Consider the following 288,358-nt stretch of genomic DNA (forward strand, 5'->3'; position numbering starts at 1 on the left):
TTTTTTCAATTGCTTAATAAATTTAAGGTATAATGTTTTTCTTCTATAAGAAAATATATAATACAGACCTGTAGGGCTGGCTTCCTCACAAGTCCCCAGCGAAAGTCTCACATTTCTGAGTGCAAGCTGTGACAACTTGGGTGTGCAAACTATTGAATGCACAAGGAGGAAGGTGTCGAGGTAAAGTAATTAACCACAACACTTTTAGTGAAAAATAGAACAGACTTTCATGAGTGAATACCTGACTTTGCAGAGTTGCCATGTACTTGCTACAGCTCTGGGCACACAGCTCAGCTGTGAAATCAGACAACGCGTATGTCGTCATGTCTTGGAGTTCAAACCAATAATCAAACTGTTCTTCAGAAAGCTATGAAAACATGAGTTGCCATAGAAATAAAGGCCTGGAAGGCATCATCTACACTGAGCAAGTCGAGCAATGTCAATAGCATCAGTGGCAGATGGTGGTCTAACGTGTTCTTGAACATGTCTAATGAAAGCCATTCTCTAATCTGCTGAGAGACCAAAAGGGACCATTACGAAAACCTGTTCTGATTTAACCCCAGCCCTCACATGTTGCACAAGCCAAAGTACTTCCCCAGCCACTGAGCTGTCTCGGGAGGTTATGGGAACTTTTAGGAAGATACCTGATCTGACATGACATAAATATAGCAGGTTATGCACCATAGCCATAGCTAAGCAGATAATTATATTCACTATTAGAAACAATTTGCACTGTATGTAAAAAAGAGGCCCCGGGAAACTGCCACACAGCATGTGGGGTGTGATACGACCCGGAGAGCAGGCCAAGCTGGTTCTGGGAGAGCCATGACAGTGGACAAGTGTAAGGGTCCTGGTCAGTCTAGCACACAGGAGTTCTCACTCACTAACTTAATGTTGAGGTAATAAAAATAACTGCACTGAGTGAAAAATGATCTTTTTTTCAAATTAATGAGAATAAAAATAGATGTGCAGTCTTTTCAGTTCAGATGGCTTTGGTGCACAGCTGGCTTCCCACTCTACTTTAAAGACTGTTCTCATAGAACAAATGCATTATCAGAAACTTCTGGTTTAGCAGAACTGCTTGAAAAAAGTGAGCGAGGCAAGCTGGGATGGCTGGAGATGGGCAGGCAGTTGAGTGCATTGCCAAAAAGGAGCCAGAGGATCCAGAGGATTTCACTGCCTGTCCTGCCTGCCCTACATCCCTGACCACCTATCCTGCCTGCCTAGCCTGACCTGCCCTCTTGCCTTTCCTGCCCTGCTTGCCTGTCCTGCTCAGCCTGTCTGCAATGCCTGTTTGTAACTCACTGCAAGCTGTGACAGAATTAACTTGCTCCTCTAAAGTACTTCTGTCAAATCAGCTTGCTCCTCCCATTGGCATAAAACTCTTCCAGTGGTAACTTGTGACAAGTTCCAACAACAACCCTCACAAATCTTGTGATCTTATGTTTATGGAGAGCTGAGTTTTGATTTTGTTTGTTCCTTTCCAGAACAGCGCTGCAATTTAAGTGTGTCAGTGCAGTCCTCAATGGAAATTTGTGCTATCCTATGCTCATTCCTTCAAGCGTAAGATTGCATTTGCAGCCACTCCTCAGAAGGCTCTGTGCTGCTGCAGGAACACTCTTGTAATTCTGATGTAGTATAAAAAATTGTCATTTTTAATACTACTGGCAAATTTGTTATATGCAATTTCAAGCCTAGCTGATTTGGGCAGTTTCTGCCTTCCTCTGCTTTCTCTTCCCCCTTTTCTGACTTTAACTTCCCTTCAATAGTGTTCTGAAAATGAAGAAAAAACTTTAAAGAAGAATAAAAATGAGGGCATGTCCCAAAGTATTTCTCACTTACCAAACATCCAAGGGATTTAGCTTGTGAAAGGGGTAAGTCACTGGCAGGAGAGGAGCTGTGGCTCGCTCTCACAGCACTGTTGGGCATTCAGTGTTACACCACCAGCAGCTTCTGCAGCACAGTGCACTCTTTAAAATGGACAGGGGCTGAGCCTGAGACTGTGCCAGGCTGAATAATGCCACCTAGACAATGATGTTTGCAGCATGAATTAAAAATCTTATATGTGAAATTACAGGATAAAGTGAAGAGAACTATCTGCCAACACCAAATAAGATGTGACCCTTGTGCAAGGAGTTGCAGTTGATTTAAAAAACCTACATGATGGAATTCTTTTTATCTTCTCCACCTGCAAGTCCAAGAGTAGTGTATGGTTGTGGTGTTCTTCCCTGGGCTGCTGAGTAGCTTTGAATGTATACACGCATACTTCTTTCCTTGATCTAGGCAGGTATTGGTGGGTTGTTTTCCTCCTCGCTGTTCAAACCTTCCCTCCCTGCTGGCATCAATGAGGCACTTCATCTTAGCTGGGGAATCCAGATTGTGCCCTAAAGTCTGTTCTTTCATTGAAAATCCCAGGGTCTATAATGCAATGTAATGCGCTTCCTGTTCATGATAGTAAGGGAAGACCTTGATGCTGTGGCTGATGCTGGGTGCTGCATGTACCATTTTGTGTCCAAAAATGTGTCTGTTTTTCTGGAGTCTTCTAGTTCTTTACTATATGTTATGGTGATATTCCAACAGTACTGTACTGTAGCAGGCCTTTACTGATGTTATTTTTCATGTGAGCTGTTAGAGAAAAATGACAGTATGCAGTTTAAAACCATGCTCTTTAATAAGGTGAGGCTACAGTGCCCAAATACCAACAGTTAGTTTGGCAGGTCCTTGTGTTCAACTCTTGCTCCTAAGCGATGGGCTTTGCAATGAACTGCGCTTGGCTTATAGCCGGAGCCATTGCTGTGGAGCACCGGCAGGCGCAGGAACCAGCAGCCCTTCCTACCCTGCCCAACGCAGCGGGACGAGGCCTGGCTGGTTTTACCCAGTTCTTTTGTACTCGGACCACTGGCAGGAGATCCAGGCTCTGCCTCCTCCTTAGGTCTCACAGCTGTTGGACCTGTGTGGTCCCACTCTGGGGCTCTCAATTAAACCACATTTCTATCCAAATTGCTGCTTCTTGTAGGAGGTCTTTCCACTGCGGAGGGTGAGTTTGTTGCAGTCAGTGTTCATTCACACAGCCACCTTCAACAGGGACCTCTAAGGGTGCCAGGGCCACTAAACAAATGTGAGTAGTTACTCAGTTTCTTACTTACCAAACGACATAGCAGTGATAGATTTTGGCAGTTTAGGTGGGCAACTGCTTTACCTCTATCTCCTAGGGAAGCTCAAGTGAGCAATCCATTAGCGCACGGAAAGCTTCAGGAGAGGGAGCCACGCAGGTGTTCCGCATCCACCTCCAGCTGTCAGCATGGCTTCACCCATAGATCACATACATGCCACGGCTGTAGTTGATTCATGCTGGAGCTGGATTTTTACTGTGATCTGAGACCCCAGGATCGCAATAAAAACCTGCCTTTGCAGGCTCTATGCGGAGGCCGATCTGTGGAAATCCTCTGCTTCAGCCCCCATTTTAACATCCCCCCGCAACCGCTGTATTTATGATCGCTTTTCTCTCCCGGGGGCCAGCAGGAGAGGCAGTTCCAGCCGCTCGCCCAGGGGCGGTGCTGACCCGGGGCTCCCACCCGCGGGCCCGTGGGCGGCTCCACCCCCGGGACGGCACGGGTGTGCGGGGGCTCGCGGAGCGGCCGAGATTCGGTAACCTCCCCCGTCTGTCGGTCTGCTCGGACATAGCAGTGCTGGCTGTCGTTGCCGTGCCAGGACGTGCCCGTTCAAGTGGACAAAGCGCTAATTACCCGGGTGCTGGCGCGGGCTAACGGCCCCTGCCGGGCCGCGGCCGCTTGGGCCCTCCGCGCCGCCGTAGGGAGGCCGCTCCCCCCAACATGGCCGGCCCGGCAGAGCCCGCTTCAGCCCGCCGCCCGCCGGGGCCGCCCGCTCGCCGCCGGCGGTAGAGAGCCGCTGGGCCGGCAGGCGGCCGCCCTCTCGGGGAGGCGGAGGGAGCCGCGGGGGGCTCCATGAGGGGTTGGGGCAGCCCCAGGCCGGGCCTGCCCAGGCGGCTGACTCCTCCCTTGGGGAAGGAGGGTGCGCTGGGGCCGCCTCCGCCGCCGCCCGCCGGGGCTGCCGCCGTGTGACTGGGAGCGCGCAGCCCCGAGTGGCCGCGGGGCGCCAGGCCTGGGCCGGCGGGCGCCGACAGCCTGCCCCCGCGGGACGGGGCCTCCTGGGCCCGGCCCGGCCCGACCCGCCGCTCCCTCCCCGCTCGCCGGCAGCGACAATGTTTTCTCTCAAGCAGCCCAAACCCACCTTCAAGTCCTACCTTCTGCCGCTGCCTCAGGTAACAGCCTTTTATTGCCACTAGCGACCTGCTCGGCGCTTCCCCTCCCGGCCCCGTCCTTGGCCCTGGCCGAGGTGCCGCCGCGGGGCTGCCCTCCCTGCGCGGCGGCCGGGCCGGCCCGGCGTGGGGCCCGCGGGGCGCCCGGGGCTCTGCCCGGAGCTTCGGCCCCGCGGCTGGGAAGCCAGCGCCTCGGCGTCTCTGCGGGGCGGCCGAGGAGCCCCTGGAAGCCCCCGTAGCGCAGGGAAACAAAAGCTGTGCAGCCCGTTGGCCTCCTGGCCTTTGGAGTCAGGCACAAACGTAAAGCGAGCCCGTGACAAGCACAGGCTCCGCTCCGGGAGTAGAACTCCTATCAAAATGAAGTCTTGTGTTGATTAAAACCGGCCAGTGTGAGATTATTTTGGAAAGTTAGAATAATGCTTCAGGTGTTTGGGCTCGCTTTCCCCTTTGTGCTGGGTGGGCTCCGCGGGATCCACATTCGTGCTGTGAAATACTTGAGTAGAAAACAGCTGGTGCTTGTCTGTTACGCCAGTGATTAAACTCTCACTGTAGCCATCATTTCACATTTAAAACTTGGCTGATGGCATAAATAAGAAAATCAAGGGTGTATACATATATATCAAGTATATATTGTAGAATGCTACGTATCACACATATAGTATCAAGTATTTTTAGTAGAACTACCAGGATTTTTTGTGTGGTCTGGGTGTGCACTTGTCAGAAAGTGATCTTTATTTATTTATTTTGGACAAGGCAGGACCTCTCCTAGCAACACGTTTGACATGTTGACTCATTTTTGCATTTTCACAATTTGGTAAAAGTGAAATGTTGTTGAACTTAGTTCTGGATATTCCTGGCCCTATCACTGTCAGGATAGGAACCGTAGGCATTAAGGTTATTTCACTGAAGGTTGCAGTCTTTCGGGATTTCTATTTTTAAGGTTTGGAATTAAAATGCAAACTAGGCACGTATGTGTTCTAGGCCTTGTTGTTTTGGAAAATTTTCCCGTGTTGGAAAGTCACGCATGTTAAAAGTTGGTAGAGAGTTTTGTGCAAACTTTAGTGTCCGTATCTGTGTAAAGCTCGTTGTAGGACTTGAGCCTTTATGGAATGTCAAGCCAGACTTCTTTTTGTTCGTCCTGTGTCTTGTAACAGCCTTGGTTACTTAATTAGTTAAACATTGTACTTTATAAATTATATTATTCTTCTGGTACAAAGCTAAACATACACAAAAATATTAATGCATTTACAGAAAACTGTTTCTATGATTGGATCCTAGCTGTTTAATGTTGGGTTTCTAAGTCAGAAAGAGAGCTTTCTCCGTTGTCTAAATAGATCAGAATCATGTCTGACTGTCAAGTTCTGATTCTCCTTTTTTTTTTTTTTCAGCCTGAAGACCATATAGCATCAGAACCAAGGATTAAAAAACTGGAACCAGTACTTTTGCCAGGTAAGCATATATCAGGAATTTGACAGATACGTGTTTATTATAATAGAATTGGTAAAATGTAAATTGTTTTCCCTATTTTACTATGATTATTGATTTTGGTATATTTTAATCTTAATGTGGTACCTGACTTCCATGTGGGAAAATCTGATGATATTTGTGTCTGTAGAAAATTGTTCTAACCTGCCTGAAACACTAAATAAATACATTGGCTATACAAGCCTGTGTAATGCTTTACTACATGTAGAATAACATCTTGGTTTTATTGTGAGTGTTTGAAATCAAATAATTGTAAGTTCTGTAATATTTAGGAGACCTTTTGGAAGACTAATAATAGTTATATTTTTGTCAGATAGTCAGACCTTTACCTGTGTGCAGAACCTACTACAATAGCATGTGTTGTAGTCTTCCTTTATTTAAAGAAAAACATTCATAGAATTTCCAGTAGGTAGGTATGCTTGACTTCTGTATCAGAAAACGTCTAACACTGTCTTTATTCATTTACTCTTATTGAATATGCAGCTGTTATGTAATTTGAGTATTTGTGTCTTTAAACCTATGCAGAATACCCTTTTTAGTGTGTGGATGAGAAAAGTAATGTTTTTATTATTGTTCATAGTTACATGCTTATGAAACTGTAGGTTATTTGCGACTTTCAGATTTTAAATGAGAAATAATCTTTGGTAGGTGACATTTTGATGAATGAGGATTTCTAAAAGCCTTTTTCAGATACCAAAGAAACAATCTACTGTTCTCAAGATTACTTTCATTCCAAACTGTACATCACAGTAATAAATTTGGCTTGTTGTTTCAAAGGGTAATTTTGAGTTTAAAACAGTGGTATACTGCCTTTTTTTCTTAGTAATCAGATTATAAGTCAACAGATATCAATATCCATGCACATACTAATGTAGGAAGCTATTGCCATCATGTCTAAGTTGCTAAAATGTGTTAATTTTCAAAGTGATCAATAGAATAAACAAGTTACTCTTAAATTATTTTTGTCACTGCTTCATATGGGACTGTTGTTAATTAAGCAGTACTAATTAATATGTGATATGGTCTAGTGAAGTACCTTAAACTTAAGAGGCAGAAATATTGTGGAAGAGGTTCAGCTGAAAGAGCAAAGGCCAACTGACACTCTTCATGCAACAAAATAATACGGATTTTTGCTTGAGGCATAAATACCCTAAATTTGCTAAACGTTGCTAAGATTGCTCGGTATTTGAAATACAGTTATATTTTTATGCTTGCAAAACTTCTGCTTACCACTTGGCATCTTATTGGTTATGTTGCAGTTGATATTCTTCCAAGGTCTTTGACTCACAAGGAAGTGACTGCATGTTCTTCTCTGAGACATTCCACAGAAACTGCAAGGCAGTACGAGATTGCTTTTCTCAAAATGTAACATGTCTTGCCTTTACTGTGGGTCATGTGCATTAACAGTGAGAGGAAACAATTTCTGTGCAGGAACTTTTTGCAGTGTAGTTCATTCTTGATTTGTGAAACTATGAAGTACACTTAAAATGGTGCTGACTGGTGGTTCTTTTTCTCAACTGGCTTATATTTATCCCGTGTTTGCATTATTTCCCTTGTCTGCACTTTCTTTGAAATCAACATTTGATGGCTTGTGGAACATTTGCAGTAAGTTGCCCCAGGTTATATAGAAACAGATTGAAAGAGTATGACTCACCACAGAATTAAAACTTCTACCTCCTTATCATTCTAAGGTGTTATTTTGAATTATTTCGTAATAAAATTCACTGTTCTGTACAGCCACAGAGTAGCTCTGACAAAATCTTTGCATTTTTGTTAGAGTCAGTGTATTAGGGTGGGGTGGAGTTTAGAAGTGACTTATTTTAAATGACTTAAATGAAACTCTTCCTGTTTCAAGTTAAGCACCAGCCTAAACACTTTTATTTTTCCTTTTTTTTTTTTCCTGCCATCCAATGGTGCAGTAGAAAAGTGTATAAACAAGTACGCATTGTACTGTTGGATAGGCTGGCTTTTAGATTTGTCATAACCCAAGTTTCTGGCCAAATTCCAACTCATTTAATTATATTAAGGCTGACTTGTACTCCCTTGCAAGTACAGTTTGGGTATGGTATTCCTAATATCCTCTCCTTAATAGTTGTGTGAAGTTGCATTTGCTCTCAGGAACAGAGTTAAATCTGAGTGGCTGTTTGTTATGCTTTTTTAATTGGTGGGGGTTTTAAGGAGTTCTTTTGGAATTAAGTAATATTAGCACAAGCAGTTACTGGCTTTAGTAATCTTCAAAAACTGCAAATAGTTGTATTAAGCCTTTGATTGTAAAACATAGTCACTTTGAGGGCGTAGCTTACTAAAAATTGAAATGCAAAAGTAGCTAAATGCCCTACTGTTTAACTTGTATTTCTGTGCAGTGGAGGTTAGGAGAGGGAGTTCCAGAGATGGAAATAGCATGAGTCAGGTTACAAAACAAGGAGGTGTATTAGGAAAAGCAACAAACATCATTTAAAGCAAGTGAAAACCTTGGTTGTAAGTAGCAACACTGATACTGCAGTAGGGAAAAGCGTACAATTTTATAGGATTTGTTATAATTTCATTACAAAACACATGACATGGGTTTAAGATGGAGTTATAAAAATGTTTTATTTTTCTTTCTGCAGCTCTGTTCTCCCAGTGTAGCGCTCTGATCAAGAGGTTTTGCACTTAGTTGAAGAGTTGGCCTGCATAACAGTTTCACTTTTGTTTCCTTTGTTTGTTTGCATAGCTTGTTTTATAAGCATGTCAAAGAGGAAAAACAGAGAAATAGCAGGTAGGCTACCGGTCATTCCGTTAAAGTGCCTTGCCTGGCTAGTAGGAAATGAGCTTGTGTACTTTAGGGAAGAATGAAGTTAAAGTTGTTAAACTTGGTGTGTTTTGTTCTGGTAATCAATTGTAGCCTGTTTTCCACAATGTCTATAGCATTTTTGAGACGTCGACTTCAGCATTTGAAAAAATGGTACAACATAACCGGAGTGTAAAGCAGTGTGTGTTTCCATGACTGGAATGGCACAGCAGCGTGCAGAGAGGGGTGACACACAGGTGGATAACAAACCGGCCCCGTGTCTGTACTGTACGTGGTGCTGCACCGTGCTTTAGGCAAGATCAGGTGAAAAGGTCCTTCCTCACTGTTGCTCACACAGGATGTTCTGCAGGAGGTTATGTAACTAATGGAACATCTGATGAAGTGTGAGAAAAGCATGGTTCTTCCTAAATCTTAATACCCACTTGTAGTAATTATTTTAAAGTTTTGCTCAGTATACTAATTTGCTAGTAGATTAAGTTAGTAGTTGCTACCTCTAAGTTTTTACAAAACATCTAGCAATGGTTTAGTAGTTGTTGTTTAAACCTTATACGGTAAAATTATAGAAATAAACAGAACTAGAGTAGAATTTTTTATCTTTAAGATTGCTGTTTTGCTTCTGTCTAGCTTAGTTGTCTTAGTTGGTCCTAAGAAGGAAGCTTTCCATATCTTTAATCATCCTTTTGATTACCTCTGAACATTTTCCAGTTGTGCAGTGTTCTTGTTGAGGTGGAATGAAATATTGTGTTCAGGGTTTTTGCCACTGGTTATATTTGGCTTTTATTTAATGATGACAATCTGTTTGGCTTTATCATCTGCTTTTTGTATTTAGTTTGCTTTTTTTGTGTACAGGTGCCTTTTGATAGGCAATGGACTGTAAAAAAATTTAATCGTGGGAGGTTTTTAAAACTGTATCATGGAAAGTTTTAATCTTTCAGAAGTGTCTGATTTCTGATTCTCTCGGAAGTTGGCTCCTAGCTCTTTTTTTTTTTTTTTTTCCCCTCTGCTTTCTGCAAATCCTTAGTACATTAAGTCATGTGTTCCAGAGCAGCTGTAATGCATCTCGTGATAGGAGAAGGAAAGTACGCTTCCTGCTCAGGCACCCTTGTGCATTAGTACCCCAGGTATGTTCACTCCTGACTGCTTTGAACCCCTGCACATCTTTCTTGGCATTTTGATTTGGTTTGTGGTGTCCCAGAGCTGCGGAGCAGAGGTCATGGTGATGCGGTGTGAGTGCATGATACCAGCACTGAGACTGGGGCTGGGAGGGTAAGAAATAAGGGACCACGTTAGTGAGGTTAATGTGTAACCCCAGAGATTTGCCAGGTTTGCCTTTCTTGTGTGTTAGGAGTCATTTGGGTTTAACACCTTAAAGGGGAAACTGGGATTGTTTAATTGCTTGGTACAAGTAGTAATGCTGTTAGTGTCAGTGCCTTTTCCATCTGCCTTTCTGGAATGAGTTGTTTGTATTCAAGCAGGTATTGCTTGATCTGTTAAGGATGTTCTTCTGTTGATGGTGAGTAGCGATAGCCTGTCAATGCTGATAATAACTGAATAGAGCTTCAGTGAAGCCTGTTTTTGATTGTTTCCAAAGCACATTCAGTTGTTGATTCTCATTTCCAGTCTTGTGTGCTAGCCAGGCTCTCTTACTCATTGCGCAGCTGATTAAGACATCATATTGCAGGGTTAGGGTTTTTCTCTGCATCAAGTTTCTTATTTGAAATTGAAATGTTACTGTAAAAGTTTGTTTGTTTAATACCACACTCTAACTTTAAAAACAAGTAAGTGAAATTGCTTTGTAATTTCAACTCATTTTCAGGAATAGGTGTCGTACAAGTTTATGCAATTATTTTAAACATTTCAGAACGGCCAGATTAGAAAATCAGATGGCGATTTGGAAAGTAATACAATCCCCTAAAGCTTTGGTTTTGGTCTACACCAAGAAGATTACCAAAAGTTTTATTTAAATAAGTTATGAGAATTTCAAATTCTAGATTTGAAATCCAAACCAGCAGCTTTCTGCAGACTAATCTTTCATACTGCAAGAAGTTTAAAGATGAAACAAGCATTTGACATATTTGGAATAAATGAAGCATCACTTACAGTAAGTATGTAGTAAATACTCTATTATAGTTTTTTTTGTTTGTTTTACTCAAAGTAAATTTTCAGGCATGGTTTGGATTCAGTTAACTGCTTGTTTGTTTTCGGTTTTGCTTTTTTTAAGGCTTGGTGTAAGTACTACCAAGGCAGTCTGAATGTAGAATCTAAGTTCTAAATACAGTCCTAGAAGTGGATTTTACTGGATGGAGTCAGTTTGTTCTGCCTTCTTTGTTACGAGTATACAGAGGGCACTTCTTAAAGTTTCTGACTAGTAATATATTTTAAGTATTCGTAAATACGTAGAAAAATACTTTCCTGTTTGCAACAGATTGGCTGTAAGGCAATATGGAAATAATTCTTTAAAGGTAGTTGGCTGAACAGGCTTTAAAATTAAATGTTTTAGTGTTTCTGCATGTGCATTTTGCAGAATGGTTCCAAAGGAATTGGTTTTTGCCCATTCTGTCCCACATATATTTAATGCCACAAGTCATTGAAGTCCAGAAAGGGGATAAAATGTTAGCGTAGATTCTGAATTGTCAGCTGACCAAACTACTGGGGTTTTTGTCTCCTGGCAATTATATTTGCTTCTGATGAAGTAAGTCTTCAGTGAACCAGTTTCTAAGGAACATGTGTTTCTGTATTGATTTATTAAGCCAAACCTGAGTAATTTATGCTAGTCATAGTAATATATTAGGAGTTCAGAACAGCATCTGTAACTTGTATCGGTGACATAGTTATAAAATAACAGGCTGAGAACCACAGTCCTCTAAAATTGTTACTGATTATATTGTTTAGGTAAAATCAGGCTTTGGGAATCTACTGTAGTTTATGTAGCCGGACTAAAAATATGCAAAACACACAACACTCTCTCTCTTCACTGGCATGTCTATTGTTCATGTTACAGAATTCTGACCAAATCATTGCTAAAACATTTGGCAGTGGGGGGAAATGGGTTGATAGTAGGGTTATTTTAATTTAGCCTAAAAATACATAGTGATGCCAAAAGGAGCATTTTATTGATCTATTTTTCTCCTCACAAGTGAGTGTTCCTCTTAGCTACTTGGTGCTGCCATTTTTTGTGCCACCAAAGAACAAGCCAGATCAGAGTTAATTCTGATGAAATCAAGACTGACAAAAAGGAAGAAAAAAATACATGGTTAGAATTAATTTCAACTGGATCAGTTCTCTGATGTGACTAACAAAGTCTTTCACAAATGGCAGTGCTGGCACAAGGGTTGAGGTGGGAATGGGTATTGAACATGGAAGTATTTCCATTTTAGGGATAATACAAGTTGCTCATGATGTATATTCCCTTCTTGCCACGTGAACTCCTGTTGGTGGCCTGCTCTATGTTCTTGTGTCCTTTGCTGCATTTCTGGGGTATGGGGGGAGCTTTTGTGGAGCATCCCGTCCTAGTTCAGAAATGCAATTACCTTTTCAGATCCCTTCTGTGGTCAATTTCTTTTGTGAGGTTCACAAAGATCAGCCATTATTGAACAAGTACTGATTTTAATTTTGTTGCTTGTTCTTTGAAGACTTTTACCAAGAAGTTTTCACTTTTCTTTGTTGTTTTTTCGTTACTGAGCCTTTCTAAAATTTAGCTAAGCATTTGTCATGCTCTCTCTCTTTTTCTGTTTATTAACACACTAGAGAAATTGTACACTTTTCATATATGATAATAGCAATTTTTCTAATCAGATTGGCAAAGCAAGCTCTTTTGGTACTGTGCATTTAAAACACACCAGTGCAGTGCTTAGAGTTATTTATTGACAGAAATCCCAGGTTCTCCTATTAAAAATTAATGCAAACAGAATATATCCAAATGGCTTTTCATTCACCAATAGTCACATTATTGAGCTGTCCTTTTGGAACAACATTTAATTTTGTTTTTACTTTTTTGCTCTCTGCAGATGTACAGAAAATTAAATGTAGTCTATTTCTTAACTAATTGTGAAGGTATTAGAAAATCGTTTTGGGGAAAAAAAAGATGGATGGTATCTACAGTAGCATGCAGCTTTTTTTGTCTTCACATACCTTAAATCCGTAAGTACATTGTAAGAGCTCATGCAAATCTGAAAAGAGAGAAAAGAATTATTTCATGAGCTTACAAATACTTTTTTCTTGAGTTTGGAAGTGGCTGAGCACACTGAACAGAACATTCATTTAGAAGTGGATTAGAGGCATCTAAATGCTTGGTGCATACTAATAAACTCATACAATTTTGGTATTCTCTCTACAAGAGACCAGCTAAGAAAAGACAGCTACATGGGTGAAGATGTTATAGATTTCAGTTACTTCATTAATGAAGTTTTTATTGGAATTCCTGCTCAGAAATGTACAGAAGTTAATTATTTGCTAATCATTTTGGAGGAGTTTTAGACTCAGATCTTTCTAAATACAAGTGAACTCATCAATGCGCATTTTTAATGGTTAAGAGGCTACTTGAATTCAGCTTTTCTATTGTGAGCTCTTTAGACTATCTTTCACGTAAGCTGTTTTTCTGTTGTCTTGACTGGGTATAATCACTATCAGCATTATAGCTGAGAAACAGGATTTTAGTTTCCTAAGTGTATTCAGGTGCTAGGTTTTTATGAATTTAGGCAGCAATTATATGACTCCATAGAGTATTTAGTACCCCCTGTTGTCCTTAAGTCTGTTAGACCTTGAACATAGACTATAAACATATTCAGATTTTGATTTAGAACTTCAGTGCTCATTAAAGAAAGCTTATACTAAGAAATCTATTCTTATACTTCTAACATAGCACTGAAAAAGTTCCCTTAGCAGTACGTAGGGTACCTGCACGCTTCTGGAGCCTGTAGGATTTGCATTATTCATTTATAGAGTCTGATTTCAGCCGTTTGTTGCCTCTAGTAAGTATCAGGTTCTTAATGTGCTAGAAATATTGTATGTTAGCATTTTAACATATGTGTGTATGCATGTGTGCTCATAATCTGTCTCTCTGTGCATGTATGGGGAGGTGTATAAATAGTACAGTATAAATACATCACCATGTAAACTGCTCAGTTACTTTATTTCATTGTGCAGCATTTTTGTATTTAGTCAGTATCGTTGGATTTTTTTGAATACCGTTCAGCCTGTTTCACCTTGCACCGCAGTAAGGTTGTGGTCCTAGATGCTATTCTATCAGCCTTCTTCCCTCAAAACCAAGGTTTTAAGCTCCACTGCTCTGCTGTATTCCTTCTGTATTCATAGGCAACAAAACTATGCTAGAAACTCCTTTGGATGGAAGGGTTTGGCAACTGCTTCAGTGAGCGACTGAAAACCTGGAAATGACTTGAGGTCTCTGTTGGCTTGTTTCTTGAATTTTAAGCTGAGATAATACAGAATCTTAAAATACAAACATGAAAACTGGCTATATAGATGGAGGAGGATTATATATGCATTTCCCACTGCTGTAAAGAATCCAGACCCTTGTCTCTAGAGAAAATACAGAAATCTTCAATTACAAGTCCTAATACAGTGCTAATTCTAGCAGCTCTTGCTTAGTTTTTCAGGTCTACCAGATTTATTTATTGTCTGGTTGCCCTGTTATTGATAACAGTGATAAAACCAGCACAAAATAGACAAAAACCTAAGAAATTAGTTTAGATATTTTGTGTGATCTGCGTGTTTGCAGGTTATTAGATCAAGAGTTCCTGATAGTAAGTTACAAATTACCTTCATAAGATAAACAAACAAAAAACTTAAACTTGATCCCGTGGGGCCTGGCACTAAAGGTGACAAAAATTTTGTTCAGTAGTAGGCAATGTAGTACAGAACATCCTTTATTTTAGGCAATTCCCGATTAGGGATTGCATTTTCAAATGCTGCAGCAATCAGTTGCCCTGGAGCCCAGCCCAGGCTGAGCTGCGGGCTGGCGGGACAGGCCCGGGGCTGGTGCGCAGCTGCCGGGATACCTGTTGATCGCCTGTTCCGCTGACCACGGGATTCAGCATTTTCAGTCATTGTTTCCAATTCCCATGTGCTTTCTGAATCGTATTTGGATTGTAGTGGGTTATTCATTATGGTGGATTAGATACATACCCTGAAGTGTCTTAGCATCCAAAATAGGCAAATTGCATGTGCTTTTGGGAGATTTGGCCGATTTTTTTCTGAAGTTTAATAATTTCTGAGGCTGTGAGTTAAGTGGAAGGTGCGTTAGCTAGATAGATCCTTCGGTCTCTTGTTTTATTTTTTGTGATTCATGTAGGAATATTTTTATTAAACAGGATTGGGCTTTATACATAAGGGTGGCAACCTGTAATTTTTCTTCTGGTTTCCTGTCAGCGTTTAAACAAAATGCTTTTGTCTCCTGAGATCATTCTGTGACTGTTGGAGTCACATGGAAGTGTTGACTGCTGTTCGGTGTCTGGAACAGCTTGTGACTGTTTACTGGAAAAAAGCAGCAGCGACGTTGTAAAAATGTGCAGTCTAATATCTCTGAATAGCTCTGTTGTTGACACTTGTATAGAAAAATCACCTACTCAACTACAAATACAAGAAGGGTTCATTGTATAAAACCAACATGTACTACTTATGTTGTTTATCTGCTTTCCTAAATTTAAGTTCGGAAGGTTTGCACCTTTTAATATTGCTTGTTATAGATGTCCAAATGAGGAGTAAAAGCTGGGTCAATATAAAATTCCAAACCTGCATTAAAAAAAAAAATCAGTTTCTAGAGGCTTTTGAAAACAGCACCTATTAAATTTGTATTGCAAAGTTTTTCACACTTTGTTGTAGATGCTTAAACCCTTTGGTAGAAATAGGTATGCATGCACTCTCTGTCTTGTCTTATTATAATGTTTGGGTTCAAAATCGACAGTCCTGTGTTAGGGCTGAAAACTTGAGTGCAAAGGAGAAGCTAGGCCAAAAAATCCAGAATGTGTTTGTGTTGGATGAAATGAGAATAAATGAAGTTGCACTAAAATAGGGTTAGTATTAACATGTTGTAGCATAGCCATGCAATTATGAGTGATGGAGGAGGGAAGCAGAAAGGACTGGCTTTGGTAAAAAAGAATGATGTAGCTGGCATGTTTTAAACTGTAGTAGATAAAAATTGAAGAAGTTTGCATGAGAGCAGTAATAGATCTCATTTATCTACTGTTTTGTAGCATCAAAGACAGGAAATACTGAAATAGTTTGGTAGTAGTAATTTGTGCAAGAGTGTCTTCTGTGTGATACTAAAAATATTGCACTTGATACCAGGTAAGAGAAAAAAATAATATGGGGAAAAAAAAAAAATTACCTATGGAAGTTGCACTTCATGGTGTATTTGGCTCTCCTTAACTTTTAGAAATGCAGTGATACTCTGGAGGTACTGAGAGCGGGAAGAATAAAAACTATTTAGGTATAGCAGAAGTGACTTGTGCGGAGGGGAAGCTTTGCAGGCAGAATGTGACTGAGAACTTGACATCGAATAGTTGAAGATTAACACCAACCGTGAGAAGGAATTGCTTTCATATACAGTTTGGGCTTTTAAGTAAACAGCTTATTAGAAAAAAATACTGGACATCAAGAAATCTCAAGCCAGACTCTGCTAAAAGTATTGAAACTTTTTTTCGTTACAATGTTTAACAGAAACAGGGTATGTCATTCTTATGTACCCCATTATAAGACATAGTTTTCAATTGCTGTGGACTTGGCTGAACTTTAACTGTTTGTACTGAAGCTGTCAGAATCAGATTTCTCCCCCCCCCAATTCAAAATCTTATTCAACCACACCTTAGTAATGTTTGAGAAAAAACTTTAAAGATCCAGCACATCTCTCTATAGAGCATTTACACAACCCTTGCCACTTCTGGCATAGATAGTTGCATGTATATGATAACCATGAAACTTATCCCCCTACATCTTCACGTGGTCCCAGGATACTCAACATAATCCTGCTGGCTCAAGGCTATGAAGTTAGTCCAATACATTTTTGTAGCTGTTTATCACAGCTGCACTGAAAGCTGGGACTCTGCTGCTGCTCTTACGGACTTGCAGGCTGAGGGCTGAGCAGATCAGGGGCAAGAGCGCGAGGAGGCAGCTCAGCTGAGCAGCTCGGGGCGAGGAGCACGGGCAGAGACGGGGGCTCAGCACTGGCTAAAGCTGCGGCTGCGCTCAGGCGTTTGGGATGCTGGAGATGGTTCTTTGCATGTGTGGTGACTTGGGTGCAGCGATAACTAGCTGAGGAAATACATTCTCTGGATCAGGAAGCAGATGGGAGTCACCCAAAGAACAGACTGTTTTGTTGCAAACCATAGGACACTCTGAGATGACATTTCGGGCAACTGGGACTAAATACGCCCAGCCTATTACAAGCAAATTAGACTTTAGGAATCTTTAATCCATGGTATTTTTTTTTTTTTTTTTTTTAAAAAAACACCCAAACCCCAAAAAAAGACAAAACCCACAAAGAAACAAAAACTAACCTGCAGCTAGTATAAAATTAGGCTTTTCTGGAACACACTTCCACTCCCACACTATTTATGATGGACAGCAACAGAAGGAAGTGCTTGATCTGATGACAGAAGCTGAAACCCCTATGCAGGCATAAAATAAATGACCAAATTAATTTCCTGAGGTAAGAATAAAATTACTGTTTAGCTTTCAGAAACCTCTGTTGTGGAACTAAAAAGTAACATTTTGCGTAGCTTTTTCTTTTATTTTTAAATGGTTCTCGGTCTCATTTGCCTGTGTGGTTTTTATTTCATAGCTTATCCCAGATGAATTAGCATAATCTTTTTTTTTTTTTCTTCACCTGATCTTCTGCTTTGCAAAAGGAAATAGTTGGTTTCCTTCATTAGAGGGTCACAGTAGAAACTTCAAAATGGTGAGGAGTGTTTACTGTGTTTGTGTTCTGTTTTTTCTTTTGTGAAATTACCTGAAAATCCGTTTATAAATGCCAAACTAGATGTAGAGTGATTATTTGGAATTAATGAAGTTCATAAAACTCTCCAAAGTACTTAACAATAGCCAGCTGTTTTCAGTTTTTAAAATAAATACTAGCCGAAGTACATTTGTACAAAATCTGCAATTCTTCAATATTAAAAATTCATTGGTTTGGACAATACTGTCCTTTAAACAAAGGATTTTGATCTCTGCGTATAGGGAAAGTGGTGCGTGGTTATTTTTTGCTTTTAACTGCTACACAATATTGTCTGCTTTGGAACACTAGTTTTCTTTTTTTATCTGGAATGGTATTAGTTAAATTCCAGGTTTACCCAGAAGATGTGTATAACTGGAAACAGGTAAAGAGTTGGGCGTTTCTTGGTAGTACAGACTTAGAATTGTAGCTACAAGATTTAATAGGCTTTTCTTTTCCCCTCCCCTTTTCCTGTTTTAGGTGAAATTGTGGTAAATGAAGTAAACTTTGTAAGAAAATGCATCGCAACAGATACAAGTCAATATGACCTGTGGGGCAAATTGGTTTGCACTAACTTCAAGATTTCCTTTATTACGGATGACCCAATGCCACTACAGGTTTGTTATTACTTGCATCACTACATCATGACAACAGATGTGATGGGTAAAACGGATTTAGTTTGAATACAGCAAATCTGCCTCATATCTGATCTAAATCTGGTGCCTTCTCAAACAAGGCAGTCTAAATGATGAAGTTTCCCTGCCCTGTTCTGAATGTGTTGCTATTCCATCCTTTCATTGAGAATGTCAGAACAGAGCAAGTTTGCTATGGAAGTACAGCCAGCTCTATTTACCTCTTTTTATGGAGGCTTCATTGGAAAGTGGCTCTACAAAAGGTAAGGCGGGAATTATATAAAAACTTGTTCCTCCTTGAAGAAGGTGATTGCAAATGTTTCTTTGACTAGACATGCGTCAGATCAGCAAAGCCTTTAATGTGTCCAGGTTTTATTGGCATTGCAAGCAGAGGACACAGTAACCATGAAGTGAGTTTTCATTGTAGATGAAGCAACAAGAAGAGGGGAGACAGGAACCAGGCTTTTGTCAAAGCAGAACATGTGATGTTCAAAACCTCAACCAGTTTTTGAACAGCAGATTATACAGTACTGTTTGGAAATCCAAGTTGTGAGCTGTATGTCATTTTCACTTTTGTTTTGGGCTTGTAAAAGAAACACTCCATTAACTAGGTGTTTGTAAAGCTCTGAAAGTAGATAGATGCTTATTCTATAATGGTAAGTTTTACCAAAGTTCCTTCAAAAAATTAATTTTTGAAATGAAGTAGTTGTCCAAACTTATTTCTGAAAGTTGAAGTAATATTTTTTTCTTTCTATAGTTACAGTAATAGTTGGAGGGTTTTTTGGTCACATATTTATTTTACACTTCAGATTGTATTTAATTTCTACTAGCAATTTTTGAGGCTAGTAAATTCAGGGCAAGTGGTGGGGTTATTTTGTTTATTCCGCTGGGATTTCTAAACTCTTTGCTGTGCACTCACCAGCACAAGAGAGCTGTTTCCACAACCTCTAATTGCCTGTGAACAGGCAAGGCTGGTACCTGTCAGCAAAGTCTAGGCATGCCTGATTTTTCTCATAGTCTTCAAAGGTGTGCTGTGTATCTGGTTGTGAACTGCAGAACTGCAATTAATAGCTATGAGTTCATGTGTTGCAGAAATTCCATTATAAAAACCTCCTCCTTGGTGAACATGATGTCCCGCTGACATGCATTGAGCAGATTGTCACAGGTATGTCAAAAATAGCTAAGTATGGTGACAGGCTTTAAGCTTACCCAGTTCGAAGCTGTTAACTGATTGTTAGGTTGTGTTGAATTGTTGGTGCTTAGGGTTTTATGTCATTAATATTCCCTGATTTGAAGAATTTGGTTTATTTAAAATTAGGATAAAATCCTTAAAATCTGAATAAAACTTGAAGCGCCAGGTGTGGACGTGTCTAGTTGGGTCTTTATATTGGTTTTAAATTTAACTATGATGCTGAGTCAACAGGTATTGCAGGAGAGACACCTGTTACAGCACCACAAAATTTTGTCAGCGACTTTTTTATATCTTCCCTTTAAATACACTAGATTGCAAAAAGCACATCGTTTACACGATTTACACATAGCTGGGATATCTGACAACATAAATGCTTGAGTTATCAATCCCGTCTATTTCTTAGCAAGTTAGTAACTTGTGGTCCTCAAAAATCTACAAAAGACAATAGAAATCTTAATCTGAAAAAACAACTTATAAAACGTTTATTTTGAAGAACCAGGTTTTGATTTGGTGGAGACTGTAGGATAACCTGTTTGTTAAAAAGAATGTTTTTCATCTCATAATTGAAGAATTTCATATAACTGATAATTTTTCAGATCCTGATTACGGCATGGGCTGTTTGGTTTTCTGACTGTAAATAATTTAAATCATTACTTGTAAGCTTTCAGTGCCCAAAGTTATCCAATAATCCATTTCCACTCTGGAAGCTGGTTGTAATCACTGTGAAAAGATTAATGTATGTCTGAAGAAGAACATTATGAAGAAAGGTGTTTTGTTTTATGTTGATTGTTTGTTTTTTAAATGAAGAGGAGCTATTGACCTGTTACAAGGTGTTGCACAGGCCCACATTTGTTGCCCCTTTTCAAAAAATACCAGGTAGAAGTGACAACAATAGCAGTATTGCACATCCGTTAATGACAATTTTGTATGGAGATATGTTTATAAACAGGGTGTAGCAGTTGTCTTATTTAACATCTCATACAAATGTTCATATAATAAATTTTGCTAAATAGAAGGGAAAAGCTAGCTAGCCTTGAATAATTGTTCTATTAATTATGTCCTCTCTCACATGAAACGTGGTGTTCCTAAATGAGAGAAGAATACAGATAGCTTTTATTTTGAAACTTGAGGGCTGACAGATTCCAGCTTACTCTTGTGCATGTTCCTGCAAACTGTCAAATAGCGTGAACATTTGCAGTTTCTTTAGAAGAACAGTAGTTTCTGTTTAGCTTTTCCATTGAGATTTCAAGCTCGTTAGAGGGAGAGGGCAGTATTGCCTGCCACACACTTGAGGAGGTTGTTCTTTGTTCTTCTGTTATGCAGGTTTACCCTAAGTTTATTGAAGCATAAGCTTTTACTAATAAGAATTAGGGGAGCAACCCTATGCTGCAGAAGGGGTTGCTCTGTGGTTGTTACCTTGAAGTTGAATAGCTGGAGGTGTCCTAAAACACTTGAGTTCCCTGGAAGTACTTAAGTTTAACCCAGAGGTTCTTCTACCTCAGTTGCACAGCTGAAATATACTATTAAATGGAAACTTCTGGTAGCAGCATTGCTGTATCTGTTTGAGCCAGTCTTGAGTTATATACTTACAAAACACAGTCCAATAACTTTGTCTTTTATTTACAGTGAATGACACCAAGAGGAAGCAGAAGGTACTTGGTCCCAACCAAAAACTTAAATTTAATCCAACTGAATTAATAATTTATTGCAAAGACTTCCGTATTGTCAGATTTCGTTTTGATGAAGCGGGTCCTGAAAGTGCAAAAAAGGTATTTTATCTTCTTATGAAATCTTGCTTTGTAGTCATTACAAGTAGCAACAGCTATGCTAATAAGAACATTTTGGTTATTGTTTTGATAGAGAAGTAGAAGGAGAAAACTGCAAATGAATCACATTCTGTTACAGCAGAATATCTAGATTTTAACAATAAAAATTTGGTAAAAAATTTAACATGATGTATTTCTTTTCATATAAGATAAGCCTGTGTCTCTTGTCATGTCTGTTGTACTTTTAGTAATAACACATTTATTTGTTTAATAAATTATTAATTTATTAAGCAAATCTTTTAAAAGACTGAAGTTGGAATGCTGCCTTGCAGCTATATGATAGATGTTTATGTTTGTATGGAAAATGTTTGAGACTTTGATACATTTTCTGCAAGTCATAAACTTAATTTACCCATAGCTAAAATGTATTCTCTTACATACACACACACTTACTTGCTTCGCACAGCAAGTCCTCCAACGAGCTCTTGAAACAACCCGTTTGTCTAAGCTACATAATACTATGTGCTCTTTCTCAACGTTTTCTTAGAAAAGTCTTGCATGCCTCTTGACAAGAGGAATTACTTCTGTCTGTACATTCCTAGAAATTTCATCCCTTCCCAGTTTCAACACTCATTGTAAGTCTCAACAAAATCATACAATGTTATTGAACCTGGTAAGGTCCCGATAAGTTTCTGCTAATCAGAGATGGTTATTCTACATCACATGGGCTCGCCAGCTTCCTTCTGATGGGTGTGATGGGTTTTTGGAGTTGCAGCTCCTCTGACCTCCGTGGCACCACTTTGTGGCCAGGCGTGGCACAGCAATCGTTCTGTAAGGAATGACCCAATTTGCTCACAGAGCTTAAGAATTCTCCTTCTCAGTAGGGTAAAGTTTGAGCTTAACCCTCTAAGTCCTAAGAACCATCTGCCCAGACGTGTCTGTTTGCAGTTATCAACTGAGGAACTGATGAACCAGTTCATCACTTCTTTACCTTTTACCCCTTCACTGAGATCCATGGGCAGAAACCAATGGTGCAGCAGACTGTTCTTTCCTTGCTACTTTTCTAGGTTCCTTCCTGCCTGCTGCTTTTGCTGTTTGTAATCTTTCATGTTTGGCAGTCTTTCAGCAGACAATTCTCCTTTCTCTGCTTCTCTGAAATCTCCCTGGAGCAGCCTGTCCACTGCAATATCTTTATAGCAAGTGTTTCTAATTGGCTGTCACAGCTAAGAAGAGTGATTAGCCTGGAGGAGGAGGGGAAAGAGAATAAACTTCATTAGCACTTTTGGGGCTGCATTTACTTATGCAAGACCAAAAGTGAAACGTTTTTATGAAATGCTTGCTTTATACATTTATAATTACGTGGTCTAACGTGATGTCTTTTGATAAGAACAGCTAGTTCTAGAGATCCAGAGGATCTGAATCTGTGTGGTTATAAAGGTGGTACTGGTGCTGCCCAAAAGTGTAACAGTTGCCATGTTTCCATATCAGAGTGCCTCCCCAGAGAAGTGGAAGAAAACTTGCACAAATCATACTGTCAGCTGGGTAGCTACTATTGGAGTTTGGATGGAGCAAGTAGGTTAGTGCGACTTTGTGTGGGTGTATCACAGAAGCACACTTTTACTGAAGGGAGATAAGATTCTGTTAACTTAATCTAATGTTTCCATAATAACATTATTCTGTTAGCATTAAAATACAAGTGTCTAAAATTGTGAGGTCCTTAGATCAGATTTCTTCTATCAGGATTTTGCTTGAATTATTTTGGGATGCTGGTCAACACACCTAGAATGGTCTTACATGGCATATTGAATGGAGTTATTTTGTTCTTTCTGGCACTTAAATGGCCTGCTAGCACCGCACTCTGGAAAGATTTTATCTGTTGTGGGTTTTTTTGTTTGTTTGTTGTTTTGGTTTTGTTTTGTTTTCCCCTGCCCTTCAAATAGTATGTATTAGCAAGGTTATCCTGATATTTAAAAACAAAGGAAGGTGGTCAGGCCTCCTTATGATTCTGAAGGGCCCCTTCATAATGTATATTTACATCCAGCAACTTCTGCATGACCACATTGGTAGCTGTCTACTTGGAAATCATTGTGTGTGCATAACTTTTGTAGGGAGGACTAAGACTTGAAGTATAACTGAGCACTGATGAGAGGGACTTCCAGCTCTTCTCTTCAGCTGAGTGTGCTAGCGTTGTCTTCTGGCTGAGAAAATGTTGTAGTACAGACCTGACCATGGAGCCAGAGGTGCTAGATTTCTCTTCCGAATTGTCAGGATTAGATCAGGTTAGCTGTGGATTTGTCCAGTTGTATCTTGAAAACCAGCAAGGCTGAAGAGCCTTCTCCCTATGGGTAACCTGTTCCAGTGGTATATGTTTTTCCTGATGTCCAACTTGAATGTCCCAAGATGAGATTCTGGCTGCTGCCCATACAGAGTCTGTAACTACCTTCCTGGTAGTGGTTTCCTGCAGTCTCATTATTGCTCAGCTGAATGAGCCCGGTTTCTTCAGAAGATGTATTTCAGGCCCATAGTCATATTGGTAGCCCACCGCGGGGACCCTCTCCAGCTTCTCTGCCTTCCTTTGGACTTAGGGGCCTAATCTCCAGTCATCTCTTTGAGGAAAAAAACCAAAACAATTGTCAGCTGTATTTTTTCCTCACAAATCTGCTTATGCTCCTTTTGGAGCTAGATACGAAGACCTCCTGAGTAAAAAATGAACTGACAAATTGTGCTTATGTGTTTTATGAAGGTTTTCTAGGGTGCTTAGTGTTGAGAAACTGCAGAACTCAGAATCTCTGGAATCAGTGAATTCTGCAGGCTGTAATTTAAATCATGTCTGAAGTACTTATGACTGAAGTTTTTTTGAATAAGGCTTTTTTCACTTGTTTTTAAAATAAGCAGAATGGAAAGTGATGTTACAGATAGGATTATAGTCTCTGTTCTGTAATGCAAGAGACCTGCATGTTAGTGCATTGTAAATCATAAATAGTGTCCTTTAGCAAACGTTACATAAATACAGTCAGCTATACAAATCAGAGCAGGGAGATTTCTAAGTAAATGTCATCCTGGTAATATAGAGGAGTATCATCCTATGAATAAAGCACTGGTAGGTCAAAATGAAATATCTACCTGCTAAAATAACACACTTGGAACTATGAGAGTATAAATGTGTCTAACTTGTTGCCAGCTGCTTGCAAATGTTCCGTTTAGAGCAATAGTTAATGAAAGAAAAAGAATACACTTGATAATTACTATTTTGAAATGAGCGTTAAACATATGGAATAGTTACAAGGAGAACTTTATACAGTTAAGTAACTTGTTCATGCGTAGTTCCTTGAATGTAATGGAAATACTCAAAACCATTCAGTTACATAAATATATGTTGGCAAAGAGAACGTAATCTGTTCCTAAGGAAGCTTCTGTTTTTGCTGAACAGGGCATAAGGGAGAATAACCCTTTCTAATTAAGTTGCTTTACTAGAACTGAGAGTATTCTGAGTCTCTTTTTGGTACTAAGTGTGAAAAGAATGATCCAAGCTTGAAAGCACTGAGGCTTCAGATGCGGACAGTCTGACTGACTTGATACACATATAGACATGGTGTGTGGGTAATATTGGTACGACTTTCAGAGGTGTTTTTCTCTACACAGAAACAAATTGGAAAAACACATTGAATTTTGAAGTGAATTAGTTTACTTTGGGATAAATTATTATGAAGAAGCTTAAAAATCAGTTCTGTTAGAAAAATACCTTCAATGTTAGTTGCAGCCGATACATGCTAATAAAATACTGTCTCAACATTAATCAGTTAAGTAAATATTTCCTTCCTCACTTTTATTAATGGATATTTGGGAGGCAAGAGTTAAGGAATAATAGAGGGAATGGAAGCTCACACTCGTCACTATTCAGCAGTTTAATTTGTTTTGTCTCTAAAGTAAAGCTGTAGAGTCTCCAAGGGAAGGAAAGCCAGATGGGTGTGGGAGGAAGCGGCGGATGGGGAAGCGAGTTGGGGAAGTCTGAAGTCAGGCAGTGTGAAAGAGGCAGCATTTCACATTCCTTAAAGGAAAAGGAATGATTTTGTTCCAAATATCACAACAAACAGTCAAACTGAGAACGCGTGCTAGTTCTAACCACGGCAATACTTGACATTAGACTGAGCAATTAAAATGTATGACAAGGTGAGGCTTTAGATCTTAGGACTGTTAGATGAGAGCGTGTTGCCTCACCACACATATGAACCTTGGCAGTGCCCCAGAGTGGCACACACCCTATAATCTGTTTCCTAAATAGATCTCCATTTTCTCGGTCCCTTTCTCTTCTGGAACTCCCTCAGTTCTTTTCCTTCAGGAAGTTTTTTTTAAATGAGTATGAGAACAGTTTCAGAAACGTGCTTAATCAAAACAGAAGGAAATTTATTTATCTCAAATCTTGTTTCCTGTGCAATCAAAACTAGGCTTCTCACATGTCATAACACTTGGGATGGAGAGGAACGGTTTTTTCCTAACTGTTATGAAGAGTAGTATGAAACTCTGAGGGTTGTGGACAATCGATCCTGACCCTTTCTAATGTCTTCCTCCCCCCCCAGCTTCTGTATTACCTTGTTCTAATTGTTTATACAGATCACAAAATTGGTAATATCTCAAGACACTGGGAATGCATGAGAAGTTGTTACCTTTATGGTCTTTGGAGGGGGTGAAGAAAACTTTTTTTCAGAAGTAAACTTATCCAAAGGTATTTTTAAAAAATAGCAATGTATTTTAATATTTCTCTTAAGGCTTAGGAAAGCTATACTTAGAATGTTCATGTACAAACAAGGATTCTGATATCTAAAAAGTTACTTCAGCTTCTGAAACACTTGTATTGTTTTCTCTTGTGTGAGTTACTCGTACTCAAACCAGTTTAACTATTACATATAGCTGGTATTGGACTTATTACAGATAGAAGAAAAAAAAAATTCTCAGTCAGACAATTCATAGCTTAGCAGCTAGGAGAATGCACACGATGGTTAGGGCTAAAAGTCTTGGTACCTGAGAGCTTGTTTTCCCAAGAAGACTTCTGCCCAGGAAGATGAACAAACCGTGTGTCTGTGGGACTGGCTCTGGTCCTGATTGCGTGACTTGCTGTCACAGGTGTCTGCTCAGAACAGGAATTGCCGGAGCGAGGGAAAATGGTGTTCCTGCAGGGACCGGGAGCCTGGACTCGGGAAGGAGGTGAAATGCAGGGGTACGCTGAGCACATCTTAAACATGACTATTCAAAATGAGATTTTCCAAAAGCATGAGCAATTTTTTGAAGCTCTCATCTTTGGTAAAATTTGTGTTGAAGAAGAAGAGGGCTTACCCTGAAAGTACTGTTTATTTTTCTCAGATAGGGCTTGAACAGGGGACACCGACATAGCGAAATGGCCTTTGTACTATGAAATAATTACAGCCATTGTGTTTACTCTTTTAATAAATGAACTTTCCAACAAACAGTCTATTCTCTTGTTACTGGACTGAGCCTAGCTTCAGCTTTACACAATTGTAAATTGGCAAAAATACCAAACATTTTTCAGTTTGATATGAGAACATTTCCTGTAAAACATGTTTGTCCTCCAATTTAAGAGCTTTCTTCTTGTGGTGATAATCTGCTGCGATCTGTGGAATGTGCTTGTCTTTTGAAACTTTCAGACAATAAAGCTGCTCTATGGATGTAGTGAGGAATAAACTGAGTAAGTCTTTAATACTTGTTTAGTGTCTATGTGAGTGGAATTTGTCTGAAATGTAAAAATGAAGACAATAGCAGGATAAATATTTTTTTAATAACAGAAATAAAGGTCCTAAACCTGTGTTGTAATCTACAGGCGGACTGTTCCACCCATGCAATACCTGGTATTGTGAGTTATGTCTGCGCTGTGGAACACCTGCGAGCATTTTTCAGCTGCTGGGTTCAAAAGTACAGCTCTGGTCTCATATTTTCTGGGAACCGGATCCGAATGCTTACTATCTCCTGCAATTTTACCCCTCTTAACACAGCACACACATACTCTTCTTTCTCAGATTTGGCAAGTAAATGACAGAGATTTCAGCTGCTGCTTTTAAAAATAGGTTTTACTGTATTTCTGTTGTGTTACTTGGCAGCATAATGGAATTTTTTAATGTCCTGCAGTTCATCCTCAAGCCTTGAGAGTAGATGAGCATAGTAGAATGCTTTCATCCCTCACTCCCATAAATGAAGATGAGGAGTAGCTCTGTTAATACAAATTACAGTAATGAGAAGTTACATAGAAAAAAATGTGTATCTGTACAGGTTTCCAGTTTGTTTCATTGTGAATGATAGGCAAAAGAAGTCTGGTAGAAGAGGCCAAGTATTATGGAACAGCCACCTTCTTCAGCTGTGATTTGTACACTTAAATCACAAGATTTAGTAAAATGTGCATGGCTTCCAGTTACTTCATAGGACTTATTAAAAGTTTTACTAAATCCTGGAAATGAGCTTATAAATTTTCATTCGAAGAATCATGCTAGACTCTTTCCCAGTGATGCTTTTACTCTTGGGAGGGAGAGGGGATGAATTCCTTTCCTGTGCCACCCCCCCCGAATGTCCTGTCATCTATTTTCTTTTGCAGTTTTATTGTAGAACTGAAAGTGTGGGGAGAATAAGATAAAGCAACTGTTCTTCTAAGACTTGATAGGAATTTTTTTGTTGAGGAGTGTTTGTGAAAACAAAAAATTGCAGCTCAAGTTAGTCTACAGTCATTACTGGTTTTATTAGCAGTGAGGAATGTCCCCACCAAAAGCTGAACTAAATAAAAACATGGTGAAGGTTTCGTAATGCCATATATGCTGCATCCAAGCTAGTACAGGTACAATAACTTTCTCCATGAGGAACTTGGCATAAGTGAGCTCCCAAGGTTTATTCCTGTGGCACGATGCTGCCAGTAGCAGTGTTCCTTCAGTCGTGTGACATGCAAATCTTTCTTTTATGTCCATGATAATATGAAAACTTTCCTTCAGTAGCAGAAAACTTCATGGATGCACAGAATGTTTTTCAAAATAATATCCAAACCAGCTAAACAGTGAATAAATTGTCTCAACGTGTTGCCAAATATAGTCATGGAGAGTTGAAGGGAAGGGGAAAAAATGGGAAAATTTTAGGTGGTAATAATACGAGCTTATACTATGTCTCTAATTTAAAACTTTTTCACGTGGAATTTCTGTATCTGAACATATAGAACAGTTCTGTGTTTTATAACCTTTTTATTGAATATTTTCTTTAGAGATAAGGCAGGTACATTTTAGTAAAATGGAGTAGCAAATACTGAGGGGAGGAGACAAAGCTAAACACTCGCAATGAAGACCTGAATTTTGGAGAATAACAGTACCAGTCTCCACTTGACAGTTGTTTTTCTTTCTGAATTTGATTCTTCTAGATATTAGGTTTTTCGTCGCATCTTTTGTATTTGTTAGTGAGTATCCACATTTAGAGAGACAAAGGCTAGTAAAGCTCGACTGTATTTGAAGTCTAGTATCTAATCCTAAACCATCTGCTGCACTCTTAGTTTTAATAATCTTCGGGTTCTACCAAAATGAACAATTTAGACAGGTAGAAAACCAGTTGCTCATGTGATGCTGGTCCCAAGACTGTCACAAAGAATGTGAAGACTTAGGCAAGACTCTTCCTTGTGCCCCAAGTTAATCTGTGCTGTTCTGAGGATGCATTTCTCATTTGAAATCTCTGCTGCCTTTCCCTTCCCAGGGCAGGGCTTGTGACTCAGCCCACTTAAACCTGATTCATGCACCAGATTGTCAGAGGCAGTGTTGGAGCTTGCTGTAAACCTGCAGACGTCGCGAGGGTATGGGTGGCTTTTTCTTGTGAATGAAATCCAGTCATCTGGGACAGAACCTGTAAGGACTAGGCCAAAATTGAATGAAGCTGACCTCTTGCTACTGTCAGAAAGTTTGGCTGATGTTTCATTTCTCAAGATCAGCTGGGGACTGGGAAGGAGGTGATTACTGGCATGTTTAATTAGCTGTAGTTCCCCCATACTTGGCAAAAAGGACCTACCTTAAAAATTCAATTTTTATTGAAATAGGAGATTGATGGAGAATCTTTTACCTGCTGTTAGCTGACAAAATACCAAGTGACTAATATGAAGAAAGCATCTCCTACTCTGAATTACTTATTTCCAAGTAACCTGGGGGAAAAGCTGTTATTTATTACTGAAGAATTTGCTTTTTATTTATATTAAAAAATGCCCTTCATAATTTTGGAATATAACTTAATGAGATGCAGGATTGGTGTAGGTCCTGGACATCTTCCAAGAGCAGAAATTTTTGAAGGTTGTGTTTTGCCTGGTGCAGACTGGTAAGCCTGATGCCTATATGGGGTCAATTAGTGGAAAAGATAATTAAAAATTAATTAGATACAAATTTTTGGTTAAATAAGATACTTCAGGGAAGAACCAACAGGGCTTTTGTAAAAGGAAGTCGCACTTCAAAAACCTCTTGGCCTAACTGACAAATTTGTAGAAGAAATATCTGTCAAATGGTGTTGAATATTGACTGATACCAGATTTTAGTTCAGCAAGTGCCTGAACTGTGAACTGTTGAAAAATGCCATGGTAAAACTTTAGGATATGCTTGCTCTGTTTTTACCTTCTTGCCTGAGTGTCGATTGCTGGCCACTGTCGGGAACAGAGGGTGAGGCCGGACCTTTTGAACTGAGTCAGTATGGCTATTCTTATGTTCTTGTGCTACATTGATAAGTACTCTTTATTATAAAAAAAAAAAAAAAAAAAAAAAAAAAGACCAGTTAGAAATGAAATTTTGCTGTACTGTGCTCACCACCAAGAATGTTACACTCTTATTTTTCTGTTCTCCTTCCTGCTCCGTGCGGGTGGGCAGGCACGGCTCCATAGTCCAGTCTTTGCTTGTCTCTGTTGATCCAGAGAATCCAGTCTAGAGACGCCTGTTGCAGTCTGACCTTTCTCGCAAAAGCTCAGTCCACCCTTATCAGTTAATCATTCTTGATAGACGGTCGTGGACTCACCTGTTACGATTACAGTAATGGTCTGTTGGCAAATATGAGTATGTTTAACCATATAATTCAGTCTTCTCTAATGAAATATGGAAATAAAACACAAGAAGACTGATTTTTCACTTCTGCTCTGTGTATTTCACGCTTTCGTTGTTAAGGGTAATACATTTTATATCTATAAATAACAGTAATAAATGTTTCTTTCCTAGGTGTGCCTTGCAATAGCTCATTATTCTCAGCCAACAGATCTTCAGCTTCTCTTTGCATTTGAGTATGTTGGGGAAATGTATCATCATCCAGGTAAGTATAAAAGTATTTTGATTTTTTTTTCCTATTCCATAATATGTAATTTTAGTAAGATTTCTGTCTAGAAGCAATGGCAAAAAGCATTTGAGGCTTTCTCCAGGGGTAGTAAAATTGGCTTGCCCTGCACCCAAGCTCTTACTTTTGGTTATACGTCGTACGTTGTGATAGACATTAACGACCAAAATCAAAAGAAATGTCTTTCCTGTCTGAAACAAAACAAAACTACCTATGTCAGCACTTACGTCAGCATGAATACTCATATTTCTCAATTCACGCTTCGATCCTCCTATTTTATGTCTATGTTGGTACTGTAGGTACCCAGCTAATCTCCCATCAGGCAGGCTTGTTCACCTGCCCTTCTTTTGGGAATAAGTTTCTCTTCTGGTGGTATTGCAGGAGGATTTGTGCAACTTGGGACTCCAAACCTTCTTTCCTAGAGGCTTACTAGGCAGTTCTTACCACTCAAAACCTCCACCACCCCTGCTGAGTTGGAGCACACCCTCTCTGCTCAAGGCCAATCTCCAACTGAACCTTGTCAGTTAGGTAAGCCTGAAAAAGATGCCTTTGGAACTTGATTTCTAGTGTAATGCTGTGCGGTCACTGCTTAGTGTTCCCCAGCCAATACACAGCTGAAAACCATCAGTTCTAGCATAACAAGCCTCCAGATAGAGAAAGTGCCATTGATGTAGTTCTGTGGTACTGAAATATTTACTCAGCAGCTGGCATTAGAAACCACAGATCTGCCTGTTACAAAATTTGAATGTTGTGGAATTATGAGCTCAGGCCTTCAACTTTGCACAAAAATGCATATTTTTCGTGCAGATGCCTACATGAATGAATGCCTTGTGCATGCACAAGAACTAAGTGTGCACGTGATTATGTTGCACACTTAATTACACATATGATTTTTTACCTGATAAAACTTGGGTGGTTATTAAGGTCCATGTACTCTTCAGCATTATAAAGTAATAGGGAGGAAGCCAAATTGCAGATGAAATTACAATAAAAAGTTAAACTGGAGTGTGAGCAAAATGTTAGGTTGTCACAAAATTGCCTTTACTCTGTCTGTAAAATACCGTTTGCTGTATGGAAAAGTACCTAGTGGAAGAATTCCAGGAAGGTGGGTAAAAGATGTTCCTCTGGAGCAGCAGGACCAGAGTGGCAAAGGGTAGTTTTTCTGCTGTGCTGCAGTTGCTGGAGAAGAGAGTTTGAAATACTTTGGTTTGGGTTGGGGTGGTTTTGTTGTTGTTGTGAACCCTGGTGTTTGTAGCATAGATCTCTGCCTTTGCTCTTACAGTTCCAGCACTGTGGTTTATCACTCTTTATCCCTGCTGGTCCCAGTAAAGTAGAAGTTGAAATACTGTCTTTGTGCTTTTTGAGGAATATAAAGAGCCTGCATTTCTCTGGTATATATGTAGAACATTTTTTCCTAGGCTATATTTAATAATGATATATCCTGCCATTGAACAGTAAAATTATAACCTTCATTTTTAAAAAAAAATTCGTATTTCTCTGTATACTGTCTTTGAACGACTACTTCATTCTGATTTGAGTCGTTTTCTTCGGAAAAACATAAGTAGTCTGAGTACTAGTGCAGGGCTGAAGCCGAAAGATACAGAAAGTAGAACCTGCGCAGTCGCTGAGGCCCCAGCAGAGGCCTGACGCTGTGCTCTGGTTTGTGTGGGCAGGCACACACCTGCACAGCCCCTTGCTAATGCTGGGAGCTTGCATGGGGGAGGTCACAGGGTTGAGTCTCACTTTATTTCACTTTCGTCTAAAAATTTACTTCCAAGTGTCAAGAAACAAAACGTAGTCTCTCCTTTGACACAGCCGACTGCCTCCTTGGCTCCTAAAGAATGCCCAGCAGAGGAGATCCTTCTGTATTAGTAACACACTACATCTGTTTCTTGGTCCCTAGCCACAAAATGGTAGGCTATCTTTTAGTGTGGGTGTATTAATAAATATATATATAGATATATATTTTAACCTGGCCTTCAATTTGTTTTATTTGCTGTTATTACAGCAGTAATTTTTAAAGAAAAGCTGTTTAATTGATACAAGTTTTATTTTGCTGTCTTCATAAGGTACCTAATTAAAAGGTAGCCTATGAAGGTTTCATGTTTCTAAAACATCACCAACTTTGGCATGTCGAAGAGAGAAATCCTGTGACTGAAGATAGCATTACTTCCTGAGTGTTCTTATGGCTTGCTTTCTGTCAAGCAGTACAACATACCAATTTTATGTAGCCTCTCTGATGAAATTGCAGGAAAAAATGCATTTACATCTTCATGTATCGCCAAACTGTCATTAAATCACTGATCTGTTGTAATACTTGTGATTAGGAAGGTGAAGAGTTTGATTGTTTTTCCGTTTTCTTTTTTAAATGTGCATTGATGAATTTTCTTTTCCTAGCAAAGAAGGTGAATGGAATAGAGCCAGGAGGTGGTGGTGGCGGCATTGGCAGTGCCAGCGGTCAGCAGACGCCTTTGTTTGAAACATACTCTGATTGGGACAGAGAAATCAAAAGGACAGGTGCATCGGAGTGGAGAGTCTGTTCAGTCAATGAAGGTTATATGATATCTACTTGGTAAGTTTCTAGCACAAGTAGAAGAAAACAAGATGATTACACTGTCTTTTCCTGTCTATAAAGCCTCCATCCTATGTAACGGAGCACTTCACCTCATAAATGTGCCACTCTTTGGAGAGGCTCTCAGCTGAAAGATCCTGCAAGTGTCGGCATTAAAGGAAATGTCATCTTTTGGCATCTGTTGCTTTCATGCTTTTGTATTTCCCTCTGAAACATGCGCATTTCTGAACAAATACATCTGAGCTGTACCAACGATATGTAAGATCATGCAGACAGGACAACCAGTTAGCGCTGTGGTATTAGAGGCGGGTGCATTATAGTTTAACATTTGGTAAGACAGCATTGCAACAAGAGAAAATCTGGTAAAATATTTAGGGAAAAGTAACCTTTTGTATCATATTTTTTTCCCCAAGCCTTCCAGAATATTTTGTGGTTCCATCTTCCTTAGCAGATCAAGACCTCAAGCTATACTCCTATTCTTTTATTGGCAGACGAATGCCAGTAAGTGTAGTCTTTATTCTGTTACTGTTCTTTATCATCGTACAATATTAATCTTTAAGATATGTGTGCCAATTAACATAGTTTTGTGTATAGCATTAAGAAAAAAAAAGTCTATGGAATGACACTAACCTGCATTATTTTGCGGTTTTTTTCCCATATTAGTTATGGTCCTGGAATCACCCTAATGGGAGTGCCCTTGTAAGAATGGCCAACATTAAAGATGTGTTGCAACAAAGAAGAATTGATCAAAGGTAAATGATTAGTTATGTTATTCTTTTAATCAGTTGCATAAGGTAACACAAGTGGTGACTGTGTAACACAGAGCAGCAGTTCTTGCTTCATGATGCTGTAGTGCAATAGCTTTTGAGAAACTGTTCTCCGAATCCAGTTGTGGCACAATTTCTATTCAAGGTCTGCTTCAGTTTTGAATATTGAATAATTTTTCAAATTTTAAGGGATGTTTATTTTTTAGACGGCTCGTCATTCAAATGACCAAATTTATTGATAAAAGGATCAGACTTAGTATTTTCTGTTGGTGTTGCCGTAATACAACTTAGGTTGGTGGAGATTTTCTTACCTGTTTCAGCAAGACAATGTAAAAATCAGACACTTTATTTGTGGCATTGGGAAACAAAGTTCTAGAGATTTAGTGCTACAATGCACATGGTATTTCTGTGAAATATTAGTCGTTCACTGTCCTTGATGGAAGATGAAGGCATTTAGAGCCTTGCATAAGTAGTTTACTAGCTTGGTATTTTTTGTTCTTTGATTTAATTTGTAGGGTGACTTTCTGTAGTAGTACAAACACTTGCATTGTCTGTTTTAGGCTGGAGGTCTGAGTTTTATTTGAAGCCCTGTCAGATGTCCTGGCTTTATAAACGTTATGTATGTTCTGTTTATTTAGCATAGATAAGTCTTACTAAAAATTGTGGAAAATTAAAAAATGAATAGAGTTATTTAACTGTCTGTTTAACAGCCTCAGATTTGCATTCCCCAAACGTGTTGTTTTAATGATCCAGTGTTTCTATTTTTTTGTTTTGTAATTAGCAGATACCAAAAATATTTGAGTCAGCTTGGTAGCGGGAGCAATATATCTCCTGAATATGAACTAGATTTTTTTTTTTTTTTTAAATCAGGTGCATGTTTTAGTTGTTTGCAGTCAAGGACTGTGGCAAGTTTCCTGAAAGACTTTCTCTCTTCTCCAAGAATAAAATAGCTGGCTCTTTTTCTTACTTAGGATTTGCAATGCAATAACTCGAAGCCATCCCTTGAGAAGTGACGTTTACAAATCCGATCTGGACAAGTGTCTCCCCAACATCCAGGAAATCCAGGCTGCACATATCAAGCTCAAACAGCTGTGTGTTAATGGTACGCTGGACTGTCCGTCTTTCATGGTGGTTATTTTCTTGAAATACATAAATTCTAATACATCTGGCTAACAGGAATAGTTATTTGAAGTTGTTCTGCAATGTAATCACTTTCCTTCTTGCAGAGCCTTTTGAAGAAACTGAAGAGAAGTGGCTGTCCTCACTGGAAAATACTCACTGGTTAGAGTATATTAGGTTTGTACCATTAATAAAATGATGGTTAATGAGATGTGAAAAACTTTCACCAGCGTAAATAAGCAGTGAATCAGTTGAAGGATTGTCTGTTTCAATATATGAGTTAGGTAATTATAGATATCCCAAATATGTTTTTCTTCTAGAGCGTGAACCTGTTATATTGACTGTTGTACACTTTCTTTTCCTGTCTAGGTCATTTCTTAAGCATTCTGCTGAGCTTGTATATATGATGGAGTGTAAGCATGTTTCTGTAATTCTACAAGGTAATGCAACCATATAGCACGCTGTAATTCTTAGCATTAGTATGATAGTGCAGATAAACACATTTAGATAAAATCAGCTGTAATCTTTATACATAATCCCCCTTGCTTCTAAATATTTTAGGCATTTGAGAAACTAGAAAGGAAAATTGTTCTGTTATGTAACTGAACTGTAGGACAGTCTGTAGCATCAAAGAAATATTTCACTGTGTCTTTGTGGGTTTTATCCTCGTAATGATGTGATAGAATCAAAGCTTCAGGATGAAGTTTTGTACTGTGTTAATTAGGCTAATGTCTAATTTTAATTAGGCTAATACCTAGTTTTATTCAGAGGTCCTATATACAAAAGTATTTCACTAGCAGTGGCTGCTGTTGTGTAAGGGCAAACAGATATTCCAGGAAAAAAAAAAAAAAAAAAAAAGACACTGGAAAACTTGGTCATGTCAGGATCAGAAATGTTGCAATTTCTGTAATTTTTACAAGACCTGATCACACGTGCCATATATAATGGCCTTCCAAAAACTGCTTTAGGGTGGAAAATATGTGGAAAATCTCCAGCAACATGAACACCCTCCTTTTCAGCACATCTTGGTTTAAATACCAGGTGTTTGGTGGGTGTTTCGTTTTTGATGAAGGCATGGTTGTGCTGGATACCTCAGGAACCTTTTCTATAGTATGAGTCTCAGGTTAAAAAAAAAAAAAAAGGTGTGTTTTTCTTTTTTTTTTTTTTAACTAGGAGAACAATTACAGCAGCAAAAAGCACGTTTTAAAAGAAATTTGAAGAAAAACACTAGACCTAGTTGCCACTTTTTGCTCTTTGAGATCTAATTCTGTATATGTGCATATATACCTTATGTATCTCATACATTCTGTATGTTATTCACAGAGGAAGAGGGACGGGACCTGAGCTGTCTTACTGCTTCTCTCATTCAAGTCATGCTGGATCCGTATTTCCGAACAATTGTTGGATTTCAAAGCTTAATACAGAAGGAATGGGTCATGGCAGGATATCAGTTTTTAGATAGGTGTAACCACTTAAAGAGATCTGACAAAGAGGTAAAAATGAATCGTTTTTGTTTGTGATAACACTATCTGGTTAATATGAGCCTGAACATTTATTCACACGGAAATCTTATAAGTAAAAATACTTTTTAATGCTTTCAAATCTCATGAAACTGTCAAAGAAAATGAGTCTTTGTCCAGGATAGAGTTATATTTTCTTTATCCTCTGTAGCCATCTGAGAATCAGTGAAACACCAGGTGCAATCAAGTGTTGCTGGGTTTTTATGTTTGGCTTCAGTGTTATGCATGGAAAGGTGCCACTGTTACAAATGCTAGCACAGCCCACATTTTAAATTGAAATAAAAGGGGGTTAGGAGTGGGTTTGGACAGTGTTGTTTGTTATGTTTGTTTTACCAAGGGAATCTGTTTTCATCCCCCTTGTTTTGAATGCAATGTGCGATATTTTTCGAAGTATTGGGCTGGTAGAGAAGTATGGCAGCTTTATGAAGTGATACACAGCTGCCAAACAGATTTATAGAGGGTAACATAGTGCTTGATTTTCACTATTTCCAGCTAATCTTATCTGGCCTCCTCATTGTGAAGGAGAGACTTATAAATGCAGTTGGACAAACAGCAGACGCTAGGTTGGCAGCCTTTGTTGGGGACAGTGCCCAAGAGTAACAGACAAGCAATATCCCCAGAGAGTGGAGCCAACACACTGAGGACACCGAGCACTAAGCAGAGAATGCATGGGGGGATAAAGAAACTGAAATAACAAGGGGGGAAATAATGAGAAAGCAGATGTTTTGACCCTAGGAAAGGACATACAGAAGAGAGAAACTGGGAAAATATTTCTAAAGCTTTATATAAAGGATAGTTTATACTTCTGCCATTCAGGGGCCACAGTGGAAAGAGCTAGAAAGTGTAATGAGAAGATAATCCTAAACTCTCCAGTCATTTCAAGCATGAGGGAAGTATATACATTGTGAAAATAAGGCCAAGTAGTAATGGAGGCTCATACAAGCACTAATTTGGAATTAAGAGGGACATGCAAGATGGCAGAAAGCATTTGTGCAGCTATGTGAGTATGAAGAGAGCCCAGGAAAGAACTGACTGGCTTCTTACACAGAAGGGAAAGCTGTGCAAGGTCATGCTGAGAAAGGCAGTTGCCGTGGTTGTTGGTGAAAGTGGCTGAACAGGAATAGAGGGTATTACAATTGCATAAAATCATAAAACATAAAATACTGCACATTTAGTCCAAGTTTACCCTACTGGGAATGTACCAGAGGTATAGCTAAAAACACTAATGGAGCACTAACTGCAAAGAAATTGGTATGACTTGGGAAAAGCTTATGTTAACTTTGATAATTCTCTGTTTCTTTTCCCAGTCTCCTTTGTTCTTGATGTTTCTTGACTGTGTTTGGCAGCTGCTAGAACAATACCCAGCAGCCTTCGAGTTTTCTGAAGTGTACTTGACCATATTGTACGACAGCGCACGTATCTCTTTGTTTGGCACCTTCCTTTTCAATTGTCCTCACCAGCGCGTAAAGGAAAGCACTGTGAGTATGAAGTGTTACACCTACTTTGCAAATAAGAGACTTCAGCATGCCCTTCTGGAAAGAACATCATCTCAGCTCAATGGTATTCCTTTGTGGTTTTCCAAATGTCACACTCTGTTTGGGGCAAAATATTCAGCTCCCCAGATGAATGTGATCAGATCAGGTGATCTTTGCATAGACAGTAACTAACTATGTGAGAAGAAAGTCTATTGAATTTCTTTTTTATATTTTTCTAGAAAAGCATTGTTATTGTAGATTATTATTTGTGCTCCTCTAGGAAACAGATTTATATCTGGAACTGATAAAGTAGAATGACAGGCAAGAAACAGAATTTCACATTTCAGGCAAACTTTGAAATCTCTTGACATAATTGTTTATATTGTTGAAAAAGTTGGAAAAGACTGTGTGAAGTTCAAATACTAATGCCCAACGAAGACATTTAGAAAACTGAACACCTAAATTTGTTTTTGAGAACTGGAGCTTATCAGAACTGTGTGTAGAAAAAATTCGATGGCTGATAAAAGTAGGACTTAGTTATTTTGTTAAATATTTTCCCGTTAGAGTTGTAGCTAGCTGCCTTACAGGGAAGTAGAGCATTGAGGAACCATTAGTGTATTCTCAAAGTAACAGCTTGCGGGGTTTAAGAGTAAACAAACAAACAACATTTTTGAAAAGTAATTTTTGCTAAGTAAGCATTAGTTTTGCCTGTGCATCGCACAAATGAAACCCAGGGTACAGCTGTTTCTCCAGCAGCAGACTGTCTTGCTGCTCTGGTGCTTCGATCTGCAACCACCTCTTAATGATATCGCTGCTCGTCTTTGCCCAGTAGTTATGCACTAGTTTATAATTAAGATGTGTGAATAAGCTTGTTTTGTTTGATTTTTAATATGTCTGAATGTTAACTTCTTGCAGGAATTTGCCATAAGCAAAAATATTCAGCTGGGTGATGAGAAAGGCCTCAGATTTCCTTGTGTTTGGGACTGGTCTCTTCAGTTTACAAGCAGGGATTGCCTGCTCTTTCACAACCCTTTGTATATTGGAAAGAGCGCGCCGTGCGTACACAATGGAGCCGTGAAAAGTTTTAAACGCTCAAAGGTAACTATAGTGATGGCAGCCTGTGCTTAACCATAAAGCGTTGATGCATAAAAATTTCCTGTTACATAGCATTTTACACCCTCTGCAACAGGAGCATTAATTCTCTTAGCTTCCCAGCCTAAAGAAATGATTTTCTGTAGAAGTACAGATGTAAATTGTTGAGCCTTGTGCTCCAGGACATTTTCCGATACGGGTGAGCTCACTGCTAACATTTGCATTATTTCAACCCTGGAAAAGTAGATGATATGCTTCCTTTTTCCCCCAGGGTTGTCAGGTTTTTTTCAGTGAATACTGACTAATTCAATCATTTATTGTTTTAGAAAGTCTAGGAAACTTGTATTTCTTTTTAAAGGCCCCAGGTGGCCACACTCTTTGCCCTGTGAGCCCTACAGTAATGTCTCCGAAGCTCAGAACTGTTTAAAAGGTCACATCATGTTCTCTGGATGATGCATGCTAGCAGGTCAGGGAAATCCGCTATTCAAATGAGCATAAACCTCGAAAATCAACAGTATTTTTTTTCTGCAGAAAAACTACAGCTCCACATTGCGAGGCGTCCCCCCAGCATTAAAAAATGGAATCATCAGTGAGCAGGAGTTCCTTCCAAGAAGAAACTCTCTGATACTAAAACTGAAACCAGACTTTTTACAACAAACAGAGAGTCAGAGTAACAATATGGAACAGTACTTCAGAGACTGGTTTGCAAAGCCTGTTGATTTGCACGGCGTAATTCTACCCCGCATCTCTGGAACACAAATTAAACTGTGGAAACTGTGCTACTTCCGCTGGGTTCCTGAGGCCCAGATTAATCATGGTGGCTTCATCACTGCTTTCCATAAAGTTTCTTTGCTGGCAGATGAAGTAGACACGTTAAACCGGAACCTTCGGCAGTACAAAAGCAACTCTTCTGTGCAAGGCAACTGCTCGAAACTGGATCAAAGCAGGATGTACTTCAGAGCATGTCATTTAAATGATACCTCTGGGGCCCCAGACTTTCTCTCCTCCTCATTCCCATTTTCTCCTGTAGGCAATCTGTGCAGACGGAGCATTCTGGGAACGCCTTTAAGCAAATTTTTAAGTGGTGCCAAAATCTGGCTATCCACTGAGACGCTTGCAAATGAAGACTGAGGTGATGTGACGGTTTAAAGGTTGGGGAGATTACAGCATATCATTCTGTCTTTTCTAAGTTAACACTGCTAAATGCGGCATTGATAGCTGTAATAATTTTTCTATACAAACATTACGTAAGTTTTGCACAAATATTTAAAAGCAGAGCGAGTCATGCTTCAAATCGCACAATTTTGTATTCAGTAGTTCTCATCTACTAGGCCTTCTGGTCCCTAATCCTTCTGTATTTTTGTGGTTTGGCTCATTATATGCGGTGGAGCATTTCATTAGCTAATTGAAAGGCTTGGTCTGGTCACTAATGAGGGTTCTGCTTGAAATATCTTTTTCCCAGACAGTGACTGAAGTGACTCTTGTGTCGAAACCGCCTGGCAAATCACAGTAGTTAGGTGCAGTGGACACAGACCAACAGCTGAAATCTCGGAACAAACTCTTTTATCAGACTGCCTCTTCAGGAAGAATACATATATGCATACATACATACATACTAATGTTCTGTGACTTCATCACCCTGTGTGTATCTGGCAGGGGCGTTCCTTTTTCTTTCTCTCCCCAAAATGTATTCGTTAACAATTAGATTTGTGCTCTTTGACATGAGCTTGAACCAATTTCAGGACAATGCACTGTTAACCTTAAAACGTTTACTGTCAATATTGTATTGTAGTAGCTTTAGAAGTGCCTTTAATTGGGAGGAAACAGTAGCAAGGTTACTCTGATGCAGCTGACCTCTGTTCAGGCGCTGACTCACAAGTTAAGGCACCAAAGGCCTTACATGATAGACTAGAAGCTCATCTCACTTAGTGAGAGGGGGGAGAAGAAGTTGCATGATGATAAAACACAGTATAATACAGTTTAAAAAAAGGCAGGGAGGGATAGGATTTGGAGCTCTTCATTTGTTTGTAAAACCAAACTGGTATCCAGCACAGCCCAACTCACAATGTGGGTTTTGGATGTTTAAGATTGCTTAAGTATTTCTTGTAGAGAATTTGCATCTGGAGTGGCCTTATAGGTGCAAGGTTTGTGCTAGATGTCCAGTGCATACAGGACTCTTGTTTTCCCAGGCTAAAAACTCCCTGCTGGGCAGAGCTGTTGGGGGGTGCTGGGTACGCTGTTTTCTTCCCCATGTTTGGTTTGGTGGGTTAAGTGGGCAGTTCCATTGCAAAGGTGAGCTAATGTGGGGCGCAGACTTCTTTTTTTAACTAACCAGACCCCCAAAAACCTGTTTTTATGCAAAGAGGCCGAGTGGTATGTGTGCGTGCATGTGCGCAGGTGCGTCTGCATGGGGACACGTACATGCGTGTTGTGACATAATGCCAGATTGGTTCTGGTCAACTGTTTGTGAGGAAAAAACGTGTATTCACCTCAATTGCCTAATTATGCTGCAAGATGGTCTGAACATGTTAAATGGTCCACAAACTAGTTGTGTTTATTTACAAGCTTGCTGGAGCAGTCATCCAATTTGTTCATTATTCAAATGTTTGTATTAGTTTGCTTTTGTGATTTTTTTTTTTTTTTTTTCCATTAGCTTACTGCTTTACTGCCTGATACTTGACTTAAAAGACCTCAACCTGTGTGCTTAGTTTCTTTTGGTACCAATTTTAAAACTATGGTGTTGTCTTCTTTGTTTTTTTCCCTTAAAAGTATAACTTTTTTGGTTTAAAGGTACCAAAAAATGTGTAAATAAATTACTCCACACAGGCAGCTGGTGGAATTAAAAAAAAAAAAAAAAAAATTTAGGCTAGTACCCTTTGGGGGAAAAAAAGGGTACTATATTTAAACAGGATTGTCTTTATAAGGAGATTTCAGATACTTTTGCATTTCACTTCTAAGATGTGTACAGATGCTGCAGATGGTCTTTGTATTTTATATATATAGCATGGGAGGGGGTTAAAAATAATATGCCTTTATAGTAAACAAAACCTGTCTAAATAACTATTTTGCCAAACAGACGTAAAAAGGAATTTTAGGCAGTTCAAGCAGGGAGTTGGGCAAGCAGAGGCAGCTCCTGCAGGGAGGAGGGAAGAGCTGTCCCCACTGTCCCGGGCCAGGGGACAAGGTTCTGCTCCCCTGTGCTCACACGGCCCTGCCTGCTGCGGAACCTGGACAGCGGCTGGCTGGCTGGCTGGCTGTGCATGGGTGCCTGCACATGTTGTTTCTTCCTCTTTAGTTAAACATCTTAGTTTTTTTAATTTACTTTTAAAAGACAGGTACTAAATGTTAATTTTAAAATATTCTCCACTCTACACAGTTGCCTTATCGATACTCAGTAGGGACTGCTCTGAACATCTTTAGTAACTTTCAAAAGCTATTTTGGGTGTGAGTACATATCTTTAACGTCTGTGTACAGAATACTGACATACAGCTGTATATATATGTGTGTGTGTGTGTATATATACGTACACATTTTCAAATGTTAACTTCTGTTCACCATTTAAAACAAGATACTGTTAATGCCATTTTGGTGTTGCGAGAGTAGAAAAACTACTAAGAAGCTTCTTTTTTGTCTGTTTCTAGAAAACGTGCACTATTTTGGCTGTTACTGGCTGTTGTATCATGACTTTTGTACTACACTGTAAACCACACGGTGGAATACGGAACGCTGGTTGATACGGTTAAAGTGACCTCCAGTGTCATTAATTGCTGCGAGGTGGAGCTTACTGTAGACTTAGTGATCATGGTAGTACAGCTCTATTTACCATTTACTGCCATGTATCAAGGAATTTTTTTTCCATTCCAGAAACGCATTGAGAAGTGTGTGTTGGTGTATGTGTATACCCAGGCCTGCACGCAAGTTTAATGTGCACCTGCCTGCAATACCACTTCAGTGTTAACTGCCTTGTATTTCTAATGAAATTGTAGCAACTGGGGCAAAGGTTTTGGCTTACTCTTCGATGGAGAGACATTAAAACCAAAAAACATTCTAACATGTATTTAAGCAAAGGATGAAATCTTAAATTTACCTCTAACATAAGAGACAGAAATCTGTACCTCAAATTGCTCTAGGCAGTAGGTTTCTAATGCTGTTGCTGTGATGGTTTAGAGTTCACTATTTTAACTGAAATGAAACCCTTTGTGCCTGATAATGATTTACTGAGTAAAGTAGCAGTGCCAGGAAGATTATAAAATCCTGATGCTGAGTTGTGAATGTGAAGTAAATTAGACTAAATAAAAGTTCATACCTTTCCATGGCGAACTTCAGGTGGTTTTCTTTTGCTTTCTCTAACAAAAAAAAATAGCGCTGGGGTGTGTTTGTTTTTTCCAAGAAAAGCAGGGACACTGCTGTAGAAAGATAATTAACTAAAAAAATGTGCAAATGATCTTATTTTCTCTCAACATTCTATTACAGTGTCTTCCGTTTGTATGGCCATCGAGCTAAATAGTTGGATAGCTGAACTGCTGCTCCCTGGAGAGAGGTGTAAGCCAGAAACCAAACACCTTTGCAATTAAAAGGTGCTGTTTGATTGTGTGACTCTACATTAAGTAAATTCTTCTCTTACTTTGAGCTTTCAGGTGTGTCCAGCTCCTTGTTGTTTGAAGAAACCAGAATTTTAGAAGAAATGACTTTTAATAAGCAGCAGACAGTGTATCATGCTAGTTCCTTTAAAAACTACCCAAGTTACCCACACGATCGCAACCCGTGTTGTCAACTGAGGCGTTTACTCTTGGCTCCCACAGCTTGCACGTGACAGACTTCCACTGTTGCGCCCAGCTTCTTCAGTTCACTCAGCCAGATGATCTGCTTGTGGGACAGGCGATCGTTGGGACCTTTCACTTCCACCAGCTACAAAGAAATGTGGATGATCAGTCAAGTGCCTGCGGAGGAACTGAAGGACTACTAGCTCCACAGACCTGTTCTACAACACTACCTTGCCGCCTCTTGCTGTTTCTCATTATGCCCGTTACAGCAAAATGTGATGAAATAGATCATCACCCACTACTTGCCATAGCTGCTGGGCTGGTGAGCAGCAGGTTTAACTCCAGCACAACAGGAAAATAGAGTTTGTATGGGCCGACAGCTGGAAGGTTTTATACCTAAGGGCAGAATCAGCTCAGCACTGACTATTTCCATCATCTCCCAATATACCTTGAAGTGATGAGTGTCAGTACGCCACACAACCAGGTCAGGAAGTCCCCCTCTGCAATGGCGTAGATCTTTGGAAAGTCGCCTAAAAACACCGCTCAGAAACACTCCTCCAAGGCAAGCAGCAAGACTCTGTAAGAGAAGTTTTAGTAGTTAGAACCCTTTTTTTTTTTTGGGTTGTTGTGGTTTTGGGTTTTGTTGTTGTTGTTTTTTTTTTTAAATTTCCTGTACAGCCGTTTCCAAGCTCTTATAAGAATATTTTATGGCCCATCTCAGCTTTTTGTTTAGTAATGTGTAATGAGAAATTTAGGTAGATGTTGCCTACTGTGTTCCTAACTACTTTTGCAGGAGACGTGGCCGTATCAGAAAAGCGTAACAGTACTTGGGACGAGGCAGAACGGTGTGGAGTCCGCAACCCATTCCTCCCTCCCACATTCGCCACCAGTCTTGGCTCAGTGCAATTGGCCGTGTGCAGTTGAACAGCAAGCCTCATCAAACTGCGTGCTCGCTCTGGACAACAGTTACTTACCTGGACTTGCTGGAGGGAAATAAAACGCCCCCAGCTAACCAGTGCTGCTGCTTTTCCCTCCTGAGTGGTCCAGGTGTCAGCAATCAACTTTGCCAGTGTCTCTGAGGAAGCCATGTGAAGCTGCTGGAGTCTGGCCTCAATGACATCCCTCCTGTTCTCATAGAAGCTGTCAGTATATAAATCCAGGGGGAATGTCTGTGTAAAAAGGTAAATACAGCTCTGAGGAGCTGCCAGCAAAGCAGCGATTCCAAGAATGAGAATGCCCTACTTTGTATTTTATTTATCTCAAGTCAAATTCACTCAAACATTGAGTCAATTTAACTTGAGCATGTCCACCACATAAACCTTTATTAAATGGGAAAATATTTGCATTTAAGATCCAGTGCTGCATACACTGGCCACATCTCAGCCTCTGCGCTGTTGTTTTGACCTCTAGACAGAGGTTTCCTTTAACAGACAACAAAGAGCTACCTGCTCTCCTAACTCTCTGAGCAGTAACATTCTAGTCAGGATTTGGAAGCAGTATCAAGAGTGCTGAGCTACAGTGAGCAGTCTGAGGTGGGAAGAACAAAGCAGTGATGAAACTGGGGACTATGACTCGAGCTGCCTAAGAGCAGAGTGCCTTATGCATAGCACTGAACATGCTGGTGTATAAAGTCCCTGCAGCAATTATTCACTGATGAACAGGGTCAAAAATGGCTATCGGGGAGTAGCTGAGTGCCATTCTTGCCTTTCAAAATCAAATGCAGAACACCTGGAAAATGGCAAATTTCAATCTTACACAAACAGCTGCCACAGCTAATCCCACAAAAATACAGCCTAGGAATGACTGAGAGAATCAGGGGCAATCTTTAGCTCATCATTGTTCATGCCTCAGGTTCACGATACTTTTGTTCTGCATCAATGAGTAAAACCTAGTGTGAAAAAAAATTACAAATCTGCAGTAAATACTGAGCTTGTTATAAACATACAAGTTTGTTCCTTTTTTTTTTTTTTTCTTTTAAGTAGGCACAATCTGCATGTAAGATTACATAAAAGGAAATGTATTTAGAAAGGCAAGATCTATGGTAAATGGTAGTTTACAATGACAAAGATAACTGCTTTTAACATGGCATTTGTAGAATTAAGTCATCTTACAAGAATAGCAGATGCTCTACAGAAAGTTATTTGTATGAATTCCATTTACCAGTATTTGTATGGCCTTTGGAGCTACAGCAGTCTCCCTCCTGTCCTGGCCTGCCAGTGCCGTCATGTCCCACCTCAAAATTCCACAGCAAGAGGGACAACCATATTGCTGTTCTTTCTGCAAACAGTATTCAACCCTAAATGTATTTGGTCAGATGAATACAAGAATCAAGGAGTAAAAGCCCTTTCAAAGAATAGCCATTACTCTGAAGTAAGTTGCCTCCAGTCATCGAGCAGCTCTCCAAAGATATAACCAAGAACGTAGTTATAATCAATTACTCATGGCTTAAGTAATTGTCCCCAGACATGACTGTATACAGACTCGTAATCCATGTCAACATAAAATAAAAAAAAGGGTTAAACTTAAGATTAGTGGGACAGAGAGCAACTCATGTATTCATATTTTTTAGTCCTATTGGCCTAATAAAATAATTGTACTGTTTGATGCTCCAGATTTTTACAACCTTTAAGGGACTATGTAAGGATGACCTTCAGGGAATGTATCTCCCTCTCTGCCAATTACAAAGAGGTATTTGTAGTGGTCACTAATTAGAGAGATAGCCACCTCCAAAACCACCAGGTAGTTTTACAACTCAGCTACAAGGATTTCCACTTCATACTGGTGAAGAAAAATAAAGAAAAGGAAGGTGGGGAGGGGAAAGACAAGAAAAAACTGCATGTTTCACCTCTAAAATAAGAAGAAATCTCTACCCGAGAATCTTATGATATAAACCTGTAATTTCTTACAGCACAAATAACTCCAGTTAAGGAAGAGGATGGCACTGGCTGTTCTACCTCTTGGCCAGGGTTCCAAGTAGAAGCAATGGGTTAAGGTTGAAGAAAGAAGACAATCATCTGGCCTTTTTTAGTTCTGCAACATTTGAGATGGCTTTTTCAGGGTTTGTGATCAAGTTTTCTAATTACAATTACTAAAACTGTTTCTAGATTTGTAGGATGTAAAGCATTTAGCAAAAAGCTACAAGCTCACCTGGAATCATTAACCTTAGGGTGCAGCAGGGAGTTGTTGTTGGGGGAGTGTAGTGGTGTTTGCTTGGTTGGTTCGACAAAAAGGATGATCTCAAAAGAATAAACATGTTCAGGTGGAGCAGGTGGGGGTAGTAACAAACCTGAGTTTAAAATGTGACTTCACTTTAAAAGGTATTGAAAATAAACTTTTTTTTTTTTTTTTTTTTTTTTAATGGAACGTGTCATCTTCCAATGAGATGAACGATGCTATGGTATAGCAGTATTTTTCCACTGACTATAAAGGAAACTTTGACCTGTGAGTTCAGATTTATTCAGCATTTAGCCGACTGAATCCCATCCTATCTGATAGTCACTCCTGACTTACATGCCAATTATTTACCAAGGAGCGCCTTAGTAACAAGCCCAATGTAATGAATAATAAAACCAAGCAAACACCAAGATCTGTCTGGAAAGTCCCTCCGAATAAAATGTTAATGTAATCCCAAATAAGGTTTTAACACAGAGTCTGCAGCAATGTGTAAAGAAATTAATTAAAGAACGCCTTTCAAAACTACCTGATAGGAATTTCTGAAAACGTCAGGTATGTCATCCATGAAAATTATATCCCACATTAGAATACCATACAGCGTAATAAATGTTGAGCCTTCACCATGAATACCTAAAGGGCAAAATGTGATAAAAATGGAAATATTAATTTATACATCAGTCTCATATGAAGAGGGACTAAATCATCATGCTCCAAACCAGAAACATGCTCTGTTCAGGTTTCTACACAGCCGAAGTCAGTATATACTAACATTACAGCATCAAGTTGTAAATGCAGTTGATTACTTCCACAATTTGCTAATGCTTTCCATTTCCAGGCTAGTGGCCTTCATTTACAGTGTAGGATTAAAGTACTATGCCCTGTCACAAATAAGGTTTGCTGTTCTAACTTTAACAATTTTTAATACAGAGTTTAAAAAAAAAAAAAAAATCACACTAAAAATAATACATTAATAACAAAATGTTTATATATTAAAATGTTTTATATTATATATACACATAAATACACACATACAAGTATACATACATATATGTATATGGTGCTATAGATGTATATGTATACATGTGAACATATATATGTATACATATATATGTGGTGCAAAAGGCAATATCTCACCACCAGCAGACCTATGCCCAGCCAGTATACTAAAAATTCAATATATTAGTAACAAAATGTGTATTTGTGTATATATATATAAAAAAATTCAATTACATTTACTTATACACAGACTATACATACACATACATGTATGTATACATGCACATATGTATATATACGTATGGTTATGTGCAAAATAAAACATTTTTTAATACATATATAAACATTTTGCTAGTAATATACTACATTTTTTATAACACTGGCTGAGCATTGGCCTGCTGGTGGTGAGTGATTGGTTTTGCATCTTTTTTTTTTTTAAATCCCTGTCACTTATTAAATTGCCTTTATTCCAGCCCACAAAGGATGTGTTTGTTTTTTTTTTTTTTAATATAGATGTGTAATAGGTATACACATGCATGCATTTTTAATATATATATACACACGTATACATATGTGTACATACATGTGTGTATGTGTGTGTATATATACACACCCCCCCCCCATACATATATGTGTGCACACACATTTTTATCTATAAAATTAAATTGTGGCAGATTGGCCCCCCCGTCCTGGTCACTTGCTGACCCCTCCTGCCCCAGTGGACTCGGGGAGACAGCTCGAAGGGCAAAAGGGAGGAAGAAGAAGAAACAAACAAAACCACAGCCTTTGGGTTGAGATAAAGACAATTTAATGTGATGGGGAGGGGGAGAAATAAGAAAAAAACCACAAACTAAAGAAAAGTGATGCAAAAGCTGTCACTCACCAGCAGGCCAATGCTCAACCAGTCTCTGAGCAACGGCTATTTTGGAAAAACTCCCCTCCCTGTGTTATTACCGACCGTGACATTTCAGGGCAGGGAATTCACCTACCGTGCACCGTCAGTGGGGTCGCTCTCCTGGCTCAAAACCAAGCCTTTTCAAAAGAAGTTGCTAAGTGTCTCGCTATGCTATATACTGTTTTCATGTTTATCTCCTATCAAAAATCAGTGGAAGTTTACGTTTCCTTAATGATGCTCCCTTAAATGACATGGCTAGCATTTTACCACTCACAAATTAAAAACTAGCCGTTCACTGATAAGAAAGGCAAATTAAGCGATTTTCTATGGAGATAAAGAAGAAACATTGGGCTTTTTTCCTAACACATTTCAAAATCACTTTAAGTATATCAAGGCAGCAAATAATTAAAGGGCAAGAAGCAGCTCAAGTGGAAAATACATATTAGAGCATTTTGGTAAGGAAATTACATATTAGAGCCATCTGGGAAGGAAATAAAATCAGATTAAAAACTGGACTAATGAAATCAGCTAAAAGTGGTCTATTAACTAAACTGCTTAGTAAATGGATTATTTAATTCCACAGTTATTTTACTGTACCACAAAAAATAAAGAAGTTACTGTTACCTTGATCAAAACCATTCTGCCTGTAATGAGTTAATGCCAGCTCCTCCACTGAGCACATGACTGTGGATACACTGAAGTCTTCGCCTCCTTCTTCGTCACCAATATCCTCCATTAGAAATACACATTTTCCCATTCCCGTCTGAGGACACATCTTTCCTTTGATTGTAACCTGAACATATTAAAAGAACTAGTTACCTTTCCAGCCTCACATTTAAAAAGCTTAGCATAGGTATTTGAATCTCTCCCTAAAACACACACTCCTCCTTTTCAGTTTTCTTAAAATCAGAACTAGACTTGTTTCCAAAAATCAACTGAATAAAATGTAACTGCCATTCCCTTGAAATCATTCTGTTTCGCTTTTATAAACTGGCAAATTTTTCAGAAAAAATGTCTAGCAAAAATGCTGAGCAGATGGTAATGTAGTTTTCCTATAGCAGGACCAGGAAGAAAAAATACAGATGACAGAGGAGACTGATTCTGGACTGAAAAAAAGAAGGGATGTAGGGAGATATGCAGTGACAAGGCTGAGAGAAAAAGTGAGGCTCTGTTGTGACTTTGCCCAGATACAATTATCTTTGCAACAGTAGGGAAAAGAATGAGTTAAAAACCCCAACATTCCAATATGACGCTAGTGCATCCTATTGCATAGTGCATAGAGTGCAGAACTCCCAAAGGTTACTAAAAAAAACCCCTTACATTTTTTAGACATTAATCCAATGCTGACAACATGCTGAGGTTACTATTATTTTTTCGTACACACAGAATGCTTGGCCTAAAGACACCAGAGGCAAGGCACTGATTTGACCAGACTCTTCAGACAGAAAGGTTCTGAGAATGCTGCTGGCAAATTAGTGGAGCTTATAGCTGATTGGATTCATAACATATACAGTAAAGCAGTGCAAATTAAATCCGTGTACAGCTGACTCATTTCAGCTAAGAAGATGACCATTTATTAAATAAGTAGAAATATTTGTTTACAAGACGCTTTTGTTTTAAAACGCATTTGTATTTATTTTCCTGCAGCACAAGTAAGTCAGAGGCGTGCGCACAGCACATAACAAGTCTCCCAGATTTTTTTTCTTGTCAGAAGAAAAAAGACCTCATGAGCTGTTATTTCTCAGAAACCACCACCAACTTTACGTACGTGTGCCACATCCTCCACAGTTATGACTGGCAGGTCATCAAACAGGCATCTGAACTGCTTGCAGCTGGGCGAGTCTCTGATCCGTAGGGCCCGCTGGTAGAGAGAGAGACGGTGCCCAGTACGTACAAATGGGTCTGCCAGCCCGTTCCTAATGCAGTCAATGGCCTAGCAAAGAGCAAGGTAACAAGCAATAATTTAGAAAGACCTATGCACATCTGTCTGTACTTACTGAGCCCAAAAGACCAATTGACGCTATAAAAATGGGAACGTAGAAAAGAGCATGTAAGACAAGGCCATCTTTCTTACTTATGCACTGAAGCTCTAACTAGTGAGTAATATTTTGCACTAGTAGGCTTCTGGGTTCAAATTTGCACTAGTACATTAAAAAGAAATTACTCTCCATTTCTGCTGATCAATATAAGATTAAGGAAGTGTAAATTCTACATAAGTGACCAGAAAAATGAGTTGGTTCTAAGGTAAATAAATTTAATACTTTTAAGCCACTTAACAGCACATAATAAAAAAAAGGATAACTTGTGCAAGAATGTACATACAGAACCAATTTTAGACCAATGCACTACTGCATTGAAGAACATCCAGACTTACATATGGACTCCAAAAATTTATTCAAATCTGACATAGTTTCTTTCTGTGACTTGAGGAAGGCACTTTGTTACAATTTATAAGAGACTAAGCCTGCCTTTGTACAACTTCTAATTCCAAATCTGGAAAAAGCTTGATATGGGGTAGAAGAAACAACTGCAGATGCTTGTCAGCCTATGATATTATTCCCTTTTAAGAGACTTAGAGAATTAAAATGCAACACAAAATACAAGCATTTTAATCCCAATTCACAATAGCCTTAGTGAAATAAGGAAGCAACACCAAGGAAAAAAAAGTAATTCTCTGCTTATTTTAAATAACTCTACAACTGCTACTGTTCCTGGACTGAAAACTTCTTTTTATCTCTATTTTTCATTGCCAAATTGGTCAGCTATCTTAGGTGTGTTTAATTAGATTGGTCTACTTCGTCTCTTAGCTAAAAGTTGATTTTCAGTCTGCCCATACTTCACTGTGACCTAAACAGTCCTACAGAGTTTCATTTTCAATCACTTGACAATATTTCTTCTTTATATGTTAACAGACTGGGAAAATGGACATAATCTCCTGTACCTACAAATCCTCAAACCAGCAGCTGATACAACTACCACCTGCTGTTCCTTGCACAGAAAATTCACGGAACTGAATCTGAGCCCTAAAATGAGTTAGACAGTGGCTTCTATGCCTTGTGGCTCTTCAAAAGAAAATCTGTGAAAAGCTGGTGCTGGCTCACAAGGAATTCAAAGGCACAAACTGTACTGAAGCTTGCAGTTTTCTCCAGTTCCTTTATATTCTGCTGCAGAAATCTATCTAGAGGTGCCAGAAACTTCTACAGAGATTTACAATAATGCCTGCACACAATCCTTGCATTCTCATATGGTGATTTTTCTCTCATTCAGCTACATGCCAGCTAATCACTCAGCAATCTCAAAAACTGCTTTCCATGTATACAGCGTTTCTAAAAGCCTGAACTGCATCATTCAGACTTGAGACCAGCAAGTCTACACACTGCACAAATAATTTGTTTTGATTGTACAAACACACCCTACTGGTGTATGTGTCCTGCTGGAAGGGAAGAGGGAAAAGATTCAGCAAAAGCTAAGATTACCTCAGAACCTCTTCTCCCATCCTCTGCCTTCCTAAGAGAATTAAACAGACCAGGATGAGCATACCCGTAATACATGCTATCTAAAACCATGAATGTTCTTGTTTACCACTCTAAGGGCGGTCTGTTACAGTTTCTCCTGTAGGACCATAGAAACAGTTTAAATGTACTATTAAGGACTGATAACCCTGCCAGAGCCGTGTAGAAGTAACAAATTAGAAATGAGGTTGTCTACTGCTTGATCCTCTGCAGTAGAAACCCCACACCAAAACTGGTCCAGATATAGAAAATAACCTTTGCCCCACTGGTCACAGTTAGCCAAGGACTTAATTCCCTTAATTTTTTTGTTTGAAAACATTAAAAAAAACTCCTTCTGATCATGTTTGGTTTTTTCATTCCAGATATGGCCTCATCATGACTCGAGTGCAGAAGCAGAAGTGTTTACTGCAAGAAATTTCTCTGCATCTCACCCATTAGGCAAATTTATAAGGCAGAACAGCAAGGAAGCTGCTGCCTGATAAGTCCACACAATCCTTCATGCCTAACAGTGTTCTTCTATGCAACAGAAAAGAAGCAGGCCAACCAAGGATGAGGTTACGCTCAATATTCAATTTCTTAGGAGAAATTGGTTTCCTGTCCTTGGGATTCCTACCAATAGCTGCATTTTCAAGAGGGCCTATCCCACTGTTCTTCTCATATGATTTTTTTTTTTTTTATGTTTTCAGACAATGATTGCAGTGTTTGCAGCTTTACAGCATGCAGTTGGGAAGATACCTTCTCAGTGTTTTTCAAGTGCTGATGTAAATTCAGAGCCTGGCGATCCCACCATCGCCCTCTGCTGTCGGTACAATACACATCCTGAGACAGAAGAGTCTGCAGCTCCTGCACGGCTTCCTGTAGCGACAGGATTGTATCATTATTAATTGAGTTAAAAAACAAGTTGAAGTTTCATTATATAATTAGCTTGCCCCTTCCCCTTCTAAATACTGGGTACTCTAAAACTTTGCACAATTCAAAACCTGTTATTACTCCAGCACCCAATGCACTCAGGTGCGTGGGTATATCTTGAAAACTCTAAAACGGAAATATTTTTATGTAAACTCAAAGGTTAGCTGCCAAAAATACAGTATTCTTGCCCTTTCTGTATTCCTTATTGTATATGAAAAAGACCTGAATGTTACTTGTTGCCTTTTTGCAGATGCAAAGTCTTTTTCAGAATAACCTGGTTTGCTTTAACATATAAATCAGAGGACTTTAGAGACGTTAGCTCCTAAGGTGAAGAGAGAGGGATTTCATAGCAGACTTTTCTTCCAAGATTTTCTTATTTAAAAGCAATAACCAAATCTAGCGAAACACAGCTATCTTTAAATAATGTCTTTGCAACAGTCTTATGGTGTATTACATATAGTAAATCTCTAAAGCATAAACAGAAATCAAAACCATTTAAAACTTTCTTAAAAAAAAGGCTATTTTTCTTTAAAAGTAACCTGCTAAGAGAACTGTAGCAAGTCCTAGCAAACATTATCACAATTTTCCAGCCACATCTGAAATTTAAATTGATGTACAATGCTACATTAAACACATACTCCTATTCACCGCTTTACCTCATACATGTGAAGTCTCTGCAAAATTTCAACACCTTGAGAAAGTATTCTTGTATACACCCAGCCAACTGTGAAACGTCGCAGATACTCAGGTAAAAGTCTGTGATAGCTGAAAGACAAGAGCAGCTCAGATCAATTTAATGATGACATTTCAAAATTCTTAAAATTCTCTTACTAAGAATACTTACACCTAAAGCATTTACAAAATTTAAATGCCTTCTAGATCAAAACTGAACTGAAATGGCTATTCCAGCTGCATAGTCAAGAACCCAAATGTAGGAAAAGAGTTTAGCTGAGGTAGCAGCTGCAAGCTGTACTTGCACAGCACATTTTGGTTTCAGCAGTGGAATTATTATTTAATTAATTATACATCAGATGCAAAACAATCATTTATTATATCATGTTTTATTACTGCCAACTTGTTCTCATAATTCAGACAGTTAACTTTAGAAACATAGCTGAACAAAAGAAAAAGGCTAGAACAGGCATTTCATGCCATAAAAGACTAACACTCTCTAGGTAGGCAGCTCTATGTTTCAAGACAGTCTTTTGAATGCCTTCTTGAAATAAAAATAGGTTTTTCCACTGTCTTCAGTGTGAAATGGAATAGACCTCCAAATGACCCTCTATGAACACTATTTTAAATCAGTTACCACAAAAATGAATATAATGCCAAACATAAGGCTTTAACTTTTGGTGTATCATTAAGCCAGGAAACAAAATAATTGAAAGGAAAATTGATGAACGGTGTTTCAAAAAAATACACGTTACTCCAGATCTCAGATCTTTAGTAACATTTCCTGAATGACACCCACTTGGAAGTTTGAAGAGATGAATAACTCAGTACGTTTTACCATAACATTTGCAACACTCTTTTGTTCACAGTGAATTTTAAATTCTGCTTATCGCTATTTGTCTGAAAGCCATAAAAACAAACTATGACAGTGGAAAAATAAAGCTCTTTTTCTCCCACACTGGACATAGAACAGAAATGTTTTACTGCTTTACCATGCCTACCAACTCATTCCCAAGGTTTTATAAAAAAGGCCTTTTCATGTAATTGCTTAAAAGCTAAACAACCAACCAGGAAGTTCAAAGCTTTCAAGAACATGAAAGCTTCTAAATTTATCACGTTTAAGTAATATCACTAGCCTATAAGCCTCCCTCAAAAGGAAAAGTTCCAAAAGTAAAATAATACACTTAATAGTTTCACATGAACACTAGGCTAACTTCCAGTTTACTACCTCAAAGAGGGGTGATTTTTCAGCTCGTTCCAGGTTTCTTTAGCACACATATACAGATGATTTGCTTCTTCCCAGTTCCCATTTACCATTGCAGTGGCTATATCATTTGACAGATGAGCAGCAGTTGCATACCTAAGGGAAAAAAAACCCCATAATAACTGTATTAGGCTCAAAAAGTATTGTTAAAAAAAATCATACAATACCTTTTAAAATCTCCCTTCCAGTCTCCCAAGACATTGAACCACGCAGCCAACTTTATTCTTAGTCTTGTAGGATCAGCAGAGTTTACGCTAACAGGGTACATTATGTTTAAAATCACTTATAAACTAGAGAATGTATTTTTTTATTTGTTCAGAGTCTGCTCTAATAATCATCACAGCAAATTAAGAAACAACTTTCATTAGCAGATTATAGTGAAGCAAATAAATATGTTATTTTGGTTAAAAACGCAAGCCACTGTGAATTACAAGTCGTACCTGGATATAAAAATGCATTTGAAATCATTACAGAAGTGCACTTCTACCTATTTACATCTGGAGCTCTATATGATGAATTCTTACTTGCCTACACAAGTACTGCAGTAAAGCTTTTCTAGAAATAAAGAGATTTCCAAACTGCCAAAGCTCCCCCTACCTGATTAGATCTTCTCTGTCCTGGAAGACCCGTGTTTTCCTATTTATGGTGTAACTGGGGAATACCATACGCCCCACGTTTACCATACGGACTGTGAAAAGCTGGCCTTGGCCAGCACTACCAGTTTCTTCATCCTCCACTGACTCAGACAGTGAAAACAGCAGCACAATTCGAGAAAAGACAGCCCGAGGGCCTTTACAGACCCTGACAGTTTTTCCAGCCAGGTCCTTTACCCTGGAAGGACAAATAAAATGATTATAACAAATGTTTTTCACCATCACTTACAAAAATTCAAATATACTGAAGAAGTACGAGAATAATTTTGGTTTTGAGCCAATTAATGTGTAAACTTGATTTTCCTTGAAAGAAGCAGCTTGAGAAATTATACAGTGCATGTAACCTCTAGCGAAAAGCCAAAGAAATGCATTAACTAATAAAAAGTTCAAGGGTCAAACTTCAAGCAGAAGAGAATTGGAACTAACTCTCCTTTGGGTGACGCCATTCCTTGTTGCTATGCCAGGCGGTACCAACAAGCAACAAGATGTGGTTTAGCTGTTAGGGCAATGTTTACAGACCACACTTTGAGATCCTTTGTTTTATGGTATCTCCATTAGCACATCTTCATTCAGCCTTTTCATAGAAGACAAGATTTCTGTTACTTGTCCACAGGACAGTACAGATCTAAACCAGGATTTTCTCTGGTCTCATGGGGTAACAAGTAACTCAGCTGTCAACTAAAGCAAAGAGCATCACATTCTCAAAGTTGATGTGGCTGAGCAAGTAACTATCAGCTTCTTTTCTTGGAGTAGGGAGTAAGCCAGCGCCAAGAACATTTTTGGAATGTAATTAATTTTCCCAGGTTCCTTTCCATTTCCTGAACACATTTTTTTCTAGCCTTCCTTTGTACAATTTAAGCCAATGTTCCGAAAACAATTTTACTTCTGGTAGAAATATTTATACCAATTAAGCATCATGCATCATCATGTAGTTCAAATATCTAGTATCAAAGAGAATAAATAAAATCTCAAGTGATACAAAGTATTTTCATACTGAAGTTTTCTATACCTGGATTGGAATGAGGAAACAACTGCAACTCTTTAAATTAAAACATCCTTACTTATCACAAAGTCCCTACATCCTCTAACACGAGATAATCATGGCTATGGCTATGATCACTTTACCTGTTTTCCCTGCAGACCAAATGAAGTGCAGTGCTACTGGAGACAATGACACCCGTTCAAAATACTATTTTAAACAGAATGGGAACCACTAGCACTCTTGCTGTATTTTTAAAACAACAAAGACCAAATAAAACTACTTTAAAGAAGCTAACCAAACCATGCAAACCTCCCAGCTGTGAAATTCCGCAAGCCCAGCACTAAGCCAGCCTTAGGCCTCTCTTTTGGCATACAGAAGGAAGACCTTACTGATTCACGTAATAATAATAATTCTTCACAGAGGCATGATTTTAAAGCTCTTCTCTCAATACTAGGCCTCTTTTAAGACAAGGAATTTTGTGGAGAATCACACGATAGATTTGGGGGGACAATACTTGTCCAATAAATATAGCTACGCAAAACTTGACAAAGCTTTCTCTCTCTCTCATTTAAAAAGAATACCTCATGAAAAACAAATTATGTTACTGAAGCAAATATAGTACATACTGATATTTGTCAGCTTTCCATCCAACCCACATTTTGTACAGAAAGGATTCCACAATAACCAAGTTCAGACACTAGTTCTCCTGCCTAGCAGACAAGCTAACTGCTAGACACGCAACCATTGTTTATAAGCATTATTATTCAAACAGTTACATTTTGGTATTAGTTACTAAGAGAAGTAGCTGTGTAAGAGAGCTTATAAACTCCAGAACTGATACTCACTCTAGCACCAGTACCCTGGCTGTGACTTTAGTTCACATTCCACGATTCTTGGTGGATGTCCTAGCTACAGATCCAGGCCTGAACACCAAGAATGGCAATGCTGTCATCACTCCTACTAGGGCGGCATGACACCTTACACCTGAATCTGGACCCCAGGAGACCTGGAAGTCAAGGGCATCTGGAGCACACAGCTGTGATAGCCACAGTGAAAAAACTCACAGGAAAGAACACTCTGTCAAGCAAACAATCTTCTTCCTTTAAAAATACTGCCAAAAAGGAGGCTCTATGCTAAAGTACAAAGTCAATCACAAAAAAAAAGAGATTATTGCTCTCCTTTAATTCTACTAGAAGAGCTCACCCAGCAAACAAACACCAGGTAGTTGCTTTAATAGGCAATTACTTTCCCTACATCTCCCTAGATGTTTTTTCTGCACTGCTTTTGCTTTAAATAATTCAGAATTTTTTCTCTGTATAACTGAGTAACTTTGGAGATAATCATGCCCACAGCTGAAAAGCATGATGCAGTTTGGAAAAAAAATTCTAATTACCCTTCTGTTTGACCCACTGGGAACCAAAATTTAATGCTGCCCTTTTTTATTCATAAATTTACTAAATGCATTCCTCTCTTCAAAAAGCATCTATGTTGAATCCTCCAAAGCATAACTTAGATTCACCTGAAAAATTTAACTATAAACAGAGTTACCTTTTTAAAATCACTGTCCCAATACCAGCCTGACTCCTGCTGAAGACTGAACGTTGTTTTGCCAACCTCAGAAAATCATCCACAAGTTGCTGTTTCTGACCATTTGGGTTTGGCAAGTGAAAGATCTTTGCCAACGTTTTTAGCTCAGGGGCTGAAAGCAAATCCAACCCTTCACACAGGTCTTCCAGTTCAGATTCTAAAAGTAAAATGATCCACATATATTCATTATGTGCTATACATATACACTCAAGTAACAGCTCAGAGCATAGCACATTCATACAACCCAGTACTAATCCAATGATTTAGATTCTTCAAGCATGTATTATCAATGCTAGCTGGTTCAGCTTGAAATTTCTTCTCTTCAAAGGTCCAGTTTGAAGGAATGGAATAATCAGAAAAAATGCCCTTTGCAACTTCAAAACAAAAGCAAATATAACAAAATTCTGCCAAGTTACAAAAAATGCTATTCAGAAAAACTTGTCTTCCTGATGATTAAAACTTTGTGTAACGCAAAAAAAAAAAAAAGTGCTGCCAGGGAGCAGCAAGAGCAGAGCTGCTCAACAAGGGGGAATGAGCCAGGAGTCAGGAGTGACCACACCATCAGTGAACAGAATGAGCAGAGCACAAGTCCTGATAAGAGATTACACTGGCAGACCCAGAAAAAGCCTGATGATCAATCAGGTCGACCTAAGAGATGAGTCAGACGTAAGACTAGAGGCAAGACTACAATTTATATCTGAGATCCATCCACAGTACATGGCCACAAACAAGACTGGAAGCAAACACCTGCAGCATCGGCCGGAGGTCCAGCCAGCCAGGGATGGAAAGGGCCAGGGCCAGGGTGCCTGCAAGACAGCTCAGGGCAGTACGGAAGGATATAAAGCAGCACTCCTGGACCAATGTGCAGAGCCTGCACAGGTCAGGGTCTGAGATGAGGCTGGTGTAAGGCCTATCATTGCACCTATAGCCCTGACATTTATTTAGCTCCCCCTGTTACCTAATTTGCACTAGCTGCTTTTATTATTAACATAATGTAACACAACACGACCACCTGAACCCTCTATGCTGATCCTCTAATTCTCCTCTCAAGCCACAGACAGGCATGCGGGGCATTCAACTCTAACATGACACAACTGCAGATTTTACTTGTAGTATTTTAAACATCTATTAATGCTGGCCATACCTGTTTGCAGAAATCTGGCTTCAGACAGTTCTTCAATTATTGGTGACAAATCCATACTTATCTCTCCATACTCTATTTTGTTCACCTTTAACCAGTTCAGCTTGCGTTGAAAAAGTCTCACATATAACTTCTGCCCACCAACTGCAATTTTTATTTAAAGCAGGGAAGGATAAAAAGAAAATTAAATTCTAAAACATAGTACTATGCATAATCACTACCTTACCTAGAAAAATTACTTTGACAGAGATATCCTCTAAAACACATTTTAAATCTGCCCATGTTTTACAAGCAGACATGGTAAAATACCAGAACTTACCTTTCCAAGTAATTTTTGCTCATTACAATCTTTAAGTTTTGTAGGCAGAAAATTATTACAATGCATTTTGTAGGTAATGAATGTTGCTGAAATGCATTTTGGAAATGCTTGTCTTTTAAGAAATAATTAGTTTTCTATGAAAAGACAACTTCATTTTTCAAACTCTGCATATTGTTATGTTAAATAGGTCTTTTTCTTTCTTCAGCACTCATTCAATAACCAACTATTTGATGCTGGGGAACAAAAGAAGCTGTAGTCTGACAGAATGATTTCATAACCACAGAATACCTTTCTGTGTAGTAGTATTCAGATTCTTATTTTTCCAAAGATATCTACTGAATATATGGTAAAGAAACTCCTATCAATTTGCTTTTTATCAGGGAAGTGCTCTCTCAAAGTACCTTTAAAAATACTTTAAAAATACTAACGGTGTTGAAATTCAACAAAATAGCGTATTAAATCTAAGCTAAAAATAGTGTAGCTATTGTTACTACATTCAGCACACTTTCGAATACTTAACTCATCCCTCATTAACTTCTATTTTTTTATCCCTGTCTGCTGCTGCTGCTGAAGTGAAACTGATCATTCATAAAAACAGACACTGGAAGACTACCAGTCCTAAATATATTTAAGAATCTGCAGTTAACTTTCACATGCTTATTTACCTATTCTCCTGTCCTTAAAAAGACTTATTCAGCCTTTTTTTCAATAGAATGTTTCCAGGATCAATTCACTGAGAGAACTTCATTCAGATGCACAAGCCTGTCATTTTCTCTGTGGAGTTATAACTTCTTTGAAGTCTGTCTACAGTTTTTACAACTCTGGAAACAGGAAAAAGCTTGAGTAACACATAAACATCCTTTCTCCAGACCAGGGAAACTGACAAACTAGGGTTGCAATCCAGTGAAGGCATGTAAGGCCCACTTTCTCTCTACCAGATTTGAATGACAAATAGAAGACTAAAAAGGTATCGGGCAAGTAATTAATTGCTTCTTAAGCATCCTGTTCTGCAGTACATTACTTTGGAAGATTTGGGGGATTATTTTTCTTTGGTAGTTCTTAAAGTTTCAGGTGTATCACTGAAATAAAAATTTGCTCTAGGTTGAAATATTATCAGCAAAAAGATGCAGCAGTTTTTAGAAAAGTTCACCCTCTAGGATGCATTAAAATGCAACAGAAAAAAAAAAGAAATTATTTTCTCTTGTTCAGTTTTCTGTACCTCAGTTTCACTGGTGACTATCAGCGTTTCTCAGAATTTTTCTGTTACATAAAAGTTGGAAGGAGGATTTCACAAAGTATATTAAGCAGTGCCACCAGAACTATGTGCTTGCATTTAAATTCTTTCAACTGCAACACGCGGTGAAATTAAACATGGAGAATACAAAAATAAAATTAATACTACAGCTCAGTTCACACAGATTTCGTCTTGAGCACAAAGCCTGACGTTGCACTGCAGATTACTTGTTGTGAATATACCTCTGCTTTTCCCTACTTTTATTTACTGTTTCCAGTACTTAAAAAACTGGAAGTGCTCTACATCCAACATAAAGGCCATCCACTTTTGAGAAAGCTGGGCAGGAAAGAAGGAAGGACTGCTTCAAATTTAATCCTTTAAAAAATATCATTCCTTTCATAATAAGCATTAGAGATAACTCACTGAAGAATCATAGACATTTTAGCAGAAAATAATGAAATACTGGAGAACACCTACGTTCAAGGAACTTCGTAGTACTAAGCACATCTGTGGGGTTTTTTGTGTTATGGTAACTGAAAGACAACACTTGTTTAGGCAGAAACTTCTAATGTGGAACAGATAACCCATCTACCTGAACTTTTAAAGTATTCTAAGATTTCTTGAATGTAAACACAACCATCTGTCACCTGTTGAGAATCATTATCTATTGACTTATTGCTATCCAATCACTTCTCATAGCTTCATCATTGCAATTTTTTCTACCCTGCAAAGAGAGATTGTTTTATTTGTGACTCTAGGAGTCAGTGCAGACACGGATTTATCAGCAGCACTTCGCGATAATTCTTTCTGTATTCTGAACTGAGAGAGGAGAATACTGAAACCACACTACTGGAAGGGGAATAAGCACTTCCTTTATTTAATGGAACATGATGTACTCATCCAGAGAAGGGACTGTGGAAATAAGGAAGCTGTATCCTGAATATCTCTTTTAGTATTTGTCAAAATAGCCAAAGCCCGCATCTACTAGTGACCTAACTGTAATTTTATGCCTAGATCTTCTTTGAATGTAAATGATATGCATCTACAACTTGCCTCAGAAAGCCAGTAACAAGAGTTGGGTTACTTACCATCCATTCTTTCTTTATATATTCCAATTTTAACTATCATACCATAAACAAGGCATTATCAAGCTCCAAGATGTCACTGTATACACATTTACATGGAGAAAGTTAACTACTGTAATATTCTTATGGCCTTGCATGCACCAATAGGCTCTGTAACCCCACCCCAGCTCCCACAGGTTTGGCTGCTTGTACTCAAGGCCAGCTCTGACACAGTACAGCTGTGTAAGCTGCGCTTGGGCAGCTGGGAGGAGCTGTGTGAGCCTTTGTCAGGGCTCCCCTCATTGGCTCAGGAGCTGTATTGAAGCTTGCACTGGTAGCCTGCATTCTTGCTTAAGCTCTGCTGTGGCATGCCAGCACCCAGCCAGATGCCCTGCTAATGTGGCTTCACCTTTCACCTGCCTTGTTGCTTACAGACTTGCCTGAAGACCTACGACCACTGGAGCGTGGCTGATGGCAGCACTGGTGCTGGATCCACTCTGCTCTTCTTTAGGCAATGAGGGCTTGTGCCCCTTGCAGGTGAGGAGAGGATGTGGCCCCTGCCTGCCCTGCTGTCCCCTTTAGCTCCTGGCTTATCTTCCCATGCAGGGTAGTCTGCTCCTGCTGCTCCTTGACAAATACAGTCCTATGTTATGATCTCATCTTACAATATTCTTATAACTTATGTTAGCATTATTCTTTAATTTTTTTGAAGTGTTTGGTGTTACTGCATAATTGTAATTATTATAATATGTAAGACCTTAACTGTAACTAGGTAACCACTGCAGAAAAACCTGTGTAGGTTTAGAGCCCTTCTTCCTCCTCTGGAGTTTCTTCACCTTTTTAGCAACCATTTCTTAAGGTGGTTTGAGTCAGATGAGCTGACTTTTCCAGTAGGGCAAATAAAGAATGCTCATATGGTCCTTTCCAGCTGCTAAACTTTGGAAGAAGATCTTAAGTCAAAAAATACATTTCTGAGATTGTTCCACCACAGTTTAATTACTTCCTAGAGAAACAGATATACACTGACTTGATTTTTTTTTTTTTTTTTTAATTTTATTTTAAGGAACTGAAATTGTGAACTACTTATCGGGGCTATAATTCTTCCTAAAAAGCTAAAACCAACACTTCTCCATTTTTGTCACTTGGTGTCCTGTATTAAACACCTTGTGATATCATATACACTAACCTAACCTCATTTTATTATTCTCCACATTATACGAGTTATTAGAAAAACTTACTGAAAGTTTCCTATTGGCCTTGGAAAAATTCCACATAGTTCCTAATACCAAGTCATGACCTTAATATTCTCTTTTGTAATGTCCTGTGGTGTCAATCCACGATATCATTTGGAACTTTATAGAAACAAACATTAAGGGACTGAGTTTTCTTTCACTTTGCAATGGGGAAACAGAATGAAGACTGTACAGTAGCGCAGAAAAAAATCAGTATCATCTACAGAGGAAAAACACCAAAACACATAATAGGTTCACACAGGGAAATACTATTCTCTAGTGTGATAAACTTTACAGCCCATTAGTTAAGTCAAACTCAATGAATGTCATACATTAATAAGTGCAGCCTGCTTCTGACTTTTTTTTTTAATGGTAGGTGTATATGCAACTGTCACTTCTGTATGTTCAGCTCAGATGCATGAACTGAGCTCAATATAAATGGTTATGCCTGCAATACTCTGAGATACAAGTTTTCTTGTGGAAGTTTTTACAGGCTTATTTCCATTTTGCTGCTCCATGTTTGCTGGTAAAACTACTCTTAATTACTGTTTAAGACAAGTTATAAACACACATAAAACTTTGGAGGGTTGTAATGTGCATCACTTCTGCCAAGCTTTTACTGTAAAACTTATGGCTTTGGATTCAGACTACATGTCTCTACTTTGAATCTTGTCTGAATATGGAGGGCTTACATCTCCAATGTTCTGCCTCCTACTGAAATGAATGTGAGTTAAAACTACTAAGCGACCTACAAGAAAATGACTGTTAATTAGTAACTAGCATTCTAAACACTGGATAATAATCATAGGGATAACTAGGGATTCACATCAAGCATGGAAGTCATCTGTAAATATGTTGAATCAAAGCTCACAAATGTCACTTCAGAAGTACTTTTTTCAAGGTCTGTGTCCCCAGCATAGGCCTCTTCATAACCCCATTTTGTAGAATTCCTATATGTATTGCACATCAAAAGCTTGGTATTAACTGATACTCTTTTTATGTACGAGTTTCCTTCCTTGAAAACATGTTTACATACAGCAGCAAGTCGACTGAAGGTTCTAAAAAACAGTATTAAAACAGTAGAAAAAGTGTTCCAAAAAAACCCCAGAAATATACATAATAATTTTCTCCTTATTTCTTACCAGTCTCCACTACTCATAATTACCTTCAATTAAAGCTAAATTAGGAAAGATTACCTACAAGAAGCCACTGAGGGATATGTCTCTGAGAAAAAGGAGCTTCTTCCCTTAAGGAATTTATCAAATTAAATTCCCCATTGGTATAGTATTCTTCACATAAAAATACATAACAGTTCTCTCTACAAGATGTAATGTAAAATCTATTTAAAAAATAAGATACCTGATAATTTGCAGAACTTGGTTATAATGTTCACATCCTGCTCATCAAAGAGTCTGACATCATCTTCGTTCTTCAAGACTGCTTGCATCACCAGTAAAAAATTCTGGAGGTAGTATGGGTGACCAGGAGAGCTGGGCACAGAGCTAACCTCATTTATTTTGTCTAAAATGTCCCCAATGGAATTTTGAAATTCTACCTTTTCCACAGTTTCTGACAAAGTATAATTAATCTCATCCTTTAAGTCTTCATGAACTTCCACGGGAAATACCTGTACATCACCCTTGCTAAAGCAATTTTGTGTACCACAGTTCATTTCGGTCTTGGAAGAAGGAACAACCTGACTCTGAGGCTGAGTCTTGTCTTCCAAACTATTGTTCAGCTCTGCTGAAGTACGAATAGCTAGATGTGTTTCAAATTTATCAGGACTAAGCATCACACCTCCAGATCTGCTTTCTGGTTTTGTGCTACTTGTACCAATTGGTAAGGTTTTGCCATTAATGTTATCAGCTGGTAACGATACCTGAACAATATCCACAAGGTCTTCTCCATTACATTTGTTTATTTTTTCTTGAAATTCAGGTTCTTTCTTTGAAAAAATTTGTTCCTGCTGCTCTCTCTGAGCAAGCTGGTTTTCTTTCTGAGAACTACACTCAGCATAAATCTCATCATCATCTCGTGCTGCAGCACTTTTGCACATATTGGGAACAGCTGGAGGTAAAGAGTTGATCTCCTTATACACAATCTGTTTTCCTCCCTGGATACAATGTCTTCTGGACAGTTTAGATGCCAAGCTTCCCAAGGAGACTATTTTAACTGTCCGAGCTTGTGGTTCACTGTTAACACTACAGACTGAACTATTATCGCTAAAATAAGGACTAAACCGTTGTGCTGCACTCTCTTCTGTTTTCAAGAAACTGCTTTTGGAAGGTCTTGCTTCTAGATTTAAGAGGTTTTTTGAAAAATATGAGCTGGAATGATTGTTTACATTTGCAGCTGGAGGATGCTCATTCCTAAAAGAGTTGAGTGTTGAATCAATGACACCAATCTCACCATGGTTTCTCTGACATGTTTCATCCATGTGCTTATTTATTCTGTATCTTGGCACCATTTGCCCACAGATGGGACAGGTAATTTCAGCAGAGGGAACATTGTTAAAAAAGGAAGTAATGGAGGAGGATGCTGAAGGTATAGATGGTGTTCCTTTACCTTCCACTTTTTTAGTTGTTCCTTTTTTTTTCTTATTTTTACTGGACGACAAATTTATTCGGGATCTTTTAATGTCTGGAGACCTAGCTTCTGCCATTACAAAATTTCAAAGCATTTACATGGCACAGGCAACTTCATTCAGACCATGCTTCCTTATTCTGTAATACTTAAAAAAATACTTTTCTTGACTTTGCATTTTCCATCTGTAATCCTCTGACATGCCTTCAAGAAAAAAAAAAAAAAAGAGATATTGAATGAATGATCTTCTAAGGTACAACATGCAACCAGGATGAACAATGGAGAAGAAAAAATAAAACCCTACAAGTGGAAAAGTTGAGCAATCCTTAACTGCTCCAATGCAACTGTCCCTGTAACTTCTCACTAGGCAGGCAAGCAAGCACATCATGATTGTCATGCTGAGCACTGCAGCTGACTTCATGGGAATGGTTTAAAACATGGAAATACTACTATATGCTTTGACTATTTAAATGCCATGTTCACTTGCTGATGTAAATGAAAACCTGAGATAAAATTCCATGAAAGCATATAGAATCTTAGAATCACAGAATCATCCAGGTTGGAAAAGACCCTCAAGATTGAGTCCAACCATTAACCTAACACTGCCACTAAACTGTGTCCCTAAGAAATTCATCTCTGCCTCTTCTAAACCCCTCCAGGGATGGTGACTCCACCACTTCCATGGGCAGCCTGTTCCAGTGCCCAACAACCCTTTCCGGGAAGAAATTTTTCCTCATATCCAATCTAAACCTCCTCTGGTGCAACTTGAGGCCATTTCCTCTTGACCTAACGCTTCTTACTTGGGAGAAGAGACCAACACCCTCCATGCTACAACCTCCTTTCAGGTACCTGTAGACAGCAATAAAGTCTCCCCTCAGCCTCCTTTGCTCCAGGCTAAACAGCCCCAGCTCCCTCAACCTCACCTCATCAGACTTGTTCTCTAGACTCTTCAACAGCTTTGTTGCCCTTCTCTGAACTCACTCCAGCACCTCAATGTCTTTCTTGTACTGAGGGGCCCAAAACTGAACACAGGATTCAAGGCGGGCACTCACCAGCACTGAGTACAGCGGGACGATCACTTCTCTAGTCCTGCTGGCCACACTATTCCTGATACAAGCCAGGGTGCTGTTGGCCTTTTTGGCCACCTGGGCACACTGCTGGCTCATGTTCAGCTGCTGTCAATCAACACCCCCAGGTCCCTCTGTGCCAGGCACTTTCCAGCCACTCTTCCCTGAGCCTGCAGCACTGCCTGGGGTTGTTGTGACCTAAGTGCAGGACTCGGTGCTTGGCCTTGTTAAACCTCATACAATTGGCCTCAGCTGGTCCAGATCCCTCTGTATGGCTTTCCTACCCTGCAGCAGATCAACACTCCCACTCAATTTAGTGTTGTCTGCAAAATTACTAAGGGTGCACTCAATCCCTTCATCGAGATCATTGATAAAGAGACTAAACAGAACTGGCCCCAGTACTGAGCCCCGGGGAACACCACTCGTGCCCAGCCACCAATTCGATGTGATATAGTCAAGCCCTCTCATTTTTGCCGTTATCTTGTTTGCTGTTTATAGGCGTACTATTTTCTGCTGCCAACTACCTCGTTCCCAGAGCCCGCGCAGAGCGCACGCGTGTGTCCCACGCAGCGCTCGTCCCGCAGCGCACACGCGATCGCTGCTGAAGGCCGCGGACCCCGGGCCTGTCCGGAGCAGGCGGAGCTGCGAGCGGCTCCGCGCGGGCCCTCGACGCGCTCCCGCCGCGGACGGCGGCGCCTGAGGTTTCTGAGCCCAATTCTGCCACTGCCCGGCCTCCCGCCTGCCCGCCCCGCTGGCGCCGCGACTCTCCCCGCGCCGGGTGCTCGCCGACCGGCCGCCGCCTCCCCTCGCCTGGGCCGCGCGAGGGGCACAAGCGCAGCGCAGCCCGCCCCGCCCCGGCCGGCTGCCCCACGCACCCGCCGCGGCCGAGCGTCCCTCGGCGGGCCGGCCCGGGGCCGCGCACGGGCAGTGAGGAGCGGCCGCCAGAGCCACGCGCGGCAGCGGGCCCCGCCCCACGGCACGCAGCGCCGCGCTGCCCGGCCGCGCCGCCACAGGCCGAAGCAATGCACCGCCGATGGCGGCTCGCAGGCGTGGGGAGCGGATTGCGGAGCATGGGTACCGCCCTCTAAGAAAAACGTGCCAACTACGACCTATATAAACATCTCGCCCTCTTTAAATCTAAAATCTCCTTCAACAACAAAGGGTGAAAACCAGCTGTCATGTTTCTTTAGAAAGGAGAACCCAGAGGAACACTAGCTAGAACTTACTTTTTTTTGTTCAGCCAAGGAAAAAGCAAATACTGAAATATTTCCACCTTAAGAAATATAATTTAAAAGATACCATTTGCTTACTCTGAGTTACTGCAAGCTTAGAAAGCTTCTGTGTCCTCTCTGTTCGATAATCACAATTTCAAAAGATAACTTCCCGTTTACACTGGCAGGATATACCTTAAGTTCTTCAGTAAATGCAGTTATTCCTGCAATACATACAGAGAGATTACAACAGCTGACACAAAAACTATGGACTATAAATTAAAGAGACTGAATACTCAAAGCACAAATATCAAGTATTCTACATGGTTATGTATCTGCCCCTAGCAAGACGCTTTCTTTTTTTGGAATAAAAAGACAAAATCAGAGTTCTGTGGCAGAAAATAAAAGTAAAGCCTAAAGGAAATTGTCTTTCCATCACTTTAGAAGTTCACAGAACATTTTAAAGATCAAACCTACTCCAATTCAGTGTTCATCTAGAAATGTTTTAATATATACAATATCCAACATACATAAAATGGTAGATTACAATTTCAGTTTGTGAACAGAGAGGGCTTTCTGCTGCTTCTGTTTCTTCTTTACTTTCTTTGCATCTTTGATTTGCATTTTTACTTGATCTTGCAGTTGAGAAAAGAAGGCCTGGGATGATTTCAAGACCTTGTCTTTACCTTCATCCTGTCAACAGACAAAATATTTGTTAAAACCAAAAAATGTACAAACCATTATATTACTTACTGATTACAAGTACTGATGTATACTGATGTATACAGTATACTTACTGATGATATAGTACCATTATATTACTTACTGATTACTCACATCTAATGGCATTTGACTTAGAAAAAAATCTGGTAATTGATTTTCAAGGATATTTTTCACTGCATTCTTACAGCACTCCTGCTGTCTAAAGAAACAGAGTACACTCCTTTTCTAACTAGCAATTACCATGGTAGGTAAGAACAGGCAGCAAGAACAGATCCTTGCATCATAAGCTACAAATACCTGTCTACGTTTTGTGTGCTGCTCTCCTTTTGAAAAGGTAAACACAAAGTTTTAGAAGTAATCAAGTGATTTTTCCTATTAGTTTCCAACACTAGAGATTCATTCAGAGATTTTTAAAATTTAGTTTATATGGTACCATAGGTGGTACATAAGTTTACTGTTTTACAGCATGCAAAACCAAATCAATTGGATGAAACTATAGAGAAGGCTCCACAGTAAGAAGTAGAAAGTTAAACAGGAATATTCTATTTCGAAATAACTTAAGCTACTCAAAGCTCAGAAAGAACTAAATAGAAATGCCATCCGCAATTATGCATGCAAGTCCCACTTAACCAAGCGGAACAGCTCAAATGCAGGAAATAGGAGTGTAAGTCTTAGTATTTGCAGGAACACCACCGTGTGAACTTTGCAATAAATAAAAAGTAGTACCTAATGCAAACAATCACTTCCGCTTTGTGAATATACTTTGATATAAAGTAATTGTATCATACGCTTTTTTAATGTTTTTCCATATCTAAAGATTAAGTTGCTTACAAGTTCAAATATATTTCATAATCTGAGTAAGCTTATAAAGGTTCCAACCACCATTTAGGTATTATTTATTCATAATTAAAGCAACAACGCCTACATAAATATGCATTATAAACACGGGGGTCACTGCAAAGTGCAACCAGAGCTGTATTTTTTCAGACCTCCGTACTGACATGATGCTGTCAGGATACTCAGCAAAATCAGGACTAAAAAGGCATTCAACGCTACTTTGCATAAGACAGTTAGAACTATGGATTAGAACAGTCCTTCCAAAAGTGTAGTTCAAAAGAATACAGGGGAAAGGGGTGGGGAGGAAAAAAAAAAAAAGAGTATGCTTTGCATCTGCCCTTTCCATGTCTTCTTCCTACCTCTTTCTTTCCCATAGCTCAATTTACCTTTTATATTTGCTCAGATATAAATAAGGTAACAAGGTCTGGCTGGTAAGCATATGTACATGTGTACAAGAATTTTTGAGGGGATGGAGAAAGATCAGGTGTAGTTGTGCCAAGGGGGATGGGAAGGCAACAAACCCTACACTTTGTAATTATTTGTGATAAAGTTCCCCTTCCTCTCTCTAGCTAAGTATTATCTATCCTTCGGATTCTAATATTCTTTAGCTGGGAAGCTCCAAGTTATACAGGACTACTTAAGAGAGCCTTACCTTGAGCAGAGATGCTTTGCCTTCTTTTGTAAGCTTTTTTAATTTTGCTGCAGCAGCTTTTTTGCTGAGTTTTGTGCCTTGTTCTGGTTTCATCTTTTCAAGAAGCTTTTGACGCTTCTCCCTTTCTTTTTGCTTCATACGTTTACGGAGCTTTTTCTTTCTTCGTTCTCGTTTTTTGTCTGTGGGAGTCTTTTCTGCATCTGTTTTTACATCACCAGCTTTGTTCTTTTCCTAAAAAGAACAAGATCTCTACATCCATAAACGTGCAAAAGAAAACACTCGTTTCACAGCACTCAAATCTGCCTTAGTGTTTCCATTACTTCAAGTGTTCAGCCAGCTCAGGGTGATGCCATGTAAAGACAAAAGCCAAAAAGCGGCTAAAGTTGGGAAGTGGAATTTGTTCAAATGATCGAAGATGTGCTAATTGCTCTTCGCTGTTGTCATTTAGCTTTCCCCTTCCAAATACCCATATATATGTTGGGAAAATAATTACCATCACATAATAGTCAAGAAGAAAATCAAAGTATACCATAGCTTAGTGTAGCCAAATAAAATTACTTCTTTCCCCTTCTTCCAGTTATTTAAAAAAAAAAAAAAAGGCACGCCACCTCCCAAACGACAGCCAACACTAAAACGCAAGAAGGTCCACAAGGTGAGGAACCCAGGATGGGGGGGGCAGAATTCTGCCATTGCTCTGGTAGCCAGTACACCCTTCTATCAACAATAGAGATCCTCTCCAGATCCTTATGTGATTTCTATTTATATTTACCTTGATCTCCTCTGGTGCTAAGAGAGCAGCATCACTAACAGCAACAGGTGCTACTTCTTCCATACTTATAGCTGGAAGGTTCGAAACTATTTTAACTTCTGGCACAGGCTAGAAATAAGGAAACATATTTAGGACTGAGCACACCATCTCACAGCAGCTTACAGCTAACTGAAGATACTAAAGATCTTGTTTACAGGCAATTATAGTGCATTTAATGTGAAATAAGAACAAGCTCGGTAACATTCTATGTTTATGTTCCGCTTCCCAAATATAATTTAAAGTATCCAGCTTCAAAGAGGGGGAAAAATACCCCAACGTTATGAAATTTATGTACTTACTGGTTTGGGTGTGAAGTGGAAGTTACAAAGTGCATCCAGCTTCAGGAAGAGTGAATCCATCATTTCCTGAATTTCTTTGTGTTCAGGATTTTCTTCCTCTTCAGTCTTTTGCTGCATTAATAATACGATGTTACTGCAACACCATTCATAAAGCTGTTTTACTTTAGCAAGACTGATAACAACACAATATACAATTCAGAGCCATTACACTGGTGATCACTCAGAGAAAGATCAAAGTACTTCCACAAAGCAGAAAGCAGAGTTAGCAGTGTACACATGAACATGTAAGATTATGTGGTGTGAACTTCAAACTAAAAGGAAAGTCATTGTTTACGTTACCTGGTGAAGTTTCATGTATTCTTGCTCATAGATCTCAGCAAGACTCAGTTTACTCTTTTCATGATCCAAAGTGATACGTTTCTTGTATTCAAAAGCCTCCTCTTTTGGTTTTTCTTTTGGTACTACATCGTCCCATGCCTGAAAAAGTCATAAATTAATGACCAAATGCAACTACAGTCAAATATCAGGTGGTACAGCTCATTTTTTTCATATTACTTATCTGGCACATTAACTAGTTTTTGCACGCGGCTTCCCAGGAACTCAAAGTTTCACGCTTTCATTTGAAGAAAAAAAAAAAAAAAAGACTTACAGCTCTAGCTTATGTGCTTATTTTTAGTGGATCAAGGCAAAAATTGTATAACAAATAACAAATGTGTAATTTTCTTAAGTACTTAAATACTCGCCCCCATATATAGCATTTTAAAAAATTCAGCTAACAAGAAGCCTCAACGAGATGTGTGATACAAATCTATCAGTGGATTTTACGAAAAATAAACAACTGAGTTTTGGTTAGTCTTCAGAATACTCAGAGTGCTACAGTTATGGTAACAGACATAATTTACAGACTGGTATTACATTCCAAATAAACTCCTTAGAGTTTTATCTGCAAACACTCATTTTTCTGAAGCGCACCAAAACCTAGCATATGACAGGCATGTAAAAACAGAGCTCCCTAGAAATTTAAAGACACATTCATCAAAGCAAAAGAATAAAACCACCAGCTGCAGAAATTAAGATAACTCTACACCTCACGTTTTAAGAGCTTTAAACTTATTCTTGGAATGTGCCCTGTGAAACAAGTCTACAAACAAATAGGGAGGAACAAGTAAGATAATACTAACCTCATCCAATATTCTCTGTTTAATGATGTCTTCAAGCTGAAAAGTAGTTTCTTCTGTGATCACAGGTGCTGAGAGGAAAGGAGAAGAATTTTAAGATGAATGTTTCTCCAGCGAGAAATACTTTTTGTTCTACGAAGAATAAAGAACAGAAGAAGGAAGTAAAGCCTTCACAAAAACATAGTAATTGAAGGCCAAGTAAGTAAACAATGTTTTCCTCTATGTTGAAGAGACTAATCGTATTGTGAAGTCTCATAACAACTAATCTGCCACCGAATTAACGAACTTTCAGTTAAATTAAAAATGAACAAAGAAGATTATAGCTTCCTGTAGTATCCACTACAAAAATGCACAACCTCAAAACCACACCATGAAGTTTAACTTGGTGTTTTGTTACCCTCCTCTTGAGTCACAGGTATTTTCAGCAAGGTCAAACGGAAGAAAACCCAATGTGACATTCAACACGCTTTCAGGAAGGCACTCGCTCTGCTTACCCATTCGGACCGCATGGTCGAAAAATACCGTTTCCTCCAAAAGGCTGTTTTCAGGTCGTTTTCGTCCAGTCACTTCTCCTTTAAGTTGCCAAGGCTTTTCCTCTAACAACTCTTCTTCTAAACTTTGTATTTTTTTGCTCATCTGAAAAACACCATTTCCCAAGAAGTTTAAAACACAGAGCTCACAAGTAAACACATGGCAATAAATTAATACTTATTTCAGGTACTTCTAACTCCTCATCACATAAAGATGAGAGAATATATGATTGCATATATATCTGATGTAGACAAGCCACTATTCTTGTCTTACTTTGTAAATAGCTGCTTCGTATTTGCCAGACTCTGAACAAATTAAACAATAATTTTAAAAAAATGGCCACTGTTTCAAAGTATTAGCAAAATAAAAACAAACAAACAATTACCTTTTCCTGTCTCTTCTCGAAAGAAGACTTTATTTCACTGGGATTGATGCCCTTCTCTAATTGCATATCAGTAACATCCTCTGTTTCACTGTCATCTGGCAAACTAAAAGTGACTTTTTTAGAGGCTTCTTTACTTCTCATATTCTCCATCATCATTTCATTCATATCCTCAACTCTGTAACATTAAAATTTATATTAAATTTTGAACAGCCTCTACAATTTTTTACATGAAGATATTTCAGACATTAGATGTTTACCTGTTACAACTAATGCACAATTTAGAAATACAATAGGCTTTCATTGAAACCTAAAGGTAGGGGACACTAGGGAAGCTTCTATATGTTAAAAATAACTTTCAAAAACCAAAGTTACAGATATTAAATGATTTATTCAAATAAATACCAAGAGACGATACTCAAGAGATAAATAAATAATCTACCTTTTAAATAAGGCAACAGTGCAAACCATGAACATACAACAGATAACAGAATGACAAACCATGACTAAAGTGAGCCTGGAATTCACACTTTATTTTCTACTTCACTTCAGTGTAAAATTACAAGGACATTTTAACTGCAAATAATGCATATACTTACTCAGACATGCTTTCTTCATTTTCCTCTTCAATAGCACTGTCTGCTTCTTCTTCCTGTTCATCTTCAACATCATCAGCTACTGAATCATCGTCATCGACCGGATCAAAGAAATCTTTGTATGTCAAGTCTCTAGAACTTTTAACTTGCTAAGAAGGGGAGAGGGAAAAAACCAAAAACAAAACCACAAAACAAAAAACCAAAACCTGTTAAGACTGGCAGAAGTCTAAGGGTATCCTGTCTTTTAAAGTCTTTAGCACCTGGGGAATAGCACTACTTGTATAACACTGATTCCATTTCGTGAAGCATTAATCTCTGGTAGGGCACCCATGTTAGTAAAACTAATCTCTTTTACAAGTATTTTAAATATTCTGTCACTTAAATTAATTTACAATTTCAACATCTACAGATGTCAAAGAGTAGTAGATTTTGCTGATAATCCATTGGAATCCATGCATGTTCCCTTACACCCTAGGCATAGTTCTTACTCACTGGGGAGAATCTCCGGTAATAATAAATAATAAAAGATTTATTTTTGAAACAAGTACTCAGCAACTTAAATCAGAGTTACAGAGCCATGTCCCCGGAAAAAGAAGTTGCCCAAAGCCCTTTGCTCTGCATCAGTCACCTTAGTGATCTCTAATTGACAGATGTCAATGCTGAGAGACACATCTTTTTCATTTGCTGGGTAATCTGTTCTGCAATTCTGCAACGTTTCTTGTTTCTGTTTCTTGGGACATACTATCTCTTCCTTTATTCATGCAAAAAGCCAAGACTCATCTAAAGAGAGACTGGAATAGCAGGACAATATGTTCTTTTACACTAGGACATTTTGTTACCAGATATTCATGTCAAATATATTATTAAAGTAAAGCCTCTGAAGTAAACACTAGTCATCAAATGAAATTGAACTTGGTAGTTTCTACTCAGAGTTCAACAGTTTATAAACACCCTAAGAGATATCATATCTTGATTTAAAGGAAAAGAGAGATCAGAAAATTAATTTACTGATATTCTTACTTTCATTTTATCTTCTTCAGACTCTTCGTCTTCACCATCTGAGATGATGTCTTCAAAATAATTAATTTCTTCTTCTTCTTCTTCCTCCCTGTCTTCCTTCTCTACATGTTCTAAAAAAGCCTCCATCTCAGACAGCTTGAAAAATTTGTCATCCACTATAGATTTTCTTCCCATTTTCTTCAATGTGTTTTCCTTGGATGTTTTAGTTTGTTGCTCCAGTGCTTCAATATCAAAGTCAATATCGGAATCCTCGTCACTGTATTTCTGCATCACGCTTTCTCCGAGTTTACTTTGCTTTTCTTTACTTTTAATCTTATCTTTTGTATGAACACTCTTCTGTTCAGTTTCTGCTTCCATTATGTCCTCTTCCAATTCCTTGTCGCTGCTGTTCTCTGCATCAGAGCCATCCTCTTCCTGGTCTGAGAGAAGGCTAAGATCTTCATCCTTCGCATCCCTTGCAATGGATTTCTTGAAGAAATCGAGAACTGCATTGTTCTGGAGTTCTAGTTGTTGCCAAATCTGTTCTTCATCAAAACTTTCTATCACCAGCTCTTTCAGAGGACCCCCACGAACTGTATTAGTTCCCAGAGTTTTATTCAAATCATAGAGAGTCTTTGTTAATGCTCTGAAATCAGAAGCCAGTCCATCTTGCACACTACGAGTGGGAAAAAAATTAAGAGCTTCAAAAATCACAATATCTACTATTAATATTTTATGTTTTGCAGAATTTATTAGCTTTTGTTCATTTTACACCCATTAAGTTAATCGCATGATCACACTGCACCTGTTTTTATGTCTGCTCAGGTATTTTGCTGCTACAGAATAGCAACTTTCAACGGTTACTGCTGTTGCTTAACTTTTTACACATCTCTTGGAGTACTACTACTAAACATTCCTAGAAATTAAGACATTGTAATTATTAAGCCTCTCAGCTTCATTACACTTTGTGTATGAAATAGAAGCTGCATAGAATATTGCACCCTTTTATAGTTGCCTCTTCTTCTATTTCGAGCATATTTAAGCACTCCAGACACTTTGGGGAAGTAAAGAGAATCACAGAATCATTTGATTGGAAGAGACCCTCAAGATCATGGAGTCCAACCATTAACCTAACACTGCCACTAAACTGTGTCCCTAAGAAATTCATCTCTGCCTCTTCTAAACCCCTCCAGGGATGGTGACTCCACCACTTCCATGGGCAGCCTGTTCCAGTGCCTGACAACCCTTTCCGGGAAGAAATTTTTCCTCGTATCCAATCTAAACCTCCTCTGGTGCAACTTGAGGCCATTTCCTCTTGACCTAACGCTTCTTACTTGGGAGAAGAGACCAACACCCTCCATGCTACAACCTCCTTTCAGGTACCTGTAGACAGCAATAAAGTCTCCCCTCAGCCTCCTTTGCTCCAGGCTAAACAGCCCCAGCTCCCTCAACCTCACCTCATCAGACTTGTTCTCTAGACTCTTCAACAGCTTTGTTGCCCTTCTCTGAACTCACTCCAGCACCTCAATGTCTTTCTTGTACTGAGGGGCCCAAAACTGAACACAGGATTCAAGGTGGGCACTCACCAGCGCTGAGTGCAGCGGGACGATCACTTCTCTAGTCCTGCTGGCCACACTATTCCTGATACAAGCCAGGGTGCTGTTGGCCTTTTTGGCCACCTGGGCACACTGCTGGCTCATGTTCAGCTACTCTCAATCAACACCCCCAGGTCCCTCTGTGCCAGGCACTTTCCAGCCACTCTTCCCTGAGCCTGTAGCACTGCCTGGGGTTGTTGTGACCTAAGTGCAGGACTCGGCGCTTGGCCTTGTTAAACCTCATACAATTGGCCTCAGCCCATCGACAGTATAACACTAGACACCTCAAACATCCGAGATACAGATCCTTGGTTTCAAAAAGGTAATTGCCTTCCTGCACTGCCTTACACCTCAGCTTTTATATTTGTGTAGTCTCCTTCAGTTTTTTTCTCTAGAGCTACCAATGAATGCTTCAACATAGCTGACAGAAACAGAAACATTCCTTTCCCAGTTCCCGAAAGCTGAAGAAAGGCACAGGATACTGCAGCAGCCGCGGCAGAAGCCCCGGCCAGCTCTCGTTCCAGGCGATCTCCGCGGCACCGGGGGCAGCTGAGGGGCACGAGGCCTGCCCGCCAGCGCACCGCGGCCCGCACGAATCGCCGAGCGCTGGGTGCGCACACGCACCCGGTCCCGCATCTGGGGTCTCCCCAGCCCCTGGGACACCCCCAGCCCCGCAGTACCTGAGGAAGCGCTCCGGGCGCGCCGCAGCGGCCCCCGCCACCCTGAGGCCCGTCTCCAGCCCCTTCACTGCCGCCATCTTTCCCCGGCCGCGGCGCGTGGAGCCGTGGCACCGCCTCCCCGCGGCCGCCGGCTGAGCGGTCCGGGCGACTCCCGCGGCCGGCGCCAAGGTTCCGCGCACGGGAGTTCCGCCCTGCGGAGCGGGAGCCAGCCCGGCCCGGCCCGGCCCCCGATCCAAAAGCATCCCGGCCTCACAGCCCGCGCTTTTGTCAGAGAACCGCCTCGGTTATTCATCTTTAGGTGGGCCTGCTCGCGTTGGCACCGAACCGCAAGCAGGGTATTGCAGAGTCATCCACTGATGGCTGCTGCTTCCTCCCCTTGGAAAAGCGAGGTATTGCTCTGGATTGTGATGTTCAGCACTGAAAAACCTGCTCTAAATATAGTAAAGCTACAGTCATCTTACTTTGCAGTTTTGCCTCTCTGACCTAGATGCAGAGACTATTTTGGAACCGCACATTTCCAGCTGATTCTGTGAGCAAAACGCCCGACAGTACCTGGCGTCCTCAAGCTCCCTAACTCGGTCTAACTAGACACACATTCACACACCCACGCAATCAGTGAGCACTGCCCAGTGTTCTCCAACTGTTTTGCTAATTTACATCACATAGTTTCCTTAAAGTTCATTTTATAAAGTCAAATTAAGCACTACACCCATGCACCCTGGAGAAGAAGCTGTCGCTGCAGCTGGGGGAGACGATCCACTCTCCTCCATGCTGCAAAATGCATTAGCAGGGGCTGCTGCCCGTGCTGCACTCACCCTGCCTGCTGCCCTTCCCAGGCAGCCCAGCCGTTCAGCTGCTGGATCCAAAACTGTGACCAGCCTTCTAACTTCGTTTTTGCTATTGCCTTTGCTGTTCCTCTGCTGCTTTCATGTTTCCTTCCTCCCCCCCCTGCCCCAAAAAAAGTACTTTCAGTGCACAGAAAACAAAGCCCTGCCATGCAACTTCAGTGTGGCACTTTGCACCCTCAAAATAACACTGTGTGGCACAGGGCCCAGCCAGCAGAGGCATGAGAATGACCTGTACCTGTGCTTCTCTGAACATCATAAACATATGTGACAATTTACAACCTAGGTTGGAAGCAGAAAGTGTCATATATTGGGACTTTTAAATAGCCACTTTGGCCACCGATTTTGATCTGCACTTTTAATTATTCAGATATTATCAGATTTGGAATGGCACAAGCCGTTTATCACAGCAACTTGCAATGTCCTGTGCCCCTGACGCAAGAGGAATGCAGCACCAGAAGACAGCCTGCTCATTGTCCAGAGTCTCTTCTGCACAATGCTCTAGACAGAAAACTTTGCCTCTCTACAGATGTCCCTTGCTATAGTTGGCCTCTTTTGCCCTTTCTTTTTCAAACAGTGCCCAGAGCGGTCCCTGCACAGGCCCGCAGCACGCGGCAGCACGGCTAACTGTCTGCACAGCCGCCTTCCTGCAAGCTTCGGTTCCCCCGCGGCCGCCGGAGGCCGCGCACGCCGGCTGGGAGCGGCCGCAGCGCCCGGCCCTGCCCGTGGAGCTTTCTCCTTCTGCGAAAGGCACCGGGCAGCTGCGCCCAAGCGCCCCAGCGAGGGCCCACCAGCCCCTCGGCGTGACACTGCCATTGCCACTCCGATGCCTCGTACCAAGACCCTCCGCCCGGGCCCGCGGCGGACGGGGGCGGTGGCCGCGGCAACGCTGACGGCGAAGGGCGGCCGCTTTCCCGGGACCAGGCTCCGCCTGCCCGCGGCCGGGCTGGGTGCGAGCGGCGGGGCGGCGAGATGGCGGCCTCCCTGGGGCGCGCGGCGGCCGGTAACGTGGGGGCCGGGCGGGGCGGGCGGCGGGGCCGGGGGGCGGCGGGCCTCAGGGTGCCCGCTCCGGCCTGGAGCTCCCGCCCCGCGGCGGCGGGCACTGCCGCTCCGCGCTGGCGCCGGGCGGGCCGGCAGGGCGGGATCGCACCGCCCCTGCCTGCGCTGTGCTGCGGGAGCGGGCCCGAGGCCCTCCGCGAGAGCGTTACAGGCCACGGCAAAATAGAATTGCTTTCAGAAATGCAAACAAGGTCCTCTGATCCACACGGCAGATATATTAACAGCTTACGTTATCTGCCCTACAATAAACTTGTGCAGCAAACTTGAGGAGCAAGGAGAAGCTTGTCTTTTTAAGGTACAACTTGGAGGCCAAATGCAAAATATTTTCCTGTTCATTATAATTATCTGGACTGTTCACTCTCTTAGTAGTAAGTACAGGTAGGTTAAACTCACTGTACCTAAACCACACTAATTTAGTCAGTAGCCATACACTGCAGGAGAAAAGTGATTGACAGACTTGTCAGTGATCGACCAGTGGGACGCTGGGAATGAAACACCGTTGTATAATTGCACTGATGGAAGAAGCCAGAGCTGCAGCAAAGTGTATTGAGCCCACCTGATTCCCACAAGCCACCTCCAGCCCGGAGCAGAGCAGCAGTACGGGTGACCTAAGCCTTATTGGCCGGCAGTTTCCAAGATGCCAATGCCACCTTGAAACTGCTGGGATTTCAGAAGGGCCAGACTCTGCCTGTTCTCCATTTGGTGCAGATCACTGATACGCAGCCCCTGTATGACAGACTCCCTATGGCGACAACATCCTCACCATACTTGGGAGTTTTTCTCAACCTGAAATGGCCAACAATGGAGCAGTGCCCAGTGACAAGGTTCTTACTGTGACCCACTGTCATATAACCTCTGCACAGAGAACATGACTGAATTCAGTTGGATTTGGCTTTGGTTATTAAGCCATGTAAGTCCATGAACACCACACAGGGAGTAACAAACCTGTTAATAAACATTTGAAGGATGAGGATCTCATTTTACTTTAGACTTGTAGCTTCATAATCTGCTCTGTTATGGAATGTGTCAGTTGGTACAACTGTACGTGTTTAAACTCTGATGTGCATAATACTAGTAGATCAGTCAATCATTAATAGAATAAAACCCGAATAGATCAATTTAAAAGTATTCTTCAAATGAAGCTGAAGAAGGTGACAAACATTCTGCAGTATCACTGAGACTAGGAAGCCAGCAACCATATTTGAGAGCAGGATCAGCTGAATCTTCTCTGAAGGACAAAATTTCTAGAAAAATTCAGATGTGGTTGTCAGTATTTGAAAAATGAGGTCTTAAAAAAAACAGTAGGGGGAAATGCTGTATATATGAGGAGAATCAACGGCTTGTGTGAATTTGGTCTGCATATGCAAGTTTTTCAAGCAGGATATATATTTGGATAGACACTTTAGTCACAGGGTCCATTGGCTTCAAAAGAAGCAGAGAAAGTAATTTTTTTTTAACATTGGAGAAAGTTAAGTATTTAATAATTCTGTAGTCAGTGAAGAAGTGCTTTCATGATTGAAGAATTTAGCCATAGCAATTAATAGGACCAATTTTTTGATATATGCATAAATTGGATTCTTTCCTGAAACATGGAAGTGATGGGGTTTCAATCTGAAGTTTGCTGAAAAGCTTTCTCTTTCACCGCAAGGTCATATTTTGATTATTGGGTTAGAGGATGACTAGAATTTTAAGAAACTAATCTATATATTTACTCGTTTATATAATGCAAGGAAAACACAAACACTTTTTGTTTAATCTCAGTCAATTCATACTGGTAATTATGGGTTTAAAATTAATGCTCTATATGCATATGACTAGAGCTAGGATAAATTCACAAGACTTCACAGAATAAAGTGAAAAAAACAAAAAACAAGCCAAACCTGCTGAACTGAAGAGTCTTCTGCCCCTACATACTCATATGAAAAATATATAGGGTTCTACCACCCTATCCATTAAGTGAGAGGAGGAGATGGAGAGATGCATAAATAATATTGTCATACGAGTGGGCATTTAAGTATCTTTGACTTTACAAGAATCCTAGGAATATACTCACTTTTTCAATAGATTATCTTTCCAGGAAACACCACAAAAATCAAACATTTTTCGGGCAGAACCCAAAATAGCATGTTGTATTCCTTTTGCTATTGCTTCCGTAATAGCCGAGTAACAGGCTGTGTCTCTGTTTTCTGTCAATTTACTTGAAAATAGACAAAATACAAATAAAATTATAATAACCATGTAGTCATATGCCCTGTGTGAAGTACAGCAAGAATTATAGATGGGATATGTCAAAAAGAATAGGAAAAATCCTAGCCTTTCCCATCAGTAAGGATTGCTTGAAAAATCTACCTTTGTAGTATTTCTACTGAACTATGCCCTGTTAATAATTAGAAGACGGAATGAAACAATAAAAGGTTCTAGGAAACATAACAAATTATATAGTAAGTGGTCCTTATCCTTCAAAGGATTTTTCTCTTTTGGAGAATACTGACCTCCGGTAAGTAGAAGAGTATTTCTTGCTTCAGCAAGAATTGAATGAGGCCTTAAGAAATTATTGTAGGAAACATAGCTGCTTAAGTAGACTATTAGGTGGACAGAAAAGACTCTGGCGGTTGTGGTGTTTCTTTTTTTAAATTTTTAATTAATTTTTTTAATGCATTATTTACTCTGGTGATCTGATCAAACTCTAGCCTGGTTAATTATCAGTGCCTCTAATTATGCCAACTAGATACTGCATGTTTCTTGGTTTATACATTATAAACATTGCATAGTATTGGTTCCTCAGGCAATTGCTTTGTTCACCCCAGATAAAGCTGCATTTAGATGGCAAGTCTATCTACAAAATAGTTCCAACATAAACATTTGAAAAACAAGAATTTTTCTTTTGTATAGGAATTGCTAGGGGATTTTGTTCACATGTAAAAATTTGAAAAGTACTTGGAAATATTGAGTTGCTGTACTATGCCAGTATGATAGCCTAAAAGTACCAAATGAAAAAGAATTGTGCAGAGCTTCTGGGTGTGATGAAGCAGAGGACAGAATGTCCTGTGTGAAAGGCTGGCAAGAAATACTCCAGGGCAGATACTTGCAGGATTGGACAAGTTTCTGGAAATATTTAATGTAGGATATCAATTTAGTATTATCAAAAGATTCTGAATAGACTTAGTTTTGTGATACCTAAGTCTTTGGAAGGATATACATTGTGTGTTCTAATTTTAATCTCAAATACACATAAACACCTCTTCCTCCATTACAGCACAATGCTCAGAAAGGCTTAGATTTAAGGACTGTATCAGTTGTCTTTGTGAAGAAAAATTAAATGATAGTTGTAGTCTTGAATTTCTGTGAAATGGTAGTTCTCAGTTTTATACAGTGAAGCTAGCTGATTAATTGCAGTTACTACTAACCTTTCAGCTACTACTAACCTTGCAGAGTACAAAGAGTCTGAAAAAATGCAAGCCGAGCTATCCTCAGGTGTATGCAAAGCATCCAGAATCTCAGTGCATCCTTTGCACAATCTCAGCAAAATAGGACATTTGTGAACTTAAAGCTGAGAATGCCTTAAAGACTTTAAAGATGCTGCAATGCCTCTAGCTTGGCCTTGAGGCACTGAGAACTCTGACATGGCCTTAAGCAAACTGGCATGAAATTAAAATATATGTATTTTATGAATATATCATTTCGTCTAATTCTAATTCTGCTAGAAACAACTGATATGATCACAATTTTCCTCCCACCCCCAATGCCTCCAGATTCTAGTACTCTGACAGATGAATTTTTAATGTAATTAATTTGTAAGTGTCCTCATTTTATTAAAAAAAAAGCCACCCTAGAAATATTTGTGAGCAACACTGCAATTTGACACAGTGCAAAGTTCAGTACTGCCTTGTCAGAGCAGTCAGTGAAGAGTTCTGTAGATATCTAAACAGCTTTTCATCACACTGAGTTTCTCCATGACTTCTCCATCTTTTGTATACATTAGCCCTTTGTGTCATATGGTCATGCAATATTATTTTATAATTACCTTTGTATTTATGATGAGCCAAATCATATTATTTTGCATTTGCAAGTCACACTGAATTCAGTGCCACTAGTGGCATTTCAAAAAAATTATTATTGGTCAGTTGGACATGATATTGGTCACAGTACTTAGAAGTAAAATATTTGTAAGCATCTTGAAACAGATCAGTGAAACTAAGTATAAGACTCGTATGGCATGTGAAAAGCAAGAAGGGCAAATGACTTAATCATTGGAGAAAGAGAAAATAAGAAATCAAACTCAGGGGATTTTAGGATTCCTTAAGCCTCAGGTGCAACATGACATTTCTTTCCTTGCCTGGGTTAGTTCTGACAGCTGAGAGCTCAAGTCTTTTATCTTTAGAATCTTGCAGTATTGGTTCTGTCCAAGGTTTTGTTTGGCTTTTCTTGTTTGTTTGTTATAATTTCTAGATGTACAGGCATATCCTCATTTCTTTCTCTATGTTGTAAACAGCTCTGAAAAATTCAGAAGTCACTTTTAAGGACATTATACAGCTGACTGTTACATTTGGCCATGTATTCCTCGTTTTAACAGGCATATATAAGCATTTACAGGCATATAAGCATTAAGCATTAAATCAGTGGTTGGTTTGTTTGTTAGGGGTTTTTTTGTTTGCTTGTTTGGTTATTTAAAAAATACTTCTGAATAATTACATAGTCTCTGAAAAAAAATTTCATTGAGCTGTAAGCATTACAGAATAATTATTTCTTTGGTCTCAGTCTGCCTTCAGCTTTGCACACTGGTGTGCTTATGACATAGGAGTTATATAGGCCTCATTCAAAGGGGAAAGAGAAAATATTGATACTTTCTCAGGAGCATTATATCGGTGCTCTTCACTTTTTTCAGGGCTTCTTACCAGATTGCGGACTTCAGCTCCCACAATACAAATGCTATCATCATCGAATTCCTTTTCTCAAAACATTCCAAGCTGTTTGTGGAAACTGGGCCGACTTAATCATGTAGCAATTGCTGTACCTGACTTGGAGAAAGCTCAGTCCTTGTATAAAGATGTGTTAGGAGCACAGGTGAGCGAGACTGTTGCTCTCCCTGAACACGGTGTCTACACTGTTTTTGTGGAGCTGGGAAATACCAAACTGGAACTTCTACACCCTTTAGGAGAGAAAAGTCCCATTGCAAGCTTTCTGCAAAAAAACAAGACTGGAGGAATGCATCATATCTGTATTGAGGTATTTAAACACGATATATCATATGATAAGATAGAGATATTGAAGCATGCATAATTTTTTCATAGGTTTGACCTGTGTCAAGAACATGTATGTAAGGCTGTCATATTTGCGAAAATTTATATTGCATAAGAAGAAGTCTTAAATGTGCCTTTTTTCTGTTTTCAAAACAACAGTTCAATTTCATGATAATTTTTTCCTCTTCTATGGTATAAAGATTAAATTGGGGAGGGAAGGGTTAAGTATCCAGTGTGGAAGGTGGACAAGCCCAATGGCTTGTGAAGAGTGTTTGACAGGTGTCAACTTCCTGACTTAGAAAGGACATACACTGGAAAAAGATGGAGTTGCAAGTTTAAGCTTAGGTGTAGTTTAGATTTTCACAAGTTTCTTCCTGCTTAATATTTAGTTGCTAATTATATACAGAAGTAAAAAAAATATTGTCGGTCATACTTAACCAAGCAGCAGTAAAGTCTTCAGGGTTTCTTCTGTCCTGTTCTTCCTTGTCCATCAAAGACAGATTGATCTGAAAGTACACAAGATGTAAAGGTGCTGGGTAGTTATCTTATTTACTGTAGTCAAGTTTTAGTGTAGTGTAGTGTAGTGTAGCTGCTGCCTGTGACATGGTCTTAACATTTTACAGATCTGAGTCTTGCAAACTTTATTATTTCATGGAAAGTGTAATAATAAAAAGTAATGGGATTACTGATGTGGGTAAAAATTGTTTTCAGAATACATCGAAAAAGAACAGTGTTTGCTGTTGCATGCTTTTATGCAGAATTGAGAAATTTTGCATACACGCAGGCATTGAAATTTTTCTTACATTGTCTGCCTATTTACAGATATTCAAGAACAAGAAAATCACTTCTGTTTAAATTGACCCTAAATTGTATTGCTAGGCAGTTGTGCTATAGATATGTGAAATACCTTAGCTGAATTTAGAAAATGGGCGTTGTAGAAGGACGAAGTGATTCACAATACAAATGAAAACAACCTCCAGCCCTCTGTAAGACCAGCAGTACTTATAGGTACAAGAAAAAGAAGTTGTAGGCATTTCTCTGGAATAAGAGCTCAAAGCACCCAAAAGTTTCAAGTATATGTAATCTCTTTTAAGACTCAAGTATATGTAATCCCTTTTAAGACGTTTCAAGAAATATTTGCTACCAGCTGAATTTGTTCTACGTAGATCTCCATTTTGTATGAGAGATGATGTTGTTGCAGATAAACCAAAGATGGCTGTCAAGGGAAGTCATAATGTTAATTATGAAAATTGAGAAGAATGGGACATGCTAATTGTACCATGTGGGACAATGTAGAAGTGTTGCATTAAAGAAGAAAATTTTTAACTGTATAGAGTAGGTCAAGCAAGCCAGGAGTCATAATCTAGTGGTTAATTTCCATTAATTGGATATCGGATGAGCTAGTGCTACTTGCAGCCAGATTTTCCTGAATGAAGTCTTGTAACTCACTAATGGATTTGCTACGCAAAAAAAAAAAAAAAAAAAAAGATGATTGTCCTAAGTCCCTCATGTTTGTCTCCAAACAAATAGAAGATTATAGACTAATATATTAATACACAGAGAAAAATGCAATCCATCGTAGGCCTGCTGTTTAAGTGGGACTGAAAACAGATTTGGTCACTACCATAGTCAGTGAAAAAGATATTAACCTCCCTCCTCCAATTTTCCAGTCTCCTCAGAATGGAAAATCTTACAACACCAAGATTGAAATTCTGAAGTTTAGCAAAAATAATTTCCAGAAAAACTGTACAAGAAATTCAGTGTCAATGAATTGTTAATTTGAAATTTAAAAAATATTTCGTAGAAATATCTTTCTATTAACAATTTTACTGCAAAAAGCTGAATTGTAAAAATTCATTCGATGTTGGAGAGGAAGCCTGACAAGTTTATCAAAGTGCTTTTGATTTCTTCCTTCTGTCTTATTATTCAAAGGGAAATTTTAGACAGATGTTTTGATAGGGAATTTGTTTCAGACAAAATGAGCACTTTACAAAAAATTAAATTATTCTTGACCAGCTATAATTGAATTTAATATCTGCAATTAAAAGCATTCTGGACGCTTGGTAGAATAAGAGAGAAATCGAGCCTAATATTCTCCTAACATGGATGCATCCACAGGCTTTCCACTGTTTGCTCTGCTTCCTTGGGGCTGCAGGAATTCATGCCAGCTGAGCCCAGGCACGGTTCCTCTCCTGGCCGTCTCTGCAGGACAGGAGCAGCAGCTGCAGTGGCTTCTCTGCTTGGTGAAACAACCTGGAGGGGCCCATGGCACACGTTACATGTGCTGTTTTATTTTACATAAAACTTGAAAGTAATTTCTTTTTTTAGGAAACTGGTAGTTCTGTGTAGGAAGAACTATAGTGAGCTCAGAATTTTCATCAACAAAACTCCTGCGAATGAGTAGGATTTAACTGATTTATATTCCTCTGAATTAAAGCTAGGTATTTCCTTCTTCTCTACAATGGCATCATGCAAATTTATTTACCAAGTTATGTCCAGACATCTCAATCTTGAAAAATAGCGACGCTCTTACTTTAATTCTAGGTGTTTATTGATTATTGACTATCGGATTTGTTAAACAGAATGAGTGCATTTAAGGTTTGACAAAATTCAAATTTAATCTGATGACATGACATCAGAATTAAGATCACATTATACAGCATAGACATGTTTTTGTTAATTATGTATTTCCGCAGGAAACTGTACTGAAATATTATGTTAAAGGCTATTATTATAATTAAGTTCAATAGGAAAACCTGGGTATGTTTCTGATAATTCCAAGGTTTTCTTAGGGAAATTTATGAAGCTTAACCTACTCGGAAGGAGGACACATAAATCTAAAAGGGACTTTCCTTTTACCTTCTTCCCTCCCTTTTCACAAGCATCTAATAAGTCATCAGTTAGACAGGGAGGGATTCTTCTTTAGTTATTGATAGTTTGAAAGCAGTTTGATCTTCTTAGTAATAGTAATGCAGAGTTTAGATTATTTATGGAGTCCTTATAATGTAACAACAAAAAAAATCAATAGGCTTTGTGCACGAGTGACTTTTGTTTAATAATTTCTTAAATACAGCATAATCAATTTAACCGATATTTTATAAAATCTTCAAATAACAATTGGAAACGTCTGTAGGAATTTTATTTTTAAGACTAGATGTTTTTAAATGGTTTTATAATGTAATTGATTTTCAGAATTACATTAGAATTCAGAAATAACATTTTAGTAAGTTAATTATCTTATTGCTCCTAAATGTAGAATCTGCATAACAGTGTACTATGTTAATTTCTGTGAACTGTATTTTTCTTTTATAAGGTGGATGACATAAAAGCAGCCATGACAGAACTGAAGAAAAAAAATATACGAATATTGAGTGAAGAGCCAAAAATAGGTGCACATGGCAAACCTGTGATTTTTCTTCACCCTAAAGATTGCCACGGAGTCCTTGTGGAACTCGAGCAAGCTTGAGCTGTAATATTCATAAATAAAACAATAGATGTGCTGTGAAGTTACTGAGCTGGTGCTGGGAATATTGATGTGGTATTCAGTTTTTACAAGTTCACTGTAGTTCCTGTGGATTAAGTACAGCTTTTGAGTACTGAAATAGTGCTACAGATTTAGGGTTGTTTTCTTTTTGTTGCTGTCGTTGATCTGATTTTTAGAATTAATATGTTGATATTTCTTGACTGTGATTCTAAAGGCAAATACATGAGCCGTTACATATGTAACATAGTAATTTATGTTCTGCTGCCTCATGTTTGCAACATAGTTTTACCTCTGTAACCACAGAAACTGTACAGTTTCTAGGTCATGCCACATTATTTTGTTCTACATTTCAGAGCAGAGACCCACTTCTTAGTGACAACAATATAGTTTAGACATTCTCTTCAGAAATAAAGGAAAAAGGAACATTGTATTTTCAGTTTTCACCATTCAAGGTATGTGCTTCACACTGATTGATTGATTCATGCAACCAAAAAAATGCTTATTTTATTGTATGGGTGTCTGCAATCAGTAAATAAGTTTTCCTTGGCATAACAATTACTGCCAGGGAAGTTACCATGCATAAATCATTATTTAGTTGTTTTATGAACTCTGTGGATATGCAGGCAATGTGAGAAAAGTACCTGAAAAATTACTTGCATGAAATATATTTCAGACTGTAATGTACTAGTCATATTTTAGTTTTTTCAGGTATTGAATATTTGTTTTTCAGGCTTTATCAATAGGAAGATATCTGGGAGAGGCCTGAATAAATAGCGATTAATTTTTTCATTTACTTTATAAATATCGTTTTCCTATGCAAAAGCACTTAAAAATCAGTGGAAAACACAAGATGCACTTGGTTCTGTACACTGTCTTTAACATCAGACAGCATGCCAGCATACCTACATCCATGATAGACTGCAGTCACAGTTTGTTGACTTACTAATGGACAGACTTCACTTTATTGGTGTACATTAAGCAAGCAGTGTTTGTCCTGATATTTTCTTTTATAGTTTTTTTTTTTCACGTCAGCTCCAGAAATTGAAGACTTACTGTTTCTCTCTCTAGTTTTCTTAATCCTTAAAAGTAATATTTTTTCCTAGCTAAACCACAGTCTGAATTGTACATTTCCCTACATCTCTGCATATGCAGTGAATTGTTTCAGCTTGATATGAAGTAAGTTCATTTTAGTCTAAGAGAATTTTTACCTAATGGAAATTGAATTATTCGTGTTCTGTGTCATGTTTGCTACAACAAAATACAAGTATAATGTTGACTGAGATTTAAACCAGGCTTTAAAGACATTGATGCTTCCTCATGAATTTTACTTCTGAAAAAAAATCTGCAAAGCCATACGTTTTTTTAAATGAAGTAGTTTTGCGCATAAAATAAATACTTCTGTCATATTTTTTTTAAAATCGTGTCTTCTGCAGGATTCTTGCATTTCATCAAATCACTATTTAGAGGGTAGCTTGTGATCTAAATTCTAAATTGTTTGAATTTAGAAATCCTAGGGCTCGTGGTGGAAAAGTAGGATGATTTGATATTCCTGACATATGATTCTGCCATTCTGGGAGACGTTCTATTAGCAAAGCTGCTTTTGTCTTTCTGTTCTTTCAAAGATGGGGAGGCATCTTTTCTGCAAAACTAGCATAGGAAGTCTTTGAACCTAATACCCTTAGTTTGGTGCAATAGAAAACAGGGCAGTCCTGCCTAGGTTTATACTCTATTTCTTTGTCCTGTCTGAAGGAGATTGAATTTTGTGTATGACATCTATCAATACGCTCAGAGTTATAGCTCGATATAGTACTAGGGAATGGAGATTTTGAGTAAACAGTACCTACTCCACTTGCCTCATTGTGCTCCACATCTTGTTAGCAGAAAGAGACTTGTAATACTTTTAGTTAGTAACCACCAGTTTTCCTGACTGACTGCCGTGAGGTTGCCTAGCAGTAAGTCAGCTGACGTATTTTGTTCATCATAACTAAGTCATGCTCCTATCTCACTCAGTTTATACATTTAAACTGACTCCTCCTAACGTAGAAGTCAAGATAACAACAAAAACAACAACAAAAAACCAAAAAAACCCACCCCACATTTAGGTCTGTAAAATTAGTCAAATGCCCCAAATTGGGCCATGCGTATTACAACCTCTTACCATTTCGTGGGATCAGACCCCCTTACTTATCTGGGTGTACGCAACAAGATATGAGAATTTCCACCCTTGGAGCTCTAGACTTGAAAGGAATAGCGAAGAGAGCTGGACAGCTGAAGAATCTGAAGACAGCTAAGATGCATTGACAGGAGTTTCCTGTTCATAAGCCTAAATCCCATTGGCTTCAGTGGGAACAGGATCAGCCCCTGTACTTTTAACAAACATCTAGTCCTTCACCTTAAACAAGAGAGCCTTTGCAAGTCATTCTTTGTTGTGACTTTCTAAGCGTTTGAGGGGGGGATTAGATACATGGGCCTTACCCTTTGTCACTGCCATGATTATAAAAGGGGAATAACATCAAGAAAAACAGTGAAAATTCAGGGATGGAAACTGGAGCAATAAAGCACTATGATTTGTTTCTTCCAGTGGAGGGACACTTAATTATATACCCCTTTGGCACCAGTATTCTACTTCTGGAAAGAACAACACTGATTCAAATAACTTGAGCCTGATTAGCTCAGAAGGGAATTTGGCTTTGACAATGGGTATTTGTTGGGGATTTTTTCAAAAAGTACAGTGAAACCTTCTTTTCTGATAATGTCAAGCTTTTCAGAAGATGAAATGTTAATATTTTGTCAGTAAATTTTGCCAAGCTTGGATCATTTGTCAAGTGCACGTTCCCTGTTCCAATATCTACATGTGCCTTTTTTCCCCTCAGAGATCAAGCTTGTTCCCATTTTATGCTGCCTAAGGGAGACAAGACACATTTTTCTGGACTCCATCAACATTACTCATACAGCTAAAGGGCTCATAACTAAATGACGCAAACTATCTTTCTTACTTCCGCTCTGCAACCCTGAAGTCTGTGCCAGGTAGGAGAGGGGGAAGGCTGCAGAATGAATCCTATTCCATATGCATGAGACAAACCTAGAAGCAAACTCAAAAAGCTGAGAAAAGAACAAACTACATGCCTTTTAAAACCTAACTTTACAGTTTTGCAAATCTGCAAAAACTCTGGTCCTGTTATGTTTATACTGCAATTAATTCACCTGAATAACAAAACCAACCAACCAACCAAAAACAAACCAAAAAACCCAACCAACCAACCAACCAAAAACCAAACCAAAACCAAAGCAACGAAAACCCCCCAACCTGGGTATTTCATTCTGAATTAAATTGCTTTCATTATTACCATATTTACCCAACTTATCACAAGTTTTGGAAGAATGTACTCTATCAGGGTGCCACAGCTACAGTGTTTCATACAGTTAACACAGCCTGAAAATCTAGAAAGCAGTGAATGAATTAGAAGAGGAGCTGAAGATGGCACTTGCTTTTGCAGACCACTTTCTGGGTGTATAATACTTCTGTGTTTAACACTGAGACTAGAGTTTACTTTCTTAATGCACATGCAGAAGCAATGCTGTCTGTTGTTAAGGACAGTCCCTGGATTTGGACTTCATTGCTAAGATAAATGGAAGTTTGTGTGACCAAGGAAGTCTCATAGTAAGACCAGGAAACATGGAGATGTTTACAATATCTAGTTGAAGTACTTACAGTAGGTGCTCTGAATCATTTCCTTGGTGCTTCCATTTGATTATCTCCTTACAAGAAATTTTTTCCATAGTTATCTGACTTGGATTTGTTGAACTCAAGAACCCTTAATTGAGAGAAAAAGTTTGAGTTAATTGTTTCAATAAATACTCGATTCTTTTACCAAAGCAGTGGTCATGCTGGCCAAATTATTAGACAGTGAAACAGGAGAATGTCTGAAATGGTAGCCCTGGTGTGTCTCATAAGGGTGCTTGGCGGCACTAGACACAGAATGGTCACCGACAGTTTAAACTTGAAACATCGAATCATATAAAATTGACATGGAAATGGAAACTAACAGCAACATACAAATTAATTGGCCCAATGCTGACATTTTAAAATGGAAGACCTCACCTTCTTGGAAATGCAAAATCTGCCACCTCTGATAAGCATTTTCAAAGCAGTTTGAACATTTTATGAAGTGTAAATCTTGTCGTGAAGGAGGGAGGTTTGCCTCCCAGGATGGTATCGTCCTTAAATATCTACAAAACAATGTAATCTACCTAGTTTCATGTTCCTTTGCACTGTTTTGCATATTTTTAAACAGCCTTGTTAACTGCAAAGTTTATAGCATAAATTCACAAATGAGGAAGAGTTCATAGAATAGAATCATTTCAGTTGGAAGAGACCCTCAGGATCATCGAGTCCAACCATAAATTCTGTCTTGAACATTTTAAAGTAATGATACGTTTTGAAGCACTTCATGACTCTTCTAGGAGTAATTTAAAGTGTAATCTAAAGTGATCTTTTAACTGTTATGCTTTGTTAACATAAAAATAGCAAATAGGTACTAAAATCTTCTATAAAATAGATCTTTAATTAAGATTTCTTAGTTATTCTCAACACTGCATTTTTTTCAGTAATGACTGGTTTAAACCACGATTTAAATAGTTCTGAAGTAACTAGTAACTGTGGGTACTCTGAAGGAATATGTGACGATGCACAATTTGCATTAAATATGGGGAATATCCTACTTCTGCATCTGTGGCTGACTTGTATGGAAAAGATTATTTCCAGAGATTGAAGAGTAGCAGAGAGGTGCATTATTGGACTGATATTATACACCTTATTTTTACCTTCCTTTTTGGTACGTAATTTTCTATAACAACCATCTGTCTAAGTCACTGTCTCCAAAACGGGGTGGAGGGAAATGTTTGTTTGGAACTTAAATTTAAGAAGTTAAAAAATACATTGCAGTCCCTTTGGGACCCCTGCAGTCTTTGAGAGGTCAGCTGTAGTACAATACTTGCAGCTGCAGTAACTTCACAAAGAAAACACATACCTGCCCTATCAAGCTGGAAATACCGCTTTTGGTACATTGATTGGGAAAGTGACAACTTCTTTATGTACGTGAGGCTGTTTCATCAAGTTAACAATTTTGAGAATTAATAATATGAATTAAAACATGATTTGCCAATTGTTTAAACAATTCACCTACAGATTACATATAACTTCCTGCAGTTCTGTGTAAAACATACATGCATTACAATTTACGTAATGTTTTAGTTCTCATTATCTTCGAAAGAGAACCAAAGTCAGTGAAATAATTAGGATATCGAAAGGGACAGACTAGAAAAGTCACCATAGAAAACCATGATAGAAAATCTCCTCTTAATACCAAATGGCTACTCTGTAGTTAGTGAATCTTAACACAAATCTTAGCAACTAAACGAACAAAACAAAACCCCACAAAATGGTGTTTCCATGAAGGGCCTTTGCATGCACATGGAATTTGACTCAGTGCTAAGCAACTGGTATAGCTCCCCTGGGCAAACAAAAGCACACCAAGTTGGACACACAGCTATTGTATTGGACACACAGCTATTGTAGTGAACATTGATATCTAGCAGATTGGAATGCAATATAATTACACAAGAACAGCTCTTGACTTTTGCTACCATGAGAAAGACTACTTTTTACACTCAAGAATATCTACAAGTCTCAAATTTGCATGCTTATGACCAAGTCTTGCCATAATTGGCCTAAGAGCACTTGATATTACATACGTTCCTTTATATACAAAGTAACCACCATCACCTAGCTGAAGTAGAAAGATCTAGTAGTTTCTGATGAAAGGCCCAAGGAACCAATTATGTTTATCATTCACCATAACAAATGTTCTTGGAGAAACCCACTTTGGTGAGCTTTTAAATATTACACATCACACCTTACATTTTTAATCTTTTTTGGGGGGAATCTATACATTATCTACACAAGGGCATCAAATAATGATTTGATCTCATAAATCTGGCCGTGTGATAGAATGTGACTAAGTCCAGTGCTGTCCCCTGCTGTAATGTTCAAACTTTTGGTGTTTAATTTGATTTTTGCTGCAGTGGAGCACCTCAAGCAACAGGGAAATCTGAAGTCAATAACTAGCAGGATTACATAGCTAGCATTCAGGAATGCGCTTCGCAGAAAAATGGTATGCAAGACTCACAGAAAATAACGTATTCTGTGGCCCTCCACCAAGGCAGGGTCCCTAGGTGTACAGACAGGGTGGCCTTGCCATGTGTCACAGCAGGACTGGAGGCCTCCAGCAAACATACGTACCAACCCATGCTGCTTGAGGGGCTCCAGAAGGGTAGCAGGGTGAAGCATTCCTCCAGTCCTCAGGCTGGGTGACGGGCCCTGCAGCCGGCTCTCCGCAGGGCCCAGGGCTGGGCAAGCCCCTCCACAGGCGCGAGTGGAGCTGGCGCAGAGCTGGGCCTCCAGCCTTTATTGTCTGTGATGGGTTAGTCCGTATCACCAAGCCACTCATTTTTTGTGCCATTTTGTGAGAAACTCAAGGGCGTACAAACATGCCGTCACCTCACCAGCCGCGTGTGAGGCAGCGCTGGGAGTTCTGCCATTGCCTCTTCCAACCTGGCTGGGGGGAGCCCGAGTAGGACCCCGCGAGCGGAGAGCGACGCCCGCGCTTCGAGGCCGGCAGGTAGAGCCGGAGGCAACCGAGCGGCGAGGGCGGCGAGGGCGGCGGCGGCGGTGGCGGCGGGCCGGGCGGGCTGGGGCGATGCTGAGGTGATGCTGAGAAGAGGCGGGAGACTCGGGGCCGCCCCCGGCGCGCGGCCGGCCCGGCCCCCCTGAGGCGCGGCGGCGGGCGGGCTATGCGCCATGCAGGTTCCGGGGCGGCCGGCGGTATTCTCGCACGCAGGTTCCCGGGCCCAGCAGCCGTCTCGCTGTGTGGCGCTGAGGCAGGCACACAAAAGAGCGGCTGCAGCTGCCGCCGTGTCCCCGCTGCGGCGCGGGGTGGGGACCGGCCCCGCCGCTGCCAGCAGGGGTAAGGAGCTGGGGCGCAGGGCGGGGGACCGGCGGCCGGTGTCGTCGCGGGGACCGGCGGCTCCGCCGGGGGTGGGGCAGCAGCATCCCTGCGGCTCCGCTCAGGGGAGCGGGGAGCCCGCGGGGCCGCCCCCGCCCCGCGCGAGCGCGGACGCTGCTCCCCTCGAAATCAGGGCTGGGGGCTGCCCGCCCCGCCAGCAGCTGCCCCCGCCCCGTGCCCTGGCAACCGAGCTACTCGCCAAGGGGACGGGGACCGGGCGAAGGGGAGACCCTGCGGCATGGCGTCGCCGCCGGTGCGGTCGCGGACGGCGGCGGGGGGCTCCGGCACGGGGGGCCGCCGCACGCCCACACGGCCCCGCTGCCTGGGGGCCGCTCTTCTGCCCGCTGTGGCGGGGAGGCGGCGGCGGAGCCGCGGCGCCGCTGGCTCCTGTCAGCCGCTGGAGAGCTGGCAGCGGCTCCCCGGAGCCGCGCGGCCGTTGGGGACAGCGGGGGCCTCGCGCTGCCGGCTCGCGATCGGCTCCCCTCGGGACGGCGGAGGGAGCCCCGGCCCAGCCCGGCACCCCTCACCTCACCGCCGCTGTGCCCGGTAGCGCGGGGACCGGCAGTGCAACAAACGCATCATGTCTGCGTTTTGTGGGAGGGCGGGAGGCTCAACAGTCTGTCTTGATAGAGTCAAAAGAAATGCGAGAGGAGCCCTCATGTAATGCAGCACCGCGAAGAGTTTGTATTTGTTTCTGATTTCATGCCTCCAGTGTAGCAAATGGATCAGAGTCTTTGATCCGCTCTTCTCCTGTTCCCTTCATCATGAGGTCTGGAGGGAAAAAGCCCCTCAATTAAGAATATTTTTGTCGGGATAAACAGCATGGGACATTATAGCATGGTCTGTTTTCTCCTTTTTGAACAGTCTTTTGAATATGCGTGTGTGGGGTTGTATTGCCATAACAAAAGAAATGGGGGTGGGGGAGAAAAGGGAACGCTGCGTTTGGAGCTGCATCTTGGAAAGGCAAAGACTGGCTTGTTTTGCCTCATCTAGCAGTCTGCGCTTTCAGATTTATGTACTTTGCATCCTCAATGTCGGTTTGGTGCTTGTTGCATGCTAGCGAGGGCATACAAGAAAATAAATTTGAATAAAGACAAGAGATCATACTACATTCATAGTACAGAAATAACATGCATTGCAGTGATGTTTAAAGAAAGTCTTAAATTACTGTGACCAGTTTGACTAAAAAAATGCAAGTAGCGTTTCAGTTGTATTACCTGGTCAAGGCTACCCTATAGTCTCCCAGGAGGGGCTGGGAAATCTGTTTGCAGAAAAGGTATTTAATGTGTTATGCCTGTTACCCAAGAATCCCTCATCACTTAACCAGCAGAACTGAAAAACAGAAACAACTGCTATCATAGTTTTATGTGGTTGTGTGTAAGCCATAGTATTTCTACATAACGTAATTGTAAAAGGTAGGAATTTTAGTGTATTTTTTTATTGCCATTTAAGTAAAAATACAGTATGTGTTGGTTATCTGTATGTTGAAAAGCATAAGACTGAAGTTTATGTTAAAGCGTAAGATGCAATTTATCACTGTATAGTCCAGATTCTCCTCCGTATGGGACAGACAAGGTTGAAAGAGCTTTTCTTTCTATATGTTGTTCTATGAGTACTTAACCACTAAAGGGGAAGCCACTGCCCTTACTTCACTTTGGGGTCATAGGATTTCAGGCTGCAGACATGCCCTTGTAAACTGTGAGTGTCAGGCTTCCTGAACCTAAATTCTCTGATAATTTACCCTGTATCTGCACTTGGAAGTATCTAAAGCTATTTTTAAAAATGCAGTGTTGCCTCTAATCTGCAGCTGCATTATTGCTTCCCCTTGATCCTCCAATCATAAAGGAAAAGTGTTCTTGAAAAGACCAGAACTGCTCAGCTCTTTTGGTCAAAGTCTTATGATTCTAAGGAAGACACTCGAAAAGCATTTTGTGTGCAGTTACTTGGTTAATGCCAGTTCAGGCTGGAGACTGGACATGAATTTAAACAAGAGCTAGGTTTTTAGAAAGTGGCCCTTGCTTAAGGCTGTGAACATGAGAAACCATTTCAAGAAGCATAATTTTACCATCTCTCCAGCTGTTCTGATGAGGACATTTGCTAAGAAATAATTTGTGAAAATACCGTGGTTTAAATCTCTTCCAGCTTATATTCCTGTGCTGAAGGTAGAGAAATGTAGCAAGATGTTCCAGGCTACCAGCTCATAAAGAGAAATACAGAAGATCCCAGTTTTGTCCAGAACAAAATCTTGGTTGTAGCCTTTGAGCACATTAGGTTTTAGGTGCTTTTGCAGCCTTTTTATATCCCTTTCCCTTGTAACCTGTGTTTAAATAAACAAGGCAATGCTTTCACACTTTAAGCCATTTCAATGATAGAGGCTGGGGAGCAGCAGAGGCCCAGAGGTCCTGGTGAACAGCAAGCTGCACATGAACCAGCAATGTACCCTGGAAACAAAGGTAGCCAGGAACATCCTGGTCAGTATGAACATCAAAGCAGTCAGTAGGTCAAGGGAAGTAATTGTCCCCCTTATCATTCAGTAGATAGCATCTGTAATACTGTGTCTAGTTTTGGTTCCCCCCTCATACAAGGAAGATGTTAATGAACTGGAGTTCTGCAGAGGTCACCAAAGGGGTTAGGGCTGGAGGCTGGGCTCTGTGAGGGAATGGGGCTTGCTCAGCCTGCAGAAGGGGAGGCTTTGGGGGGACCTAACAGCAGCCTTCCAGTACTTACAAGAAGGTCTGCAGGGTAGTGGAGCCAGACTCATCACAGTGGTACGTGGCAGAGAATGAGAGACAACAGGCATACATTGAAACGAGAGGTTCGGACTGGATATAAACGAAATCTTTTGCCCCACAAGGGCAATCATACATGGGAACAGGTAGCCCAGAGAGGTTGTCTGGTCTCTGTCTTTGGAGGTATTTAAGACCAGGCTGAATAATGCCCTGAGCAACCTGATCAGGCCTTGCCAATGACCCTGGTTTGAGCAGGTTGTTGGACAAGAGACCTCTGACGTTCTTTCCAACCTGAATTGTTCTGTGATCCTATGAACAGTGGTATGTTTGTGCCTATTCACACGTGATACCAGAAGCACAAGTTTTGAGAAGCCAGATTTTTTTTAGAAGAACTAGAGCTTCCATTCTAGGGCCAATCCATGCATCTCAGCAAAGATGGAGTATAATATCAGTATGATACATTGGCTTCTATTACCTATATAATAGCACATTACTATTAGTACAAACTAATACATTACTATAAGCCTCCCAATGAAAAGGTATTTGCTTGAAATATTGTTATGTTAATGTAGATATAAACAAAAGGAAGAACATACGAGCAAGCAAGAACCTTTCTATGTAGTATCTTTTGGCACTCCTGTGATGCAATTAATGCCTCTCAACATTAGTGCAAGAGACATAATGGTAGTTCTTTTAGATAGACAAAATAAAGCAGTGGTGCAGTCACGTGTTTCACAAGAGGAAGAGCTGAAAGCAGAATTGAATTTGCTAGTTTTTTTGACACTTCACAAAACATGCAATTGCTGAGTCAAATGTTCATTATAAGTACTCTGAATATTTGCAAATGCTTTTAGTCTACTAGAGAGAGCATTAAAATGTAAGATTTTTTTTTCCTGAGGACTCATTTTCCCTTGAGAGCTGTGTGAAAAGCAGCTCAAGAAAGCATCATGTGTTTCTTGAAATGTTCAGTGCTTTAGGCTTGTGCTGCCTGCAGGGGCTGAACATGCAGCACATAGGCTTTATCATGGCATGCGTGAGAAGAGAGCTTTCATTCCAATTCTCAGTTTTGTCTGAACTTAAGTCTCATCTTGGCTAATGATACTATTTTCCAGAAGAAAGGCCTTACACAGCTGGTAAAAACACATATAGAATGAGCTGTTTGTTTCTGATGGTGGTAGGTAAATGCACTGTCATTTGAGTACCTGACATTCCTTTCCTTTTTTGTTGCAGTACTTACTGTCTTCATTCACCTGCTGCAGCAGAGGAAGGTGACGTGCACTTCAAGAGGAGTAAGTTAGAGCTAAGCAGAGACTGGTATGGAAAACTTTGGGATTAATAGGTACTTCCACCTAAGCAAAAGAGGGAGAACTAGAAGCCCTGTAGGCAGGGATGACAAGGAAGAAGTGTCATTGTTCTCAGATGATAAGGTTGCATGAAATACTGCTGAAGATGCATACTTTGAAGTATACTCATGCATGAAGGGATAATTTTCTTTTGAAATTGAAGTAAAGGAGGAAAGAAAAGTTGGCAAAAAAAGTCTTGGAATGAAAAAATGTGTCAATTATAACCAGTGTGAGGTTTGGAGTCTAGATAAGGATTTTCAAATAGCAGTACTGCTGCAATGCAGGCATCTGCTGATACTCACCTGGACTACCAGTGGGAGCTGCACAGAGAAGTATCTTGGGACAGTTGTCTGTTTTGAACTATTAAGATGAAGTTTCCTTTGGAAAATAGCCATTCTAGTTTTCTAGTTACAGACTTAGTAATGAAGATTCAGCCACATAGGTGTAACTTGTTACTATTTTATTATTTAAAAGGCAGGTTGAATATTTCCATTCTATTAATTGAGTGAAGTAGTTTTTGAACTTCATTTTGTACATTGATGTTAGAAACGTTTGTGAGCATGTCACCAGCTAGCATTATTTCCAGACTTTCTGAGAGATCCCCCTGACAGATGCGCTTGTCAGCTGGAACCTTTGCAGAAGTTCCTCTCCTTGAGTTAATTGTACCATAACCCCAATCATTTTCAAATACTGAAATCTGCTGGCTGTATTCCTAAAATGTTTCTACCAGACAGAGGTCTGACCTTTCAAGTTTTTCCTTTATACCTGTTCTACCTTTGTGTGTTAGGGGTTCACAGGATCTAATCCTTGAAGAATTTGGTGAAATTCCTTCACCCGAGTACAGTGGTTAGATTTAGCTCAAATTTTGTAATGTGGTCATAGCAGGCAAGTTACTTCATACTGTCACAAGTTTAGCAACATCTTAAAAAACAAACAAACAGCTCATAACCCAACATAATAGTTTTGTAACACTAACCACGAGTGGTGACGCTGTTCTTGTGGGTGTGTAGATCTAGATGCTTGACCACTGTAGTCCAGAATGCCAAGTGATGTTGTCTAACATGGGAACGTAGGGCTTTTTGGGTTCATTTCCTATTTCTCCAGTGAGGTATTTTTCTTGCAGTGACTGTAGAAGAGTCATCTCTGCTTTCCAGTTGTTACCTTTTGGATTTGTTGTGAGTGACAGCCAAGTGATTATCTTAGCAAGACACTGCAGGGTTCTGTGGGGGATTTAGAGAGACAGTAATTCTAGTAAAAATTGAACAGAAAATTCATATTTTAGCAGATAAGCAGAGATGGAGAATTTGTATTCTTATATATAGACTTTCATCATTCCGTCTCACTGTGTTAAGAGCCTGAGTCCGCAGAAAGAGCTTCACTGAGTTGAGGTTTTAGGAATGACATCAGAATGATTCCCTGGGATCACCGTGTGGTCTGCTCCTCTGGATAAGTTGCTGAAGAAAGAAGCGTAGGAATAAACATAGAAGTCCTTTCATATCTTGGGGTTCTAACAGTTGATACAGACCTTAGTTGCACTACAAACTAGCAACAGACAGCAGTGACAATGTCACCTCAGTTCTTCACAAACATTCTGTGCCTATCTTTTGGAGAATCACATGGACCAATCTCTTAAGGGCCTCTGGAAGGGACTCCTTAGGCATCCTGCCATGCAGAAGACCACTGTCTCATGCAAAGTGACTCTGTAGCACCCAGAAATCCTCAGTCTCAGGGAAGACTAAGTCATTACAGCATTTCATACTAAGGAAGAAACAAAGTGCATCAAAGGCTAGGTGGAACCAACTCTTGTTGTGACAAGGCAGGCTCTTTTAAAGTGGTTATGGTATATAAAACTTGGAGAAAGCTCATCTTCTAGATAAGAGAGAGAGACCTGTAAACCTATAAATGCTGACTTACTTTAGGACTTCTAAGCTGATTAGGGAAATAAAATTAGCATATTGGAAAGCAAGAGAACATTGAAGGAAGGAAGGGAGAAAGAAAGGAGGGGAAACAAGACAACATCTGTATTGTTGGTGGTGATAGTGGTATGTCTGCATATGAAAATTCCCTGAGGAGGAAGCAGAAGTGACAGGAATTTTGAAGTGTAGGCTCCAAAAGAGTGAATGTTTAGGTAGAAGTAGGGAGTCTGGATGAAACATTAGCTGCAATTCCAAAATCAAGGTGATACCTACCTCAAACTTAGGAAACACAAGACTATGAAGTCATCAGTGTGTTGTCTGCATTAAAGCAGGATAAACAACTGCCAAGGAACAAAAAATTCAGGCTCTATGTCTGTATTTTTTTGGTGCTCAATTATTCAAAAAATATTTAGACAAGCATTTCTAAACAGCCTTTTTTCCTCCTCTATATAAGCTATAACATAGGGTGAGAAGCCCAAGTTCCACAAGGACAGCACCTGTCTAAACAGTATTATAAGAGCATCCCAGAAGCAGGACTGTGTTTGGTGCTCAGTGTCAGATTCAGTGAAATAGCTGATCTTTATATGACAGAAAGAATCATAAAGAAAATAGGATTCCCACACAGCCCTCCATATATTTACTGCTTTCATGCACTAGACCAGAAGAAAGACCTTAGGTGGACTTTCTGTCACCCACTGTGCCCTTCAAAATCAGAAGATTGTCTGCTGTACTTTACTGGTTAGCTTGTCTTTCTAGGGAGTCTCAGAAGTGCTAGTTAACTTTGCCTCTTCCTGCTCCAGAAAAATGCTAATATTTTCCCGAGTGCCTGATTACTGAAGCAACTGAAGAGACTGAGTATTGCACAGACCAGATTCTGTTCTGGAATGACAGAGGATTTTTTTTTTTTTTCCGTGTCACCAAAAGTGAAATGACATCAAGCAATTGATGTTACTCTCTAGAATCACTGATACCAGCTACCACAAAAATGTCTCAGTACAAGGGTAAGTGCACCCTTTTGGTTTAGTCAAATCTTAAAATAGTCCTCAGAACTCAAACTCTAAAGGCCAAGCCTTTTCAACACATCAGAGAGAATGCACGGAGATGGGATTGCTTGTTGCTTGTTCAGAAGCAAGATTGCTTCAGAGCTGCTATACTCCCCAAATCCACACCGAGCCTCTCTCCTGGGAATGAAATATTGTATTAAACACTCTTACTAAGCATATCCTTTTTTTTTTTCTTTTAATGTTTTCTTCTAATCTGTAGCTTTTCTATCTATTAAGGATGGCTATCCTGACTGCTGCCAGGCTTCACAGGGTTGCTATACTGTCTTGAGTTTCAAAGACCACTACAACTACTAATGTAGGAATAGTCATAAAGGCAGTTACAGAAAGAACACAAGTATTTCTACTCTTACAAACTGATCCAACATGGGAAAGAAGCAAAGACTTGCCTAGGTTCCAAATTCTTACTATGCAGCATAGCATGTTGTTGCCATGCCACCAGAACTACTTGTCTTGATATTTAAATTCACCCTTAAGAGATTTGCATTTAAAAAGAATGAACTGTTAGCAGTACATTAAAATATAAAATAATCTGACAAGACATAAACCTCGTCACCAATTTGTTCACGTGTTTTTGACCTCTACAGAGTTTTATTTTCTTTCCTAAATAAACCCCAACATAATAACAAATCTCAGAGATAAACAAACCTATGAAATATGGAAAGGTTCTGTTTGGTAGGGCAGTAAAGGTTTATATCAAGGGAGAATTATAAATGATGGTTTCAATACTTAACAAAAATGTGTATTTTTGCCTACCTCAGTAAGTGCCTCTTGCCATCCTTCATAGCCTCTGATTTAGCACTACAAAGGGAAAGCAGAGTATTATGATATTTTCTTGTTATTGCTGGGTTGTGGAGGAAAAAGGGATGTTATTTTTATATATATGTATGTGTATATGTATATAATGTCCTTTAGGTACAAAATCTTGTGTTACTGGAAGACAACTCTTGATTAGAGATAAGGTAGCTTTAAAAAGAAACTTATCCCTGTGATATTCTTAGCCAGTCAATCAGTGTGGCTTTAATTATGTAGAAGTATTTGACATATTGTGGCCCAGGAGATAAGAGCTGTCGCATACTGGATGATAAAAAGGGAAGGAATTCTGTTAGTGACTAGAAATTCCATGCTCAGTGCTGCATCAGAGGCATAAAATGAGCAGTGGAGGAGAATGCTTCCTAGTAAATACTGATTTGCATGGCATTTCTGATTCCAGTATGAAGGTTGTTGGTGGCAGAATTCTTCATTCCTGGTAAATGACTATCTGCTTTCTTGATGGAGAACTTGCTATGAGAATATCTGTGTGGTATCAGGAGTGTGCCTTTAAGTCAATTGTGTTGTTTGGTGTTTTAAAAAAATATTAAAGGGTTTTTCTTTGTGTTTTCAATGGTAGGTGGAAGTCTCCCTCTGTTCTTCCCTAAGTAAAAGGCACAGAAGGTGTCTGTTGTGATATTTGCTGTTTTCAGTACTTGCAAATACACCACCTTAGGGTGTTTAGCACATCTATTCCACACTTATCTGCAGTGATAACAGATTATCTCTACAGCATGTATTTAATCTGATATTTGTCCTCCATTTATTATTCAACTCATATGCATCATAACTGGACCCATCAACTAGCAGATGATCTAATTAGAAATAATGATTTGGCGGGGGGGGAAATGCTGTTAAGATTATATTACTTTAGGGATTAATAACCTCATGGCAGTTGTATTGCAGCATAGGATGTATACATTGGTACTGTAATCCTTTTGTACTGTCATGCTTTGTAAGCTTTGGCTTTTGAACTTCTTGTCAGAAAGCGTCAAAGCAAAGGAAATACATTTGATGGCCCTGTTTCACAGACAGGGAGTCACTGAAATGACTTGCCCAGAATCATTCACCTGCTGGGTGACTGAACCAGGAATAATACCAAGATCTCCAGAATAGTTGCCTAAATGTTTGTCCACGCTACCATCTTAAGCTGGTTCTTGCTTTGTAGAGTAGCAATTAGAATAACAAACTGTTAGCTGATCTGCTTTCTGCCATGCAAACATCTTTCTCACATTTTGATACAAGAATGATTTGCTTAATGGGAAGTTACTTTGTACAAAACATAGTAAAGAACCTTAGTGATCTATACTTTGCTTCCTGAAGACTGGAATGAGGGAAGACTGAGTATTATGGAGGGTTTATTTGTTACAGCACCACTAACCCTGTGTGACAGTATTTTATTTTTCCCTGTGCATATCTCTATTTTCATTTTGGAGGTTTTAAATCACAATTTAATAACATCTCTGGCTTATTCATGAGCCAACATTGATTTAACTTAGATTTGTTAACACTTTTTAGTGTTGGGAGTCTTATGATATTTCATGGTTTAGTTAAAGCTCCAGCCGTTGGTGTGTGAGAATCGCGGCTTTGAGTTTCAACTTACACAGGTTTCAGGAATGCAGAAACTGTGAACATGTACTTTAAACATCTGCGGACAATATGATACCTTTTAAATAACTTTGGAATTCTTGTGATTGTCAGTGCTATAGCAGTTGAGTGGAAATAAGTTCCTTAATATTAAACCGACATCTATTTGAATGATGTAAGCTTGAGTTACTGTTTTTCTTTCTGATGGTACTTAACATTTTTGTAAGCATTCGTAAGAAATATGAACAAGCCAAATGCTGTCCAGAGTTTCTGAACCAGCTGTTTAATCAGTAAATAGTCAATGGCATTACATATTTTCATCTATGTAATGATAATCCTAAATAAATTAAGGTAGTAATTAAGGTAATGTAGTAACCTACTATAGTACTGGTAAATACCACATGGTTGGGAAACATGAAATCTGTATACTGCTACTCTAAGTTTCCTCCCACCCTTCCCATGCTCTGGCGCAATGAATCTTTTGTCATATTGCCTTCAAGATGATATCTCTCTCATCATCACAGGAACTTGTGACTTTAACTGGGGCTGACAACTGAGGTTGACCCTAGCTGACTGGTTGACAACATGGAACATGTTGGTCCCATCAATACAATGACTATCATCTGCCCAGGCTAGACTGGTAGTAGTCCTTCCTTCTCCTCTCTTCTTCAGACCATCCTGTGAGGCCTGGGAGGCTCAGCAGGAGTGGTTTCTCTTGCTGAGCTGTGTGCCAGGCTCCCTGTCACGGGATGCATGCTGAAGGCTGCAGAGACCCTCACATATATTGAAGAGAAGCAATGAGTTAAATTCACACAGGAGTTTTTGAACAGTAAAGTTTGAAGCATGTGGTTTGATACATGTGGAACTAAACTAAGCAACATGGTAGCATCCTGAATGAAATGGGAGGTGCTCAAAAAAAAAAATTATTATACTGGAGCCTACAAGCCAACTAAGTGTATAGGACCCCTTTGTGGCAGGCATTGACAAAGACAGCAGTAGACTGTCATTGCTCTAAAGACTGGCCTATCCAAATAGACTTGACAGTTTGGTATCTTCTGTTTACATTTGTCTGATAGAGGAAAATAATATTGCAGGAGTGTAAAAATGTGGTACAGAGCCAATATAACTTCATATTATCGCAGAAGTAGGGCGTGGAACACTGAATTTAATCAATAACAGACCAAACAATTACTAAAAACTTGGAATAATAGGTATGTCTATAATTATCAGCTAAAATAACTTATATGTACTTAACTGGAAAATCTTAATTTGTTTTTACTATTTAGTTGAATTTTGCTCTTAACCTTCTTGCTGTTTTAAATTATGAAGATAAAAATTACCTTTATAAATGAAAGTATTAAATAATTTGCCTATGTAAATATATAGCATATGGGGAAAAAAGTTCTCTGCCGTGGAGGTTATAAAAGGATGGCTTTGCAGTTATTACTCTGTTTCCATTGTTGTTGTACTTGACCAGTACTGTGTCAGTGTGTGGAGTGTGGGTGTGCTTGATTTTGCTTTTAAACAAAGGCTGCTTCATTCATCTATCACCTGTAGACTTACTTATAGATTTTTAAGCTCTTTATGGCAGGAATGTCCACAGAATACTTAACATAGTGAAATATTGGTTAATGGACTTTTCCACAACACACAAAATTTGGGATTTATTTGCCCCCAGCTGACAGTTGTTACTATAGCAAATACAAGACGAAGAATTAAATGGAAAAGAAAATATTATGTGGCTGTTCAGGGCTTGAATCAGATAGGTAGATATCAAAAGGCACAGAAGTTGCTTATAGCCTTACAGTGCTAGGCTACCTATGATGGTACAAAGTCATACCCTACAGGGAAGCCTTCTAAGTGCCTGCAAAAATCCATTGAAAAAACCCAGGAAAGGTCTGCACAGTGTTAGGTTGTTGGTTTTTTACAGCTGTGGGCAACTTCTGTTTAAGCAGCTGTGGTATATCTTTGCAGTTTAACTGGCTGGAAACTAACCTTTGATTTGAACTGTGTGCTGCTCAACAGTATTTCAAGACTTCAATTTTGCTACAAGCTACAGACTTCCCTGCAGTATTCTGCTCCCTGGCATGTCCCAGCAGCCCCAGCAGGACTGTGGCCGTGTGTCTCTTCGTGATGTAGGAAGTTCTAGTTACCACTAGGAGGCTGCCATGGTGTAGTTATTCAGACCATAATAATGAAGCTTAGAAAGATGAAACCTAGCTGACTTAATGATAGAAAAATAGGAATTTTTCCAATTGTTAGAGGAATTGGTCTACATTTGACTTCCCCAATGAGAACAACAATTATATAATATGTAGTATTCTTTAAGGATCATATTCTGCCAGCCATAATGCTTTGTGCTGTATATATGTAATTGTAGACATTACTTATTCTAAACCTGATACAAAAATTTATACACATACTGTCCTGAGCATCAGCTGAAGATGAACCAATCTATTTATGAACAAATAATCAAAGCACTGAAGAATAAGTATTAGCAAGACTCATACTGCCATTTACACTCTTGCCTTAGTAGCTACTTACTGTATGTTTAGTGATAAGAGATGCAGAGTACTGAATTGGAAAATTCATAGATAAATACAAAATAGACTGGCCCACAATGTACCAATGTGCTGTCTCTGGTAAGATGCTTCAGTGATTTGTCAACTATTTCAATTTGAACGGAAAAATATTAACTCTTGAAAGTGTTGTCCAAGTGCATTGCTACATTTACTGAGAGCCTAGGAAACATATTGTTTATTTAAATGCATTCAGCAGAAGAGAATTATAACAAATGAGATAAAATCAAGGGGAAATTCTTGTTTTCATACTAGCTTTTATATCTATCTGTCTGTCTGTCTCTAAAGCTTCATTAATAATCTCCATGTCCTTTGATAGCCAATATGACACAAATAAGGTAATAGGCAGATATGGAGCATGAGGCTTCCTGTGAGTAGGTGTTTTCCATACTGCTGCCCGGCTATAACCTTCCCTTGTACTGAGGTACAGCAACTTTGCAACTCAGGATTAATGCCTTTTATCCGATAGATCTCTTACATATGTTTTTTCCCCATGTGATACCATTATTTTACATGCTGCAGTTAAGCCAGCTGCAGTCCAAAACAAATCTCTTGTTTAGGCCAAATGTAGATCTAATTAAATCTGCTGACACTGCATCTTATTCAAACACAGGGTACGCTTACTGGTGAGAATGGCTGAAGCTGTAGTAATGCTTTTTGGAGTATTGCATAACAGTGATTTTTCAGCCTTCTTCCTGTTCTGTCCTGCATTGTTGCCTACTTACGCAGTCAATTACTGATAGGGCAAGTCTATCTATATTTGTCTGAAGAAAAATAAAAAAAATCAACGTAAACCCAGGCTTAAAGTCTCCAAGTATTTAGGATTTTGATAGATCACTAGAACTCTCAATGTTCCCATCTCTAGCAGAGCACAGGATGGCAAAGAAGACAAAGAAGAGATAGCCAGCTATTGTCTCCTGTACTTTCCTGAAGTAGTTATTGAGCCCAGAGGAATGACATGCATACGGTCAAAGACTATTCAAGAGGTATAGTCTAAAAAGATATAAAGAGCATAGTGTGAACTGCCAAAGAGTCATGCCAATCTGATCTACAACTTCTCCTCTAATAGTTGTGTTTACTTTTATTTTCATAATGACAATAATTCAGCTCTATCACACACCTGTAGAGGGCAGAACCTACAGTCTCCAGTGTTTGAAACAGTTGCTCTCCTTATAATGACTTGGTAAAAGTGAAATCAACATTCAGTTCTCATCATGAAGGTCTAAAGGAAAATGAATATTTCCTCAGACTTGTAGCAGGCTGATGTTACAAGGGGAACTATGGTCAGAAGTGATTAATCTATTGAGGTTTCATCTTTCAGCAGCAGACATGTTTGATTTTTGCTTGGATCCTGTTGTGTTGCTACAGAAATCACGTAAAATCAAGGTCTCTTTTTCCAAAGATGGTCAGACACTTTAATAAATATTCAATCCCTTCTTCTTACCAGACCAGCCAAGATCAGGAGTAAAACATTGCTTTGTTGCCCTGCTTTGTCTGAGGAAGGTTATTTCTTCAATTTTCAACAACTTCTCCAACTAGATAAGATCCACTTGTCTCTCTTCTCCTTTACGAGCTATTAGGATCTGATGGGGTAAGACTTGTGCATCAGAGCCTAGGCAGTTAATGATGTCTGACTTCCTGGCTTTAAGTGTAGCCTGTTAAACAACAGAGTTAATACCCACAGTTTCAGCACAGAAAAGTCTGTTCAGTCAAGGATTTCACTTGAACTTTGCCTGTGGATTTCTTGAAAACGATCTCTCTGCTTTTACTGAAAAAAATTTCAAACTAGAGTAGGCAATCGAGATAGCCAAAGTCATATGTTTTCAAAGAATTCTTTAACTGCAGGCTAATTGCATGTTTTATTTCATCCACACACATTGTGTGTGTTGAGTTTGAAAGCAATGTTCCCTTATAACCCAAAGGATGAAAAATAGTTTTAAAAATTGTGCTCACCCTTGATGTTATTTTGTTAATGTTCAGTTTCCATTTTGAACCATTCATTAAGGCATTTCATTATTTTCCAAACAGCAGAGTGGTCTTTTATAGCAATCACTACTGTTTGCAGAGCACTTAAGTGATGAGTTGTCTCTCTGAAACATCCAGACTTTTCTAAAACTGGTTCTGGGAGCTGGCTCTGTCTGCTTACCAAAGATTGCTGACAGAATCCATAAAGCACCACCAGTTGTCCCTCTGCCCTTCTACTCAGCTTCATTACTCCCCAAAGAGAAACAGTGGTATGTTTTGGAAGTTAGCAGGGACTTCATAGTGTGTATTCACTGAAAGATGAATGTTGTTCTTTGTGTTGCATCAGAACAGAAATGACTCTTTGAACTCTTATATTTAGGCAATAAAGATATTGAGTGAGAGGGAGAAAAAGGTAAAACATAGCTCCATCCTCCAAAATAAAAAATCACTACCTTTGTCTTGCAATTTCATGGGTAGAAATCTGCATAGAGTAGTTATTTCTTTATCTGCTGAAAGCTTTTACATAATTGGCACTTTGTCATCTTCTGTCTGTAAATTATAGGCAGTCATTGGTGAAGTAACTGAGTAACCAGAAGTTAGCTTTGCCTATATATGTAGCTAGATACCTGGATTCGTGTGAACATAAATACATACCTAAATGTATTCTTGCTTTTCGACTAAATACCTGGAAAAAAAGAGCCCTAATGCCATACATCCGTGGATTCTGCTGTATATGTGAAGCAGATAACAGGAACCTATTTGATTCCTTTAAAATGGAAAATCAGAGGGAGATTGATTTGGGAGAAAGATGTGAGTACACAAATATAGAAAAATCACATAAAAACAAATACAGGTTGTTACAAACAACTAAGAATGAAGTAGGCAAATTAGGTGCCAAATTTTGTGTCAAGTGCTTTTGACTGACTTTATGAAGAGAAGAATTTTTCCTAATGTCATTCTGTGCATTGATAATACAATAGTAGAGACAGTTCACATCTTGGAAAACTCAGTCTGGATTGACCCAATTTACATCTTCCCTAACATGATACTACAGTAACATTTGGAAATAGATCCTTAAATAGAATTAGAAATAGGCTTTCTCTAAGTATTCACTTCACTAATTAACTCTTCCTCATAGAGTTATAAGATCCTGGACCTTCGATGTACAGAGCATCTACAGCTGTCATGGAAGATTCGAACATTTGTGTAAGTGCTTGGTACTTTTTTGGAAATTGAAAAATCTATCTGTACAACATGCAACCTAAGCTACGGAGAACCAGAGTTCAAAGGAACTTCAGCATCCTAAATGTGAAACTCCACCTGCTCTAATTTAGAATTACAGGTGATATCCTCACAACATGCTGATTACTGTGGATGATCCAGCCATAGTCAAGTGCTTTTTTTAAATGCCATTAAATAAAGTCCTGAAATTTGCATTGCAAATTGTAGGATGGCGGGCCATTTTTCTTTACAACTAAATCAAGTCAATTCCACCAAGGTCCTCTGGATCCAGCAATCCAATAATGAAAAGCATTTTGGCCACCCTGTTTTTCATCCTGTGTTTGCCTAAAATGTCTATTGAGCATAAGGGACAGATATTTTTGTAATTTCACTGTTAGGTTTCACAGATGTAGGTTTAAGGAGATTATTTATGCTTTAGGATTTAATATCTACCAACATGCTGTTCATTTGCCTGATGTCACTAGGGACTAGTTCTTTCATTTGCAATTTATAAATCCTCATCTTCAGACATTCACATTTTCACATAGCTGAATGTTTGAAACATCCTGTAGTTATTAATATAGTGAGTTTTATCTCAAACTATTAGTGTTCATTCATTCAATATTATATATGCTTTATAGATGATAGGTCCAGGGTTTTGTTTTGTTTTTTAAATTTAAATAGAATAGAAAATGCTAACCTAGTGGCTTGTTGAGGAGTCACCTTGGGAGCTCTCCCTTAGTTTTATGCATGCATGATGAGGAATGCTGTTTTCTTGTGCCCTCTACTGAAAAATCTGGCGATTAGCCTTCCAAAAGGGCAACAGCTGAAGCTCAGAAGCACACATATCCAATACTTCTTCCTTCCAAAAACCTTGCATCTGAAATGAAGAAGTCCAACTTGTGCTCTGTGTGCCTAATGAGACCCCAAACCTTGGCAAAGGTTGTAAACAAAGATGTGACTGAGTCTTACATCAAAGCCTCGTGATACCTAAGATAAGCAACTGTGAATGGGTTGCAGTAGCTTATGAGGTCTTAGAGTCTGTGCAAAAGAGCTTTTCATATTCATGTAGGGGCAGCTCCGTACAATATGCTTTGATATATAAGTACTTTGTGCTCTGTAGTAGTCTAGATGTGAGCTGTCAACTGAGGAGATTCTGCCAATTCCCTTCTAAGCGATATTCTTCAGTTGCATAGGTCTAGCAGTCAGTGCTCGTAGCTGCGTTCCCTGCCCCCATTTGTTGCTGGGCTTTGTCAGCTCAGCTATTTCCTATCGCTGTACCAGAGACAGAACTGTCAGGTCCAGGGAGAACAGGAGCTCTCTGGGACTTGCCATGCCATAAGTGATAACCTTCTCATAAATCAGGATGCTTAAAACATTAAAATGCAAGAACAGAAGGTGAAATCAAAATGTGAGTCTTGCTTGAAATGTCTGAGTTAGCTAAATCTTTATGCTTATTTCAAAGTACATTGCTTATTCTTTTAGAATTAAAGCTTGAAAATATTTTATGTATGCTGCAGTGATTGATTTCGGAATGAGAAGGAAATGTAAAAATTCCTGTGAGAGAAAGCTTCATAATAATTACTAATATTATGTTACAAATTTGAAAATAACCCTGTTTCTTTCTTAGTGGTTTTCATCCTATTTTTGGCAAGCATTTTCCTATGCTGTATTTCTTGTGCCGTGAGAGCCATTCTGGATTGCTGATCGGCTCAAAACTCAAGCAGTTTGTAGTCAAATGACCAGATGCCTTGATTTGATCATTCTGGGCTGCGATGCTGTGAGCTACCAAAATGCAGTCTAGCATTTTACAGAGAGGCTGCAGTCCCCCTCTATGGTCCTACCAAGAGCTCATGCTGCATTCAGTTTTCATTGGACTATGAAAAACTGTCAGAGGATAGAATTTCTCCTTTCAAGTTTTATTATGTTTTTAGTGTTAAATCAGAAATGTGTATTCTGCTATACTGCAGTTTTGCAATATCATACAACTTAAGCATATTTTGGTACTGCAAAGTGCCACAAGATTATTAATATTTTGTGGAACTTCCTTCCCCCTGTATTAAAAAATAATACTTTATTTGTCTTGTTTGACATTCAAAGAGTAGAAAAATGCAGAGACACCAGAAAGAAGACGATGGAAGAGGCAAATAGTTGTGTATCATTTCTGCACCTGTACTAAGGTCATTTTCATGCACTAGAAAGCAGAAAGCTGCTGCAAGATGAAGCCTGCAGCCTATCAGGAATTTGATGGAAAAGGCAAGGCCAGAGGGGGAACCTCCAGATCCATCTGCTGTCCTCATGCATGTAGTGGGAAGCTTCAGTAGGTAATGCAGAGCGACTAGGGGAAAAAAATAACTTCCCTTCTACAATTGGCCAATTTCCCTATTACACAACACACATACAGTGCTATACTTGGAGAACATAATTTGACCTTGAAAAACTTGACGTGTTTTTCACAAACCTCCAGAAAATACTAACTCTGCATAGAAAGATACTTGATTTTGTGCATTTCAAAGAGGAATTCATTCTTCCGTGCATTGTATACATTTAATTTCTTTTGTATCTCAGTGGTGCTTACTAAAATTGCTAATACAAGTATCTCCAGTTTTAATATAGTTGCAGCTGATCCTGACTAGATTTACTGTTTTGTTTCATAGTTCTACTAAAACTTTGAATGAGATTCGTTCATGAGACGTCTTGTACTACATACAGAAGTACCCCTAGGGCATTGTATAAATTAATATTCCATCCATGAATGTAGCTAGTAGTTAATTTATCATTTGGCAGTGAGAAACAAGAGACTAGATTACTGATTAATTATAATCAACCTGAACAGAATGCTCATGTATATGCTGAAGCAGAGTATTAATATACTAGCGATGGCCTTTTGCAATCTGAAATCTATTTTAGTAGTGTTAAATCTAGCAGTTTAAGAAACAAAGAAGAACAGTTGTAAATAGTGAAAGTATTTTTAGTTTAGCTAATTAAAGTTTTACGACTGGCATAGAGGATTTGAGTTTATGGCATCCTCAAGTTTGGCACGGGGAAATAAAAGAATTCTCAAGAGCTGACTTTTGCTATAACCTGTCGGATCTTATTATGCTGTTTCCAACTCTCTGATTTAGAGCAAAACAAATTTATAATTTATACTTCAATAGAAAGGAGAGAAAATAGAGTCCAGTAACTGCAGCCAGTGAGTACATCTGAAATAATACCGTGATTGTTGTCAGCGACTGTTTGGAGCAATTGTGTCCAATGATCATCCTAGGAATAATTAGGTTTTGCCACCTGGCAAGAAGTTTAAGAAAAATACCATAAGGAAATACTCTTGAATTACAATAATCACCTGATAGATAGTTATCAAATGGCATCTAGAGAAACACAAGAATATGACCTCTTAGGCACACATAGACAAAAATGAACTAACTAATCGCTTCTATTTGTGTGTGTGCAAGACAAAGAGATTCTCTTGAGCATCTTCACTTGGGCTTCAGACATCTCTGCCCCAGGTCTGTCTGCAGTTATGTTTGTGAAAACTTGGCTGCTCTGCATTAAAACTCTTTTTAGGTTTTAGGTCTTATTTTAAAACAATCATAATTTAAAAATAAAACTATTACACTTTTCAGTCTTCCTAATGAATTCTTGTGCAGTGCCACAAGGCCATATGTAGCCTGATGTGAAATATGTCATCCTTAATTGATGTGTGCAGCAAAGACATACAGTTGTGTTAAGGACAATGCTAATTAGGGCTGGCTGTTAGCTTCGGGATGAGGCATGGGCAGGGCCAGTAGTTAATTCTAAAAACCTCTGTCAGATTTTGTGGATCTAATTGAGATCATGGCAGAAAAAGACTGACAGCTTTTCACCCAGTCCTGTAACCCAGTTTCACTGCCACCATCTTTAGTCAAGACTATTCGTGGAGTCTTCTATCTGTGGGCGCAATGCTATCAAGAATATAAAAAGCAATATATCAAATGATTTAGGGATTCAGTGATTTAAGAGTACTAAACTGAAACCCTGTCCAGGTGAGCAGTGCTTGGGAAAGGAAGAGGCTCTTCACCTGCCCCATGTAATCTCAGAAGGGATAAAATGCCATAGCAGGTCTTGATTTATGAAGCACTGTGCAAATTGGGCTTTTCTTTTGTCATTGTTTTGCCAGTTAGGATTCACTGTGTTGATTGGTTGATTTAGACCAGCTAATGCTACAGCATTTAGTATTGTTATAGAAACATCTTGACATTTGAATGGGAAGTGTCCTTTAATTCTTCTCAGAGAGACAAGAGGAGGGCTGTGGAATCTCCCACATGAGTTTGCATCTCCCTTTACCTTAAATAAACAGCTTGTATTCCTTTGGAGTGGGAATATTTTGATTATCCTTAATGCTTAAAAGTGGACAAGAGCTACCATCTTTGCTTCCCACTCTTCTGACTAGCTTTCATTTACTGTATTTTCATTTAGAAAACACTGCTAATTACAGATTGATTCAATGTACACTTTGATTTTAAAGTCATATAGGAGTTAGGTGCTTGCAGTGCATGGTCCTGTTATGGAATATATTTTTTCATCTGGTTTTCACATTGGTACTTTGTACTGCTGGTTTTTAATAGTGTATTTCTCTTTTTGCATCCTATAATTTTTGCATTAGTCATTCTTGCTTCCTAATTCCACAAAAAGCATTCATTCCTTAATTGCAAATGTGTTTTAAAGATACATAGCTATCTGTTTTGTTTTGCTTGTTTCTGATATGCTGCTTTATACATAGGCTCAATTTTTGTCTCTCTTTAATTAGTTGCTCTAAGCCTGCTCCCTTAACTTCAGCCAGACCTCTGTGCTCTATACAGATGTAAAAAGTGGTGGTCATGCTGAAAAGTGTCTTTACTGGGTTATTCAGCTAGTTTCCCTGCATCATGTCAGGATTTCAGTGGTAAAAAATTTTGAGGAAAAGGCTTAAATTTGCTTGAGCTTAAAAGGAAGGTGCGAAAGTACAGAAAAAAAATCTCACTTAGATCAGGCTTGTCCTGAACAAACAAGATATGCTGCCTAGAGGCTGCAGTCTTGCAAGAGTCTGGTTGTAGTCTATCAGGCTGGCTAGGAATTGGAAAGAGCATTCTGATTTGTCATGCAGTATAATCAAACCTGATGCAGATTTGCAGACCTGCACAACAGTGATAAGACATCAACACTTATTTTTGTGCTGCAGAGAGTGTAAACAGTAGTAGTTTGGGGTATAATGCAGTGGATTTTTGCCAGTGTTTCATTTATTGTCTGTAACTAGTGACATACAGTGTTTTTCTATGCAGAGCAGCAGCTGTGTTGTTTTCTTCCAACTACTTGCCGTAATTGTGTGTCTGGATGCAAAGAAAATATTTCTCAAGACAGCAACTAAGAATTCAAGAATAGAAAACACCGTTTGACAGCTTAGGCCATAGTTAGGTAGCTATTCCTCAGCCCTGTGAGCAATTTTAAAGCCTTCTCTTTTACTGCTTGTATAGTAAAGGTGATTCTATTCATACAATTACTGTTTTGCAGGATTGGTCTTTTTCATTAATGAAGCACTAACATTTATTTTTAATGAGGTGCTCTAGTCTTTTTGTGCAGACCTATGAAATGCTTGTTCCCCAGGCTGCTGCTTCACAGTTTACAGTGATGTTTTTGGCTGAAGTTGGAGCAGAATAAGAAAATGAAAATAAATGAGAGTAGATAGCTCTTGTCATTATGGTTTGAACTGATGAAACTGAATTATCTTTGCCTAGCTGTTTAAAATCTGCAGTGAGTACAGTAATATGGATTAGAGGCAAATAGGAACATTTTGGAAGGGATTTTGAGAGACAAAATCATAATCCTAATAGGCTGCAAAACAACTGATGGTGTATTCAGAGCTACTTAGAACTGGTAAAAGAGAATTACATGTATTTGAGGTTTTACTGTTTTTCCACATAATGTACATAGGCATAATTTACTTACTGACACTTGCATGATGTATAGGAAGGTTTATTTCTTGTTTCAGTTTATTTCAAAGGTCTCTCTGTTTTACTTCACATCCATCCCTTTTTCTTAACTAAGCTTCAAATCCATACCCCTAGCATCATTTATTAAATAATTGATTTTGGAAAATAATAAGCAAACTAATTAATTTATCTCAAAATTCCGTTTAAGTTCAATTATATATATTGACATTAAGTATTGTTTTATGTACAATGTTGTGTATATATGTTTTTCAGCAACTCTGTTATAAAACTGGATTATACAAATTACCCTTGGAAAAAATGAATCATGAGGTCTCAGGTATGGACACGGTTCTCTGTACTGGACTGCTGTACTAACTACAGGGGAGTCCATGATTTTGTAAGAATACTAAGGCATTTAGAAAGTGAGAATAAATTAGACTGTAAACTGTAGCAAGTGTCACTAGCTAGGTAAATGTGATCCCTAAAGAGTTTGAAGTATACTTAATTTTCCAACTGTGTCACTTTGAAATTAAAGTTTTGTGATTATAAAATTAGAAAGGTTCAAGTAAGAAAAGAGATTACAGCAAAATACACATTCCCTCAAAAGGTTTTATGCTGTTGGTAATTTTAAGAATCTTCCTAGTTAAGAGAACATAACAGTTATGTTATTATATGTATATATGTAAATATGGTATATTTAGATATTATCTAAATTATTTGTTTATTGGGAAATAGCAAATTAACAAGAAAGTACAATTTTCTACTAGATGTGTTTTCCAGTAGTGTAACAAATGCCCAAGTGTAGTAATCAGAGAAATTAAGAGATTGATCAGGATTTGTGTACAGTTAAAATTTACATTAATTTACTATCTAGAATGGATGTAAGTCAAATTGCAAATTGCTTTTCCTAACAATAGATAAAATACAGGTTATCATTACCAGCGTATAATCTAGTAGACACAGTCAGTGTCAGAATATTATAAATTCATTTTTGTTTCTTTTGTTCCTGTGGGTGCCTTGCTTGGCAATACATTTTTTGGTGACTGAATCTCTGCTGAAATGTAGCTCAAAAAAACTGCAGTGAAATGAAAAAGAAACTACAGCTGGGAACTTAATGAATGATCCATATACTCATTCACTGTAAATTCAAATTAAGTCCAGTAATTTCACTAATGACTTGGAGAAAATTAGTCCTTATCACCCAGGAGTAAATAAGCCAATGGAGGAATAAGGATAATTTTTTTCTAGGAATTGTGTCATATATCTGTAGCTTTTTTGGTAGAGGTCTTATTTCACTTTTCAGATTTTAAATGTTTTATCTACTGAATTCCCAAGTGCTTAGATGCTGTACAGTCTATTGATTTTGTTCTCCATGCTGCAGCTAACAAAATGGATGAAAGCAAATGGTGATGATAAGACTAGGGGTTCTTCATCTTCACAGCACTGTACAGATATTGGGTAGTTAATCACCCCAACACTGGTGCAAAATGGCTAACTATTATCCTCATTTTCCCTTATCTTTTATTTTAAAGAGAATACTTCAATTTTGCACAACCAAAATTTTGATGTTCCATTTTATTTAGCATCTGGGACCTCAGAGTACAGTACTTCAATGACATAATCATATATTAACATATAAATTAAGCCAGTGTAGTATTCTGAGTTTCTCAGAAAACAGTTTTTTCAGAAATCGAAGCAATGAGTTGATGTTAAATTGCTGGCACAAGCAGGAAAAAGTCTGTTCATGTCCCAGATATGAGTAACTGAATGAAGTCTGTCTGGTTTTACATACAGGAACCGATTGAAGTTTTAAGATGATAATTACAAGACCTGAGCTCTTTTTCTTTAAGAAAAAAATGGTCTGAATTTAAGCTGACATAAAACATCTCATATGTCAAGTAAAAATTTATAAGTTGGCACCGTCAAACGTATTTTTATGTAAACCTGTTGAAGAATTAATTCTGATTTTATTTTATGTGTACATGGACAAGTAATTTACTAGCATGTGATTTTAGTGGTTCATACAGAATTATACTAAGGGAGGTTTTAGCTATTGCCAAAAATACAGAGCATTGTAAGGAAGAATAATTTGTGTGCCATTTGTAGTCTAGCTTTGGACTATGGAGGAAGCATCATTTAAAATTCTGTAAATGGACAGAGGGATAAAGGCTGTCTTCACACTCCATTATGTGCATTTCCCCCCACCCAAACACAAGTGGAGTAGAGCCTGGTTATCTTGTAAGAAAGAGTATATATCTCTGCTTATTGGAGACAGTATTAAATGCTTCCCTTGAAGAGAATGTGACAGTACTTAAGGCATTTAGCTCCTTACATGATCCACGTCTTTATACTAAGCATAATTCCTTCAGGAGAAATTTTGTTTAGTTCTCTTGCTAATTCTTTTGAGTAAAGTCCACATACTGCCAAGATCTCATGAAAACATATAAATACTTCAAGATGAATTGAAATAGGAAAACACAAATATTTATTTGTTTGGGAGGGGTTTGAGAATATTCCAAGGACCAACTCAAGACTCCTGTAATTAATAAGCTCTTAAAAGTATACTGTTTTCCCTGATCCATCTCTCTGCTCCAGTGGAGTTAACTGATCAAAAGTAAAATGTCTGCTTTTTCTTTAGAATAACTAAGCAACAAGTTCTCTCTACCCGAAGCCCTCTGCTCTCCAAATTACTCAGGATAATAAACTCATATTTTACTACTCATAATCAACTCGAGTTACATATTTGTTGTATGAGTTCTAGGTTACTCAGGACTACTGTAAAAGCTCTGAAGATATATATAGATATAAAGAAAAAATCCCACATACTCATCCTTAGTAAGCACAGTTCTTTTGAGTCTTCCAGGAGAATATGTCCTTTGTGTAACATCTTGGCATAGTAGCCTCTATTTGCCCTCTTTTAGCCTCCTATTTGTAGGAGCATTAGTCCTCTGTTTTGGGGGTTCCTTTACAACTTCATGCCTCAACATGAGGATGAACAGTTCTGCCAGCACAGTAGAGTACAGCACAGGCCCTTCTTATTCCAAAAAGGAAGTTATTCCCTCCTTGACCTTTAAAATACATCCTTGCTAAAGCTTTATTTCGCTGAAAGCTGTGAGGTTGTTCATCAGGTCAGATTTGCTAGGAAACCTGGCGATATTTCTGTAATGCTTGAGTTGGAATGCTACTTATTCATTCAGAGTGCATGCGTGGTTCTGTGAGTTAGACGTAGCAAATTGCTGCAGTATGGTGCAGTGGTACATCAGCTCACTGCCACCTTTTGGCATTGATCCCAAGGGCTGAATCTTATCGCAGCCAAGTTTTGCAGTACTTTTAAGCCCTACTGTGTAAACGACTTGGGAAAATTAAATGATCTCTAACTGTAGATCTCAAGGACATTATAATAAAATAATGTAGTAATATAATAATGTACAGTGAAGTATAAATGGCAGATTGTATAATCCTATTGTACAAGAAATGCATCTCAATAAGCGGAGAGAATGTGTTTAGAATGCTATGGAACCAAGTTATTACAGCAAGATCAATTAGACATGACTGACCTCAGAGGCCTGTTTAAATTACTTCAGTAGGAAGCATTAATATCTTGGGTACAGCTTCTAGGAAATGTGCCATATTAGCTGTAACTTTCTTTCACAGACTTTTAATAACTGAAAAGATAGTTTACCAAAAGACTGCATATCTTTAAGCAAAATAATTAAAAATAATATTAACCTTAAACATGTTTCTGTTTTAGGAACAACATTAGAAATTGTTTCGAGTCTAAGACCAGCAGCAGGTGTAGAAGAACATAAGGGAGACCTGTGCTACAAAATTTGCAGATAGAAAAACCAGACACACTGAAATACAGAGAACTTTCCTTCTGTTACTTCCTATTGCAATAATTTCAGCTATTTTCACTATAAAAAGTTCAGAATTACCTTCTCAAGTTGCCTGTAGTGAGTGATAAGAGAGAAAAGTAACAATATTTTGATGTACATACAGGTGTTCTATATAACACCTTTGTTTCATCATTTTTTGAGAACCGTTCTATCCATTTGCAAGACCAGTGAGAGGAAAAAAAAAAAAGAAAAAGCTTTCATTCCCTGCAGAGTCAAAGGATTCAACAGAACTACAAAACAAGCTGGAAAAGTTTTCTGGTCCTTATGAGAATTTCCATCTCAGCCACATAGTCTTTGGGCAAGTCGCCTCAGACATATTCAAACAGATCTGCAAATAGTGAAATGGTGGCTACAGCTAGGCCCTGCCATTGCTCAGTCACTTCATCTAGTCAGGCAAGGCAGCACCTATATGCTAAAAGAGATTGAGCAGAACAGTTGTGTGCTCAGCCTGACTTAAGGCTGGGGGGAATCCTGTCCTTGCTGAGCAGAGCAGAGCAGTGAGCTCTGGCAGCACACGGGTGTCCCCGCACCTCTGCGTCCTGCGGTACTCAGTACTCCAGCAGCACTGCAGGCACAGAAGTGGCTTTGCCAAACTGGGATTCTGAGAACCCAGTTGTGTCGCACTGGATATATACAATGATATTATTAAACAATCTGCATGGTAGTAGTTGGAATATTAATGGTATTACTTACTTTAGGTGAAGTTTCTTCATTATCTTATCCAGCTTGTGCAGAAACATCATCTGTGTTCCACTGAACTGCAGTGTTTCCACTACCCTTCTGCAGAGATCATATTTTCAGAGTCTGGGCTAAATCCTAAAAAAAGAGGAAAAAAGAGAAAAATTCCAAATTAAGACATTATTTTTAATATAAAGCAGTCAGCTGCTGACCAAAAAGGGAACTATACATGGAAAACTTAGATTGAAAGTAGCATTGCAAATAAAAGTACTTAATTTAATCTGCCAAACCACTTTATCACATCAGTTTATTTTTTATATCATAATTATATTCTGACTGGTGTGATGAGCATACTTGGTAGTCTATAACATGCATTCTCTATGCCTCATAAATATATATATTTATGCTTTTACAGTATTAATTGCCATATTTTACCATATGCTTTTAGCTAATATTAATACATTTAAATATAAATATATTGGAAGGAGCACACGATGTTTTGATTCAGTAAAGAGAAAGATGTATATGAGCTCATGCATGATTTTACTATTAAAACTTGGAGTTGATTTGTGGGTTTTGCCCCTAAAATAAAGAATCAGTAACACAGAAGTTCCATTGTCATTAACCTAGTGGGTGAAAATCCTTTTTACAGGTCATTTTGCTTCTTATTTCAACTCCAAATACAACTTCGTAAGACATCAAGGTGACCTGAGAAATGGATGCTGTACTGAGAAACGCAATATGTTAAGTATAGATCTCGCTAACTTCTTAAAATGAAGGCATGCCTGTTTATTTAATCAAGTGGATTGTTTTTATTCTTTTTGATACTTTTGTTCATAGGAAAAATACTGCAACAAACTTTGTGGAAGAAATAAGGTGATAGCACAGTATTTGCAGTGGCACATTGTAAATACTGAAGAAGATATATATAAAAATTTAAGGATGTAGAAATCTACCCTCACCCCTTCCCCCAAACTCTATTCCTCTCTCTCTTCTCTGATCTCACTAAACTGCAGTTCAGAGGACACTGCTGTCAAGCTGCTCTCTGTTGTGAGACTCATTCTGGTGGTCAAAGATCAGAACCATTGCTCTTTTCTCAATGGTCTTTGACACTGCCAGCATGATTTTCTTCTTGAATTTCTGCCCTTCTCTGTCAGTCTTTCATGGCTGTATCCATTTCTGTGGCCCTAAATGTTTTTTTCAAGATACCTTCCCAGGGAGTCTCTTTCTTTTCCTGTAGCAGTCTGTACAACTTTGTCCATTGGTCTGACTTGTTTCTCTCCATACCCTTTGCCTCAGTAATCTCAAACACAAACTCAGCCTCTCTAGACCAATAATTTATACTTGCCTTTCCATTCTAGATATTGTCTTCTGTTCAAGATTTTAGATGTTCTCTCAGTATTCCTAAACCAGAAATATCCCAGCGACACACCTCTAAACCAGAAGTCTTTATACCCTTTTTACTTCCTTCCTCAGTCACTAGAGACAACACCAGTTTTTGCCTATTGTTCAGGCCTGCAAATAGCATATCTCATTTCATGTGCCTTCTTAGGTGTAGCATATTCTTTCTGTATCATTTCCTTGTAAGTAAACTTCTTTTACAAATTCTAATTAAGTCATGTCTGATTTCTGCAATGTTTCCCCTGACCTCAGTGAATGCAATTTCTCTTTTCTTATATCCACTTAGGCTACCACTACAAAGATCATTTTCTCACACATCTGGTGTGACCACATCACCTAGTCTCTTGTTAGTACTGCATCCTTTTCCATTACAATAATAATAATGATTAAAAAAAAAATCTTGTCATTCAAGTGAAAACCATTAAAGTTCTTCTCTTTTATTTACTATTCAGTACCCAGCTAGAGATATGGGACTTCTCACCCGTTTGTTTAATTTTTTAGTGAGCATGTCAGGCCTATTCCCATGCTGGCTCTTGCATCTAGCAGAACATGTTATGAAACACTTGAAAAGATTTATCTAAGTCTTTCAAATTAATTGTGAATATTTTATTTTGCTGTACTACCTACCCACGCCCAAAAAAGAAGAGGCAGAGAGGCAGCTGAAGTGCTGATACTGATGCTTACTGTGATTGACCTAGTATTACAGTATTTTAAGTTCTCCTTTGCAGGTGTCTATTGGCTTTCACTATGTAGCTGAACCATGAAATTCTTATGACATGGAAAATCTTATTGTCTTGTATTTGACTGTCCACTGCAGCTATTATGTCTAGTACTTTGTAATTTGAGTAGTAAACTGTAGCAGACTTAATTAATTTCCTCTGACTCAGCAAACTGCCAGCACAGGGAGGAGGACTGTCAAGATTTCCCATCCTTCTTGGGAGAGAGAAGAGAAAGTAGTATGATATAGCTCTTTACCAAATCTACTTCAGGTCATTCTTCTCAGTGTTTATTATACTAATACTTCCTTTTGTCCAATACAATAACATGTAATTTAAACTTAACTTGTATCTTTCTCCTGTAAGCATTAGTAAAAATATTTATGGAGCATAGGAAATGATCCCACTTTCTCTAGAAGAAGGCACAAATAGCTATAAAATAAAAAATATATTAAAAAATAATTTGATTCTACTGCAAATTTTCAGCTTCTGTATGCATGTCATGTTCATTGCCTTAACCTATTTAAAACTACTTTGAGGAATAACTGTACGATCTCTAGGGATATGAATGAGAACTTCAATCCTCAGAAGTTAGTCAAGGCTTTTATTAGAAACACAGAAATGAAATAAGTTGAGCACAGAGAATGCCTGCTTTTCCTGGTGTGAGATACCTTGCTCATGCTAAGTTTTAACACTTCTGGAGAACAGGTGAAATAATCTGAAAATATCTAAAGCTCCCAAGTGGTTTTACTAAATTTTTCCTTCTTTATCATTTTTCCCCTTACATATTACTCCAAAATTATTCATTACTTTTCCAAGGTCATGACATCTACCTTGCTTATAGGCCTAGGTGATTTCCTGCAATTGTTCAGAAAAGGTAGATTTCTGCTTCTGTATGATTTCAATATAAGGAGTATTCACCAGTAACACAGCTATGTCAAAAGTGAGCAATTTCAAATTAAAATAATTTTATATTGTCTGTACTTGAACAGATTGTACCCTTACGCATTTTGCGAGCATAAATTACTACTAAGCTTAAAATAATTTATTTACTCCTTAGAACTGTAGCCAATACCTTAGTATCTAGCTACATGAGTTTTCACATCCGTCAGCTCAAACAGTCATCCGAAAACAAAACTCAGCTCTTGGAACATTATGTTCCTTTTGTGACACTCCTGGGAGGACTTCAGGCCTCTAAACCAATGGATTAATATGCATTTCTTTCATTTGAGAAATAATACTATGAAGGATCATCTTACTGTAAAACCTTGAGGCATGATTCAGTACACATTACCAACATAAATTAAAATGAAGCTATGCCTGTGGAAAAACAGTGCAATAGAAATTGCTTAAGGCCACTTTCTATATATATTGTCATTTCAAATAAAATATTGCTAGTTTATAGTTGTCTGTAATTTTAAATTTTCTATAAAGCTGAGGAGACACTGGAAGTAAATGACTGTGTACTTTGGTGTTTCCTGTTCTTGGTTACATTTTGTACACAGATATTTGGACAAATTTCAGCTAAGGAGGGTAGATCAGAAGGTAACCTGCTGAGAATGAAAATCTGCAATAGTGAAGAGTATATGGGGAGTTCTGTTATGATTGTGCTAATCAAATAGTTGTAACAATAATATTAGTGAGAAATGCTGGAAAAGCTTATAATACAAAATAGTACTACTACTGTCCCTAAACTGTCCAGGCTGAAAATACTTTGCCAGAATCCTGATTTGTTTGAGGTCAATCCAAGTTGTGCTCATCCTGCTTTTCTAATGTTTCTGCTTATATCAACCGTAACTTCCTGCCCATTAATCTCCAGACATAAGATACAGGAATTTATAACGGGCCTGTAACTGAATCAACATGTAAGTTATAGGTATCTGGATAGACGAGTCTGCGCAGAATGCCCTAAGCATATAGGAGTATGGTCTGATGACAAAGTATAAACGCAGATGCGATGGCTGGACCCGTAGTGCCCGATTCAGAGGAGCACAGTGCATTCCAGCTGGTCTCTGAGAGTGTCAGTATGATTTGTGGCATTTTAGTACAGTTTTCTATCACTTTAATTATGCCTGCAGGACTTGTGCAACAGTGCTGTATACCAGAACAGTAACTGATGCTGTACGTTTGTAGTGAAGAGTTTTAACAGCTTGGGCCCACCAGCCTCGAACACATCACTGACATCCAAGAGGGAGATTAGAAGTAAGGCATGGATGTGTATTTTTCATCTTGGAAATGCACAGTGTGTCATGGCTTTTACTCTGCTGAACAGCTAACAGGCAGATTCTTTAAAGATACTACAGTACATAAATGATAATTTGGGACAATTTATAGTGATCTTAACTCCGGGGGGTTGAATTTGTGAGTTTTGCTAGCATAAGCCCAAGGACAAGAACAGACTAATACTTCGGCATAGCCTTAGATCACCTGACACACTAAAATTAATTTTCTAGGCTTCATATCATTAGTTTCAACAGCATATTCTTTAATGGTGACATTCTTGTCTCAGCTGCATGGGTGGGTTTTCTCATCAGTATCTGCCACTACTCTGTTTAGCTGCTAATCCTTTTAAAGCATTTTCTTCCTGCTTTGCTAGTCTCTACTCCTTTTCTCATCTTCCTTTTTCTCTCGTTTATCAAGTGCCACATTTTGAGGACAGCTCCTGTCAGGTATCTGCACATAACAGCAAGCCCTCTAAAAGAAGTCTTTGAAGTTTAGCAGCTTTCTTACAAGTCTTCGGATATTGCAAGGGTGGCATTCATTCTTTTTCACTGGTTTCTTTAAGATACACAAGTTAATGTACTTTTCTGAAATATATCAATATACCACTTTTCAGATATTGTAGGATTCTTAGGGGCCTGCAATTCAGAAGGTGCCATGTTTTCTGAAGCAGATTCCCCTTCACCAGACAAATCAATAATAGATTAAGGAGCAGTGTACTGGCTATTTCTTGAGACATAGGAGCAAAAAACTGAACTTGCTTCAAAGTACCTGCTTGTTTTTCATTTATTAGTTGTACTGACTTCAGAATTTCAGGTTTTTGGGAAGTGAATGTTTCACCTTATTTGGTTTGTTGTTAACATTTAACTTTTATTGAATTTAACAGATGTGGAAAACCATATTGTACATAGCTATAACTATTCTGAATGATTCAGGTCCTATCTAGGCAGAGGTGCAAAGAGATAGCTGAGAACATTTTCTTGTCTTATTTTCTGCCTGCCTGCAATGCATCTCCTAAAGCACGTCCTGTTGCTTTGATGTAAAACGTAATGACCATATAATACAAGTAGTTAGAGATATTATTTTATTAATAGGTGGATAGAGAAGGGGAGGGCTATTCTGCTTCATAAATGCTGCTTTATGAAATATGCTGAGATTAAAATTTGCCTATAATAATTGGTTTGATTTGTGAACTCACGTTTTTACCTAGTTCAGAAAAGTAACTCATGTGCATTACACTATCTTTGCAGTGAAATGTTGTAATAGTGACAACAATTTGTTTGCATGTAATAATGCAGCCTAAAACCAAAGCTAAGGAAGCAGGAATGCTTTGATCTGCAGCTATGAGATTCTTCCTGTATGCACTGTAAGATTAGAATTCAAGTTTAATTGTGCAGAAAACTTTTACTGAAGTAACAATTTTAACAAATATCTTTATCTATGAGCAATCTTACATGGGTACCCTGGAACTGAAGTCATGTATAACTCTAGGATAATGTATAGTACAAACACAATTGCAGCTTCCCACTGTGCCACTTCCCTTCTGCTTCTGTAAAAGGAGTTCAATTTGTGGTACTTCTAACCTTGTTTTTTCTGCTAGTTTTCCAGTTAGCAGTAGGATAAAAATGAATGGGTGTATCAAAGAGATAGTAAAAAGTTTATCAAGATCCAGCTCCCTGTGGTATTTCACATACATTTGTATAAAATTGCTTGTTCTCTTTTTGAAAACTGAAGCTCCAACTCTGTATGTCTGAAAGTTATGAATGGATAGGGGCCAAGACCTGCTCAAGAGTGTAAAGGAAGTCTAGCATGGAGGTGGAAACTGAGCCCCTTTCAACTTGGTGTCTAAGATAGAGCACTTAATCACTAAAATAGGCTTATGCTTTGAAATAACTCCAGAAGATGCACAGACTCTCATAGTCAGTGGCTGTGCAACGTAAATGGACCACATTCCCTTCTCCTGGACTCTTACAGATACTGTGCTCTTGTTTTCCTGTTTGCCATTTCCCATTAATGTCGATTCATCTCCCAGAATCAACAGTAGTTTAAATTTGAATTTGCAGCCTCCTAGTAAAATTCTCACTACCTGCTGTCCCCTTACTGAAGAAGTGGCTTTGAATGGAAATTTTTGTTAGTCTTGACCATGAAAGATGGAAAGAGTTTTGAAAAATGTTAGTCTCTAATTAGTTATTGTTTCTCGACAACAGAGAAGTCTCTAGAGTTCATTCTGTAGGGACGGAACTATCTCCTCTTGTATGACATTCTAGTACAGCAAAGGGTTGTTGCTTATAGCAATCAAATAACTGCTTTTGAGGACTTTATTCTAACCTCAGTTCTTGATTCCTACACTTCTATTGGTGCAGTGTCTGTTGAAATGTAACAACACTTGATTTTTTTGTTTCTTTGTTTTTATTCAGGAGGGTTTGTTTTACTCTTCTTTAAAAACATGTATCTAGCTATGCTATTTCGGTTTTAAATATGTAATATAATTTAGTAAGTTATGGTCTCTTTTTTTAACATGTCATATATTTAAGGTAGGATATTAATGTGATGTGTATAGAACTATTTTCTGTACTAGATTTTCCTCAGAAAGGTTATTTTAGAACGTAGTTACCAGTGATGGCAACTATTAATGCAGGCAGTGAACTAATCTGCACTTCACACAGCAGAATCCTTTATCAGGCACAACACAGGCAGGCAAAGAGATAAGAGGAGCAGCAGGTCTCCAGGCAGTCAAAAAGGGGTACAGATGGCAAAGACTGAAGGAAGGTTTTCAAAGATAGAAATGGCAGTTGACACATCCGTCTTCTTTCATGCATTTAAAGTGCACCCCATCTTCTCTAAATCTCAGACATGCCTGCCATTTATATTACACATAACAAAAAAACCCCCAAAACTAAAATTGCAGTTTTTTTTCAATGACATGGGGGTCAGCATGAAGAATGGTGTTAATGAAGATCCTGTGGTGAAGCTATGTTGATTTGTGACTTTCGTGGTTTTACTCCGAAAAGTTTGTCCTGATCTGTGACTGTCTCTGTTTCTTCCCTAAAGAGTTCTTCGGGAAATCAAGAATAAATCAAACATAGCAGCAATATCTCTTTCCTCTAGCCACCTCTCCTTCCCCGTTTGGTTCAGGTGCAACAGAACAGGAGACACTGCAGCTCAGCTGCCCCTGGATCCCACAGCTCAGTGAACGCAGCGCTTGGTGTTTAAAGCTGCCTTTCCAGCTGCCTTCAACCAGGCTACCAACTGGCTCATGTTTCAAAGCCATTTTCAGTCCCTACTGATTTCTTTGCAGAATAATTTATTGCATATCCTAAAAGTGCTATGAATTTTTATAAGTTGTCTTTGGATATAGAGAGGAATCAGTTGCAACCTCCTATTCTGGTATTACTTCTATTATTTTATTTCAGAATATTATATATTAAAATACTCCAAATAATACAACATGTATTTATTTTATTTAATCCATTGTTGTTTTTAATAAATAAGTAAATGTGTATTTCAGATCTTGCAAATACTTGCCTAGACAACATTTAGCTGAAATCAAACTAATTTTTTTTTCCAATATGGCATGTTTTAAGTAAACTGTATAATGAAGCAAGCTTAGTATTTAAATTCACTTTTCGCTCTGGAATTAAGAGTTGTAATACAGTTTTTCTGGGTAGCTGAAGGCATCTGGAGTGTCTGATTAGGCAGCAGGAATCGAGTTTATAACCTTCTCAACAGTAGGATTCAATTACACCTATTAGCTTAATATAGGGAGTACTTTTGATAAGAGCAGACCATTGTGGGAGAAGAGCAGCCCAGGCTGGCCTCCAGGAGGCTTTCAATGCAGACCCAACTCCCTGTCTTCATAAATGGTCTTTTGCAAACTTATCTGAGCACTGAGTCTTTCTACACTATCTGTATGTTTCCACTGGAATAGTAATGATGGAAGTGGAACATTTCAAATCCCATAACCAATCAGTGTTTTAACTACATTCCAATCCATGTATACCAGCCAAATAGTTTTGTGTTATTCATCCTCTGCTCTGGCTTTGTTGCAGCATTTATCCATCAATCTTGAATTGCAGCAATTCTGTTTCTGCCTAAAACAAGCCGGGAAGGTTGCTCACAGGTAACCGTGAGTGCTACATATCCCATAGGTAATGATTACTCTGAAGAGAAATGCAGGTAACACCATGGCTCTCGTCACGAGGGCAAGACTTCGGTGAATGTGTCAGGTGAATCCTAAACCTCAGTGCTCACCATGAGATGGTGTGGTGCTCTCTGCTGTTAAGCCAGCTGATTAGCTATGACTCTTAACTGCTCCTGGGGCACGCTAAAAATAAAATGCCTTTCTTGCTTTTCTACTTTCTTACTTTACTCTTTCTAACTTTTTGTCATGGAACAGAAGACATGGCCAACAACAGCAGTAGTTCTTCCTATGAATAGTTAATGCATGTGTGAATCACAAAATTTATATGCTGTATTTCAGAGATGCAATTCACCAATACATACAACAGACCTTTGTTTTTGCCAATCGTTTAAAGAAGGAAACAAAGAAACATACATTGTTTCTGAGGCTTTGACACACTGAAAGTGAAAGAGTAAGGAGAATACAACAAGGCCTTCTTTTAGTGAAGAAAAATATTTTTAGGGAGGGAGGAAAAATTAAATCAGAGTTCTCCCATTTAAAAGTGTTGTTAGTCTTGGACAGAATTCCCTATTCCCCTCCCCGCCTTTTTTTTTTTTTTTTCCTGCTGAGTTGCAATACAAAAGACTCTGCAGTCTGTGTATGCACAGGAACTACTCCAAGGAGAACAAAAAATATCAACCTGAAATAGCCAACCCAATCTAAGTTTTATAGACCAAAGAAACACTGGCAGCATGATTTATTTTAATGGACATACTAAGCTTTCACCATCTGCTCTGCCCCACATTATAAATGCCAAAAGAACATATTTCACAGTTAAATCAGTAAGAAGACATTATTCATGCGCTTATATGTTACTTCTACACTAACACTTCTGCAGTGTTCTCATACTGCCTACGCAATTCAGAGCAAGCTGCTCACATCTGAAATTGAACTTCTTGGTAAAAAGTGTTTTTCAATAACTGTTTCAGTGGGAGAGTATTTGATGTAAAATACATTTTTAAAGAAAAATAAGTGGGAGAATGAAAGCCTTTTGTTTTGGTAATAGCTTCTTGGAGGTATATATTTGAATTTCATATTAATCCCAAATACAAATGTATATTTTATAGACATTTTTCTAATTTTTCTTATGGTTGTCATAACTAAAACTGAGAATAATTAGTCAAATGCCCAATGTTTTACAAAAATTATGCTTTTAAGAATTGATTTTTTTTTTGGTCATAGGGTGAACAAAATTTTTGAATAATTTCGTAGCTTCTTAAATAGAATGTATTTTCTGTTAATTAACAGAAATATCTACCAGCTATTTTTGCTTATATCTCTAATCCTGTACTGAATGTGTTCTGTGTTGATATAGAATTTCATTACTTTAGGGAAAATTTAAAAATAGATACAAGAAAATTAAAAAGTATTAAAATTCAATTTGCATGAACTACTCTTCAATACTTTGCTAAATCAAAGTAATTAGATAGGGGGCTTCTCCCTGCACACATCTCTGCACTTTGGTCAGCTGCACAGCTCTGCTAGCTGGAACTGTGTTCATCACACAAGATAAAGCGTTGTCATTATGTTAACTGGCATGATATTACATACCACATGACATTTGGTACTGCAGATTGTGCCAACCTGTACCCAGCACTTAAGGAATTAAAACAGAGAAATCTCTGCAACAAGTCAACTGGATACAGGCATTTCTTACAAAACCATCTAGAGACTGACCCTGTACTAGCAGCCACAAAGTAATTTTTTTGTAACAGCATAAAGGTTATGGGACAAAATAATAAAATATGTAGATTATAAAGTGCTGCTAAGAGATCAAGAGAAATTAAAGGGATTGCTAGCATTCTAGAGAATTTTCTAAATGAAAGGAGCAAGGTGATGCCAGGAAATGGATTCTTTCCTATGAAATCAGAAAGAGAAATACTTTGTCCTTCTAACCTGGGAGAAAATTCTTTCCTTACCCACACAAGCATATAAGTAAAATGCATCAATAGCTTGTAAAAGCACCAGCTTGACAGAAAATTTCAGAAAATGTCCTTAAAAATAACTTTGATTTGAAATAAACATAACCTATTTGTTTCTGCAGATAGCTAGAATCTGGTTCTACAGACAATCTGACATGACATCCTAACCTCCTTAAGTTCAGAAGGACTTTCCTTCTAGACTTCTATCCTGGTTTTTAGCTTCTTGAATGTATTTTTTTCTCTTTTAGCTGAAACCTGAACTATACTGAAATTGAAACTTTATATTTTGTAGCTGTTGACAATGAACATATGCCCACTATCTAAAAAGAAAGAAAGGATAATGCATTAATTTTTCAATTTCATGTATGCTTATGCATGGACATCTGTGTATGGGTCTGTGTCTCTGCGGTCATACAGTGCAAAAGGACTCCTATGTATGTGAGTACATGTGACAGTAAAAAGTATGATGGAAAAGGAATCCAGTGTCAATTGAAGGCAATGGAATAATGTTCCCCAGTATCAACAGGGGCTTAATTAGGACTCATGTAAATCGTAGCTGAACCAATGCACATACCACCTTTTTCTTTCCTCCCCATAATTTTACACATGAAAATACAAACATTTTAAGTGGAGAAAACCCCCTCACAATGAGTACATTGGATGTAGAAATCTAGATTACTCTAAATTTTGGCACAGTACAGGCTCCTATCTTTTTGTATATAATTTTGGGGGTTATGTGTAACTAAGCCTTACGAAAAGCTTGTTCTGTGTGCTCTTCAGAGATGGTATGAAACATTTTTTTTTTCCTTCCATCCTCTGTAGTTTAAATAGCTAACCAGTACGTGTAACTCCATAAGTCTGAAAACAATACATATTTTTTCATACGGATGGGAGCAGAAACAGCTGGTCACAGAGACTGTGGATTACTTGCCCTCTGTTTTCTCTTCTTTGCATTCCTGTTGGATATTTTAAATTTAACTGAGGATAGAGGATTCAAAGATAAAGTGAAAGTTTAGAAATTTAGAAGCAGTAGAAATTACTTGTCTATTCTAACTGTCTCTAGGTTAAAACTTTACATTTTATTACAGCACTATTTAAAAAATCCTGGTTTTGCAAGAAAAACAGTTATATTTTTTCCTTAGAGTTACTAAGTATCCATTACATTAAATTCTATGCATCTTATTTTAAAAATGAAAAAGAAGAGTGGTAGACAAGAACTTGAATAAGAAATTTGAAGGTTAAATTTTGTGCACAGTCTTACGTTTTGATATAGAGGCTGTATGTGTGTTCATATATGAGAGTACAAGTGGAAATATGTTCTTGTGTCATTGAGATATCCACTTTCCTAAAATACCTTGCATATTTATGATGGCAATTATGAAATTGCTTAAATGAGACCTGTAATATCCAAATCCTATAGCACTATGAAGCAAAATCCCTTCTAAGATGGGACAGTACTTGGAGTGGCTTTAATTTCCCAGTTGTCATCGTCCTCAGTGATCTGGACTTCCTTAATTCTCTTGGAGACACTATGCGGTATTCTTTTTTTGTACAAACTCTTTTAATTAAAACAGTGACTAGAAAAAAAGTACGCTGTCAGTGTGCTATGTTAGCAGGTCAATTTGCTAGTCACATAATATTAAACTGACTGTTCTTCAAACATAACCTAATTTACCTTGTGTGCTTTTGTTCCCTGTCTCAGCTTATAATGTTGTAGGTGTCTGGTGCAGATTGTTAGCAAAGAAAAAAATTACATGTTATTAGGAGAAGAAATAACGAAATTGAACAGATCCAAAGCTACAAAAATAAACTAAACACACTGGAGAAATAATTTTCGCTAAACCTTTTTGGTTACAATATTCTTACTAGGTGGTAGTTGTAATAGCTATAGATAATTTTTTTTAAATTTTTAATAATTGAAATCCTTCTAAATAACATGGTAAAAAAATAAAGACAGCTGTTTCACGAAAACTGAGTTGTGACATTTCTTTCAGGCACTCATATCTCCCATCAACAGACAGTACACCCTGAACACATTTGCTGCTTTGCCACTTAAGATAAATGAATTAGTAAACACATTTTCTAAGTGAGTCAGGAGCAGATTTTATCCATTGGTACAACATTCTATGAATTCATAGATGCATTATAGATGAAGGGTTTTGATCCCTAAGCTAAGCATCCAAGCACAAGATAGTCAAGATGTGCAACAGCTGTGATTCACTTTGAGCCAACAAATCTCATTGTGTTACCAAATGTTAAATCACTGGCTTGAGGCCTGTTTTGAATAGCATACACAGCTTAATCATGTGAAAAGAAAAAAAAGATGGTCCTTATTTTGGAGAATTGTATTTTGAGACAGAGACATAACTTTAGCATTTTGGACAACTGTTGAAATTGTAGGAAACTGAAGTACAGAAAAGGAAGATGTGTGATAGAGTAAGATGTGGAAATCTGAAATCTAAAAACATCTAGTCTATAACACATTACCAGCATACTACTCTTAAGCAAGAAAGATATGGTATAGAATTTCTAATCCCAACACTGACAGGCTTCAATTGTTTTGCAGCGAGACCCACTTGCATGGCCCAATAATGAATGTGACTATGACAGGAATGGAATGAAGGATGGGAGAAATTAAAAAATATGCTAGTAAAATAATAAAATAAATGTGTGACTGCTACAGGTGTATTTTATCTTTACAATGTGGAAGAAACATATACCCCTTTTCAAAGTCATTCAGAGAAGAAAATGTGAGTATTTGAAAGGATTTGCACTGAGATTGTTTGGATTCCTGTGTCATCTACTGATGGAATGGAATTACAGTGCTTTTGAAAGGGTCTTGGTGTGGGAGCCTGGAGACTGAAGTACTTCAGATATCTACAACATAGATGTAGTACAAGCACTTGAAATAAACCTCTTTTTTTCTTTTTTTTTTAAGACATCAGTCTTCATACATGGAGATAATTGTTTTAATGTGAAAGATGACTGTTAGCCTGCCATACAATGACCACACAGTCTTTAGCTTTTTTCCAGAAACTGTCTTCAAAGGTTTCTAAGTACTCCTACATACTGATGAGCTTAATGCAGACATGAAATTGAGTGTCTGTAAGCTAGCAAATGGTACTGCTATGAAACCCTTGAAATGTTTGATTGTTTTTAATAAAAAATTAAGCCTGCTTGTTTTTCTGGTTATGTAGTCAATCAAAGTTAATAAGGAAAATACAGTTTACCTGTAATTAAGGTAGTATATGTAGGACTTCTCCCCAGGAAGCAATTTAGTTTTCCTTGGTTGAATGTTCCTTGGAGAGAAGGCATATTAAAGAAACACTGCTTATGAAAAAGGACATGAAATCCTAAATCAGTATGAAGATCTCTTCTATGTTGTGCTTTACTGAGCAATAACAAAGAATAGCTGTAGCTGACATTAGCTGCTTAATACTTGGTAACCAGATTCCACAGTACCCTGCAGCTGAAATGCAACGCTGTGTTCAATATATTTCTAATAAGGTATTAATGTTGTAGAAAGCATGCTATTCTTATTTGTTTAAAAAACCACCAACAACAAATTTCAGAAAGATTGCTTTGAGCAGCTTGACTCTGTGAACACCTATTAGATATCTCTTCAGAGATACCAGAATTTTGTGGTCCACTTCCTTGCTCAGAAGTGCCTCAGGTTAACAATTTTGTCTTTGATTACCAATTTTCACCCAATAATTTGACCTCCTGATATATGAAATTAGTTTGTGCAGCGACTTTGTCTGGTATGTCCTAATGACAGCAGTGACAGTTTTTGTATTTGGCATTTTTGAATTGTAATGAATATCTTGAGTGATAATGAACTATTTCTCTGTGGACAAAATCCTCTTTAATCTAAACTGCGGATCTCTGCAGATAAGAGGTCACATTCTCTGTAGTGTTGATTGAAAGAGTGAATTTTGACCTAAATATTTGGAAAATAGATGCATATGAACTTCAATTTTATATCAATCAGAATTCAAATTTATATAAATAATTGATTTTTTTAAATAGCCCTAGTAATAATTCCTGAATTGGTGTGAATAGAAATCGATATTTGGAACTAATACATGCCTGCATATACATGACCTTATCGGAAAGGGTAGGACTATCTTACAGGTGTGAAATGGCAGAGTTTGACTTGGGTAATGTGCTGTGTTGGCACACACAGGAAAGGTCATCAAGCCCAGTATCACATCTTCCAGAGTGGCCAAAACCAGATGCTTAAGGAAGATAAGAACAGAGTAATATCTAATGAGACTTCCCCAGAACTTTATCCCTGTTTCTGTGAGTTCGGGACTCTCTTTTAATTGCTTTTTGCTTAGGACATCATTTTTTGGAGGAAAGGGACAGGATTGCTGTGAAATTCTTCATTTTTAAAGAGACTTTAAATGAATCTCACAAATAAATAAGACTTCTTGTACAGAAGATGCAAGTTTATTCTATTTTACCTAAGAGACATTTCAAGCTAGGTCTTGTTCATGGAGTATGCTCTGTCTCTCATAAGATTAAGTCTGGTCTGCAATTTTAGGTGTTACATTTAGTTATGCATTTTCCAACTTATTGCTTGTAACTTAATAGAAATAAGATGTTTGTGGCTATGGTGCTAATTTGGGAACCAGGAAATAGAGGACCAGTTCACATACTTTAGGTACTTTAGCCTGGGTCCTCGATGGATGGTAAGTGCGCATTTCTGAAATCAGACAGGCAGCTCCATGTTATAAGGACAAGGGCCTTACATGCTGATGAACTACTTCCATTCTCAGAATTAAATGATTGTGTATGTACTTGGCTGTACAAGGGTTGAAACAGCCTTTCAGTTAAGCCGTGCTGTACAGAGATCTGACGCTCAGTTCTGCCAGATATACCAACTGAGGTCCAGTATGCAGCTGCTGCTTGGATCTGCTTGAAAGCGATGAGTGCGGTATTTAGTAAGCTGGCCTTAGAGGTGGCCCTGCTGAACCTGCAGTGACTTAGTGGAAATCAGTTCAAGTACAAATGCCGAAGTATCACTTGTGTTCCCTTTATGCAGCACATTCTAGTCCCCATAGCCATAGGGAATGGAGAGTTGACAACAGAAGGTAACAATTTGTCAATACCCATTTAAGTTGCATAGTTCTTAGTTTAGAGTACACATCCTTCATGTGCTCACACAGCATCTAGCACAGCAGTATGTATGTCATGTCACTGTGTGTCTCTAATTCTAACACCAAATAATAGTTTAAAGCATTGTGAGTAGTGCTTTGTTTTCAATAACTATGTATGTGTAAAGCTACTGAGCTATAACAGTATTATTCAGAGCACATCTAAATAATTTTACATTCAAAATACTTATCTAGGAGGCTAGGTCTTATTTTCATAAGACGTATATATACAAAATTTCTGCTGACATTTGATGGAAAAGCTGGTAGCTGTAAAGGTTTCAAGCCATCTTGGGTATCTACTAAAGTGACTGACAGAGTACTTATCTTCTAACCAGTTGTTATAAATTGGAGAGGATTTTACTGATGTGCAATTTATGCCTTTCTTTCTAATCTTGCTTTTCAAATGAGGTGATCATCCGCTATGGAGCAGCATGCCTGAAACACAACCAGCTGCAAGCTACAGATATTTTTTCAAAGATTGGAAATGCAAAATCCTATGACATAATTCACTACTAACAAAACCTCTGATTATCTTCATTATCTACTATTCTTATTAAACCTTTATTTTGTAAAATGTCTCACATATTAACCTTGGAATTTGCTGATTCTACTTAACAAAGGCAGACTATTTTATCTTGAAAAGAGCTAACACAATAGCCTTTACCCCTATTTTATTATTTCAAAAGATTTTTTTATTTATTTACTAAATCTGCCAGCAGCGCAAGCATTTGTATGAGTTTGAAAAACACAATGTTCTGCTAACAGGAGAGAAATACAACCTAATCCTCTTACGCTAATTGAATGGGGAGGGTGTTAGTGGCTTTCAGCAAGATTTTAGAGGTTTCATGACTGGGAAGAACTTCATGCAATTTCCAGTCTACTCTTCTGTAGTTTCACTGCAAATAATACTCAGCAATATGTATTCTTGCTTGTATTTTCACCAGGAAAATAGCCTAATACAGTAAACTCCTAAAATGAATTCTTGCTTTTTTGTTGTTGTTGTTAGTACGACTTAAATACCCAAATGTGGTGAATATAAAGCCAGGTAATAAACCATTTTCTACTTTTTGGACCATGATTAACAACTGCTTTTTGACCAGCTAGAGCTACCTGTTTCCAGCAAGCCAGTTGGAAGAATAGCTGATGTTAAAAGTCAATAGACTACTAGGAATACCTAATTATTATGTCTTAGTAGATACTACTTATGGGGAATGTGTCAGTTGTTAATGCCTGCAAATCAAATCTTTTGAGATTTGACTCATTAAAATGATGCTGTCAATCCTTTCCCATAAACTTTTAAAGAAAATTTCATTTTTTCCTATGATAATGTTAAGTGAGTGCCCATGAAGTGGTTCACAGGACTTCAAGGTCAATAGTGATAAAAATAAGTCTTTTTGAAGAACTATTATACACTGAGCATCAAGAAACTGTAACATTTGAGTGTAAATGGTTGGATGTGAACTGCTAACTTGATAGTTAAGTCATTAGAAAGTTAAGCATCTCCATTTTCTTTTACAATTGAGGCCTTTCCAATGACTTACCTCCACAGCTATTGTACATTGACAGTCCCAATATTCTAATGACCTGCCCCTCCAGCCACCTAACTGTTCATTGAATGGATGCTCTTGGAGTAAGGTTGAGAATGTTTTACTTTTTGTTCTTAAATGGTACAGTTTGAAATGTTTTGCTGTATTTCCGGGTTTCATTTAAAGTAACCTATTCTTTCTGTTCCCTTGTACTTTATTATTCAAATAGTATTCTTTATTTACCTCTGCCTATAACCTGAAATTAGTATTCATGGAGAAAAAGCTATATTTTCTTGCAGGAGGCTCTGGAAGTACATACATGAAATCATGTTGCAATAATTAATTAATTGCCTGTGGTATGTATTTCCAATTTGATTGCGTTACAAATTTGAACAGATGCATCATGTCAAAAAAAATTCAAGGAATCTTTACTTAGTAAACTGCAAACTAAAGCAGAAAATTCTTATCAAGTAAGTTTTGAAACACTGACTGCTTGTATGCCATGTATTTTTGAATAAGTATCCAGTTTAAGAATGTATCTTCCTTCTGAATGGCAGAAGGACACCATGAGGGAGGTGAGGCACTGGAACAGCTGCCCGGGGAAGCTGCGGCTGCCCCATCCCTGGGAGTGCTCAAGGCCAGGCTGGACGGGGCTCTGACCAACCTGCCCATGGCGGGGGGGTTGGACTGGACGATCTTTAAAGGTCTCTTCCAATCGAAACCATTCTATGATTCTATGACACATTATTTTAAAATAATGGTATGCTAAAATGTCTCATTTTTTTTCCTTTGCTATTTTTTTTTTCTTTAATATGATATCACCTTTTTGCATGAAGGGATACAGTAAAACATGGACATTTTTAAGGACATTTATTTCAAAGACAAAAGTTGATGGCAATAAAAGCAAAAAAATCCTAAAGGCATATTAAAAGCATAATTCTATCATATTAAAATAACAATAAAGTACCCTCTTTGTAAATGAAATTGAACCAGGATGAGAGTTAGCAGTGGCTATTCAGAGAAACCACAATATTTTCTCACAAAATAAATGGAGTCGAATAGAGTTATATTGGTAAGACTGACGTATTTTATTCATGTGTAGTTCACATGCATGAAGTCTGGTGTGCTTTCTTGTGTGCATGGAAACGTATACATAACAGTTAACAGCTCTTAAAAGCCACATGTCTGTTGAGACATGTGTCTCTGAAGAACTAATTTTTAAATAGCCAAAGTTCTCCAGAAGCTGTAAAGAAAAAACTGTTTTCAGATACACAAATCTCAGGAATACATGTCGTTGCTATATTTCAGGTGAAACTGGATGCAACCAAATGGGACATTTTTATTGTGGATATTTAATTATGAGGTTGATTTAACTAACACTACCATATAGTTATCTGATATTGTTAAGAGATAAATGGATTGCATTATATAAATACTCAGAGTACTTAGATGATAACATTTAAATGGCAAGATCACAATTTTTGAAGAAAATAATATGGGCACAAAGAATGACAGGAATAATATCACTGTTGTGTTGAGATCCTATTAGAAATATAATTTGGTGTGGAGGCCAGTATTCTTACTGACTGGTTGGGACATTGCTGTCTTGGCATTCCTCAAAAACAGGAAAATATCAATTGCTCTGAAGAACTAACTCATCTTTCCAAATTATTTTAAGATTAGAATAGCCTTATAACTTTTCTAGAGAGATTCCTAGTCTTTTTCCTAGTGGAAGCAGGGTCTGAAGGAGATGAAGTTATGAATTTACTACTTATACCTAAGTAGATATTAATGCCTATACCTATGTAGATATTAGTGCTTATACAGATGTATATAAGAGATAAATAATGAATATACAAGCAAGTATAACATGTGTGACCTCTTAGGAAAGCCTTATTTCCATCTGAAGAAAATGAGAGGGTTAACCTGGGTGTCTGACACTCAGTTTCTAAAATTAAAAGTTTCTAAATTGTGATGAGCTAAAATTATTCTTGCATATGTGTAAACCTATTTTACTAACACCCATGGCATTCTTTTATATCTATGTGACAGCAAGAGTGCAAAGCTTGCTCTAACAGCTTTAATTTAACCAATTTTCTCTCCTTTCTTACTGCATGTCAGGTTCAATAAAACCTGTTTTCATTGTAGCTGACAGCAATCTCAAGTCTAGTTTAGTATGAACCGGACTCTGGTACTCAGTGCAAGGAATATCTCAGATTACCGGAGAGCACTCAGTCTGTGCAGCCACAACCAGAGGGAGTTTTCTACTAAAAAGAAACATCAAATATACAGCTTAGATTTGCATTCTTAGGGAAGAAAAACGCATGGAACCAACAGATTTTATGTTTCTTCTTACTGTGAAGACCCTCTTTTTGCAATATTATTTTTTTTCTCTAGCAACACGGAAATTTGGAATTTGTACATCTTCTCAAAAGTGCTAATCCCTCACCTTTGAGGAAGCCCCGAAATCCTATCTCACCTTTTGCCCAACTCACTAGTCACTGTATAGGTTTAATGGTTTAAAAGACTCTTCTAGGAATTTGCCATGTTGGAGTAACGTTTTTTCCATGTTCTAGCCAAAATTATTTTTATCTCACCTTTCTACATAATTTCTGACTTTGGTCATTGTTCAATCCATTTCAAAACACTGAATTGTTGTAGACATGGAGGAAGAATGACATGTATTAACAGACACTTTAGATGGAATTATTTGGTTTTATTACTAACAAAGTCATTAAATCTACATTAGGGGCCAAATGAATAAGTTTTCCTTTGGTGGTTTTCCAGTGAACAATCTTTTCAAAAGTGTACCAATGTCTAGAGCTAAGAAGAAGGACATTTAGTTCTGTTGGCTGGTTTTTACTAAACATCTAAAGTTGGCAAACAATACTGTGTTAGACTTAAGAGTCTGAAGAAACTGCAATAGGTGATGTTTTTTAAGTCAGCTGTGTGACGCCAGACTCTGTTAGTGTGGATTTGTACAACTGGCCTTTCTGACCTCAGCAGTTTTCCCACAGAGAAATGCAGCTGCCTCCAAGTTCAGCGTCTGGTTTGTTTTGTTTGAATTCCAGCCGCATGCCTTCCCATAATTACATTAAGCACTGGCTCATGTTACGCTTATAGTGATCTGTTATAATTTAGTGCTAAGGCAGTATGGAAACTGACCTTGTTATTGAGATAAAAATATTACCCAGGAAATTGCAAGATTAACATAAAAAGCATACAAATTAGCAGGAGATAGAAAGATTGCCAGACTTCTGAGTATCCTCCATAGTCAGCAGAACTACTTGCCCTGCAAAGCATTTTACAACTTTGTAAAATTCTAGGAAAGCCTAAAAATTCTACCAGAGCTCTGGATGAATTGCAAGTGGCCGGAATGTGTTTTAATTGAATTGGTATATATTTTTTTGTGTGCGATAATGTTAATATATGCTTTACTTTTCCCTTATTTCTTTCCCTTATTCCGATACATCCTATACTTCTCCATTATTCCCAGTGAATTAGGAAATATGATAATCAAGAGAAGATACTGAAAGTTATGTTTAATATGAAATAAATTTTAAAGTTGAAGCCTTTGCATACCTAGCAATGGAGCATTTGTGTGCGTGTAAAACACAAGGGATATTTTTTCATTATTTAAAACTGATCTCTTGGAGCAGGGCAGCCACAAGAATAGGCCATAAAATCTTATTGCCTTAATTTTGTAGGCTCATCTTATTCTGTTGAATAAAAATATTCTGCTTCTGTACCTCCCCCAGTTTAAGATATCTGTAATGGGGTTATATTTTTGGTGAGGTTTTTTGTATAGCAGGCATAACACTGCAAAACTGATACTAGTCCTAAAATCTTTACTCAAGCAATTATATGGATGTGGCAGGACTAGTTTCATATCCCTCTTTGAGCTGTGGAATTAAATCCTAAAGCCACATCAACAATAAATGATAAATAAATATGTAATTACACATATTTTTATTACTTCAGCAGGAAATAGCTAATCTTTTTAATTAAAAAAGCTACATTCAGATTGGGTATACATTCAAGAATACCATTTCAGCAATGCCATAGGATTTTACACTGTCTTTAACATATCTTTGTCTCTGTTCTACTTTTAATTTCTGTTGAAGGGTTCTAATTATAGAGCACTTTTACAATGCCATTTACAAGGTAATTGTATTTTAAAGGCTTATTAGATTAAACCAAACACAGCAAATACTATATACCATGAAAAGAACTGCAAGAACACAGTTAAGAATGTACAATATTTAAAAAATATGAAAACCAATTAAGTCGTCTCAGAAACCTCTTGATATCATCTGCTGAATAGCATGAAAGGAAGGTTGTGTGACCTATGGAAAAGTAATAGTAAAACTTTCACTTTCGTGTGAGCTAATGAAACATTTCAGCTATACTGAGTGATCTTACCGATGTGATTTAACAGGAGCAAGAGACATTCCAATGCAAATTATCTATTGTTTCTCTTTGGTTTCAGGTTAAGGAAGAGTTGTGCATTAAATATGGCTGGTCAACATATGCTATTCATTTCTTCCATGTATGGATACACATTTCATATTCTACTCAGAATGCAACCTGCTTGCTGACAAATTTTTGTTAAAGCGGGACAGTCTGCTCCATTTTAAAAGCATTGCTTGTGGATACAGGGATGTGAATTTTGGAAATCCTAGGCTGTTGAGGTATGCAGTACAGTGCAGCTGTTGTAGCTTTAAGCAGAATTTCTGCGCAACTGAAAGAATCCTAACATATAGGAAAGTACCTATGTTATCTCAGAGCTTTAATTTTTTATTTACTTGAAAAACTAATAAATAAGTATAATGGTGAGTAATAATGGATATATAATTTTATTTCCTGTTTGCCTGTTCAGTGATTTTTTTTTTTTCCAAATTAATGTCTTTTGTGACTACCTCAGATTCACAGTAGACACAGTTGAGTAATCAGTGAATGATAAGAGATTTTTTTTTTTGCCTTAGCTACACAGGAAGACCCTAGTGGCTACTCTTGAAATAAGTAGTGAGTCATGCATCTTAATGCCATCTGTTTTTAGATGCTGCTCATTTTCACTTCCCCCCCAAATTTCCCTCGTTTCTTTAAAAATCATTCTCTGTGCTTCCCATGCAAATCTCTTGCTGTTTTCTAATTCTGTGTCTAGATTATGTTAAGCATGTTAAAATAATATTTAGATGATAAATTGAAGCTCTGAAACACTAAATAGCACCAAATTTATAATTGACTTTACCTGTTTTTCCTCCCGGATCATCCCAGCTGTGCTTTGTACAAAACGGAAGGCACATGGTATAAAGTAATATGCAATCGTAAAACATATGCACACTGAGCGAGGTTGAGGTTAAAAGGAGGAAGATCATGAATCCAGAACTTAGCATGTTGCTGCTACAATTTACAAATTTAAATAATTTTTGTTGATATTTTTAATTTGTAACTTCCTACTTGATTTTTGTCCTTACTGAAAACAAGAGATTGTGTACAACTGGACCCATGGTCAGTGTGGTATGAACCCCTCAGCACTGCACTCAGCCTCTGCAGTTGAGCTCCCAAACTCCCCGCGGTTATTGGGTGAGCCAGAGGCACTGGAGGAACACAGACCATCTCTGCTCCTCAAAAATGTGTTCAGTGCTGTTCTGGCTTGTCTGTTCCGAGGGTGGAAAGTACTTTCCTTCAGACTTGAGGGAGCCCCAGCCTTACATCTGCCCAGCGGTGAGATGGGAAACTGGGTTTTAATAGAAGAGGCAAAGAACAAGGAAGTCCTGAAAGACATGTAACTACAGTGTTGATTTTGTACAATTTTTTTGACAGACTGTCAACATTTTCTAAAGGCACTCATGGAAAAGTGAAAGAGTCAGATTTAAATAGGGTAATTTTGAATGGAATTTCACATGAAAAATAAAATGCATTTCTAAAGCCCGAGAGGTTTCTGCTTGCTGCAAACAACAGTACTTTAAAATGTATTATCTTATTTGAAGTTTGCTGGATTTTATTTTAAGTGAAGGAAAAAGATGGAAAATTGAAAAGCAAGATGCTGTTCATTCTATCCACAGTTTACATTTGCAACTCTAATTTTAGACCACTATCTAGGAGAGGTCAAGTATGTGAGAGCAGAAATATCTTAAAATAAATAGCAAAAGAACTCATGTAAGACTTGTCTGGCTTCTGTTAGGCCTCTCATTCCTGTGTTGGGATGAAAATTCTCTTGGAAGGAAGAGGAAATAGAAAGGATTGTTTAGGACATTTAGCAAGAGGCAACAAACCCTGGAAATTCATATCTAGCTAAGCTTTAAACTTCCTGGAAATGTCCTAAATTGTCAACAGCACCGACAAAGAACTTCAGGTTTATTCATATATACTATCTGTTCATTGAAGTTTATTTTCTAAATGGCTTCTGACTATTTTCAGTCAGGCTTTTCTGCAAAAAGTCATCTTAGTCTTCTTCAACAAACATATTGTTTGTGCAGGACAACACAAAGAAATATACCCCCCATAAATACAGCATCCTTTCTAATTCTCTTTGAGTTTACCTGATTGTTTTTTAAATAGTGTCAATACCACTGTTGAACAGGAACATATGTCTGCAAGGTTGCATTAGTGTGGCTTACCTAAATACTTGTTGTATTCTTGGGGAGTTGTAATAAAGCACGCAGAAAGCTTTCTGTGAGAGGCTAGCTAGCTTATGCCATAGAAGGCAGAGGTGGCACTCAAAAGGCCAAATTAACTGCTGCCTTAGCCTGCTGGTACTCAGTTCTGTACATAGACAAATGTTACACCTCAGTCCAGTTTTCAATGTCAATGTCACACCAGAAAAATCAGATCCAAGCTGCTAAAAATTAATAATTTTTGTATGCTGACACTTCCTTACTTGAAAGCATTCTTTATGGTGTACTTTCACAAACAGGTGGATGAAGCCATTTCACTGGTTTATAAAAAGCAAGCCAACTCCAAGTAAGACAGCAAGTTACAGAGACTAGAGCTTAGCACTACCACATCTAGATTTCTTAGGGGTCTTTTTGGTGATTTTTTTCCGCCCTCCAAAAAGTTTGAGGTTTTTTTGGTGGAGCTGAGGAAATTTGCCATCTCTAAGACTTGCAGGTTCAAACAGCACCCCTGAATTCTCTATGGCCACAAAATTCCAAGAGAAACAGGCAATTTGGGATATGCTGCACCTGCTGAGCATACGCTGAGCAAAAGATATACATGCATTTGACTACATTTTGCATGTATTTACTGCACATGCAGATCTAACATTCTGGACATAAAAGTACCAGTTCTGCTTATGTCCTAATAAAGAACTGAAACTTCGGTCTTAGGTCTTTCCCTTCCCTGAAATAACAGGTTGTGGGTTTGTAGAGTTTTTGTTTGGTTGGTTTAAATTCAAAGGCTTTAGAGAAAAGGGCTAAACATTTTTAAGAAGCCTGGTTAATAATTAGCGTCAGGCTGTGACAGCCTTACTCAGAGAGACCTTTCTCAGTTTTAATAAAATTGAGATGCCACTCAAAATGGCACAACATGACCCTAATTTTATTTCCTTCTGGTGGTTCTGATTGTAGGACAGAGTCTTATTGTTTCCATATACAGAGGCTAGAAAATCAGTGTTATGGAGCCTCACTCTATGTTGAGGGACCAACATCCCCAGTTTGCTATATGCCCTTCTGCCTTTCCTCCCTTAGAGATACTGGGCTCCTTTTGAAATCAGTGTCCACATGCTTAGTCTGCTGAGAGTTCCACAGGTGAATCAGGGTTCCTATGAGAGTGAGGATCCCATTTATAGCTGCTTTTAGAAGAGCTGGCAAGTTATCCTGCACTCTGCTTCTGGTGCTCTGTTTAAGGAAGTCTCATGGTCTATAGAGTCAGATCTACTGAAAAATGGACACGAGTTTAACACAGTTTGGCCTTGGGGAATCAAATGACTGCAGCATCTGACATAGTCATGGCAAGCTCATATTCTGTTACCTGCGTATTAAAATTCGAGTTCTGAGTCTAGGATCAGTCACAATTCATCTTGGCTGACTTAGCAGATGGGAGTCTATTAAGTATTCTGTAATGAAAGCCTACTGAGAAGTACTATTAGTTTGGTATTAAAATTGTTTTGAAGAAATTGAAGTTAGATTTTTTTCCCACTTCAACTTATCTGCTTATTGGAAAAGAGACTGGTATAATTAGTATAAAGTCCTACAATAAGGAAGTTCTGATGCAATTCTGTTGAAAAAATTATATTATCTCTGTTACAGTTGTAATGAGTAACTTGATAAATATAGCAGTTCTAAACATATGTCTGCATTGAAAGGGTTGAGTGGGGGTTTTTTTACAGCATTTATTATGATTGTATAGGGCTAACATATGGAAGAGCTTAAGGCAGCAGTGCATTGATAACACAGCTCAGCAGCAGAGAAGCAAGCCTGTAGGCCATACGTGCTATAATCTGGCCTGATGGTAAATCGTGTTGCAATGCCTATGTTCCACTTACACTTGAAGATGACTTATAAAGGGTAGAGTTATATCTCTTTAGAACCGATTTAATAGTGGCTAGATTGTACTGGATATTTGGGGAAAATAGGAGGTATTGAACAATTTCAGGGAAGCAAAACTTGCATGGGACTTTTGTCAAAACTGGCAAAGGGTACAGATATTTGAAGTTTGGGAGAAAGGAGACAGAGAAGTAGGTGAAGAAAGGAACCTGAGGAGGAGTAAACACAGGAAAGATGCCTTGCAAAATAAAGCGAGTATATCAAATTAAGGCTAGTAAATCTCTTAAGTTCACCTATAGATTGCGAAAGCAGGTCTCGAAAGATCATGTGGCTGTAAATAAGCATGAAATAGTACATATTTGTTGCCAAAAGAAGCTAACAGTGCCCCCCGCCAATCCCTTCAGATCACTATGGATGCTAAATGAAAAACTCAGAGAGCTTGTTTTGCTTCCACTAGAATGCTATTCAGATTGTGAATCAAGTACATATGTAAAACAGTTCTTTAAACACAGCCAGGAATATTACTATGGGTATTTCACTTTATCACCATGTTTACAATTGTGTGCCATTTTCTTTTTTTTAATGCTAATTTAATTGGTCTCTCTCCATGGGAAGAAAGTAGTGAAGGTATCTTTCTACACGGGTGAAAAGATGTAGAAGTGTTAAGTTCCATAAACCCTCTCTGCAGCTGTCTGGCATTAGGTGCAAGGAATTCAGGAGAAAGCTAATGACTCTGTAATGAGTACTGATTAGAGTAAGTTCCAGCTGTAAGCCAGTAGTCCTGTTTCTAGGAGCAGAAGAGACTGGTTCCCCTATGGATACTCCTTTTTACCACCACATAGAAATGCAGCATGTGTTTTCTGGAAATTTATTTCCTTTTCCTCTCAACATTGAGCTGAGGCAGGGAAACTATAGAAAAATAAAGCAAAACCATTATTGAAAGTGAAACATTTTTATTGAGAACCCTCTGTAACTTGGCTGCTTAATCACTGATCTTGACAACACTGATGGAGCTTTAGTGGTGCACTCTACAACACAAATCAGCTTCTGCTTGTCTCAGCAAGACGAATCTACTGAATCCTGAGAAGAGTAAAAAAGGATACAGCACTGATGTCTCATGTTCTCAGGAACACTTCTTTCCCTCCCAGAAGCTGAAAAATGCATGTGGAGTGATACAGAAGTTTGAAGTAATTCTCCACTATCAAGGAGGAGCTGAGATACCAGGAGTAGGTGAGGGTCTTACGTCAAGCAGGGGACATGACCTGTTGACTTAATTGAAGCCTTTATTCATAAACTGCCTCAAAATCCAGCAAGTCATTACTCCTGTCTTCAGGGGACATTGGAGTAGTGTTAGATAGAAATCTGGTATTTTCTCCAATTTCAAGAGCATTCTTAGTAACTGATAAGTGAATATTAGCTATGTAACCTTCCAACACCATAGATTTCTTGAGAAAATTAGGAAAAGCATTAATCCTTGCAGTAGGTGACTCAGAAGGCTTCTCCACAGTAGACCGAATAGCAGAATGCATGTTTAAGTTTGTTATCCATTTCTTAAAAAAAAAAAAAAAAAAAATTCAAGTTCTGCTCTTGTTCTTTTAAAATCTGAATACATTGGATTCAGTTGTCATCCACATATTAAACTAACATCTCTGTAGGTGAGAAGACAAGAGTTTGGACCTGTGGCCATCAGGAACTAGCACCTTGCTGTGTGACATGTGACATTCTAGGCTAGAAAAAGCCTAAAATGTTTTAAGTTTTTAAAAGATTCAGGTTATACTAAACGTAATGTAAGACTAAAGTATTTTTCTAGGAGGCCTGAGAGGTCTTTCTAAACAGTGGAAGAAAACTAGGCTACCTTGGCTGTTCTAATATTTGAGTTAAAATACGGCTGTTTGTTTCCTTGACAGAAATATATGTGCAGCTCCATAAAGAGCAATTCTCATACTTGGCGTTTGAAAACTATTTAGGGGTTCAGATGTGTCAGTACAGTTGTAGAAGTTACATTTCATAGTTTAGGATGGTGTAATCAGTGCACATTCAGTCTGCAATTCAGAGGCTGTGAATAATAAATTCTGCCTTTTTATTTTAATGCGATCAGTACTTGGTTTCTTAAAAAGTAGCACCTGACTGAGAAGATGGCAAAGGTAAAGAGGCCAACTAGAATTGTAATTGTTATCCAGAGATTTGGAGATTTCTTTGCAACTTCAGTTTCCATAGCATTAAGATCAGCCTTGCCTCTTATTGAAAAGTCCTCTATTGGGTACATGTGCCTCAACTTCAGCACACAGGGCTTAAATTAAGCACTGTCTTCAAGTCATGGCCTCAGACTGAATTAACTGAAAACTAGTTTCCTCTGTCCTTCTAGTATGTCAGTGCTAGACATGCTTGAGAGGAATTAATTTCTCTCTCTTATCACCTATGCTCCAAGAAGTTTCCAGTCTGCCCCTGTTTATTTGAGGATCTTCCCACATGCTCCTTCTTATAGTGCATAATCTGGATTTCCACAGGCCACTGTTGGGGCAGAGCTGCAGCTGCTGTTATTAGTGCTGCCCAGCTGATCACCATTTTCTTAGAGCCCTCAGAGCCCTTCACCTGGCCATTACCCACAGCTGTTGTCACTGCCCTGCATCAGCCATCCCTCCCTTTCTGGGCTTGTGCCCTGCCTAGCCACTGCCTTTTGGCTCTTAGGACACAGGAATGGCTTCCTGGGACATGCACTGTTACACAATATCTAGCATGCAGCAAATTTTCTTGCAGGTAAGTAATATCTATGAACATTCAACTACTGGAATTTATAAAATGGTATCACTGCTGTGATACTTCTTAAGGCAGTTTCAGGGCCTGGATACTAAATGAAGATTCTTAGATGTGGGTAGAAAAACTCCATTACATTGTCTGGCTAGGGAAAAGGGTTCTCCTCTCCATATGCTTTAGAAAAATCTGAGTCATGAGTTTCAAACTGTGCTTGTCTTACATGCTTTGTGCTTCTTTATCTTCAGCTATACTGCAGTGACTTGTGTGCAGAATTTACTGTTAATTTCTGAAGTATTACTTAATATGGAGAACGTTTCCAATAACTAGTAGACTGAGGCTACTGCAGATGAAAAGTGTTTTTCCCTAAAAGACACTAATTTGTTCTGTTCTTGGCAAGAACTAACTTCAAGTTAAGACAGATGAGGTGTCTGTAGTTTATTCTTGCATTGCCATTCAAAGATATCTTTTTTGTAGCACTCCATCTTAACTTGTTTCAGACATGACTGCATAGTGTGCTTACCCATTCCCAATGTGGACATACAAGCAATTTATCTTGCCTGTGGGCAGGTTTTGCAGCCTCTGCACAGCATTGCAGTGTTGTGACTAGATTGGTATTTTAATCCAATGTAAAATAAGTTTTGTTTATACTGCAAACAGTGTGCAAACATGCCTAAGTTTGCAGTAAGTAGAGCTAACTAAACCAGATGCAACACTAGTGGACAGATGGCTTGGTGTTCCAAGTTTCTTATAATTGACTTCAAAGTAAGAATCGATAGCTAGTTTATTAAAGGGAATAATGGGCATACAGTTCATATTGAGAAAGCCTTGTAAATCCGCTAGTTCTTCTAATAGTGAGAAGGTGCAATTAATCACTGGCAAAGTTTTGCCACCTTCTCTGATTTTTCTCATTTAAAACTTCAGATATGCTATTTACTTCTAGTAAATAGTATATTTAGATAGCCCTAAATTGGTCAGGCAGTTGGACTGGACAATTGGATAAGGTCCTTTCCAACTGAAATTGTCTGTTCTAAAAAACCAATATTTGGTTTAACAATGGGAGATACTTAATGGCATCCAGCTAGGACGAGCTAATAAACCAGTGAGTGATTTTTTTAAATAACTTTTTTTAATAGCAGTGCATTATCATCAGTGCTCTGTGTGACTGCCAAGTTAATAGAATTATTTTCCTTTCGTTTTGGTAAGAGCAGGTCAGATTCTAAATGTATGCTTTCAGTACACATTAAAGAAATGCCTAAGCTGAAAATTGAAAAGAGCTCCTGCTTACTTCATAGCGATCAAAGCGACCCTTTACTGGCAGGAAAAAGAAACTGGAAACTGATTTCAAGGTTCAGGATTAATTCTCTGTCAAATTGACAGAAGAGATCCTACAGTAGAATACATTTAGCATAAAAGTAGAACCTTCTCTTTATCTGTTCCTTTCAGTGTGCAAATTATTACTTTGATTTCATGGTTCCATACCATGAGCATTTAAAAAGTTAGCTGTCTGTGAATCTGGTTTAAATATCTACAAACACATCCTTTTAACCAAATAAATCTATCAGTTCGTTTCCTATTAACATCACTGATCTCTACTGATAACATTTTCCTGAATGTGTGTTTTTCCATCTTCCCTACAGTAATTGCTTAGAAATGATTTTCATATAAGGAGTTGGCTATGGCAAACAGGAAATGTCAAAGCACCACAGCCAGCATGCTGGATCACAGGGTGAGAGCTTGCCCTACTTCATCTCACAACAGGGAGCCTGAAAATGAAGAAGTTGACGTTCCTATTGAAGATTACGCAGCAAAGGAGGCAGAACTAGCAACTGTCAGAGAAGGTAGTCCTACATCTGTGGAACATGAGTGCAATGATCATAGTGGAGATGGTGACTCCAGCTCTGACTATGTGAATAACACCTCTGAGGAGGAGGACTATGATGAAGGCTTGCCAGAAGAGGAGGAAGGGATCACGTACTACATTAGATACTGTCCAGAGGATGACAGTTACCTGGAAGGAATGGACTGCAATGGGGAGGAGTATGCTGCCCATGAGGAACACCATGTTGAAACAGATGAATGTCAGGAAGCTGTAGAAGAATGGGCTGAAGGTAAAATTCAGCACCAAGATAAAAATGAGGTGATGGACAGGCAAGAGTGGCAGGAAGGTCAAGATAATGGCATTCAGATTTTGGAGGATGAAGTCTCATCTTTGGAGATTCAAGACCAAGAAGAAAACATACAATATTGTCAAAGCGAAGGTGGCTATCCGGACTATTACCCAGCAGAGGCCAATGGAAACTCACAGGGAATATCACCGTACCATTCTAGAAAAGAGGATGCAGAGCCAGAAGAGCAGGAAGAGGACATTGACCAGATTGTAGCAGAAATCAAAATGAGTATGAGCATGAGCAGTATTAATAGTACAACAGAAATGAGTCCAGAGCACACTGGGACTGAAAACGTGGCACATGACTACAAAGAGGCTTGTTCAAAGGGAGAAGCTGTTCACAGTGCTAACAGGCACGAGGGGAGGCCAAAATCACTGAATATCCCATCTGCCTCGAAGCACAGTGGAGATGTGCCTAGAGGTTTTAAAGCAAAGTCAAGAACCCCAGAGGACAGACAAAAGTGGCCACAAGAGCAGGTATGAGGTTCTCTGTTTAACCAGACTGTCTGAGGTATTATGCAAATATTATGTTAGTTATTCCAAACAGAATTAGACAGAAATATTTTTACTTTTTTACTCTGTATTGCATTCACAGCTACATAATCACATTTTATGTTTATAAAAGGTGCTGAATGTAGCCAGTTTAGGTAGAGAACTAGGAAAGAGGTTTTGCACAGAGAACAGACAATTCTAAGTAAAACAAGGTATTCCAGACGCATGGGGGAAAACTAGTTTATTTACACTATATTTATGCTGCAGTGACACATTCCATAAACTTAAAACTGGGGTCAGCATTGAAATAGTTTGGTTGTTTTCCATTAAGAGCTCCTGTTACATTGCCTTAGTGGGTGACTACTTTTAATTTCTTTTGTTTTCAGTAGAATGTATGCCAAGGCTAGATACCGCATATGTTTTAAACAACTGCAAGAAGTGCCTGCATATTGCTGTGGGTTTGTACAAGATGGGCATATCTTGACCTTGGCAAGAAGGAAGAAATAGGACCTTAACTTGTGATAAAACTGCTTAACAGCATTTTTGGTACAAGAATGGTATAGATATTAATTTAAACCATGTATGATTATCTTTTCTTGTTCTAATCTTGAGTTCCAGGAAAAAAAAAGAATCTGGGAACGAAGCTCAAGCTTTTCTAGAGGAACAGAGGTGTGAGGTTTTCTTTTTTTTATAAAGTTTTAAATGGAATGTGGTTACTTCCTTACAGAGATATGTATCTAATTCCCTTTGCTCCAAGATCAGCTTAAAGCTTTGACTTTGCATCCCTGAAGTTATACACAGCTGAATCTTAGTTACCTTCTGCAATGAACAGAGATCTACCTAAAAGAGGAAAAACATAACGTGTTTAGATGACAGACTAGTAAGGATAAGTGAATTATTTTGCCTTCACAGAATGTTAGGGATTGGAAGGGACCTCAAAAGATCATCTAGTCCAATCCCCCTGCCAGAGCAGGAACACTTAGGTGAGGTTACACAGGAAGGCGTCCAGGCGGGTTTTGAATATCTCCAGAGAAGGAGACTCCACAACCTCCCTGGGCAGCCTGTTCCAGTGTTCCGTCACCCTCACTGAGAAGAAGTTTCTTCTCAAATTTAAGTGGAACCTCTTGTGTTCCAGCTTGAACCCATTACCCCTTGTCTTGCTGTTGGTTGTCACCAAGGAGAGCCTGGCTCCATCCTCATGACACCCACCCTTTATATATTTATAAACATTGATGAGGTCACCCCTCAGTCTCCTCTTTTCCAAGCTAAAGAGACCCAGCTCCCTCAGCCTTTCCTCACAAGGGAGATGCTCCACTCCATCATCTTTGTTGCCCTACGCTGGACTCTCTCCAGCAGTTCCCTGTCCTTCTGGAACTGAGGGGCCCAGAACTGGACACAATATTCCAGATGCGGTCTCACCAGGGCAGAGTAGAGGGGAAGGAGAACCTCTCTCGACCTACTGACCACCCCCCTTCTAATCCACCCCAGGATGCCATTGGCCTTCCTGGCCACAAGGGCCCAGTGCTGCCTCCTGGTCATCCTGCTGTCCACCAGGACCCCCAGGTCCCTTTCCCCTACACTGCTCTCTAATAGGTCATTCCCCAACCTATACTGGAACCATTGCCTTATCGGTAATGAAAATGCCTTACAAAACTTCAGAGGTATAAGTTTCCTGTTTCAGCTTTATAATAGTCTATAAATGTTATGATTTTCAATAGTTAAGTGCCCCATTGTTAAACAATTTAACACAGATGATTCCATTAAAAACAGACATTAAAATATGTCAATGCCTCTGAAAAACAGTAAAAAGAAAATAAAATGTTTTTATTATAATTGTGAACAACAACAAAAAAAATCTTAGGGAGATATTTTCAGATCTCCCGTATCTACAGCAAGTTTTTAATATTCATGTCTACATTCTATTTTCAGAAGTATAATTACAACCTAATTGTGTAACTTAACTATATTCAATTCAGTGCCTTACTGCCAGCATAAAAGTTTAGCTTGTGTGAATAACCTTAATCTTCTTGAATGGTTTGAAAAGCTACTAGGTATTGGCTAGGAGCAGAAAAGTCTAGTTAGCATGTTTTAGACTAGTGATGGTCTTTCCGTCACAGTACACCAGTAGGTGTTACTGGGAGCATTGCTGCTTCTAAGTTTTGAAAGTATTTGCAGAACAAATGAGGAGCTCTTGAATAAGAAAGTTAACAAATTCTATATGCTTGAATAAGAAATTGTTGGGCTTTTTTACCCCTGAATGATTGCTCATTCAAAACAGAATTCAAAATAGACTTTATTTGCAACATTCTTTTGTACTCTGATCAAAGTTTATCTAGCAGAGATTGAGTTGAATTGTATTGTACCTCTATTATTCTTGCCAGACAGCTCACAACTGGGGATTTTGTAACACCAGGATATTGATATAACTGCCACTGGTGTGAAAATAAACAAAGGGACCTAAGTATTTCTGAGTTGCCTGTCTGAGCTTTAAGTGTTATTTCCAGTCAGTCTTGGACCAATGCCTTGATGTTTTTTAATAATGGAGGAAGGGCTGCTATGATAGGTAGCCACTGGCTGGCGTGTAGTCCTTGAGTTCCTACAATCACTCTTCATAAAAACCACAAACTGATGTCTAATGGATAGAGCATTAAACAATACACAATATTTCTTTCCTTCAAATATAAAGAGAGAAAAGAAAGTAGAGATACAGCCAGAGATACAGTAGTACAGTGATCCATTTCAGTTCAGCATGGAGGGATAAACAAACCAGGTGACAAGGCACGAATATAATTCATAAGAAAGGAGAGTGGGCAAAGCTGCTATGGGCATCTTTCCTGAAGAGAAGAGTATGTGAGTCTCCAGGGCATAAATGTGTGAAGCAGAATTTCTTATGGAGATACAGAGGCTTGCAAATGGAGACATGAGGAGATTCTCTCCTCCCCCACTTCAAGCCTCCAGGGATATAAAAGTAAGATTAAAAAGCAAGTTAAATAATCTTCAGCAGGCATTACTTGAATCTATTTATCATAATAAGACTGGTCTTCTCTTGCTGTGTTCTGTTCACCTACTGCAGGTTGCTTACCATCCTCAGCTTTATCAAAAATCAGGTTCATTCCAAGGACATTAGAATAAGAGTACAGTATCCATTTCTGCTAGAGTGAGTTTTATACTTAATAGGTGCTTAAAATGTCCCCAACATGAGCTGTGGCTGGACATTTAACATAGATATTGGACCTCAAAGAATTTAGATAAGTGTAGAGGATATTCTGTTTTTCTTATGGGTCATTTAATTCTTTTAATATTTACTATAAAATGTCTAAGGAATGGATGCAATTAGTATTCTAAGTGAACCTGTGTCTCATTTGTGAAACTGACATAATCATTATTTTAATTACAATAATTAAAGTTCTTACATAGCAAAAGGAGAAAAATCCAAGGCCATTGTCAGTAGATTTGCATACCCAACTTATTGTTTGCAGAGAATTTGCTTGTAAGATCCTTGGTTTTGTCACCTTTCTAACGGATTTCAGTTATTTTAAGTGTGCATCACACAGTGCGAAATATCATGGTGAGAGGGATGACACAGAAGCATACGTTCTGCATATGGAACACTTTTTCCCCCCCAATTCTTTAAGTAAATGTACATTTGAATGCTTTTAAGTTAAACAAAGATACTATGTGTGTGTCAGTTTTTGTAAACAATAAGCAAACAGGAATGTGCATTTTGTGGTTTTACATACATACTGTGCTCTGCTTAGCTTTTTTTCATGTTTCTGTTCCTCTCCTGCTTTCCTGCCTCCCGTGCTGCATAAAATTTCAGGTTAGCTCACAGAAACTGATACACAATACATTTTTACATACCTCTAAAGATGTATAGGTATTAATGCTTGGCCCATGATAAATGTTAGCAATTGTATTGCATACAAAATATTAAGTAACCAGCAGACAAATGCTGTTTTAAAGGTTCCAGTTGCTAGGTTTGCTTTCAGCAATTAATTACCAGAGAACAGTAGTCACTTCTAAAAGACCCAACAATCTATACAGAATGGAAAACAAAGTAAGCATCTAATTTGACTTTCAGTGTTGGTCAGTCTCCAGTCTTAAATATACATACCCACCCTTGAAAAATCTGGGGATATATGAGCTTGCCTGTGTGAACCTTTATTTGCAAATACCTCTAGGGAAGTGCAGAACATTTGCACCAGACAAGCCTGAGGGAAACGTAGAATACATTTAGAGTGAATATTTGCTCTAACTCACTGCTTCGCACAACTTTTATTTCTTGCAGGTTTTCCATGCTTACATTATTTAAGACAGGCATTACATCATTTTATTACACAATTCAAATTTAACAACTTCCTCAAGCTAGGAATTTCCCCCACCCCCATTTGACATCTTAGTCATCTCAGACTGAGCCAATTGTTAATGTATCTGACACATTAATAAACTTTCTTTTTTGCTTAGAATTTCATTTTACATGTTTCAGCTTCATGCAGGGAAGTTGAATATGGCCAAACACCCTGTTGATATTAGAGTTTTTATTGTAAAATAAACATGAATTAACTGACTTGGGTGTATCTTCGGGTGGAGTAAGGAGGAAGAGGAACTGAATGACTCATTCAACTGATACTAGCATACAGTATCACCAGACATTTTAGACTGATGTGGTGTTCCAGTGCAAAAGTAGTTGCTGTTGACTTGAAGTTTTATTTCCTTTTGGAACGCTATTACATTTGCACAGCTTCAAGTTTACCTATAATATTGTTGGTTTGGCACACTAATAACCTAGGAACATGTTTACTAGATGGAAGATGAAAATAGCCTCCTGTTGCAGGTGAGCGCTTGTACCGCACAAAATATGAACAAGGGCCCAGGCTAAACTAAAGCCTGAGCCACAAAAACCTTGTCTACAGATCAGTTCACTGCAAGGTATCCTGTCCTGCATCCTTTGCATAGAGCAGTATGGTATGGGGCAGTTCCAGGCCCATCCTGCTGCTCCGTGACAGCATTTGGAACTTCAGTTTCTCCTGTTGCACCCTTAAGACATCTGCAGAGAATGGTGGCATTGCCTATTATTTTACTACTACTAAGTTAATGCTAGCTCTATACAGTCAGGTAGCATACTTAAAGACTGGTAGAAGCATTCAAGAAAAAAGTTAAAACATTGGGCAGCAGCTGAAATAATACCAATAGAAGATGTCTTTTCCACTAATGGGAGTCAATTAAATAATTACTTCTCTCTGGAAGCTCATATGTAGCACAGTTTACTTTTTTCATCCCAACTAGAGTCATACTTCTATGAAATACTGGCACTGGCAGGGCCCGAGAGCTACCTATGATGAGTGGGGACTGAAGATGACTATGGGACTCAACACTTAAACACTGACCATCTAATCAGCCCTTTGCTCTTCATGTCTCATCTACTTAGGTGTCAGACCACAGATGCTTGAGTGTGCTTATTCTCTCCTACCCTATTCAAACAGATCTATTTACCAACAATAAAAGATAAAGATTTTAACAGCACCAACATCCTACCTTCACCTACACCCTTTTGAAGAAACAAGGATTTACCATTATCACCTTAGAGAAAAGTCTGTGTTTTAATGATGCTGCCTGTGACACGTGAATCCTGTTGCTTCTCATTTCTCAATCATACTTTCATATCACTGGCATGCATTTGAGTACCTAACCAAATGTGTTCATACAAACTCCCCTGGTAGGGACCCCACAAGCTTCTGCAGTGTTAGTCTCATTTAACAGCTTTCATATAGGCAATGCCCTTACACTTCTTCGACACGGGCATCCAGAGACAGATGAAATATCACTAACAGAAGATTTGTGAAAGAAAATTTTACGAAGTCCTCTTTTTTGTCTGAGTTTGTTTTCCAACCACTTTGCCCACAAGTGCTGCTGCTGTGTTTTGTTTACCTGCACTGGTAGAGCTCAATATTAACAAAAATATTTGAGGTTTTTTTTCCCTTCTCTCGGCATGGGCACAGTGCTCTTCTGGTGCAAAGAGCCAAATCCAGGAATCTTTTGTCACAAAGATCTCACCCTTAGGACAGTCTGAAGTAGCTAAGATGACAGATATTTTAGAAAAACCTGTATTTTAGGAATGTCTTACTGGAATTCAGTCTGAGTATTATGGGATGCATTTGACAGACGTTGTGGAAAACACAATAGCGTGTAAATGAGGAGTATTAAATAAGCTAGCTTGCTGCATTCTCCCATGTGTTCTAGGCAGAAATATTAAACACTCAGTGACAGATCCCAAACTTAGCAAGTGTAAGTACTTACTGAAAGGTGCTAAAAAGTCCAAACGTTCTCAAGCAAAACCAGTTTCTCTGTGCTAATTGGCAGAGTCATGGCTTTTTAGCAATAAACTCCTGACATTAGGAGACAGCAAAAAATCTATGCTTCTTACCTAAAGATGCTTTAGTGACAGGGTCTCCTCTGGGAGGTTTAAAAAGCAGAAGGCAGCATGCACATGAGAATGCATCATTCAGCACAGCTATTTCTCTTTAACTCTTATCATGACTGGTTCTCAAATTTAAATATTAATATATGCAAGGACTAAAAAACCCTCTTAATTCTTTAAGATGTTAAAAACCAATTGGTGATTGCTTTAATGTTCATTGAAATTCTTTTGTGAAATGCTTAGATTTCTCAAATGATGACTTTTCATAATACCAATTTCATCCTCTAATTTGGCTTGCTTACTTGGAACTACTTTCTACAAATATTTTCCTCTTTAATTCTGACATGTGCTAGCACCACCTCTAAATTAGCACATAAGTAAAGGAACGTTTGTGAGATAGAGTGTGAAGTCTGGCCTTTTTTTCTTCTGTGATCAAAATCAGAACTCTTTCAGCTAGCCAACAACTGCCTCATTCAGATTCTGTCTTTGTAGGTGTATCCTGCTAGGTCAAATTGCTCCTACTGACAAGAGCATGTTACTGATGTTACGATAACTAATGCAGTAGCTCAGTAAGGGTACACGAAGCCATTCCCACTACACATAACTGGCATCTACAAAAGACGTTATTTCAGTCATGTAGTTTAATAGGAATAGTACCACCTAATAGACTTGTTACTAGGTTACCATCTCAAGTTTTGTCCTTAAGTGACAACCATAACAATACCCACCTGCTTTACATTTGCTCTAGAGAGAGAGACAACAAACCAGGATGAGAGTCAATTAGATCTGTTGGTTTCTTGAGCAAAAGGTAACTTAATAATCTAGTCAGCCTACCACAAAACATATCTTTTTAAGGTTTTTTCCTCCTTGGAGCCTACCTCAAGGAATGTTTTTCAATTGGAACCTACCACAGAAATTCTCCTTTCCACGGAGCTTAGTAGTCTTCAAGATGAGTTTAAAAATACATAAGCCAGTACATTGGTTTCTGAAAACATTATTTGATAATATTTGAACAATATTGCTAACAAAGAGATTGGCAGTTATGGATCATAGGCCTCATTATTCAAACGTTTAAACAGTAATAAAGCCTTAGCACACCTTTGAGCTGCACTTAGTGCTTGCTTACCAAGTTGTCACCAAAAGCGTTCACAATTCTGAAAAAAACTAATCTTTCATTGCTCTCTCATACAAATTATTCTTCTGAATAAATCAAGAAAGGGACTAACCTGCTGGTTTCCAGCAGAACGTTCTCCAGCAGGAAAGTGCATCATCGGCACTGAGCACCACAGCAGCATTCAGGATCACAGGTAGCAACTTTAAGGATGACCAGATTGCTGAGATGAGCTTGTGACTGAAAAGCTGAACAGCTTACACTGGAGTGAACAACCAGTAGTGTTAGGGACCAGCAGAACTCCACCATTCTCAGCCCTCACCTCCAGCAGAGGGGCCGCATCCTGCAGGAAGGGGTGGTTATAAAGGGAGCCTGCGTGGCTGGGAGGGGCCCTGCAAGATTGGCAGGATGAGAGAGGCCCAGGTGGCAATTAGCCATCAGGACAGGGCTGGCCAGGGCACAGGTAGAGCTGCAGCCTTATTTCGGAAAGATATGCGTAGGTGCTTCTGTGACCTCAAATAGACGGAGTCTGGTTTTCCTCTCAGCCTAAAGATGGCATTTTCTGCTGCCTCACGTTCCTTCACATGATGCTGGACACTGCCTCAGCACTTGCTCAGAGGCAAAAGTATTAATAACACTACACCTTTAATATTTTAATAGTTTTATATCTTTCCTTCGTGGAATCAGTCCTCTTATCAGAATCTTATCCTAGGATAAGAGACTTTAAACCTAGCTGTACCTCGGTGGTAGTGTGCAGTCAGTTCCAGATTTCCAGTTTAGCTTTAGGTCCTATTCTAAACTACAAGTTGGGGTATAAAGTATTTATAATACCTTATAAGTGTTTCCCTCAAATGTGATTTTTCTAGCTATTGTAACACTTAAAACAACAATATAAATTGGAAACTCTGTAAGAAACATGAAAAAAAGCAAATATTGAGTATGATAATTTATTTGACATTGGTCAGATCACCTTGGGAACATGAACCAACTTCCAACCCACACTGAATACCAGGAATGATTCCATAAAGAAGCTCCAAAACAGTCACTTCATCCTTGATCTAGAAGCATCTCCTTCCATACATACATGGTTTGGAACTGTATGAGAGATACAGCCATGCCTATTCTGCATAGTTCTCTCCTTTGACACTCTAAGTCTTATGGAAAGAAAGGGAAGCCCTTCTCTCTGTATTTCTTTCTGCCCTTTCCTTCTGGGATACCTTCTGGGAATGTTAGCAACCATGTCTTCAGCATAAAGATCTCAACCTTTATTTTGTACAAGGTCACTGTAACAGCCCACATATTTGCAGGCACATGTTGGACACAAAAAGTCTCAAGCAGGTACAGCTTCCCTTACTGACTACTGAATATTTTGTGCTGCTGATGAAGAGACAGAGGGTGTGCTACACTCCAAAGCTGAGAAGATCTCAAGAATGTGATATTACACTCAGCTTTATTAGGAAGAAGTGCTCACAGTTGACACCCTCCCCTCCCCATCACAACACTTTTAAAGAACAGGTTGCTAATAGGTCAGCCAGAGGTGGAACATATTGTGTCCACAGTTGTGCATTAAAGAAATGCAAGAATTCTTTGTACCTGAGATTCTGCCTAATTAAACTGGGGCTCCTAAACACACTGGGGGAAAAAAAACATCCCTACAGGTACAGACACCAAATAGTAAGTAAAAAACATTAACTATGTTCCTTGTAGAGGTGATACGATTGATCCCAACTTGTCATGTATTCTGCACAGACTTCTCTTTGCAATTCAGCCAAAACGCAGTAACAACAAATATACTCCTTATGTGACACATACATACATACATGTGACTAGGAAACAAGGCAAGGCTTGTTTATATTCCTAAAATCCTGGAAACAGGAACTCCAGTAAATTACAGCTATTTATAAATCAAAATTGAAATGTCAAGTGCTTAGTCATATATTAAGACTGCAAGGAATTATATATGCAACTATAACCAAAGAGCATGATTGATATTATGATCCCCTGGGCTGAATAAGTCCATTGACATGTGAGATTTGTGACAGAGACGTGTTTCAATAATGTTTACAGCACCCAGGGCACACTTACTAAACCAGCCAACCTATTCTTTCTTTATATGCAGGTGCATTTTCAGTTCAGTCAAGTGGGTGGAAATCAGAACTGACAGAGCTGTAAAAGTATTAACATTCTGTTGTATGTACTGGAGTTAATATATTTGTTGCCACTGTTTACAGTTCAATGTATTTTCATTGTGGCCCTGTCATTTTTCCCAGCTTAAAGCATACTTGATATAATCCTACTATTTTAGGGAATATAATGTATGATTAGTATGCTTGTTTTATTATAACCCTCTAGTTATTTGTTTACCTCATTAATATATTTCACTGTACATCAACACATATTGCTCTATATTAGTTTAGCCACGCAATATAATTAGATTTGTCTTGCCACAAACAGAATAGCATTTATAAGCAGGAATATGGTAAGCTGCTTAGCTGCTACAGCCACGTGGACAGGGCGCTAGGCAGTGCGTTCCCAAGTGTTGGTGCTCTGCGTATATCTCAGTCTTTTTTTTCCTAAAATCCTGCTTACTACTTGGGTGAATTTTTTCTTTGTGCATGTTGTCTTACCTGAGAATTAGCATTACTGAGCTAATACCTCTAATGTGCCTGCTTCATTAGCACATTTCATTCAGCTGACTAAATATTACTCATAGGGAATAATTTGTTTAGAGATGAACATGAAGACTTTCTTTGATTACAGCTACATATTGCATTTGAAAGTCAGAAGACAAGGAGTTACGTTCACATGTAACACTCAAGCTGACCCTTTGAAATAATACTGACTCAGTGTTTTCCATTTACACAATTGTTGATACAAGTTCTTATTTGTGAAACCTTACTATTACAGTGGCATTTAGGTGCTCTTTTTTATACATAATGGGGAAACTCAGTAAAAGGAAAGTGAAATATCCTGAACTATAAATCTACCACAAATCACCTTGGTTTTCCAGATCTCTAACACTGAAACTGAGTCATAAAAACTTCATTTTCTTGGTATGTATGGGACACGAGTGCTCCCTGTACTGCGTGCTGGTGTTAAGTGACTTGTTTAAAATCTGCAGAAGAAATTCTGCCCTGAGAATACTGGAACTTGGAAGAAAAAGAGTGTTCCATGGTTTAAAAGACTTAGTATTTTCCTTGCGTATGGTTTTGTATTTTCCCTTTTACATTTCTTCAGAAGCCTGAAGCTGTGCTGCCAGCATCCTGTCGACTGGCTTGGCCCAAAAGGAAGGAGGTGCCAGGAAGTATCTCCCATGAACAGAGAATCCTATATTCAGTGCTAGGATTCTGTTTTTCAGATCAGAGGTGGCCGATAGGGCTATTTTGATTTTGTCCAGTACTGAGCATAAACAGATTTAAAAATTCTGACTTTGGTTTCTGAACAATTTGAACTTGTCAGCATTTGGCTTAATTTCCTGTGAAAAATTTGCATCGAAATAAACCAATTTAGTTTAAATTTAAATCACTAGTGTAACTGCTACTTAATGATAACTGAAATGTCTTATTATTTACATCAAAGTAAATCGCTCGTTATAATTAAATAGCTCAACATTTTATTATGAATCTCATATTTGCTAAATTACAACAGGAAAATCCAACTATCATATCACATTATGATATCAATAGTGATTGCACATAAATAGCTACATATAAATAACTACATATAAATTACTACATGGAACAGCTTCATGACCAGTGACTCACGAAATAATAGAGAACATGCTAAATACAGTTTCATAGGTTAATGTTTTATGAATTTTTATTAAAATTTTAAGTCATTTAATCTGGTGAAAATTTTCTGACTATCTTTGTACCATTTACTTCCATTGAAATCTCTACTTTGTTTTGAAGCTTTTCAGAACATAAAAGGATTTGAAATACTTTCTCTTTTTATTTTTTTGAAGATGTGCAATGGTTTAGAGCAGCCAAGGAAGCAACAGCGTTCAGACCTCAATGGACCAGTTGACAATAATAACACACCCGAGGTAGGTACGTTAGGCCATCCAGCTGCCTGTCTGCCTGCGGTCAGGCTTCCACAAGGGAAAGCTGGCACTGAATTGTCAGCTTTCTCCCTCTCACACACGCACACATAGGCTCTGTTTCTTTTCCTGAACTGACAGTAAATACCATGTCTGCATGTTCCAAAAAGTCTTTGAAGTATTCCCATGAATTTGTTGCTGCCACATTCATTTTATGTGACTGTCCACGGCATGTACTCATGCCTAAAATTTTCTGGTGACATACAGAATAGGGACACCACTTCAGAAATCCTCTTTTTGGGTTGCTGGAGAGCAAAAGTAGCATCAAAACCAAATTGGCTTCTGCTTTTTTGTTCTCTCCCCCCACTCCCACTGTCAGTCTTCAAAACCAAAGGACTGCTTAATTCCCATGGGAATAATTCTCTTTAACCCATAATATCAAGCACATCATCCAGTGCTGAGGGCTCAAATGATTCACATCTTTTCGAGTGGCCTCTGTGGTAAGTTGTGTCCTGGCTCAGTCAGCCGTGAAAAAGATGCAGTGATAGGCAGACCAGGTCTTGTCACTGAAGACCGGAGCAACGAAGACATCTAAGAATGCAGAACGACGTTATGCTGGAGGCTAGACACAATGAAATGAAATTCAGACTTAAAAGCAGAAGTCTGTTATCTCAAAAACATGGACCATATTTAGCCTGTAGCCTGTTACATTAATGAAGAGGCACATTTATAAAGCCTTTTCTGATAATGGAGAAAGCAACCTCTCTCCTGGAAACAGGAATGCCTGGGGAGGCTGGCAGAAGACAAGCACATGGAAGGACTATATCTGTCCATTGAGAATACAGACAGCAGCATAAGAAGAGCACTGTTGTGGCCCCTGCTGAGATTAAGTGTAAGGCTACGTACTGTGCAATCAGGGACAATTCTTTTTATTCACTGACCCAGAAACTTGCTTTGTAAACTTTTGTTCAATGTTCTTAATTGGAAATTTGGGATATCATGAATAGACAATGTGATCTAGTAGACAAACTATTGGACTGGGAATTGCTTGTTTCTATTGCTCACTTGACAGCTGACTTCGTAGGTCATTTTCATGTTCTTCCCCCTCACCCTCCCTTATTTTTCTGTGTGGTGGCATCTGCTTAAAATGCTTTTGAGATTCCAGGTAAACAGCACTATGTAACAGTTAGGTTGGGTTAATTACTGTGATGTAATGTGTTTCACTGTACTAAATAGTGGCTATGCAGAACTTATACAGAGAAATTTGATTTTTTTTTTTTGAACAATGGTTAGCTGTTTAAATATAATATGAATTCACTTTAGTTTGTTTAGATTTTGTTACAGCTATCCTATTTTTATTTCAACAGACAAAGAAAGTGTCTTCATTTCCAAGTTTTGTTGATGGTAAGTTTTTGTCATCCATAGTTAAAATAGGATAAAATGGAATAAGATGCTGTAATATATTTTCAAGATTTGAGTTCTAAAAATCAGTCAAGCCCTAGAAAATACAGGTGAAAAGTTTAAGTATTAAAGTATTTAATATTTTCATCCCACCCTGTGCCAGTGGGAGCATGGTGGTGATAAAAAGGAGGAACAGATAGAGCTTTTGGAAGGATTAAGGTGAAGATGGAGACAGCTACAAATCTGGAAGGGGGTAAAAAGGGTGCTAACACTGGGCCTCGGCAGGGTGGAGATCTATGAAGGTACAAGAACACCCTGTTCTTCATGACCTTGTGGGGAGGAAAGAGTCATTTAACTAATCAGAGCGGCCCCTGTACCACTTTGATGTGACGCCCGTTATTGCACTCTGAGAACCTCCGTTTTCGGCACAAACAAAAAGGTTCTCCTGATCTGACAAAAAATTGGTAATCCAATCCTCCATGCCTTCATGTGTTTCTACAGTCTCCTTTGCACTGTTATTACGTATTTTTTGTGTGAAAAAAAGCAGTCAATTTATTAACACAAGAATGAAAAACTGAAAAACATTATAATTCTCTGATTCACAGACAGCTGAAGAACTTAGTAGAGGAAATGCATACAGCTCTTCTGCAAAGGAAGCATCTACACTGGAAAGTGAGAAAAAATAGTAGGAAACTTCTAAGGATCTGATCCCTTAGATCTGCCACAAACACACTTTTACTCACACTCACAATGGAAACCATAAATGAATGTTAAAAACTTAATTTCTGATGCCATTCTGAACTCAGGAAAAACTTACTGCAATTTAGAATAATATTAGAATGTTCAACACATTTTTTTTCTTTTCCCTGATCTCATCAGGTTGACTAGCAATTTCTGCTTTAGTCATTTCTTTGAAGAGCTAGAGCAAATGGAAAGTTCAAAGATTGCCCCTTTTACACAGATTGAGATCTGAAGGAAATTACATGTAACACTTGGCATGTACTGCCTAACAGGCCCAAAATAGAGGTAAATTTGATGCATTCCCCAAAGGTGGCAGAGACAAGAAAGCTGACACTTAGTAATAAGTATCTACTGATTGTATAGTGGACAACTATAAAGGGAGGCCAGCAAGAGTAGAGCTTTAAAACAGACTAGAAAATTCAACCCTCACAGCATTTGCAGATACAACTGCACATTTTAATTTTATTGGGATAAAAAGGTTTTATCTTTTTCTGTTCTTATCAATAAGCTCACAACTCTTGGAAAGTGGTCAGTATACTCTTTTAGATAGCATACTACTTTTTTTTAGTTCAGTCATTTTGCTTTCTCTGATTTTTTTCTATAGTCGCGCAGCGTGTGAGGATAAGCTTTTAGGCTTTTTCTATTACAGGTATTGTATGGCATTGTCTAATACAAATAAATATGTAGCTCACTGGGAGCTTATGATAGCTAATGTGACTGCTCTCTGAATTCAAACAAAAACACAGGTTCTTGTTACTAATTTTTACGTAGCATCCCAAAAGGAACACGACCCTACCGCACATAAGAAGATTCTGCCAGCCAGCACTCCCTGTTCTTCCCAGAGCTTTGACAGTGACACCACAACTGTATTCTAGTTATATCCATATTCAGCTGTTCAGGCACTCAACTTCCAGCACAACTCCTTAACTGCAGTAGCTATATCTATAACTCTATGAATACATAATTTTTTGCATATGCCATGTGGACATAAAAACAAATTAGATAACAGGCACAAAAAATACTGGAAATGCATCCTTTTGCTATTAAAATTGTTTGAGTAGCAGTGCTACTACATGCTTGTAGTGGTAATTAGTTCCATGTTCTGGGGTTCTGGCGTTTTTGCTCTCTGTATTTGTCCTGTCACCATAAATCTCATTCCCTTGCGCAGTCAGAACCATGATGAAGTAAAGAAAGCAGCCAAAATATGCAATCTGTGGATAGGCATTCTGTAAGGTGTCCTTTTAGTCCTTATGCAAAACCTGCTGCAGTGCCACGTACCCTGAGGTCTCGGTGCCTTCAGGGAGTATGAGGGTTCTCAGCTGGAAGCTGAAAGTGTGTCTGTGCTCCGAGCACAGTCTCTAAATACTGCCTGAATCTTTGGTTTACATGTGATTTTAGAGAAATATAAAGATATGTTCTTAACATTAAATTCAGTTATGCTGAATTATTGAACGAGTATTCTTTTCTTATTTTATGAATACAAAATATAAGTTAATTTTAAAATGTTTAGACCTAGTCTACTGAGTCTAGAAATATATTTATACTTGTTGCATTACAGATCAGTAGAAAACTAAGTAATCTCCATAGCATTGATAAGATTGTGCAGCAATTCATAGTTAGATTTTTCAGAAACAGTTATATAATGTTCAAACACCAATACTCAACATAACCTTTGTTCACACTGAACTAATCTTCAAGTTTCAAATCTATTTATTTCTCCTTCCCTTCCTCATCAGTAAGCTTTAGACATGCTTGCAGTCAAGGGCACGCTTAAGTGCTCTGATGAGCTGGGACCTCAGCCAAATCTGCATTTTTATATTATTTAAAGCAGCCAGAGATAAGGGAAGAAATCACTCGGGTAACCCAATTTGACTCTGGCAATTTTCAATACCATTCCATCCTTCCGACAGATGTCTTATTTTACCTGACAATTACTTACCTTCATGACAGGAAATGTATGTCGAAAACGTTTTCTGCCCAACATGCCTTTTTTTTTCCCCGTCTATAAGCATTTTATACATGCTGTTGTTTTATACATGATGTTGCAGAATTTGTTGTTAGTATAATGATTCTGCAAAAAAAAAATCACTTTATAATGTTATGAAGAGATGATGAAACCATATCCAACCAAAAAAACCCCAATCTTTAAAGAATCAAAATAAATAAAATTAGGATTATAAAATTGCCTAAAACCCTAGTTACTTCCATTTTCAAGAAGTTTTTCAGACAAATGAGTTAAAAACCACCATTGCTGTCACCAGCAGCCAAGAGAAGAATTTGTTGTTTCCTTTGTAATACCCATTAATTTCACAGCCCCCTAAGGTATGGTGAGGATTATTGTTTAATGCTGAGAGATGCTAGGAATTTATATGTAAAAATAGATCTCTAAGCATGTATTTGAAAGTGCCTTTGATGTAGCCTATCAATGACTTGGAAATCAAGACAAAAATGTCTTGCTCTGAGACGTACAAAGCACAGATATAACCAGAAGAGGGACAAATTCTACATTCTTGAAAATAACTGAAGAGAAAAAAGCTTTCCTGAGTTCAGCCAGAGCTTTTGGCATAGAAAGGAAGTAGATTAAGTGACTAATGTGTTTTAAATAACCAGCACAACTTTTTTTTGTTGACAAACCCTGCAGACTCTTAGAATTTTGGTCTTTGCTTGATGTGGTAACAACTGTATTAGAATTTGTACCAAGAACTGCAATTTTACTTGCTTTCAGACAAAATATTTGAAGAAAATTCATCTAAATTAATTACTAAAGTAAGTTAGTTAAACTGATGTAAATATTATGTGGGTAAGTGTATTTCAGAGTTAAAGCAACCAGGATTGTATTTAGCCTGATTTACTTAGCCTGAAGTGAATGAAGAAAAACAAAATTAAAGCCACTTTAATGTTGAATATGGCTTTTGATGCAGGTATCTAATGAAGTTATGCTAACTTAACATTAAATTCAAATCTTGAATTAATTTCCCTCTTTGCTACCCTTGAAACAAGATGTTAATATGATGCAGCTTTAATATTTTGTTGCATGCTGAAAAAAGTATAGATGTATGAGGTTAAGTTTTAGGCCTGAAAAGATGTGTGAATAACATCATCAGAAGATTTTATCTATATAAAATATATCATCCATCTGCTGAAAAATGTAATGGTACAAAGATGTAAGCAAAGAAGAACAGAGATACAGTAAATGCAGTTCTTGTGGAATTTTCATTTTCTTTACTTTCATTCAGTGAATTAGTTCTGGAGGAACAAGGATCATTTTTTAAGGTATTGAAGGACTTGGCCTTCATAAAGTGTTTCAGTGACTTTTGATATTAGTAGCTTCCCAAGGATTTCATTGAGGGTTTTCACACTTTCAGAGGAGATTGTCATGATTTTTTTTTTAATTGTTTCTCAGTACTTTGAGGATTTTAGATTCCACAGTATTCTGTTCTGAATTATAATGAAGATCCAGACCATTACTGGATTTGCACGGATGTGATCTAAAGCAAAATGCGTCCTTCCGTGTTATATACTTAGCTTTTCAAAACCTGAAACTACTGTGTTTCCTAGCAAAACAAATAGTTTCATTTTGTGTGAGTATTGTTAGTTAATCTCAGGTCTCTAATATATACATCTACATCTACAGTGCAGGACTGGTATAAATATATATACGTTTTCATATACCTTAATTACTGAATTACAAAGACTGGGCTTTTTTTGGTTTTTTGGTTTTTTTTTGCTGGGGGTTAACATTTCTAGCAAGTGAATGTGAGGTCTGCATGGAAGTATAGGTGTCAGCAGCACTGCTTGAAGAAGAAAGTAACTTCTTTTAATCAAGTTTATTTTCTGTTGGAAGCCTTTGTCTAAATTAGAACAGGAAAACAAGGGATAGGAATGCTCACTAAAAGATACATGTGCAAACCACTACTTCAGTAATTTTCATCAGCTTAGCATACTGTATATTCTTCCTTCTCCACATATTAATCTTCCACGGTCGATTGATTACAAATAAATTGAACTAATCCACTGTACAAGAAAACTTTTCTTAAATTAGCATCTCCCTTCAGTGTCATTTTTCTCCTCACAGATGAGATTGATCTACTTCAAAAAAAAAAGTGTTAGCAGCTTGGCAAGTTGATATAGCTCAAAGCCAATTTCTTTTATAAAACTGTTGAGGAACAGAAAATATTCACTGTCAAGACATTTCAGCCAAACTCTGGAATGAGTGTTCTTTACTGATGATCTAATCAAGCTGGAGGTAAATCTTAACAGTTAAATAAAGAGGATGATGAGCACAGTCCCAGTATGATAGAAACGCTATCCTTTATTTTCCCTGCCCCCTCTTTTTCATCCTTGGAAAGAAACAACTTGCAAAATACAAGTTAATGTTAGAATCTCACCCAAGTCACTACGTAATTAATCCCAAGTGTATGCAAAGGCATTTCGTTGAATGAAGGCTAAAATTTAAAAAAATATCAAGATGTTTTAAAGTTTCACTATTTTCCTCTTTTAACATGAATTTTTTCCTCCTCTTCCCATGTGCTCCTTTCCCATAACTGCCTTCTGTGACTTCCCTGCTTTCAGGGGAAAAGGCTCTGACCTGTTGTGCAGATGACATTGATTAGACCCTGAACATTTTAGTGTACTCCTGTGCTGAAGCATGTTTCTCCAGCTTTCAGTTTACACAATCTGTACCACCCTGGGAATTGTGTTTTTCTATAATATCAGCCTCTGAATTCAGGCCTCACATGTGACGAAACAGCATCAAGATCCCTACTTTTCTTGTTTCCTAAACTTTCTTAACTGTTAAGTTTCATGGTGGACTTCTGCTGAAGCAAAGTACACCTTTGTGCCCATTGTATTTGCCAGTATTTTTGTCAGAGATAATGTTTGGGGATTGTGTACTTCTAGAAACATCTCAAAAAAATGTGGACACACAAATCTTTATTCAAGCAGAAGTTTAGCTCATGCACTGCAACAGTCATACATATAAACAGTAAGAAAGTTATGATATAGGAACATATCAGCATTTCTGAAACTTGCAAATAATTCCAATGTGTTTATCCATGCAGCACAGCAAAAATTTTCCAATTATTTTCCTCTAGAATTCCACAATCAAACCATTATGCAATGTTTTAAATACTGTATGTTCAGTTAATATGTTTTTTTGGGAAATAATTATAGGGAAAACCAGCATTTATTTTGCACTGGATTTCTTCACCTGTTTGATATTAGAAGATGTATTAAAAGGGTTGTTCGAGCCTCCATATCCTTTATTCAATTTTGCATCTCTCTACCTTCTTTTGAAAGGCAGTAACTGTAAATGTCTCATGTCAGTTCCAGGACCCTGTGAACCTGAAGACCTCATTGATGGAATCATCTTTGCAGCCAATTACCTGGGCTCTACACAGCTGCTCTCTGAGCGCAACCCTTCCAAAAACATAAGAATGATGCAGGCCCAAGAGGCAGTGAGCCGTGTTAAGGTAGGGGATTTGCATGGTTTGTAGAATACTCTCTGACCCTTTGACAGTTGATCTCTAAACAGCACAGGATCTGCAGCTTCAAACCTATTCTGAAGTGCACTAACATGCATATAGATCTAGTACCATAAATACCATCAGTTTCCAGTGCTAATTAGGAAAATACTTACAGCATCTCTGAGGAACAAAATATAAATTATTACAGAGTCTATTCAAAATTGTTTGGAAGCTGTATGAAGAATTCATGTATTAAAGACAAACTCCAGATTGCAATTAGGAAATATTCCAGTGGCAAAGCACAGGATATTTGTTTGACTGTGGTTTGCCTTTTATGTCATTAATTCCTTTAATTTACTACAAAGTGTGAATATTAGTCTCAGTATAAATTACTACTTTTTTAGGACAAGAAGATTCATTACTCTTGTGTGTAGATTTGGTGTTATTTACAGTGAACAATTTCTGTGTAATAATGTAGCATAGACTGCTTCATACAGCTATGTAAAAAAAATGCTTGCTTTCGTTAATAAACCACGTAGGATATTTTTCTTTTACATTTTTTTGTGAATCTGCTGTGAAGAGGTAGATTTAAATGCTAATAGAAAAGTTATGTGCTTAGTCAATAAAATATGTAATTGCTAAAAATTGCATGTTTTTGAAGGGAACCAGTTTGGAAAAATCATTTACTTAGCGAGAGACTGTCATGACTGATGATTGATTCAGCATTTAGAAACAAATGGAAGGCAAGAAAGGTCCAGTTCTTTAAACTTTCCAAACCTCTGAATTTCTATTTAGCATATTGTGATGTTTCAAGCAGTAATTAATTGTTGGCTGCAATTAACTTCTTGAAAACTATTTTGTGTATTAATAACAATTCTAATCTGTCAGGGATACTTGACTACTTTAGATAGTCATGGAAGAGAGCTTGAGTTACGATTTGTTGAACAATTACATGTAGACATAGGATTAATATGCATAGAAAACCTTGAGTTTAAAATAGTGCATGTACTGCCATTTTAAACTGCTGTATATTTAGCAGGATAAATGTTATGAGCAGCTGTTAAAAGACAACGCTCTTTGGTACCACTTTTTTTGCAATCAGTTAACAACGTGTAATGCCATTAAATCAAATTATGCTTGAGAACTGCATAAGATATAAACAAATCTTTCTCTCTTGCACATCCTTTTCCCACTGCCCGCAAATTTTTAATTTTTAACACTCTGGATTCATAGTCAAAAGGTTCCCCTGACTTCCCACACTGTCTTTCCTCTGTGTGTATATCTGTCTGCATTCTTTTTTTATGCTGCTCCCCAGAGGATGCAAAAGGCGGCTAAAATCAAGAAAAAAGCGGTGTGTAAACTGTTTTTCTTGAATGCTAATGTTAACTTACGTTTTTGTTGTACTTGTTCTCCATAGAGTGTTGTGTCTTTCATTATGGGTCCTCATAAAGTTGTCATTTTGGTTTCTTCTTTGTTAAGTAGTAGAACACTCGGTGGAATAAAATGAACTCATTTTCTTCATTGTTCATTTAATGGAGTGCCTGTCTGCTGCTCTTCTTCTGTTGAATACCTGTGATTTATTTAGTCCAGATATACAGCCAATGTTATCTGAGAGATCTTTTTTTAATGTAATGCTTATTTTTATTTTACTAACTAAGCAGTAAGATGTATTTCCTCTGCCTGTGACTTACTGTATATTTATTAAATTATTGTCAATATTTACAAACAAATACAAGAAATTTACCAGGTAGTAGCTGGAACAATTCAAACAGGAGACATTTGACTGGGTTAAAAACTATACTTTAGTTAACTAAATACAGTTGATGAAAATATCACTAAAATGAGTCTTGCTGTTTGTGATGGTCCTGGCTGAAGGCAAAGTAAGTAATCTCTGCTAAAGCAGGTGCTTGCTTTGTATACCCTGAGTTCCAGCAGGAACCAGCAGGTTCCTCCAGGCTGCTTGTCCACAGGGCACTATTGCAGCCGGTGTTCGGCAGCACCCACGTTAGCAGCCTCAGAAGAAAATGGCCCCAGACTGTATCAGCCTGTGCTAGAGGCAGGCATCGGTCTGCAGGCCAGAGACCGGTTCTTTGATCAAACACTGCAAGGAAAAATGATGTATTTGCTACCTTACCCTGTAGCTTTAAAGGCTTAGCTATGCCTACAATTCAGTCAGGTTAATTTTACTTGAACTAAGGCTCATCCAGCAAAATACTGCTGTTCTGGCTATAGAGAATTTTAGCGTTTGAGCTCTCACTCCTATGGGCTCCGAAAATTCACTCTTACCCACAAAATCAGAGTATGCTTTGTTCTTTCTATGGACTAAATGCATTCTTTGCATGTATTTAGAAACACCTTTGAATAGCCGTCTCTGTAGTGGTTTAACAGTGCGATTGCTTCACATCACATTATGCTTGAAGCGATCAGTGAATTTATCATTCTAAAGAGAAAATTCAAATTCCTCTTGTAACAAAGCATCTGTCTTTTAGACTTCAGAGGGAGATTCCCAGGCCTTGACTGAAGTGGATCTGTTCATCTCCACGCAGAGAATCAAAGTCTTAAATGCAGACACACAGGTAAGTTATGATTAAAACTCGTCAAGAAAAATATTGAGTTAAACTGGGCTCTTATACCATTAGTGGGAAAATTTACTAAATTTGCATAAAGTAACTGTGGTGAGAATATTAAGAAAAAGCAGTGTTAGGTCTGCTATTGTATTACTTGCCATTTGTCAACACTGTAATACTGACGCCAGTTTTGTTTATTTGATGTATTTGAAAATGTCTGCATATTACTGAAATCTAAAACTCAATTTAGGAAAAGATTCAAAAGTCTTTCAGAATGTATGTACCCTGTTTCTCTTAACAGTTTCAGTACCCAAATTTACAGTCTAACGGGGAATTAATTTGCTGCTTTGACTAAGCTATTCATATCTTTCAATTTTTAACACTTAACCTCCAATTTTCCCATAAATGACATGTGAGCTACCATCCTCCTTGCTCAAGGTAAATTAGTAATTATTCATGTTAAAGAAGCATTTGGAGACCACAGCAATGATCAGCCTCATCTTCTGGGAATACATATATATATATGCAATAAGAGATGATCTTCATAAGTAGGAAGTTTTAAGGAATTTACCATTAAAGAAATATAATTTATACACAGATTCCAATATTTAGGATAATAATCTCACAAGATTTCTTAGACTTTGATCATACTTACAGAAAGTCTTTAAATTTTCATACTTATGAGAGGCTTTGAAAAGGGATACCTTAGTGACATTTTTTGCTTTAGTTTTCACTAAAAAACTCCACTGTATGCAGCTAACAGCAGTTAAAAAATGGTAAGACCTCAAGATACATTAAAGAACAAACCATTTAGAAAATGCTTAGTTAAGACAGATGTAGCCAAACAAGAAAATTCACCTTGTAATATCTGGAAAAATGATTGGAGCGACTTTATGCTATCCTTTCAGTGATACTCTTCCAGAACTTATGAAGGTAACATTTAGGGGTTGATTGTTGTTGGTGGTTGGTTTTTTTTTTTTGGTAGCAGAACACATCAAGGATTATAAGTGCATTTAACTGTCAGAAAGATATCAAACCAAACAAACCATTTGTAGGCAGTTTGTGAGTAGATAAGCAAGAGTCAGCACAGATTTTTCAAAAGTAAATCATGTCAAATAAATCTTTTTGTGACAGGGAATATATTTGTCCATGGCATAGAAGCAGCACACATCTTAAAAGCCTTAATAAGGCTTTTTATCTCATATAATATTTTCTAGATTATATGATCTATATACAAGAGATACCAGCAGGCTAAAAAATTTGGGGTGTACTTATTTCTGATATATTGCCATATAGATGGCAATATAAAGAACTAAAGAGCAGAGGGAGACTCATGGGCATGTTTATTTGCTGTAGTACTGTTCAATATTTTCATAAACAATGGAAGATGGAAAGAGAAAATGGTTATTGAACTTGTATCTTGGTGTATAAGATTAGAGTTCAGAAATATCACAGCTAACTGAAGAAATAAGCTGAAACTATAGGACATATTTCAATAAAGACAAATGTAGCACTCTACATTTAGGATTTTGTTTCATTTTTAGTTAGCATACAGTTTGTTTTTCTAACGATGCAATTTGAGTGTTACTATCTTGTAATGTGAGGGTAGTGATAGTATCTCCAGTAAATGGATTATTTTTCTTTTAACATAAGCAGATGTCATTAACATGCCACTAGAACTCCCAAGAGATAGAGCCGGATGAGGAGTAGAATATCCCATCTGACACAGGCAGCAGTATTTACAATCTGCCATCCATAAATTGTCCTGATACTGCATTTCATCCATGATAAACAATATCACTATTTGTTATGGCTCAGCCTTTTTTTGACCACATGGTAAATGTGCATCATCCAGAGAGTATATTATCAAAGCTCATGCCTACTTTTTGCATTAGCAGATAATAAAATGCTAGTAATTATCAGATAGCTACAGACAAGTATCAACAAATGAACACCTACAGTTTACAGTTGGAGTGTATGGCAGTAAATAGATAAGTTCTCTTTGTTGAGTAACAACTAGTCTTCGTGGAAGTCACTCTTTCCCTTCTTCAAATAGCTCAGCATTTCAGCTGAACACTAACCCTTTTAAAGGTAAAAAAGGAAAGTCCTTTGAGGCAGACCATAAACACTTTGTCAAAGCAACTGTTACCTTCTTCTCCTGATTCCCTTGAGATTTCTAGTGATATAAAATGCAATGCACCATGAAGAATGGTATGTAGTATGAGTTGTTCAACTAGATGAAAATAGCAATATTGGAAATAATTTTAACTACAAGCTCTCCGGCTTTTGCCCTGGGTTTTTGTTGTTGTTGGTTTGGGTTTGGTTTGGTTTGGTTTGGTTTTTTTACAGTGGATCTTTCAGGGAGCTGTAAGAGACTTATTCCTATGACTTGTTAGCATTGTTGCCGGCATGCTTTTGCATTTTTGGTTTGGTAATATTTTTCAGTTCTAGTGAAGTTTCCCAACTGGTGCAATTACCACAGGTCTATTTCAGCTGGTGTGGCAGCTGGCAGAGACAATCTGTTCTTTCATAGCTTTATCAATTATATAAAACCTATTTCTGCAGCATGCCATCCGTGTTTTAATCCATCTGTAGTGTTGTATAGCTCACGTGAGGTAGCAGCTGATATAAAATTTAAAATTCTCAGTTGAAAAATGACGTGCAGCAGGGTTCAAAATGCTGAGTAGCACCAGTAAGGTACATTGCCACGTTGGAACAGAGCCAGCTCTGGTGATTGTATTGCCCTGAGCAACACTAGGACATGGCACCCCTGCCACTTTTACTTGCTTATACATTTAGTTACTGAATACATTCAGCCCAAGATGACTCCTGTTTAGTAAATGTGGTAAGAGCAACCTCAGGTTTGGCCACATGCCTGCTTCATATGAGAGTAGTTCTTCCCTGACTGCTGCAGCTTTACAGTCTTGCAGTCAGTGCATGAAAACAGCAGAGATATCACAGCAGCCTCTCCCATCTTCTTGCTCCTTCAGTGAAGCTGAGAGTGAAGCAACTGAGAAGACTAGCAGAGAAAAAGAAAGATGCAGAGGTTGCAAATGTGTACGTGCAAAGCCTCTGGTAGAGTATTGGTTCCATGAAAATCTTCTCAGCTGTTAGGCTGTCTAATTCACACTCCCACAGGACTACATCACTTGAAAGCTTGGAAAAATACTTAGGTTTTCCTCCTTCAGGTGTTTGGGTTTCAAGAGGGATAACAAACAGGATTCTAAAAGAGTTCCTTAGAAAGGAAGGGTGATTCTGAGAAAAGGGAATCTGAACAGGAGAAGATAGAACAGAAGTTTTCAAAAAGGCCAACACAGGCTGAATTTCTAAGGACAAATACAAGGATAGCACAGATGGAATGGATGGGGCTAGAAAAGGGCTGAGGAAAAGAATAGAGAAGCAGATTAGTAGAGATGGAGAGATTCATGGGAAAATAACAAAGGAGGAGAGACAGTGAAAATGAGATAATGGCATGGGAAAACAGCATGGAATGGAGTATGGAGTGAGAAAGGAAAAAGTCAAGTGAGGAGTAAGTCAAAAGTAAAGACATGTTTACAGTCACTATATATTATTTGCCTTATTCCTAATTGTAATTGCATTAGAAATGAAAAAGCTGGGAGGGAGTGGGGCAATGACTGCTTTCACCCCTAAAAGAGGAAAATACAAAACAACCTTCGAGTAACTTCTCTGTGGTGATAAGGACAGAAGGACTTTCTTGGCAGGTGAGATTAAATGCATTTGTTTTCCCAGTCCATTCACTCTTGTGTACACTGCCTGTATGATACACCCTTACAGAATACTTAGTGCACACTGCTGAAAAGCAATTATCTCTGCAGAGCTCCCAAGATCCTGCTGAGAGATGCCCATTATAAAACATTTTTCCATACTGAGATAAGTGCTATAAATCCTGCTGACCCCCTGCAACCCTTAGAGACACCTCCCAAACCATCTCTTAACCATTATCACTTTTCATAGTTTAGGGATGAGCATAGAACATTTTATTTCAAGCCTAAGAAGAACCATTGCAATAATTTTATGGGTAGTGATTCTCTTCAGTAACACAGTGGTTCTAAGAAACAATGGTTATTGATATTTTTCTCTCTCTGTCAATTTAAATTGTACTGAAATTCTTAAAACAATTACTCTTGTTGACTTGAGGAACAATCTTCTCTCTCAGGCCTTAGAGGTTTGTTCCACTAATGGTAAACTAATACAGAGCTGTTTATATAAAGAATGCTGCTGCTTATGTAAATGATGCAAATAGTGTATTAGCTCATACCACATTGCAGTGTTTTTTGGAAGATCAGATGTCAAGGGATACCCTGCCACTACAGACACAGCAAGGAGGGTATCTGAGTCTTCTCATATGGTTCAGTTGGATGAAAACTGACCTCATGCTGCTCAGTGACATATTCCTATACAAATCAAGAGCCACTAGCAGATAATTGAAAAAAGAAACAAAAAACCCCCCAAAAAACAAAAGGTCATGTTAGTAAAAAACCCAACAAACAACAAACCAAACCCAAACCAACAACAATGAAAAAACAACCAAAACAAAACACAAACCGGTAGTCAATTTTTCTTTCTTCACATTAGTAATATCCACATATGTATCCACACAGATGCCAAAACCAGCAGAGACAACCTCAGTCTTGACCAAGAACCAAAGATATTTTAGACACCAGAAAGCAATTTACTGACTTAAAACTAGCAGAGATCAGAAAGTAAAATCAAACAAATTGATTCAATAATAAGTATTCCAATAATTCCAACTGAGGCAGAATTTGGTGGATGTTTCTAGGTGTGCAGGCAGGTGCAGGGAGAAGGGGACATCCTCAGCTAGTTGGATCAATAAAACTATTATGCTTCTGGTTGTTTCCAGTTTGAGCAATAAATAAAAGTCTGCAAAACCCTCCAAACTGACCAACGACCCCAGCAAGAAGGAATTTTTCAGATGGGCCATTTCTGTTTCTTAAAGAAGGGAACAGTTCATCTCTACAATGGCAAAATATGTAAAGAAATGATAGAAAACAATGCGGACAAAGCATGGTTTGGAAGCCCTTTCTTGGTCTTTGTTTCAATAAAAAGATTTACCTTCATTAAAGTAAGTACTTAGCATAGGTTTTAAACTAAGCAGCATCTATAAAGATCAGATTTGAAATGTCCCATAAAAACAGATTTTGGACTCTTTTTTGCCTTAAAACAAAGATAGAATCATAGAATCACTTCAGTTGAAAAAGACCCTCAGGATCATCGAGTCCAACCCTAACCTAACTCTGTCACTAAACCATGTCCCTAAGAACCTTGTTCAACCGATGGCAAAAGACTGGATTCAGTACAGCACACCAGCTACATTTGAGGCTGAATTAATTGTCCTGGCAGCCTGCTATTGAAATGACCTCTCCCGAGCCTCCTGCAGTCTCCTGTCACGCAGAAGCACACACATGGTGTGAATGCTGGAACAGGACACAGACGCTTTACTCACCTGACAGCAGAGTCTGGCTGGTGTGAAACCGAGCAGGAGCAAAGGCGGCTCCAGGTAGAGAGGACGAGCACCTCAAGTCTGGTGGTGACACGTGGGCAGTAGGGGGTGAGGAGGGACAGCACAGTCACATGGTGAAGAACAACATACACTCCTTGAATGTCCTTGGGAAAAAAAAAATCTAAATAATTGCTGACTTAAAATATCATTATATGGCTTCTATGGGTCCTAATAGCTAGGAGGTTTTTTCTAATATTTTGTCTAAATTGCCAAAATATCTACCGGATAAGCACTACTAACATAAGTTGTATTACCATTATTCTTTTCCCTATAAAATTATCTTCCTCTGTAATTATACACAAACTCCAGTAATAGTGATTTTTTTCAAGGCACTTAAAGGAACTACAGTCAATCAGATTACTTGATTGCATTCCTAAACCTTTCATTTTAAACCTAAGATGTTCTTACCATTATGGAACATCTTCCATAACATCGTGCCTTTCTGGGAACTTAGAGAAGTTGTGGCTTTTTATTTATGTAAAACAAAAACAAATAAACAAAACCAAAACCAAACCACCCCCCCCCCAACCAACAAAACCCCCCAAACCACAAACTGACCAACCAAAAACCAAAGGAGAAATCAGGTTGCTTATACCATATCTTGAATAAAACCCTCTATGAAGGTACAAATAATTATCTAAAACATTAGCATAAGCAAGTATATAATTCTGTTTGTCTTTGCAGTCCTAAATATATGAAAATCCTTTTAAATTATCATGGTAACAAAGTCACATACATCGTTTTATTAAAATAATATTACTTTACATACAGAAACCTTTTAATGACAATGAGACTGCTAGCTGTTGAGCCACATTAATTTATTCATACTTAATGCTGAGTTAAGGAAGAATAAAACCTACTACAAGTTCATACTTTGTGGTGCACAGAAACCGTTATGTCTTTGAAGGTTCTTCCTTCTGGGAGCTGATCACTCATATATAAAAAACAATTTATAGAAACTGGAGATGGAAATAGAAGATAAAATAGTAATATCTGAAATAAAACAAGTTTAGTGACAACATATCCTTCTCTGACTACAAATAAGCACTCTCTTTTCATTTGTCCAAGGCAACTCAATCAAAGCCACTGAATAATGATATATTCCTGTGAGAAAAAAATTTGGAAGTAGTAGGTTGGGATTTCCGTGCTAATAGCAGAAAGTAAAATAAGACTTTAAAAGGCTAAAGTAATTAAAAATATGCAGAGCTCAGGGATTTGAGACAGAGGCAGGAAGTTTCAATGCTTTTTATATTTAGTACTCTTCATGGTGTTCTTATGTAAGAAATGTTCATTAGGATGAAGCTTGGACAGGTTTCCACTTAAAATCATTCTCACAGGCAATGGCTCTTCTGAGTTGAGTTCTCCCAGTACCACCAAATTGGCAGCCTAATGACATTGACTGGAACAGGATTTTGCCCGTGAGCTCAGACACTAGACCCATTCCCTCCAAACTGATCTGAGGTATGTAGGTCCCCAGAAAAAAGTATTAAAAAATTCTGCCTACAGAGAAGGTGAAATACCGTCTTCATAGATCTTTACAAAGAAAGTATCACTTTGCTGTATATTATATGAGAAAATGTTACCTTACATATTATCGTAGGACGATTTAAAAAAAAATTGGGAAATGATAACATTTTCTCATATACATATGACTTCCCTAAAACTTGTTCTGTCATTGTGAAATGCATCTGCTTCATTCAGCAAAAACCAATACAAAAGGGAAACAATTTTCCAACAGCATGAAAATGTTTATAAGTCAGTAGTATCGATCTTCATTATTGCTTTACAGTAGCAACCACGTTGTATTTGCTCAGGCGACACTCCCATTGAAACCGATTTCTTGACCAGCCACTATGGTTGGAGAGCAGGCCCATGGACTGCACAGGGAACGTCAGAACTGGGCCCTCTCAAAGCGCGTCTGTAGCTTTGTCGTTCTCAAGCAATAGGCCATCAAAGAGAGGGAAGATGCAGCATTCGTAGAATAGCAGCAGGCACGACAAATAACTTTATTTCTCTTTGCAGGAAACAATGATGGATCACGCGCTGCGCACGATCTCATATATTGCCGATATTGGTAACATTGTGGTTTTAATGGCGCGACGCCGCATGCCAAGATCAGCCTCTCAAGACTGTATTGAAACAACACCTGGTGCCCAGGAAGGAAAGAAGCAGTACAAAATGATATGCCATGTCTTTGAATCAGAGGATGTAAGTAAATGGAATTAAATTTACTTAAACAAGTCATTTAGAGAATTTCTGAAATTTAATTTCATTTCTCGCATGAATTTTTGTTGCCAATAGCTTTTTCTGATTGAAGCTATAGGTAATCTGTGGAAACATTAACCAGTTTTTTGTCCATATTAATCTCTCTTTTTTGTCTCTTCTTTGTCTACTTAGAATCTCAGCTCTGCCACTGCTTTGGTGGGGTGACCTTTCAAGCAACTTAATGACATTACCTCTAAGTTAGACATAATCTGAACACTTCATAAACAGTCATAAAAACTTGGAAATATAGATGAACTTAAGATGTGAGAAGTGGCTGTTACTAGCAGATAGATTAGAATATGACATCTAGACATGTTGGTTTTGAGAATGTAGAATGGAGGTAACAGCAAAGGTCTAACTACAGAGAAAACAGTAGCACTGGAGATTGAAAAAGGAAGTCTATAAGGACTGGTGATAAACTTTAATAAAGGAATAATATTAAAATGTTCTTGATGGCTTCTGTACTAACATACTACTACAAACCTCTTGGTATATTGATAAGATTTGAAAACGTATTTTAAAATATGAAGGAATGATTTGCGACTGGCTAGGCTAATGATGTCCTTGATTTTCTAAAATCATCTTCCAATCAGGCAGATCGGTGCTTTTGTGTACTGCAGCACAAATGAAATAAGAAAACAACCTTTTAGCATCAAAGAAAACACTGTCTATCTGATCAGTAGATTGCAAGAAGATTTAGATTAACAATGCTGTCCAGAAAACCCTATGCATTTGTAATGCATTTGCATGTCCCTACCGCCTAAGAAAGCATGTCAGATTTCCAGAATAGTTTTATAGGTTTGATGTAGTAATATTTTTAGGGAGTTACGTTGTAAGATGCAATTAACTCCTCAGATCATTGGGAGTTACACATATCCTGATGACAGAATACAGTACCTGAAAACCACAAATTTACAAAACTCAGCATGGCATTTCCCTGGGAGCTACAGTAAACTCTGAACAGGAAAAAAAAAATCAGGTGTAGAAGACTTTGACTACAAATTCCTTTTATCTACCTCTGTTTCTCTGTGTTCCAGTGTCATCTAGTGGAACAAGAAAGTAAATTTCATAAAGTTGAATAATTCTTTAATTAGTTGACTTTTGCAGTGTGCTGAATGTGCACAGTTGTTTAGTATTATCATAATCGTCAGTTTCTGTAGATTTCTTTCTAATGTATATATATTTCTGACACATCCAAGTACCAGTTATTGGAATGTTTCATTAATTGTACTGACTATACAGCCCACTGTAATGGGAAGTCATATTTTATTGTATACTGTAGTAAAATGCATGCTTAGGTAAGTGCTTCAAAATTTAATAAAGACATGGGGATTTTGAAGAGTGTTTCTTAACGTTAACAAGCTATAATCACGGCTCTGGCTGCATTCTTGCACGTGTCCCGACGTTGCCTGTCAGGGTGTTCATGGGAATAGCCACGGTAGATGTGCAGTGGGTAAGCAGGGCTATTACTGGTTTGCTGGGAATATGAGACAGGTATCACGGCAGGAACAGGAGAGCAGATGGTTTTCATAAAGCAGTGTTTTCAGTCTTAGAAAACCAAGGTGGAGAAGCAGCAGGTGACACGACAACCAAAACCATCAGTGCATACATGTCTGTGAAGACATGTGCAAGCAGAGCATCCGTTCTCTCACCACTCCTGCAAATGTAGTGTGATGAGAGCAGGGTTCGTGACAGTCTTTTCTGTGAGCTCGCTTCTATATTGGTACACAGCCAGTACTCCCCAGTGTTTATTGGAACGAGTACATAAACAGCATATGGCTGCTTGCTACTGCAATGAACTGATGAAAGAAGAATCAGCGGGGTTTTTAAATGGAGTTTGCAATTTGATTTTGGATGTAATGGATCCTTTCTGTACAACTGAACTTGAAGTGACTTTATACCCCAGTAATGCAGCAACTTCACAGGATCCTCTATTTTGACTTGTCTTAAAGTGCAATTTCTCTCGTTTCTTATGGCTTCAGTGGTAAACTGTTTATCAGTCCTTTCTCTGAGCTGTGTTTTATTCTACTTTGTAGGCACAGCTGATAGCTCAATCAATTGGTCAGGCTTTCAGTGTGGCTTACCAAGAGTTTTTAAGAGCCAATGGCATTAACCCAGAGGATCTCAGTCAAAAAGAATACAGTGACATCATCAATACCCAAGAGATGTACAATGATGATCTCATACACTTTTCCAATTCAGAAAACTGCAAAGAGGTAAGCTAGTTTTGGAGTTTCATTTCAGACTGATCCATTTTTTCAGCGGAATGCAATTCTTGTGGAAATATCTTTTGGTGTTTTAAGGATGAGTTCACATCTTAAGATGTGTGGCTTCATCAATACTGTGCTACTAGAATCAACTTCATAAGTTTTTAGAATTTTTTCATTTTCATGGTCTTTCTGCTTCCATTGATCAAAACAGTAATAAAGTACATTTACATCTGACAGAGATGAGCTCTGTGCTATTCACAGTATACAGTATAAGGTGTTTTTATGTTTTACCAGTGTATTGATACAGAAAGAGAAATGACAATCCATTTTAATGCAGGTTCTAAGTGATTTCTTACTTAGTAGATACAAGGACCATGAGTCCAGGATGCTGAGACACTGAGCAGACCAGTTTCTCTTCCCCTATTAGAACATGTGTAAAACTGTCACAAGAAATGGAGTTTCAAAATCATAATGCATGAAAAGGTGAGAATTTCCCTTAAGTGCCCCAAATTACGTAACTATTTACATTTTTGAAATAACCATATATTTCACATTTTGCATTTCATGCAAAAGTCACTGTAATATTGTACATTCCAAACCGCAATGTGGTGAGTGCAGTTGTACCCAGGTTCTGCTTCGTCTTATACAGCAGCGTGACAGGTATGTGGCCTGTGTTGCAAAGGTCAGAGTTTCCATGCTACGTCCTAAAGCAATCTTACTTTGAGAGGAACTGCAAATTGCTTAATCCTTCAGTCAGAGCTTTCTTACACTCCTTCAAGCATTACACCTTCTTTTGTACAGCATGTGTGTTCTTGGGAAGAGAGCATTTTTCACCTATACCTGCAGATAGAAAGTTTTTGATGTGATGGTAGCTTTCTGCAGTCACTAGATATCAACGAAGTGGTTTCATGTACATATAAGTATGACAAAATATCTTGTAGCAAACAAGGGAAAATTCAGTTGAACAAATCTTGGTTTAACTTGGAAACAGAACAGAAAAAAACAAACATGTCACATTTCAAAGTGATTTAAAAGGTCATTATTTTTGTGGCACCTTTGCTACTAATTGGTTTATGAATGTTTGAACAATGACAGAATTGTGGCATAGTGGTTGGTTCAAAGCCTTGAAAGGTAACTTCAACACAAGTCAGCCGGCCTTTATGATTCCCATAAGCACAGATGTCCCTGTCCTTCCACATTTGAAAGAAAATAGTTCCTAGTATTTTGTTAAAGAGCATGTTCTCTACTTAATTCTTACCTCTCTTCTGTAAAAGCTAGATATGCTATGATTACTGAGCAGTTAACATCAGCATATTTGAGGAGAAGTTGTCATTTACATTACATCAGCACCTCAGGGATCTTGGATTAACATGCTAGGCACAAACATTAATAACAGCAATAAAAACCACCACCACCAATAAAGAGATCCTGCCTGAAAATAAGGACAGACAAACCCTGAGATCAAGAAACAACCTGAGCGGTGATGGCAGAAGTGGAGCTGGACATTCTCCATGTCCATTGTCCACATTCCAGGCATTGCCTTAGCCACAAAATGTTAGTCTCCTCTAGCTGCCAGGTTCCAAGACTGATAAAACTTCTTTGGCATTCAGTCCTTTGGTATTCAGTTCCACCACTTTCTACAGAGCGTTAACCAATGTCTTAGTTTTTTGCTTATTATAGGGACCTATAGGACCTTCAACAAACAAGTGGAAGATACCCCTGAATTGGTATGTTCTACACAGTTTCAACAGCGGCTTTGAAGTCATGCTACTACCGAATGGCAAAGAATAGAATTCTTTTTGTAGTTTGTAGCTGTTATTCAGGAACAACTGAGATCCTAGTGCTCAAATTTAGGTGAATCAAAGCAAAAAACTTTTTTTTTCTTTTTAATTGCAGCTCCAGCTAGAAAAACAGAAGGGAGAAATTCTTGGGGTAGTGATTGTGGAATCTGGATGGGGATCCATTCTACCCACCGTTATCCTGGCTAACATGATGAATGGAGGCCCTGCAGCCCGTTCAGGAAAACTAAGCATTGGTGACCAAATTATGTCCATTAATGGCACCAGTTTAGTTGGTCTACCTCTTGCAACATGCCAAGGGATCATAAAGGTACCCCAAACTTACAACTGTATGCTGTATATTGTAAACCAGCAGGGATGTAATATTCTGACAAGTGACCCTGTAGATTTCCAGCATATGATTTTTCATACCACTGTACAAAAAAACCAAAACCAGTAATCTGTTGTTATCAAAAAGTAGAATTAGAAATAGAGATTCAGGGGTGATAACGTACAGAAATTTAGGGCTGGAGAATTTGACTGCAGCTTTGGTACTGGGCTGTAACAAATGAGGCCAGGTCTGAAAAACTTGCCTAAATTAAGTTACTTAGCTATCTTCAAAGTTTCAGGCATCCCCACAGCCTCTAAGTTGAAATCTGAGGATTAAGACCTACTATGCTTCTTTGGGCTCCCTGTAGTTGAAATGGATGGAGGCTGGTAGACTGCAGGACAGATCAAGTGAGTAAGTATATAAAGATTCCCCAGGCATGATGGAATCTCAGAATGCATTATCTTAGATCATTGAGACTAATTCTAATGTCTGTGCAGATATACCAAGCACAGCAGGAGATTAATTAGCCAGATGCTGGTAAAAGGCAAGCAGTAGTCAGTTTTGGTTTTTCTTGAAAACTTTCTTGAGGTTTCTATAGTAGTTAAATGCAAAGTTTTGATATGTTTTGTTGGGCCAAATAGTTTGGGAAATAAATGAAACAGAGAAGCATATCTCTAGGTTAACAACGGATTTCTGTTAACTCTAGCTGTTCTTTCTCAGATCAGGTGCTTTACACTCTTGCAATTAAGAAACTACTAATGAAAGAGCAAATTAGGATCCATTTTTTGAATATTAACTTTTGGAATATCTTACAGGGTCTCAAGAATCAGACACAAGTCAAACTGAACATTGTCAGCTGTCCTCCTGTTACTACTGTCCTCATAAAACGGCCAGACTTAAAATACCAGCTGGGCTTCAGTGTGCAGAATGGAATTGTAAGTTTCTGTGGTCAGTGATTGTTTGGGGCTTTTTTCTCTTTCAAGAAACACACCGAAGTACTTGAAAAAATCATTGCACATGACCTCACTTTTTGTACTTTGATGCCTTAATTAATCAAAACCTTATAATCACGTCTCTGAGTAATTTAATGCAAAGAAAGGGACAACACCAAGAGAACAAGTACTACCATTCTTGAAGGATTTTCCTATGTAATGCACCTACAAGATTTACAGTCCAGATTCTCTGGTGCAATATGTGGATGAGCTAATTCACGTATAACTCTGTCATTAGTGTGCCAGAGTTGCAAAGAAAACAGTTATGCTAAAACAGGTTTTTACAATTATAACATTCTAAACTTAACTCTGATCCTGTTGCTCTTTCTCAAATTTCAGCACATACTCACTAAGACTTTTAATTTTTCTTTCACTGTGCATAATTTATTTGGATCACATGGTAGTGGGCAAGGGAACATAATTGTGACCTCCTCCAGCTAAAACGAAACACCTTCTCACTACAAGTAATTGTAAATGTTGTGGCCCAGGTATCCCTTCTCTGCATGCTGCAATTTCCCTGTAATAACAGCAGCAACCAGGAGAACAAATGTGGCAGGAGCACTTACCAGTGCAGCTCCAGGTCCTCCTCTTGTAGTTCTTCCTCCCCAAGCCATTCTGTGACGCCTTCCCAACACAACTAGCTGAGGCAGTCACCTGGCCTTTCTGGGGGCTGATACTAGCATTAGGGACTGCCTGTAGTGCAGGACCATCACCATCTCTTCTTCCTTCAGTCTAGGAAAAAAAATAATCAGGCTGCTCACAAAGAAAACCATATCACAAAGGACTGTGGGCTCTGGTCCCCTGTTCTGTGAAACTCATCAATTGAAGTTGCCAGATTTCTGTGTGCCACCCTTGGAAGAGTAGCTAATTCTATAAGATATACTTTATGGGTCTTACTGTGCTTTAGTAAACAGATGGCTCATTAGTGGATTTTCAGCTCTGTTAGCCATCTCCAAGTTATTATTGTAGCTAAGTTTTAAGTGTTCTTACTTAAGATCACATATCACACTGTGGTCACAGCAGAGACTGGTATCAAGAACACTGTTCCAAGCCTTGCTCCAGCTGGAAGCACTCTGAAGTGATACCTACCCCAGGTTGCAATCCTTTAGCAGCAGAGGTTTAAAGTATTTGTCATGTTTGGGATTAATGCTCTGCACTTGAGAGAGGTCTGTAAAAAAAATACAGGAAAATCAGGTGTGTGGTATATTTTTTGCCTGTGCTTAATCCCTGTTCACATAAGGGTATATGTATGTTAAGTGGATATGATTATTGCTGGCAGTTCACTCTGGGTGAGCGAATCTCAAGTCTTGGTATAAAAATGACGAAAGGGATAGATAGGATCTGGTTTTAAAAGATCTCACAGAGTGTGCTGAGAAGAGCGCATAACACTGTATAAGGCACTGGTTTATTTCCTAATTGCTGTCCTTTGTAAATCTAGTATGTTAATCTAGTGATAAAAAGAGGAAAATATATTTCAGGAACAACGAGGAATACTGCGCTGAGTTTATCTGCTCTTGGGAGACCTGTCAGCATTGGTGGGGCTTGGGTCACAGCTGGGGAAAGAATCAGGCCAAGGTGAATTAGAAGAAGCGTATCAAGTCCTCACGTGGACAGAGGCAGTTATGGAGTTTGTGAGACAATCTATTAATCTTGTCCCAGCTAATCATCTCCTATATAATTGCAGCCTTAGTTTAATAAATTCTGCAGACTGAGATTGTTTTCTTTCATAGCATGCTCACTCCATCTACTGGTCATTTGTCATATTCGCACTGGATGGCCATAATTCCAGTTAAATGAGCAACATTTAGATGACATCCAACATAAAGTTCACCAAATTCAGCATAAAAATCTTTTTCAGATAACAAAAAAAGAAAGCCTTGCAATACATTTCATATATGAATATTCTGTGTCTGAATATGAAAAGAGAGATTACCATCTTTTGTCAGGCTACTATATAGACACACTTCTGGGCCTGCAAGTCCTTCCTCAGATAAACTCTTACTTCACCTAACATTTGAAAATATGACTCTGCAAGGTATGCCTCTCTGGTAGTTGAGCACTGAACTTTTTAAAAAGCAGTTTTGTAATTGCCAGCAATTGTTATAAATTATGACAGGCTTCAGAAATAATATCCTTTGTTGACTTAGCATTAGCACAGTGGAGAAATAAATGGCTTGCCAGAATGGGTATAATTAAGTGGCTCTCACTGCTGTGCCATTACCTCATTACGCATGCAGCTGGTGCTTATTCTGTGCCTCCTCTGATCGGGGTTTCGCGGTGGTTCCTTTTCACGCTGCCTGTCTCATCTGTGCAGCACGTACGGCTGTCATGTTAGTGAATAGCCCATGAACAACCTGGACATACAAACATACTGTGTGAGCTGGGTTTTGCTTGCACAGGGTATCAGGAAGATGCAGAGACTGGGCTGCTGCAGAAGACTGTTTTCGTTGCGTATTCTGTATAGTTTAATTAGTGCCAAGCCTGAAGTTGTGCTTCATGGAGTACCAGGAAGTTTTAGTTGGGAGCAGTACAACAGCATACATCAGTGTTAATTTTGCAAAATTCCTCTTGCACTAATGATGCAAATATTCTTCACAGCTCTTGAAAGTTACTGATGTAGTTTCATTGCATATTTATAAAAGGAATCCAAAATTTTAACTGAAAAATGAAAAAAAAAAATTGCGCGTACACATGAAAAAAGTATGAATTATGTGCAATGGGGAGGTGAACATAAAGTGACCTATCAGCCACCTCCTGAAAATCATTATACTACACTTCTTTTAAAACAATGCTGTTTAAATACAAGTGGTCCTCTCGTATCACATCATTATCTTGTTTCCTAGATTATGAAAAATCTGTGTATTACCAGTTGTATTTTTACTGCTGATAATGTACCAGTTCTCAGTCTAGATCTCTGAGCTCAGACACTTTCTCTGAGAAGTGTATCTACCCCATCCCTAGCCTAGCACAATTCTATCTAAAAATACAGTAAAACTAGGTAAAAAGTTAACAAAACAGACAGTTTTTTTCTTTCTTCCTTGCCTTTGCTTATATTTATTTAAACTGTCTGGCAAAAAATATATAGGGTTTAGAGTAAAACAGGAGTGAGATGAGGAGAAACCTTGTTTAATAGGTTACATTTAAGGCATTTACACAGAATAAACAGTTTGCATTGTACAGTTCTATCCTTTATGTTTTGCTACACAACGGGCAGTGGCAATAAAACTGATTGTGAAGCTACTGAAGTTTCACATCTGATGCACTACAGCTTGCCTAAGACATTGCAGAATCTGTAACAGCTGAATGGATTGAACCAGTATGGTTTCCACCTTTTTTTTTTCCTTCCGTTTACACAGTAAAGAAAGTATAGGGCTCTTGCTTACAAGAAGATCCAGATGCATCACGCTTTATTTAATAATATTACAGCTGTCACCATGTTCAACTAGTATAGCGGGCTAAACAATCCTGGCTGAACAGAATCGTATTTACTTAGTGGTACTGCTCAGTTTTAAACTTGCCAGCCTGACCTGCCATAGCTCCACTGGCTGGAGACAAAAAGTCTTAAGGCTGCTTTGAGTCAGCCACTTGCAAATACAAGAGCCACGTAAATGTGTGCTTTAACTACAGTATATTTCTTTACATCTGTGCTCTGTCTCTAGCTTGACAGGATCTGTGATGCTAGGCAGAGCCACTTGGGCTCTGTGTCCATTTGTCTTTCTATAATACCTCATTAAAATAGCTAATGCTCACAAAAAAGAAGCTGACTCCCTTCCTGTGAGAGGGATCACATTCTTGAACAAAGAGACAAGACTGCTTCCTATGTCTGAGGATGTTAGAAGAAATTCACTGATGGTATTAGAAGCGCTTTGACAGCCACACCATGTAAGGTGCTCTGGGTAGACATGCAAGCCATTATGTTTTCCTTTATGCCAGTGGGCAACGGGTCACGTTTCCATTTGCTCTGAAAGCTTGTGTTGCAGCTGGCTGTACTGTCGCTATATTTTCTTTTATACTGTGAAAAATATATTTACAGAGTCTCTTTTGGCACATTCTGCTTTTTGTCCTTTCAGATTACAGCATACAATCCCCAACAGTAAGGAACAAACTGTTATTCTAACAATGAGTTGAACTGAGAAGCTCTCTATGAAAGGGATGATCTATGTAGTACAGCTTATCTTGTCAGCTATATGATTAGAAGATAGACTACCTGCAAAACAATACATTGTATGTGACCAAAATTCAAGATGCAATTCTGTTAAAGGTCCAGATGGTGCCTCTATCCATATAAGTCCATCAGAAATAGTTTATGAACCACAGTAGGTAAAAACTCAGCCACTAGTGATAGAGTGGTAGAAGGTAAGTCTCACTGCATGAGAAAATCTTTTCTCAGAAGGCTGAGAAAGGCCTTTTATACACAAAGAATAACTATGTGTTTTCACTCCCCATATCAGACAACCTGAACTTTGTGTAAGAAGGGACTTCATTTTTCATAGTATTGTTATTTATGAGGAGGAATTTAATGGAAACTGCTAGTGTCATACAGAAGAGATTCTGGTCAACCACAGCCAATGTTTCACCTTCGATATATTCTAGCTTGGCCATCGCCCCACATACTGTGTTTCTGAATTAGATTACAAACTCAGTGGGACACAAGCCACATCTTAGCATACTTGTATTTAGCTCTGAGCAAATTACCAGATCTCAGCAAATAATAATTCTTGGCATATAATTCTAACCACTGAGAGTAACCGCAGAAACAGCCACTGCTGGATGCTCTAGCACTCACCTCTCTTCCTCCAAGAACAGTTCTCAGTAAACAAAAGGTAAATCTCAGCACTGCTAGGCTCTGCTCAGTTCCAGAGATTCAAGCTATACATTAGCTGCCTTCTACCCTGCATGAGCTTAGTCTTCTAAAATAATTTACCAGCAATTTCTATCTGATATACAGCTGTCTAGTCTGTCAGGGAAGGCCTTGTCAGAGCACAGATCTTATTGCTGAGGAAGCAGCATTCTTTCAAAATCCCCATACTGGATCGAGATTTTGCTTTCTGCCTCTACACCACGCATGTTGCAACCTCAGAATAATTTTGTCTGCTGCTGGTGAATCTAACTCTTCTTGTGGAATTGTAGGGCACGTAAGAAATCAAAACTTGTGCCTAGTTCTTTACTGGTACCTGCAGCTGCCAGTTGAAACAGTGGCCTGGCTCGCCTTCTTCATCCTAAGCTCCCTATGGCCAGCAGCACCATAAAACATGGAGAAAAGCAGTGGCTCTGGAGAGCAGAGAGCCCTTTTCCAGCCTGCAGAGGCGCAGGAAACAAGCCGTCATACTTCGCTATGCTGAGAACAGTCTGTAAAAAGCCCAAAACCACAACAGAATTTACACATTTCAGAAACTTATAAAATGATTTGGGTAGAAGAGTCCTTTAAAAATCGTCCAGTCCAACCCCCCCGCCATGGGCAGGTTGGTCAGAGCCCCGTCCAGCCTGGCCTTGAGCACTCCCAGGGATGGGGCAGCCACAGCTTCTCCAGGCAGCTGTTCCAGTGCCTCACCTCCCTCATCATAAAAAATGTCCTCCTTAAATCTTTGAGATAGGTCTTTATGTCTTTGTGACCCTTTTGACAGATCACCAGCTTTCAATACAGAATGTCTGTACGGCATCATCCTTCAGCCTAAAACTAGTGTTTGTGCAGGGTTAAAGATTAAGCTTTATGTCAGTTTTTTTCATGTATGTGAAAAAGTTGCTGTTGTAGATTAAGTTTTTCTTTAGCCCTTTTTATATTTCCCATTATTCAGAGAGAATAATGTTTGCAGAAAGGGTCCACGTGGCAGAGTTGGAAATATTGAAAAATCACTTTCTTCTCCTATCCTGACAGCACATAGAACTTCTATCTCCCCCTAACTCCACTTTTGTGCAGCTGCTACCTGCATCACTCTGTTAGGCATTTATATGTTCTCAGCCTGTGAGAATGAAAATAAAAATCATAATTTGCAGAAATTTTGAAAGAAAGTAAACCAACATTTAAGAACTCACAGAATTGCTTAATAGTTTCACAAGTAACTTCTGGAATCCTTACAGTGTTCACCACTCATTACTATGTATTAAATCCTAGTAACTGCTACAATATGGGATTTCTAAACTTTAATAAACTTTGCTTTCTCTTTGCTTTCTCTGCAGATTTGCAGCTTGATGCGAGGTGGAATAGCTGAGAGGGGAGGGGTAAGAGTAGGACATCGGATTATTGAGATCAATGGACAAAGTGTTGTTGCTACTGCTCATGAGAAGATAGTACAAGCATTGTCTAATTCAGTGGGAGAGGTAAGAAAACTGATACTTTATCAAGAAATTAAAAAGTGCTGAAATAATACATTTCAGCTAAAAAGAGTGTCTTAACATAGTATTAAACCAACCACCTCAGTAAACTGGAGTAGAGCGCTAATAACAAACAATTAACAGAAGATTTTTTTAACAATTAGATGCACATTCTCTGCATTTTTCCTCTCATTTTCAAGAGTTTCTGGCATGATTCTGAACCTTCAACTTGGTGTTTGAATTAAACCAGTCATTTAAGGGAAGAAATTGCTCAAGTGTGTTAACTAAGAAAATGTCTCTTGGCTTATCGCTATGTAGCATCTGCCACAGAAATAAATTCATATTCAAAGGGCTCAGAGATACAAAGTGATATGTATTTTAATAGTTTCATTTCTACTCATTTCCAACTTACCTTGGGGACAAGTTAAGACATTTTTCTCCAGTACTTCTAGAGAAATCAGCAATCAATGAACAATATCCCCCAGTGTATCAAAATCTCTACTGAATTTAGTGTTAGTATCATAGATAACTCTGGTCAGACCTTGCACTAAACTCAAAGATAAATTGTTTTCCTGTGGAAAATGATATTTGAAAAATAATACAGAGTATGTACACCTTGGCAGGAACAAAGCTGTAGATTTCAACAGAACCTCTGTACCTTTATGCTACCTCTTTTTAGCAGAACATCTCCCTAAACATAAGAGGACAGTATGAAACATTTTTATTCAACGAGATATCAAGGCAGCGTACAGCTGCTGAGGGTCTGTATCATCAGTAAGTTAAGTTACCTTCCTTCCCCTTGTGTTGTCTCATACTTTCTTACAGCTGTTACTATAGTTCTGATACAGCATTACCTGATACCTTCAGTCCTGTTATTGTGTCAAATCCCTCCCAACACTTATCACAGTACTCCCTGTAGATCTTTCTACTTAAACACACTAGCCATGAGAGAACGCATTCCACCAAACTCTTGACTGGCATTTAAATATCAGGTGATAAAGTCCAAGTTTTGTATTCAGAGGATTATACTCCGATTAGGAGAAAATATGTATGAAATGACACTCCCACAGGGAAGATAGAAGAAAAATCCAAGTTCAGTTAGTACCAGAATTTTCAGAGAGGTTTGTGCTGCTTCTTTTGTAAGGGCTGTAATTTAAGTTGTGGTGTTAACAAAGGAAAGTGTTTAGGTATCTTTTTTAAGCTGTATGATGTTGCATCCTGTCATTGTTGTTAAAATACAAACAAACCAACCACACACAGAGAAAAAGCTAAGACAGCTTGTTAGACCCAAGAACTTTGAACTAGAAACTTTGGTAACATTCACATCCATAGAAACCAGGAAAATAAATGCACTTACACCACAGGGAGAGTCAGATTAGGCCTTATGGATTATTTTAAACTAGTCACAATTCTGTTGATTTTTGTGTAAATTGACAGATTCACATGAAGACTATGCCAGCTGCCATGTTCAGGCTTCTAACTGGGCAAGAGACACCCCTATACATCTAGCACACGACTCTCTTGCAGCAAAATCACTATATGATTCCATCCCGGATGAAACCCTCACAGCTGAAGATGAGCATTTGTATTTTGTATGAATGAAAGGCTTTGAAGCTGACCTGAGGACTCTGAAACAAGGAACAGACAGGTGTCTCTGCCTTTTCTCTTCTTCCTTTTTATTTCTTGCCAAAAAGTGATGAGAAGGATGGTCAAGGACAATAATCATTAACAAAAATTATTTGTAAAACATTTAAGTATTTTGCAGCATCTTCTAAACTCTTTTCTCATAAAATTTAAAGCATATTTATTTGTAACCCTTATGTGGAGTGATGTATGTATGTCTGTCTTGTTTGATAACATGGTGAATGTGAATATTTGGTGAATGAGACTGCAGGAAATGGTGAAGAGAAGCAATTAGAGAAAGTTAGGGCTGCCTCAAGTTTTTTTTTTAAAAAATCCCAGTCCCATAAAATGGTTCAATACTGATGGCTTTGCATAATTTTAAAACTGGTGCTGAATAGATGGTATTTCAGTGGAAAGGAACATGTGCAGTTAAAAACTTTTAGATTCTAATGTAAAGAAAACCACTGTAGTACTTGGTATTGTTATGACAAGTGTAACCTGTTTGGCAAGGTGTGAACATAAACATGTAACAAGTGTTTCATATGCTAAATAAAGAATAATTGCCACAAGATTAAAATCAAAATATTTATTTAGATACATATTTATTTTTAATGTTTGTGATTTTTATGATTTGACAGAGTTATTTCATGGATAACTTATTGCACAGGTTGTGTAATCTATGTGCTGGGCTGGGGGTTTTTTCTTTAGTTTTTACATATTACCTTTTTGTTTATATTAGCTCAAAATGGGAAAACCATGCTTACCTGTTTCTGTCTTTTATAAAGCATTCTTATTCCTAAGGCAATGTGTTCTGAATGTAAATTGTTTTGACAAATAACCTAGCACCATCAGCATTATTAGAATGTGTGTAGATAAAAACCCTAGTAGTAAAGTTGTATTCCTTATGAGATAAATGTTAATTGGTGTAACTTTTTGTCTAGATTTTTTTTTTTGGCCAAGGCCTTGAAGAAAATACACTGTGACTTAAGAAGCCTTACCATGCAGTAACTAAAGAGCTTTAGATGACTGTATTTCAAGGAGTAGTGTGTTGCATGCAACTGACCTTAGGAAAGAATTAACCTACTATCACTAATAAATCTGAAATAATAAGGAAGCTTGTTTATTTTGTTTGTTGTGTAAGTTTATATAATTAAAAAAAATCCAAGTAGAAGACCATTTAATTCTTCATCTAAGTGCAGTTGCAAAGGTCACAGATTATTTTTTTAAAAAGGAATTAATCTCTTGAATTAGGAATTTGTGTATCATTAGTATCTTGAGAGTAGATGCGTTCAATAAGCATACCTTGTTGCCACTGGATGTCGCCATAACTACACATCAAAACAGAAGCATGCTATAATTAAAATACATTCAAGTGGATGATTCTGTAAAATGTAAGCTACTCACTTCAGTTACATTCCTTTGTGACCTTTTCACAGGATGTTTGCCCAGCTCAGAGGGACACAAATGAAACCAGTATTTGATTAAAACTCAAATGGAAACTAACGCTACTGACAAGCAGTACTGCAAAAAAATTAAAATGCTGAAATGTCAACCTGTGGTAGGTTCTCTTTATGAGAACCTTTTGTTTAAGGCCTTTCCAATTCTTCTGAGAGAGCCGGGATGAAGCTTGTACTGGAAGACGTTGCTGGCAGACCTGTGTTTATGGTGGTAATCAAATTAGTGCCAGTGCTATTTATTTGCTTATTTTGTTTTGTAATCAATGCAGAAGAACCACAAGGACATGTTTCAGTAATACAATTATCAAAACTACTAACTGGAGTAACAATCTGTTTGAAAAAATGTTCAAGGCTCTGCTAGGTAAAAATTCATCTAACTTCCTGTCAGTTAGAGTTGGTAAAAACTTCATGAAATATGCTGTTTGGAAACGCAGAATTTCAAAGAATTCTTCCCTATTGCATCTTTTGGTCACAATTCGCAAAGTACTTAAACATCAGTTTTCAGTAGCATACACTACTCCATTAATAAACTCATGAGCATTCAGAACAAAGCAAAAAGAAACCACACTGCGGCCTTTACTATAATTTAAAAGGACAACATATTTGGGGGGCAGGGAGGGAGCAGTTTTAATGGCACAGATCAGTTAGCCTGGTGTCTTTCAGACTGGAAAAATGGAGTAGAAGCAGCACTGTATGTGTGTATGAATCACCTTCACATTTCTATCTAAATCAATTGTTAAAAAACAAAGTCCGGAAATACTTTTTATTAAAACACTGATCATAGTTAAAACACTTTGAGGTACATTAAATAAATACAACTTCTAAGTTGTACAGCTGGTCTCTGGTGGTTTTGTAATGGTTTTCAAGAAATGCTAGGCAGCATCGGGAGCACTTCTAGAACGACAGTGAAACAAACGCATTTCTGGTTGGGAAAACATTTGTTACGACTTTACTAATAAATCAGTTAAAATTTTGCAAAAATCGGGGCTGAAATTTACATTCAGAAAAACAAGTGTTCTCCTCCTGCTGTTGGAAAAAAGTGGAATTCCAAAGGAAGACACTTTTTCCTTTTTAAGTCATCCGCTAGTATTTCTCCCAGTCCTGGTTTCTTCCTTAATTCTCTTTGCTGGAATCACATACCTGTGAATATTATCAAAGGATGGTCTCCCGGCAAACTCCAACGAAACTGTGAGGCCTGTCCCGCTCTAAACTGCGAGTGATACGGGACCTACGTAAGAAGGCAACTGGAGAGCTCAGAGCACCACAGCTCTGAAGATGCAGATCTTCTTGAAGTCGCTTTCTAGAGGTATTCACATTCTGCTGGGAGCTTGTAATTACCTGTTTAAAAGGGCAGGAATGGAGAAAGAAGAATGGGGAAAACAGGGTAAGAAATGTTTTCATTTAAAAGGTTCAGTGCCTGAATGTTATTTCATTTCGGTTTTCTAATGCTGGAGCTCTCCCAGAGGAGCCATCCAGAGACCTGCCCGCTTCTCCTGTGCTCTCCACTGGCTACGCAAAGGCACAGTCAGGCCTGGAAGGCAGCAGCCGTCATCCGTACTGCACAGGTGACTCGGCAAAGGCGCAAACAAGTATTTGTTTCTGCCTATAGGAATGAAAAGGCAACCTGTGGGAAAGGCGGCAGCTCTGCCTGATAATTGACAAATACAAGTTTGGAGCAAATTCAACTCATCTGTTTCTTCTAGGAAAAAGAGATGCTACAGTAGCTTTGCTGAGGGCAGAAGAGAACTAAAACCTTGCAAGCCTGGTAAACAAGCATTTTGGTATTAATAAAATCTGAATTATACAACTATTTTACCTAAGATTGTGTGACGACTTACATAGATTTCTGGGATGCCCTGGACTTTCACTAATTAATAATCGTTTATTGTCTGAAAAAAATCACTGCTAAAATTATTTCTTTAACGTGAACAAAAAGTATGTCTCCTGGATCTAAGAAATCCACACAAGATAAAAATTGGGCCATTGGTTTCTGGTTTTATGATCTACATAAACACTCAGGATTTTTTACACTGTTTTGTGAGAACTATGATTTTTTCAGTTAAAGAAAACTGTTTTCAGCTTTCTAACCTTGAAGATTTAATGACCTACAGATTTTGTAAAGCAATAAAAATGTTAAAATTTAATTCCATACGGACACTCTCTTAAGCATGTCATGACAGTGCCACTTTTCTACCCATGTGCCCTACAGGGGTAACTGAGAACAACTACTTCATAGTTACCAAAACCAATCTTGCAGGAAGCTCTATTAAATGCTGGATGTTTCCTGCTACACATCAAGCTGTCTCACATGCTGCTGAGGTGTTATGACATCCTATTTTAATACTTAGCCAGTTTCCCTCATTTAGGGATCAGCAGACTAATACCACAGAAATTACAATATCACAGAAGGGGAGGAAACAGCTCCCAGGCACGTATCCTTAATCATCTGTCCAGCTCTGTGGAAACCCTACAGCAACCCAAATGTGGTTAGTAAGTGCTAAGAGCATTCTGCTTTTCAAGTCCGACAACATAAAAGGAACTTCATTTCTATAGCTACCATTCTGGTAACAATACTAGCAAGAGGCAATTCATCACCTTTCTTCCTGCAAAGAAGATTTATTATTTAACATGCATTAGATAATAAAAGTTGCTACCACTACTAATTCCCTTTTTTTATAGGATTCTTTCCAAGCATCGTGTTTTACTTTCACTCAAGCTGAGAAGATGCATTCTTTCTTCATTTGGAAAAGTCTATTTCTCAATTATTTTTCTTAAAAATAGCAAGGGTCATTTTCACTCTTCTAGCCAGGAGTAGAGTTAACAGCACTGTTCTGTTGTCTGTCTACCCATTCTCTTCAGCTAGTAGCTTATGCTGTACAAATACATCTGCCTGAAGAAACAACAGATCCAAATCAGTTCCATGCAGCACCGTATGTAAACACAAATTCACGTAGGGAACAGTCAGAGGTGCAGAAGGACACTGGAAATAAGAGAGGATGATTATCAGTGCGTAAATACCTGTTCCCTATACATTTCCAAGGATATTACTGGGTCCGGCTGAAGAACGTTAAATGCATTTATGAGTGCTTCAGTGTAAAATGCATTGCTGCCCAATAAATATTAGTTATTTCTTACTAAAGCCATGTTACTATAAAATAACTTTTGTAGGAATTGTCTTAGAAAAGTATTTACCTTTACAGTACTTGAAATTGTAAAAACATTTAAATAAGGTATGTATCTATCACAGTTGAACACCACTTTAGAACATAAATGGCCTACCTGCTCTATAATATTGGCACTGAAGATGGCTTCTTCCATGTGTCTCTCATCAGATTTTATTACTGATCGTATGCTGTTCACTACGTGACGTACTTCTGGAGGGAGATTACAGTTTGAATGTTCCAAAAATTTTGCCACTAAAATTTTTGTGTCTTTATAGGCCTTAAGGTCCACTAAAGAGTGTGGTCGCTCTTTTGAGATTGCGTGCAAAGCCTTTGGCTTTAAGTGTAGATTAATTTTCCTTGTATCCCTCTGTTTTCCAGTTGGTAGGAAACTGCTCAAAGAATGCTGACAAGCAGAGGCAGCCATATGAGAAGCAGAAACAGGAACTAAAAAAGGGGGGGAAGAATATCTTTAAAGTAACAGTTAAAAAAAAAAAAAAGAAAAAAAGAAAAAAGAAAAAAGAGAACAAAAAAAAGGCAAAACAAATATTGTCACAAGTTTTTACTTCGTTATAAAGTGTCTGTTTTGTGTGAAGAATAACAAAAACATGCAATCAAGGAAACACTGCAAAATGAGTAATTTTAATCAGAAGTCAAGAGTAAGACTTTTTTTGCATGACCAAGCAGGACTGCATTTAGCAGGAGTGGGGGGGTAATAAAGTACTTCATAAATCACAGACATTTTTGTTATCTTTACTTTTAGAGACTTCAGCTGACATTAATGACAATGGGAAACACCAGCTACTTGGTATTACACACGTAACTTCTGATGGTTTAGGCCAGGTTCCCCGTACCCGCCCCCACCGCCCAGTCAAAGGATAAAGTGAATAATACAAGAGAGGTTTGTGAGAAATACAGAGAAAGCAAAACTGCTCAACTAAAACAGCACTTATTTTAATTCACAGCATTTATTGTCACTCAGAGGCTGGTTCCATCAGAACTGTACACCATATATGTATGTTGGCAGTGATTTTTCTGCCCAAAATTTTCTAGAGCTTGTTTCTCTATCAAAAGCTGTTAATTATTTTTAAAACGAAAGAATGAAACCCACATGATCCTCCACTAGAAAACTGATACTCACCTGTTTCTAATGTAGCTGGTGATAATCCTGCATCTTGACGCTGGCTACATACAGGAGTCCAGGCACAATTATCACCTTTAACCAAAGATAGAGACAGAGCACAATCAACCCCTGCTGTCCTCCTCTGCCCAAGGCAAGGAAAAATACACTGGAATCTTTTATTACCTCCTTTACAGAACAAAACTACTCTGAAGAAATACTACTTTCACAACGTCCATTCATAAAGAGAAGCTACTATACACAGGAATGTCCTGTAAGCTGTTAAATGATTACAAATAGAAAGATATATCCTGCTTGATGGACTCCTCTCTTATACAGCTATCAAATCCTAAATATTTCAGGCCTAAGCGCTGAAGCTATGGAAGGCTCCCTGCTCGGGGAGACCTTAGACCTTCCTCTATCTCCTTGGCAGACAAAGTTTCTCTCAGGAAATGAGAAAACCAAGAAAGAGGAAGCCCTTGTATTTCTATAAAACCAGCATTTTATTCAATATTTCTACCTCCTTTTTTAATAGATTCTCATTCTTTGCAGGACAAATGCTATTCACCAGTGAATAAACTAATGGGTAGGTGACCACTATGGTTACTGATGACCCAAATCAATAACCAGCGGTTACAGAGCATCTACAAACAACTCTGGACGTAGTCGCCTTCTGCAGACAGTGTTCGGGGATGCCAGCACAAGAGGCAATGTTGATGAGATCACATTATACAGTAATTACCACTGCAGTCTTTTGATTTAAAGCTTGTAACAGCCAAGACGGAATAAACGCTTACATTTATCCTACGGCTGTTCACATCTGTTTCCAAGACTGAAAACTATTTTGAACTTCTAGGTAGATTAGGAGAGGTTTTTCTTCCATATCTTCAGGGAAAGTTTATAATGAAAAGCTGGTATAATCCTCTCTGGTAAAGTGAATAATTAAATGAAGGAAAAGAAAAATAAGACGCTACAAACATAGAAAATCTGTAAGAAATTAAGAGAGACAGCTTCTATTCTGTCTTTAATTTGCTTTATGATGCTGAATTACTGCAGCACATGAATCATGGCATGCTTATTAAGAGGAGACACTTCAGAGGTTCTGTCTTCTCATCCATTATTATACTGCTTAATATACTCGTGTCACAGTCAAAACTATACCACTAGACATTATCCTGAATTATCTGGAATACAAGACACTACAGAATCACTCAGGCACTTAACTGATACAGCCATACAGTCTATCGTATTTGGTTTAAAATTAACAAACATCGGTGATTTTGTCCTCCTTTGCTACAATAAACTTTACAGGGAAAAGACAGAAAAATATGCAAACTACTGCTGTATAAGTAATTTCTCTTTTAAGAGGGAACTATTTCTCACAGAGATTATATGTGAATCCACCATACTTAAATTGTCCAGGGTCTACACTGTGACCTTATAGGCACCTATTAAACTAAACTTTATAATTTCTCTATGAGGAATGACAGATATTTCAAAATGAATAAACAAGCCCACCTGCAGCATTGAAGGATTAATGGGAGAATTACTGACTGTACATACCATAAAGACCCCTTCATGTCAAGATGTGCCTGAAGCACGAATTGTGTCTTATTAACCTAAAAGCCCATGGTTTTATGCCCATGTTAGAATTCCCAGATTACTCATTTATTAGATCTCATTGCTGTTTTGTAACTACACTGTTGCACATGTGCAACAGCCCTGTGTCAAATAATTTATGTTCCAAACCACGTGCAGTGCAATCACAGTAACGTTCAGGACCCATTTAACAAACTCTGCACAGTGAATTTCAAGGTTACGCTTCTAAATGTCTTCACATTGACTTGTATAGGGAGGTTAATCAGAAGATAAATTAAAAATTTTTCTTAAAGTAGAAAAACTTGGTCCAAAGGCAAAACCAAACCTCACCAATCTAATCACTGTACTTTCCCATGCATGAATGTGCCTGAAGCTCCCACACCCTTCACTTCTCCGAAATCCACAGTATCTCTCTTACATGAGTTATTAGTATTAATGATACACAGTTACAGCACTATCTTTCATATGGTCAGTTTATCTGACCAGTTCTACTCCAGGACAATTTAAAAAAAAATAAGTGTACATTACTGAAAAAAAACGCCAAAAGCTTTTTCTTCTGGGTTGGTTAGTGATGGAGCTCAAGTTGGTTCCCTTTATCTTTGCCTATCGTCCAACTCTGTGCATGTATTTTAAAATTCTGCAGTGAGACCTATAAACCAATAGCCAGTCATGAAAAATCTAGACCAAATGCCTTTTTAACCTTCTAAAGACTATGAAGAACTTCAGCTGTGTGTCACAGCTTGGGAAAAATAAGCTTCAGGGCTGCTACAAAGAGCCAGTACCTGTTATCAGAATTGTGCTGCTTCTAACCTAGATATGATTTCCCAATGAAGTTCAACAAAAAGTAGAGGAAGGGGAAGTGATGTGAAGTTGTGAAAACCTTCACAGAGTAAAATTTTGCAAACGGTAGTTCACCAGACATAAATGAAAGAAATACGTGACCTAGACTCAAGTGCTTCTCTTAAAGATTCCATTTTAAAGTCTTTTGTAGGTAGCGAAAGAAGGGCAAAGTAGGCCAGCACAAATACCCTCCCTCTTCCCCTCCACCCCCCACGTGTGTATATGTATCTCTAGAACCATCACTGCTCCTTTGTTACAACCTTTGCTACACAGTTACATCTCAGGCATGTTCAACCTGTGTCCCTCAACTCATACAGGGCTAAGAACTTGGGAATTACTCAAAGTAATTCCCATGATGCCACTTCTCCAGAAATTATGATGGATGTATTTAGGATGTGTTAAAAACGAAGGCAGAGCATCTTTTCTACCAGGCGTCCCAGCAGCCAGCTAGAACACGTAGATATGGCTGCCTACAGTAATCTCTCTAACACTACTCAAAGAACATACGGAGTGCAATATGGAACGCTTGCAGAGCATGATCCAGAAGGGCTGTTCTTCTTGTCTTTGGCACAGTAGAAAGGATTCAGAAATTCCTACTTACTGTCTGCACAGCAGCTTCATAGCACACATATCCTAGTAGAGTAAATTTCATACAATAAATGCAGGCTTCTAGATTTAAAGATTCAATTTTCCTGGACAGGAGGTTGAGGCTAGATCTCTAAGGGTAAAAGACATTCAATTATTGAGCCAAGTAGGAGGTCTCTGAAATTCATAGAAACAGAATATAGGTCTAAAAAGAGTAATAGAACCAACTCATCATCTTGCTAAATGAAACCATTTATTTCAGCATTTTGTCTGCTTTTGTTTTGAGCTAGTCACATCACTCTTCCTCTAAACCCCTTAGACAGCCCAGTGAAAGCAGCTGTAACAGCATGATCTATGACATCTTACCAAGCTTTTAATCTTTACTTTCAAACCACTTCTCCAGGTTACCCCCTTGAATCCCTTTAAACAGCTTACATCCTTTTGTAAAACCTGCACTTTTCAAATGGTTTAGACAGTTCTACACTCCTGCTATTATTTGACTGAGCCAGCCTCTACTAAATCAAACATTTCCACTAACAAACAGGTTTTTATGAAGATACACTGTTCAGCTAATGTCATCACCTCTCTTCTTCTCTACTTGTCTAAAAGGAGATTCATAGTAGAAAATGCTTATCCATGACAGTCAAAAGCTTTCCTCTTCATTTATCATCTTGTCATGTGCCTCATCTTTCATTTCTTCATTGTTTAAAACTTTTCAACGTACACTCCAACTTGCCACTGCACAGTCACACTCCAGCTGCCTCTGACATGCACCAATACTGTCAATGTCAGTGTCACCTTCAGGAAACAACCTGCTGTATGATGAGTGTGACAGCTCAGTTAATCATTTCCTAAATAGACCCCAGCTACCACTCAACTTCTTAGTTTAGCTTCTCAGTAGAAACGTAATAGAGAGGTGGAAGCATTAACTCAAGAGAGAGCTTTCTGAGCACTACAGAAAGGCTGGTACAATTTAGAAAAGCCAAAATTAATTTCATTCTGTCACTTCTCCCATTTCCATTTTCTTAGAAATTTTCAAATTTACCCTTCGCATGTAAGTCAACCCTCATTCAACTGTTTCGCGTGATTTTCCAGCAGCACCAATTGCTGCATAAATCACATACCACTCTGTTCTAGGCTCCATCACCTTTTTGGCACTACACTTACCTTCCGTATAAGATGAACACGATACAGGGTCACTAGTCGATCGGACTATGTTTGAAATTCGGTATTTTGTAATGTGATGCTGCTGGACAGCACTCTCATGGCTGCTCGCGTATGATGAAGTATTTGTGGGCCCAAAACAGGGAGAGGTCTGGGAAGGGACAGGAGGCTGGCTGAAGTCCACACAGCAGGTTTTCTTTTGCTTCCAAGGTGATGTGGGATTGCTTTCTCGAGCAGAATTCTGTAGTTCTCTTTCTGAGGGGCTAAAATTCTCCAAGGCACGGTCCAAGGACGTGTCATGGGCACAGTTCTTTTCTTGTCCTTGAGACCTGTCTGTGGAGGCTTGGCTGTGGGAGCCATCATCCTCACCAGAGCGAGTTCTATGGAACCTGAAGCAGGTGCTATAATCCAGAGTGCTGCAGCTCTGGTCCACAGCTCCTTTGGGGCTTGTACAATAAGGAGAAAGATCTGCAGAATGGAGAGATCCTTGAACTTCCAGTGAAGAAAGATCTTCAGAGGAGCAGCTATGGTCTGGGATATGAACAGCCTCAGAGACCATCAAGGAGGTGCTCTCAACAGAAACTGCAAAACAAGAGATTCAGAGAAAAACAAAGACTTCTTGGCCCTCTCCCATTCCCCTCCAACCCTGTTTTCAACACAGGAATTTAAATTTAGTAAATGGCAACTACATCAATAATTACTCATAAGCTTTCAGATGACAGAATGCCAAAGCAAAAAAGACTGAAGTAATTTACTTGTTTCTAATGTCCTTCAGCAAAGACATTTTGTGCTGTACTTGAGTACTTTCTTTAACCAATAAGCATGCTTGAGCACTGATACCAAAGCACTACCTGTAACTACACTGGGACAGAACAGCTCTTTCGCTACTGGTTTCTCTGGTAACCAGTGAGAGATTGCCTGTGGTAGAAGTAAAACTTTACACAAATGCTGAAAAAACATGGCCCTGATCACTTCTAAACCTATCACTACAGTCAATATTAGCTTTGCACGTAACACTTCCTAACCGATCATAATTTTATGTATCTAAGTTCTCTACAAATGAGAATTGACCATCATGTAACATCTCCGGCATACAAAATATGTGATGCACACACTTCAGATAGAAGCTAAACATTCTGTGCAAGGTCACATCATCTTTGAAGCCCTTTGTATTAAAAACTGAGATTGTTATCACTTCCTCTGTCATGTCTACAAATATATATTAAGGATGAAAATGGCACCTTGTATGAAAATAAGTATTTGGCTCTGCATTATTCCCAGAGTCATGACAAAAATACAACTAGATAATCCACTCACTTTTTCCCCTATCAGACTGGAATTCCTTGAAATCCTACATCTAAAATAAAAATATTTACAAAATGCAAACCACATAATTCTATTCAGCTCAGCCGCCTCTGATGCCCTTTTCGCACAACAGCTGTTGCAACCATATTGATGAGACAAATGTATTTTAACTGTTTTGTTCAGGAAGAGGAAAATAGGATCTTTTAGTGAATTAGAGAATGTTTGTTACGTGCTTCCATGTTTTGGGTCTAGGAAGCAGAAAGCTTTCTACGGGATAGGGAAATCAACTATCAAAATTAAAATTGAATATTCATGAGATTGGATTTTATGAAGGACATTTTCTTCTTACATAATATGAATCAGAACTGTTTTCTTTTGGGGCTTCCTGGAAATACATTTGTAACACTTACAAGGCAACCATAACATTGCCAAAAAGGACATAATAAACAATAATGGAAATATCTCTATACATCTACATTATGCTAAAAATGCATAATATGCACCACTTTTTATGTGTTAGGTGCAAGGCTGCAGTGGTTTATTGAACCATTTATATTTGTGATGAGTCTCCAAACATTTTTTACCTAGTTAGACAATTCTTTGCAACATATTCTCTTGACTCGAGCTTTAAAACATCTATAAAGATCACATGGATACATGAGAGCATCCAGTTTGTGCCTGTCTTCAGAGTACAGATGTCCACTGTCTAAACTGTCTCTGGTTTGATTCCATTTAATTGATAAATAGAATGTAGTTGGTTGTACCATTTACTACCTGGACTTAAGGGCCTTAAACTGTATTTACAGCTTCTTAGTATTCTGCTCTTCCACTGCCATGTTTTTTCTGGTACTACAGACAGCAGAAGGAAGGGCCTGATGCAGATGAGAAGCAATCGCTGCTCAAAAGACATGGAATGGTGACACCTGACTGATTTTAAATGAATAAAACATGTCTGAGGACCTTCCTAGTTCCCTTTCATGTGCGCACAGCACAATATGCAATGTCAAAACCCTGGCTTGAGAGCTGGTCCAGTGCTTCCCAATAGTCAAACCTCTATTACCACCTTAAAAATCAGACTTTCAAATGTGGATGTGATCAACTCCAAATGTACTTACAAACTTTGTGAATTAGCTCTGTAGACACAGCCCTTGTTAACAGCAGCACTTTAAAACTAGTCACCTTCAGATGACACACTCCACTGCTGCTGTCGAACACCAGAGTTTTGGTTTTGTTTTTTTTTGTTTGTTTGTTTGTTTTGTTTTTAAAAAAAAAAAAAAAAAAATTGGCAATACTTAAAGGTGACCACTAGTGGCTCTGGAAACTGAAATCCTTCACAGAACAGATACCGTGTGTGTGGGAACAGATGCTCCTCACTATCTGTTAGGCTGCCAGTCCGATTCTGCATGCTGGGCTAGAGAAGACTGTTTCTGTTTCTTGGACCACTCTGCAAGTAAGTGTACTGAGAACCCCTGCCAGTCTGTTCATTAATACAATACAAATATGATACAGTAAAACTATTTAATGGAAGTTTTACTGGAATAATTACTTCATACAAACTGCTCGACAGCTCATGCTCCCGTGAGGCAGTCATGTTTCAAAAGCCCTCCATATCAACAGACACAGTAAGGAGGCCTGTTCCAGTAACTTTTAAAGGTTAAACAAACAGGCTGTGTGCTGCTACTCATCTGCTTGCAGTCACAACATCTGTGCTCCAGGCAGCAAGCTTCCAGTTGAGGCTTCTGGAAGCCATGCAGGAACCAACTCCACGGAGAAGGCATGGGGACTGTCAGGAAGGTACCCACGGCTCCTGACACTGAGAAACAAACTGCTGGTTATACACATGACTCTTCAAAGAACTATGACAGTTGCCATCTCTGCCTCAAAGGGTTTTATAGAGCATGCTTTGCTGAGCAAAACTCTCCACTGCATTTCCAGCCACACCAGTTTATGACTCTGAAAAGGTTCTTCTTGCCATGAACAATCTGAGAGCAAATCCGTTCTCCACTGAGAAGGACAGAAGAGAAGGAAAAGTCCACTAAAAAATCCCACTACATCTTTCTCAAGCAGCCAAACACAATGCTATGATCACCTTGTGTGCTGAAGTCCAGAGTCATGTTGTTCCTCTCACCCAAGCTTGATTCAGATACTTGCTGATCAGCACCAGTGACCTAAATGAAAATTGTTTAATGAAACACCGTGTAAATCTGTAATTTACCAAAACAAAGTATAGTGCTAATGATCTTAAGAACACACTTGACAATGTGAAATAACTATGATACAAGCTGCTGTTCAGATTGAGAGCTGTTTAGAGTATTTGCAGTGCCTTTGGGTCACGGAAGAAAGCAGGCCAATGGAACATGCTTAAACCAACTTTCCATTTTTCCAGAACCTACAAGCTAAATTCATCTTGATTTCACAGGCAAGTGGGGCTGCAGGCCCACATTATAGAACTCAATGTCTGCAATGCTTAAAACTAACGGTTTTATTACAAGCAACCTCTTTTTCTACTTTCTGCATTTTTCCATTCTGTGCTTTTCCCCACCACATTATGTCACCCTGAAATAGGACAGACAACAACAGAAACCATAAAAACAAGAGCAGGACTTTGCTTTGGTTATTTGCTGAGATCTTGACGCCTAATGTATTTTTAGTCCCTCTCCCATCACTGCCACTCACCCAGGTGGCCGCTGCAGGGTGCTCTCCAGCCTCCAGCTTGCTGGAGGGAGATGATACCAGGACTCACCTTCTTTTTGAAAGGGTCGATCTAAGTGGGTAACTTCACTTTTGAGAATTGTGTGAACAAGATACAGAACCAGTCCTGCTGGAAAGACGTGATCCATAAACACCTGAAATTTAGGAAATTTTCTTTCTACTGATTTTAATAGACTTTCGATTGGACCTTGTTGCCAGTCTCATTAGGTTTTTAGCAGTTCCTTCGGATCATCATCATTAAAAAAAAATGGTTCCAACAAATAGCTGGTAACAATAAATGATAAGAATATAAAAAGAAAAGTCAAAAGGAACGAGATTGATACCATCTCTAGCAGAAAGCATCATATCTGCTTCTGCCTGTAGGGCCACAATTAACTAGTAAAAGCTTATTACGGTTGGTACAGAGTTTAGAAATAACCATCAGTCACCTCTGAAAACCTTTTTGTCAAGAGCTTAATTTGTATCTCACCCTCTGAAAAATTGAATGTGACACCATTACTCTGAAACTATTAAGGAAAAAGCTTCCAGTGCACATGCCAGTGTAGATTAGTGCACACATACCTATGCGTAAGTTACTGTGTTCATTAAGGGGGTTTTTTCTATCTATCTGTCTATCTATTGCTTACTATGATCAAGTGATTAGGACACTTTTTCTGATACAAATTTAGTTTTTAAAAGTGATTCAAAGTCGAAGGGTTAGCAAATACAACTCTAAACAAAGAACAGTACCAGAAATACTTCAATGTAGCAACAGATGGGTAGAAGATTGGAAGCAAAGGTGAAATCACTCATATTTTTAAACAATTTGCTTGGAAATTTCTTAAAGGAACTTCCTTTATTGAAGCAGAATATCATGTCTCCGATAAAAAAAATGAGTGGTATCACAAATGCTCTTTGTTGTTGGAGAAAATTCAATCAGACTAACTACGTTTTGGAAGAAATAACAATGTTTTAAGGGTGTTTGCCTCTTTTTAAAAATCTCGAGGTTCTTTTTAAATCTAGGTGGTTTCATAAATTCTTAATCATTGATAGGAAAGTATCTGCTGAAGTATTTGTGCTGAAACATTTTTTGACCTCCCACATTCTCCCCATCACCTGGCAGCTGTGGTGGCATTGTCCAGTACCTATAAAACGGAACAGTATCTATAAAATGAGTTACATGCAAGGCTGAGGATTTGACAAACCTCTACTAATCAAAAAGAACCACCTGTAGCTTTGATCTAGTAAATTTAAAATAACAAAAAAGAATTTTTTGACCTGAGAATGAGACAACTAAGGTCATTCGACAGAAGCCACAGAGCAGCCATCTGTACTGTGCTTTACATCATGCTGGAACAGAGCTGTCACAGAACACACCTGGGACCCACGGCGCTTTCCAACATGGCCAGGAGACAAACTACTTTACCTTTCGGTTAGGTGTTACTGTTGAGAGTCCTTCAGCTCACCGAGGGTAAGAAGGCATGTCTTATCAGGGAAACTACTCTTTCCTCTGTGCAGTAGGATTTGTATCAGTCTTTCACACACTTTGGATTTCAGAGGGAAACAAAAGCTCAGCCACAGAATATCACAGCCCTTCTCAGGCTCTGCCTCAATCTCAGAGGCTCCTACAGAGGCTGAAAACCCTGCAGCGACATACCTGAAGACATGGGGCTGCATAAATGAGATAACATTCTTAGAGATGACTCATTACTACGTGAATCAAAGGACACGGCCTCTCAGCTTAACCCGGATGGATGCTTGCTTATCTACGGCGGTCTATATTATATTATCGTTTTCTGTAATTACAACTACTGGAAATTAAAACTAAAAACAAACAAACACACCCCACAACAAAAAACCCCACAACAAACCCCGACAACATGACAAATAGATGGGACACATTTACACACACGGAAATTGCTTCTTGAGACCAAATGGAAGACTGAATATTCTCCTCTATACAACATCCCCCATATAGAGAAAAGCATTCATCATCTTTAATGTTTATCTCTTAAAGGCCTCATTGATGACTAGCATCCTTAACAATGGGAAACTGAGAGATTTCAATGTTTTGGACATGCAAAAGAAACCTGGAATGTAATGTGAATTTTGGTTTCTTCTACTTTTTTCAGTATTTAGCTGTATGTTGCAAAACGTAAGCCATTTAAACTTAATTGATCAATGTGTTAAATCTTCCTCTTCCTTCCCTTGTTCTTTCCCCATTCACAAGAAAAATTGCTGAATGTATTTTATATGCATTTGGTATTGATTAACTTCTTTCTTGGGGGAAGGAGAAGTGTGGTTTTAATTGTAGGAGGTAATACTGACAATCAATAAGAAAAGGAAAGAAAAACCAGGCTTTTAACAAGCCTGCACAGCCTATAGATGAGTAAACCTTACAGAACAGTCACTGGCATAAAAATCACTCAGAACTCTGATCTGTTTGTCCTTGTTTTTTCTATATCCTAGCCAATACTTTGCCTGGAAACCACTTTTTTTTCATAGCCATAAAATGGGAATTCCTAATCAGTACAGATGACAACAGCAATTTTTATTTAGATGCAACCACTTAAATTAGTACTGACATTTGTTGTCCATGAAATAGAGTCTAATTTGATACAATTTAACAAAGTTTGAAGGACCTCAATCCATTTAAAACCAAACCAAACCTATTGCTCGATGCTCCGTAAGAGGTTTTATTAATACAATGATGACATTATTACATAATGGTTCCCAGAAGCACTTCTGTAGCTAAATCTCTGCCATGACTTCCAGTGCAATGTCTGCCTTTGAGGGACTTATAAATCTAGCTATGTTGGTTCATACTGTACTGTAGCTTAGTGCCTATTATTTGGGAGCATTTGCATCATGTAAGAATTCAAGACTGCATTTTGTTCCTTTTGTAGACTCAAACTGTCTTAGACTTCAGCTCCATTTCTCCATTTACAGATCAACTGAGACACTGACTGTAAAAATGTTAGGGCTTTTTTTGGTGAGAAAAATACATGGCTACAAAGTCACTGTGTAGGCTTTAGTTAGCATTGTCAGTGTACTTCACTTCTGATAGTCAGCACTTGTTGTTACTTTGCTCCTTCAAGCTCTCTGATCCAGCAACTACTAGGCATATACAAACTCACCCCTGGTAAGAAACTATATAATTATGACCATTTAGAAATTTAAAATCACCGCTTGTTTTCATTTGTGATTAGAACAAACACTTCTGGAACACAGGTGGCCAGAGATGAAGAGGCAAGGCCCTGACACTGACCCCAGATGTCAAAAAATAACAGTCAATACATCTCCTTATTAAAGCCCATGCTCTTATTGCAAGACAATGACATTGCTCCTTTAAATTATGTATTGTTATCTTATATTTTTGTTACACACTGGTGTTATTGTGCTGCTGGATGTCAATGCTCATGCAAAGTGTAATCCCAATTACAAGAGCGCTCCAAGTGATTTTGTGCTTAAATATAAATAGACACTTTTCTAAACCTTAGTACCACATCCAAATTCTTATACTTCTCTTCTTCCCCAAACCATGTATAATTCATATTGCTTCTGCCATTTATATTTTTAATCACTGAAAAATATCAACTCCTCCAGAGCTTGCAGGTTCCTCTGAGTTACTATAAAGGAAAAAGGATGGAACTTCGATAAAAATGTTTTAAAAGGAGGTGGCCTTGGAAATTCCAATTTTGCTGTTCAGAAAAGAACTTCACTCACCAGCAGTTTATACTGATTCATTTCACTATAGCCAAATAAATCAAAGGTAGTGCAATGTCTGCCCTGTTTATTGTGGCAGGTAGTGGAAGGTATGATACAAGGCAAGGATTAGAAGAGTTGTCAGAAGCTGCTTTGTCAGTCACAGAAGCTGCAAAATCAGGCATATCTTGGGAGTTTTTAAATTGCATTCTTGTCAGGGACTGTGCAGCACAACATTCTTTTTCTCCTCAGACACTTGTCTTCTCAATCATCTTAATAATCTTCATATGTATAATAGTTAAAATTGATATAATTTCTTTAGTTTTGTGGTTTCCCTTGATGTGAAAAAAATCACTAGCAAACTCGTCAATGTTATATTTTGGGGAAATGCAAAGTACTCCCCTCTGTAACGTGGGTGCAATTTAGCAACCTGAACACATATATTTCCATAGTGTGCTATCAACAACTGCTAAGCAATTTCTAGAATGTTTGACTCCTTGAGATTTTTACTGAAACCCAGAAGAAATTACAGTTTCTAAAAGCAATTTTAAGTATTTTCCCATTTGTGACAGCTGATTCAATTATCATGAATCACTTCAAGCAAAACTTTGCTCAAATTAGCTTTGGCTGTATATACATTACAATTCTAGTTTCAGTTGAGTTGACACAGTATAGTAGAAAATAAGGCAAGAAAGCATAATGTAAATATTTGGCTGAAGTATACTGGATCCTTTCCCAAAGCTGAGAATAAAGGTGTTGTGCACTCTCGGGAGTAACTGTTTCTGCCGTATAACAGCATCAGCTATCAAAAGCTGTAACAGCCAAAAGCATAAGTGACGGAGAACTACTCATCGCTGTTTCATAGGAAGAACACATCCCTATCCTTTTACGATTCAAATCTTTGCTCCTTACGGTTTCTTCCCAGCTGATGTAACACTGCAGCAGGAATCAGTTTCTTGCACTTTGGTGCCTGATAGCAGCCCCCTCGTGGAGGCTGTATCTTACAATTACTAAAGCATAAATTTGGCACAGAGTTCAAGGCATCCTGTCACAACTGGACCATACCGTTATAAGAACCTATACTATTACCAATCTGATCTACATGAGGGACCAAAAATGTGTACTTTTAACTTTGTTAATGTGAGGTTATTTACAGAGATTTTTGTTAGGAATTTTCGAGTACATGTTCTACCTACCCATTGAGTTTAAAACGGGCGTTTGTAATTATCTTGGCTCAGATCACACACAGAGCAAACCCAAATGTCCCATGAGCTCTACGCTATATACACACACACATAAACATACAGAAGTTATTAGAATTATATGTCACAAGACACACAGTTCTCTTTTTCCTTATTAAACCTATACTGTCGTACTAAACTCCAACTAAAAGTAGTATATTAAAGCAAGGCAAATCCACTATCATCAGCAGCTGGAATAAAAATATTTTACAACTGCAGGGGATTTTAAGAAAATAAACCTGCTTCCTAATTCCTTATTACCTATAGAAATTAAGAAATGCAATCTCATTTTAAAACTTCATTATCCTGGTTCAAATAAGGAAAACCGCTGTGCTTTGACAATTCCAATCCATTCTTTTAGGTTTTTGGTTACTGACAGTCCAGTATCATACAACTTTTCTAATGGATGGTAACAGCTGAAATATTACTACTCACATAAGCATTTGCCCAAAGATGCACAAGAACATACGGAGAATACATATTAAGTAGAATTCATTAGGTTAAGCCATTTTAAAGAGAACGGTTTGAAAAATGTCTTTTCAAGATATAAATATTTTCTAACTGTTGTTCCTGCAAACTACAATTAACTCCTAATTTATTTTAGGTCATTAAATTTATCTAAAATTGTTTCGCCTCAGGAAAATGTGAAGGCTATGTAAAGCCTGTGTAAAGAATCTCCTTGGCTTTCCTTACCTGACTGGCAGGCATCTCTCCAATCACTGCCTCATAAGGAGGGGGCAGCTCAGCTGGATACAACATTCCTGGGCTGTTAATGGTTACTTCATATAAAGCACTGAATGTGGAATGAGGAAAGTCCAAATGGAGACCTCTGTTTACAAACACAAACAAACAAACTTAATTATTAAGAAATTGCATTGGATTCATTTGGTAAACTATCACCTACAGTGATGTAGAGTGTCCTCTGAATTCAAAGCCCATGTACTACAAGAAGAAATTTATTAGATAACCAAAAGGAAGCCCACATTCACAGGGTAGCTTTAAAAATTGTATTTTATTTTGGATGCCAGCCATCTCTACCTGCCTGGTTTGCAGACATTAATGCCCTTCACTGCTCCACAATAATACACATCAATTGCAATGATGTCCTTAGAAAATTAAACCTTGTATTCAACGTGAAGTGTACAATGTTGACAACTGTGAAAGGATTACCTATAAGCTGATCTCTGCTTCAAGTTCAGATATTGTTATCCTTGTCTTAGCTAAGTTCAATCACTTCTCGATTACAGCAGTACTTTAACACAAATATTTCCAGGTGCATCCTAACGAGTTTGTGAAAAATGTATGTAATCTCTCTGGAAAAGAAGCACCTAATGTAAGTGAAGGACATTTACTTGGCTTCATATTATTTGAAAGACCTCCATAGCCTGTAGCTCAGAATTATGCGATAACTGTAACTAGAGGGAAGAAGAATCACCTCTGCGCTTCTATCACTGGTGTGCAGGTATATTCTGGTGGGTAGTAGGGTGGAGGCGGTATTGGCGGTATGAACTCATCAAAATCCAAGGTCTGGTGCAGGATAGTTCCATGTGGAGTCATGCAGTCAGGATGGGTAGAATGTGGCCTCTGTGGCAGAAACTGAAAATGAACAGGTCAAGTTCCTTCAGATGACAGAAATGTCACCACCAGTAATAAAAATTTTAATAAAAGGTCAGTATTAGCAACCCTGACCAATAGCCAATTTAATTAATACCCATATTTAAATGAAAGAGACATGTCTGGAAGACTTAGAACACTTAAGATTAGTGAGGACGCAGAGTCAAACTGCCAAATTATAACACGAGGTTTTACTGAAGACAAAGAGGCCTTGTGCCTCAAAGTCAGTCACTCTTAGGACGCAAAACATAGACATTTAAAATTAAACCATTTTTCAATAAATACTTCTACTTCATAATACAATTTTATTATAGTACTACATAATCAGATGTATTTTACTAATTGATGAACAATAGATGCAACTGCTAAAATAACTATTTGCATGGGTTTTTTTCCAATCTGAAATGCCTTGTGCTTTTAAAGATAAACCAGCCCCAACACCCCCAAAAAACCTAAACCAAAGCAAACTAAAAACAAGCTACCACGTATTCATTAAATTTTCAATAAGGCAACTACAAATATCTCACCTATTTTTCACTTCCAAAAAAAGGGTCATTTTTAACTATCCTTTATTATTCTTGCAAAATAAAACATTCTTAGCAGTCATTTGCAGTTTGGCAATACAGACACTGCACACTTAAATGTGGTATAAAGGCTTGAAATACTGGTACAAAAGTAAGAAAAACATTTATTCCATATAAACATCTCAAAACCAAAAAGAAAATAACCACACTGAATAATAGAAAGTAATAATATTGAGAACTGCTGTCAAGTGATACGATTATCAGCGCTCAACAGTCTGCTACCATCCCAAATACATCGAAGAATCTTTAGGAAAAAAGGAAGCGAGACAAACTTCAACTTAGTGACTTAAAAACTGTATACAATTTTATCATAACAAAGACAAATATTCATATACTCTAGCTCAACATTTTGTACCCTACTTGATTCCACCTAACGCAGGGATACGCTCATTTTCCTCGTAGAGTTGATAATTTGGGTAATTTTTACAGTTTGGAAACGAAACAATTTTCATTTACAACTTCCTTTACCTTCTCCAGACTATTTCCATCTCCTGCCATGGAGCCCAAGCTTTGGTTTGCACCAGAGAACATGCAGCTCCATCCTTCCAGCTCTTGAGTTCCCTGGAGCTTGTTTCATTCAGCCACACGCAGGGAGTGATACCACTCCTCAGAACGAGCCAATTAAACACAGCGTTTTTAGAGTGAGCTCTCGGCATACATTTTGTGGGATGTGACAGAAGGTTAACGTTTTACACAGAGTAGAAGAGGCTGTGGTTCAAGAAGGAAAAGGCCTAATGTTTAGATGCAGTTCAATTTAACACTAAACATCGTATCTTTACTACTTGCATCCCTTTCAAGAACCTTTACTGTGAATACAAATCATGGCAACAAACTGTGTTGTGACCAACGCTGAAAATGAGTGGCAAAATGGACACGAAAGATGCACATATTTGGGTGTGTGTGTTAATAAACAAGTTTACCTGTGTGATATCATCCTGCTGGAAGGCACAGAAATTAAAGTGAAAAAGGCCGTAAGAGGGAGACTAGCAGCAAATAAAACAATAGCAAATATAAGGGACAAAGAACAGACATCCTTGAGAAAACAATTTGAATGCTATTAAGCGGGAATTAAATAATATCTTATTCCATACTACCCTATCTACTAATCTCTACTAGCCTGCAAAAGTTTCTTTTTCCTACAGTAAAATGCATTTTGAAAGTCTTTAAGTCTCAAATAGTGAAGGCTGACGGGCTCAGCAAAGACCTTACATAAAGTCCACAGCTAAGAGAAAGACATGGTAAGAAAATGGAAACAGTTGACAAAGCTGAACTAGATGGAGGAACACTGACAAATGCTTTCTCGAGGAAATACATATTTCTGGTGTTAGAAGACAGTTGTTACTAAATAATCAATCTCAAAATGTTGATGGCAAGTAGGATAGGCAACAAGAAGAACAGGCAAACTGAAAATCGGGGTGGCCTGCTTGGTCACAAGTACAAACAGGATCAAGTTACATTCAATGTCACTTCAAAAACCATAACTCATACTATGGAATGACTCACAAAACAGGTCTCCTAACCAGCTTTTGGGAATAAAACCAATGGCCACTGCAGAAGCAATGGATAGAAAATGGTTGCAGACGAGGATGAAGAGCAAATAGCACCACTGGTAAATACTGTTCAGAGCCAACACTGCTAAAAGCTTTGCATAACTGTACAGCTATCAACAGATATTTTGAACATATTTACTAGGCATAAATAGCTATCCCTGGCTCTGGAAATCCCAAATACTCAACCATTTCTCCTGACCACCTCTAAGTGCTCAATGCTGGGAGCTTTCAGAAATCTGACAGCCAACAAAATACACACCTAGAGTTCGTGCTTTTGGAAGCCAACCTTATGTTTGAACCTTGGCATTCAAACTACTCTACACATGCAGCTTTTTCTTCATCTTTGGACTAAAGACGACCTTACGTTAGTCTGTGGAATGTGTCTGATACATAATAGGCCTTATACATAGATTTGTGCATGTGCTAAATGCAACATAATGCACACATTGCATATAGAATTTTGTGTTTAATTGAGCACACCTAACATTGACAGAGTTGAACAGTCTGATTTCAACAGCTCTCACGTTTATTTCATACTGAGGACTACTTAATTGGTTATTTGGTTTGCAGCCACTAAACATCAAAGACATACTCTATTCTACATATTCTGCAGCTGATCAGCACTACAGACTCCATGCACTATGACCTACCTAAACCAGTAATTGCCGTGTATCAGTATGTGACTAGTACTCCGAGGGAATCTTCTTATCTAGAGTATTTCCCGTATCTGCACGTAATTACCTCTGCCTTCCATATCATACCTCGTAAACTTACTGTGTAACTTTCAAATGAGTCCTTTGGAGACTCCAGGGTTTGTTATCCTCATTCCAGTCTCTAGATGTCATTTATAGAAATCTGCTAATTCTTGGAAATGGGATATAAAAATTTCTAATTGCATATAATTAAATATTGGCATGTTATCTATAGTAAAAGCTCTCTGCAATACACTTGAGTCTCTAGCTCTGTCTCCAATTAACTGTCCTCCTCCTGGACAGGCTGCTTTTTACATTTTCTGAAACATGGGAATCAATATCTCCTAGAGAGAAATGTAGATACTAATTGTCTACAAGTACAGAAGGATCGTAGCTGACATTTCTAATTGGTCCATTATCTTAAAGGGAAATTGCAACAGAGAAGATTTTTTTTTTTAATAAGAAAAACATAGATTCAGATTTTGCTGCTCTGTTGTTTCCAGTTGCTGTTCCTGTAACTATTGCAAACCACGAGCTCTGTAGTCTCAGAGTGATGCTATATCTTTCTTGAAGTACTGATCATTTGCTGTAAATAGTCTTAAATATGAAATATTCTTACTCTACAAATAAAATGTGAAATAGAAAACGGTACATTTTCTAAAACTGTCAAAAGCTTTCCTAAAACAAGGGTTTCTATTTTACCTTTTTATTTGTGGTGGGGGTAGAGGGGAATATTTATACAATCATACTTTTGATGTTTTTATGGATGTACATAATTCGCAATGCATATTTCTTAAAAGGACTGTCATCTGGGCTTTACAGTACGTTTAAGTGAGCTTTGTGCCAAAGAATATAATATTTAGGTTTTGATATAATTAGCTTAAATAATTAAAATTATGTAATAACTTAAGATCAATTCTCACTGAATGTGAAGCTTCATCCTGAAGGGTGTTTTTTAATTACTATTTCGCCAGGGAAAGGGGTTAAACAATGCCAGCAAAATATTATCCTCATACAGGGGTGTTTTATTTGAGGTGTAGAAATATTAACTACAGCCTATTAAGTTAGTGACATGCTGAATTATCATTATGGCTGATGAAAACAGTAATTAAATGTTATAGCTTGCATGAGTCATCATTGCCTTACTTCATTTACAAAATAACAGATTGTTTTAGATATCGCATAAGATGAAGAACAGCTACTAACGGTAATGGTGAGAATATCAGAATACACTGAATGGTATCAGTGCCAGTACTTCTAGGATAAGTACTATATAAACATATTTACAGTGGAAGGAGAACTGGAATAGGTGTACTTCATGCTTTAGCTTGGCCACAGTGGGCATAATTTCTTGTATTTCTTTGCTTAATTCAAGCAGCTACCTTTTGAAGAACACAGGGTGAATTTCTGCAGTAGCCATTCATCAGACAAGATGCAAACTGAAACTGCCTGAGGCAACAAATGAAATATCACAGAAGTGATAGTTTGCTTATTAAGAGATGTTTCTTCACATTACAGAATCTTGATATAAACTGATTCCCATTTATCTGCTGGAGGGGTTTGTACACAAAAAGAACAATTCTGTGAAGCCCTGTAACAGAGCACAGCCTTCAACTGTCTAAAGTAGTGAAACATAACAAATGCTAGTTGAGACTTTAACTGTATCAGACTTTTGCAGCTTTAGTACAATCAGTAGATTTTTTTTTCCTGCGCAACTGTATATACTTAACATGGTGAAAAACGTTAAAATGAGGTGAAAAATTTGGGGTGCTTTCTGAAACAGTCCACTCAAAGAAGGAACAACCTAGGAACATATGATTTTGTGTTCCATACAACAGTGCAGGATTAAAAACAAAAAGAAACTGAAATATAGTGCCACAAAAATAGTTTGCAATATTTTGCAGTATTTTCTTCCTTAATGTTTGAAACCAAATGTTTGTTTGGTGGGATTATTTTGAAGCAAAAATCCCCTTCCAAATTCACTGGAAAATTTAATACGTGCTTACGACCAGACAGCTTGTGTTTATATTTTTCAAAGCATTTTTACTGAAGGATCAGTACGTCGGAAGACAGCAGTTTCCAATAAAACACTGTCAGTTTGCTTGTACAAATCAGATACTCACTGTATGCAAAAGTTAGCAAGAAAGCAGACACTCAAACATTGTTGCAGATTTTCTTGAGACTGTATTATATACCAGCTCTATGTTGCTAGGCAATAAATACCTGAAGCACACAGAGCAGCTTCATGCCAGAAGAAAACCTGACATTATTTGAAATCTGCAAATATTCACCATTCTAACCAATTCATTTATGAGACAAAACCACCAACACAGCACATGAATCACAAAACTGATGACCTTAATGATAACCTAACACTGTCCAAGGAGAATGTTCCCTTTTGCGTAATGCTTTTGCTGGCTAGGAATTGTAATTTTATGCCTCCTCTTCCTACAGGAGAGCCTACATAGCTTTTGAATGCTGTAAGAACAGAGTAAAAGAATCAGAACAATCAGGAAAACCTTTTCATCTAAGAGAGGAGGTAGCTCTTGCTGCTCTTATCTTAAACTTCCAGCATGATACAAGCCTGCTAAGAGAAAATGCATATCTCAGTGAAAATAAAAGGAAAAAGCACAAATCAAGCATTAACAAGGAAGAAAAATGAAGTAAATCAGATTTCTGGGTGCAGGAGAGCAAAAGGGAACTGCAAATCATGGGACAATAGACTGAAAACAATGGAAGAAAAATAAATCTTCAGGTCAGAGTTCAGCTGGTCTAAGTCAGCGTAGCCCCAGGGAAGTTACGCTCACTTAGGCCTGGTAGGAATCTGGCTCAGCAACCTGAAAAAAGAAAGGGAAAAACTTAAGGATAAACAAGAAAAGGCTGGGATTGAGCAGAAAGGAAGATATAATTTCCTTTTTCTGTGGAGAGGGAAGAAAATGCTTGTCACTAGAGCCGAAAGGGTGGGAGAACGGACAACTAAGCAGGAAGACAGAAAGCTGGAAGCACAAAGCATAGGAAGCAAAACCAAAGTGAAATAATGCCAGCATCACCAGGTGCAAAGAACTTTAGGGAAGAAATGAAGAATGAAGTGGCAGAGAGAAAAAAATACGTGTTTTTAAGGTACTTGACTTCCTATTGAGATTACTGCTTCTTGCACATGCTCATCAGAAGCACTTTAATTAATCATTCTTCGTTCATGGTCGCCTACATGTTTTTATTCCTCTTACACTGCTAAATACCATAAAATTAAGTATAGGTTAAAATTCCTGGAATATATATGGTTACACTTCTGGATGACTGCTACAACTGTTACACTAGACAGATAGATCTTTCCAGGTGTGATGATCACTTCATCTCCCTGTCATCACTGCAAGGTGAAAAACATCTTTAGTCAATGGGCAATCTTGCAGAAAATATTGGAGGGGGGAGGAAGGGAATGTATGAAAAGAAAGAATACCTACGATATGATAAAAATCCTGTAATGTTTAAAATACGTGTCATCAGTTGAAATTATTATTTTTGTCAATTCTGTTTGACATCCAAAACAGTTATTAAATGAGCACTGTTTAGAAGCCTCTACAAGCACGTACAATATGAGTACACAGAGTGCTATATGAAAAAATGCATTTACGTACCATTTGTAGGCATTATGTTGACGTATGTGCCTAACATATCTGCTACGATGTGAAGTAAACAGCAGATCACAGATGGAAGATTTTCTTTAACTAAGTTTGTAACCCAGCGACTGGAACACTTGTCTAGAAAGGACAGCCTGATCTCTGCAATTCACGCACTTAAATCAGTATCCGTGGCAGCTAGTGTACTTTTGGTTATTTATTTATTTCTCGATTAAGGAAGTGCCTATATGGCAGGTTATACAACATTTCTCTGTTGTGTAAATGGTTTGCAGTTAACTTGCTGGGGCAGTATTCTACCTATACAAACTTTTAAAATACAAGAGATTTACAAATGACTGGTATTAGGTTTGTGTGCTTGCCATCTTTTATTAAACAGCGGATAATTTCCTAGACTACCTAGTAATAGAGCTGGGTTAGAAAGCACATACCTGGCCTGCAAAATACAAAGGATTTTAAATTTTTCTTTTTTATTTCAACGTTACATTGAAACATTGAGAATCACAGCACCAGTTTGGGATAGGAAAGCTGTCTTTGTCCAACCAAACCGAGACAGTATCCTGTAATGCTGCTGGCTATACAGAAGACTAATGATCCTTTTCCCTCTTGTTTTAAACACAAGTGCTGCTCTGAAGCTGAACATATTTTTCTTATGGAAACACTGTCAATGGCACAGGGCTGTGAAAGGTTCCACTTTTGAACTCATAGTTCTCATATCAGAAAAGTAGTGAAAAATAGTATCTCGATGCTAAGTAATTGCTCTGGATAGTGTGAAAACTGAAGATAACAACATGTAAAGGCAGAAAATGTAACATGCATACATAACTGAACCTGATTAATAACCTCATTAACAAAAATGATACTCTCCCAGTTGCAAAATCCTGATTACAACCCTCTAATATCATATGTAAACATTTTAAACACAGCAGCTGTTCACACTGCATACATCTGTCTGCTATATTTACATAAATGCATGCTGATAAAATACACACCCATGTACACAGACATTCTAACACTACGGAAAGACACACAAATAGGCTTAAGTTTATAAGCAAAGAGTAGGTACAAATGAGCATACACACATAAGGACAACATGTCACGTTAGACAATATCCTGTGTTGTCACTGAAACGTACTCACCATTTGCAGAAGATCAGAAGAAACCATCTGCATGCAACACATTGCTGTTGCCAGAGCACAGACAATGGTGGAGATGACATTGAGGGCGCACACACTGAACAACAGGTCCTGCAAAAAGACACGCATCAGAATATCATGTTATCTCAGGGACATAAAGGACAGGAAATATTTTTTAGCAATTTGATAAGTCTTGTCAATTGCTATTGACTGCTATGGTCTCAAATAACTGTTTAGAACTCTTTTAGCTTGTAACATTTTTTTAAACCAGCCCGTAAAGTGAACAATTACAGAAACATCTTCCTTTCCCCACTCCTCATAGTACATTTGGTATTAGAGATTTCCCCAGAAATATTGATATTTCAAGTTTTCCAGTTTCCTAGAAGAAAAGACAAATTACTGCTTTCACAATGGACTCGAAGCTACAGCTGTCACAAGAAAGTTACTATGAAACAGACTTCCGATTAAAAAAAATAGACAAAACTAACAAAACCAACCAACCACATCTGGGCATTTCACTGCTTTCAGTAGTAGAAATCTACAACTTCTGGTTGTGTTTAAAAAAAAAAAATTAATGGAAACTCTAATATGAAATAGAGAACTTTATATCAGATACTCTGCATATGAAATATTTTTAGATATGAGAGAAAAGCAGTGACTACATATGGTCATTCCACCTTATGCTCATGAAATAAATGCATACGGCCACATTGTTTTATAAAAAAACCCCAAACATTTAGAATATTTGCTTACTAAGTAGAATAAAACAAAATAAACATTTGAATTAAAATGGAAACATTTTAATAGCAAAGGTATAATTGAAAAAAATCCATCTCTTCCAATCACTGGATTTTTTTTTTTTTAATTTTCTCAACAGCCAGTGAAAAGGAACACTGATTTAGCATGCTGGTGACATTTCAAAACTACTGCAAACCTTCTACAGGAATTGCATAGCTGTTGTGCTTCTAACGATTATGTGGCTCAGTTTGTATTCTGAACAGTCCGTAAAAGTATTTGAGAAAAAGCAGCAACAGAACAGATGAAAAACAAAATCAAAACTGTTAATATATCATGAGTAAAAACACTCACTGTGTAAAGAACATTCTGCAGGAGCTAAGTTTAAGAGAGTATTTCAGTCACTGTCAGTGTATAAAATAACTTCCATGCTTCAAAATCAATCATTGCTTGCTTTGTTTTTTCCAATGAATGAATGAAAAGATGTGCAGATTTACTCCTGCATGCACCTCAAGTGACCTTCATTTGAAGATGGAAATGCCAGCCATGGGAACCAGGCAGATGTGAAACGGGTCACCAAGTTCTAGCCATATAATAGCTTACACTGAGCCAGATCTGCTCTTGCTGATCTGCTCAGGAGTCTCCTGCCTTCTTGGTCAGCCCTGCAGCCAGGAATAATGAATCAACAGCATCAATAGCAAAATACTGGGAGGGCCAACCTCTAAAGTCACATACAGAAGGTGATACAGAGAACTCATTCAAATACAAAGTCATTCAGAACCACTTAGAGCATTCAAATGGAGGCAAACAGACAAGTAAATCTCTAGAGATGCAATTAGTTAACAGTGGCACAAAAAGAGATTGAGATCCTGCGTGCTCTGCTTTCCAGATTTAAACCTAGGTAAAGAACACCAAGGCAGAAACAAAATGTAGGGAAAAAACAGGACTATTTCCTAGCAATAAGAAACTTCACTCATTGCTTACTGAAGCCGTTTAGAAACAAAAGACTTAGCTAATCCAAATGTACAAGTTAATACCATTTATGCCGAATAATAAAATCTACATCAAATTTGTAAAATAAAATCCAAAGTGTCTTTAAGATTCTGCTACAGCTTACCTGCCCCAGGATAGACTCAACCGTGCCTCTGTCCCTCATGACAGATGTTTTTTTCATCTGTTCCTAAGATCCCACAGCTTCACCTCACCACTCCAATGTTTATCAGAGTGTTTCCCATATGTCTATCCCACAGTTGAAAACCAGAGCTCCTTTTATTCCATAGCTTTTGAGAACAAGCTATTACACAGCAGATTTTTACACCTTTAAACTCTATTATCATGCTTGAAGCCTTTCCTCCTTTACTGCATCATGTATTAACTCCATTTCCTCCAGTCCTCCACTATGACCAATTTCCTAGGCCTCTGATCATTGTCACTGATTTTGTTTGGTTCACCGCAAGTCAGTCCACATTATTCCTCAAATGCAGAATCCTAAACCAGGCACAATCAAGGCCTTGCAAATGTTGACTACAGCATAAGGATCATTTCTTGTGCTTTACAAGTTGTACTTGTCCTTACACACCCCGCAGTGATGACTCAGGTTTTTTGCAACAGTTCGCTCATTTATCTTCTGTCCAACATAACCCCAGATCCTTTCCTGCAGAACTACTACCCTCTTCATCCTGCTACTAGGTAAGGACAGAAGCAACATCACAATTCTCATTCTAAATAACACTTATCTCAATTAAATTTATAAAAAATTAAAAATAAACCAAACCCATTTCATACTACATGGACAGAGAGAGAAAAAGGATTAAATTTTTTCCCCCCAATTCCTTCCTCCCACACTCCGAAGCACAGAGAAAAACTAAGTAACGCTTTTCATTTTTAGTTAGTTTTTCCTTCTCTACCAGTGGTTCTAGAAAACCTCCTCAGACAGTGTCAAAACAATTGCTTTATTTTTCATTCATTGCTAACTATGTGAAACAACAAAGTAAGTTGACTCTGCAAGCACCCTGAGCTGCAGTGGTGTCCCAGACTGAACACTCACAATGTGGTGGTTTATGATTTTTCCCTTGCCGTGCATGGGCAGCTGAACTCAGTTTGCTATTCAGCATTACATTTGTTATGTAGGGCAGGGATTACAGTCCACAGTAACAATGGCCCTCTTTCCAGAGATGCCTTTTCCAGGCTAAGCATACCACAGTTCAAGTATTGTTCCTTCTCTTCTGCCCTGCCTCCCCTCTCAACGACATTAATCAGCCTCAGGCAATTTACCATTTTCAGGCAGTTTTCTCCCTGTGCCCTGTAGGACAAGTAATTATGGCATTCATAGGACACTAATTCATTCAACTATACACAGTAACTGAGCAGGAATAGGCTTTCAAGATCTAAAAGCCTCCATGGGCAAGCATGCTAGCAGAAAGATGGTGTTGGGTGCTCACGCAGATTCCAGCTGGAACACAACGACAATTAAGTTGTCCTCTAGGAAATGTCTGTGAAAAAGCAGTAACCACAAGAGGGACAATCTTAACGCTCCACAGCACCTGGCCACAGACAGCTGCATTTACAGAGGTCTAAAGGAGCAGGAAATCTATATTAAGTGCAAAAGCAAGGAACTTTAATGACAGTTTTTTGGTTGAACTCCACTAATCAGAAAACACAACACATGAATCTATAGTAGTGTGAAATATGATTCTTTGCTCTTCACAAATGGCTAAACCAATTTTCTCTTACATGGTATTTTTCTGGGTATTTTCACCCTTTAAAGACAAAAAAATCTGATTCTTGAGCATGTTTATATGATAATTAATGGCTCTGATAGGTATAATGTACAATGTAGAATTATTCTCCTACAGGTTTTGTATACCATTTTCTTGCTACACCTTAACTCACTAATCGCAGAGGACACAAACCCCTTTAAGAGTGGAAGCAGCTGTCAGAATTGCCTGGAAGCAAGGTGAGATCAATTCAGATACATACTCACAGGAGTCAGACAGTATTGTGAGCTGTTTCTCTGTGGCCAGTTGTTTTTCCCTAGTCGGTCTCTCAGTAAATGTCACAAACTGAATTTAAATTTAATACCGAATTATTTAAAAAGGCAAGATTTCGTCATTGTAGTATTCCATATTTATTACAGCTTAATAATTACCAAATTAATTGTCATTACCTATATAACTGTTTATTGCATTTTCCCTCCCTAATAACAGACATCTTTGACTTATACTGTGATTCCACAAATGATACTTGTCCATTCTCAAATCTTCTTCACACTATCATCCATATGTCTTACCTAAGGAGAGAATTCAGCTGTTTCCAGTATTACTCCTTTGATATTGTTTCTATGCTATTGCACCTCAGAGTTCTGCCTTTATTAGCAGTATTACAATAATACTTTGCAGTCAAAGTTTTAAAAACACAAATTTTCCAAAATAAACAATCACAAAGCAAAAACTATACCGAAACTAAATCTTTCCTTTATATTTACTGATTGTTTACCCCATCTTCAATAGGGCTTGTCTTCACAGAGAAACCCTCCCGTACTTCCTACGCTTTCTGCTCCACGATAGTCACAACTACCTTTATGATCTTTCCCATATCCCCTTCCATCACCAGTTTGCAAGTGACTGCTAAGATAAGTAAATGGCAGGGATTTTGTGTAATTGGTGAGCAGCTGAAAGCAATGGAAGAGACACTGGCTAGAGTGACTCTCTCTCAATTTTTGCCAAAATAAAGGTCACCAGCAGGTAATCACAGAATCACAGAATGTTATGAAATAAAAGCAAAACACACTCAGCACTGCTACGTCAACCTTTTTCTTTTTTGTTGCAGAGTCTTAGGAAGACACAACCTACATTTTCAAGTGCACCACTTTTCTGAAAAGTGAGCACATAAAAGTGCACGTTTTCCAAATCTGAGACTGTGCCCAAAAGCCTATAGAACACATTAAAATAGGAGCTGTATTACAAAACCTGAGTACTTTTAAAATCTGAATGTTTACTTGATTTTATTTGTTTTGTACTCAAAATATGTAATTCTAGGGTATAATTCAGTGAGAACATATTAAAAACCCATACACTAATACACTGAAAAAGCAATTTGTCCCCAAAACTCATTTTCTTTGTTTTCTATCAAACTGCTGGGTGATACGGCGATCTGATGGGATTAAACTGGAATAAGGAAAAAATTGGTGATTGATTTATTACTTCGATAACTCAACTGTAGAAACAATCATTTAGCAAAGCAATTTAGAACAGCTGTTACCACATGCAATTACCTGCCAGAAGCAAAGAAAATCTCTGGAATGAGACAGAATCTAAAATGAAAAATGACAATAGCTTGAGTCCTCCATTAGTGATGGGAGAGGTAGCAGAACTGAGCCCTTCATAACCAAAGAATACTCACTGCAAGTGTATACACTCTTCTGAAATGTTGCCCTTCAAAATGTAACTGATGCCTCCTATCACAGGAAACATAAAGCAAAACTGGAACACTACCAGTTTGCTCTAAGGATAAGCTATATCCATAGAGTTCCTCTGTCTTAGAAAAAGTTATAACTGAATTTCACTCTACTATTGGTTGCCTTCTGGAATCAGCTGTAGAAAAGCCATATTGGTCACCCACAGCTAGAATCCAACTGTAATGAACGTAATAATACATGCATTCAACATGAACAGCAAAAACTCAGTGTAACTTTAGGTCTGTGAGGGAAGTATTACAGGGATGACAGCAGCCTGCACATGAAATCTGGCAATAAGGCATATTTTCAAAGCACTTTGCTTCCATATATACAATATCTCCAAATTCACAGCTATGACAAAGCAGTAACACACATTAACCTTCGGAACGAGAGTGTTTCATCTTGTTTGTACACCCTTTATTCATTAAATGCATAAAGCACCAAAGCACGACACAGAAAATTTCTCTGAAATTTCCTTTTGATATGTAACTACCTATTCAGAAGCTACTGTTTTCTAAGGGCTTGAAACAAAGCCAAGGTACAACAATCAAATCAAAGGACTTTACCATAAGCCAAATAAAACTATATACTTCAGGATAACTGTTATTTGGGAAAAAACACTAATGGCGTTGCTAATCCATCTCCTTTTACCAAACTAGCACTGGCGCTCCCTAATTCCTTTTACATACTCACTAAATACAGATTAAAAATAAAGACAAAATTAAACAAGAATCTGTGGACATGTTCACAACTCAACTCAAATGCAGACTTTGGTAAATATTTTATCACTCCCTTACCTCTTCATATCATAGCAATGAACTGTACTGTCAATTAAATTCCATGCATGAATATCAAACCAGGGAATTTAACATTCAATAGAAACATACCACACAGATGAGGCACTGCCAAATATTATATAGAAAATTATCCAGCTGCGCTGCTTACACAAAATTGCAACACTGTATTTAAACCTATTTTGCTCTAGAAGGAAACTATGTACAGATTAATGCTTCTCATCCCCACTTATTTCCCTGTCTCCACATATATTTACAACACATAAAATATTCGTAATTTTTTGTGAAATGTGTTACTTATGTTTATATTACAAAACAACAACAACTCACAACAAAACACATAGCACAAACCCAGTACTTCTTAAAGAGTTCTAACCTGTGCAACGATAATTAACTGGCAACTCTCTTTACAACACACTCACATTTTGCTGGCTCAATAGATTGTTTTCCTGTGGAAATAAAAGGTTCATAGTCTTTGAGGCTTTAAGTCCTTTGCACTTCTGAGTCCTTAGTCAAATACAGTAAAAGGAGTAAAATAAGCTCGCTGATGTGTAAAGAACAACACTCTGTAATCAGTAGCCCAGAACACACTGATCTAAACATCCACGCTGATCAAGGGCTAAAACCACCTTTGCTTCTGCAATTCTGTGAAGATGATTTCTTTTCTCCTTGATTGACTTAAATTATGGTGCTTCATTTCTTATACTACTTTAACTTGAAAAGACATAATGAGCAGTAAAGCTTTTTCACCCATGAAATTAGTGTCTGTGTACCTCTTTTATTCATGAATTCAAGGACAACAAACCTTTTAACTCAAATTATAACTTCAGTTGTTCTAACTGGATATGTCTGAAAAACACTAGAAAAAAAGAGCTGCTCTAATACTAGGAAGGCTGTCTTTACTTACAAAGAATCAATTCTGAACCATAAAGGTCTCAAATGTACATTGAACTGTAAACTGAGAAATGGCCAATGCTTCAGAAAATATATTTAAGGTATGAAAGTACAATATAATACAGTATTTTACATGGATCTAAAATATTATAGTTACTGCATTCTTAAGGAAGCAGTTTACAGCTGCTACTTCAGAAAAATAAACTCAAAAAGGTCTTCTCTACTTGTATGCAAGTTTGTGTATCTCTCAGCACCCCACGATTCTCCACCGAATTCAGTACTGGAGATATGTTATAGACTCCCGAAAGACTAAGGTGCCATAAAATAACTGGACAAGTCTGTAATAAACACATTCCAGTCATTTAGAGAAGCAGCTTTTCAGCCTTGAGAGAAGTTCACAACCATATTCACTCATTGCCTAAGCTAAGAATAAAAACATTAATGAGGAAGGAAAAGTGTGACCAAAATAAGTCTTATACAACTGTTACTTAGTACTTTCAAGTACTTGTAGCTCAACTATTCAGGCTACAAAGGCCACACTGAACCACTCCATTTTTAATGGTGCCCAGTATGGTAAATACACCCTGAACACAGAGAATATTTTCAGTTACCTGTTAAGGAACATGAAACAACTCCAGCATTTAAAAACCTGATAGGAAGCTACTTATTCTACACTGAGATTTATCCAATTTTAAGCAGATTATGAAGTCTTTTAGGTAAATGATTCAGCAAAGTTAAATATTTTGCATTTGGTCCTACAGGGAATCTGAGGAAAGTCTGTTCTCATAACTCTAAAGAACATGTTAGGAGTCACCCTTGTCTGTTTTGCAAGCAAAAGCATGTACTTTGAATGAAAACAACCAAATGACACATGAATAGGATTGTCAAAACACAAACTCAAGAAGATAAGCTTTGTTGCATGTATTACTTCAATAAGTTCAGGCAATTTTGAGTTCAGAAAGAAGGAATAATTTTCACAGATTAAAGCTATCAGGAAAATTCAGTCTTTTTACTTTAATTAACAAGAACAACTCAGTTCCTTAAAATTTCAGCTGCACATGAACACATTCAGTGCCGACTACTATGTCAGCATTTTATGCTCATTCAGAGGTAACATTGTTAAAAAAAAAAAGGTATCTCATTCATACTAGTCTCATCTTGGCGAATACTTAGGATGTTGCCTGAAATATATTCAGCAATGTAATCCAGAGGTGATATGACTTTATAACTAGATCTGTGTGTGTTTGTTTACACTCATATGTGTGTATACACAAAAAAGATTTATCCTCCAGCATGTTTTCTGGTTTTACCTAAATAAAAGCCAGCTTGCACAGCAATATCAGAAGAGTGAGCAGTCAGGAAATTAATACAGTGCTGATAACACCTCAGCTAAATGTAAGACACTGCTTTTATATCTTCATCAATTTGTGAGCCTCTAAGAACTTTTCCAGTGGAGCTTCACCTTTTTAGTTAATTCAAGCCTACTCATAACAGGTTTGTCCTCCTGTCCTCTTTCCCAGTTCCCTCAGTAGTCTACAAACTCTGGCATCTTTGGCCACAAATTTCTACTTTATGCATTAGAATTACCTCCTATTGTTTGGACAGAAAGTAAGAGCAAAATGCGCTCAACTGAAGTCCTCAGAAAGTGAAAAAATATTCAACTGCTTCCAAGTGTAATACAAGATAAGGTAACAGTACAAAGTGTTATTTGCACAAGATTACTGGTTCTGGCAAACAATTCATCTCAAGTGACTGTTTTTCAGATATTTAAATAATGAGCCTTTTATGTTTTACCCAAGAGAGTTCGTATGTTTGACATTTTAAGATTTTAAAATATCAAGTTCTGTAAGATTCCGTTAATTGTAAGGTAAGGCAGTCTACACATCAATAAAATAAATCATTTTGCCACAGCTTCATGCTTCAGCACCTATTTTTCTTTCAGGAATTTTACTGTTAGTAAAAAGTTATATTTTTACTGTGAGAATAACATTATCTTTTCCTCTACAAAGAAGTCCACAAGACAAAAGTAAATCTGTATAAGATTTAAGTAGCACAGGACAAAAGATTTCTAATATTTCATCCCATAAAAAATATTTTTTCAGAAGTCATTAATTCTTAGAACAAATCTCCCGAGGCAAACTTCCTTGTATAACAGTATGCCCCCCTAAATTCGTAAACCCATCACATATCTTTGATTACAAACACAAAATCTCCTTAAATCAGAGTTCACCTGAATCCATTATCGTTCACACTCATGAAACTGGACTTAACAGTCCATTAGCAAGAGTAAGTAGTGAGGTACACACATTAGCCTTGCAAACGTGTTTCTTGTAAGTATTCATCTTGATTTACAGGATTTACTGATAATGTTTGTACGGGCTATGAAGGTCAGCATTTAAAGTGGCTAACACCAAGCCTCATTTTACACCAGGTGAATTCAATCTAAGAGTGAACTTGGCTGGGGAAAGAGCTAACTCAGAAGGAACAGGCACGTAGGTGCTCCTTTTGGCATCTTGGTTAGAGCACGTCACTGCACTCTACCTAGCTGGTGAAGACTGGGAGTTTCGGTAATCCCAAAGGTGCACTGGTGTGACCGAAGAAAGCGTAGATCTCTATACCAGATTGTTTTCACTAAAAGCCCAGTGCAGATGCTGTGCGGTTTGGACCCGATCAGTTCATGGAACAGGTTCGTTCTGTGATGATATGACTGCTAAATCCAAACCAGCAAATTCAGCGGCAGGAAACAGCCAGGTACAGAACCGCACCTTCTGGTTGCGCCTCTGTGGGAAAAGCAGATTAAGCTGCTGCTAGTGAAACTGCACCCTAAGTCCATCATATCTGTGGTCACCATCTCATTTCTGTACATCCGATTCTTAATAAATCTTTTTAACTATTTTTACTAATTTTGTAAATGGGTAGGATTTGCTTTTACCTTCATTTGGCTTGAGTTAAGTAACATCCTAACATAGGATAGAGTTCTTCTAGAAGTGCAGTTATTGTTAAAATCAAGATACTGAGACACCAGCATTCTTTAGCAGCACAAAATATTGACCCTGAGTATCCAGAAGAAAGTAAGAAATCTTATTTTCAGAGGCAGCTTAGGAGCTACTAATGCAGAAAACTGTGTAGAAAATGCATCTTCTGGTGAAAAACGGTAACAAAAAAAATCTCTCCATTGTAAACCAGGGCAGATGGATCAGACTTGGGTACCTGCAGATCTTAATGGCAGTTTCCCACATCATGCAACTGTGCTGTTTTTACTGGAGATCTGCAGACAAGACAAGTATAATATCTTATAAATAGAACTCTAAACCCGCCAAGTCACTGTCCTTGAAATGGGTTGAGTCCCCAACTTTTACAACAGTGAAATGGCAGTGTATTTTGGTCTGGTTTACTGCGACATATAATTTTGTGCTGAAATGTCACTATTCAAATAATCACAGGAATTAGCACTCATCTCACAGATCACATATTCAGTCAGCTTTTGCAATCAATACTTATATCTATATATGTACATACATGCAATCATAGATATTGCAGTGCTAATTCTTGTGTCCTCATTAAAATGTTTGGGTAGTTCATTCAGGATTCTAAAAGAAGAATCAGACATTGATTTACAAAGGAGCGTGAAGAGATGATTCAGCGCAGAGACGACAAAGAGATTTTTAGAAATTTTTCAAAGCAACTACGAAAACCCCTACTCAGTATCATGCAAGGCGTGACCCCAGCACAATTTAGTGTACACAGGACTGGTAGCCACCGCTTTTTCCCTTGTTCTGTTTGACTGACTGGGAATAAAATCAGACAGGCAACACGTGTGCAATTGTTCTGTTCACAATGCAGCTCCTATAGTTTCTACCACCAAAAAGGCAGAGATGACTTAATGGTGACATGAGATTTTTACCCCATCCAGAATAAAGAGAAGGAGCGTGAAACCTACTTAATGTTATACATAGAGGTGTATATTCTTAATTCTGGTAACCTACACTTTCTGTCCCTCTGGCTCCCGAAACAATGAGCGCAATTGAGCTTTTGGTACTAAAACATCTGTTCTCTTAAAATCACAATGTAGTTGTTAATTGCAATTAAAGAAGATGAGCCCTATCACTGTCAGTTGTTTACCTAATAAGCTGTAATGTTTTTTTCTCACAGGCTCAGTAGGATGCTGTTCTTAAATTTACAGCCAGGAACACAGAGCTTTCAAAGCCAAATAGAAAGCAAATGTAGAATGAAAAATATTTAAGAAACTTTCTGAAAAAATTATTTTCCCAACTACCTGCTCTTTATTCAAAAATTCTGAACATAATTGAAGCTGCGCTCAGACTATACTCAAAGGAACTCCTGTGTTTAAATCAGTCCTCTGCTAGTGCAAGCAGATACATCAATTCCTTTTATAAATGACCGAGCTATATTTTAAAACAAATTATACTTTGTGATTCTATTCTTATTGCTGCATTTGTCAGAAACCTTACACTGATTTCCAGCATGTCACTTCTACTCACTTCATATGTTGACAGTGTCCTCAAAGATGAACAGTTGTTCTCTCTCTCTTTAAAGTTTGCTGACATATTTACAGCAAACAACCATATGCTCCCCCAATCTTTATTTTTATAGGAGCAGCAAGTCAGCTTTTTCTGTATGACGGGTTCATGTTTTTGCATCTGTCATACTCTGAAGAAAGTCGCTCTGAGAAGTTATTTTCCTGCATTATCTTCTCCTAACATATTTCACTGGAACTGCACCACTAAATACAGACCTGAATTTAGCATTCCGAGTAGCAGTTACTTGTTATTTTTTTATCAGAAATGTCAAATTATGCTTCTTTTCTACTTAGTAAATTCCTGCTACCCAGTAGGTTTTTGCTCCAATAGTCTCCTTGATCATCCTCATTAAAACTTGAGGCAGAGCTCGTACTTCATTTTGGGGCCATATCAAATAGTTTTAATTTCTAACTATAGAAATTGTAGTTGGTTTGGGTTTGGTTGGTTGGTTGGTTTTGTTTTGTTTGTTTGTTTGTGTATCTGGGGGGGGGGATTGTGTGGTTTTTTTAAACAATGCTGAAGGACATTTAGATATTTATTACATAACTTTTGCAGGATTTCTACCTGTTCTGAACTTTAAAATATGGCTTGAAATATCAATATATCTTAGCATTTTCAAGCCTTGCACTATATTTTAAATCCCCAAGATCCTGATGACACTCCATTTCACTACTCCATTATAATCTATTAACTGTATTAATACATATACTTTAAAATTGAGAGGTATGGATGCAGGGTTAGTTCAGTTGATTGTTCAATTAAATCTAAAATGAATCAATATCTGTCTCTCAGGCTAGCATTCTTTTCTCTGAGCAGTTCTTTCAATGGATTCCCTAATATTATCCAAACCAACATAACACCGTGTCTTGCTAGTTTGGTGACAAATTAAGTGAAGCAATGATGTGGGAAATTACACTGAGATACATAACTTGCTTATGCAACATTCTTAATATTTGCTCTCAGTTTTTCATCTGGGTAGTTGTAACACAAAAGCTCTGCAGGATTTAAACTTCTTATAATATTGCAGAGAAGTCAGGAAGCATGTTTCCAGCTCTATCCCGAAAGAACACTGCCAATACTTTCAGTTAGCAGTACATCATGAAATACTTCATCATTCTGCTAATACTTTGTGTTTCCTTGCAGTCTACTATAACATTATGAAACACCACCAACCACCACCTTTGATTCCGGCGTTCTTCAACAACAACATGAAAGACACCTGTTCTTATACCTTCCAGCATCGGTCATAACCAACTTTAACTTCTGTTTCTTAAATAATCTCTAGCAAAATAGTTAACTATACAAATACAGATATTGAGTGTGTAACATAAAACCACTTTCATGTTTAGAAGCACTACATTCTGTTGGATGAAGATAATTTTTTTTTACATGTAAGCGTATATGAACACAGAGAACACCTGCTACCCCTCCTTTCATCACACACTTCTGTCTTCCTAAGTACTCACTACTTAAAACTGAAATAAACTGTTAATTCTTCTCATAATGCACCTTTAGGGTCAGCCTCACAACATTACACTCCTGCAGCGGGTTCAGTTTCAGAGTTTCTCCCAAGTTACTGCAGCCTGATGTTTGATGCTGCATTTCACAGCAAACACAGACACCATCACTGTCGAATTTAATCTGTGGAGGAAAAATAAAAAAGGTCAGAGAAAGTATAGATCAACAGAAAGAAACTTCCCAAAAATTATATTTACACTTGTTGTGACAATAATGACTGCTAAATGCAAAATTAAAATCTCTATGCAGAGTCCCCTGAATTAGAATGTCTTCCATTGGCTAATATAAACTATAAACCCAAGTAAAATACAGAAAGAGGATACAATACCAATGAAGAATGCTAGCTTTTATGCTCCTTTTTGGAAAAAAATTATTTTCCAGGCACAGATGAAACCAGAGTAACTCAACTGAATAAACACCAAATCATATCCAATGGGGAAAGACAAAAAAAAGAAAAAAGTCAGGAAATACATGGAAGCAGCCATAATCACAAATGTAACATATACTTACTGTGTGCTTACACATACATGGGAAGATAATTACAAAAGAAACATGACGTACACTTGAAAAAAGAGAATGCAGCATGAAGAAACAAATGGAGAAATTAAGAGGTACACGTCATCTCATATATATTTTTACTTTGGAAAAAGTTTGCTCTCTATTTTCCTATGTCCAGTTTGTCTTGAATACAAGAAACATTCAATGTTTTTCCATTTTAAAAAGCATTATGTGTTCTGTTCTTCACAGACTTGCATCAAAGCATGCCTTGCTAAGAATACTGAACCCTGATGATTCTCAAAAAGTAAATTAAAGTTTATGTCCTTGAGTGATTCTGAAATAATCCCATTTAGCTCAATGAAAATATTCATTATACTGATTCTGCCTGCCTCCCTAAAAACCAAAACCAAACAAAACCAACACCACACGGGCAAAAAAACCCCAACTCTGGAACGAAAAACCATAGCAACGTTTATTTTTCAGCATCCTTCCAAAAAAGACTTAAGCTAAAATTTAACTATGTACATATTTTTACCTAGTCTGTTAAAATGAACCGTCATTGCTTTAAATTTTATCAGTTGGGTATTTCTATGCTTTCTCCACTCCCATTTTTGCAGGTTATTTAAAGGGCTTACAATGGGCTACAATACCCTACCTCTCCAGGCCACTAGTTGCAATTCAATCCGGGTCTTCTTACCACTTAAGACCTTGAAGAACATTCATATAATCTTAATAGCTACATATTTAAATATACGTGTTTTTTAGTGTCATCCCTATCAGGCCTATCTAGTACTATCTGCTTACAAGTTGGTGACCAGGACAGCAGTTGGAAAAGCAGAAAGTGTCCATTAAAAAACCATAATAAACTTCACCAGATGAGCTGCAGGTGAATGAATGCTTGCCATATAAAGTGATGAAGACATGCTCAGGGCAGGATGCTATCTCAGTGGGCTTCAATTCCTAAGACTCCAGATTGCCCTCTAGCCAGTATAAACTGTAAAAAGGCTTTAAAAAAATCTGCATATGTAAGTTACACCATTTCCCATATACATAGAGGCAGCGCTGGAAGTAATTGCCTATAGCAACTCACAGAGACTGGTCATACCCTGAGCCATAGACACTGTAAAAGAAATAAAGAAAAAAAAAATAGAGCACCTTTATAACAGTTGTGTTGTTTACTTCTAATTAGTATACAATTTAATTCACAAAGCTGCTGTAACAATTTCAGACAGTGAAATTTTTCAATTCCTATAATCTTTTAATACTCTCTTTTAAAAAGCAAAAGATCTAAGCAAAACCCAGCTACACGGCTTATGATCAGATAACCTCAGCTTTTCAAATGAACAGAAAATACAAAGCACTAAGTGCCACTGGGGAGGTCTTGCTCCTGAACCTCTCTGGAAATGGTGTCAACTGTTAGATAAATGCTACAGAGCAAGTCCAAAACTTATACTTTGAATGTAGAGCTGTGTCAGATTCAGTGGTCAGAATGCTACAGCACACCTGCTACACCAGCACCAGGCATACAGCAAATCAATACTGTCTTCAGCTGCTAAAAAGTTTTTATAACGAGGAAAAAGGACTTCAGACAAAGCTATCTACTGCAAGATCATTTTTTTCTCTGATTCATGCTGGCCCTGTTCAATGAAAGAGAGTCACTGACTCATGATGGGATGTATTTGACATTTCTAATATCAAATCCAGATTCCAAGTCTACTTTTATCTCATGTAATGAACAGGTGTCACAGACATAAGGTTGAAAAGAGAAATACTTTCTTGGTCAAGATTCCCTGCCTATGAGAGATTCTCAATTCATTCTGAAAGATGTTCTATGACTTTGAACCGGACAGTAACTCTCCTTTCAATTCCATCCTTCGAGGTCCCTTCCAATCCCTAACATTCTGTGATTCTTAAAAATAGTTAAAAGAGAATTGTTTATGTGAAAGTTCCTGCAAAACATAAGGACATCTTAAAAATAATAGCACATTCAAAACCACCTAAAAGTTGCAACTAGACTGCAAAACAAACCCCTATTTTTAATCTTAGTAATACATTTTTAAAGAGTTTTTAACAATTTGCTCTATTGTGCACCTTTACCTTCAAAGGTTTGCCAAGTGACATCTTTGCTAACTTGTGCTTTTGCAATGGGGAGCGGTACAAAAGGCCGAGCATGTCATTGCATTCGTGCTTTTGACAAAACAGCAGCTGAAAGCAGCTTTGCACCCTCGTGCTCCAGAACGCACATCCCTGCCCTACTGCTGTCCCACACCTGTGCGGACAGGATCAAGAATTCACACAGCTATCCTGGGACCTATACATTGTTAAAACTAACTTATCTTTTCTGTGTGGGAGTGGTTGCAAATCCCCAGCCTGACTGAAATGTGATTTTGACTAGAGAAAATCTAAAAAGGAAAGTCTGGACAGAAGAAACTATATTTTTTTGAAACAATTATGGTATGATGAACAGTCGCAATGAAATTAAATCACTCTCATCTAGTACAGCACACTATTGCAAAGCTACTTAATATTTCATCAAGTTCTGAAAATTGAAACTAGCAGTTTGAACATTTGTTTTATGTTCTCTTGCCAGCTCAGCATTTCACTAGTCCAGAGGAAAATTTGAACATTCCCATCTGTAGCAGGAACAAAAAGCTCAGGGACGTATAAATGAAACGTAAGTGTTGCCTTTTAATTTACTAGCCAAGTACACTGGCTTTAGAAAAAAATGCAAAACATTGCCACCTTCTTGCTTAAGTGACAAACTTCCATAAACCTGGAGATCAAGCAAAGGTTTCCTAAGAATTCTGCCGTATGAGAACAAATGAGAAAGTACCTACTCAGGAAGTCCCTACATGCCCACCCACCAAACCTCTTAATCCCCAAATGTCTACATCCAAGGGCAAAGCCTTCTTTGACCTGCAAACCCTCTGCCTGCCACTAAAAGCACTTGTTTGACATGACACCTTCCTGCACTGTTGATTAGAGCAAGACTAGATAAGGCGAGCTAAAGGAGGGAAGAAGGGGGACAAATACACGGGTAAAGAACCCAAGGCGACTTTAAAGTTCAGATGAAATGTGGTCCCATGAAAATCACTGAATCTAGGATACTTTGGAACAACATTAAATTTCCAAGTGGAAAACAACCCATACAACTGAAACATAATTTTTTCACAAAGCTGAAGGGGAAAGGAAAAAAAATAAAAAGGAAAAAACAATTCTTCCTGAACCTATGAGGAATCCTAACACAGATACATTATCACAATACGTCCCCGAACAGAGATCACGTATGGCTAGGCGTTGTTATTAAATGACAAATACTGTCAACATTATTTGAACACAGACTCCAACAAGCACATACATAATCACACTTATCAGTAGTCTGACTAAACAACTGAACGGCAGGCTTAGGGATTTTTCAGCAGGCTTTGCTGAGTAGCCCTGTTTGCTCATGGCTGCCTAAAAGGAACGACAAAAGTAGGCAGACACACACAAGACCCATGTGTGCGCTGAGCTGCGACAGCACCAATGCCAGCATTCTTGCCACATGCATTCCTCTCCATCTGGGACAGGATTTGCCGTTTAAATTCTATTCACACAGCTTACTGGACATCACCAAAACCGTGTCAGCAACGACATGGGTTACTACTGAGTCAGACGTGAAAGACCGCACACACAAGTACAAATGGCTCAGCCATACATACACACACACATACACGTTTATTCCCTTTATTACTGTAATTAATTGTGAAAAACAGTAAGTGGTTAAGAACATGTTCATTCTGAAATAATTTATATATGATACAGTACAGAAATTCTAGGGGATTTTGCCAATGAATCAACGAGCTACTGAGCAAGGAAAAGTTAAATTCGTATTTCCAAAACATTCCAGGTGAAAATACTGTGTTTGAAAATTATAGCACATAGGTCACATAATATAGTTACATAGTTGCATTATACCATTAGGAAGGCATTCATTTTGAGACACTATTTATTCTTTCTTCCACGCAGATGCAAAGCCATTTTTTCAAGTCTTCATAGGAAATTCTGATATAAAGGCAGTCCCTCAAAGTAACTTCTAAATAGTCCTAATACCAAAGCAAGGATCTCCAAACAAATTAGTAAGACTCACTTCAAAGATATTCCGCAAAAAATACCCATGATAGTTCTTTTTTTCATTTAAAAAACCCAACAAACCCCACAACAAAAAAACCCCTCTTTTACCATAGCACTCCAAAGTATAGTATGCGTCTTATAACAGCTCCAGGTTCCACCAGCCGATTTTTCCAGCTCTACAGCACAACGCCAACTCCCCATCATAATGAGAGTCAGAAACTTTATCAAGAGTTTCCCAGATCAAACATTTTACAGGGAAAATCTTCCCTTTCTCTAGTGGTTTTCCACCAAGTCAGCTATCTGGCTCCATCCATCTGGTTCTGTAAAGCTTCCACCCCAAAAGCACCTGGAAGTGGCAAACACTATAAAGAGCTGAGCAGGACACCTAAGCCTTTCCAGCCTAACTGATGGCGCTGCAGACAGCCCCTCTGAAACAGGGTGGGCGACAGGAAAACAACACACAGGCCTAACAGCTGACTAAACAAAGTGAAGGCATGCGACAGGTCACACCCACATCATTTCCTCTTCTGTATTTTTCATGTGCCTGTTGAAATATTTGCCAAAACGTTTTATATTATTTTAACTTAGTTTTATTAAATATATTGTGTGCTAACGGAAGCCTGAAGGGTTTTATTAGACAAAATCCTTAGAATGAAGGAGGAAAGTGATGGCTGAATAGAAGAGATGCACAAGCATTCTGTGGAGTCATCTGTTGGCATTAGAGAGAAAAACGTGTTTTCTCTTCATCATTTGAATCAATGTCTTGAGATGCCTATGTACGTATATTCCTAATACCTAATAAATTCTGTAAGTGCATAATCATACAATTTATACAGTGAGACTGGTCTACTGACAGCCAGATTATACTAAAAAGAGCACTGATGCATACCCATAAACATTCTCCTTACCATTTGTCAATCTTACAATTCAATGTCATTTGTTTCCTGAATTTATGGGGGGGAAATAATTGTTTTATCATTTACTTTAAATCAGAGATTTCAGACATGAGTTTAGTTCTGTAGACATCTTTGTAAGTTTAATACAGAAAATATGTTAGAGTTCAATGTATATGTACTTAAATTTGCTCTGGAAATTAATTTTTTAAAAAAGAACTAATTTAGGTTGGCAAATAAAATATTAAAATACCCATACTAAAACATTACTATCAGTACATCTGTGAAATACACTGGTTGTATAAGGAGCTATTGGATGAAATCCTGATACTGCTGACATCAAACCGTAATCACTGCACTGCTTTGATGTGCCCTGTGTTCCACCTATTCTGTTTAAGCATCATTTGTACCACAGCATTAAGAAGCAAGTCTTTCTAATATTATAACTTTTTAAGGTGACAAAAAACTACATCAGCACTTTAACTCTCAAACTTTTCTCAACATGATTTTTCATGTTGTAATGTCTATAGATGGCTCTACCAAACACATACTGTTTTAAAAAGTAAAGAAATATGTGTATAAAACCCAAACACATTGAAAATAAAATCCATTGCCCTTTATAAGAGATTTGTTTTTCATTACTCACCAACTGACATCCTTCCAGGGAGTTTACCAGCTGAGCGTTCTGACAAGAGAGAATGGAACCAGCCAAATTCAGCATAACACACACTGCAGACAGCAGCATGAAAAAGGTTATCTGGAAAAAAACCAAACGGCCTATTACGATTCACTGCAAGAGGCAAACAAGAAAAAAATTTATCATTTAGATGTTGAAGAACTTCCAGCCTGTCATACAACTACACGGATGGTAACATTTTATATATTTTAAAGAAGAAAGTAGAGTATTCTTTAATCTGACAACATCCTGAGTCTCACACTATAAGAGAAAGCTAAATCAAACCTATACTTGACTATGATCTATTTTCCTCCAGTCATTTCAAAATCATCCATTTGTCTCCCACTTTTATCATACATATAATGACTTTTATGAATGAGCATTACTAACAAGGAAGATTTGGGAAAAAAGTATTTTTATAAGAAGTAGTAGTCATAAAACAATTTAAATCCCTTTTGATGAGGGTATGGGTATCTTAAACAGGAAAATTATTTGTGAACATCATGTATCATGAGTTTGTACTAGTTAGGGGAAAAAAAAAGATAATGAAATCCTGGATTTATAAAACTACTTGGTTGTAAAATAACAATTACAATTTAAGGAGCATCCTCCGTATCAACTACCCCTTGTGTTAATTACTTCTTTCGCCTCTTCTCAAAATACGTCAAAACAATCATTAGCATGATTGCATCAGCTTAACCATCATATTTTATTCCTTTGAGCATTAAAAAACCTGTCCCTGTGTGGGCAGACAGAAATCTGAATGTGTAAGGAACTCAATATGCAGGGAAATAGAAAGGCAAAAGCAGTAAGAGGCCGAGAATAAAAATGTGATTAATATGTGGCCACCTTGCCACATTGCCATAACACTCACACTCCTATTGAATTACCTGAAATAAGTAAGGAATTCTGTTCCATCTTTTTTCCATATGCATGCCCATACTTTACAATCTTTCACTGTTCTCACAAGATGTTATCTTTTGTCAATGCATATGGTAAGAGTATTTTTAAATCCAAAATGACTGATCAAACAAAAAACAAGAATTTGAATTCACCAACCTAAGCCTTAAGTGACAGAAAAATTCCCAGTTGATACATCTAAGGGTCAAATTATAACTCCATTGCATGTTTTGAAAGAGAACAAGGTTTCAACTATTTTTACAATTTCACACTCCTGTACTGTGTGTATGAAAAATAATCTGTGACAAATCTTTGCCAGTCAAAACTTCTAGAATAAAAGATGTACTGCTACCAAATAATAATGGCCAAATAGATAGTGTCTGTGTCACTATATATTGTCACGTATGCAGAGAAACACTGATACTCTAAGCAGTATAAAATCTGCACTAATGGATGCCTTGCAGACTCAATATTTATACATCGCCTCATTTTATTGTTTCTTAATTTTTGTATTTTTTAATCATTGTAACCCAAGAGCTTTGTGCACTTATTTTGGCTAACACAGGCAAAAAATTAATATACTTGACAGAGTGAACAGTTTTAAAGCATTAAGCTTTCTAACATCCTAGACATTAAACATACTTCTTTTAGCTCTTTAACTGCAAATTCATTTGAACAGTTAATGGAATTTTTACCAAGAACAGGAAATTGATTTCTGTGTACTTATTTGCTTTGTTGTTTAATTTTTATGTTGCCAGTATTTCAATTGCTAACCTTGTACGGCAAATTTTCCTGGAATAAATCCAGATTATTGGTTATATCATACTCCTTTTATGAACCATAGACATATTCCTGAAAAATCACATCTTTAAAGAAGTCCTGATTGCTTTACAGGAAGGAATAGCCAGGTGTGCAAATAGACATAAAAATCTGTTTGATTCAAAAAAAATGTAAACATCAGACAGCTTTTTTCAGACAAGGACAGTTCACATATGAAGCTTCAGCCATTTCAGAAACCACTGAAGTAACAAAAGGCAAACATCCTCCAACCAGATGTTGACTGACTTGCGCAGGCTCACAGGAAATGAAAAATGCATGGTGTGATGCCAAGGCTGATGAAATCCAGTTCTTTGCTGACATATAACTTCCATGAAAAGTCATCAGAACTATGTATAATCTCAACACCGAATCCCTTTTATAGTTCTCCTGATAAAACACCAGAGTGGTTAGTTTTCCACAGTTAAAATGCTTTCCTTATTTATTCAGTTGTCCCCCCATTAATCCTGGCAGAACCAATGCAGCACTTGCTGCTCAAAGATCCTGCCCCAGCTCATGAAGTCTACGAAAGCTCCAAAATCTCTAAGGAAATAGAGTCCCATATACTGAAGGAACACCTATCTACTGTATCAACTCTGCTCCAAACACCTTTCATTAATTACATACCTTCAGGAAAAAGAAGGATCCCAAACAGTTTTTGAAAGCTGCATGCAGTTCTGGGCACCACAGTATAAAAAAGATACTAGGCTACCAGAGAGAGTCCAGAAGTGGGCTACAAAGCTAGTGAAGGGTTTAGAGAGGAAGCTTATGAGGAGCCGCTGAAGTAACTTGTTTTGTTCAGTCTGGAGGAGACTGAGGGGAGACCTCATGGCAGTTACAGCGTCCTCACAAGGGGAGGAAGACAGGTCGGCGCCAAACTCTTCTCTTCAGTGACCAATGACAGAACCTGAGGGAATGGCAGGGAGATGTGCCAAGGGAGGTTTAGGTTGGACATGAGGAAAAGGTTCTTCCCCCAGAGGGTGGTGCAGCACAGGAACACGCTCCCCAGGGAGGTGTCACGGCCCCAAGCCTCACAGTGTTCAAGAAGAGACTGGACAACGCCCTCAGACACATGGTATGAACTGTGGGGTTGTTATATGCAGGGACAGGAGTTGGACTCGATGATCCTTGTGGGTCCCTTCCAGCTCAGGACATTCCCTGATTCTATAAACTACCACAAGCACTTTTTTTGAAAAACAAACAAACAAAATCCTGTAATCGCCACATTATTAACCAAAGGACAGAAGTCATGTTACAAATTTAGTTGCCAGCTTCATATTCTTCCAAGCACCACAGCTGACAACAAGGTTGATAACCTATGTCAGGTTTATCTATCTTTACAGTAGTGACTCTGTATCAGTATTCATCAATGATGAAACCTCTATTGGCGATTCCAAAGTAACCTTTTCCTCCTGTCATGTGCAAAGACAAGAGAGAAGGATCTATCACTCTGTCAAAAACATGTAACAGGCTCTTAAAATTTCTGCTTTTCTCTGTGGTTTACGTCTCACATTCTGTACAGAAGTTACATTTAAAAGTGACAGCCACCAGTGACACAGTCACATATCAGACACTGAAGTTCTCTTTCACACTTGTCTTCCCAGTTTTGCTATTTTATGCACCACTTCTCTGTGTCCAGCATTAACTCAGCTGGGCTGGGCATGTAGTTAGAAGGGAAAATATGGGTCCTGTGCAAACCTTTTGCAACTACCTTGCCTCTTGCAGAGAACAAAGAGCCTAATAAAAGCAATTTAAGTATTCTCAATATCCTTCCTTAAAGCTTCTCAGATAAATACCAAAAAAGCTTTCCACTCATGGACTAGGAGAAAAGGAGGCATAAAAATATCAATTATCACATTAACAGGCATTAAAAAAAAAGGTTCAGTGTGCTTAATGTTTCTATCACAAATAAGTCTTTTCTAACATCGGCACAAGTAGAGCAGTAAAGGTAAACATACCTAAAACCCACTGAGTGAGTGGTCATTGTGGTTTACAGTGAAGAGCCAACACTACATTATGAAACACTGTGGATGAAGTTAGATATATATTGTTAATGAAATTAAGCATTTCTAATTTCTACATTAAAATTGTCCTCAGGAAGTGAGCTACTGCATGTTTGCTCTGGGTGCTCAGTGTGACACACTTGCAGGAGCAGTATGAAACTATTAGGAAAGAGCGTAAGATGCAATTAATCCAATGACCGAGAGCTTACACTGAAGAAAACACAGAATTAACAATGAATCTAACAATGTGTTTGCCATTTCTGTAATGCTATGCTACAGCACTATCGATTTACAGTTGAATATTTTTTTAGGGAAGCGTAACGGGGCGCTGATTTAGTAACAAAGCCCTTGTGCTCTCAGCTCAGAAACATTAAGTAGAAAGTCATCAAAACGAGATACTTCAGCATCTATTCATTTTCTGCTGTTTTGATTCTAATTAACACTTTTAATATTCATACCTTTCTGAAGTGTGTTAAAAGGAACTAAAATTAATTCAAGAAAGCTTGGTAACCAAAGCATTTTTTCTCCTGAAACATAAGCCACAGTTACTACACAGAATCTTCCAGCTCATGGAGTACTTGAGCTATAATTTGAGAATGAAGCACTGGATAACCTTCAGTCTTATGTGAAAATCAAAACCTTAGTCCAAGCAGATAATTTTATTAGTTGCTCTGCTGGTTATATCATCTCCCTACCATTCTTAGCAGGGCAGCAAACACTTCTGCACTAATTATTTTTGATATCTAAAAAAGTTTACAGCCTGTTTCAAATCCTTTTCATGCCCTAACAATAATCCCTTCCTCGCTTGTCCCTCCCTTCTTCCCCATCCCAGTGAGCAGAAACAGAAGTTAACAGGTGTCAGGCATATTTGCTCCTGTTTTTCCATTATTTGCTAAGGTGCCCACTGCAGCGACAGTTGAAGAAATTCTGACAAAGTAAAAAGATTCTGCAGCCGCACTGCAAAGGATCCTTTCCAAGAGGGAGCCTTATACTCTCTGCTCTAACATCCATTCGCTATGTGAGATGAACATGTATCAGGAAAAGGCATTACTGCTGCTTTGTGCAAATTCATACTAAAAGTCTTAGCATTTGCTTTCAAGATATTTTCCACCAAATGTTCCTGAAATAGATTTTGTGTGCCTGCGAGAAGCCTTGAGCCTACAAGACGCCTGATAGTGTCAATCTATTCCATGTGACAAACACACACCCCTTTGCCCTGCCAATGTTGACATGCTGAAATTGGTTCCCTCAAGTTCTCTAAGATTCTGCATGTTGACCCTCACTACAAAGTATCCAAACCTTCAGGGCTTCCAACAAATATACAACTAAATAAACACAAACACATAAACATACATAAATATAAAATAATACATTATACTATAAAATATAAATTCCATAATTAGATCATACATATCATACATAAAACATACTGTTACACTATTAAATATGTGTAAAATTTAAAATAGACAGTATGACCTACTTCTTTTCACATTCACTCATTTGAAAAGTGCATTTTATACTGATCTTAACATCAGTACCCTACAGGCTACTGCTATATAGAAGAGGAACAAGAAGAAGAGCTTTAGTTTTTTGCAGATAAAATTCAAGCTATCTCCTGAAGTATTCAAGTAAAGCAGCACACTTCCAACAGCAATTTTAACAAAGCAAAGTTTGCTGGTAATTATTTTCATAACAGAGAACAAGTTTAAGTTTTGTCAAAAAATTTATTAAAAGGGCAAGGAGGAATAACAGCTGGTACTCTACAGAACCTCATACAAAGTTTGCTACATGAAAATAAGCACTCAAAAGAATCTTTGAATGATCTGCAGTTAATACTGCAACAAAATTAATCGGATAATCTTTACTATATCTCTAGTCAACAGTAGTTTTGACAAAAAAATTGTTTTATATAGTAGTTCATATTGTCTGATTCTTATCACTGACTTTTACATTTATATGCCAGTGCTTCCCTGAAAAAAAAAAAAAAAAAAACCAAAACCAAACCAAAACCCAGCACAGGAAATCTAACTTAAAGCATGATTTTGAAAGAGCAAGAAATTAAACAGCACTGACCTGTTTTAACGCCACTCAAAATCTTATCAATTTGAAATGCTTCAAAAATGACTGCCCCAGCTCTACAATCAGGTGGAAAAAGCAGAGTTTATACCCAGTGTGATCACACACTTCAAACATAAATGCTTTCTGAATAGAATTTTGACTACAAATACGCAACGACCTCAGCCATACCAGTTTAATCGTCCTTCCAACATATTCTCTGAGGAAGTAAAAACCAAAATTTTTAAAAATTACCTGATAAAATGCTATTTTTCAAAAATGTTCCATGCCAGTAGTGGAACATGTTTAGGTTAGGAAAGACAACATTTTTCTAAATTAGTTTTGTATATAACTAAACATACTTAAACAGAACAGCCAGCTAAATTAGTAAATAGAAATGTATAAAAAATGTGTAACTAGTCTAGTAACTTGAAAAAAATATACGTACGACTGAATTAATACTTCTACAGCAACTGCATTAATAGGGTCCTCCATATATACAATATATTACTTTTTGCAAGTGTCACATTGCTGGAAGGATTCACCTCCGTGTGAAGTGAAGTGTCAGTGAAATGCTACTCCATATAAATTAACCTTCTGTAACATCTGTGGCAGAATACCCCGAGGAAATAAAAGCCCATGTTGTCCTGCTGACGAGGACAAGCATCAAAAGGCTACACAAGCAGCCCTTCCTGGCAGGAGCATAATTAGAAGTAGGTTGTAAAGGCCACATACGCAGATATTTTGCATCTGTCTTTCCCAGAATATTAACAGCAATTAACTACTCGTGCAATTATTCTTATTAATGAGCAATTGTGTGTTCTCTCTGAAAGCTATCACACCAGAATACTTTTACTTTCCTCATTAAAGAAGGCTGCTTCTGTCAGGTAAGCAAGGTCAGCAAGCCAGGACTGCTAAATTACATCAACAGTACAAGAGTATTTTCAGTATCACTGTATGAGGCAAGGCTTTGATGTGGACAGTGGTTTTTCCAAATTCAATTCTAATGTAACCTCATTATAGCTTTGGCTGTTTGAAGAAAAATTGCACGCATATCTCTATAGAAGATTCACAAGAATAATCGGAGGGAGGCACATCAATATATGAACTTTAAAACATCTAAGACCTTCACTCATATCAGAGATAGAACTCAATCTGTAAGGTTCTGTGAGATTTTACAGCATCTGCAGTAAGGCAACGCAAACACTCAGTCACAGGCATGTCTAGCTCAGGATCTAAACTGTGATTCCCCTGGCAAACAAATCCCAATGAAACTGAAGTATTTTTCTTCAACAACCACAGGATAATTAGCTTCTCTTTGCATAACAGTGCATTTCCTTCCATCTGTTGCACCAACAAAACTGAAATCACATGAGTTTTGACTGTACAAAGACTGTTATCTATCCCCAATTCCACCACTCCCCCAAAAAACTCTATATTAGTTCATGCAAATATTTCTTCTACTTCCAAATAAAACCACTTCAAATATAATTCATCTCGTCTAAAATAAATTGCTGATGTTCCCTCACCATTCTAAATCAAAATATGAAGTTTAACAAACACTTTCCATGCTGCCCAACTAGCCAGCTCCAGTGATACCACACAGATGCAGCTTTACTCCAGTTATCCAAATTAGAGGATGAAAAACATATAGGCACCAGTTGTGCCTTTACATACATAGGTGAAACAAACACATCAAATTACAGTTTTCTTCTCCTAGATTAGAAGCAGAATTTTTATGTTATTATATAGTGTATACTGTTCACACTGGAAGAAAATCCTCTACTGAAATGACACGAACAACATATTTCCACTTACCTGTAAGGTAAGCTCTAACCAACATCCCCTCCCACACAAGCCCTATAATATGTGGCACTGCAGACCTGTTTCTCTCTCTGTGTGAATGTACGTATGCATTTCTTTAGCTTCGTGCATAAGTAAGTTTCTGCTCCTCTGTTTCACCCATATACAAGTGAAAATTCATCAGAGTAAGAGGAACAACAAAAGGGAGAATGCAGGCAGACTGCTTCTGTTATGTATCTCTAACTCTTTTGCCACTTCAGTGTAAGAGAAAGCATACAATGTCTTGAGCCATTCTGCACACGTCCTTTTTATTGTTGTATCCACTTCCACATGCAAGGACCATTCGCAAAAAGTAGTCAAGTTTTTGCTGTTTTCTCTACTGTCTGAAAAAGTACTGGAGAAAACCAGGATATGTTTTCCTATTGCGAATAAAGTGCTGTTAACAAGCAGCAAATCTTTTGTTTTTCCAATCGAATGCAAACACTGGTTCTCTACTGTGGTTCTTTACATATAGCAGATTAACATACACTATCCCATATTTCCAACTTTTCTATTAGAGTATTATGTCAGAAAGCATCAACATTTTTCTACCGATTCCTGAAGCTGTGACTCATTTACATCAAAAAGCAAATCCCTACATATATAGAATGCTGATATAACTACACGGATTATAATTGCGTGCAAAACAAGCAGACACAGTACAGCTTCAGAGGTTTTAAAATTTTAGTAGTGGATATTAAAATAAAGCTTTTTTTGGAAATCATATGTCAAAACAACAGAGAGAAGAGGGATTGATAACTCTGTGATATGTTTATGTCTGAATGTAGAAGTACACTCAAAAACATGACTGTGCTGTGGTCTCCTGCACTATACTAAACTGCAGGTCTCCCCAAACAGAATAAAGCCACTGAATTATTCTGATGGGATTAATTTTCATTAAGAATCCCAAGTTAAATGAGATCTACTAATCCACCTTCAACTCAAATGGAAATAAAAATATGTCAAACAAATTGACCTTTTAATTACATTGCTCTTCAAGGAGACCAAACATGGTAACAGTATTAATAAACAAGATAAGCTGATGATCAAATATAGCAGCCAAAGAGAGATTAAAATAAGTCAAAAGACTTAAATGCTTTTTATCAGCTGTCGATACTATAATCCTACGAAAATCAGCAGAGAGAACACCTGTAAAATCACAGGTTAAAAAAACCTGAGACTGGTTCTGACCTTTTGACTGTGCTGCCCACGGCCATTCCCCTGCCATACTGGGAACAGAAGTTATCGGAGCTTAAAGGACTTCGTATCTTCATGGGCCTCTATGGACTAAAGCCACCATTGCAGCATCTCAGAGGCAGCAGTCAATTTGTGTTTCACTGCCACACACACACAAGGAGATCAAGGCTCTGGAACACTCCAAGAGGACAAGTTTCATCGCTTACTGTCTTTGAACAGAAAAGACATCCTGCTTCCCCTCCCTTTTTAGCGGTGGCTCTATTTGATAACATACAGCACTGCCTCAAAGAGCATTACTGTATCAAGCTTAAATTCTTGCCAGTTGAGAAGATGAGAACTTCTTTTTAGGGTGGTGGGTTTTGTTTCTTTGATACAAGTTTGCAGAACCTATTTAGTTTATCCTTCCCCACCCCGCAAAGAGATAAGAATCTTCTGGTGAATAAAAGTCATGTATTTAGTAGAAAATTAAATGCAACCATAAACCGTTGGAAAACAAACACGTTTACAAGAAGCTAAATTAAAAATTCTTGTTTTCTATGTTTCTTTGGATGTTAGGATGTACTGTCTCTTTTTCTGAGCACAAAATAGATACATACAATTTAGAATTAAGCATCTTACAACATAAATATGGATAAATTATTATTACTGCTGCTCACGGCTATATAAAATCTACTATGTGGTAGCAAACCACGCACTGCCTGGTTCTATCTAACACTACTTTAGATCCCATATTTTGAAAAGTGTTAAAATGCTTTTGCAGCACTACTACTTTTTAATAGATACACCTATATTATTTATAGATACCAGTCTTTTCTGAACAGTGTTTAACTACATACCTAGAGACAAACTATAGAGTTTCACCTCTAAATCTATATTATTTTACAGTGTAGAAATAGAAAGCATAGTGTCCAACTGAATGTGGTCTATTTCTGTTTGCATTATTATAGATTTGTGCAGTTTTTCTACCCAAAGATTTTTCAACGCTTAGCAACTAAATATTGCTATATGTGAGCAACTAAAATGTTGAACCATAAACATAATTTTTCTCAATCTGCAATCCAGGTAAGTCTGCTAAGTCATTTTAAGTCATCAGTTTAAAATCTTCTGCAATAATTATGCTTCATAAGCTGTAAATAAACACGGGTCAACTGAGTTCAGCGGAAGGCTGAATCCAGTAGCTGTAGGAATTCAGTAGGAAATGAATCACAGACATAAAAATAGCTTTTGCTTCTATTATCGGCATCCACGTTACGCTCTGAGTAATCACTTTTTATTGGTAAAAGGCAGAGATGCCTAATCTAGTAGAAATGAAAAAAATAATTACAAGAAGTTTGTTTTGCACGTAGTTTTGTTCAATGTATGTACTTACAATTTTAAAACATATTGACTCCTTTACTCTCAAAGCTCCTATCTGGCTTCTTTTGACTTTGGAAACTCTTCAGTGCTTCCAAAATTCTTGAGACTATATCAACTATCAGGACCCCAAGTACTGCTGTTTCATTTTTGTAACCTGAAAACTGAAAGTATCATCATTTATCTTTCCATCATCTCCACACAATTTCTGATAAAGTGCAATGAATTGTCTTACTACTTTTTACTATTTTTAGAAAACTCCACAGATGTTAATGGAACTGCTGGAACTGAAACAACTTCATTTTTAAATATTTAGCATCAAATTATTAGTCTTACTTGTTTTTAAAAAATAACCAAACCAACCAAACAAAACACACCAAAAATCCCACTAATCTCTCCCTCTGCAGGTTTTGTTTTCTCCTTCTGAGCCCCCAAACATTTCACATTTCCTACTAACTGTCAGAAACTCCTTTTTTCTATGGTGTGAATCGGTTTGTTCTTGTGGCAAAAACCTTTTATTGGTCACTACCACTCATATGCAAAAAATGCAAGTACAGGTTTTACTTGCCATAATACCAAGAGTAATAATAAATTTAAGGTATCTTACATTTAATGTCCACTCTACTTTGAGAATTTGGGGCTTGCTTTCCTTCAGCAGTTTTCTCCACTTGACATGTCTGCCTGCACTTTCATGAAATATCACCCAAGAAAGCAAACAATGTGCTCTTGCTGCACATCTCAAATGTTTTGCAAAATACACGTTAGCAATTAGATATGTTTATTTTTATGAAGGTATAACTTTGTAAAATAAGCAACTCCTTTTTCAGTCTTTCAACATTTCTAAACTTGTATCTAGTCTTTGAAATGCCCCAAACTTTCTTGTGCTGATATAGTTAAACAAGCATTTCTTATTCATCTTGTAAAACACATTTAGCCAGAGTCGTGCCTAAAATATAAAGTTATAACCAACTCTCAGGGTTTAAAGGAAGTTAATTCTTTCATTCCTGATGGCTTTATGGCCAGAAGTTACAGACAGTAAAATTAAGAACAGGAAAGGGGCTTAAATATACATAACATGAAAAAAATCACTCAGGACTGAAAGCAAAGTTACTTACTGAAGCAAAGGTAAGTAATGTGACATTTACAGCTTATGAACAAAAAGCGAACAATAAAGGTGACAGCAGACTTCTAAAGGATGAACTAAGTGTTTTACTGAAAGACAGAGACATCCCTAAACAAAAATAATTTATTTCCCTCAGGAAGTGATGCGGATGTCAGAAACCAAGATGAAATTATCAATGAGGAAGAAGAAATGCTGAAGGGAACCAGACTCACACCAAGAAAGAGCTGAAGAAATCAAACTGTGCAAAGGCTGCCAAAACCTCCAGGACCAGATGGGATGCAGCCTGCAGTTCTAAAAGGAGGAGGAAATGAGATGGAAGAACCATTAGCAGATATATTTAGAAAGCGTGTGAGAACAGGAGAATTACTGATGGACCAAAGAGAGGCAAATGTAGCACCCATACCATACTCTTCATTCTAAGCAGCAGGAATGATACTGAAACTGTCACCGTTTCCTATTGCACAGTACTGTGCCAGCATTAACTGCTGCCATGGCAACACATGGCATTGGGAGGACACGGGGAGTAGAACAGTCTGTTTAAGGGTAATTAAGACGTGCTTGTTTAAGAAGGGGCAAGCGTCATGCCCCAGTAGGCTTTGTCTGCTCTTCAGGAAAAGCTGCTTGTGGTCTTTTAAAGTTTTGCCACTGGGGATAATTAATTAGCAGACGGATGCTCAACAGAGTAGTCTAGAAGCTGACATGGGTGACAGCTGGTGGCGGCTGGGCCCACAACAGACAGTCAGACAGTCTTTGCAGAAAGGGTAACAGAGAGACACACAGACCCAGGCAAGAAAATGCTGTAAGAAGTGTTAAGCTGTAAAAGGGGACCAAGAAGGTTCATTCTCAATAGATGCTTCACTCTGTGACACCTTTTCTCCCCCTTTATAAAGGTTCCTTTGATTCACTTTCTCCATTGTCAAGTGTTATTTCTTTCTCTACCAGTTCACAGCTTTACTGGGTCACTCTCCATTTTATCCTTCTTCCTCTTCTGTCCGGTATATTCTAATAAAATGGCACTGGGGGTAGGTTTTTCTGTCAGTTGTTTCCTTATACTAGAGAAGGAAGAAGGAAATCAGTGGTCTTAGGGAAAAAGCACAGCAATAGGTGAGACAGCACAGCATGCTGTTAAAAATCTAAATGTTTGCGTTAATCTACATGAAAAAGCAATTTGGGATATGAATGCCAGCAGAGTTTACATGTACTCTAATTGAAGACCACACTTTCCAGATCCCCTACTCAATCCAACAACAGGCATTAATTCACAGCCTCAGCCAGGAGTTCAAACATGGGAAAACATCTCTTAAGGCAGGGGACACACGTGGCAATTCCAGCCAACCTCTGACTTAACTCTCCATTTCACACACATGTGCGCACACATGTAAAAAGCTCTTCTTTTTGCAAACCAGAAGTTGCACTAAAGCACAACACTTACACTTATGTTCCTGCATGTGCACATCTAAAATTATATGCATCTTTTAGAAATATCTTTGAAATCTAATCACTTGAATCTTCATAGAAGAACACAGACACACAGAAAAACAAGACACAAAAACCAGCACAAGTACTGTCACTAAATATAGCATCTGTATATAAAATATTTAGAATTTTTACCTAGTTATGTTATTCATCAAGGTAATTTCTGTTATTTATGCAACAAACCCTAAGAAATCCCCATTCGTGCCTCATGTAGTTGGCTATTTCTTCAAGTATTTGGAAATGAAAATTTACGCACCAAGCATAAAAATACCCTAATGAAAAAGAAACACTGCAGTTGTCCTTTTACTACTGAAACTTTTACTGACATCAGAAGATGAGGCAAGGAGAAAATCTGGAAGATTTACAACCAACTTTTGTGGGAATGGCTCAATCAGGATGTGGCTAGGGATGCCTAAAGCAGACCTGTTCAGTTGCAGTTGTGTTCCTATTCTCGCCTTTTCAGCTGCTCTTTCCGCTAAAGTTCCCAGTCCAAGAACAGCGTTTGGTAAATTAAAAATGTCTTCCTTGGACCATCTGAACACTTATCGACCCAAATTCGACATGAAAAGACACAAATGAGATCTGCAGCTTCTGCCATGCATTTCACATAGAGTGCTGGAATGTAGCCACATAAATGGCAAGCACTCCTACTTCTCTCAAGAAGTCTCCTACAGACCACTGGCACAGTTACTAGAATCAGGGTTGAAAAGGTACATACATCCTTAGAAATGAGTAAGGAAGGGGGAGGAATGGAAGAATGACAGTTACTAGCTGATTGAAAAGTGCCCAAAATGTGATATCCACCTGGTTTGCTGGATTTTTTTTTTTCAATAAAGAAAGAATTTACTAAAAAAATTTTAAAAAAAATTTTTTTTAAATCACATTTCACTACTCTGACTGAGAATCTGCTTGGAATAACTGACAGAAGCAGCTTTGAAAGAAACAGAATATATTTTAAATCTGCTGTCAAATTGATGTAACCTGGAATATAGTTATCAATACATATATTAACCTCATTTTTTGATACTGTCCCAGACTTTTGGTATAACTACAGTCACACTGCAATATTATCCAGAGACAGTTGATCTAGTTTAGTTACCAGAGTATTACAGCCATGTTAATGCTTTATACAACCAGCCCTCAGTGAAGAGGAGAAGAGGAACTGAAGACACGAAGAAAACTTAACTACATCACAACTATAGGAAAAGATTTACAGCTAACACGTTCTCCACCACAGTCATTCAAACCTAAGATATAAATCTATTTTAAGTCATGATTAATTAGTTATGGTGCTTATGGCACTATATTAAAAAAATCACACTGAAAAATCAGAGATTCCATTGCGTGATTTCTTACTGACATCCTTTTCTTTCACCAGCACTCCTCTCTGCTCATCTAGGTCCTGTTCTTCTCAACAGCTTTTGGTCTAAGTCTCCCTTGTGTTGATAGACTCACATTTTAATTCCTCTTTCCTGTCCTAGTCCTCTACCTTTCTTTTCCCCTTGATTTATCATTCAGCTCCTCTGAATTTGAGTATTTTCCTCCCATGCTCCTAAAAAAGAGGTCCAAGAAAAACACTTCGCTCTCAATTTCAAAGCCTGGTTCACACTCTAGTCCACACCAACTCTGAGCAAAATTTACAGCTTTATATTAGAAGAGCTACTTTTGTGAACCAGCATTGTATTTGCTTTGCAAGAAGAAGCAATTAGAGCCTTCCGAGTTTCTTTTTGAAAGCAAGCAATAGTCGGCATTCAACCATAACCCAGTTTATCAGAAACTTTGCAAAACTCTGGTATGTAAGGTGTAGTTGTTTTTACTCAGTGTTTTGTTAACCTCTAAACTAATGCTTCATCCTCAAAGAAGACCGTTTGTCTAATAGCAGGGTTCCTAATGAACATCCCTATCAATGAATTCAAAGAATATGCATGCTGAAATGATAGTGCAGAGTGATCAAGGGATATGTTAAATCAGAGTGATATTCTGCATCTCATCTCAACATCGCACAAGTATCAAAGCCAACGATGACACACAAGGTGACGGATGCCTTTCAACTGCCATTCTCCCAGGGTGCGCACTTTTTTTATTTGTTTTTCTCTTGCAGTTTTGACCTATTTATGCTAACACTGCCTCTGCACTACATAGTTTATCTATTTATTCCAGCTACCAAAACCAAATCTGTGCTTTGGGGGGCGGCGGTGGTGGAGAAATACTTTTGTTATTGTTGTTTTGTTGGTTTGTTTGGTTTTAGTTGTTTTGTTTGTTTGTTTACATTCAAAGATCTAAATCTGAAAGGAAGCTGTAAATTCTTTTACCAGACTTTATCACTTAAGCTACTATATGACCACAAGTTAAGTAGTATGGCCAGGAATACGTCAAAACCCCACATCATTGAGAAGAACATGGGAAACTTATATGTCATTTCTATACATTTTATGTACCACGTTTCCTGGAGTTTGGTTGTTTCTGCTACACTCAGCAATGATATCTAGCGATATGAGATAATCAATGAGGAAACATGCAGACCAGTTTTACATATCCATGCATCTTGTGGGGCAAGTGTGTATGTGGATGTATTTCTTTAAAATAACTAGTAATTTCTTTTTTCCAACAGGTATAGATCTTTTCCCACTGATTTTTACGGAAAAAAATAAACTGATTTAGGTGTGATATTCAAAGAGATCAAGTTTCTCACAGGACTTCTAGAAAGAAAATCTCTGATTTTGCAACTAACTACCAAGCTGACCCAAGATGAGTATTTTCTAACAAAGTCAGTTCAGTATTTCACTCTTACCGCAGGTGCTGTCTTAGACCTTACATAGCAGTTCACCCTTGTGCCTGATATGCAGGTTGAACAGCTGCTATTTAGGATGACTCCTCTTTTACTTCTCTTAAATGATGAAAATCCTATCTGCTTATCAAAAAAAAAAAAAAGAAAAAAAAAAAAGAGTAATGGTTCATTTGAAGGGATAATGTGTTGAAACAGTGTCCCCTTCCATTTAAGCCAAGAGAAAGAAATCAGAAAACATCCTGAAAAACAAATGTACAGACCAGGTTTTCGAGCTTTTATGCTCAAGCTAGTTACTAAAGGCATACGCAGAGATTTGCATGTTCACTGATGCATGGAACTGTATCTGGAATGCAGATTTCATAGGAAACATTTTTAATAGCTATTCTGAGTAATCAAGATAACTTGTTAATGAGAAGTATTGTGTTGTGTTCACTGACATTCACAGACATTAAAAAACCAACATGCTTCTGTTCCTTAAAAAAAAAAATAAATCTATCAGTCTATTTTAAAAGCTTTCAGTCAGAAACGTAAAAATATTTTTCTGGGATCACCCAAATGCCAGATGGCAACAGAGAAGCTTCCTACTCAATTCAGAGGCTGAATTAATCTCCTTAGCACAAATACATTTGCAAGTACCATAGACTGTAACAGAAAAATAATCTCACTACACTGTTTGAAGTTTTGTACAAAGTAGTTCAAACTCAGGAGCTATGCAAGTTTTCCCCCAATTTTCAGACACTTCCATAAATGACAAGGAAACGAATTCCTATTTTAACACAGCATTTTAACCATAAGCAATGGTACTGACACAGCCAGCACTTAGTTTCCAAATAAGGAACCCCTGAAAGATTTTCCCAAAGCACTAAAAATTCTCTGAGATTTCGTAATTAAAAACAGAGAAAGCTTAATGAGGAAGCATCCGAAATATATGGAAAATACTGCTCAAAATTAATGCATAAGAAATTTAAAGATCTCCTTTGCCCAGGTGACTCCTTTGGTAAATGTAAATACTGGTTTCATAATAGACACCGGTTCCTTGTATATATAAAGCATTTCAGCAACATAAGCAACTGATGACACAGCAAAATTTCCCTAGCACATACATATTTGTAGATCTTTTATTTACTGAATGTATAACACAAACCACCACTCATGCTAATGTCTTATAAAAGCACAATTATTCTCAGTTTTGACTTTGGTTCCAAAGTGTTAAACCATGAAACCACCCACTCATTTCTACACCAATGCTGCATAACAGTATGTGGTAAGATACAGTCAGAAGTTAATGGCTGATGAACTACTACTTGTGTTTATTGCTTGTTCGACTTCCTCTTTTTGGGTGCAGAAAATAATACCTTTGCAAAGAAATGAGATTTGGGTACCAAACCTACACTTTCATGATTCTTCCACTGTCAGGAGAACTTTTTCTTTGTAAGTATTTCTGATAGGTAATACTATTACAGTTCCATTTAGTTTTATTCAATCAAAGAGGCACTGTTCCCAGGTACAAGTTAAAGAATTATTACTAACAAAGCCTATAAGGTAGAATAATATATACTGGAATAGAAAAAAGGTATACCAGCTATTTGTCTTAACACTGAGCAGAAATTTAGTCCAATCTTTACCCAGAGATACACATCCATACTCTGAACAACACCACAAACCTGCAAAATACCCAACCAGGAAAAAAGAAGCTTGATCCTCCTCTTTCTGTCCTGTTCAGCAAGAAATAACCAGAGAAATACTGGGGCAACCAAACGATCACGCCCATCCTGTCTGTGTATTCTCAAGTACACGTTTGTTGTGGGGGTTTTTTGTTGTTGTTTTTTTGTTTGTTTTGGTTTTGTTTTTCCAGAATACTGAAATATATACCCAATGTTCAAATTACATTTATTCTTATTTAGTGCCAGTCTTCCCATTTCATATTTTCCATTGTATTTTCTTGGGACTACCTTTGGTATTAACTACGTTATGAATGTAACATACGTTACTATGTTACATATGCACAGTTTTTCAAAGGCAGTACCTACCTGCTAATACATCGTTATTGACGCAGTCATCTCATCTTTTTAATACGACTGATTTGAATCTATTATTGCTTTGTGTTAACAAGATAATTGAAACTGTATTAACATGCACACACAAAGCATAAATTACTTTTCATTATGAAGTAACTACATGAATTTCAGAACACAAAACGTAGCTGAAAATCATTTTGCAGACAAAAAAGAACAGCTACTAATTTGGAATATGCTTTTTTGCCATCCATATAACTGGTTAAAAAGCCTTCTCTGCAGTGCAATTTTAGGCAAGTTAAGTTAAACGTAAAGATAAATACAGACGAACAGTCTGTCTAGAACAATAGTGACTGACAAAGCACTTTTCTAAGTTCAGTATTAATTTTTAAAATACATTCATAAACAAATTATTGAAAATTATAACATATTTCATTAATGTCTATTAATTCAAGCCATACTACAGTATTGAGCATATCTACTAGGCAACAATTGCTCATTATTTTCAGTAATTTTTAATTTCACACAAACAGCTACAGTATTATTGCTGCCCTTCTTTAAACACACACATTTATCAAAACCTTTAGGATTCATTAGTTCTTACATTTGAATTACTAAACCATACACTATCACTTTTAAAGAGAAAAATAGAAGTGTAACAATGGCAAGGAAGGGGCAGTAGGTATCTACATTTGTTTACACATAATGAATTTTATGGCTCTCCAATACTTAACTACAGATAGAAGAAAAATATTATTGTCACCTACATAGTTTATGTAATATAACCTCAAAGTCCCCAGATTTTTGTACTAAGTGTTTATAATCATTAGGATACATAACAGCACTGGAAAATCATCTCCAGAGGCTATCAGGCTTCTACATAAAGCCAAAGCCACTGGGAGGTACTTCCACAGAAACCTTTAGTCACTTATTTAAAGTCTGTATAACACGATTAAAGCCACATTGCCACTCACCACAAGTGAAAGGGGCCTCTTCCATGAAACAACACCAATCAGTCCTGACAAGAGCACCTGTAACGAAGAGAGCAAAGTCACCAGAGAGACATAAGGTTTATATCAGTGCCATTAAAAACCAGTAAGTATTAAGGCGAAACTTAATACGCAGTTGTGATGTGTATTTCCGAAGTGCTGGAAACCAGCTGCTAAAAAGATAACATTTCCATTTTATTCACCGTGTCAAAAAACGCAGATGTACTACTAAGCTGGTTTTAAAACAAATTTCTATCCAGCTGCCAGATCAAATGAGTTCTGATCAGATCACAATAGGTCTTCCACATCTTCACTCCCAATCCCAAATGTTATCACCACTAAAGAGGAATAAATGTTTGGGTAAATTTTCTTGTAGTCTCTTAGCATCATTGAAAATTAGCTCACAAAAAGGGGAGTAAAGATAGGACAATCACAAAATTAGCCAGGGTATCCAGCTAAATTAGCAAAAAGGTTTTTTTGTTTTGTTCCACCCAACCACACAATCATGCTATTTGATCTTATGTTTGAAAAAGCCCACATACATGCATTTAAAACCTATATTTCACATACAGACACATTAACCCCTCCACTACAAGCCAAAAGCAAGCAGGATCCAGACCTTGATATACCTAAGCTGATCTTAGTTACTTTAAAATAACATGCAAGTTACAGTTGAGACACCATAAGCTTTACATACAGTTAAAAATAGAGAAAGGAAAATAGAGAAATTGGAACAATGGTGTGAGGGATATTGGCCCTGGGGTGGGGAAAAAAATGCAGGGAATAATATTATCAGTAGAACACTTTATTAAAAAAAATTACTAAACTAGAATACAAATAAAATGCAAAGAAAAGAATGCATTATGTATTCATCTGATGAGTCTGCAGTGTCATTTTTTCACCTCAGCTCATGTAAAGGATTTGTCTAACAGTAACTCATGTACTTAGCTAGCCTGATATAATCATTACGAAACCCTCCTGCGACTGCTTAGAATAAGCTCTAATATCATTATTGCTCCCTACAGATCTTTGATATTCAGAAAGGAGGAAGCCCAGAAGGCTGGTTGAAATTCAAATGTCAGAAAGTCACCATTCCCACTATGTCATGCTTTACTAGCAATCTTTTAGGTATAACAGCAGTAAAGGATAATAATTAAAAATGCATCTATATCTAGCCACTACGGAAGCAACGTACACTGTACTGGGAACCAGGCTGAGAACAGTCTGTGTACTGATGCTTGGTGTGAATGTGGGAGAAAGAGATGCTGGTTATACAGAGAAGTTGGGACGTGGAGTGCCCAGTTTAAGGTTTCACTATGTCTATGTGGACATTCATACTGCGAGCATGTTTCAGACATATTTCACAACTTTATAATATCCATAGCTGCTGCAGTTGTTGAAAACATTATTCAGGAAGACAGCATGTTGGAAAATATAACTTTTGATATTTTCTTTAGCTGTTAAAAAACAACAACAAAACAACAAAAACAAAACAAAACCAACCCACAACCAAAATAACAACAAATTCAAAATGAGGCTTCATAGTAAAGCGTCAATGTCAGCTTTTAAGCCAAGTACCAATGCAAGAGATGAGAAGGCATAAATGCACAGAACCAAAATCAGGATATGGATAACAAAGACTACGCAGGCAGTCCCTACGTGCAGATGTGCATAGTTCACATTCTACAGCATTCCCTACAGCATAAAAGCTACCTACCAGCTACATACTTCTGGATGTCAGCCAAGCCAGGAAAAAGCTGAGAATTCATTTTGCAGTTAATTGAATTTGATCACACAGCTACGTTAGGTTATTTTTGCTGCATGATAACTGTCTCTGGGTTGGTAGTCCTGTAATGTGAAACTGCACTCAAGAAGGTAAAATGACAGGGTTAGCTAGTTTATCTGCAGGCTAGACAGCAACATGCTCTCAATCAAATAAATGTGATGGCTGCAATTATGAGGTTATTAAAGAAAACCCTTTAGGAAAAATAATAAATTGCCTTCCAAAACAGAGCTTGTATTGACACATAAAATAATCTTATATACGCCAGTATTTCTCAGTCCCCAAGTCGTATGTGCCGAGTCAAGATATTCTAGTGCATTACCTGTGAGTAGCTAATCCTTACTGTCATTTACTGTGCTGCCTCCCTTCCGCAAGTTAAACCTCTCCCTGTCCTGTCTGACACATTTGTGGCATTGCGCGTGCCTGAAGATGGAAGAAGGGCACTGATCCTTTTTGTTCCGCTGAACTACAACTGTGTTTGACCTTCACAGAGGCCTTGCAAGACGAAAGAGGTACATGTGTTTTTGTTCAGAAAAGGAGAGCTTTGTGGCACTCACTGTCCTGGCTCACCATGCAAAAGGTAAAGCACAGTCAGACCAGTTGAGAAACTCTCAATATGCACTGATGAAACTAAAAGTCTGTGTTCTACCTGTGCCTTTAATATTGTCACAAGAGCTTACCTCAACAATGCTATAATTTTCCAAGCTCCATTAGTAGTGCCCAACATCACTGTGGTTACCCAAAAGCTTATTTTGCTTTGAGATGTAGTTATTTCCAGTGTGAAGTGCCTTCAACACTTAGACCACAGTACACACAACTATATAATTAGGAGAAAAACACGCCAAGAACATTACATACCAAGATCTGTTAGAATACACCAAATGACTATGAAAATAGAAATCTAAAGAAGATTTCTCTTGGTCTTGGAGAAGACCAGGAATTTAAAAAACAAAACAAAAAACCCAAAAGGAAACCAAACCAAAACAAAAACCAAAAAACCAAAAAACAAACACCCTTAACACCTTGTTTTCTCGTTCAAGTTTTTACTTCTTGTAAATACAATGCCAATATTGAATAAAGTAAACAGAGCCACACTTGGTTTATATGTAAAAATAGGAATTATTTGAAAAGTAGTATTTAACTTGCAGGGCCAAAAGACCTTACAATAATCGCTCAGAATATCCAATGCTTACTTCAGTGAAAGCAGCATGTAAAACAGATACTTGGTTCCACAAGGTTAAGGGCCAGTGAACATAGACACAAGGTGACTTACATTTACACCAGTAATTAAAACACCATGATGTCCTAAATACCTATAGCTCAATATTGCGATCTATAAGTCTTTTAATATTTTTCAAAAAATCACTATATTGTATGTGTGCTGTGCACAGGTTTTTCTTTCTTACATTAGGTATAAACAGCTTTCAACATGCATATAAAAACTCCATTATTATCATCGCAAGCTGCGCTCATGCATGAAAAAGATGCATTTACTTTAATAGGCACATACTGAGGCAGGACAGAAACAGAAGGCAAAACAACTTTCTAGTACAGGGACTGCAAACACAGGGTTTTTTTTAAAAAGCCCTTGATGATGTCTTTTCCAGCATTTTCAACCATCTACACTCAGGTCTCTAGACATTCGGAGTGCTCTGATTTTGAATATGGGACAGAGCAGAGGATGTCATCTCTCAATATATCTTAAACCATCTGCTTTCCAAGTCTTCATCTCCAAAATGGTTATTGTACATAATACACTCTTCTAGTACACTTATTTAAAATTCTTTTCTGAACTACATAAAACGTATAAATAATAATTTAATTTAAACCACACTGAATATAGTGAAACACTATCAAGGTAAAGACATTTATAGAAATGTAAAATTACCAATGTATAAGTATTAATTTAACAAAACAAATTATCTTTTTCTCAGTACAACTTGGGGTCTTGAAATGCTTTAATAGTCTAATACAGAGCAGGAAACTCCAAGTTTTACTGTTTATTCTTATTCCTACTTTCTTGTTCAGGCTGATACACCATATGTGAAGTCATCCGCTCCTTTTCTGCAAATTTAAGGGTTCCTCACTTTTTCAGCTTGTAAACATGAGACAAATTCTCCAGTCAATGGATTTAGTTACCATTAAAATAAGCCTACAAGTTGCTCACATTAATGGCAGAAACTCCTTCTTAGACTTCTAAAATATTCAGTAACGCAAATAGTGTATATCCTTAAACTAATTTTAGAGAAAAAGGAGAAATATTAGCAAATATCATATAGAGAGCTTAACTGTCCCACTAAATACATGCAGTATCCCTGCAGGGGGTGGAGAAGGAAGCCAATCCCAACTGTATAAATGAGCTCTAGCAGTAACAGAAATTTAAAATAAAATGGAAATTCGTCTCTTTAAATCACCTGTAATATATTAACAGTTTACATATAATTGATAAAGCTACATCAATCCCTTTCTTTTACAGTATAATAGATGCCATTGTACCACTAGTAAATACAAGTTATTCCAAGACCGTTAGGAAAGGCAAGGTAGCAATATACTAAACATAAATGAAGGCCTAACTACATAAGTAGGGCTTAAATGAGTTTCTGAAGTCACAAGGGTCCCATTAAGGGATAGACAAAATAAAACAGCTGACAAGACTGTTGAAACTCCAGCTGTTCAGACAAGCAGAAAGAAAGGACTCAAGGACTCTTAAAAACTGTCCTCCTCCTTTGAACTACGAAATATGGTAGTGGCTGCGCTCAGGTGCTCAGATAACTCAACCCAGCATGGAAGGCAACTGTACCTGTCCTCCAGTGCCAGGCAAGGCCGCTCCTCCTCTGCACTGAGGAAATGCAAGGCTCACTCACACAGAAAAAACAGCAGAGGACAGTGTATTCCTGAAACTCTGAACTACTGCTGTGGCTTTTTGAGACATCTCTCCTTTGACAGTGAAGTCTGATGTGAAAACCTGACACATACAGGTGCCCAGTGAGTGGTTCTTCAGAATCTCAGAGGGTAACCTGGTGTACTTACATATCCATCACATTCAACTCGCCTCTACTTAAACACTGGCCATGCAGTCAAAACTAATGGCACAGACAAAACTCATGCTGCTGCCTGACCATGAATGACCAGATTTGAAGACTTAAGACTAGAATCGACAAAGAAACTGAAGAGATGGCAGTAGTTATTGGAACCATGGTATGCAACAGCCACACCACACTGCAGCAATCAAGTCGTGTTACTGAGCATTACGAGTTAGAAGAGCTTTATGGAGTGTGGTCAGCTTCAGATAAAGCCAGTTTCAAGTGCTTTACCTCTATCTGGAGGTAAGTTATATGGCACCACTTGCTGTGTACTATAATCAAAGAAAGTGAGAAAAGATGCATAATTTTCATTACTCAGGTCTTATCATTTTTACTTACTTGTTAACCAAATAGTTATAAAACAGAAGATCTAAGGATGACCAAAGATGTGCAAGGGTTCTAGATACTACCTACATGGCTCAGAGCCAAGACTGAAATATATAATGACTTCCTGGTGAAATTCCAGTTTTTGGAAAGCATTGTGATTTTGAAATCTAATCTTATATTAAATTAGGATGGAGACGGTTGTTTTGGGGTTTTCTTTGTTTCATTTTGGGTTGTGTATGTGGTGGGTTTTTGTGGTGGGGTTTTTGTGTGTGTTTGGGCTTGGGTTTTTTTACATGCCCTTTGAATTCTGATTTCTGAAAATATTTGGGAATTTCAATATGTTAGTTCAGAATTACCGCATTATTTTTGTATCTACGTATTATATACCACTTTGTGGAATTTCCAAGTATCTACGAGCCCATGGGGGTGAAAGTTAGTGCCTACAAAGTAACTGTGACCCCCCTTCGTATCAGATACCTCTTGTCTGAAAAGAGAAGGATGGCAAATAGCCATAACAAGTCAACTTAAAACAGCGAAGTGCCTGCAAAAGAAGAATTACAACTCTTATTTGACTCCATCCCAACTAAATCTAGCAGATATGAGCACCTTAATAAATCCTTCGGCCTCAAAGAATAAACCGGGCCCTTTAAGTGCAAGCTAATTTTGTAATCTCCTTGGAACCACAACAAGGAGGTTTCTTCCATGACCAGTTCATCTCAACCAGTTTGTTCCACACTGCATAGCATTTGACCATGATTTCTCTTGGACTCCACGTTTCCCCTACAATCCACCAACATCGTATTTTCAGTGGGATTTCAGTCCAAACTGCTCATTTTAAAAAAGCTTTACTCATTAAAAAAAAAAGGTTTCATTTTTTGTTTCGTTTTAAACGTTAAGCCAAAATTGCATGTGTTATTGCACTTGATAGAAACAGAAAGTTTGGGGAAATCTAATTATGCCTCTTAGAATATAAATATCCATACATAATTTTGTAAGCAGATTTAATTAATCTTTTAAAATGAAAGGCCAGAAAACTATTTTGAGAAGTGTGATACAAAAACATTAATATGATTATACACAAAATCTTGGGTGACACTAAATGAAATTTCAATTATACATTGTATTACTATGATTACCAATAAATAGACTTATGATCATAAAAGTATCAGCAAAATTTATATTGCCATAAGAGCTAGATTTATGTGTTTACAGATGTGCATGTATATGATTTCAAAAATTTACATGGTGAATGTATCAATATAACTTAGAAACAAAACAGCCTATCTGCACATGTACTACAGCACCTACCAACACTGTCACCGTTCCTATGGGGAATTTTTGTTTTCCCCCTAGTCTGAAACTCTTCCATTTCAATTTCTAAACATTGCCTCTTGTCCCTCGATGTGCTTCTGCAAAGAGTCTGGTATTAAGAAGAATATTAAATCGGCAAAATTACCAAAAAAAAAAAAATCTTCAATTTTCATCTCAATCTAGATTTTAAAAGTGAGCTGCAAAAGTACTACTTGTCATGCCTGCTTTAGAAAGGCTTTTTTGATATTTTGTAACAGCAGGTTTGTTAAGCTGGTATGCAGAACAGTACAGACAAAAGGTAAAAAAAAGAAGTACTTTTGCAAATGAGGAAAAAATGTATACAGCTGTCAGTCACCTTTAATGATTTCTTAGTAGCAGGAGTTGAGATGCAGTTGAGAAATAACAAATCGCTCCTCTTCCCAATTTCAAGACTTGCAGCTTTCTGGAACTCAATTTCATTTTCTCCTTTTCTCTCAGTATGTGAAGATAATAATCTCTTGGGGGGAGTGTGGTGGGAACGTATTAATAAGTATGAGAAGAAAAAAAAATCATGCCTTTCTATACACATACACATGAACACAAAAACTGCACGGACAAATACAGAAGAATGATATGATTTTTGGAATGGTCTTTCAAGCAAGTCATCCTAAATAGTGGATGCTGATAAAAATCATACCACATTCCACCACATTCAAAATACTGCAAAAATCAGTCATAGACTAAAGAATTTTAAAAAGTTAATATACCTATTTATTTGCAGATATGCAAACTGACTCTTCAACATGCAATTATCACTAGAATCCAGGGACCGTTCTCTTGTTTGAAGACTACATCACTACGCACACAAAGAGCACAAGTACCACCAGACTGCCTAACAAGTGAGAGATCTGTCTACTGCAACATAAATACAAGCACGTCAACAGCAACCAGAAAAAGCGATAATTTAAGTACAGTTTTGAGCTATTTTCTAAAAAGCCTCAGTATGTTCCAGACTAACAAACACTGCATCATAGCTTAGTCTCTCTCATTTACCCACTGTGAACCTAAAACTAATCTAATTCTAATTGCCATGGAAACAGGAGCAGAGACACCAAATCCCTTGGTCCGCCACACAAACAGGACAGTAAAATTACCTATACATTGACACAGCTAACAGAACGCATTAACGGTATGTAATTTTTACTTCATTTTAAGCTCCAGGGTGAGCTTTTTTCTTTTGTCTTTTTCTTCTTATGAAATATGCTCTATGCCCATCAGAAATCTTCTTGTTTCACATCTGTAGTTTGTTTATGGAAGAGACCAAAAATAATTACAAAATTACAGTACACACTCTAGATGTTTTCTTTTAGAAAAGGGATTAATCCAAACAGATTCTTTTTTCCTTTGACATCCAGATAAAAACAAGGGCTGATGCAGCATATATATTATTCTGATGTATATTTTCCAATTATGAACAAAAAGATCGTATGCCCTGTCTTTGTTACACTTCCAAGTGGTTCAGATCTGTTATGCTCGACTTCACTACGATATGCAAACTGTAGTAAAAGCAATGGATGGGGATTTAGACAAGATATTAAGTACAGGGCTGATATGTCAGTGCATCACAATGCAGTCTTAATTCTAATCTCATTTTTATTAAGCACATTCACAGAACACACTATTACATTATTTTATATGTTCTATAATGTAATCCAGGAATATCAATAAGGCACACAGCCATTAGCATAGGAGTATTTAAACATTAAGGAAACTAAGCAGTTTGCAACCCATCCTCTCCAGGCTTTCAAATTTATTAGATCATTTACAAATAAAATTGAAATAAACAGATGACTGAAGACCTATCTTAATACAAGTGTTTTCACAGGTGAAGAGCTTTAACTCAGAATAAGATCTGTTGAGATATTGTAAGAGATCACATAAGAAGCTTTTGTGGCAATCCCCACTCTGGACGATTCTCAAAAATTAAAATGGGGCTCCCCACAGAACTTCAGCAACTTCCCTCCTCTAGAATGACCTATGAATGGATCGAAAGAACACTACTACTTTGGAGTAACACCACCAGCAACACTATTGCATAACCAAGTGCTAAATGCTTCGTAATGGTCAAAATGAAAGACAAAACTATTCTTTTAAAAATATCCAACATCTCTACGACATCTCGGATCCACTCTGGACAGCTTATTGATCCTTTGAAGCAGGAAAGTTTTACTGAGGCAGTCAAAAGTCAATTAAAATGCAGGGAACCAAAGAAATCAGCCAAATTAGAAGCAGTTTGTCCAATGTAATAGATCTGTATACAGGTCTTGTACACTCAAGTGTTAATGCTTTCTCATCTGAATATTTATTTCCTTGGTCTTTACGCGCAGTCCATACAATAGTTTACAAAGATTATTTCCATGAAGGGAAAAAAGCTCCAAGCCTAAAAGTATACTGAATTTCCTTTCCAAAAATACCGGTACATTTCTTCAAGGGCTGAGAATGTGAAAACTTAACTCCAGTAGCAAAAGATTCTATAATTTTTCCATTACAAAGGCAAAGATATTGCCCAGCTATGACGACTTCGCTTCCAGAATTATTTTACGTTTCAGTTACCAAAAAGAATTATGATATCCATCACATTGCTGTAACGAAGAAAAATTTTGTGATAAATTTCTTTAGACATTTCCTAATCTGTTTTCAGTCCAACCTTGATTTGTATCATTGACTCAGTACATTCTAGAAATGTTGTTTTCCAGCAGCATTAGGAAATCACTAATCAGATTTTTGCTGCTGGGCTCTTTCAATAATTACGAGAATGAAGACTGAGATTACTTCAGATAAGTGAAATGAGACAATGGCTCTTTCAATTACTGACACAATGTCTTAAGGGACGAAAACTGAGGTGCACTGGAAAGTGATCTAAACATCAAGAATAACAGTATTTTCTTTGCCTCAAACTCTAAAGAGCTTCCAAATGCAGGTAAAATGCAGCATTTCTGTATATCGCTAGTACACAGTAAGCTCCACTCCTCCAGTTCGAGATCGGTTGGAGCTATATTCCTAACTGCACTGCCACAAGGGCACATAGAGAAAGATTAATCAAAAACTAATAAACCTCATAATCTAATGACCATGATTAGTGATTCACCCCAGGGCCACACTACCAGATGAAAAGTTAAGGATACATAGACTAAGGCTGGAGACAGAAAGAGACAGAGCAAATATTAAATAGTCAGAACATATACACTTTCTCCATCCTTAGCCTACCGACTTTTGTCACACTCTTGGTGAAAGCTGCCTACACCACCTCGTTTATCACCTTGTCTAAAGTACCCTTCCCAGGCATCTATAAACATGACAGACAGTCGGTCACCATGTCCAAAACAGTACTTAACAGAGAAAGGACAAATGAGTTAGTATAAGCACAGTTTTAATATCAGCACGGATAGACGCCTTCCAAACACCCTGATAATCCAAGAGTTCTGAAGATTATTTTAATGTGTCTGACATCATGTATCTACCCGGTAATTTCTAAAGTTATTTTTCTCAAAGGATCCTACTATTCTAGAAAATATACTCATGGTAACTCATTACTATTAATTAGCAGAATTAGTATATCTGAAGCCTACAGTGTTTCTCTTGGACTTCACATTTCTGTTCTTAGAAAAACAAATTATAGTATAACTAATACTTAATGAAATTACATATTAACAATAAGAAGTCTTCTTGAATATCAGAAACTCAACTAACATCCACCTCAAGTTTAAGCTGTTAAATGAAACAAGGTAAGGCAATAAATACTTTAAATTGCAGGCAACAAGGACACCAATAAGGCTCATTCCAAAGACTTTGCTCCAAAATCATCAGGTTTATGCGATATTTACAGCTTCTTCCCTGACAAGATAACAGAGACTCAATTGCAATCTAATAGGATTTAAAGATGCAAATGCACATACTTTCACTGAAGCCAGGTAGAAGAACTTTTTTTTTTTTTTCCTTTCTAATATTACCAACTTCTCTGTGTTCTACTGGTTGAATAGCTAGTACAAACTGCAAATAGTCCCTGACCTTCAGAACTCTGTCCTATGTCAAAAAAAATTGATACAACAATTTCATTTTTGTTGCTCTGGAGTTCCCGTGCAGTAACTACCTCCAGACCTAAAGTCATTCACTCCCTTTTAGCCATTGTGGTTTATGTTATAAATGGTTACATTTATAAAGGATGCACTCAAAGCTCACAGAACATGCCTGCTCATTATTTACAAACAGTGCAGGCAGTACCTCTTTAGCTCTCACCTTGCTATCCCACTTAATGTCTCCCACCTGAAGAGAGTAATTAAAACTATGCACCCATCTATCCATTGGCTTCACTACTGAGATGTTTCTCATTCGTGTCAATCATTACGTTGCCTTTTTTGGTAAAATGTGTGGACACCTGCCTCAAATTGAACTTCATCTATTTTACAAAGTCTACAACAAACCTCACGAGGCAATGGCATCTAGTAACTACAGGTGTGGCTTACAACCAAAACTCAGATGTTTCATAATCTTATTACAAACACACGCTCTCATGACAACAAACTGGTTTACACCATTTTAAGGCTGGCATGAGACACATACCAGTGAGAAAGGCTTTATTACAACCCTTGCTCTCTAGAGTAGTTTTAGGAAATGCAGTAAAATGCAGATCAAAACCTAAATCTTTCAGTTGGGTTTTACTTCAAAATACTCTGAAAAGGGCAAGCTGCCCAGCTCCTCTTCTATTTAGCAGCTTCCTGTTCAACTCTATAGAACTCTATACACTGACTCCCTCCTGCAGTTTTATTTCATCATCTTCTTAAAGGAAGCCTCACTGAAAACAGTTTTTCATTTTTCTTTCCTACGTTTTATTCCTCCCTTCTCTGTACATGCACGTATACGAATATGTGGATATAAACCAGAAATGCAATATACTCCATGTATCCCACTGATATTCCCTCCTTCAAGAAGTATTGTAATGAGCTATATATTTCAAATATATAAACATATTTACATGCTTTTAATACATGTAAAGATATATAATAAATTTTATCCATAAACTACAAGAGGAAGTTATTAACGAAAGCTGTATATTTAAGAAAAAAGATCACACGTGGGTTTCTCAAGCACAACCACTTCCACAACTAGCTTGTTTCTTCCAAATTCACTAATCAGTAAGGATGAGAAGGGCCAAGTTTAGTTACTCTTTAAAAGAGATTTTTATATTTAACAAAGTTTCGTGTGACCAGTCAGTCTTTTAAGCTTTTAATTTTTCTGTCCATCCCCCCTGCAACTGTAACTAAGGCTTCTCCTGAGTACAGGACATCTAACATGCCAACTTGTGAGGTGAATTCATATTGCAGACTATCGTCACAAGACAACTAAGGTAAAGATCACAAAAAGCTTCTGACTTCTGACAGACCGAAGACACACTGATGAGAGTGTAATTTAATTTCGGAAATTATTAAAATAAACCAAGCTTCAGGTTTTGTCTCATCTGATGCTTTCATCTCTTTATTAAACACTGCAGCACAATAAATAATAAGCACATTTTTAGCTCATCTATCTGCAGCATATTTTATTATTTCATTGTTTTTCTGAAGGCGCAGCAATGCAGTTTAAATTAAAATTGCATGGAACAAAAATACAAGTTTACCGTTTCAAAACCTCTATATTAAAAATAGCATGTGACCTAACATCATGCTTAGCAAGTACAAAAAAAACATGCTGCAAACCCACAAAACTAGAATACAGTATATGGCTTCTTTAAAATCAAAGAAATAACTAAAATTGGCATTTAGTTACAGCTACAAGAGCAGTCTTACATAAGGACTTGAAACATCACAACCTATTACAGCGGGATATTCCTTCAACACTATTCTACAGGCTACAGCATGACTAGAGGTGTCAGGTACATTTTTCTATGCAAATGACCTTGTATTTTCCAAGGGTTTTTTTCATTCCTAACTCAGAAATAGCACACTAATGCATTTCCCCCCACCCCGCCCTCTCTCTCAATTAAACTGCAGAAACCACCAGAAATCCAACCCATTCTGGAATTTTGCTTAGTCTTTACAGGCAGTACTAGAAAAATATTCAGTATATTAATCCATACTGCGGTAAATCAGAATACCTCTTTCCCATAGACTACAATGGCAAGTTTCATGTTACCAATATGAAATGCACTCAGCACTGATACTGTACGGAAACACATTGGTTTGATTTGGTACATCTAGACTATGACTAGAGAATATTTCTCAACACGTACCCTCCGGCCCATACTGTCCCCTCTCTCCTCCCAGCAAATCATATTTCAATCAGTTTTCTGCTGAGCCAGGATCAGGAAATACCTCCACCTCATCCTCTCCAGCCTGGATGCTGGGGAATTCCACACAATGGAAATCCAGGTGCCATCGGCAGCCAGTAGCAACTGTATTACATCTCAGCCACATCCCGGCTCAGGATGCTCAGAGGCCTGAACTCCTGACACCCAGAGGCTGTCAGCAGCAAACTGTACAAATAAAATTATGTTGATATGCAGTCAAAACAGACTGAACAAAGAATGTAATGCATTTAGAATAATTTAGAGCACTAGCTGTATTCTTAATTATAATAATTCTCATTAATTATTATTGAAGACTTAAAATAGATTATTTTAGACATGCTGCATACAAAGCATAAGATATTTGCTGTGTCACAACCCTTGAGACTGACTTAAAAAAACCCCCGATTTCTAATTGGTTTGGAAATAAACAGCACATGACTTTGGTAAGTATAAAACAGCGTATCACACCAATGACACAAACCATCCATGATGTTCTACAATGCAGCCACAAAAAAGTGAGTTTTCAATGACATCCCATTGTGTAATGAAAGCCACCACGCTCCCAGAACATACATTATTGGAATGATCTAGCGAACAGAGAGGAGCTGTCTCAGCCCAAGCTCTTTGCTAGCATGCTGACATGGACTTGCAGCTTAAGACTGCAGAACTACTTTGCAAAACCATAGTGGTTTTCTAGTGAAATCTGACATATGACATGCCCCCAATATTAACTAAGAATTAAAACCCAGCAACAATAACACCCCTCTAACTGAAGTCTAATTTTGATATATAGGCTTCTTAAGATGTCAGCAGGCAACAGATTTGAGGAGCACGTGAACACTATTTCGGTGATTTTAATGCAATGCATTATTTGGGCAATACTAGTCCAAACACTGAATAAAGTATAACCTTACTACCAAAATTAAAACCCAGAGCCATTTTAGGTACAAGAGGAGTGCAACTGAGAAAGAGTGAACCCTAGAAATATAATATAGCAACTAAAATTATGTTTATTTACACTCCATAAGAGATTCAAAGAGACCACTGATGCATAACACTAAACTCATTTGAACAGCAAGTTTTAAATTGTCATAAACAAGGTCAAAATACATGAACTGTGAAACATTACAGATGGAAATTCATCTTGTACAACACTGACTATGAAGCCAAGCTGGATCATCAAATTCAAACTTTTTCCATCTTGATTTTGGAAATAAGGCAAGAATAAAACACCAATCTTCATATGAGACCTCACCTAACACAGCCCCATTTGCCACACGTTGTAGTCTGCCTTCTAGTATTACTTAAATCTTCTAGATGTTCATGCTATTTTATGCTTCCAGAAGAAGACTGAATGAGAAGGATCTCAAGTGCACTCCTAGGTTAGCCAAAAAATCTGTCTAAATTAATCCAAATTTAGATACAAATGCTGAGACTGCTCAGTCTTTCATTAAATTTGCACAGCTTTGCACTGCTATCTGCATGCCAACGCTACCTCAAGTTGGTTTTGACAGCCTGGCATACTCGCAGCTCCTCAGGTTAATGCTGCAAATGACCATTCAGCCACAACTCGTTCTCACTGACTCCACAGAAACCCTTTCTCCACTGAATAATTAAGTCCCGGGAGTCCAAAGGCTTACTCCAACCCAACTCTGAGCGTGCGACTTCTCTCAAGTATAATGGGCACTTTCTGCCAAGATTAAGAGGAAAAATATCCCGTAGTCTATCAAGAGTAGTTATGCATTTTTATGTTACCACTCAATTCAAACGCTTTATTCTAGAAATTTGTTCCCAGGGGTCACACAGAATTATTGTACCTCAGAAGAAACTCAGATCTGCAGAAACCGCAGTTCTTTACTGCATCATTAATGGGCAAATAAAAGCTACGTTATACAAGATACATCTGTATTGTCACAGATGAAGGAAGCAAAAATCGAGAAAAAGTGATTCACATTGCAGTGTTAAGCATGCTTGCTTACCAGGGATTACAAATTAACTGGCATTATGTATGACCTTTAGTGGTGGATCCACCGCTGTGACCAAAAATTACAGTTTAAATTTATTTCACGCAGCACAGCCATTCACATATGTGCATTAGGCAGCGCAGTATTAAATTCTCACTGGCATAAAACCAACTTTAATTGAGCTTAGTTAAGCTGTGCAGATAAAGTCTCGTGCATCTTATTTACAAATGTATTATTCCATGGAAAAAAAAAACATTCTTATTGTGTACAGGCCATAATCACAATAAAATCTAGATAGCTCCAACAATTCTGTCGCTTCCCTACCCCTTATATAAACACTTTGCTCTTTCTATCTTAACGAAAGAACGTCTGTATGACCATACTACCATGTCCAGAGAAACAGGGAACAGAATTGATTTAGGTTAGGGCTAGATTAAGATGTCTTCACTTTTTTTTCCCAGTTATCTGTTCTAGTAATGTGACTTGTTGAGTTCTCTTGAGAACTCAGTGGCAGAAACTTTAAAACACCTTAAGTATCTCCCGAGAAATTACGATACTTTCATATAATATTAAATGGATTAATGCAACCATTTTCTAACTTCATCATTTCATTTTAACAAATTTCACATTGTCAGTGGCAAAGACAACTGAGTACACAGTACATCAAACTCAATTATATTTCCGAGACAGTCAGGGCCTCTTTGGTTTGTTCTACTTGTCTCTGATTGCCTGCAAAAAACCTCACAAAGCAGCTTTGAAATTACCATCCCAATAAAATTCCCACACTCTCAATGTGTGTTACTGCAGCCTGGCTGACCACAGACTCAACAAAAGAGAAACATACCAACTTTCATAACTGAATGTATGTCCCTACTTTAAATGTCTGGAAATATTTTATTCATTAAGACAGGATGAATAGAAAACACGACAGAAAGACTAATACTTACTTGCAAGTGATTCAGGACTGTCACATTTTCTACACACTGACACACAGCCAAAAAAAAGAATCAACCAAAGCAGGAACATATGATTCCTGGATTTTCAACACAACTCCAAGAATTTTAATTTGTACTGGAAAGTAACTTCAGCATTTTAGACTCAATTTAAATAAACTGTACATATTTGAAAATTAGCTCTCAAAATCCAAAACAGACTGAGATGGTATTCCAGGAGATAGTGTCATCTGTCTTTTCAAAAAATGTGCTTCATTTTAATAAGGTTAAGCTTGTAACAGAATGAGCTGGTAACTCTGCACATAATCTCTGTTTCTAGAACTATCTTCTCACTATGTCCCCCTGCTAACTGTCCAGAGTCACCATCTGAGAAGCAAAAGTTTTATTTTTAAGCTGCAAAATGCTGAGAAAGATGGACTTCTTCAAATGCTGCTCTGGCCAGCAGCTTTTCTTTGTGCACATTGATAAAGTTGACAGGAAAACAACAATGGCTGTCCTGACATAAAGCCTTTAAGTATCAAAACAACTTAACAGAGAAAATTGGCTTTCTAGCAATATCAAACATACTGAGGGCCACACTGAAGCTTGCTGATTAACTGATAAGTGAAACGTTGAGTTGAGTTAATCTCAAAGACCTAGCTGGTAGCTAACAAAGAAAATCAGACTCAGTACTCCAGTGCTGTCAAGGAAGATTCTCTCAAGTTATTGCTATTGATTTGTAGGAACATGGCAACCTGTGTGTGGTGTTTCAAGGAGTCTTTGGTTAGGGGGTATATCCAATACTGATATCTTAACTAGGAAAAGATTCTCTACAGGATAATTTGTAACACAAATTATACCCTATCTTATATCACAGAAAACAAAACAAGGCAAAAAACAACAATAACACAACTGTGGCAATCAACTACAAAATTAACAGAAAGACAGTGTTTCAGGTTTTGGGTTGTCTGTGGGTTTTGGTTTTGTTTGTTAGAGGGGGTTGTGTGTGTTTTTGTTTGTTTAAAAGAGAAAAAAAAATCAATGCAAGTATCAAGGAAGCTGGCAGAAAGGGCAAGGAGAGGAGAGAAAACAGTATACTGATAAAAATAATAACTCCATTTAAAAAAATTGCAAGTCACACTAATAGAAACTACAACGTTATGCTAACAGTCTGCTATTTCTTTTCCATTCATAGATTCAGGAAATGTGAGATTGCTAAAAAGTGTCTAGAATACTACTGATTCTCATTAGACAAGAAGTCAAAGAAAATATTCAAAGCTTACTAAATAGAATGCAAATTTTCTATAGCTTCCACAGCTTTTATTTCAGAAAGTTTTCCCATATACAGGCAGCTAACAGATCTCAGCTCAAAACAGACCTCATACATCTGAGATGGCACAAACACAAGCTAGACCAGAAATCCAGAGCTGAAACTCTCTTCCTCTCCTCTCACAAACCCCAGCAGAAGGTGATACTGGCCAGTCTCTAAAACTCATATGCACAGACACATATGTGCAAGAACTTTGCACATTGTAGGTGTAAGTGCAGTATGTATGTATCCATACGGCTGATGTGACGAGATGGCTACAGGTTAGAAATTTCTCAGATGCAGCCACATGGTTATAGACCATACAGGCACCAAAAATGAAAATGAAGTCTGTGCACCAGCACATCCTGTCTTCTCTTTCTCTTCCTCCTTCATCTCCCTGTTGGTTCAGACAGTTCAAAAGAATATACCAATGCAAACAACTGGACAGACAATAAGGAGGGAAAGATTAGAATAAATTAAGCACGAAAAATAAAAATAATCCTTTCCTGCAGTATATACATACTGAGCACCTAACCACTGCAAGCTTCCTAATTACCAACATTACCAACAAAAAAGGGCAAAAGCACAGAGCTACGCCCAAATGCCTATGCCTTTTGCACTTTCAGAATAACTTAGGGGTATTGCTCTTGACAGCTTATTGTAAAATCACAGTTCTCTAAACTTAAGGACTGGTTTTACAGCAATCAATTTAATCAATTTTCTAAAGCCAACCAAAGAAGAGCTAGTATTATTTCTACATCGCTATACACAGCTGCAGGGTAGTGATGCAAGTATGGATTTTTCTGGGATTTACCTTTTTTCTTGGTATTACCTGAATCGGTATAACACCTTCTGTCCCACTGCACAGCTGCAGAAACAAAGCAACTTAGTCCTAGCGCAGAATGGGGTTCAGTTGTCATTGAAGAAAGCAGAAAGATAATGTGGGAGGTCTACCCAAAGCACATAACTAAACTCCTCCAACTCCCATGCCGTCAAAAGTGATATACTCCTCTAAAGGATGCACTTGTATTAAGACTCTACTTAGAACCCTCCTCTTGAGGCACCTGCTGCTATCCATTGAGGGCACTCTGACCCTAAAGAAATTAGCCTTTTAATGTAGCAAGTTAAGCTGGGCTACGTAAACACCTTTTATCCAGCTCCTCTTACCAGAATATGTCAAATAACATGTGTATTGTTATTCCATGACCTAGCTGAAACATGGTCACAACACTCCTGGAGGAAATTATGCTAAGGTCCTCATTTGTATACTACATCTAAGAGATATTTCACAGCATGTGAAATGTAGCAGGGAAACAAAGAAATGACTGAGCAGGAAAAGCTCAAGCATTTAGATTCATCATAAGGGTCTCCAAGGGAAATGTAAATGTATGAGAAGAACAAACTAATATCAACTTTTGTTAAGCTGCTTGTTAAATTGTTTCTAAGGAAGAGCAAAGTGCAGGTATGCTAAAAATTCTAGGTAAAGCATATGATGTTGTTTATCGTACTATTTAGGAGATTTTTAAATTATTTATTTAATCAAGTATATTTTATGAGTTGGCTTTTGTACTTTTCAAAAATAATAAACGGCAAAATCTAAAAGTAAAGGTAACTACTAAACTTGGAACTCCAGCTGTTAGCAAGGGCCACACTGCAGTCTCATAGGACAACTTCTGTAAGGGAGCTGTGGCAGACAGACTCTATACTTATATTCTCCATTGTTAAATCTAATTAATTCAGATGGATGATCAACAGGTTTCATTAGACCCTTCCAAATTTTTAAGAGGACAAACAACAAAATAATTTAGCATCCAATAAATAAGATTTAAAAAGGCACTTGGGAAAAATCACAAATAATATTTAATATTAATGTATAGAGCTACTAAACTGGTAGAGCAGCAATGTAAAAACATTTCTACATGACAGAGGAATACAAGAAGACCAGATATGAAGCATCAGTTTTAACAGAATTACAGAAAAAAAACCACTATCAGAATTGCCTGGCACACAGGTTTAGTCTTTCTGCTTACCAAAAAAAAAGTCTGTTTTCCTTCTAGAGATTACTTACCAGCAAACTTTATCATCAATAGCTAGGAATTTCTCTAACGACTTTTTTTTTCTCCCCACAGGGAAAGGAAATCCACAAACTAACTGGTTTTGTTTTTCTTCTAAGGAAACTCCTTTAAACTTTTCCCAAGACCAAAACAGAAAAAAAGTGTGTTCTTTTCACCTAATATACTTTAGTGACAGCTCCTGGTATAAATTACTTTTCCATGCTTTCAGTCTGGCTTTCAATCTGAAGAGACTTGGCTGCACTGCCACCAAGGATGGAATAAACCCAAGAGTACACAAGGTGTACAGAACAACACACATCTCTTCACTTTTCTTTACAATAATTTCTTCACTTTCTTTTTTCTCATGCTGCTAATGAACAAAGGCATGAATATCTCTCCCTTAAACGAAGTGTAGTATGATTTGATGTTACAAAAAACTCTACAAAAATACACAAGTGAGGCCTCTGCTTTCTGTCACTGTCTACCTCTTCAAGCATACAGATCGTCAATGTGATTATAACTGTCAAAATGCTACCTCACAAAAGGATGAGGAATAACCATTAAACTAACGGATTATTTCCTTAACTTTAGATTACTTCATTTAAATTATTCACGTTTCAAAAGCAAAAGAATACTTCAAATCTGAATGAGCCCCAGCATATAAAAGTTCAGACTGCAGAAAAAATGATGGATTAACACAGATGCAGTCATAAACATACTGTTTCTAACTAAAGGAGAAGATCCCTTTTTCTTCTTTCTGCTGCAAAATATAATCCAAATAACATTAAATTACAGAACGTTTTAACACAATTCTTTTATGAGTCTTCATTCATTCAATAGTCTATAGTGAGTATTCATTAATATTTGTTCAAGAATTTAGAGGAGACTTCTTTAAAAAAAAAAAAAGTGAAGGGGATCCTTTTAGCAAATTCAAAAATTCAGAAATATTGATCCCTAGAATCCTTCAAATCACTCTATCAACTACCACAAAAATACCCAAGTCCCCAAATCTCAAAATTTCATTCTGATTTTCAGTAAGAAATAGCACTATCATTCAATTTGATTTGGAAATTCATTATTTCTAATAGACTATCCAACTACAGGCAGTCCTCCAGCCACCTGTGATTTCTATTTAATTTTAAAAGGAAATAAACTGAATATGCAAGCCATCAATATGGCCAAGAAAGATTAACACTTGTAAATCACAGCTGCTTAAAATTATCTCATGAATGCTTGCAAAAAAACCCCCCACAATCCAGTTATCTCACTAAGAAAAATAGTGCTTCTATTTATTTTATGTAAGCTTTAACAAAGGAAAAAGCAATGTTTTGTTTGATTGATTTTAGGGTAATTCGGTAATCTCAACGTCTTTCAGAAGTCTTTCTCTCTAGGGAACACAAGTGACAACCGTAGGTAGAAAGTGAACTCATCCACAACTACAATATTCTTTTCATAATGAAGGGAAACACCAAAACAAGGAACCTAACTAATACTTCTAGGCAAAAATATTTCTAGACCGAAAGAGGGGGAAAAAAAAAAAAAAAAAGGAAAGAAAAAAAGGGAAAAAAAAATCACAACCAGATCCAAACCCAGAATTTAGAAGCAAGAGGAATTTCTGAGCTTCGGTCAATACAGTACATGGGTTCACATGCATAATTTGGCATTTGTATTTATTTTTTGCTAAATCAATTTTGCAGAGCTGACTAGTGTTAAATTGGCTTGAATACAAGACAGTCCTGAATATATACATGCCTTCCACAGGTTCTGTGCATCAGGGACAGATGAGGAGTTTGAAGTCATTACTGCTTGTCCTCCAGTGTAAGCAAGATTCTGAAAGACTGAGTCTACTTTTCCTCTTTCTCCAACTGAAATGATTCTATGATTCTGTAAAAATATCTCTGGGCCTTTCCACGATCTTATTGCCTTTGTGCTTTTAGAGGTTACAGGCTTGGATTACTAGATCCGTAACTGGTGGATCTCAAACTCATACTTCAACACACCTACAAAACATTCTACAAAAAAACAACTACTAGAAGAATTTTTAAATGTATGTAGAAGGAAGCTTAAAATTGTATGTTCATGCTTGGTACATAAAATATCTTTTGGTTTTTTATGTGGCTGACAGAAGGGGGCTGCTAAACAGCTTTACCTTGCACACTTCTTAGGGCTGTTGGTTAAAAAATTTTCTCATTCAAACATGCTACAGGCTCAAGTACTTTAGTCTCCAAATATATCTTAACAAAACTATTTTTAAAAACTAACATTACAAATAATCAACTATATACATTTTATGACTCCTCCTTTTAAGTACAGTTGTGGTAACATGTTCCTGTGTTGAAAAGGACTCTGAAAAGAAGTGAAAGTGAACATCTCAAATATTAAGTCAGAAATCAAACATTAATCTACCTGAATCATCCCATTCTCAAGAGATCCCTCTTACCCTGGAATAACCAACTCCAGTCTTTAACGTGCCCTTCAACACCTAGCACAGCTCCCACAGCACCTCCACCTCTGCAGCAACCTTCCCTTTTGCTTTTAACTCCCTTAGTGAAGCTTAGCGCTCAGATTCCGAGCGCCTTTAATTCTCACAATACTAGTTTTCTTGTTTACACCATATAATTCATGTCTGAGCTGTAACTATTGACTTAATCATACTCATTCTTTCTAAACCGTAAAAATATGGAAGCCAACTCTGCAATTTAAAGGTAAAAATTGCTATTGTTAACATTTAATTATAATACGAGCTACACCTACATCTATACAAACACGAACATGGTCAGTACTGGTACATTATATACAAATGTGTACAGTGATTTCCTCCATACCCAACAGCAGCTCAGGCTATTCTTGCAACACCCAAACACTGATTGAAAAACAATTTCCTGTTCAGATATGATAAAAAAATCATTTCAAATTAAGATAAAATAATTACATTTAAAATTTACAAGTGGGACAACATGTAAACTGCAGCCTCTTTTTTGTCAGGGAAACAAACAGCTATAGCTGCTTTGATGACCTCAAATATTTTCCTTCTGGTTTACAAACTTACGTGAGAAGTATGAGCAAAAAAATTAAATTTAAAAGAATACTGATGGAACTATCACAGAGAACACATTTTTATGCCAATTTGAGTGTGCAAAACTGTTGCTTAAGCCAGTTCGAAACACTCTCAATTCTGACCTTTTGCTATATCATTTCATTTTTACTAGGATGACCTTTGTTTTGTAAAATCTTACTTTCTACGAATAAAATCAGAAATGGTAGAAGTACTGAAATATAAGAAAACAGACTGGTTAAATCTCCAATCAAATGATAAATCATAACTACAATCATAAGATATTTATCAGCTGAGATAACAATCACTGATGTCACTGGAGGGCAATAGAAATGGGGAATATGTTCTTCAGAACACTGGTTTCAGTCTAAATCTAAATTAAAAACCAAAATGGCACACAATTGTAAAAACCCTGTGTTATACTTTTAATAAGTTTGGGTGATAGCCCTGGCACACTAACCAAGCTGCTGTATGGGAAAAGCCCTGCAATTTCACTTGACTTCATTTTAAACATAGTGTTTTACCTCCTATTTTCAATTGCTTCATGTAGTATTTCAAGGAGCTAACAGATGGCTGCTAAGTTCTGTCCAAAAGCCATTACACTGGCACAAGATGGAAAATAAAGAGGTTGTAAAGTATTTCATAAAACTCAGAATATAACATTAATGAGGGTATATTAAAACAATCCCTGAGTGAAGGTAAACAAAATACTAACCTGAATAAAGGAACTGGAACTCCAGAACCTTTCATTTCTGCTGCCCCTAGGCTGGATTTGCAAGCTATTCACTGGCATGACAATATTCAACTCTACGTGTTAAAAAATGATCTCTTACAGATGGCTTCCAAGCTAACAGCATTGTGCTATATTTTTTCATTTAATTGGTAAAATCAGCTTTCATATAGATATCCTTGAGATCTAAACTGCAAACATTAAAAGTAATACAAACAATAAGGAGAAACAGTCTAGTATTCGATGTTCTATATCCCTTTCGCTGATAAGCCTAGCTTTCCCCACAGAGTAGAAAAGACACTTGGCATGATTTTATGTTTCTCAAATATACAACCTCCAAATAACATTTTTTTTTTCTTCATTGCTCACCCTTCCTTACTTCTTTGCAGTCTGCAGGAAGCACTTTAAATACTAAAGAAAGCTTGAGCTCTGGCTAAGCCTTCATACTAAGCATTTTAACGAATCAGTCTGCACAGGACACTACACTTAGTACTTTCCTAGAACTCGCTGTCAATATTTGGAACCTAAATCAAGTTTTTTACCACGAATTTAGTCATTCCTCAGGGAGGCAAGTAAGCTGTCTTTATGTATGCTGTTATGGCTTGTCATTTTTAAGCTATAAAATCCATCTCTACATTTTACAGGAAAAAAAATCACTAACTTATCAAACCTTGATATTAGTTGGAATATAGTCCAGAACATAGCAGATGAAGAAAATACGATTCAACGTTGAACGGAAATCACATAATTAATATTCCTAAACTATCCTGAAAATACCAACCTTCATTTTTCTGTATCCTGAAAATGACAAACTATATACATATATACACTGCTTACCCTTCAGCAAAAGGTTGTAATTTCTTCTCTATTGCACACCAAATACCTTTAACATCAAAACAGAAGACTTTTGACTGGTAAACCATTAAATATTCAAAGTAATTTTCTGCTGCAGGTTGAGTTAAACATGAGTTGTCAGCTTCCAATTTATAAAGCTATTTAGAAGTGCTATATAAACACAAGGGAAAGTAATTTTCTCCAAGTATTTGTACGGTAATTCCTCAGAAGAACAATAAGAGAGAAAATAGAACCAGAACACACGTGCAAGTTTTCATAACTGGCAGATTTACAAACATGAAACATCCCACATACTGGTTACAAAAGTCATTACAATGACAGCTGTCATTCTTACTACCCAAGGGCAGCTCTAATGAACTAGAGACAGTCAAACTATGAGAGGGCAGCAAGAAGATCATGTACAGACTAAACTAGAAAGACAAAACTGGCTCAAGCAAAAAGGAACATGTAAAGTTTGTTCAAGCAACATAAAGTGAAAATACTAGTCCATTAGCTGATAGGAAAACAACTTTCATGAAAAACTCTCTAACCTTTTCTATAAAAATACCTTTTTTGGCTCTTTCAAAAAATAATAGTTACAACTAGACATTTAGCGCTATTAACAATTCCAGAGTAGGTACGCAAATCAGAAAATACTGAGATAATAATTTGAGTCCTTCAACTAAGCATGGCCAAGAGAAACACACAAAACACCGCACAGTGGTGCAAACAACATCCAAATCACCAGCTACCGCCTAACAGTTTATACCACTCAAAAAAATTGTTATGTGAGATTAGTACAGGGTGTACATACAGCTTACTAAAACACCATATTCATAAGAACAGCATCTATGCTGGCAAGCAGTCTAGGCCAACAGGAACAGAGCTAGAGAGTAGACAGACGCCATTGAGAAGCTGACAGCCACACCATCCACATTTCAGGGGAGCAATGTTTGTTTGGCAAGGGTTTTTATTGGTGGGGTGTGGGCTTTTTGTTGGTTTCGTGGGGGGTTTTTTGTTTCTTTTGTTGTTTTGGGGGTTTTTTCATTGTGCATTTTGGTTTTTTTGTTGTTGGTTTTGGGAGGAGCGGGTTGGTGGTTTGTTGTTGGGGGTTTTTTTGGTTTTGGTTTTTTGGGTTGGGTTTTTTTTTGGATTGTTATAGATGTCCATTTGCAGCTAGACAGCACTAGAGACTCTGCTGGAACATACTTTCCAGTTTAGTGTTATCCAAAAGGAATCCAGTTTGCGTGCTCAGAGAGCTCCACAAGATAAACCAAAGCACAGTGTGGAAACAAATCCATCATTAATTTTGAGAGTGCACATCTGAACCAAAACATTACTGTGGAGGCGCACTGAGATAACCATTCAGGCATGACCTAAAGTTGGGAGACACAATGGTAGAATGGCCTAAGAACTTCGATAAATTAAAAAGCAAGTATTTCAAACAGGAAATTAAAATTTGTTTGCAAATGAGGAAGTTCTAATGCTGTTGAAAAGAAGAGAGTAATACTTCAGTATATAAGGGGTTCAAACTGGCAGAATGAAGGGAAAACTGCAGAAGAGGACTTAAGGATTAGTTTAATCAGGAATCAAAATATAAGTAAAAAGGTGAGGAACATTAAAAGACAGACAACACCTGGGAACAAATTAACAGGAGTGTTATATGTATAAAGTAAACAGTATCCATTCTGTGGTGATAGGCATGGTGAAGATTCTCAGCAAGAATACTCTGCCCAGTTTGGGAATCATACCTCATTAAGTCCAGATATTGTAGAGAATCCTGATCAGAAATAAAGTTGCCAAGAGGTTTAGAAAATTGTATCTAAGTGAAGCCAGAAAGACCTGGTTTTGTTTACCCAGGTTAAATAGTGGAAGTTTTCTTGTGGGTTAAAAACCCACAACAAATAATAATTTTTTCAAAAATCATTTGCACTTGTGTCCACTGAATATGAGTAAAAAAAAAAGTCAGGCTTAACTTGCAGCAAAGATTTACACTACATGTTAGGATACATACAGTAAACATATGAAAATCTTTAAGCAAGGAGTCATCTGATGAAAGCAGGCAAAAATACAAGCAACATCTCATGAGTCACCAGCTGCTGCAAAAATAAGACTTATAGTCTTACTTGTTAAGAAACCAGACGTCCGACTGTGCATCTATTTCCCATGTTATGATTTAAGAGCAACCAGAGATAGCTATGAAGATAGATATGAAGCACAGAAATAGCTAAGTGCTGAAAGAGGTTACTTAACAGGTTACGAAGTTTTATTTATTAGATGAATTTAAGAATATCTAAACGAACACTCAATTTGAGATGCTGTTGTTTATAGATGGATCTCACAGTAAAAATAGATGAGCTGTTGAGACGCATTCCAGATACACATTTCTACAATTTTCTATCACCCCCCCCCCAAATCTTGATGTTTTATTTTAGTGTGTATACATACACACACGGAGTATGTTTGTCTATATTTGTAATATTCATTTATTTTCAAAATTATATTTCAAAAAATGTGCATGTATTTATAGGACATTCCTATTTGTTAAGGAAACATCATAATTCTCAGAGAATGCAGTTTACTACTCCTTTAGTACCTTAAAGCAGCTTTGCTTGTGCACTTATAGTGAACAGGAAGCAAGCAATGTTTCTTTGCATCTCCAAGTATCACCAGTATTTACTTTGGGATTTACAGTTATTACCATGCCCTTCCTAAATCCTCTATCAATTCCTACAGTTAAAGACGTCAGAGCTTTCAAAATTCTTTATCAAACAATTTGTTGGTGAAATCCAACATAGCTAACAAAAGTTAAAACATAATTATCAATTATCTCTAAATATAGAATGACTATTAGAGGACTAGCCGGCATTTAAAAACTATGAAAGCCAACACTGTTCTTTGGCATCAGCACTAGCTGGTGTTGCTAAGCTACTGCTGCTGCCCAGACAGTTATACACCATCAGGTATTTAATTCATGCAGGCCAGTGATCTGAAAAAACACCACACACACACACAAAACCAAAAAAACAACCAACCAACACACTACACACACAACACAGAAAAAAACCACCACAACCTAAGCAGTCCACTCTTGAAAGATCAGCTTTCAGCTTACGCTGTTCTAGTTTGTTCCAACATCATGTTCTAAAGATCCCCACTATATATATATATATATATATATATATAAAAAAAAAATAATAATAATAAACCTCAACCCACTCCAAAAAACCCCCGGACTGTGCAGAAATTATTTTTAAATTTAAGAGAGTTACTTCCGTATGTTTGTAATTCCACAGGATTATAAACGGCCAAGCTATTCATCTACTAATGCTACTATTATAATCCTAGATTTCCATGATAATATTCCTTGCATTATCAGTTAATACACTCCCTAAAGCCTTGCTACAGATTACTGGGTCACTGAAACAACAAAATTCACTGTCTCTGCAACTCATTTTAGTCATTTTTAAAATATACGGGCAGGTTAGGCTACAAGAATTTTTAATTTCCCAGGCAAAGAAGGGAGAGCACTCATCACTATTATAATTATTACAGTTCTCTCAGCACGTTTGTACAACCTTGTTATCCAATGGTACAGCATATTTATAGCTCACTAAAATAACAGATCATCACTTGTCAGATGTTGAAATACAGAAGGAACAGATAGCACATTTCTTAAGAAAGTACTTTTGGGATTGAGGAGGTGTGAATCCTGTCTGAGAACACACTATTTGCTTATCCTCATCTTCCCACTCCTCAGGCACTTCAAATGGCAGTTGGGGGAGCAAACGTTTCTCCAAGTTAAGTGATGAAAGCATTCTTCAACAGACACCAAATACGCTGATTTTTATATTAAAAAATATATCTATTGCCTTACATTTAACTTATCAAAAAGGTAATGCCCGCTTCTGAGAAATCCAGTAAACCACACGTCATCCAAGTAATCTTTACAATCTAAACTAGCTGCATGAGGTATCTTTTTTCATGATAGAGACTCCACCTTTTCTAATATACAAGCCGATCTTGCTTTTTTCAGCCTATTCCTTGGTAATTGGAAAAGAATGCAATCCTTTTTTGCACACCTATGTTTGTAAAATTATAAAATCACTTTTCATCTTCTTCAGGCTGATCTCCTGAAAAAATTTTTT

General features: G+C 37.9%; 6 protein-coding genes across 7 annotated transcripts; 3 read left to right on the plus strand and 3 right to left on the minus strand.

Moving 5' to 3' along the window:
* Positions 1-3,663: 3,663 nt before the first annotated feature.
* MTMR10 (myotubularin related protein 10) lies at positions 3,664-43,332 on the plus strand. Its single transcript, XM_065641407.1, has 16 exons — positions 3,664-4,282; positions 5,668-5,728; positions 17,983-18,119; positions 19,227-19,299; positions 20,953-21,095; positions 30,311-30,401; positions 32,820-32,994; positions 33,408-33,495; positions 33,658-33,746; positions 34,733-34,863; positions 34,988-35,057; positions 35,250-35,320; positions 36,204-36,373; positions 37,708-37,878; positions 38,791-38,973; positions 39,499-43,332. The coding sequence occupies exons 1-16, from the start codon at positions 4,223-4,225 to the stop codon at positions 40,096-40,098; spliced, it is 2,313 nt and encodes a 770-aa protein (XP_065497479.1). The 5' UTR covers positions 3,664-4,222; the 3' UTR covers positions 40,099-43,332.
* A 286-nt stretch (positions 43,333-43,618) lies between these two features.
* Positions 43,619-67,985, minus strand: FAN1 (FANCD2 and FANCI associated nuclease 1). 2 transcript variants are annotated; one of them, XM_065641405.1, is made up of 14 exons: positions 67,891-67,985; positions 64,725-66,152; positions 59,520-59,660; positions 58,337-58,532; positions 55,751-55,984; positions 55,118-55,249; positions 53,874-53,982; positions 53,044-53,163; positions 50,565-50,729; positions 49,421-49,589; positions 47,432-47,535; positions 44,706-44,900; positions 44,180-44,308; positions 43,619-43,876 (listed from the first exon to the last, which is right to left on the minus strand). In XM_065641405.1, exons 2-14 carry the CDS (start codon positions 66,025-66,027, stop codon positions 43,739-43,741), a joined length of 3,135 nt encoding a protein of 1,044 aa, XP_065497477.1. In that variant the 5' UTR covers positions 66,028-66,152; positions 67,891-67,985; the 3' UTR covers positions 43,619-43,738. The 2 variants fall into 2 exon arrangements, with proteins under 2 accessions (XP_065497477.1, XP_065497478.1); XM_065641406.1 differs by lacking the exon at positions 67,891-67,985 and adding an exon at positions 67,540-67,583.
* Positions 67,986-68,708: 723 nt separating this feature from the next.
* Positions 68,709-77,597, minus strand: MPHOSPH10 (M-phase phosphoprotein 10). Its single transcript, XM_065642056.1, has 11 exons — positions 77,507-77,597; positions 75,253-75,907; positions 74,236-74,381; positions 73,640-73,814; positions 73,218-73,359; positions 72,727-72,794; positions 71,885-72,022; positions 71,546-71,656; positions 71,208-71,315; positions 70,439-70,669; positions 68,709-68,919 (listed from the first exon to the last, which is right to left on the minus strand). The coding sequence occupies exons 1-11, from the start codon at positions 77,581-77,583 to the stop codon at positions 68,770-68,772; spliced, it is 2,001 nt and encodes a 666-aa protein (XP_065498128.1). The 5' UTR covers positions 77,584-77,597; the 3' UTR covers positions 68,709-68,769.
* Positions 77,598-79,296: 1,699 nt separating this feature from the next.
* On the plus strand, positions 79,297-89,518 carry MCEE (methylmalonyl-CoA epimerase). Its single transcript, XM_065642058.1, has 3 exons — positions 79,297-79,354; positions 84,296-84,636; positions 87,964-89,518. Exons 1-3 carry the CDS (start codon positions 79,324-79,326, stop codon positions 88,114-88,116), a joined length of 525 nt encoding a protein of 174 aa, XP_065498130.1. The 5' UTR covers positions 79,297-79,323; the 3' UTR covers positions 88,117-89,518.
* A 5,558-nt stretch (positions 89,519-95,076) lies between these two features.
* On the plus strand, positions 95,077-195,130 carry APBA2 (amyloid beta precursor protein binding family A member 2). The gene is made up of 13 exons (XM_065641544.1): positions 95,077-95,159; positions 99,158-99,241; positions 150,936-151,942; positions 163,451-163,531; positions 164,893-164,929; positions 170,993-171,138; positions 173,622-173,708; positions 181,264-181,449; positions 183,543-183,722; positions 185,613-185,825; positions 186,641-186,760; positions 192,995-193,135; positions 194,567-195,130. The coding sequence occupies exons 3-13, from the start codon at positions 150,974-150,976 to the stop codon at positions 194,636-194,638; spliced, it is 2,232 nt and encodes a 743-aa protein (XP_065497616.1). The 5' UTR covers positions 95,077-95,159; positions 99,158-99,241; positions 150,936-150,973; the 3' UTR covers positions 194,639-195,130.
* Positions 195,131-197,357: 2,227 nt separating this feature from the next.
* On the minus strand, positions 197,358-242,030 carry ENTREP2 (endosomal transmembrane epsin interactor 2). Its single transcript, XM_065641945.1, has 11 exons — positions 241,920-242,030; positions 235,761-235,892; positions 222,835-222,942; positions 216,739-216,753; positions 215,056-215,216; positions 214,314-214,449; positions 208,073-208,151; positions 204,682-205,260; positions 200,512-200,586; positions 199,489-199,817; positions 197,358-197,547 (listed from the first exon to the last, which is right to left on the minus strand). The coding sequence occupies exons 1-11, from the start codon at positions 242,016-242,018 to the stop codon at positions 197,362-197,364; spliced, it is 1,899 nt and encodes a 632-aa protein (XP_065498017.1). The 5' UTR covers positions 242,019-242,030; the 3' UTR covers positions 197,358-197,361.
* Between the last annotated feature and the right edge of the window lie 46,328 nt (positions 242,031-288,358).

Source organism: Caloenas nicobarica, chromosome 10, assembly GCF_036013445.1.
Source record: "Caloenas nicobarica isolate bCalNic1 chromosome 10, bCalNic1.hap1, whole genome shotgun sequence".
Classification (NCBI taxonomy): domain Eukaryota; kingdom Metazoa; phylum Chordata; class Aves; order Columbiformes; family Columbidae; genus Caloenas; species Caloenas nicobarica.

Excerpts from the sequence above, each read along its gene's own strand:
- ENTREP2 (XM_065641945.1), bottom strand. The coding sequence starts at position 242,018 with ATGCTGCTGTCTGCAGTGTGTGTTATGCTGAATTTGGCTGGTTCCATT. Across the intron at positions 200,587-204,681 it reads GTGTTCATCTTATACGGAAG|GTGATAATTGTGCCTGGACT; the intron begins GTAAGTGTAGTG and ends CTTTGGTTAAAG. Across the intron at positions 197,548-199,488 it reads GTGCCAATATTATAGAGCAG|GTAATTACAAGCTCCCAGCA; the intron begins GTAGGCCATTTA and ends CCTTTTAAACAG.
- MTMR10 (XM_065641407.1), top strand. The coding sequence starts at position 4,223 with ATGTTTTCTCTCAAGCAGCCCAAACCCACCTTCAAGTCCTACCTTCTG. Across the intron at positions 30,402-32,819 it reads GGAAATGTATCATCATCCAG|CAAAGAAGGTGAATGGAATA; the intron begins GTAAGTATAAAA and ends TTCTTTTCCTAG. Across the intron at positions 34,864-34,987 it reads CAAACAGCTGTGTGTTAATG|AGCCTTTTGAAGAAACTGAA; the intron begins GTACGCTGGACT and ends TCCTTCTTGCAG.
- MCEE (XM_065642058.1), top strand. The coding sequence starts at position 79,324 with ATGGCGGCCTCCCTGGGGCGCGCGGCGGCCG. Across the intron at positions 79,355-84,295 it reads CCTGGGGCGCGCGGCGGCCG|GGCTTCTTACCAGATTGCGG; the intron begins GTAACGTGGGGG and ends CACTTTTTTCAG. Across the intron at positions 84,637-87,963 it reads TGCATCATATCTGTATTGAG|GTGGATGACATAAAAGCAGC; the intron begins GTATTTAAACAC and ends TTCTTTTATAAG.
- FAN1 (XM_065641405.1), bottom strand. The coding sequence starts at position 66,027 with ATGGCAGAAGCTAGGTCTCCAGACATTAAAAGATCCCGAATAAATTTG. Across the intron at positions 53,983-55,117 it reads AAAAATCACCCCTCTTTGAG|CTATCACAGACTTTTACCTG; the intron begins GTAGTAAACTGG and ends CTTGTCTTTCAG. Across the intron at positions 49,590-50,564 it reads CTGTGGAGGATGTGGCACAC|GTTACAATCAAAGGAAAGAT; the intron begins GTACGTAAAGTT and ends TAATATGTTCAG.
- APBA2 (XM_065641544.1), top strand. The coding sequence starts at position 150,974 with ATGGCAAACAGGAAATGTCAAAGCACCACAGCCAGCATGCTGGATCAC. Across the intron at positions 171,139-173,621 it reads AGGCAGTGAGCCGTGTTAAG|ACTTCAGAGGGAGATTCCCA; the intron begins GTAGGGGATTTG and ends TCTGTCTTTTAG. Across the intron at positions 173,709-181,263 it reads TCTTAAATGCAGACACACAG|GAAACAATGATGGATCACGC; the intron begins GTAAGTTATGAT and ends TTCTCTTTGCAG.
- MPHOSPH10 (XM_065642056.1), bottom strand. The coding sequence starts at position 77,583 with ATGGCGGCAGTGAAGGGGCTGGAGACGGGCCTCAGGGTGGCGGGGGCC. Across the intron at positions 75,908-77,506 it reads CGCCCGGAGCGCTTCCTCAG|TGTGCAAGATGGACTGGCTT; the intron begins GTACTGCGGGGC and ends TCCCACTCGTAG. Across the intron at positions 73,360-73,639 it reads TCGAGAAGAGACAGGAAAAG|ATGAGCAAAAAAATACAAAG; the intron begins GTAATTGTTTGT and ends GGTGTTTTTCAG.